At 45.4% G+C, this 233,293-nt stretch overlaps 2 protein-coding genes across 5 annotated transcripts; one reads left to right on the forward strand and one right to left on the reverse strand.

The window, feature by feature from the left end:
- Positions 1-7,765: 7,765 nt before the first annotated feature.
- Positions 7,766-47,086, forward strand: PARP12 (poly(ADP-ribose) polymerase family member 12). Of its 3 annotated transcripts, none has more exons than XM_074366926.1 (12): positions 7,766-8,232; positions 12,117-12,252; positions 13,702-14,002; positions 16,331-16,429; positions 21,749-21,872; positions 29,255-29,450; positions 33,354-33,516; positions 36,270-36,366; positions 41,712-41,787; positions 43,563-43,693; positions 44,544-44,695; positions 45,925-47,086. In XM_074366926.1, exons 1-12 carry the CDS (start codon positions 7,904-7,906, stop codon positions 46,248-46,250), a joined length of 2,130 nt encoding a protein of 709 aa, XP_074223027.1. In that variant the 5' UTR covers positions 7,766-7,903; the 3' UTR covers positions 46,251-47,086. The 3 variants fall into 3 exon arrangements, with proteins under 3 accessions (XP_074223027.1, XP_074223028.1, XP_074223029.1); XM_074366927.1 differs by having other exon boundaries at positions 33,375-33,516; XM_074366928.1 differs by lacking the exons at positions 43,563-43,693; positions 44,544-44,695 and having other exon boundaries at positions 45,925-46,243.
- Positions 47,087-49,908: 2,822 nt separating this feature from the next.
- On the reverse strand, positions 49,909-191,867 carry TBXAS1 (thromboxane A synthase 1). 2 transcript variants are annotated; one of them, XM_074366929.1, is made up of 14 exons: positions 191,612-191,867; positions 190,915-190,976; positions 157,484-157,577; positions 154,668-154,720; positions 125,900-125,996; positions 116,921-117,037; positions 102,650-102,738; positions 100,780-100,928; positions 98,793-98,923; positions 94,758-95,072; positions 57,065-57,156; positions 52,667-52,804; positions 50,943-51,105; positions 49,909-50,160 (listed from the first exon to the last, which is right to left on the reverse strand). In XM_074366929.1, exons 2-14 carry the CDS (start codon positions 190,932-190,934, stop codon positions 50,086-50,088), a joined length of 1,533 nt encoding a protein of 510 aa, XP_074223030.1. In that variant the 5' UTR covers positions 190,935-190,976; positions 191,612-191,867; the 3' UTR covers positions 49,909-50,085. The 2 variants fall into 2 exon arrangements, with proteins under 2 accessions (XP_074223030.1, XP_010945768.1); XM_010947466.3 differs by lacking the exon at positions 190,915-190,976 and having other exon boundaries at positions 191,612-191,866.
- Between the last annotated feature and the right edge of the window lie 41,426 nt (positions 191,868-233,293).

The following is a 233,293-nucleotide window of genomic DNA, read 5'->3' on the forward strand; positions in this document are numbered from 1 at the left end:
GCACTGCTTGCTCTGCTTTAATTCCTGGCAGGGTGATGCTTAGGGAGGGAGTTGCCCAGGGCTTCAGCCGGGCTCACCATGGAAGACAACCCCTAGCTGGCCGGTCGTGGATGAGGATGTAAGTATGCTGAACAGGTAGAGTCTCTGGCCTGGAAGATTCCAGGTCAGGGAGCGGAGCCTGGCCAAAAGCAGGGTGAGCAGAACACGAGTTTCAGGCTTGGTTCCTCAACTCCAGATCAACTCCACCTGGTGGAGACACCTTACACTTCTGTATCCCAGACCCAAACCCCCACATTCTGTCCCAAATGTGCTCTTTGGTGAACAGCCTCAATCATCTTCCGTTACCCAATTCAGATTCCTGGGTGCTTTTTGCGAATTGTCCCTGTCCCCACCCAAACAATGGTTCACCACGGACTGTCAATTCATCCTAATGGGCCTTTAGTCCACCTGCTCACGATTGCCACCACCAACCTCCTCAGCTCTCACTGGAGCTCTTAGGGTCAAGACCAAAATCCTTAATGTGGTATACCAGTCAGATGTACATTCAGCTGTAAGGGAGAGAAAACCCAAACCACAAATGGCTTACACAAGATAGAAGGCTGGAGAGAGGCATTTGGGACAGGGGTCTACTTCACAAAGTTGTCAGGGGCTCAGATCCATTCTATTCCTGCCGTTTTTAGTGTATGGTTCCCACTTCACGATCCAAGGTGGCTGCTTAGGTCTTCCAGCCAGCAAAGGGGAGGAAGGGTGAACCTATAATCACTTTATTCTATAATTTCTTTATTCTTGAGTGGTCTAAAGCCTGGGCTTTGGAGGCCGCAAGAACTAAGCCACCTAATGTCTGGGTGACCTTGTGACAAGTTACTTAATCCCTCTCAATTGAGTCTCAATTTTTTCAGCTCTGAAATGGGTTTAATAGTAGCTTCTACTTCATTTGCTTATTATGAACAGTAGATGAGATAATCCATGTAAACCACTGGGCATTGTCCCTGGCACAGAGGTGCTGAGTAAATGGTGGTAGTAGTAATGGTTGTTATTCTTTTGTTCCCCAAGTCTGTTAATCTCTTATTATATCAGAATAACCTTGAGGACAGGAACCAAACATGACTTTTGGACCTTCCACATCTGTGCACCGTGCCAATCACTGACTAAGGTTGTGCTACTTTTAATATTTGTCACTGTAGATTCCATCTTCTTCCCTGGGCTGTGTTTGAGCTGAAGTAAAAACGTCTGCCTCTTGTCTGCTACTTGGTTTGCCCCTCGGCTGCTGCTTCCTGTTTCTCCCGTGGGTCACCGCATGCTTTACATCCGCTCTCTACCTGGATCTCCAGGATCTGCTCTGCTCTGTAAATAGTCCCACCAGCTGGTGCTGCTCAGCAGACAGGGAAGTGAGATGGGAGGGACCGCTCTGTCCTTTACAGTCCTTCCCTTGGCTTCCCACAGGACCCCCCGTGGAGACAAGCATACTAACACACACCAAAGGATGTGGGTAGTTGAAAGGAACTGGGAGAAAACTTCTCATTTGTCCATTAAATATGGTTATCCCTTACAGCCTGAGGGAAAATGAACCATTTTCTGGGACACCTCACTCCCTGGCCTTGTATCTATTTTAAGACCCTCTTTTTCCACTTTTCCTAAAAGGGAGATCTCTTTAATCAGTTCTCTGTTGGGGTTCCCTGGAAGTTGCTGATAGTACCCTCAAACTGTGTCACTGGGAAGTTTAATAAGAGGACCGTTTACAAATGAGCATGCAGGGACGAGGGAAAGCATGGACAGACGGTGAGGTCTACAGGGGCTACTTCAGAAGGCAGGAGCCATCACTAGTCCTGAAGGATGGAGCGGGGGGGGAGTTACTGGAACACAGAGGAAGAACCCGGTGGAGAGGGCCTCCCATGGGAGCGGTGGCCTCTGGCACAAGAATACAGCTGACCACTCAGGAGGAGAGCTGGGGGTGTAGGCGAGTACCCTAGACTCTCTCCCACCTCCTGCCAGGGCCTCCCTCATGGGTAGGGCCTGCCGGAAGCTGGACAGTCAGGAAGCCCCCTGACCATGTCTGTAGAGGTCAGTATCCAGGAGCACACAGCAGGGTGGAGGAGACCTGTAGGGATAAACAGAAACTCTCCAACATACATCCTCTACTCTTAGAAATTTCCATACCACCTCTTAAGAAAACCAACTCTTCCTAAAAAAAAAAAAAAAAAAAAAACTGATTTCACCCCAGGATACAGCCTTCAGCAGTCTGCAATAACCACCAGCAGGGATTTCCCCAAAGTCTGTTTTATTCAGTCAAGAATCATAATGTCGAGGGAGGGGGCGGAGGGCATGAAGGTGAACTTGGGAGGCTGGGGAGGACTGCAACACTCCAAAGACTGTCTGCCTCGGAGATTTTCTTGCCAATAGGAGGTGAAGGAGTGCCTATTCTCATTGGTTTGGGGCCTAACTACTTGTATGAGTTTGCTAGGGCTGCTGTAACCAAGTACTGCAGACTGGCTCACACAAAAGAGCTGTATTTTCTCAGAGTTCTTGAGGCTCGAAGTCCGAGATTAAGGTATTGGCGGATTGGTTCCTTCTGAGGGCCAGGAAGGAAGGATCTCTTCCAGGCCGCTCTCCTTGACTTGTAGATGGCTGTCTTGTCCCCACGTCTCGTCGCATCATCTTCCCTCTGTATGTGTCTGTCCAAATCTCCTCTTCTTATAAACTCACCAGTCATACTGGATTTAGGTCTAGCCTTATGAACTCATTTTAATTTACTTAAAGACCCTATCTTTAAAGACCGTATCTCCAAAATATGATTATATTCTGATGTATGGGGGAGTTAGGATTTCAACATGTACATTTGGGGGGGACACGACTCAACCCACAACAGTACTGGATCCAGTTACACATAAACAATAACCCTCAGAGAGTAAAGCTTGTAATCCCTGTTTAAAAAAAGAAGAAACATTTTTCTTCCTACCACATTGTCTGCTGAGAGTCCCCTGACCACAGTAGTGGTGGCCAGTGCATTAGAAATGGGGCTGTTTACAGGGTCATTGGCCTGCTTATCATCCTTGAGATGGCCCCTTTACCTGGGCCAGATGAAGTGCGGGGGCAGGGCTTCTCGCACCACAGGTATCCAGAGCAAATCCCCAGGGATGAATGCAGTTCCATCTGGGTGGTGTGATTATGGGGAATGTTTGCTATCTTTATCCCTTCCTCTAATATTTAATGAATATTAGGTACTGGCTGAGCCCTGGGGCCCTTGTTCAATGGGAAAAAGACAGGGCTGCTTCTATCAGAACAGGGGTCATAGCCAAGGAAACAAACAACGTGCTAGTCATGGGGACAGTAATGCCGCCTGGTCAGGGGTCACATGCTGTCCTGGGCCTGGTGTTAAGCCTGGTCAGCGGTGCAGATTTCCTCTTCCTCCGTGGGGAATCTCTCTGCTTGTCAGTGATGTTCTCGTGATCCAAACTGTAGAGCGCACCGTGGACACTGTCTGCTCCACCCAGATGCCTTGGTTCCTTGACTCTATCTATGTGTCCATCTGCAAGCTTTGCCCATGTGCAGATGCAGAGAGTCAGAAGGGCCTGGGGCTCCACTTCCACCCCGCCCCCACTCCCCTGCAGGCCTTAGCCAGTGCGGGATGGATGCTGGTTGCGGGAGTGTGATGGCCCAGAGGAAGGCAAACTCACAGTTGATCCTTGTTATGCACAGATTCTGTGTCTGCAAATGTGCCTACACACCAAAATTTATTTGTAACCACCAAATCGTGTGTGTGGTGCTTTCACGTCATCGTGGACACACACAGAATGAAATACTCTGCCTCTTGTTTCAACTCTCATACTGGAAACAAGTGTCCATTTCGTGGTCTATTTAGTGCCATGTTTTTTGCACTTCACTGCTTTTTGTTGGTGATTTGGCTGCTTAAAATGACCCCGAGACCTAGTGCTGAAGGTCTGTCCAGTATTCCTAAGTGCAAGAAGGCTGTGATGAGAAAATGTGTTACAGAAGCTTTGTTCAGGCATGAGTTACAGTGCTGTTGGCTATGAGTTCAGTGTTAATGAATCAACAGTATGTATTAAAATGAGGTGTCTTTAAACAGAGACATAAAAAACAAAGTTGTGCATTGATTGGTTGCCAAAAATGTGACCAGAGGCTCTTAGGAACCTAACCCTGTATTTCCCCTAGGAGCAATGATTTGGTATTCATTAATTCAGTGTTCCTGGTGACCTTATAGAACATAACCACCATGAGTAATGAGAATCCACTATACTTTCCAGACTCCCTTGTGTGTTCAGGCTGAAGCTGGCTTCTGCTTATGAACTCTAGCATCTCCCATTTTTTAAAAAAACCAGTTTCTCCTGGGAGCACTTCCTTAATAAATTACTTGCACAAGAATCAAGGTCTCTACTTCAATAAATAAATTTTGTAAAAACTTAAAAACCAAACCAAACCAAAACAAAACAAAAAAAACAAGGGTCTCAAGTTCTGCTTCTGTCCTGAAAGAGAAGGGCAGCACTCTCATCTCTTTGCTCCCAGGCAGTTCCTTAGCCCCTGGGGAAAGTTTATTATATAGGTACTCAGACAATGAGACTCCCACATTTCCTATAATACACGCTAAAGAGGGGCCATGCAGTGACTGTTCCCAGAGCAAATGAGGTCTGCCCAAGGTGACTGCTACTTCCCATGAACAGCAGAGGGACATTTTAAAATAGGTTCTCTCCCTGTATCAGAATTTAATTCCCTCATAAGCAAGTCTTAAGTACGTTTCAAGTCATCAATTTCTGATCACCATCTTCTATCCTCTGGACTTATTTTCTATGTCTTCATTGTTATTTATATAATTTGTCTATTGTCTTTATTTATTTATAGTCTTTATTTATCTATTATATGTCATGTTTTCATCCCTGCAATGGTTTTCTTGTCTAACCTGGATGGCCAATTCCTGACTTTTCATACTATCTCTTATACTCTCTTCACCTCCGCTTTCCTTCCAACCCAGATAGGTTTTCATGATCTATTAAGACAATTTCTCCTTTGTGAAGGTCCCCCAAAACCTGTCCTGAATGCCCTCCCTCGTACTCAAAAGGCAGAACCCCAGTCCAGGTTGAAATGAACTTCCCTGCAACTCAGAAGCAACTGATCTCTGCTGGAAAAAAAAAGCAATCACATAGTCAGGTTGACTGGTTTAAGTTTAGATTTATGATCCTCATACTTACATGGGACTTAATATTGTCTGGCACCCCCGTGTTTTTGTGGTAAACTCGCTCTTTCATTCTCTGAAACAAGATATGAACCCTGGGTCCTGTCGTCTCCCTCCCTAGCCCCGACTCTAGCCCCCCTCACAGCTGATAATCCTTTTTCACATCTCACCAGAAAAACAGAAGCTTGAAGTAGTTTCCTGGGCTGTAATAACAAATTACCACAAACTGAGTTTAACACGACAGAAATCTATTCTCTCACAGTTCTGGAGGCTAGACATCTGAAATCAAGATGTCAGCAGGGCTGTGCTTCCTGGGCCCATCCTAGCTTCTGGTGATTGATGGCAATCCTTAGCATTCCTGGATTCGTCAGCATCATTACCATCTCTGCTTCCATTGTCATATTGTAAGCAGGTAAGGTAGGGGGTCCCCAGAGCAAGAAAACCAGGCATGGCTTTCTTGACATAAGAGAAGCCATTTTAGGCCCAAGATATTTTGTGATCTAGGCCTGGCCACAATGCATGCCCTTAAACAGGTTTCACAGTAATGATCTTAAGGGAACAAGAGAACAAACTGTGATTGGGCAAGAGAAGTAACAATAGCAAACATAACAGATCAGTTGTAATGACTCTCAGTTCTGTTTCAATGGTAAAGACTAGCCTTCTTGAGCTGTTTTGAAGAATTCAAACCCCGGTCAGATGCTCAACCACCAGATCAACAAGAACTTAAGGGATGTTGACCTTTCCTGACCCTCATGACTTCAATCAGCTAAAGCTTGGACTCTGTCAATCTTTGCCCCAATTCTATGCTGACTCTCCTGCTCCAGCCCTTCATGAATATGCATATACCCTTAGCTTAAAACTTCCCCAATTTTGCTCTTCCGGGAGACGCTGCTTTGAGAAAGATCTCTGGTGTTCTTAACTGGGGAACCCAGTTTTGGGATAACAACATCACCCTTCCTTTCTTCTAAAAGAATGCTATTTTACTGCAAAACAATGCTAAAGCCACAATTAAAATTAAAACACTTAAATTAAAAATTAAAATATTGTTAAAAATTAAATTTTTACACAATTAAACATTTTTTAGAAACAATTAAAACCCAAGAGAAAAAATTGCCCCATTTCAATTCTTAATTAATTCATTTTCATTTATCCATGTTATTATCTACTCTTTATCTACATTTAATATTTAATAGATTTTTTGCAGTTTTGTATTCATATTAGTAGAATTTCATGTTCACTTTAAGTTAATATACCGTATTTTTCCCCACAACCTTTCCTCCCCTCATCCCTCCCTTAAGGCTTTCCCAGTACTTGGGACTTTGTACTCCCTCCAACCAGTGTTAGTGTGGATGGCAACGTGTGTCCTTAACTTTCTCTGCCCATTCATAAATATCCTGCCACCTTCACAAATGGGATTCTCTTCTTGCTATTGATTTAGACATTTGTATACAGCTTTCTTTTTTCACTTAACAGCACATCATGGATGTCCTTCTAGGTCAATAGACAGAGATTTAATGCATGCTTGTTAGAGCTGTATAATCGTTTGGGTAACCGTCAACCCCGTAGCTCCCGGTACCCTACATCCTCCACACACACACTTTTTTTACCCCAGGTTTAACTTTTCCATCTTTTATTACTACACAAAATAAGTAAAAACAAAAACAAAAACAAAACAACAGCAACAAAAACTCCCTAACTGAATTAAATCTTGACCTTTAGAAGAAAATCTCCTATACATATTCTACTAGCTTTCTTGCCTGCTTGCTTGCTTGCTTTCTTTGAGTTATATAGTCAGTTTACAATGTTGTGTCAATTTCTGGTGCACAGCAGTTTTTCAGTCACACACACTTTTGTACATAACTTATTATTTACTGTTCCTTTTACTTCTAGAAGATTCCCAGAAGATGGCTGGGTCAAGGGTCACCCACATTAAAATTTTTAATAGCCATTCCCAGATTACTGCCCCAAGCTCTAACACTTCACATTTCTCTCAGTAACGGTTGTGAGCGTCCCTCTGCCCCCAGTGGTCTTTAATAGTCAATCTTTATTTAGCCGGGCTGCGGAGAAAACGGATTTTCCCTTTCACGTGTAAAATAAGGGATTCACTGCAGGCACTGGAAATAAAGTAACAGTGAAGTCCGTTTTGCAATTCGGAATGACTGTTTTCACCTGGGATGGGACCCACGCTCCTCGCCCCCAATTTCCGTGAGCATCCAGGAAGCGGAGTCCGGCTTCTGGGCCGTTTCCCCGCCGTTCGCAGGTGGGCGTCCCAGGCTGCTCCGCCCCAGCGCCGGGCGCAAAAGGTGCCGGTCCGCCGGCCGCGCTATTTCCAAACGCCCGGGACTCGGTGGTGGGGGCGGCGCCCCTCCCCCACCCCCCCTCGCGCGTGGTCCGGGCGAACGCGCTTCGAGAATCGCAAAGCGCGACCTGAAGGAAGCGGTGGCTCTTATTCTTTCATCGCTTTGAGGAACCCGGCAACGAATCCCTGAGAGGCCGAAGAAGGCCCTCCGAACTTCCGACGGGACGGCGTGGCGCGTACAGCCGAGGGCCGTGAGGCCGGAAGGCGCCGAGCCGGGCTCAGCTGCGGGCCCGGGGGCGTGGCAAGGCCTCCTGGGTTCTGTTTTCCCTGGGCCCGGGGGAGCTTTCAGTTTCGTTTCCAGCTGGCGTCTCTACCCGGCGGGAGCCGCCCGCACCCCTCCAGTCCCCGGCCCGACAGCCATGGCGCCCGCCGCCCTCCTCCGCGAGGTGACCCAGGTGCTGTGCGCGGCCGGGGGCTCCATGGAGCTGGAGGAGCTGCGGCGCCGCTTGCGGAGGGAAGTCGTCGCCGAGGTGCTGGATCGGCTGCTGAGGGAGCGCGGGCGCTTTGTGGTGGCGCGGCGGGCGGCCGAGGCCGGCGCGGCGGCCGTCGAGCGCGTGGTGCTGGCCGTCTCGCCGCTGCGCCTTTGCAGCGCCCATCAGGGCCCGAAGCCGGGTTGCGTGGGGCTCTGCGCGCAGCTGCATCTGTGCAAGTTCGTCTTCTACGGCAAGTGCAAGTTCCTGAGGGACGGGTAAGGCGCCGCGCCTGGAGCCCGACGGCGGGGGTGGGGTGGGGCGGGGGTGGGGAGCGGCGGGGGTGGGGCGGGGCGGGCGAGGGAGAGGGCGCCTTCACTCCCAGACCGTTCTTGGCCCGTCTCAAAATCGGGGAGAGAGTGAGTTGGCTGTTACCTGGCTTCTCCTTCTTAATTCCCCTCAGCGAACATTTATTGAGCACCTACTGAATACCTGGCACTGTGCGCGGGACTCCTGCGGTCTCAGAGTGACTTAGAGCCCAGTACCGGGTGGGACACCCTGGGAGTGGTAGTGCTAGGGTGGGGGTGGGGGAGCCCTGGCCAGGGGAGCGGGGAGGGATCTTTAGAAGAAAAGGGGCTGCGTCTGGCTTCCTCTCAGAGCCCGACAACGCCGCGGTCTCCAGAGCTTGCTTTGAGCGCCCCACAGAGGAGCGCTTTCTCTGCCCGGCAGACAAGGAATCTTTTAAAACTTCTGTCAGTTCTTGTTCCGCTGTTTACAAGCTGTCTTTGGCTTCAGTTGGATTTGGAATAAAGTGAAAGCTCCCTACTGTGGCCCACAGTGTCTCTGGGGAACTGGTCCCTGCCGGCGCTCCATCCTGGGCCCCTCCCGGATGCCCTTCGGTTCCTGCAACACCCCCAGCCTTTGCTTATCTGGTGGCCTCTGTTTAATTTTCTCATCATGGCCCCCAACTCCCCCTAGTAAAATACAAACTATGGCGGCAGAGGCACCTCTGTCTTGGCCCTGGCTGGCCTCTTCTGGTCCTCAGTAATGTGCTCTGCACCTAGCAGGTGCTCAGTGAGATTTGTGGAATAGATTAATGAGGTTGATGGTAAAGAATTTAGATCTCACCCTGAAGGTGATGGGGTGTCAGTCAAATGGCAGGAGAGACCAGCTACCAGGTGTGTATTTTAGGAAGATACCTTAGTGGTGTGGGTACTGATTTAGAGGAAGATGTGATGGGGACCTGTTGGGAAGCTAGTCCAATTATCTGGAAGAATGAGTTTCTTCCTTTTCTGTTTTTCCTGCCTTAACACAGTAGACATTATTTCTTACTCACATCAGGTCTTGGAGTGAGGCTTAATAGTCAGCATAGGGTAGGGGCCTTGATCCATGCAGTCATTTAGGAACCCCGACTGGCAGACCTAAACTCTGCCTTCCTCAACCCATGGCTCTTAAGGCCGTCTGGGCATCAGGTTCCAAGGAGCAAGCAGGTGGAGAAGACAGACAGTAGAGGGCTGGTGGGAGGTTTTTAATGGGCTAGAACTGGGGGTGGTAGATATCTTTCTGTCCACATCTCCTGCACCACAAGATGTCTCATGACTGCCTAGATGCAAGGAGGGCTGGGAAATGTGGTCCCTGGGAAGCAGCTGCCCAGAAATACTTAGATTAGAATATTCCAAGGCCCAGACAAGACCTTAAGAGGAAGGGCTGTATGTGTGAGAAGTGTGAGAGAGATGGGGAGTAGGTGAAAGTTCAGTGACAGGATATGAGAGAGGTGATGACTCATTTTTCTTTGTTATTGTTGACTCAGAGATGGCTTCTTTCTTACTGTTGACAGAGAGCAGCAGAGGTTTTTGTTTTGAAGCATGCCCAGAGGGTAGCTCTCCAGGTCTGACGCTTGGGAGGACAGCTGGGGCCCCAGATGCTGGTTCCTGGGAGTTGTTGGGATATCTGTGCCATGGCTGCAGCACCAGGAGTGACTCTGATCCGAGGTGGAGGCTAAGGGTGGAACCCCGGGGCAGCTGGGCCTTCAGGGACTGGTGGAGAAGTGTCACCTGAGAGAGGAAGGAGGAGCAGCACCTGGAGAGGAAGGTGGACACAACAAATGGCGGGTGGAGAGATCTAACGATGGGGACAACTGGCAGATCTTGTTAATGTCCATTTTTGGTAAAATAAAGATGGCAGTCCTATTAGGCTAATTCTCAAAATTTGGGGTCAGCTTTTACTGGTCTTAAACTGGACATCTTGTATTTGTTGGCCTGGATGATTAGAGTTGTCTTGTTTTTTCCCCCTTCCTTGTGATTTACACAGGATAGCTTCTTGAACCTTCCTTCCATGTTTCTGGGCTGCATAAGGAAGAGTGGGTGTGGTCATGCTTTCCCTGTGAAGCTACTTGTCTTCCTCAACCACACAGTCAGCTGTCTCAGAAACAGATCATCATTGCTGCTTTTATTCATTGGCGACAGCTGGAAAGGGTCCCAGGTCCCTGATCCCATCCTGTGCTTAGGGGGCAGTGAGCAAGGTGGTCAAGAGTATGACCCTTAGGCAAGCCTGCCTTGTTTCAGCCTTGGCTCTCCTCGCTAGCTAAATTATCTTGGGCTAGTTATTTCTTATCTGAGCCTCAGGTCTCTTATCTGCAAAATGGGACAATATTACCCCATAGGCTTGTTGAGGACAGTATGAATTAACTTACAAGACATCTAGGCAATACCTAGTGTGCAGTAAGTACCCAACGAGTTTTAGTTGCCACCATCATCATCATTATAATTACCAAGCCCCTCTGCCTAGAATGTTCTGCCCTGCTCTTCTTGCCTGGTTCCTCAACCCTAAGTATTTAGCTCAGGCTTTATATCTTCCAGGCACCCTCCCTTGATAGCTTCCCCACTTCTGTCAGGCTCAGGTGCCCCTCTCTGTGCTGATGTATCCTGAGCACAGCTGATCTTGCACTTCCCACAACGTTTTAGAATCATCTATGTCTACATCTCCACTAGAGAGGAGGAGAGAGGTTGGATGACTCCAAGGTCTTTGGCCTGTGCAGTGGAAGAGGGAAGTTGCCCTTTACTGAGACAGGGGAGCCTATGGGATGTGCAGGTTTGGGGAAACAGATCAGTGGTTCAGTTTTCTTTTGAGATGGTTATCGTAAGCATGGCAGTGTCTGCTATTTACCTGACTTTTGTGGGTCCTTTTGACCTAGGTGATCGTTTGAAGGCTTATCTTTGGATTACTGGGGCATAGTGCCAGTGCTCGACTCACAATGAGTGTTCGAGAGGGACTTGGTGATCAAAAGAATCGGGGAGGGAAGCAGAAGAATGGGCTGGGCCTCAGTGGTGCGTGTGTGTGTGTGTGTGTGTGTGTACATGCCTGTTACCATATGCTGTCCACATTCATTCATTCAGCCAATGTTAAATGGCAGTAAGTGCCCAGTGACTGGCGTGCTGTGACTGTGGGGAATGGCCCTGTCCTCATCAAATACCTGCTGAGAGGTGCCTCCTAGACCTCGCAAGGCACCATCTCTTCCTTTGTAAATAAGCTTTTTCCTTTGTAAATAAGCGCTACATTTTTCCCTTCAAATGACTTTTTTTTTTTTTTAATGGAGGTACTGGGGATTGAACCCAGGACCTTGTGCATGATAAGCACTCACTCTACCACTGTGCTATACCTGCTAACCCCAGCAGTATATTTTTTCATCACATAGACATGCTGGTTTTCTCTGGTGCTTCAAAACAATGTCAAGGACTATTCCTGAAAAATTATCTTAAAGACTGATGTTACCAGCTGTGTTAGTTTGCTTGGGCTGCCCTAACAGGGTACCATGGACTAGGTGGCTTAAACAACAGAAGCCTACTTTCTCACAATCCTGGAGGCTAGAAGTCTGAGGGCAGGGTGTCAGCAGGGTTGGTTTCTCCTGAGGCCTCTCTCCTTGGCTTGCAGATGGCCGTCTTCGCCCTGTGTCCTCACATGGTCTTCCCTCTGTGTCCTGATCCTTGTTTCTTCTAAGGACACCAGTCAGCTTGGATTAGTTTCCCCAGTGATCTTGTTTTAACTTAATCATCTTTTGAAAGACTCCAAATACAGTCACTTCTGAGGAACTGGAGGGTAGGACTTCAACATGAGGATTTGGGGGAGACATTTCAGCTGTGACACCAGTTCTGCTTCTTTGCAGGAAGGACTGTAGGAATGGTCACAACTTGATGTCCAGTCACAACATGAGCGTGCTGAAAACTCATGGTGTGGACCACCTCAGCTTCAGAGAGCTCTCTGTGCTCTTATTTCAGAACGACCCCTTGCTCTTGCCCGAGGTGAGTGCCAGGAGGAGGGTGGGTCTGTGTGTAAGTGATCGGGGAGAGGCCAAAAGGTTGAAAGACAGGAAAATATGGCAGAAGACAGGCCAAGGACCCCATTTTGACCTGTGGGATCTGCCTGGAAGGAGACCTGGACTGAGTTCCTGGCTCTGCTGATTTTTAGATCTGCAACCTTGGGTCAGCCTTGCCCCTTCTTGAAGCCTCCTTTCCTTCTATGTCAGTTGGACTGGTACCTTCTTTGCAGGGCTACTGTGAGTGTGGGGGACCCTGTTTGGCCAGTGGCTGCAGCAAATTGTTACCCAGAGCTGAGGGGATGGAGAGATTCTAGCCGCCCCTCCCCGTCTAGCAGGACTTGGAAAAATGCAGGTATCGCCGGACCCAGGAGGTCTGTGGGGACGTTTTCTAATTTGGGTTGATGTGACTTCTCATACTGCATTTCAGACATTAACCACTTGTTTTGAAGCTTGCTGCAGTGGTCATGTAGGAGTTGGAGTCCTCTGAGGAGCAGACACCAAGATGGGTTAGGAGTATGAGAGAGTTACTGAGGGGAGGAGAAAAGCTGGGTGAGCCTCCAGGTGTTGATGGTTTCTGACGTCTGTGGCAGGAGAGGGGGAAGGAAAGGGACTGGGTTGAAAGAGACCTGACTGAAGCTTCTGCCCAGCCTACGAGAGTTCTGAGCTAGAGTCACAGTTGGAGGTGTCCTAGGTCTGGATTCTTTAGCCTTCTGGTGCATTTTTACCTCTCGTTCAATGTAATGCCTGTGAATTGAGTGGGTAGGCCCTTGGTGGTCTCTGGCTTGGTTCCCATCTGTAGGAATGTGGAAGGTAGAAGACCAGGAATAGTTGATTCAAGTCCCAGGTTTACCAGCAGCCCAGTTCAGCAGACAATGTATATGCCAGATGAGGTAGATAGGTGTGTGACCTAGGGCAAGCCCCTTAAGCTCTCTGAGTCTCAGTCTGTGCTTGAGAAATTGCTGTATTTGGCCTTTTTGAAGATGCTTTAAACCCTCAGAACCTCTTTGGCCCTGAATTGGAGAAAAAAGAGTTGGGAGAGACTGGGAAAGGGACAGTCGGCGAGTCAGTGGGGGAAGGGTGTGGGCAAAGTTGAGGGTTGTTTGGTTGCTACTCGGTGAGTCACGTTAAAATGTCTTACGTGAAGGGAGCTTCTCTGATCAGTTGGAAGTTCTTTGGATTTTCCTGGTGGAGGGGCTTGTCCTGAGAAGTCTGCTGCCCACCCACATCCCATTTAGCCAAGGGCATGTGCTAGCGTCTGTCCATCTACTGCTGTGAGAGATGGTCTCATAGCTGTGTGGTCCATGTGAAGGACGGAATCACAGCCTTGGCTAGGTCTCCAGAGGAACCTCTTCTAACCAGTAGCCTCGTCAGTAAGGGGGTGGTGTTGTGTGAGGTCTGTAAGCTACTGTCTTTTTTCCTTCTGTGTTAACAGATCTGCCTTCATTACAACAAAGGAGATGGACCCTACGGCTCTTGTTCCTTTAGAAAGCAATGTATCAAACTCCACGTCTGCCAGTATTTTTCACAGGGTGATTGCAAGTTTGGCACTGGCTGTAAGAGATGCCATGATTTCTCTCATTCTGAGAATCTGGAAAAACTGGAGAAACTGGGCATGAGGTCAGAGCTGGTGAGCCGGCTGCCTTCCATTTACAGAAATGCTCATGACATCAAGAATAAGGGCTCTGCCTCCATCAGAGTACCACCTCCTCCCTCTAGACCACAGGGGACTGCCGGTAAGGCTCTGAGCTGGGGCTCCTGGATGCCAGCTGGCCACTGAATGGAATGTGTATGACTTCGGGCAGCAAGTCTGTGCTGCTTTGAAAATGCAGTCTGTGATCCCTTCCTAGCTAGTGGGGTTTGTGAGCATGAGTTGAGTTGAAATCACAGTTGTGAACAAGCAAGACGTTTTGAACAAATGCCAAGACATTGATGTTGACAGTGGGTGAATTCCCTCTGGGCCTGATCTGCACAGAGACGGAAGATGCTGCTTCTGCCATCTTTGTTTTCTGGTGAGGAACCCCAAAGTTAAGAGTGCTGTGCTGTACAACTCTAGGGCCATCCTTTGCACGGCATTCTGGTTTTTTTTTTGGTTTTTTTTTAGTGAGTGAATGAAGCATATTTTAATTTCAGCTGGCTTCTTGACATGAATAAATGGAATTTTTTTCATCACTGTAATTTTATTTGTTCACTGCTTCTGTCTAGATGACACTTGGGCTGTAGGCACTCAGACGTTTGTTGAATGAATGAACCTGCCAGGATACTTTTTTTTTTCCCTTGAGTGATATCAGGCTTAGGGACAGGCAAATGGGAGAAATTTGAGCAGAGATTGTTTATTTAATAAGCATTTCTTGAGTCCCTGATGTGTGGGAAATGAATACCGTGGTCCCTCAGGGAGGATACAACACCTTGATGTCCTTTGGATTTCACAGTATCTGCTGTTGGCCGGCCATTCTGATGATCCATTTTTTTTTAAAAGCTTAACAAAATTTTTTTTGTAATGCTTTTTTTTTTTTTTTTGCAGAGGGGGGGAATTAGGTTTGTTTGTTTGTTTGTTTGTTTGTTTACTTTAACGGAGGTACTGGGGATTGAAGCCAGACCTCATGCATGCTAAGCATGTGCTCTACCACTGAGCTGTACCCACCCCCTTGATACATGTTTTCATTCAACAAATTGGAGTCCTTGCCACTTGCTGGCCACTGCCCAGGCCCTCAGGTGACTGAGACATGGCTCCCCCGACTTGTTAGCTGTAGTGATAATCCAGAATTTTTAAGAGCCCACTTTCTAAAACATCAGATGACCAGCAAACAAACTTATCATTCTAATTTATTTATTTTATTTTTTGGTGGGGAGGGAGGTAATTAGGTTTATTTATTTAGTTAGTTATTTTTAGAGGAGCTACTGGGGATCGAACCCAGGACCTCCTGCATGCTAAGCATGCACTCTACCATTTGAGCTATACCTTCCCCCAAACTTATCATTCTAATCTTACCTGATTTTTATATTTGAAAATTGTCCTTGCCATATGTTTTTTCTTTATGTTAGTTTTCGGTTAATTTCTTTCAACAGTAGGAAGCCTAGAAGTCAACAGGTTTTGCTTTCAGTAGATCTTCTAAGAGTGTTAGTTGGATTATGGCCTTGTTAGAAAGGTAGGGGGAGGATCCCTGCTCCTGCGGAGAAAGGGAGGGGACCTGTAAGGCCCCTCGGGTGTGGGTTTTGAGGCCTAGCATGTAGATGTCTAAGGGGCCTATAAAATGGAAAGGGAAGGTTAATAACAAAATGACAGGTGACCAAATAGGGAGGTTTGCTAATGAGTTTTATATGCTTTTACAGTGAAGGTTGAGGCTGGCCTAAATGTAACTATTAGGTAAGAGCGCATTGGAGTACTTCTAGTAAAGATAAACTGAAAGCACTTTGATGCCCTTATTATATTAAAATTCTTATTGTTTACCAAAGTTAGGTTTCATTTTGTGTAGTAGGCTTTCCACTTATTGTTATTTTTTTCTTGGTATTAGTACCCAGTTCTAACAGTTCATTGACAAGTGTTTGCTGTTGGAATCAAATCTAGTTTAAAAATGCAGCTTTCACTTGCTCTCTGGGGTCATCACAGCCATAGATACAGAAGGAATCTTAAACTGCCTCAGTGTGTGCGTTAGTATTAAAAAAAGGGTCCTGGGTTCCACTGCTGGAGAGTCCTGATTAAGTCAGTCTGAGGTAGAGCCGGGGACTTCTGTTTTTAAACAGGTCTCCTAGTGAATGGGCTGCACAGCCAGAGCTGAGAAAACACTCCCCCTCAGGACCCCAACCATGATGTCCTGGTTTTGGCAGGCAGCTATGTGGCCTTGGGCTCCCTGGTTCCTCCCTAAAAAGCAGAGGGCCCACCTGTATGTCTGAGGGTGCTTTCATCCAGAACGTTATAAGATCTTGCGAGGTTGCCTTGCTCACTTTTGCCTCGAGCAGAGGGATGAATGAATTCTTTTCTCTCCTTTGTGCCTTCAACTACTACAGCCCCATATCAGAAGCTTTGATGGAACCTGATACATCTTTGTGGTGCTTCTTTGTAGAAAGAAGAGACACAGGTTCTGTGTCCCCAAACGCTACTAATCAAGAGGAGAGTGATCAGATCTGCTTGTACCATATCTGGAAAAGCTGTAGCTTTCAAGGTAATTCGGGGGAAACCCTTCATCCACTTGCAGGTGGGATAACTGCTTCTGGTTTCCAGAGCTCTGCTCTGAGGCCACCCCTCGAGGTCCTCTCTTCCGTCCAGAGAGGTTGGGGCTTCTTGTGAACTGGTGAACTGGGTGATTTTGTTGGGGAACTGAGGGTGGTAGGAATTGCTTGAGTTTCTAAAAATCAGACTGTAGATGAGTTTTGGGGAACATGAACTGTTTGGTTCATGCAGCACATGAGGGTCAAGTGTTACTCCTTGGTCAGCTTAGCATGAGGTCACAGACCTACAGGGACACACAGATGTCAGTATAGTGTGAGCAAAGATAAGTGTCCCTCCTAGAGAGTGGTTGTAGTGTTAGATGTCTTAGAACCTAGGAACGCCCTCCCCAAGGAGAAGACACCTGAATTTGCTCTTGGAGAATGAGTGTTTAAGTTGGGGGTTTCCCTCCACACTCCCTCTTTTATCAGAAGAAGCAAATCTTGCATGTAAATGTGTGACTGTATTTTCACTAAACCTTTGTTTTCTTCTTACTGCTGTCTTTGACTGAAGAAAGCCCTTATTGGGCTTTGACTGAAGAAAGTCAGAGTTGGTGACAACTCTTAAAATCAACCACCAAAACTTCTTGTTTCGTTTTCAGTTTTTAAAAACTCTCCAAGCAGATCATGAATACTTTCACTTTGTGAAAGAGTCAAAAAAGAGTCAAATAATACAGAGTAAAGTCTGAAGTCCTCCTTCAGCCTTTCCAAAGGTAAACAACGTGATGTGTGGTTGTATTTGTTTTACATATTTTTCAACAGATGGGAACATGTTATACTCATTCTTTGACCTGCTTCTTTTACTTTATGGTGTGTTGCAGAGATTTTTTCCACATTAGTACCTACTAACGGATTTTAAAAACAACTGTGTAGTATTTGCTTAGAGTGATATTTCCATTGAGCATTTGAGTACACATTTGCATTTCCCTAGATAGATTCCTGGAAATTGAATACTAGGTCAAAAAATATGTGCTCTATATACATATTTATGTGTATGTTTGTAAAATCAGCATTATTAGATATAATTTATACACAATAAAATGCACCTATTTTAAGTGTACCCTTTGAGTTTTGGTAAATACGTATGTCTGTGTAACTATCATTGTAATCGAGATACAGAACAGTTCTCTCATTCCAAAAATCTCCCTTATGCACCTATACAGTTGATTCTCACCCCCTCCAGTTTCCTGACCCAAGACAATCCCTGATCTACCTTTTGTTGATGTAGACTAGTTCCTTTTTCTAGAATTTTCTACAGCATGTGGTCTCCTTATTGTCCTTTCTGACTTGGTCATGCCATAATTTGTTCCTTTTAATTGCTGGGTAGTGTTCCGTTGCATTGATTAACTACAATTTGTTTATCCATTTATATGTTGATGAACATTTGTGTTGTTTCCCGTTTTTGGCTTTTACAAACAAAGCCTCTCTAATAAATATTCATGTACAAGTTTTCATGTGGATATATGTTTTCACTTCTCTTGGGTAAATACCTAGAAGTGGAATGTCTGATCATATGGTAAATGTTTGTTTAACATTATAAGAGACTGCCAAACTGTCTTCCAAAGTGGACATATTTCACCTTCCCACCAGCAGCATGTGAATTCTGGTTGCTCTGCATCCTTGGTGACACTTGGTATTATCAGTCTTTTCAATTTTAGCCATCCTAGTAAATGAGTAGTGATATCTCATTGTGGCTTTCACTTGCATTTCCCTTTTTAACTGTTATTTTCCTGTGCTTATTAGCCATTTGTATATCTATTATGAAATATCTGTTTAAATCTTGCCTATTTTACAGGCAAATAACAGCTTTAAGATATTAAGTATATTTCACATAGTGTACAATTCATTTAATAGTTTTAATAGAGTCACAGAGTTGTGCAGCCATCGTCACAGTCAATATTAGAACATTTTCATCACCCCAAAGAAACCCCATACACATTAGCAGTCACTAACCATTCTCCCCTCCCCCCAGCTCCTGGCAACAACCGATTTACATTATGTCTCTTCGGGTTTGCCTGGATATTTCATATAAACGGAATCCTACAACGTGTGGTCTTTTGTGACTCTTTTGCCCATTTTTTTCTTGAGTTGTTTGATTGCTCATCATTGAGTTGTAATAGTTCTGAGTATTCTTTATTCACGCTTTTGTCAGATACAGGCATTGAAAATATTTTCCCCCAGTCTGTGTCTTTCATGTTTGTTTTCTTTACAATATCTTTGGACGAATAGAGTAGAAGTTTAGTACTGATGTCCATTTTAATATATTTTTTAATGGTTTGTGGTTTTTTGTGTCCTAAAATTCTTTGCCTATTCCAGGCCCACAAAAATGTTTCTCCCATGGTTTTTTCCCTAGAAGTTTTAGAGATTTAGCCTTTATGTTTAGGTCTAGTTGTTACACTTGCTCTGTTTTCTCTAATAATTATTTTCTTAGGGGTTGATTCTTCTGTGTGAGTTAGCGGCCTGTGTTACTTTTCCTCGTGTGTTGGGTGACTCTTGCTTGTCTACTCATGTTGACACTCAAATCCCTGTGCCTGCTGGTGGCGGTGATTCTGATTCCAGTCTTAATGGGGAAGAGGCGGTACGTCTTGTGTAGGTATGTATGTGTGTGTGTGTCTGGGGGTGGGGGCCGCTAGTGTTTGTTCTAAGATCGGGGTGGGGTCTTCAGTGGCTCTTCTCTCCAGCCCTTGTAGCCACACTCACATGTCCCGTGGGACAAAGAGCGAGCAAGGCCCTGAGGGGACACCTCATGGTTCTCGGTATTGTCTGGGTGTCTTTCTTACTCCTCTTACATCTGACTCTGAGTTGTGAAGCCCAGATCTTTCCCACTTCTGGGGTGGCTTTCTTCTGTGTATTTCGTATGTGTTTTTCTCTCTGTCTCTGTTGGTTTGATTCTCACTGCTTCATCTTTTTAGGAATCCTTCAGTTATTCTGGTCTTTTGATGGTACTTCTGTGTTCCAGTGCTTTTGGACTTACACTTCTCTGTGGTCTGTCATTTCAAGGGAAGTAGGGAGAAAAGGGGATGTGGGTACTTGGCCAAATTGATTTGGTTTCTGTGAGTCACCTTCTAGAGAGCCTAGACTCTGGAATTCCACAGTGAGGTGGCGAGCATTGGAAGGAGGGAAGGAAACTGAGGAAGGGGACAGGAGGACCAGGAAAGATGTGGCAGAGAAGGGGCTTCAAGCCTCCATCGTTGAGCTGGGACTCCACTTTCACCAGCCCCGTGGCTGTGGGAGTCTGTCTGGCATCCTCCTCCTCCGGGCACCTTCTGACTTGTGAGCAGTGTGGGCCCCACGCTCAGGTCGGAGTCAGAGCTGGAAGCCCCAGGCCTGCCGCCTGATGACAGTGCCTTCCCTTGGCCCTTATGCCCTTCCCAAGGAGGTGTTGGCTTGGAGAGGGCTGGATGTGCGCCTTCCCTGACAGGTGCCTTCCTGAGGGGAGAGCCTCTGTTCAGGTTGTCCAGGACTCACCTGTGCCAGACTGTATAGACGAGTGACTGAACACTCCTCCCTGACCATTTCCCTTAGTGCCCTTTGGTGGGAAACAGGAAATCTTACTTGGTTGTGACCTCTGGGCCACAGCTGTGGCCTTTTTTATCCATCCAGGTGGAGCCCTTGGTTATCACTTTATTGTCCACACCCATGGTCAGGGGTCTAAGAGGTCCCTTTGCCTGGTGTGAGCTGTCTGTGCCCTAACTCTGGACAAGGCAGGACATCCTAAGTCCCCAATGTGGCTGTTGCCAGCCTTGTTGAACTCAGAGGAGCTTCCCTTGGTCGGGGTCTCTCCTCTTGTTCCCTAAGTCCTCTGTTTTGTGCTCTCCTGCCCCGTCAGCCTGGCCACAGCCCTGGTCTTTGACAAATCCAGGTGGCCTCCCCACTTACTCTCTGATCCTCCCCACTACCCTGTACCCTGGCAGAGTCTCTGGGAAAGAAGTGACATCAAGACTTGGCCTGAAAGAGTGCAGAAGATCTTAGAAACTTTAAATTTTTTTCAGGTGTCAAATTAGCCAAGCTTCATTGTTACTATTTTGAAAAATGAATTAAAAGTGTACAAAAGACAATAGGAAATGCCTCCCTCACACCCCTTTTTCCCAGCACCCAGGTTCCCTCCAGAAGCAATCATTACTACTAGTTCCCTGAATATCCTTCCATAAAGATTTTACGCAAGCACAGGTGTATATGTCTAGTCTCTTTCTTTTCTCACAGGTGCACTACGCACACTGTTTTTTCTTCTCTTAACTAGATGTTTAATTTTTTGGACTATGTAATATAGTTTTGTGATTGAAAATTCAAAACAGAAATCTTTCCTTATAACTTTATGCCCAGACACCCGGTTCCCCCTGCAAGGAATAATAGTGTGCGTGTGTGTGTATTTAGTCAGAGTATCTCTAATCTTTTTCTGGTTTTTTTTTTTTTTACCCAAATAGAGGCATTGTACACCTTGTGCACAACACCTGATAGCATTTATCTTGCAGGTGTCAGTGTGCAGAGCTTTCCATCACTCTTCTTTCCTGTTTCTCTTTCGTCTCACAGCATCCCTCTGTAGGGATGTTCCAGAACCTCATAGGCTATTGAAAGGTGGAGGATGTGGGCAGCGTTCCAGGCTGGTTTGGGCCAAGGCAAGGCAGGCCAAAAGTGCTAGGAGTGACAGAGGCCCGGGGAGCGCTGGGAAGGTGCAGGGGAGCAGTTGGCTGGAAATTGTAGATCTGGGCCATTGTGTGTATATGGATGGGGAAAGAGCAGTGAGTGTAATTCCTTCAGGGAGTGGGGTGTGTTGAGGGGTGAGTTAGTAGCCAGAAAGATCAAGGTGGGCTGGAACCACGCTGCTGACCCACATGTGGTAGGACCTACTGGGGTTGGGATGGTTCTAGTAGAGATGAACGGGGCCCTGTCTTTGGTGTGACTGCTGCCCTTCCACATGCCACATAAAATGCACAGGCAGACTGCCCCTGCAGGGGTGGAGCTTCTGACAGTCTCGTGATCAGCTTCTTTGCTATCATGAGATGAAGGTCATGCATAATGTAACGTACCAACATACATATTTAAAAAATCAGTTTAATGTCCTGAAAAACGAGAGACGTAAAAGGAAAATCTATATAATAAAATACATAGTATTTCAATACCTAAATGCTCAGGTATGACTGCACTAAAAAAAGGCTCCTTCCCAGATTTCCAGAATGTTTCCAGGTCAGCAGGTAGCACCACACCCACTGAGAACTACAGGGCCAGGCCATGCTAATTATTGCCAGCATGCTTACTTCTTTATGTCTTTATTTCAGATAAGTGCAGTAGAGTCCATTTCCATTTGCCATATCGATGGCAAGTCTTGGATGGAGGCAAATGGAAGGATTTGCACAAAATGGAGCTCATTGAAGAGGCATATAGTGATCCCAGAAGAGACGGGTATGAAATCCATCACTTGTGTCTGCTTTGTGCGGTGTGTGTGGTGTGAAAATTGACACAGCGGGGTTCAGTTTTGATGGGCCTTGTTCACGTGCACACACACATACACACATGCACACACATACACACACACACAGAGTAAGCGGCCTAGTCTGGAGGTGTGAACTCTGGGCTTGGAAGTTAGAAGTTGACGTTCATGCTGGTGGTTGGTGCCTCTGTTCGCCCACCTTCCTCTCCTTTCAGGGAGGAGCCGTGGGGAGTGGAGAGGGTGGTACCAAGTGAGTTCTGAGTTATTTACTGCTGGGATGGATCATGTAAACATCTCCTCACTGATTAGTCCAGAGAAGCCAGAGGCAATCATTTGTGAAGTTTTAGCCTCTGTCTGTGAAGTTGTACAGCTGAACTGCTGTTGATTATTGTTCAGCCTTATTTATTTTTCTAAGTATGGCCTAGTATTTTCACTTAGTCAGTTCTGAGTAAATGGGAAAGTCCTGGGTAGCCTTATTTTCGAATACTTGTTTCTTGGATTGAACTTGCTAAAATATGTTGCCAAGACAAGAATTTGAGCCTGTTTTTTGAGAAGATAAAATAAATTTGCGCTTGGAATACAATTATGCGCAAATTGCTGCTGGTCTGGTAAAGTATGTGAAACAGATTATCCCCCTTAGGAAGATTAAATGGCTCACATAGCCACCCCTTACCGGTCTCCCCCTTCTCTTTCTCTTCCTTTTTCTGAGGCCTTAGAAGTTAAAATTGATATTCAGTGACTGTGCACAGATACTAAGTGTAGAGTTCAGTGGGTTTTGAGAAAGGCCTACACTCACATAGCCAACACTCTGATCCAGATGTGGATCATTTTCATCCCCCTCTCGCCCCCTTTCCGGTCAGTGACCACCTCGTAAACCACCACGGTTCCCACGTCTGTCCACACAGGTGGTCTTGCTTGTCCTTGAACCTTGTCTGAATGGAACTACATGGAGACTTCTCTGAGGGCTGACAGCCCCCTAGTGCAGGTGTGCACGGGCTTCTGTTGGCTAGATGCTCAGGGGTGAACCTGCTGGGAGGTAGCTGGTCCCTCCTCAGCTCCGCTCCACCAGGTGATGTCACATTGTTTTCCAAAGTGACACTGCTTTCCACCCTGTTAGTGGCCTGCAGTGACAGCTCCCCCACCTTGGTGTTGTCTGATGTCTGCACTTTTCCAGCCTGCAGTGTCAAATGGGGTCTCCGTTTGCACGTCCCTGCGTCCAAGTGAGGGAGAGGGTCTCTTCACATGGTCAGTGGCCGTTTGTGCTTCCTCTGCTGTGAAACGTCTGTCCTTGTAAGTTGCCCATTTTGTTGAGCAGGAAGGCTGTGTTTTTAGTTATTTAGTTTTAGGAATTCTTCTGGTTTCTGGATATTAAATGTGTGTTGAAAATAAATACATTCTTCCTGTCAGCTTATGGTACCCATTAATGAAGAGAAATATTTATCCATATTTTCTTTTATAGTTTTATACTATGTGTCCTAAGGAATCTTTTTTATTCCAAGACCATAAGGAAATCTCCCTGAATTTTCTTTGAAAGTCTTAAATGTTTTAAAGACCATTTTAATCTCTCTTGGTGTGTGGTGAAGTATCCCATCAGTTTCATTCTTACCTAGCTGAATTACCAGTTTTTCCAAAGACCACTTTTAAAAAATTGATTTAATAAAAAATTTAAAAATTGTGATAAAATACACATAACAAAATTTACCATTTTAACCATTTTTAAGTGTAAAGTTCAGTGGCATTGAACATATATGTTCACATTTTTGTGTAGAGATCTCCACTGTTCATTTCCAGAAGTTAATTTATTTTTAAATCCACCAAAACTGAGCCAAATTTGGCAAAATGTTAACACACTTTATAACTTAATTTTGGACTCAGGTACCAGATACTCCTTTTGTAAGCAGGCCGTCTTTTCTGCACCTGTTTTCGGTGCTGCCTGTGTCGGGTGTTGAGTTAGCAAATACACACTTGTCTGTTTCCGGCCTCTTCCGTTTCAGTGCTCTGTGTTTCTCTGTGTCGTTACCACACTGTATCATCTGTAAGAGCTGTAAAGTAAGTTTGGTATCTGGTGAGGCAAATCCCCACCTGATTTTTCTTCATATTTTCTTGGCTCTTGGTCACTTGTTCCTCTTTAGAAATTTTAAAATCTGCTCACTGGTTTTCACAAAAAACCCTGCTATTATTTTTAAAAAATCTAAATTGGGGAGAATTGACATTATAATGATGCCGAAACTTTCTATTCATACACGTAATAGCATCTCATTTAAATCTTTAATATCTTTCAGTAGTTCTGGAATTTTCTCCATTAACGTCTTGGATGTCTTTTGTTAGATTTTTTTTCTTTAGGGATCTATTAGCTTCTTCACTTCCTTTTTCAAAAAATTTTTTTTCCGGTTTTATTGAGATATAATTGACACTGTAGAAGTTTATGGTGTACAGATGATGACTTGACATATGTATATATTGCAAAATGATTACCACAATAATATTTAACATCCATCACCTCACATAGTTCCCAAAAAATTACTTATCTTGTGATGGAAGTGGTGATAGCTGGAAGATTATTCTTTCTTCTTTTTTCCCTAGTTTCAAAAGGAGTAAGTTTTGAATGTTTCTCCTTAAGCACAAGTGAATGTTCAGAACCATTGGTGTTACTAATAAATTCTAATTTTATTCCTAGTATGCCAGGAGTTTTTCAAAAATTGTGTATAGAAATTGAATCTTATTGAATACTATTTCTGTGTTAATTAAGAGCCCATGTTTTTTTCTCCTTTATGTGTTAATGTAGTAAATTATATTAATTTTCTAACGTTAAGTCTGTTGTGTTCCCAAGCCTGTCATCAATGTGTACATACACACACACAAACATACACATACACACACAATGCTGAATTTGGATTGCCAATATTTGATTTAAAATTCTTGCGTTTATGTTTAAATAAGATTGGTCTATAATTACTTTATTTTACCTTTGCCTGGTTTTTATCTTACGAAGTTCCTAACCTCATAAAAATGAGATTGGGATGGCTTCTTTTTCTATTCTCAAAAAGTTTATGTAAAATTAGAATTATTTTTTCCTGAATGATCATGTGTCTATAAAAAAATTCTAGGCCTGATGTTTAATTCCTGGAAAGATTTTGAACTACTGACCCAATTTCTTGTAATTATTAAAGGGCCCATCAAGTTTTCTGTTTTCCCTTGAGTCAGTTTTAGTAAGTTGCTATTTTTTCTATAAGTTTGTTCATTTTATTTTTTTTCAAACTCACTGTCATAAAGTTGCTTATAATACCACTTTTAGTGTCTATGCCATCTTTAATTTTGTCCCTTTTTGCCATTCTATTTTTTCTCCCTCTTTTTTTCTTAATCAGTCTTTCAGAGATGCACTAATTTTACTAATATTTTTTCCTTTTTAGAAGAACAAACTTTTATCCTTTGATCCATAGATTATATAACCCATGGTTTATTTCTAAGTGTATTTTTAAATTAATTAAAAAATTTAATTTTAAGTGAATTGCATTGTGGTCAAACTATATAATAACAGAGCCTTTGAATTTTGTTGAGACTTGCTTTATGGGTGTGGTACATGGCTAGTTTTGGTAAAGGTTCTATGTACATAAGACTTTTGGCTGTGGTTTTAGATGAAGTATGTTGATTGTGTGGTTCTAATCTGCTACATCCTTAATGATTTCTTTGTCTGCTTCTTGTATTAGTTACCCAGAAAGGTATGTTAAACTTCACTGTGAATTTGTCAGTTTCTCCTTGTAATTCAGTCAATTTTTATTTTACATATTTTAAAACTGTTAAGAAGTATACACAAGTATAACATTTTTACATTTCTAGTAAATTGAACCGGTTAGTAATATAAAGTGAATGCTTTTTATTTCTAGCAGTGCTTTTTGGCCATAAGTCTACTTCATTTGATATTAATAAACCTATGTCAGCATTCTTTTAGCTACTGTTCACTATTCTTTTACTTTCAAGCAATTTTGTTTCTATTTTAGGTGTATTTCCTGTAAACATCATAGAACTGGATATTTTTTCAGCTTGACAATTTTTGTCTTCTAATTGAAAATTATTTATTATGATTTATTCATTTATTGTGATTACCTATACATTTTGAATTTGTTTCTACTGTTTAACTTGGTTTTTGCTATTTGACTTGCTTTTTCTGTATTTCTTTCTCTTTGGGATCTTTTCTTTGGTGTTTTTTCCCTCATTTGATTTTCTCCCCCTCATCTACTAATTTGAAAGTTGTGTTGGTGAATTTCTGGTCTTTTTAGTGGTTACCTTGAAAAACAGACCCTTTAACTTAATAAACTTTAGGTTAACAACTTAAGCTAATCACAATTTTTATCATTCTCTCAAACAATAGAAGAATCTTTAATACTTGAATTTTGACTAGGTCCATTTAAACTTGTTTACTCCATGTGTGGATTTGGATAAATTACTTAGCCTTCCTGTGCCTCAGTTTCCTCATATATCAAGTAGATAAAATAATGGTTTCTACATCAAAGGATTATTGTGAGAATTAAAAGAATTAATATGCATAGAACACTCAGAACAATGCCAGGCATATAAGATGTACTATATAAATATTGCTTCTATTATTTTCTTAATCCCAGAAGTTAGAAATTAGCATTGTTCTATACAGTCAATAATTGTTTAAATTTAGACATTTACCATTTTGTTTTTTGCACACAATTCCTTTGTTCTTATGTTTCCTGGGGTCGTTTTCCTTTAAGTTCATCTCCTAGAAGTTAGTTCAGTGAGAGTCTAGTGACAGATATGTTTTCTGTTTGTCTGAAAGTTTCTTTATTTCATCCTCATTCTTGAAAGATAGCTTTATTGGGTATTTTCTCTCAGTTCTTCAAAGATTACTCCACTGTTTTTTCTGGCTTCCATTGCTCCTGTTTAGAAGTTAGCTGTTAATATAAATGTAGGTGTATTAGTTGTTTGGGCTGCCATAACAGAGTGCCACTTGGTGACTTGGTGACTTAAGAAAACAAGAATTTATCCCCCTCACAGTTCTGGAGCTAGAAGTCCAAAGTCAAGGTTCAGCAGGGCCACCTTCTGTCTGAAGACTCAACGGGAAGATACTTCCTTGCTTCTTCCTAGTTTCTGGTGCTGTTGGCAATCCTTAGTGTTCCTTGGCATTCCTTGGTTTATAGCTGCATTACTCTGATCTCTACCTTTGTTGTCTCATGGCTTTCTCCTTGTGTGTGTCTTTGTCTGTGTCCAGATTTGCCTTTTCTTATAAGGACACCAGTCATCGGATTGGGACCCACCCTGACTGAGTATGACTTCATCTTAACTTGATTACACCTGCAAAGACCTTATTTCCAAATGAGGTCACATGTACAGGTACCAAGGGTTAGGACTTGAATATATATCTTTTGCGAGGACACAGTTCAACCCATTATGGTAGGTAATCTCTTCTTTTTCTCTGACTGCTTTAAATATCTTTTTTTTTTAACTTTATTTTATTATTTTTAAAATTTATTATTATTTTTTTACAACCAAGGATGCTTTAAATATCTTGGCATTTTTGGTGCTACAGTTTCAGTAAGATCTGTTCATGTGTAGATTTATTTTTATTTAATCTACTTATAATTTGCTGTGCTTTCTGAGTGGGAGGCTTTATGTTTAGTCAGTTCTGGAAGCTCCTCAGCCATGATCTCTTCAAGTGTTGCTTCTCTGGACTTCTAATTAGACATATGTTAAGATCTTATTTATCTTTTCTGCTTTTTAGCTTCTCTCTCACTCTCTGCTGTATGTAGGGAAATTTCTTCACTTGGTCACCCAGTTCACCAGGTCAGCCTTGTCTGAGATGCAGTGTGTCCTATCTACTATGATTGAAAATTTTTAATTATTGTATTATTTACTTCTAAAGTTTCTGTTGTTTTTTTTCTTCAAATTTACCTGGTTAATTCTTATAGTTTCTTAATCCTTACTCATACTTTGATACTCAGTTTAACTTTAAAAAACACTTTATACATATTGTATATCTGTATCCGAGAACAGTGATGTTTATTGTGTTTGGTGGACTGATTAGTTTTTGCTTATTTTTGCTTATGTGTCTTATTTCCACCTCTGTTTTCTGATTTATTTGTGACCTCACGTTTGCTGAAACTTGATCTGTGGAAGTTCTTTTGAGGCCTAGGTTGAAGGTGAATTCCTCCAGAGAGGATCTGTTTGCTTCTCTGGGAACTGAACTATGGGTCTTTAAAGTTAATTCTCACACAGGAAGTGTGAATCAGCTTAACTTGTGATGCCTGAGTGGTTTTTGAGTTCTCAGTGGAGGTTTTCGTCCTTTCCACCCAGAGCCAGTGCTGACACAGGCAGATTTCCTAGCTGACTCCCTTTGAAAGGCTGATTCCTTTCCCAGCCTCCCTTCACTAAGGGTGTGTAGTCTTTCGGATCATAGTTTTATGCAGACTTGTCTCTTTGGGGATTTTACCCCTGACCCTGTTCAGACCCTGCATTTGTTTCCTGTTTCCTCCTTACTGCGGAAAACAGGGCTCTTTGTCATTACTCATTGACATTGCCCTGGGACAGCCCACTGGCTTTGGTACTCACTCACCTCTCTGGCTCCAGACCTTCCCTTCGCTCTTGGCGGTGCAGTATTTAGAAAGGGAGAGATCCTGGTGGCTCAGAGTGCAGCCTGTTCTGCCAGACTGCTTGACTTTAAACCCCAACTCTACCAACTTTAGCTTTTTGACCTTGGACAGGTTTCTTAACCTTCCTGGGCTTCTGTTTTCCCATCTGTGAAATGGAGATAAGTCTCAGCCTTGGCGTCAGGAAGACTTAATCCCTTAATATGTATAAAACACTTAGTACAAGGGCTGGCTTGCCCCACATACATTCAATATATGTTAACTATTTTTGGCTTTTTGGGATTTCTGTTTCTTGCCAGCTCAGCAGTGCATTGTAAAAAAAATTTTTGGGTGGTGGTAATTAGATTCTTATTCATTCATTTATGTATTTACTTAAGTGGAGGTACTGGGGATTGAACCCCGGACGTCGTGCATACTAAGCATGCTCTCTACCACTGAGCTATGTCCTCCCCACCAAGCAATGCATTTTAAAAAAGAATATTTTAACCAACATTTTCTGTGTAGTGAAATGAGTGTCATGATAACGAATTTCCCATGCTATCATGATTTTATTATTTTTGCACAGCAAAACTAATCTTAAAAAGCAGGTGTCCCCTCCTCCCACCACATTTTTTTTTAGTGTGCAGGTCACACGCATGTTCACATCTTCCAGCCAAGTGTCTAGAAGAGCATGGTGGAAGCTGAGGGGCCTGAGTTCATTTGGCTGGTGGAATTTTCAGTTGACATCTCGTGTTCTTTTGCAGGGTCACATGCACTGAGTCAGCCAGCAGCTTTCTCATTGGTTTTCTGAACTTTGACTCCATGACATTCGGTGCCACCCGGGCTCGCCGCCTTTCCACAGCCTCCTCAGTCACCAAACCTCCACATTTTATCCTCACCACTGACTGGGTTTGGTACTGGACCGATGAGTTTGGTTCTTGGCAGGAATATGGAAGACAAGTAAGTGTCATGGAAAGAGGGTGAGTGTTTCCTCCTCTGTGGTCTGTGATGGAGGAGCCTTTCCAAACACAGGCACAAGGATTGCTCTGGGGAGTCCCTGACAGAGCCGAAGTTCTCCAGATCCCCTTGTGACTTGCTTGCTTTGGGGGAATTACAACAAAACTGGATAATTTGGAGTGTATTTGTTTGAAGTTCCATCTTTGAAAAACAACAATCTGTTGGTTCATGAAAACTGAATGGCCTTAGTTGTAGCGAGGTCATGTTTGGTTAAATAGGGTAGAAAGATGCTTCTCTAACTGTTGAACAGATAATCCAGGGCAGGTGCCTGTGTGTGAAGCAATGTTGGTGTAGCTGTGGAATCAAGTTTAAGGCTTTTTGGAGCTGGCTTTCTGCAGCTTTACAGAAGGTAGGTAGGTAGGTGTATGAAAATTGACTTAATTCAGGTATTAATTTGTTATCTGGATTGAATAACTGCTGCTGTCAATTATTTGAAGATGTTCTTGGATGAGTCAGATTAAGGGGAGCCGCCTGGTCACTTGCAGAGGTACAAGTATAAGGAGGTCTCCATTTCTATAGTGGCAACTTCTCCAGAATGTGGTCGAGTAGACATGTGTATTCTTCTGGGTTGTAACAGGCTCTGTTAAAGCTTCAGTTTCTTGTTCTTAACTGCACTTAGGATGTCTTTCTCTCTGGGAACTCTGTAATGTGAGCTTCATGAGGGCAAGGATCTTTGTCTCTCTTTTGTCACCAGTGTACCCCTATGCTGAGGACAGTGCTTGCACCTAGCAGGTCCTCAGGACGCAGACCCTGGCCAGTTGAAGGACAGAGTATTGTTGTACCCTGCCTGCTGGTCAGTTGGACATGGTCACTCTCAGCAGGTGACTTGAGCCTTCATTCTTCATCTCTGTTTCTTCCAGTGGTAACCTTTCCATGTTGACTGCTTCATCTGCCTATTTCCTGCCCATCTCCCTCTTCAGAGCATCCTGGGATTCCTTCTGTCTTTCCTTGATGTGTTCAGAGAGGCTCTCTAGCATCGCTCTCGGTTTGTCAGGAGCCGAGGGCGGGGCAGGGGGAGACCAAGCCTGGCGTTGAGGGGGGAGATGAGGATGAGCTTGTCACACTCCATGGTTGGAGCTTACCTGGGGTCGTCATGGGGAAACATGGAGCAGGCGAGAAGCCCCTAGCAGGTGTGATGCCGCTCACATTTTGTTTGGTGATTTGCCCTCCTTTTAGGGGCCGAGCAGGATGACACAGGACCCTGGGGACAACCCATGTGAAAGTAACATTTTCCTAGGTGACTTCAAAAGCTATGATGTCACAGCTTTGGGGACAGGGGCCCTTCTTCAACAACTCAACTTAGATTTTTCCCTTTTTCTTTTCTAGGCTACCATTCCTTTATTGCAGTGTAGTCGGAGTGCATCATTTAGAACACTGAGACTTTAGAACAGTGAGAATGTCTGGGAATGACCTGTACGTGGGTATTACCAACATACCACATGCTGGTGCATTCAGATGTGCGTGTGTGGACTCGGTGACTACCGGCTGCGTGGTCTCATTTAGTACCAATGACTGGGCCCCCTCATGGGGTGACCTGCCCATCCCTTCCTTTCCCACACACTTCTGGTGTCACCCCATACTTGGATTTCTGTCTTAGTTTTCTGCTAATTGTCAGTTCAAGGCAGTTTTCCCTTGATTATCAGAAAAGCTAGGTTCTTCTCTGCCTGAGCTCAGGATGGACACCCGAATTTCAGGTCCAAATTGCCTCCACCCTGTGTTAATTGCATGGATGGCCATAACAAAGTGCCACAAGCTAGGTGGCTCAGAACAGCACTAGTATGTTGTCTCACAGCTCTGGAGGCTGGAAACTGAAATCCATGCATCAGCAGGGCCATGTTGTCTCTGAAACCTGTAGTGACCCCTTCCATGTCTTTTCCTCGATTCTGGTAGTCCGCTGGTGACCTTTGGCATTCCTTGGTTGCATTTGCATCCCTCCAGTCTCTGCCTCCTCATCACACAGCATTCTTCACTTGGCCGTCCTCTTATAAGGATACTGGTCATATTGGTGAAAGGCCCACCCTACTATATGAGCTCATGGTAACTCATTGCACCTGCAATGACCCTGTTTCCGAATAAGGTCATGTTCTGAGGTACTGGGGGTTAAGACTTCAACATAGGTTTGAGGGGGTCACAGTTTAACCCATAACCTAATCTTGTGTGTGAATGTGTTACTCTTCTTGGCCCACTGAATTTTCCTACAATGAACCTGACATCCCTGAGATGGTGGGCTCCAGGATATATTGCCCCGATCTGTATCCTTTCTGGATTATTCTTAACAGGCTTCTAGTATCGGCAGACCTTTTGCCTTACCCCCTTTCCTGTGATGTCTTTTGTGTTGATCTAAAAGCTCTGCCATTACCCCCACCCTGCTTTTGTACCGGAACAACCCAACCATCTCTGCTTTAAATGGAAAACCTCTACTGATTCCTTCACTTGCCAGAATCCAACTTCTGTTCCCATTGCTCGTTCATCTGGTCCCTGTTCACAGAACGCCTGCAGGAGTGGGGACCTGGCCAGGCGCAACCCTTGTCCTGCTGGAGATGCTGGCCAAGGGCACAGGTGCCAAATCCCATGGTGTTCCCAGCCTCCACCCAGGTGTGCCCACTCCCTCCTTCCTTTCTTTTCTTTCTTCAATTATTCATTTATTGGTTTTATAACATGCAAGTTTCATGTGTGCAACATTATATTTTGACTTCTGTCTGTACCACAGCATGCTCACCACCAAAGGCTTAGTTTCTATCCGTCATGACTTACCCATTTCATCCCCCCTCCACCTCCTTTCCCCTTTGGTTAACCACCACTCTGTTCTCTGTATCTCTGTGTTTTTGTTTTGTTTGATTGCTTGACTTTATTTTTTTTAAGTTTTTGTTTATTTTATTTAAAATTTTTTTATTGTGTCCCATGGGAGCCTCAGTCTCCTTTCTTGCTCCTCCTCTATCTCCTTCATGATCTTTTTTCTACTTCCCCTTGTGAAGGTTTGGGTTTCCCAGGATCTAGTCTATACCCCCTTTCTTCTGACATTGGTGGCCACCTTGAGTGATGCCAGTACCTCTGTCTCCACCAGATTCCTCTCTGAACTTCAGACGTGTGTGTCCGGGGATCCGCCCTGTATTTCTGTGGCACCTTTGCTTTTTGTTCCAGGCACTGTGCTATGTGCTCTCCTTGCCTTATTTTAACGATTTCTCCAGCTCTTTGAGGACAGTGACTGTACAACGACATGGATATGAGTTAAGCTCTGTGATTATTCCTTTTAGAGAGTGGAGATCATAGAGGCTCAGAGGGGTTCATTCCCTTGCCAAGGTTGCAGAAGTAACAGATTTAGGAGCCAGGATTCAAACTGAGTCCATTCCAAAATTTTTGATATCCTGTAGATAATTGGAGAGAGGATAGGGGATCAAAATGGATAACTGAAAAAAATAGCAGAGCTCTCCAAAAAGACAACAGCAGGGAGGACTGAACTCTGATGAAAGGGTGGTGGGAACATAGGCCGGAAGAGGCAGCACTGCTTAGGCCTTCAATGAAGCCGCATTTGCGAACTCCCTGTTGACATTTCACCTTCAACCGAAGGGTGATGCCCACCATTACAAGTAATTTGCACGTCCCCCCTTCACTGCTCCCATGGCGGTTATCTGGGTAGCAGGGCCCATGTTTACTGTCCTCTGTTTTCCCTGAAACTTTTAGGAGGCAGTCGTGTCAGCTCTTACCCTGTGCCTCCCTCTCCTGCCACAGCCCAGTCCCCTGGTCCTCTCCGCTCTGCCTCCCCCAGGGCACAAATATCCACCAGGGCATGTCTGCAGGGTGACATGGATGGCCCCCAGCATCTGTCTTCTTCTCACCATCACCAAGTGTCTGGCTGTCCCTCCACAGGACATGGAGCACCCCACGACCAGCGTCAGCAGCAGCGATTTGGAGAAGGCCTACCTGGCGTACTGTACCCCGGGGGCTGCTGCCCAGGCAGCCACTATGATGTTCCAGGCCGGGAAGCACACATACGAGTTAGACTTCAAAGGTACTTCCTTACCTGCCGCCCCTACCCAGCAGGGCCTGGTCATCCGCGGGCTCTGCCTTTTCCACTTTAACCCTGGAGGAGCTCCATGCACATTGAGGGCCAGGAAAGAGAGGGGCAGGGTGGTCCCTGCTCCTGAAGTGCTGAGTCTGGAAGGGGAGGTAGACCTGTCAACAGATGAGGCCGGCCAGTGAGATGCAGGAAAGGCGGCCTAGGGGAGTGAAGTGGGGACAGGAGCCCAGGTGTAGGGACAAGCAGCATTAGCAGGGGTGGTTGTCCCGTAGGCCATGGATGAGTCCCTCTGTGTCTGAGGGTTAACCTCAGTCCCTGTTCCTGGCGTGGCAGAGTCATTATCATCTTTTCTGTAGGCGCCTCACCATAGCCTGGTGGCCAGCTCAACACGTGGGAGACACACTTCAATTAAAAATTGCTGGGAAGCAGACTTTCATGTGCTCTGCTCGTGGTGTCCTGAATCTGGGCCTTAAATGGCTTATTCTAGTTGCCTTGACAGACAGACAGAAGCAGACCAAACACCCTTTGGTTAGGTTCTTCCAGTGGCTGATTTATGAGGAATTTTTTTTTTTTTAAGTTTCAGATTTTTGTGGCTTCTCTCATGCCATTTCCACATGGATTTATCAGTTCATCCCTGTTCAGTTCAGTTTTGCATTTAAATTCATATTTTACACTCTGAATCCTTCTGAATTTTCAGCACTTTTTAAGGAAATTAAGTGGGCCTGCCTTTAAGCAGTTTAATGTTGACTCTCTTTTTGTGGACCTTCTTCTATGTGGAAGGCAGCCAAGTGCCTTTGATGAGTTACCTTAAATTCACTTTATCTGTCTGCTTTTAGCCAGTTGGTTTTGGTTGTGGTTTTGTAGCACTTGTGGTTTTGCTCTGAGTAGAATCGCTGCCCCCTCCATGTGCCTGTACAGAGAGCCTAAAATTTCCTCTGCTCTACAGCAAGGACTGCTCACCCGTCTTCAGTGTCTGCTGGGAGCGCCAGTCATCCATGAGGTGGTTTGCAATCCACAGTCTGATAAACACAAGTGCACCAGAGGAGACAGTGAGAAATGCATGAAACAATAAGTCAGGACTGGCCTGAAGGGCAGCTCTATCTAGCTAGCGCACGTCTGACTGCTCCCGACCACAGAAATATTTCTTTAAAGTATCTGGACGATATCAAAACAAATAAATCAGAAATGTCAGATACGTCCTTTATCATTCTCAGCCTAGGCAGCCACTGCCAGGGGGCAGAACCCCAAGGAGCTGGTGGGGAAGAGCACACGCAGCAGGTGACTGCAGCCTGGCTCCAGCTCACTCGGGCGGGCACGGTTCTTTTGGATGTTTGTTGGTAGTTAACAGTAGCCACAGGAGAAGTTCTGAAGCGGGTTAACTTCCCCCTTCATCACTTCCCTGCTAGATACAGTGAAAGCAAATCTTAGACGCCAATCTGCCACTCACATTTATCAACTAAATACTTGTTGGGAAGCAAGTACGTTCTTAGAAACACACACAGCAGGCCAAATGACTTGTTCTGTAGCATCAGGGAAGACTTGGTTCTGTCCTTTTAGGGACTCCTGTCACAAAACAGCCACTCAAGACAAACGCCAAGATTCCAGAGGCAGAATTCCGAGACCTGCTAGCTGGTGTCAGTTGGGCGGAGTCCCCAAGGCTAGGGCTTGTTGAGGGACTTAGCCTAGTATATCCTCTGTAAGGGTAAATTAGGGGGGAGGCCTCATGTTTATCCCATCCGTGGGGTGGATGGGAATGGGTCTCAGACATATTTTGCCAGTCCACATATGTTGAATAACTTAATTTCACCACTAAAAAGCTCATTTGAAATTCATCACAGTGTTAATCCCCAGACCAATAAGAAAAACCTTGTTTAAGTAAGCTAATTAGCAGGGTATTGATGGGAGATTGAGTGATGGGTAACTGAAGGGGTTATGGTAGCTGTGTCTGGGTTTTGGGCTCCCAGTAGAATGTGGGGGACCTCTCCTCAGGTGTGCCCATTTTTGATGACTACCTGGGCTGTAGTGTGAGGTACACCTAGGTGATCACAGGGTGTATGCTCAAATACAGTAAGGTAAGTTCAGACATCTACAAATTAATACTAAAGTATTTTTCAAGTGAAAGAAAATTGTTTATACTGTAAGTGCAGAAAGTGATGCTTGACAGAGTTTTCCTGGTGAGCTGGGACATGTAATCTAACATGCAAGTATTGTGATTTGTCAACCCCCCACCCTCAGAATGAATCTGAGAATCTCTCAGGTGGACGTGGGGCAAGAATTTCATTTATTAAAGATAGAACAGGTTTTAAAAGGTTGAGAAATACTGCTACAGGGTAAGTTTAGTCAAATTTTAAAAAGTCTTATAAAAGTAAAAGTATTATATTAGCTATAAATCCCACTGGTTCAAGATGTGGTAATTCGATCTCAGGCTGGGCTGAAGTTTTTTATATCCAAGCTGGGAAAAACTGCTAAGCAAAATAATAATTTAAACAAGATTGGAAGGAGCAGTTTAAAAGCACTCATGTATAATTGATATGTCAATTACTAATCATTCATCCATTCATTAAACCCAGTCTCCTACAGATACCTGTTTTCTTTATGAATATTTGAAATGTGTAAAGCTGCCTTATTTTAACAGACTGATTGTGGGTTCTGACATTTGGATTAGCTTTCCAACCCATTTAATTTGTGTTTATAAAACATTGCCGTCCTATACGTGTCTGTGGGTATTTTTGTTCGTTTTTCAGCCTTCATTCAGAAAAACCTGGTCTATGGCACAGTCCGAAAAGTTTGCCGGAGACCCAAATATGTGTCTCCCCAGGATGTGAAGATAAAGCAAACGTGGTAGGTAGCTTTGGGGAACTTGTTACATAGTGTGTATGTCCGTTGGCGTGTGCTCTGCTGCAGGAACAGGAAACCTTCTCAGATTGGCTACAGCATTAAGAGGGTGAGTTGGTTTGCAAACTGATGCCCTGGTACTCTCTGCTTCTGTTTCCTGTGCCCTGTCCCCCTCTGTGTGTACTTGTGCTTTCCTTCACTTACTACCAAAGTGCTGCTATTTATATGAGTGATCTGTAAAAGGCTTGAGGATTCATGAAATGGGAAAGTCAGTGTCTACTACCACATTTCAAATAGAAAAGTATTAGCATGTATTATAAAGCTATAAAATGTAACATAAATTTATAAAAAGGTAAATGTTAATCATTCTAATGATGATGCAGATGCAATCAGTAAAGCATTAAATGATAAGCCAAACACAACATAGAGGAAAAAGATACCAAAAAAATCACTTCATTAGATATTTTATCTTTAAGTTGGCAAGTGGTGTTATTGAGACATGAAGGTATTCTTGTGCAAATTTTTCCGGAAGCTAAAAAGTTCTTTCTGAGTTTAGACTAATTTAGAGAATGATGAGGCAAAAGTAATAAATTAACTCCTAATATTTTTCTTTGTTTCCATCTTCAAGTGATTGTATCTTTTGTTTTACAACTTGGAGGAGATCTTCTTGAACAGCTCTTTGGGTTATTCTATTTTTTTTTTTTTGTATATTTGTTTTTAGAGTAAGATTTTTTCCAGTGGTAGCAAACTGTGGTTTTTGTTTCTAACAAAGTATTTTAGGTTCCCCTCTGTCCTCTGGTTGTGTCACGTATGAGTGACAATTTCAGTGCAGGGTCAGCTGTAGCCATTTGACTGCTGTCATGCATACTCCACTAGTTGGAAAGGTCTTGAACCAGAGAGAATTATCCTTGTGGGTAGAGACTTTATGATATGTAACTATAGGGTTGCTTGTTGTGATCTACAAGCCAGTCTAAACTTGAAGCCAGTTCGACAGCTTATCTTTTCAAGTGAATAATTGAGTCACAGACCTGAATTTTTGTAAATGGTGAAATAATGGAATACACCAAAAGTTATACAAATAAAGCCCCACTATTTTAGTACTTGAATATCGTGGAATACCCAAAACACCAAACACAGGTGCTGCAGGTGCTCATGGGACAGCTTCATCCCCAGAGTGGGGTCCTTTATGTCACAAACTACCAGAAGCCACTAGGGTAATTCCTGGCCTTGTAAGCATTTAGGAGCAGGGAGGCCCTCCTGTAGCTAATGGGGGCAAATGTGTGAACTTTTCACTGATCAGACCCCTCTGGGGCAGTAATTTTAAGCTTGAGGCAAGTGTGCTGGATTGGAGCTGGAGGGGAGGGGTCAGTTCTCTCCAAACCACACGGCCACTTACTTGGGGAGGGTGGCCTGGATGGTGGATGAGAGGTACCACAGTGCCCGTTAGTTTGGGTGTGGCACAGCCCAAGCTGGGACTGTAACCGGCGTGCTGTTAGTGGGCTGCCCCTTCCATTAGCTGGAGACATTTGGCTCATTTCTGTTTCATGGAGAACCGAGAGTGTTTCTGTTGGTCCTTTTAAGATTCACAGATAGACTTCAGTGGTTGTGTTTGTGGGGGCATGGCAAGGTCATTTAAAGGAGCTAGAGGGAAAAGGTGTTATCAGTCCAAGAAAAGAGAGCGCCTGTGAGTCTAACAAAGTAACCTCCTGGAGTTCCCCTCCCTGTACCCTTGTAGCCAGTGTGCCTCCCTTTCTCCCTATTAAAATTCATTTTTGACCATGTATAAAACATGACTTAAAAATCAAAACTATATGAAAAGGTATAGTCGGTAGTCAGTATCCTCCTCACTGTTACCTTCACAGTGATTCCATGATGGGTAACCATTTTCATCAATTTCTGGTTTACCTTCGCTATGTTTCTTTTTCCAAAAATGAGCAAATGCGTATACATAAAAAAGTATTTTCTTTTTTTCCTCTTCTTGCATAAAATATAACCTTCAGTATATTCTTTTCTGTACTTTTTGTTGTTCACTTAAAAATAGATCATCACTAGATTTAGCATGGTGATCATTTCACAGTATATACAAATTGGAAAAAAATAGATAATTACTCCCTTTCAGTTCATTGAAGTCTTCTGAATTCTGTTTCTGTCTTCATGGTTCTCTGTCATGTGTATGTACCATAGTTTATTTAATCTGTCCCCTTTCAAGGGATTTTTTTTTGCATTTTTTTCAATCTTTTGCTATTATAACACCATAAAGGATGTCTAGTGTATGTGCTATTTCATATTTGTGGGGGTGAGTCATCAGGTTAGAGTCCTACTAAGTAAGTGCACGTTCCTCTTAATGAGGCTGAACTGCTATGCACTCACCCCATAATGTGTGGGGTGCCTGTTTCCCTTAGCCTTGCCAACATAGCGAGTCATCGAGCTCTTGGATTTTTGCTATTCTCATGAGTGAGGTTTAATATTTTTTCCTAACATGAAGGGCCAGTTTCCTTTATTTTTCTGTGGACTGTTGGTCTTTTCACCTGTTCTTCTATTAACCTTTTGGTAGTTTTCTTACATATTAAGATTCTTAACTATTGGGGAGATAAGCCCTCGGTTTGTTAAATAAATTGCAATTTTTTTCTTTGTCGTTTGTGTTTTGACTTTGTCTATGAAGTATCTTGCCATGCAGAATTATTTCTTGTTTATTTAGTTAAATGTATCAGTCTTTTCTATGGATTGCTTGTGGATTTAGAGTTTTGGTTAAATGTGAGTAATCGTACTCCTGGACATCATTTTTGATTCTTTCCCTATCCAGAGCCTGCCTGAGGCATGGTTTAGAAAAATCCGTCTGCTTTCTGAGACTGGACTTCTTTTGTTGTCACTCTACTTACTTTTCCGGGGGCCACAGCAGACACCACATATCAGAAATAAGAGTGGTTATTTTGGTTAAATTCAGACTAAGGTATGAGTGATTCAGGATCTCCCCTCTCTGTTGCCCAGCAAAGTGCATGGTGCTTCCCTCTAACCTGTGTGACAGTAGCTGGCGTTCGTAACTCCAGCAAGCAAGTCTGCTTGGGCGTCCGTGGCCACTGACACTCTTAGGGTGGGTCGCTTCCAGAAACAAATCCTATGTTGACACAGTTAGTAGGGTCACAGATCTCCATATTCAGAATTTTAGTGTAAGGTTTGAAACAGCATTTGCACATCAGGTATCTGGTTTAGTTGCTTACTGTCCTTCCATCCTCCATGAAGCTCTTTTTCATAAGATTGTGTCTTATTTTTTTCTTACCTTTTTGATATATTTTGTCATTTAATTATTTCCCCCCTCTACTGGTTTGGAAGTTACACACTGTATTACTTTTTTTTTTTTTAAGGCCACTCTAGAAATTACAACATGTAATACACTTAGGTGTAAGTCAGTATCGTTGCCCTCCTATCACCTAATATAAGAGCCTTCATATACTTTATTTCACTTACCTTTCTCTGGGCTTGCTATTTTTTAACTTCACGAGATGCTGCTTTTTTATACTATGTTTGTTGCATTAAATTTACTCCCCTTTTTACCATTTCCTTTGGCTTTCCAGATTTCCTTAGATGACCATCTGGTGGAAAAAAAGTCTGTGCTTTTTCTTGCCTGAATATGTCTTTATTTTGCCCTCAATCTTAAAGATATTTTCACTAGGTGTAGACTTAGTGCTTGTAGTTATTTCTCTTAAAACATTGCAGATACCACTCCACTGTCCTTTGGTTTCCATTGCTGCTTTTGAGAAATCAGCTGTTGGTCTAACGGATGCTTCTTTTCCAGAATCACTTCTCCCCCATCTCTGGATGCTTTTAAGATTTCCTGCTCGTCTTGTATTATGCACTCTCATGGTGGTGTGTCTGGGTATGTGCTTCTGTTTGTCCTGTTTGAGATCCTTCGTGCTTCTTAAACCTGTGGCTGGTGTGTCTCGTTTATTCTTTGAAGATGGACCCACCCTGTTCTCGCTACCCTCTTTTTGGAGCTTCAGTTGGGCTCTGACCAGACTCCAGCCTTCCCACTCTGTTCTGTACATCTCCACCTCTTCCCCACCTTGGTCACCTCCTTCCTGCTCTGCGCCGCACTCTGGATAACGTCATTGCCAGTACCTTTCAGCTCGCTCACCCACACTTCAGATCATCTAGTCTGCTAACAAGCCTGTCCTCTGAATTTCTACTTTAAGGATTGTATTTTTCATTTCTGCAAGTTTTGTTTGGTGGTTTTTCAGCTCCTCAGGTCTTTTTATAGTTTTCTGTTCCTCACTCATGTTTTTAAAGTTTATCTTTAATTTCTTTAAACATAGGAAGAATAGTTGTTGTTTTACAATCTGCCTGGTAATTTCAGCATCCTCAGTCTTTCTGGGTCTGTTTCTGGCTGATTCTTGTTTGTGAGAACTTGTTTAGTTATTTTTAAACTGTGCCATTTTCCTAGGAAAGTTATTTGTGGGAGTTCTTTGAGGCTTAGGATGAAGGTACATGTCTCATGCCAGCAGAAACAGAAGGTAGATCTATTGTAGGAAGAACACAGCATTCTGAAACTGAGCAGGAGTAATTTGGAGTTAGTTTCACAGCCCTTGTTTCTAAACCCTTTGGGCCACAGGTGTTTTAGAACTCAGCTTTTATTATTTTATTTTTCGAAACATTGTGAGCTGCTTATATTACGTGGCACCCTGTAATTAAACATGCTAATATTTCTGCAGTAAAAATATGCATAGTCACAACAAGGACCTACTCTATAGCACAGGAAACTATATTCAGTTTCTTGTAATGACATATAATGGAAAATAATCTGAAGAAAACATGTATGTATGTGTATGTATAACTGAGTCGCTTTGCTGTATACCTGAAACTAACACTGTGGATCAACTAAGCCTCAATTAAAAAAAAATGCAGTCACTTTAAGAAGAAAATATAAATAGACCACAAGTAGCCTCTTAGCAGTTCATCAAATTGCTACTGCCAGATGACTTTCAACACCAATTTTGTTTTTAAAACATATGTGCTACCTATACATCATTGAGGCTGTTTTTAATAAAAGTGTCAAGGCTCTTTGAGTTTCGGAATCGTGGATGAGGGTTTATGTTGCTGCTTCAGTCAGGGAGGCGTTGGGGTGCAGGTGAGAAATGGATCCCTCGTGCCTGATGGTTTTGGTTTTGGGCACATAGGCAAGGATGGAAGTGCTCTCATGGGTGGAGGGTGGTATATGTGCTTCCCCACCTCCTCCCTGCTCTCACAAGATGATGTGCTGAGACTCAAGACTGGTGGCCTCGGCTGGTGGAGGCACCACCAAGAGATCCACTTATGTCTAAGAACAAACTGAGTGCTTTTCTTTCCATTTTTTGTAGCGGCGTCAATTTTCAAGGCCCAAAGAACATTCCTGACCATTGGGACCGCTCAGCCCTGCTGGACACTGGCTTTAAGGTATGGGACTCTTGCTGCCTCCAGCTGGGGAGGGGGGTGTCCTCAGACACGGGAGAGTGTGAGCGGACTGGGCTGTGTCCTCCACCACTGAAGAGGTGTGTCAGGGTTTTGGTTTCTTTCAGATCATGGGCATTTTAAGGCTAGACGACTGCAGGAGATGGTTTGGCCTGAGGGGAGAGGATATGTTGTGAAGGGAGGATGATGAACTGGAAATTTTTTAGAAAGGGCATAAATTAGAAGCTTTAGAGCGGCTTTGCAAGCATTTTATTTTACTAAGCATGAAAAGGGAAAGAAGCCAGCAGAGGATTTGACTGTGATGAGGGACATCTAGCAGAGGGTAGTGGTTGGTAGGTGCTCAGTACTTACTGGAAGACAAGAGAAGGCACGGGCGATTCAGCAGCTCCTTTGGGGCCTGCCGGCTGGCGGGGATCATACTAACTAGGTTAGAGAACTTAAGCCGGCGTCTGACGCCCTGTGTACATGGATTGATTGGCCTGGCCTCTGCCACTGCCTTCCTGGCAAGCACTGTGCATACTGGCTTTTCCAGTATACCAACTTCTGCCCTAGGAGGACTCACTTTGTGTGTGGAGCTGCACAAAGCACACTCGGACACCAGCAGCCTAGGCAGGACTTGAGGCGGGCTGGGCATCAGAGGACGAGGCAGCTGTATTTCAGGGATCAAGGAAGGCGTCACTGGGTCCACTGGGCTGACGCTTATGCTGGTTGAGGGCGGGGAGAAATAACAACTTGCTGGAAACTGGGTGGTGAAGGATCCCAAGTCAGGACCCGCAGTGTCTCTGGGGGAGGGCATGCGTAGACGGGGCAGCAAGCAAGAGAGAGGGATCAGGGTGGTGCTGTGGAGCACCCTTGGTCAGGGGGCCAAACTGCAGGCCATGTTAAGGGCAGGCATCCCTGAGGGTCTCTGGTCTGAGAGGGGCAGGGCTTGAGGGAGAGGGGTTGGGTGGCCTCCAGTGAGATGGGAGTGGGGAGTCCAAAGTCAGAATTTGGATTGCAGAGACCCGTGGATGTTCACGCAGAGCCCTGATCGTTTAGGATCTTTGGGAGGTGAGGTGGTTATTAGAAGGCTGCATTCAGGGTAGGGGAAAGGAAGGTGTAGAGGGGCACCCCAGAGATCCCCAAATGGGCTGTCATCGGACCAAGCCTCGTGGAGCTGGGAACAGGGAAGCTGGTTGGAGTCCAGGCTACAGGTGCAGGGATTTGTGGGTTGTCACTGTGCAGTGCACCCTCCCCCAGCCAGCTCATCAGAAGGGCTTTTTCCCAGAGCCAGATGCCGAGGGAGAGGCGGGCTTAGCTGGGAGGGAGGGGTGCCCATCGGTCTGTGAGCCTTGTGAGCTCCTGAGCTGCTGTGTGCTGTCAGCAGCTTGGCCTCTCCCTCGGTGCTCACCGTCGCTGGGGCTCACACAGCATTGCTGCCAGACAGGGCTTGTCCCTTCTCTGCCAAATGTGTGTGTTCCACACCCAGCGGTGGGGTCTTGTAAACTCTGATTGGCCCTGTGTGGGGTCAGAAGAAGAGCAGGGGTGTGCTGGGGACACCCAGGATGTCCTTCAGGCTGGATTCACAGTGGAGAAAAAGGAGGTGACCGTAACTGCATACACCCTGAGCCTGGGTGACCGCCCCATGGGGTAAAGGGGAGCGTGGTAAATGCTGTCTGGGCATTTGTGCAGTTCGAGTATTTTAGGAGCAGCCTTGGGAAGAGATTGATGCATATTCTGCATTTTGACAATAACAGAGCAAAAATATTCGTCCCTTACAGAGGATCACCCTCCATTCTTCCTCGGAAGAGTTTAAGAAGGTCTGGGGCCTCTTTACCCGAACAATGTCTTTCTGCTGCGTTCAGAGGATTGAGCGGGTCCAGAACGTGGCCCTCTGGGAAGTCTACCAGTGGTGCGTTGGGGCTCACTCTTGGTGGGCTGGTGACGATCCCCCTAGACAGTCAGTTACCAAACGTGCCCCGGGCTGCTGGGACAGTCAGAGATAGCAGCTGCCATCAGGAGCTGGGTCCTTCTGTGCACCTCATCTCCTATGCAACTTAGTGCTGGCTGTTCCTTTAGAGAGATGGGGGCTGAGGCTCCCCTAGTGACAGAGCCAGCTCTTGCACTTGTATGTTGTGCCTCCCTGAAGATCAACAGGGGATGGGTCAGTATAAGCCAGCCACACCCTGGGGAACATAAAGCTACTGTCTCGGCAGCCAGAGAGCAGGGGCCTCATTTTTGTGCGTGAGGACTGGCGTGTTCTTGGACACTTGTCCATGTGGCGGGGGCAGGGCGGTCCACAGCAGGTCACCATGGTGGGCCTGAGGTCCTGCTGACCTTTCCCCACGAGAGGTTGGAGCAGTGTCATCTGTACTCTGGGCCTGGTGATGAAATCAAGGTAACTTAGGGGAGGGGGGAGGTGGCCCCCCACCAGCCAGCATCCTCCAGCCCCCCCGGCTCAGCCCCTGCGGAAGCATGAGAGTGAGAAGAAGCACACTTACCTTCCAGGGGCTGGTCTGTCTGCTTGGGGAGCTCAGGGAGTCACTGGGGGCCTGCAGCCGTGGAGGGAAGGATTCCCTCAGCTTTTGCCCAGGTCCTGCTCTCTACCTTTCCTGGTCCCTGGCCGGTGGCTGCAGTTTCGGGGACTCGAGTCTCCTGTTCTCATGACACTTGTGATAAAATGTGTTTTCTCGGGTTGGGTGGCCCATGGTGGGTGGCAAGCGCCCCCTGCCTCCAGCACATACTCACGTCCATGATTCTAGGCAAAAGGGGCAGATGCAGAAGAGAAACGGAGGGAAGGCGGTGGATGAGAGGCAGCTCTTCCATGGCACTAGCACCAGTTACGTTGATGCCATCTGCCAGCAGAACTTTGACTGGCGGGTCAGCGGTCTGCACGGTACTTCCTACGGCAAGGGTAAGGGCGAGCAGCCTCCACTGGCATGACCCTCCCTGCTTTGCTGTCCAGGGCCTGGGAACTGTTGGGAAGCCAATTGTTGGAGGGCATGAGGGGAGCCGATGTGAGCCGAACCAGCACTTGAGGCTGGATGGGGACTGGCCTCCCGGCGGACTGTGGGCGGTACCTCACTCTCACGCCCCCAGACGCAGCCAGGAGCCCCACCAAGGCTGGAGCAGAGGCGGCACTGCTTAGGCTGGGGGTTTGCTTCCCTGAGAGCCTGCGTCCCTGTGGGAGTGCAGAGAGGAAAGGGGCTGCCTTCCCAGCCCTGAGGCAGGTCCTCGACTCTGCCTGTGCTGTTTCCTGAGAAAAGAAACCTGACTGCTGGGATATGCTTGTATAAATAGGTCATTCTCGCAGTAATGGGAGTTACCTGTTTCTCTGTCTCATAGTTATTTTTAAATTTTATTTGAAATAATTTCAAGCTGACATGAAAGGTGCAAAAATAAGAACTCGCATGTAAATTTTACCTGGCTCATCCGCTGTAACACTTTCACATTGGCTTATCACCCCTTCTCTATTTTTTGGAACCGTGTGGAAGGAGGTGGCACCTATCATCCCCCTCTCCCCTTGAACACCTCCTGAGAACAAGGACCTTCTCTTCTATGACCACGACATGGCTACTAAATTGAAAGACGCTGGTAATGATGTGACTTGTAACCAGCGGTCCCTATGCCACATCCATCAGTTAGTGTCAGTCCCACATACTGGCGGCTGTGGGGTCAAGGTGGGCGAGAGCCAGTGGTAGGCTATAAATATGAATGTATACGTAGCAGCTTCCAACTCAGGTTCCCATTTGACAAGGTTCATAAATCTATACAGTGGGCGGCCAGTGTCTGCTGAGTGTCCTGTGTGTGGGGTCTCAGCCACTCTTCACACTAGCCTGTGAGGCTGGGCATGACAGCCCCCTTTTTACAGCTGAGGAGACTGAGGTTTGGGGGCTGTGCTTTGGGGGGGTTTACTAGAGAGATGGCCAGATACCTTGAGGAGCTGAGTGACTGATCCTAACTTGAAAGGAGTTTTCTCTCTGAGTTTGTGTCCTCTCTGATGCCCTCTACGAGGGAAAGGCTGGAAAAATGGGAGGTGGGGGCAGAGACCACTGGCCTTGCCCAGTTTGCAGGGTGCCAGTGCCGCCTCTTGGGGCTGCGGGTGGTCCCCTGGTACCCAGCTGAGTCCGTGTGTCCTTGCAGGAAGCTACTTTGCCCGGGACGCCGCGTATTCCCACCACTACAGCAAATCCAACACGACTTCCCACACCATGTTCCTGGCCCGGGTGCTGGTGGGCGAGTTCGTCCGAGGCAACCCCTCCTTTGTCCGCCCCCCGGCCAAGGAGGGCCAGGGCAACATCTTGTACGACAGCTGCGTGAACAGCATGTCCGACCCCTCTATCTTCGTGGTCTTTGAGAAGCACCAGGTCTACCCGGAGTACGTCATCCAGTACACTGCCTCCACCAAGCCCGTGGCCTCGGCCTCCAGCCTCCTCTCCTTCGCGTCTTTCTTCGGCGGCCGGCAGTGAGCACCCCGCTGTTTTATGCCTGTCAGGCTTATCTTACTTGAAATGACCATTTGGGAGAGTTGGGGGTTTTGTTCTTTTAATTTTTTTGGTTTTTTTAAGGAAAAAACTTTTAATGAACTGTTCCTTTAATATTGACTTCTTGATGAAGTTACATTATTAATCTCCGGTTGATAATGTTTGCACTTTTAAGTCACTTTTGGGCTCGCTGGTGGGTTCACTGGTAGTGATTGTAGGCGAACCCATTATTGCTTTTTACTGGGGTGTTAAAATTTTATTTTTTACTCTCTGTTGACTTTGCTGCAGAGTGGCATCAGCCACCGAGTTTCCAGATGCTGTTTGATGGATTGGTTTTAGATTTCGAGACTTTGTCTCTTCAGTGATTCGGCTTTTCAGGGTCTTGTTTTAGTTTTGTCAGGATGACACAGCAGCCACTGGTGCAGGAAGTCCTGTGTTGTGGGCCTGGGGGGGCACAGCCGTCATGTCTGTTGCTGTTTCTCCAGCCTAGGCAGCTCTCCCACTTCTCCTGGGCTTCTGGCCTTGGAGTTGCCCATATGTCATGTCGTTAGAACAAGTGGCTACTGTGTGGTGTCACTGAGTCCCTGTCGGTTTCCCTCAGTCCTGGCAGGGGTCAGCCTCACTCAGGAAGCACATTCCCCCAGCAGGTGACATGGATGAGTGGCTCCCTTCCCCCTGCACACCCGGGCTAAGCCCTTGAATGCCTGTCCCTTCATCTGTACTGAACACCCCCTGACTTAGGGCTTTATGTCCCATGAGATCTTAATACCTGTGCTGCAAATGTCACAACAGAGTATGGGAATAAAAGAGTATTTATCTGACGTGGGTGTCCTTGGAATTCTTCAAGGTCTGTTTACAGAGCACCTGCTGGGTACAGGCATTTTCCTGGGTGTCGAGATACAACAGAGCTCCCATTACTGGCCTCGAGGAGGCTGTGTGTGGATTTATGGTGAAGCCCGCTAGTTGCTGGGGCCCCTTGCCCGGTCCTCAGAGGGACCCCTGCTGTATGGCTAAGTGATCATACACATCGATTAAATTGGCAAAAGTTATATATTTGTATTTTTTTCTTTCCTTTAACTCAGATTTCAAGCCCTGCAAAACTCAGATCCACTATTGAGCAGAGTGTGTTGTGGACACGGAGGGGGTGGATGTGTTCTGTGTGTCCTCCACACACAGTGGTCGGTGGGGGTCTCTGTGTGGCATTGGCTGCCTCTGGCCTCGAGGGTAAAGGGGCTGGCAGGGTAGCTCCCCCTTACGAGGCTCTCTGTCCCCTGCTGGGTGCCTGACCCTGTTGGCCCCTGGGTTCAGCCCTCAGCACCGTGTTCTCTCCTCCCCTGCACCCTTTGTGTCTGCCTCCCAGCCTCTTGATCCCGGGTGTCCACCCTCCATGAGCTGCCTCTGCTTCAGGTTTGTCCTGTAGTTCTTAGATCCAAAGCTGTTTAGTTTTTTCATCTTTGGAACAGCGGGAGGGGGTGATCTGGAATCTTGCAGAGCCTAGCTCGTCAAGCTGGGGAACTGAGTTCAGTGACCAGAAAAATGAAGCATCAGCAATGCTACTTTACCCCCAGTGGGGCTCTTCATTCAGTTGTATGCATGCTCTGTGTATGCATGGTTTTCAGAGCCCCCCAGATATTTCCCCCACACCCTAAAGTTTCATTCATTGCTTTAAGTTGTTAGACCTACACCTACATGTAGGCGGGGGGCAGAGGGGTGTCAGAGAACCACTGTCAGGTGCTTGCCTGCCAAGTCTTAACTGTAAATGAGCTGAGCCCTTGCTTTTTAACCATCTAGCTGCTCGGAGCTGAGTAGTGAGAAGCAGCAGGAATGATCCACTGGGGAATGTGGGCGGGGAGAATGGCAAGAGGAACTCGGGATGGGAGGTGACCAGATGCTCCAGAAAAGTCAAGTGAGCTGTGAAGACTGTAGAGGCCTCTGGACTTGCTGACCTTTGAGAAATCACATTGGGAAGAGCAATTCCCTGGGCTGGAAATTTGAGAAAGGAATGGGGTCCATGTGGCTAGGTCATGGGTGGGAGTGGAGCGTAGCTGTTCCTATGGGCACAGGAGGCAGGGGGTGGGCATAGTGACAGGAAGACGTCAAGATGACCTCAGAATTTTCATGCAAAGAGGTAGTGGGATCCAGAGTGTGTGTGTGTGTGTGTGTGTGTGTGTGTGTGTGATTGAAAAGAAATAGCCTTGACCCCGTTGGGATACAGCTCAAGGGTTTCTTGGAGGCCCAGTCAGTGCCATTTCCTGCCCCATGTTATTTGGCGTTGGGCGTGAATGGTGGGACTTCAGCAGAGCTAGAGATTGTAGGTTAGGATGGGGCAAGGACTGGGGTCCAGCGGCTCTGGTACATCAGGAAGCTTCAGCTCTGTGTCTGAAGATGGTGACCACCTGGATGGAGAAGGTGAGGGAAGCCAGTGGAGCTGATAGGTGATAGGCTTGGGGTGCAGGAGAGCAGATCTGCTCTCTGAGCAGGGAGCCAGGTGCTCAGCTGGGCCCTTTGCAGGGTGAGGTTCTGTGATGGCCATAGGGGAGAGGCGGGGGTTAGGGATGATGAATGGGGCAGTCAGGAGTGGGAATGCGTGGTTGCCTCCTGTGAGTCTGAGCCTAGGGCTGAGCATCTCGAGCAGCTGGGCCACGAAGATGAGCAGGTGGTGACACCAAGGGTGTGGAGAGGGCTCTGATGGGCTGGTGGGACCTGTCAGAGGATGGGCAGCTCCTAGGGCTGGGGCACTGCTGGGGAACAAGGGTGCCTTCTTACTTTCCAGGAGGCCAGAGAGAGACGGGGGCTCTCCATGGAAGCAAACATGGAGTGCTCTGGGCTGGGGGCAGGGAGGACAAACAGCAGAAGCAGCATTCACAGCACTGGATATGGGGACACCGGTTCCGCCAGCTCTCCTGAAACAGCCTCCACTTTCTAAAGGTGGGTCAGCCTCTGGGCAACGCATCCATGCTCACAGATTCCTGCTCTGTTATTTATTTGTACAACATTCAGCTCCTTAGTGCTACTCAGTAGTTAAAAGAGGAAGGGGCTGGACCTTGATCAGCCTCCTTGTTTTACAGGTGAGGAAACTGAGGCACAGAGGCAGAAAGACCAGCAACCACGACCCCACAGCTGCTGGCAGCAGATCTGGGATTCAGTTTGCAGGTTCTTTGTTGAATTTTGAACTTCTCAGCAACACAATAATTACCTTTACTAAAAGTCACCTTTCTATTTTGATTCTTTGTTCAAAATTAAGAAAAGATACAATGCTCTTTCCAAGAAAAAGCGCATCTCATCGATCACTACTCTGTGCACTGAAATGTATAAAGTTGGTAATACCCTACCTAGGAAAATCAAAGCACAATAAAGTGTTTGAACCACTTTTGAAGTTGAGCTTCTGATGAACGTCAGTCTCTAAGTCAAACACCACAACGCACCAGGGGCTGAAAAGCCCCCCGAGCTGGGGACACCAGGACCACTTGCCCAACCGTCCCTGTGTGCCCTGTCCTATAGATTCATTCCATCCTGAAGCCAGAACTTCTTCCAAATCCCCAAGTTCTCAGTTGTTTTGTTGAAACTACGTTTTCACTTATTTATCAGCAATACTTTATTGAGAGCGGTGGACTGGTTCAACCACAATTGGCAAAGTCAAAACTAAGTGCAACAAACAAACGTTTATTAAGCATTTAGGAAATGTCACATCAATGGCCTCTTTTTCACTCACATACCAGGCACCCTTTCAATTGCTGTTTTGTTTTTCCAAAAATCCGAATTTCCACATGAGGGTTGGGTCATCTTTGAGTTAGGGGTGGTGATGTTACACCTGACTGTGTCAGCGGGAGATGATCTTGACGTAGACGCCATTTTTGGGACCGAGGGCAGATTTGGATTCTAGCTGCAGTGGTATCTAAAATAGAGGAAGTTAAAACATTTGTTACAGGTAACGTTATCTACAGGAGAACTTCCCTCTGAACAGGGCGTGAAGCAGGGTTGTGGGAATTCAGCTGAGGGAGAGTAGGGCTGGGAGTGAGCAAAGCAACCTCCCCAGCAGGACCTGGAGAAGCAGCAGAGCCTTGTCTCGGAGTGGGAGTTGGACTGGGGCTCCCCCTGTCCTGTGTTAATACAACACTGCAGGGGAGGAGTCCCACAGTCATCCTTCTAACAAGCCTTTGTAGGAGGTGGGAGCAGGGCACTTTGCAAATGAAGAAAGGGAGGTTCAGAGAGGCCAGGCGACTTGCCCAAGGGCACGTGCCTGTAAAGTGGTGAGCAAAGCCTCAGGCCTTCCTCTTTTCCCCCATCGCCCACCCTGGTGCCCAGCCAGTAACTGGCAGCCCCTCCTTCTGAGTGGCTTGGCGAGAGGGCTTCTTGTGGCCATTCAGGGAGAGCTTTCCTTCCGTCCAGCTTAGAGGCAGGTCAATGGTGGACCGGGGCTTGGACGAAAAGCTACAGAATTACTCAAGAAGCAGGGTGTCCTCATGAGCTGCATGTGAAAGGACTGTTCGGTGGCTACCATGAGCCCTTTAGAAGGAAGAAGATTCACCGGGCCTTAGTGCTGGGGCTGGCGGCCTGTCAGACGTTGTCAGAGTTCAGACACCCAGGAAACTGTGTGGTCTAGACCTGCCCCGTCCTGCACGGGGGGCTGCAGGGAAGTGGGGTGGGCGTGCCCGGCACCTGGAGCAGTGGGCTTACCTGAGTCTCTGGACAGGCTTCGAACTGGAACTTGCGCAGGACGTGGAGCAGCGTCAGCTTGACCTCTAGGAGCCCCAGCCGCACCCCCAGGCAGCTCCGGGGACCCGCCCCAAATGGCAGGTACGTGAAGGGCCGCCGGCTCCGCTGGGCCTCAGCCGTGAACCTGCAGGGCAGGGCCGTCAGGGTGGGCCCAGGACACCGCCTTCCTTCCCGGGGCTTCAGCCACTTGTTCGGACTGAGAGACCCCGTCATCTGAGGCCACGCTCCTACATGAAAGGCTGAAACCCCACCGAGGTCTGCAGGATCCTGTTTCCTCGGCCCTGTCAGCCCCTACCAGCTGGTGACCACTAATCCACGTGCTTCAGCCTGCTCCCCTCCTCCTGTCCTGCAGGGCCCTAAAGGCACTGCTGAATTAAAAGAATCACTGGAATGTGAACATCAACGCTGCCCTCTCTGCCTCTCCTTGGAATTCACTGTGTTGTCAATGAGGCTGCAGGCTCACTACAACCCAGGATTAAAGTCTCAAAGAAACCACAGCCCTCGCTTCACCCATGGCTCCAACTTCATCGCGGCCAGAGGGTGACCCATCCAGCCAGCCATCATCCACTTCCCAAGAAGAGTCCCTGGGCCCCAGCCCTCTCTGGAGGCCACGTCCTGCCAGTTTGCCTCTTGATGCTATGCTGGGCAGCTGCCTCCCTGCCCAAACCCGCTTTTCTGGTTCAAGCAGTGAAACTTGAACCCCTAGGGGTGGCATTATTTGACTCACCGGAAGCCCTTCAGAATCAATTGTTGTTATCTGCTGCCAAAATGACAGCATTTGCCACATGTGTTCTGGGACAGTAATGCTAAGTGACAACCCCTATTTTGTGATAGGCAGCTCACTTATTGCTCCCTCTGGACTTTTATGGGTCCAAGAAGCCCTCGACCCACCTTTTGACATCACATTAATGCACTTTTTGTTTTCAAAGGTGATGCTGTAAGCCCTGTAGGTGCTACTTATGTCCCTTGATCTTTACCATAATTCAGGAACTGTGTGCAGTAAGAGTTATTTATCTAGGTCCCACCGCCCACGGTTTCCCATTGACTGGGTTGTAGAGATGGGGCCGCATTAACAGGAAGTTGGAGCCACTAACACAGCTGGAAACACAGCTGCTGCCTGGCCAGCCCCCACCTGCCAGATCACACCAGGAAGGGATGTCCACCAGCTCTGGAAAGGAGGAGCTGTAGATGCTGACATTTTAAATTGAGTCTAGAAATGAAATTTAGACAATGAATCAGATCCATGCAGGGGACAGGAAGGGGGTCTGGGTCCACCATGTTAGCATCACTGGATCTCACGAATTCCTGGAGAAACTTGGTGCTCTTGTTTTCGGACAGGCATCTATTTTTTAAAAGGAAATGATATTCTGCTACTTAGTGCGTTCCTGAAATGTGTCCTGTTTCTTGGCTTGAACGAATAGTGGACACCCATTTGAAATTGCCTTGTTACTTGCATGCAGTGCTGGGGAAATGCTAAATCTCTGGATTATGTTTTGGGTTTTTAAAAATGGTACAATTATTTCCTTTGGAAATTATGCCTCGAAAATGTCTCTCATTGCCATGACTTTTGACTGTTTGGGGACAACAGTCTAAACAGTCTTTACTAAATCTGTGTCTCCTGGCAGCTGCCTCCAATCCTCCACCCTCACATCTCTTCAGGGCCTGTTTGAAGGAGCGGTACTCACCTCTCAGGGTCAAAGGTCTCAGGGCTCGGCCAGTACTTGGGGTCATGGTGCAGGGCGCCCACAGCCGTCTCCACCACGGTGCCGGCGGGGATGTGCTGCCCCAGCACTTCGCAGTCTTGCAGCGCCTCCCGTGTGAACCTGCGGGGACACATGGGTCACCCCCACCGCGAGGCAGAGCAGAGACAAGTTGGAGAGCTCGAGGGTGGCTCGAGGGCGTGGGCAAAGGGGGTCTGAGTCTGCAGTGTGGAATGAGGCTGGGGACCAGGAGGTCCAGTCTTCTTCTCAGGGTGACCCAGAAGGCAACCGACACCCCACCCCACCTGCCCCCACCATCAACCCTCCGCTGCCCAGGACGCTGCAGTCTCTAGGTTCATCCATCCCTTCCTTTTGCTGCCCATCAAGTCTGAAGAGCCCGCCCTATGCCAGGTGTTGGGGTGCACAGGTGCCTCGGAAGGGCTTACTTCCGGTGGCGGCATTGCAGGTCACTCCCCCAGCCACACTTTCCTTCACCTTCATTCCCACTGGAGCCTCTCCAGATTGCCCTCGGCCATCCCTTTCCTTTCCCTACAGGAAATTTGGGTTTGAAAATCTGTTCCCCTTCATTGTCTGTGTCAGATTGTTTATTTTACCAAATGGCAATGACATAATCCCACTTCTGTTTTATTTTAAAAGGCTAGACTATATATGTTTGTATATAAACATAAAGTTTATGGGAGAATGCCTAAACTTCTATTAGCTCCTCTAAGGGATGGGGCCGGGGTGAAGAGCGGTAGGGGACCAGGGTGCCAAATTTTTCTTTGGAACCTTCTGCATTTCTTAGGTTTTTTTTTTTTTTTTTTTTTAAGTAAAAGTATATTATTCTGGTAATATAAATAATTATTTAAAAGTTAAAAATAATCTGTGCTGGCTTTACTTCAGGTTGCACAGCTGGGTTTTCCTAAATATCTCAGAGGAGATAAAGTTATTACACTAATTACTGTTACACCCTGGTCCTACTTATAAAAGAAATTAAGAGTAAACTGTGGCTCCTTGCAGCATTCATCACTCTGTTATGAGCCTTTAATACATCAGGAACGTGAAAGGCCAGACCCGTGGGGCCCCCATTCAGATCCTAAGCTACTAATGCAATTATTATGTGCTTGGAACTAGTCGCAAAACAGCCTCGCTCAGATCGGTGCAGGTGGGGGGCTCCGATGTGGGCAACCTCAGTTTTGTGGGATCAAATAAGACGATAACCTGACTTCCTCCTTTTTCATCTTTACCAAAAATAGCTGGACCTGGATGCAAGCCCCGCTGAAAGCCAGAAAACAGGGCCTTCCTTTCTATACGTGGTTGGGCCTCCTGTCTGACCAGACTAGGCTGCACGCAGGGTCAGAGTTATATTGCGTAGATTCATGGATTCACATTAACAACACCTTAACAAGAATTGCTATGTTTTCCACAAAGCCCATTTCAAGTTTTTTTTATCGATAAAAAAGAGTCAAGTGTGTCCGTGCTTGGAAAAAGCCAACACACTTTTCTGAGATTAAAATAATAAAATAAAGTCAAATAAAAAAGATAAAGTTCTCAGCCTCCCTGCATTCAACCCCAAATCCTAAGCCTGGGCCAAAGCAAATCTTATCTGGCTCTTATCTGGGTGAGAATGATGACGACTTGCCTCTCCCACTTCTGTCGTTTGTTAACAGAAGCCAGCGGAGTGATATGATTAAAAACACCAGTGGAGCAGGTGTGGCGGAAGGCCAGGCTGGAGAGCATGGCTGGAGCCGGATGGGAGCAGGCGGTGCACCTCCAAGCCCAGCGTTTCTTGCTCTTCACTTCAGACCTCACGCAGCACGCCGCCTGCAGGGGCACTGAGTGTCCACATCAGCTCTCCCACCGACCCTCCCAGCACGTCCAGGGTAGACGGAGCAGGTGTTGCGTGCCCACTGAACACGTAGGAAACAGAAGCCCAGAGCAGTTCGTAACTTACCCAACATCACACAGTAAACTAAGGGCAGGACTGAAACTGTCCTGACTTTCTGTCTAGACTCATTCTATCATCACAGGGCACAGGCTCTATATATTTCTATAGTGGGAATTTTAACAAATTCATCCAGATGTTCTGGTTTCTGTCCTGCCCTCAGGTGAGATCACCAGCATCCTGCCCCCCCCGCCCCGAGCAAAGCCTTCCCTGACTTCCTTTTACACTTTGCTGTTTATAGAGGGTCAGGAGAACTGGCCGCAGAAGTTTGGTGTTGAAGAGACTGTCCACTTGGTCACTCAACACATCATTTATACAAGGTCTCATGTGATGAAGTCTTGATTGAGTTTACTTCTAGGAAATGATGTGTCTTTGATCAGTTTATATACTTTCCTCCCACTAGAGAACGTGCCTGTTCAGCTCAGCTGGCTTCCCTCTCTGCCAGGAGCCTCAGCAACCAAGCCTGACCCCAGCTATCGCCACCTCCGGGGTCCCGTAAAGGCTTCTTTCCTTTACACAGCCTTTGTTCTTTTTTTTATCGCTGAATGTCTTATTTTGAACTTCACGTGTAGAGCAGCTGCCCACAGTTCCCTAGGAAGGAAGCTGGATATAAATCATTAAAAAACAAAGATTGGACGACAGTTTGCTCTGAGGCTCTCAAGGAAGTCAGGGCGGGCCTGTGGAATCAGGTCTTAACGCTGGCATCAGGAGAGCAATGAGGCGAGCCCTGGCGTTTCTGTCTGCTCCCGGACCAGGAGACTGAAACCATGTGTGCGTGAGGATGATGTGATTTGACTCGCACCCCTGGAATGTTCTATATTTGCTCTGAGCCTGGACATTTTGGACAATTTCTACAATTGCACTCTCTATGATGTTTTTGGTTTGGAATATAATTTTGAGATACCTTCAAATCATCCACGTTTTCTCTTTTTAAAATGGCAAAAGGCACCTCCATATGGTTTATGTGGTACATTAATCCATAGAGATGCAAGGTGGAATTTATGAGATACAGTTTAATGCTTTGTGTTGCTTTTGTGTCTAGAACCTGAAAACTGGCAACTCTCTCAGGGATTGGGGACCCAACTTAAGACCCTGTGCTCATGGGATGCCTCTGAAACCGAGGGTAACCACCAGTCAGATCCATGAAACTTGCCTTCACCGATCAAGCGCGCTTTAATTGTTGCCACGAAAACCCCTGCGTGTCCCCCAGGTGTCACGTAGCCTAAACAATGAGATGTTTGCCCGAGTCGTTTTCCAGGAGTCAGCTGGGTCCAGTTGTACCAGTTAAGACCACCGAGCCTCCAACGGGGCATGCGCGAGTGTCCGCTCGGTGACCTTCTGACGTCAGAGGGTCCCCGAACTCCACCCTGAGAGCGCGCTGACCCCGCCATTCCCCCGGCCGGCGGCCTGGGGAGGCGCCCGCGGCCCAGCTGCGCCTGCGCAGAGCTACGGTTGCCTCACCTTTCTGCTGTCTCCGGTCACGACCTTTCCCCACGCCCCCCACACCTCGGCACAGGTCCCAAAGGACTCCGAACCCCTTGCCGCAGGGAAGGCAGGTTTGAGATTTGTCCTCTCGTCTCCTCGCCCGTGAATAAATCTTTTCTCCGCTGCAAACCTCAGCGTCTCAGCGCTTGGCCTGCCGTGCGTGGGGCAAACGAGCCTGGCTCAGTAACACCTCGTTTAGGGGCGGAGTTCAAGGGAAGCAGAAGACCTGATGCCTGCTCTCAAGACACCTGCAGGTTGGTGTGACTGGATGCACATTGGTGAAACGTTGCAGGGCGGTTCAGAAGTGTCCAAAAATATGAATATGAAGTCTAGTTAGCGTGAAAAGTGCCGGGGAGGAGAGGCGGGGAGGAGAGGCAGGGAGGAGCAGGCGAGGCCTGGCTGAGTTAGACTTCGTGGCGTCGTGAGTCTTGGGTTGGAGCTCCGAGGACGGGACAGGTGTGGATCGTTGGAGAGTCAGAAGGTGCATCCCAGGCCTCGGATGGGCCCCCCACCCCCGGAATGTCAGCTCCAAGGGCAGGCATTTTAAGTGTCTTGGCTGATTTCCCAGTACTTGGCACAGAGTAGATCCTCAATAAATAGTTACTGAATGAATGAATGAACAAGGCAGGGGGTAGCAAAAGCTATCTAAGGCTAGGAGGCCAAAAAGATTGGCTTGGGCTGGGAAGGAAGGTCACATTAAGACCAGTGATGCTTTAAAAGGATAGTTAACATAGGAATATGGGCTGGACATTTATCGCTGTGGTTACCACATGGAAGGCATGAGGTCTGGTGTCCCAGGGGATATAAAAACCCAAGACTCAGACCTTGCTCTCCAGGAACTTGAGCCCAGCATTCTTCATAACGCAGGTGGCAACAGACTGAGGGCTAACAAGGACCCCAAATAGTGATGCTGAAGGGGCCCTGGGGTGCGGGGCAGGGCACTGCAGGCTTACCTGAAGGCCGGTGGGTACATCCTCAAGGTCTCTGCAATCACCATGTCCAGGTAGGGCAGGCCTTCCTGGAGGCTGCGGTACTCAGGGGTCGGCTGATGGAGGGGTGGTGACCAAAGAAGGATGATGTGTTAGATCAAGTCACACAGCATTCTGTCTTTTCCAACTTTTGCAAATGCTTAAGTGGAAACCCCCCACAAAATGAAAAGTGGTATCACCCAAATTGCACTGGACCAGCATTCGCATGCTCTGCTGTGCAGAATATTCTGTATATTCTGTTGTGCTTGTTTCATGGTGCTGTCCATTATCAGACAAGTAGACTGGGCCCGGGACTTGGGGTCTTTGAGTGTTGGAGAGAGAAGTCTGTCATAAAACAGTGGGAGCTGCTGCATCGGTAACATTTATTGAGAGTTGATGGTGCTGCAGGCTGTGTATCGTACACACTCTCTTATTTAACCCTCCAGCAAACCAAGGGGAAGGTTATTCTCCCATCTCTTAGATGACAAAACTGAGGCTCAAGGAGGTTGTCACATGGCAGTCATTGGCACATTATAAAGTTAAAAGACAAAGAAATAGCAAAAAAAAAAAAAAAAAAAGCCACATCTATAAAGGATCAATAGTAACAAAAAACCAGAGCTATGATAAATTAGTAAGGAAAGAAACTCACCAGAAAAAAGGTCAAAGGATATGAAGAGGCACAAGACAGAAGAACAAATACGAGTTACTGTGGTGGAAAATACAAATTAAAACCATGAGTTTTCCGTTGTCACCCATTAGATTAGAGAAAGCTGGAAAACAGCAATGAGACGGTAGGGGTGAAGGTGTGCAGAAGCACATCTCCATGACCCGGTGTTGGGGACCCTGGCCCCGCCTAGACAACTTCCACTGGGGCGACACTGCCCTTCTCTGGCCCTCACCCCTGGCCTGAGGAGGAGACGGTAAATGGGGAAGCTGGATGCGGGCCCACCTGTAGGTGGGATGAGTTCGGGGACGGTTATGGACGCTTATTAGCTTTTCTGCTGGTTTCTGAGGAGCGATTTTCCCCCAAATCCTCCAGTCCTCTCTCCCTACTCTCTGGAGAGCTGGAGGGAGTTCCCTGCTTGATAGGTGACAGCCTCGCTGATTTTTTTAAACAGTTAATGCTAATCAAAGAGGAGGCGTCAAATTGGGAGGCTTGCTTTTTCCTGTCTTCCCCCTCCCAGGACAGCAGGGGGCAGCACCTGTGGCAAGTCCATTCTGCAGGCCCCGTCCACCCAGAGAGAGCCATTCACAAGCCTGTAGCAGCTGAACATAAGGCTGCCCCTTGTGGGAGCTAAACCAGTGGTTGTAATAGAGAGCCCCCTGGATGGGAGCATCAAGGTCACCCGAGAAATGCACATCCTTGGGCCACATCACATGCCAGAACAGAACAGAAACTCTGGAGTGGGGCCAAAAAGCTGTCCCCATGAGAGAGGGCTGGCAGGAGCAAGGGGACAGGGCCTGGGGGCACGTGGTCTGTGCTCTAGGGGAAGACAAGGAGGCCAGCTGGCTGGAGCAGAGTGGGGACAGAAAGGGCAGAGGGGAGAGTGATGGGACAGGACGTGTGGAGTCTTGACGTCCATGGTAAATGTCTTAGCTCATCTATCAGAGTAGAGCCATTCAGTATGATGCAGCCTAAGTCAGGCTGCAGAAAACATGTGCAGTCTAATGTTCATTAATTTGAAGTACAAGGGAAGTATTTCTACTCTGTAATAAAAAAATGAAGACGGTGGGGAGGGTATAGCTCAGTGGTAGAGCATGTGCTTAGCATGCACAGGGTCCTGGGTTTGATCCCCAGTACCTCCATTAGAAAATAATTAAATCAATCTAATTACCAACCCTCTCCCCCCGCTAAAAAGAAAATGACTGGTTTTTCCAAAGCTCTCTGTCTTCATTTCTGGGAACTGTCCCTTCAGAAGGTTATCTCTTGACCCCACACTTCCACCTCCATCCCAGGCCACCAGGACCGGCTTGGTAAACATGCAACTAATGAGAGGGACCCTGTGCTTGGGGTTCAGTGCTCTGTGGCTGCCATCTGGAGATTCTTAATCATCATATCTTTGAATCTGTGTTTGGGGAATGGAATCTGATGGGGCAGTGGAGTGTGCACTGGGGGCTTGGAGCCTTGCCCACGAGTGGTCCCACCTTGGCTGCCTCCCGAGGCCGTGTTCTTGGCTGCCTGCTCTCCTGCCTCTGGTGCCCTGGGCGCAGCCCGGCCATCCCTCTCTGCCTTGTCCTTTGACAACTGTTGTCCTCCTCCCATGGCCGGGGTCTGGGCTCAGGCACAGGGAGGGGAGGGATGGGATGCTTTCACCCTGAAGCATCTCGGGGCAGGCAGGGTGTCGTCGGTTCCTGCCCCAGGCTGGTAGCACTGTGGCTGTGTGTTGGCCCAGGCAAGCCTCTGCCCACCCCTGGTCCAGGTACCACATGTGTCCTGGCAAAGGTTTAAATATCTTTGGGGGTTGCAGCCTACTGTGGGTTTGGGGGATGGGCCTGTGGGAAGGGGAGATGCCTGGCTCAACTTCCCTAGACCCTGCTGCAGCTGCGCCATGTGCACGGGCCTGGTGGCTGGCAGGAGGGGGACAGAGCCCCTGGGTACCAGCGAGGGCCTGACTCAGCCCACCCGGTGCTCCCACGCCCCAGGGGAGCCTGGTACACTCTCTCTTCCTCCTTGTCTTCAAGTTTGGTTTGCGTTTGTCTCTTCTGGCTCATGAGTCTCAAAATACAAATTACATAATTTCAGTGATTCTGCATGTGAGTTAAATGCTCTGATATTAACATTTAAAACTGGCATTTCATGATATAGAGATGAGTGCTAAAATTCACGCTAAATTAATTTAAAAATTCAGTTTTCTTTACTTAGAGTAACATTAAATAGAAAATTTAAAACACCATAATAATTTACGAGATGACAGAAGAAAGGAAGAACCTTTACATGTACCGTTAATGGCACTTTCCCCTGCTTTTTTCATTTTGCATCAGGTCCAGCAGATTATATAGTCAGCCCTGCAGGCCATGTTTGATTGGTCCAAGAAGGGGCCCCTGATGCGAGGGCATCAGTCTGGAAATTTGGATCAGAGGCAGAGGAAAATGGCATTTTTCTCCAGCAGGTGGAAGCTGAGCACAGGTGAGTCATGATCTGTTGGTGACCACATTCTGCCTTGTGGATTAATGAGCAGAAAACACCCGTTGGCCATGAGAAAGAAGCCATGAATTAGATGTGCAGAGAGCAGAGGCAGAGGGCAGAGACCGTTTCCTGGTGTCCCGTTAGCTGTCTGCTCCTGGCAAGTAGCCCTGTGGGTGGTGGCATCTCAGTACCCTTCCAGCAAGTTCTCATCTTTGGCTTAAGTTAGCGACAGTTGAATTCTGTTATCTGCAACCAAAGGGGTCTTAACAAATGCAGAAATGTAAAAAAAATAAAAATAAGAAAGGAAACACTACCAAAATTTAGAACTATATCTCAAAAAGAGAAAGAAACCAGATCTGGAAGTACTGTCCCTAACGAGTCAATGCTGTTGGTTCCTCAGACAAAATGGTCTGGCTGGGAAGCTGTCAACATCTGAAAGAGAACTTTTAAAGACAGGCCAAGGGAAATTTGTATTACAGAGTCAAGTTGTCTTCTATGTTTCCCCTCATGAGTTTTTCATGGTGCTTCTAAACTTTGGGCTCAAGATACACATGGATGGGGTTGGGGGAGGCTCAGGCCTCCACGTTTGAACCAGACCCAGGCAAGGCAATGCAGTTAAAGCCCCTACCCACTTGTACTCCAGTCCACCCCTCTGGACCTTGTTTTGCTGGCCTGCAGGAAAATCGGGGACAGAGGAGTCCTGAGCCAGTCCTGCCAGCAGAGGGCAGCAAGTGTATGGCAAATGGGGACTCCCCACAAGGCCGGGCCCCTACTCGGCATCACAAACTAAGCCCCTGGAATCATGAATCCAAACGCTTCATTAGAGAGACAAGAGAAGTGAGACCCAGAGAGGAAAGACTGTGAACCCAGAGTCATACAGATGGAACTTGGAGTAGAAAATCCAACCCCTCCCAGTGTCAGGTGCTGGGCTAGCCGTCCGGGATCCCCAGATGAAGTCTCTACTCTCTGGGGAAACAGACTTCCTAGCGTCACTGTACTGAATGTGGAGCATGTTACAGAGTGGGCTGTGGGGGCCAGGAGAACCAGTCCTGTCTGGGAGCTCACTCGTTAATATTCGTTCAACACAGAGTTGGCGCATACTGCTCACCGGGCGCTGCACTAGGCACCGATGTGTTCTTGGATAATTTACAGTCTGTCTCAGGATGCAAACCAGGGATGCAGGTTACCGAGTGGCGGCACAAGTGCCACGGGTGAGCAGATGAGGGGCGCAAACCCAGCATTTGGGATCGGGGAAGCTGCCAAGAGGAAATGGTGTCTAACTGAGATGTTTAGGATGAATAAGAAAAGGCTGGTGGGTGGGCTGGTTTGGGTGCTGGTTCAAACAGACCGATCTAAAAGCAAAATTATGACTCAATCATGGACCTTGGACCCTGAGTGGGTATTTGATGTGCTTAGGGAATAATGGTTCATTTGGCTTTTAATGTGATGATGGTATGGTGGTCATGCTTTAGGAAAGAGCTCTTTTCTTTTAGAGATATACACGGACATGCCTACAGACGACATGACAGGATGTCTGGGATTTTTTTTAAAAATTGGCAGCGGGGGAGGGCAGGGAAACAAGAGTGGCCATAAGCTGGTGCTTGTTGAAGCTGAGTGATGGGTGCATGGGGTTCACTCAGGTGTTCTTTCCGTTTGGGCAGGTTAAAGTTTTCCTTCATAAGAAGTTAAAGTACTAAGTAGAAATTTAAATAACAATAGTGTGTAGAGAATCTCAGATGTGTTAAACAATTAAAAACGGCTGAGTGGAGAGGAGCTGTTCTGATGGGCGTCTTGGAGGATGGAGGGCAATATTCCAGGCACAGAAGACCGAGGGCTCCATGCAGGGCAACCTGGACCAGGGCGGGAGTGAGAGGCGGGGTGGGCCTGGCACGTGTGGGTGGGGTGCTGTGAGGATAGGAAAGGGAAGAGGGAGTTACGCTCCGTGGGTGCTGTGTACTTTTCTTTGCCAGCTAGAAAAAAACTAACCAAAAAATGTTGCGGAGGGAGAATTGAAAGGAAAGGAGGCTTCATCAAGAAAGTGCTTTTCCTTGGAAGAAAAGGCTGGCGAGCTCACCACGGATGCTTGGAGAGAAGCAGTGTCCTTGCAGGCCAGGTGGCTGGAAGCCCTGGCTGTGCTTCGTGGTCCAGCCCCCGCCGTGCTGTCACCCTGGCATCCTCAGGCCTCTGTCTGCGCTGGGAAGGGCCGGGGAGGGGCTGCTTAGCCTTGGGGAACCTGGGGGGCCTGAGACTTTAAGCATCTAGGTTTCCAAAAGATGATGTTAAAAATCAATCCCCAGGGGTCCTCCCTGACTTCTGTTGCTCAAGCCAAGTTACCCAGAATTAGAACTGGCAGGACCTTAAAACCAACATGTCCTGCCTCTTATCCAACAAGGCTGCCTCCCTCAGCTGCCTCTCTCCCTGATCTGGGCCCTGCCTCGGGGTGGTCACCAGGTCCTGCCAGGGATTCCGTCCTGAATCTGTTGCCCAGCAGCCCTGGCCTTGGGCCAGTGGCCGAGACAACATCAACAGGTCACCTGGTCTGCAAGCTGGGGTCGTGATGTTTCTCCACCCACTCTCAGGGCTGGGCCATTGAGATGGTAAAGGTGAAAAGTGTTGAGAAACTCAGGTAACAGACAAGCAGACAGTACGTCTGTTTGAACGTTTGGTGGCAGGGAGCGTGTTCCATCGCGAGGCGCTCTGATGTTCGTAGTAAACCGCCCTATAAGGCTGTGTCAGGGAGGAAGGCCATTCCACGGTCCTGCAGAGTTCACTGCGGCTGGGACTGATTCCTTAAAACATGTCTTTGTGTTCTTAGACGGTTGAAAATAAATATTCAATGTGTAATAGTATTTAAAATTGGGAACTATCAAACCTTAAATACTGGGGAAAAATAGAAATAAAAAAGTAAACGGCGTTTTTGCCTCATGGTTTACGTTCTCAATCCAGAGTTCTTTAATTTTCAGGGAGATGTTTTCATCTGTATTTGATTTTCTCTGGACAGTATCTGCTAATTTGACTTCTAAGTTCCTTCGTCTCTTTGTCTCTCATTTAGTTTGGGATCTGTAAACCAACATTTACATGCAGTGGATAAACCTGACAGTTGAGGGAACTCTATGGAAAATCTATTGCTAAACCCGTTCAAGTAGGAAATACTGCCGCCTTCTCATCTTGCTGCGTTCAGTTTCGTGTCCCATTCTCTCTGAAAGCTGCTCCACCCACACCCCGAGTCACTCCCACCTACACAGACTGGGTGTGTGCTGATGTGATGTGGGGTATAAATGAAGAGAAGAAAATAAAAATGTCAATGCTTTCAAAAAAACTTCCTGGAGGTTCAGGGGCCTAATAGAAAAATGACTATTTTCCTATTTTCCTAAAGGGAATAGAAGTAGGGGTGGCCTCAGTTTTGTTTTCCTCAAGAAGCAGCAGCAGCAGCAGCAGACAGTACTGCTCAGTGCTCACCGCCATGGCACTGGCCCCCGAGTGTGTAAGTGGATGGGAGCTCGCCAGCCCTCGCCCTGTGGAAGCTGGAACGTGCGGGCCCGTGAAGCACGTGCTCTAGCCTCGGGACCCCAGGGGCAGACAGCCCTCATTCTCCAGGGCACAGAGACTATAAGATGAAACCCAGCTGTGGAAAACGTGGCTTTGCCCTTCTGCCCGCCAACCCGAAAGAAAAGTCCACTGTCCCCTGGCGGCTGGTCTCCAGGCTGGAGCACTGAGTCCCGGGGTGAGGCTGAGCCCGGCCTGGCTTCCCTGAGAACCACTTCTTAAGGAGTTGGGGTCCTTTCCAGCCCTGGAGCGAGAAGCGATAGGGGATGGGGCTTGCCTGGCCAGTTTCCAGAAGGTCCGGCGTGCTAGTCTAAGGAACTTGGCAGATGTAGATGTAGACTTGCATCCCTACCTTAGGAAAGGTAATTAGGAGAGGACACACACACACACACACACACACACACACACACACACACACACACACACACACACACACACACACCAGTTTTTGTTGCCTGTTTTATAGATGGAAAGAGCACAGATTCAGAGAGGTTGGTGGCTTGTCCAAGGTCGCACAGCTAGTACGTGGCAGAGTCAGAACTCAGTCCGGCTCTTCAAAGTCCAAGGAGTCCCCATCGTGCACTGCTGCCTCCACCGTCCTCCTCCTCTCCCCCTCTCCTCCCTCAGCCCTCCCTTCCTTCCTTCCTCCCTTCTTCTCTTTTTGTACATTTTCTGGAAGAATACCATGCATGCCAGAAAATGGAACACACACAAAAGTGTAGCGCTCCGTGAATTTTCACAAAGTAAGCCTATATGTGTAACCAGCACCGGGACGAAGACACAAACCATTCCCAGCACTCTCAAGGGCCCCTCCGGCCCCTCCCCATCGCAGCCCCCCGGAGAGTAAGCATTATCTTGACTTCTAGCACGAGGGATGACTTCTGCCTTCTGAAAGACTTTGTATAATTGGAACATCCAGAGTGTAGGCTTTTGCACATGCCTTCTCGTGCTCACTGTTGTGTCTCTGAGACCTGGCCGTGGTGTGGTGTGGAGTTGTAGTGTGTCCATTCCCACCGTTGTGGGGCGCTCCACCTCTCTTCATCCTTAGTGGTGGGTGGACACTTGAGTTGTCCCTACTTTGGGGGCCAGGATGAGTAAAGCCGGACATTCTTATAAGTGGCTTTTGGTGAACAGAAGTCCTGTTTCTGGTGGGTATATACCTAGGAGTGGGATTGCTGGGTCGGAAGGGATGTGTGTGGTCAGCTTTAGTAGATACTGCAAATAGTTTTATCAACTGGTTGTATGTCCTGCCTAAAATTTAATGGTGAATCAGTTGAAAGGCAGCTCGTTGACCCCCGTCCCCTCTATTTACTCTCACTGTGGGTTCCACCCATCTCCCTACCTGCCCTGTCCAGTGTGCTGAGCCTAACCACTGTCTCTATTTCAGGAAAGGGTTGAGAGAAAAAATAGTGCATTATTTTGGGAGCTGAGCTATTTAGTCCTATTGTGTGGATGGGGGAAGGAGGGAGTAGGAACAAATACGGCATCTAATTACCTGATTTTAAAGAACTGTCTCAATTATCAGACACAAGCACTCATAAGCATAAAACAGATTTGAGTTGTTGACTTATCTACTACTTTGCAATATTTAGGATTCGGTTGTCTCTATTGGCATGGGTCATTCATATTTGATTGTATGTGATGTTTAAAGAAATAAGCCCTTAAGTAAACAATAGTTAAGTCACCCACCCAGCTACTTTCTCTGCACTGGGGAGACAGCATATAGAGTTATTTGCCGAGAAATTTTTTTTTGTTGTTCATTCTCTCCCCAGATAGATATTGAGTCCCTAACGTGAGCTTAGCAGAGTATTGGGTTGGGGGAAAGGGGGGAAGAGGAGATATGATGCAGTCCCATACCATAAAATTTAGTATGTATTTGGGAAACCATCTACTTGTTCCTTCAAAGATTTGTTATTTTGGTAATAGGGAGCTACTGAAGGTTTTCGATGAGTAGAGGTAACATACTAAAAATGGTCTTTTGTGATCCGATAATGACACGTCGGATGGATAGTTGGAAAAATTGGGAGAAATAGGGCAATAAAACAGGAGACTGTTAAAACAGTCCAGGCAAAAGTGATGAGCTCTGATGACCGTGTCAGCTGTCAGAATGGGAAAAGGGAAGCAGTATAAGCCGTGATTCTCCCCCTGGACACTGGGCCCCACCCTGAAATAATCCATTTTAATCGCTCTGGACTGGGCACAGGAATTAGTACAGTTTTAAAAGCTCCCAAGGGGATTCTCCTGTGCAGCTGGTACAGTCATTGGCATAAAGGAAGACTTGCCGGGGAGGCCAGTCTCTAGATATAAGGGGTCGGGGAATGAAGAGAGAAAAGGCATTCCCAGGTTGCATTCCTGGGTGGCTGGAAGGAAGATGGAAACAGGACCGACCTGGGCGGGGCTGCCTCCTGCAGGAGTAGTGTGGCTTTGGCAGGGCTGTGTTGGGGGTCCCAGCAGGGGACAGTGTTCAGTTTAGCTCACAGAGGAGGATGGATCCTCTGGGATGGAGGTAGGAGAGAAAAGCTCAGTGCTGAGGGCTGAACCGCAAGGCCTGCCCAGGGGAAGGTGGCAGAGGGACTGGAAAGGCCATTGCACTGGTCAGCTGGGGGAGGAGGTGAGGACACAGCCGGCATCCAGTGGCGTTAAAAGGACAGGCAGGGAGCAAGGAATGGAGCCAGAGGGAGTGAGGTGGGAATGGCACACTTTTGTGCGGCTCACTGAGAGAACAGGAGAACAGAGCAAGCCAAGGGGAGAAATGAGGGCATTGTCACCTGTCTGAGTGGCAGGTGTGTGACAAAGGAGAAGGTTGTGCTGCTCCTGAAGTTGCCGAGGGCGGAATCAGGCCCAACGGTCAGTCCAGAGAGAGGGGTTTTGACTCAGCGTAGGGAAGGATTTTCAAATGACTGGGAACTGGACAACAAAGCAGGCAAGCCCCCTGCCCACTGGAGATTTTCAGACTGTTAAGAAGCATCTGAAAAGGTCACTGTGGGATATTCACGGATCCCTCACAGGTAGGAGGTGGACGACCCCAGGGTGCCTGTCACCTCTGCGATGGTCTAATGCATCATGACCACGCCTCCATCCACCCAGGGATGGCCTGTGACATCAGATCCCGGGTCACTCTGCTAGGCAGAGGAAGTGTCAAGGGAAGGTGGGGAGCGGTCAGCTTGCTCCGTTTATGCCCCTGGCCCAGCCCCCAACATCCCCATTCTTCATTCCTGTGTGCATCTTGGTTGATAATTCAGTCTAAAAGCCGGAGCCCAGGTCACTGACTGTTTGGGGAAATGGTAAACAAAGATAAGAGCTTTAAGCACTGGAATTTATTTTTCATCCACTTGGCCTAAAAGCAACTGTGTGTTAAATTTAGAAGGCTGCTTCCAGACTCCTCCCTGCCCTCTTGTTTCCTGCCTCTTTACTGCCCGTGCTCAGAACACAGTCTCACTGACCATGGAATCTGAAATGTGTTTGTAAAGCCCAGGAGTCTTTGGAGGCTGCCTACCTGGATGTTTATAAAATGTATCATCGGAGAGGGCCTGGGAGAGAGGGGCCATTTCCTCAGGTAGCAGGCTTCGCTCACCAGCAGCAGCAGCCAACTCGACCCAGATGTTTACCCGAATGCCCTCCCCGGGCCTCTGCCTCACAGTTGGGAGGTGAGATGCTCCCCGGGGGGAAGCCCCATTTTCAGCAGACCACCTTACCCTTTATTTGCAAAGGTCTCCCTCACGCCTGGGAATCCATAATTGAACAGCTCTCTTTTCTATGTAGGTTAAATCCCTTTGCAACCAACTCCAAGGACCTGTAGAAATCCTTTTGTTGGCCTGGAATTCTATGGTATTGAATATTGTCGGAAATAAATGAGCCATTGTCTGGGCTGAGAATTTTCTGGTTAGATAGAGATCGCCACTGTGATGCGATTTATTGTTGCAGGATTTTTTTTTTCTTCCAGCTCATTTAAAATTCTCTGTTGCCTGCTCCGTGCATTTTCACAGCTCAGGATGTAAGCGGGGAGGGCTAGGCCTGAGCTAAAAGGAAAAAAAAAAAAAAAAAAAAAAAGAAAGAAAAAGAAAAAAAAAATCTCCTTTTACAAGAATGATGTCCAGAGGCTTCAGTGGAGTCTGGTACCGGATAGTAACCAATGCCAGGAAGGGAGGCACATCTGTTGGCCAGTTTAGGGGAAAGGAGAGTCGCCCAGTGCTCTCAGTGGGCACATGACTGGGAGACCCGTCACAAGGTGATACAGAGAAAAGAGCAGAGGCCCAGAAGTTAGACAAGTTCCCTGTTGTTTGGATGAGTGACTACAGCCCAGAAGAAATTCTCACTTACTCCTCTTTAAAAAAAAAAAAGAAGGAAAAGAAAAATTTATAAAACCAGCTAAGCTTTAAAATAAACCCAAGCCTAGTTAAGAGCAAGCTTTGAAGTTACACAGAGGTCTAAAGAGCAGTTCACCTGGTTGTTTTAAAATAATTACCTCCTGAGATTTCGAATTTCATGACCAGCAGGCCGAATGGTAAACAGGAAGAGTGGAGATGTGGAGTTGCCCAGATCCAGCTGGAAGACAGGCAGGTGACTAAGCCACTCTGCCCTTGTTTGCTCATCTGTAAAATGGGGAGGAACCACACCTTGAAAGGTTGTAGGGAGGATTCCTTGTCAGTGCCATCTAGCAGTTTTCTTGGGAAGCTCGGTTTATAACTCTTCTACTTTGACATATGTGTGACCCACTGAGTGGTAGCTGCAAGCATGGGGTCATCTCAGGAGAGATGGAAATGGCCGTTCAATGAGAATTAAGAATTCAGTTGGGGCCGTCTTGGGGGAGATGCCGGTGAGAAGCCCCTATCCCTGTCTTCAGAGGAGGGTGGGAGAAACTAGAAGATGAACCCTGGAGGATGCAGCGGGGGCTGACGCCGAGCCGCAGCTGGTCCTTGGAGACCTGCCTCAACTCTTCTGTCCGCCAAGAACCAGGCAGAGCGCCTCCCCATCGTCTTCTCTGATCCTCACAAGATCCCACTTTGCATGGGAGGAGACAGGTTTCTGGAGCTTGGGTATCTTGCCCAAGGCCACACAGCCAGACACTGGGAGAGCTGGGGTTGGTCTGGGGGCCGCCTCCTACTCTCTACCGCGACCTCTTCCTCACCTCTTCCACCTGGCGCGATTGTAGCCCTGCCCCCTTTTCTGCAGCTGGTGGCTTTTAGTGACCAGGCTTCCTTGCCAAGAATGGCCTCCACAGTGGCAAAGCTAAGAAAAATGGGCCCTTGAGAAATAGCTAATACATGTTTCCCCACTGTTGTGGGCCTGGGTACACAAAACAGCATCCCTCCCTTTTTCTGGGAGCTGGGGGAGTGGTTTAGACAAATAAAGATAGATAAATAAGAAAGAGGTTTGTGAGAAGGAAAGGTGTTTTTTTTTTGTTTTGTTTTTAATTAAATTGAGGGTGGGAGGGGACTTAGTAAATCACAGATGGCACATGCCTCAGAGCCTGGATAGCCGGTTGCTGTTCAAAGTGGCTGAGACACTGCACTGATGCCACAGCCTCTGGTCTGCTGTGTGCAGGCTGGGGCCACCAAGGCCGGACAGTCAGGCTCCAGACGGCCTGCAGGTGGTCCCCACCAGGCCTCCCAGGAGGGGCTTGGCAGATCCTTCCCCTCTTACCATATTACAGATCGGGGGGCTCACCTCTCTGGGGCTGGCGTTGGGGAGATAACTAGCTACTCCATACCATCCTCTTTCCCTCACGTGCCTGGCAGGGAGGGGAGAGGAGGTCACAGGGAGGCTTTCCTGAAACAAGATTCACACGCTCCACCTCTCATGGAATGGGGAGGGTCTCATGGACTGGGAGGCTGAAAGGCTCCCCTCCCCTCCTTTTCCCCCATCTACTGGGCCAGCTGATGTGGACCCCAGGCATCCAGCAAAGGCTTCCGCTGGGATTGCCCCCTGTGGCCCGCCGCTGCTCACCAGGACCGAGCTGCCAACGCCTCGGGGGTTTCAATCCCGTCCCACCTGGGCCCAACTTTTGGCTTTCTTACCTCTGCTATTGGGCTGTTCTTTTCGTGTGGAAAAAACCCCAGAAGGGTGACTGTGACCACAGGAGGGCAAGTCACCCCTCCCTCCCCTCCCTGCATGAAAAAAAGATCCTGTTCAATGTGTTCCTACCTTTATGCTTTTTTTTTAACGGATGTATTTATGTTCAGCATTTTCCTAACAAGATCCTTTCTAATAAGAATTTCTTCTGTCCTACAAGGGTCCCCTTGATGTTACAACCTACCCCTTCCATGCCCTGTCAATCATTCTACTGGGCCATGCGTCCCCTCGTGCCTGCTGTGAACCTGGCATGGTCCTAGGGGTGGTGGAGATGGTCAGTGCTCGGTCCCTGGAGGCAGAGTTGCCCCGGGGACACCCTGGTGCCGAGGCTTTGATGGAGAGAAGCGTGGGCCGTGGGAACATGGAGGAGCCATCCTGGGGGCCATGGGACCTGCCTGGGGTGGGGGTTTGGGGGATCGGAGAGACTTTCCAGGGAAGGTGAGGCTTATGCTGAAGCAATTTTCAAAAAGCATTTGTGTTCTTTCACATAGAAACAATAAAAGCACTTAAACAAGGTTTTGGAACAAAATTGAAACAAGTTCCATCACAGCCGCACCGTTTGTTGCCGTTTTATTGGAGTGCGTGCTCTCTGCAGCTTGTGCCTCCACGTCGCAGCCCATAGATGGCTGCAGTGGCGCGTGTTAATTACGGCAACTTGTTTTGGCCTTGGATCTTAAGGAATCGTTTGTTTCTTTTGTCTTCCGTGTCTGCTGCTTCGTGTCAGACGGCCTTCATCAGCCTCACCGCCTGGTTGCATTTCCCCCTGCTCAGTAGTAAGGCTTCTCCAAGAGACTTAACCTTAGGTGGGGACAGACTGGCGTCCTTCCAGGTGCCAGAGGGGTAGTGTCACACCAGGAGACCCTGAGTGGGACCAGCTGGCTGGAGGGATTTCTGCAGGATCATAGGTGCAGAGAGTCTGGGGCCAAGTCTATAGCCACAGAGCAGGTGGGGGCACTTGTGGGGGGCAGGGAGGGAATCTCGGGCACCTGGGGCAGAGAAGCAGCCCTGAGGGGGTGGGCGTAGCTGAGCTCAGCAGGACCTGTTTGTGGGGCCCTGTTTCCTGCTAGTGATGGGGTGATGGCAGCTGGGCCTGCAGGAGCTCATGGGCTGAGAGCCTCGTAGCCCTGCAGAGTCCAGGACCAGAAGTGGTGGGATGAACTCCCAGCAGACAAGGGAGGCTGGGCTCCCTGAAGCTGCCACGCAGGAAAGAGGTCTGGGAGGCCAGCTGCCGCCTCCAGCTCCATCTCTCAAGGCTTCCACTTCCACTAGGAGGCACAGGCTGCTGGCGGCTTTCATGCTGGAGCTGGTGTATCTGCCCACAAATGCCAGACCCACGTGTGCATTTGTGACAGAGGAGAGTCGCGCTGGGACAAAGCACCCCCCCTCTGCATCCCCCGGATGCCAGCTGATGCCCGTGCAGCTGGTCTCTGTCTCCCCCAGAGCCAAGGCCCTGAGTGAGGGGTGGGAAGCGGGGATGGGGAGATGTGCGTACAAGGTCAGGGAGGGAAAGCGAGCCCAGCCTGGTGGCGGGAGCAGAGAAAACCAGCACTGTCCTTGTGGGAAGGGAAAGTTCCGTAGCTCCACTGCGTATTACTGACCCAGCCCTGTGGGGGCAGGCGCAGGGTGGGTTTCAGTGCCTCATCTCACTGAGTTTTTATTTCACAGGTGAGAAAACTGAGGCCCAAAGGGGTTTGTGGGCAAGGTCGGTAGGCAGAGAGAGGATGGAGCCTGGCAGAAACAGAGGCTCACAGGGTCGGAAGGAAAACCCATCTGCCCCATTCCAGAGGCTGTAACAAGGCCAAGCAAAGATGAGCAGGAAAGGAAGTTTTTTCTCTTCCTCAGTGTTCTAGATGCGGAGACTCTCCGCCTCCTCATCTTCCTTGGCCTTGACCTTCAACCCCTCTGAGCATCTGGGGAGGCTCGGGCCCACAGGCAGCCACTGCTCTGCACTGCGGTCTTTGTGGTTGAGTTTAGGATGGTGGCTCCCTGGCCCAGGCTGCCTATCCCCCTACCCACCTTCTCTCGCAGACCCCAGCCGCCTCTGGATTCTTCTCAAAGAACAATTGCTCTGAGACCGTCCCTGGGCCAATGGGTGCTACCTCTGAGGTCCTGGTGAGACCAATGAGTGTATCTGCAAAGTTCGCTGAAAATGTCATGGTGCCCAAGTGTTCTTAATTTCTGCTAAGGACTGGGCAGGAGGAAATGGACTTAAACTCCAGTAAAAACAGGGGCACCGTCGGGGTCTTTTCAAGGCAGTGCCACTGCCCTGTAAGTTCCCACAGGACCTTTCAGGTCAAGGCAAGGGTGGCCTGGTCAACCTGCTCCAGTCTTTGGACCCCTAGATTTCTTATTTTCCTAGTGGCTTTTTTAAAAAGATACATTAAAAATTGGGCAACAATAATATGGAATTAAAGCAAAAAACGTCTGGAACTCATTTCAGAAAGCTCTTAATACCCCTGTGCATTTCCTTTCTGATGAGTAGTCTTAGTGGAAGGATCGTGTTATAATCAAACATATGTTTTATAATTAGGTGACTGTTTTAGGCTCAGAGGCCCTAAAACTGATTTATGGCCAGGGAAGCCAGGAAACACAGGGTGAGGCTTTCTATGTGTGTAGCCAAGGAAGGAGCCTTTGGTCCTGAGGGTTCTTGTAAGAGCAATGGCCTGACAAGTTGAAAAGAGTGAAATAGAGTCAAAGAAAACGCCACATCCAGTCCCTGGCCTGTGTCATCAGAACTGTCGGTCAGCCTCCTGGACTGATCCACCCTGGCCTCTCGCTCAGTGTGTGTGGATTTGAAACTCTAGTCTCTGATGGCGGGTGGAAGTGAGACCGCTGTTCTGGGCTCCCCCAGCCTGTGGGCTCTGCTGAGGAGAGCGTGTTGGGGTGGGGTGGCAGGGAGCAGCTTCCTCTTGCCTCTTGTTTTCCTTTGGTTCACCCTGGGATCACTGGGGACCCTGCGATGTCCCTGAGGGAAGCCCTGCGAGACGCAGGCTGAATGTCAGCTCGTGGCTGTATGTTTAACCTTCCAGGACCCAGCCTAAGGCCATGGCTTCTGGAACGTTGTCTAAAGTCTAGCTCTGTACAGAAAGCCTGGGGAATTTTTCCGGGGATCTTCCCCCTGCTTGCCACTTCAAACTTCCACCTTGGGAGCACACCGGAGTCGCACCGCCCAGTCTGAATTTGTCTCTCACCACTGACCAGCTGTGCAACCATGGCCAACTTAACCGTCAGCCTCAGTTTCTCACCCAGCAATCAATGGGGATGGTACTAACCCTCCTCCATAGGGTTGCAGTGGGCACAGAGTCCGGTTCAGGGACGCGCTTAGCAACGCCTGGACCGCCCAGACCTCGGAGAGTGCTTGTCACTGCTGCGGCCGTAGCCTCGGATGGCTTCTCAGGTCCATCCCGTTGGCTGGTGCACCGGGGTCCTCCCCTCTGGCCAGCCTGTTTGGACTGACCACTTTTCTGGTGGGCCTGACCAACTCTTTGACTTGGTTTCTCCCTGAAGATGCTCCTAGAATGCCCGCTTGGCCTCTCATGCTGTACCTGGAGACCGGGCCCTGCCGTGAGACCTCGCTGGGAACAGGGTTGGCCCCTGGGTGCTGCCCCAGCCTGGGACTTCAGGTCTAGGATTCCTAATTGTCAGACACACAGCAGGGAAGGAGATGGAGTCGGACCAGAGGAGGGGGATCAGTCTGTAGGAGTGGTCCCTTCATTCATTCCTCAGGGTCCCTAGGAGCCCCCAGGCCCGGTGTGGGGCATCGGGGCTGCTCTCGTGGGTCTCTCCCTACACAGAGCTTCCAGCCCAGTGGGGGAGACCTCAGTCCCATCAATAAAGGTAAGCACACAACAGAGCGGGGGGTTTGAAGAAGGGGTTTGAGGAGGGTAAAATCTGAAATTGCTTGCCATGCTCCAGAATACTTGGAGGAGTTAATTTTTTGGATCAAATAAAAGGAGTTCCCTTTTTCATCCAGTATATTTTAAACTTATGAGACTTACTACTCTATAGGGTTATAAGAATTCAGATAGATTTTGGTAAATTCAAGGGGAATAATTGGATAATGGGTTATTAATGGCAGCACTTTGGCCCTGGGAAGCAACTCTCATGGAAGCAGATGCAGTGTTGCCCACACCTGGGCTCAGCCTGCCACTCCAGATGTGTCACCCCAGAGAGGGACCCAGTTAGTCTGACTGAAAGGGGCCTCGGATGGGCCGGGGACTTGAAACCCTGCTACATGGGAAATGTTGCAGAAGCTGGAGGGTTGTAGCCTCCAGCTTTTTAAAAAAGTTACTCTATGTGGCTCCAGAGCCTGAAGTCCTGGGTGGAAGCTATAGGAAAATGGATCAATGGATTGGCAGTCTGGCCCAGCCAAGTGAAACGGAAGAGATGAGCTGGCATTCCTGGAGTGATGGGCTGGATGATGGATCTCCAGCAGGGCCTGGGAGCGGGCGGGCCGGCCTTGGGTGCTGGGGTCAACTACCCATCTCTGAAAGCCTTCCAGATCCTCAGATTTGGCAATTCCATCATTTTTGTTGGTCCCTAGCAGAAAATAGTGTCTTGGCAACTGGGATGTCAAAAGAGGGAGCTTTGTTGGAAGAGAAAGAAGGCAGGAAAGTTCTGAGCTGAAAGGGAGGGGTCTCGGAGGAACCACACAGCAAGGAACTCAGGAGTGACAGGGCAGGGGCCCCGTTTGCTGAGGGGAGCAGGGGCTGAGACCCTGGCTGGAGTAGAGGCCTGGAGGCAGGGTGAGGAGGAACACTTGGAGGGGCCATGTGTCTATTGAGGGTTTCTGAAATGATCTGTAAGATGAGGAAAATAGGAAAATTTGAAACAACAGCAAAATAAAAATGAATGTTCCTGGAGAGCCCCTATGTGCAGAGCTCTGGGCTGAGCACCTCCATGTTATCTCACGTAAGCAGCCCCAACCTAACAGAGCAAATATGATTATTATCCCCTTTTAACAGTTGAGGAAACTGAGGCTTTGGGTAACGTGGCTGGTTCAGGGGCTCAGCCTGGCTTTGGGGTGGGGATTCTGACCCTGAGCCTGTGCTCTTAGCTGTCAGCCTGGCTCCACCCAGGGTGGGTGAAGATAAATTGGTAAAAGGACCACGGGACCTGCAAAATGCTGTCTGTGCATCTTGCTACAGACATCGCTGCTTCGAACTTCCTGGAAGGCTTGGCCACAGCTTCCCTGTGCCCAGCCCTGTGGAGCTGCCCGGAACCACTGCCTCCACGGGCAGCCCAAGCAGTGGCCGCTGGGGCAGGAGGAACCAGACGGCAAGCTCATTCCGTGGGATGGAGGGAGAGCACCAAACCAACTTCCCTGTGTAAACTGATTGAACAGTGAGCGAATAAAAATGTTGGAAGGAGCCCCTGAATTTGGATTCCGCAGGCCAAGATGTCTTCCTGCAGAACCACAAGAGGAGGGGTGGGGAAGGTGCTTCAGAGATTATACATTTCTCTGAAATTTGTCTGTCACAACTAGGGGAAAAAAATATGTGTGAGTGGGTGGCCATGGAGAGAATCTAGAGGATAATAAACTGAATGATAAGATTCTAGAAACTTCAATATATGCTTTGAAAATCTAGACTGCATATGTGAGAAAAATATCCAATGTGCATGGATAGCTCTTGGATTGATGTCTTTTTCCTGCCAGTTTGCAGGTATCTCAGTTTAGCAGACCTCCATGTCCTGGTGATAGAGCATAAGAGTTAGAACAAAGAGACTTTGAGTTCAGTATTTGCTGTGTGACTCTGAGAAAGACACTTAACCTCTCTGAGCCAATGTTGTCTCCACTCTATAAAAGGGAATATTCATAATAGATACTCTATCAACTTCATAGATTAGGGAGAACAAATGGCAAGTAATAGTTACTGTTCTTGTGTTTTTATTGCATCTCTGACAGTGTCAATCCCAGAGGTGGGCACAGGGAATGCACTGGAAAGATCTTCTGAGGCACTTGTCTCACAAGAGAAGGTTAGGGGCGGGGGGTGGGGGTGGGCAGTAAGACGCTAAAGATCAGAGGGCAAGTGCCAAGATGAGGTTGTTTAAATGTTGATATAAGTCAAATGGATGTCATAAGCAATGAGATAATCAGTTTAGATCAGAAACAATATAAATCTTGGAAATTTTAGAAGAATACGAGGTGATAACAAAATGATATAGAAGTAGTATCATTAGATAAGATAAAACACAAAAAAACATGGCTCTCCAAATGCATATTATAAGTTGGAGATGAAGACAATGGATGCTAGGAAGTGTGGAAGATTGAAACCAAAAACACAGGCTTGGGAGGTTGGGAGAGCTAAGTTTCATTCCTAACTTGGTCACCGATTAGTGAAATGGACTTGGAAAGTCTCTTAACTGATCTGACATGTTTCCTCATTTGCAAAGTACATTTTTAAAAATCTCGTCATTCACTTTCCTGAGCTGTCACCATCTAACACAGCTTTTTTCAAAATGTGGGCTATGATCCTTTAGAGAATTGTAAATTCGATTTAGGGGATTAAGACCAGCATTTCAAAAATTGAAATAGAATAGAAGACAGAGTATGTCACACGTAGAAGACTACATATTGTTTCAGAGAACTTTTGTTTCAGTGGTGTAGGTATGTGTGCTCTGGGTTGCATTATCAGTTACATTTCTTATGATGGGTTGTGGTCAAAAAAGTTTGAAAAACAAAGCTCTAATACTCCCAGTGCTGTCAGGAAAGTGCCCGTATCTGTCTGCCTCAGTTTCCCCTTTGCACTGGCTCTTCTATAATCTGATCCCTTTGACTCAGCATAAAGACATCAAGGTCCCAGAGGTCAGTCCCCTTTCCTGCACAGCAGCCCCTCTCGCCCTGCCGGCAAAGAGCTCTTAGAGGTTAAGGTGTTCATGAAGTGAGAATAGAGTTGACAGATTTATCAAATAAAAATAAAAACATCCAATTAAATGTGAATTTCAGATCTACAGTGAATCATATTTTAATATAAGTATGTCCCCAGTACTGCATGAGACATACTAATACTAAAGAAAATGATTCATTGTTTATTAGAAATTTAAATTTAACCAGACACCTGTGTTTTATCCAGCAACCCTAAGGAAGTAATAAATAAACAGCAAACAGGAGGGAAAGTTTCAAAAGAGTAAGGCTTTTAAGTGCCCCAAACTAGAAAACTTTGTGCTTTAATATGATCATAAATTAACAGCTGTATTGTATTATGCAAATTTATATTAAGTTATTCACTATCTGTCATCACGCTCCAATAAAAATTGTATATATGACATTTAGAGAAAAATGACATCTTCTGATAAGAGTTTTGCACTGCATTTCGGGTGGCGCTGATTACCTTTGGCTCGCTCAAATGCCGCAGCCACAAACACGCAGAGCCAGGGTCTTTGTGGGTGACTCACTGAATTACTTATGGTCTATCTAGAGTCCTTAAGAACAATCCCAGTGAGTGGCTAGTGGTTGTTTTCCTTCCTTTTTAATGCCTTTCAGAAGAAACACAGCTTGGTGGTAAAATAACAGCAGAGAACACCCCTGCCTTTCATCTAGAAGTTGGCAGGTTCCCACCGATAAACACTGTGCATTACGAAGGTGAGCTTGACCGGACAGGCAAGAAAGGAAAAAATTTGATTTTTAATCTCTGCCTTCATGTTTCTTGGTGATTATACACAAAAGGGAAGAAAGGAATGTCTGTGGTTTCCTTTCTATAGCACCATTGTGGAAATGGCCACCAGTTGGCTAATTTAATATTCAGAGCATAATAGATCTGCCTTATCTTTAGGCTGATTTGCTTAAGTTTTCAGCTGATCACCATCATTCTCTTGGAGGCTTTTGGTACACCACCAGTTTGTTTTTTGTCTTTTGTTTTTAAGCATTCATAATTTAAAAAAAAAATGTGGACTGCTGTTTGTGGAAGAAATGCCCATGTCTGTTCTAGAAAGGGGGGGCAAAGTCTTGCTAAGGGCACATTACATCCCCAAAGGGGTCCGGCAGAAGCTTAGCAGAGGACAGGGGCCAGATGGCTTTAAGGAATCTTTGAAGATTGCCAGGCCAGGCTCGGAAGGCGGGCTGTTTGCAGCAGAAATTACAGGAGGAAGGCAGGTGAGGCCTATACAATTTAAAAAGGACTCTCTGCTCATCCAGGAGAGAAAATACAGACACTGAGGAAGGACTCAGAGAGGCGTGCTGGGGTTGTACAGTGCTTGCTGCAAATGCAAATCCACTGCAGATGTAAACCCTCCCTGCCCCGGTGGTGGGGAGCAGCGGCGAGGGCACGCTGTCCACCCTCCATCTGAGGAGAGAGGACAGGCTGTTAGAAAACACGGAATAGAGCTCGGGCCTGGGAGTCAGGAAGCCACAGCCAAAGGGCATGGTCTTGGGTGGTCTCCTAACATACATCCTTTGCCTCAGTTTCCTCATCTGCAAAATATGGGGATTAGATTGAATGATCTCTAAGTTTGTTTTGATGTTCGCTCTCATTCATTGATTCATTCAAGTGACATTCAGCACCTACTGTACATCTGGATGTAATGACCAAGAGGACCCTGCACTCTGGGGTCAAAAGCTGAGCGTGTCTAGATGCCAGCAAGCAGAAGCGTGCCATCCAGCTCAAGAGAAGGAGGAGGAGGAGGAAGGAGAAGGGGGAGGGAGAGGAGGAGGGGGAGGAGAGCATATGATATGAAATTCCTTCTGAGGCTGCTGACTCCTACCTTTCTGCAAATGACCAAGGAAGACAAATTCTAAGGGGGAAATCTGTTGTTGTTTGGGTCACCGGCTTTCCCAGCTGAGGAGGGAGAGCCCTCTCATGACCTAGCATGGACGCTGAGGAGGTGATGATTCCTGGAAATGTCTGTGCAAGATGGAGCACCGGCAGGGATGGATTCAACCCCTGGGCCACTTCCTACTTCAGCTAAGTCACGTGGACATGAATGAGCTCATCAGAAGAAGCCCACGTTGCATCTCCAAGGCTTTCAGGTTCATCGTAGGAAATAAGGTTCGGAAGCATGGGCGATGTTTCCATCCTTATTCCAGTTGTAGAAAAGGAAAGCAAGTATGGACATTTGACAGGATGCTGTTTCGATGTCAGCCATGGACAGGGTTTTTTGCTGTTGTTTGTTTGTTTATTTTACTAAATTATGACCTATCTCACCAGAAATCTCATGGAGCCCAAGAAGAATGTTTGTCAGGAGAGTCACAGACCTTATTAAGTGGGCTTTAAGCTAAAATTTCAGGGACAGGGAGAAAAATTCTACTAGACACAGTGTAAATGACAGGTTTGACATATGAATTATTCCCAAAGGAGGAAACTGTCTCTCTGAAACCCAAGGGACAGAATGAATAGAGGAATTCCTGCTATGGTAGATTTTACATGGAAAAAAAATTTTTTTACATGGAAATATCAATAGAATTTTATTTTAAGACACCCAAGGGCAGATGAGGAGAATGTAAATTTGTCAAATGTTAAGTAAAAAGAAACTGTACTTCTTGGCTTAGGGTTTTTTCCTTTCTACTGCTGTGGATTTTTATGTTGTTTGATCAGTTTATTGGTTGTTGAAGGCAATTAATTAATTTGTTGTTTTTATGGTAAAGACTGACACATCTTGACTCACTAGGATTTCTTAGTTTCTCAAAGTCTAAGATCCAAGTGAAAAATTATTCTGATAATGTCCTTAGGTACTTGTTGGCAGAGGACATAGAGGGGACACCCCGGAGAGGAGGACTTTGGGGACTTCACAACACCCTGACAGAGACCTGGCTGTCACAGCACTAACAAAATGGTCGTAAAGGCACCCTGAGTGTGCGCTGAACCGCTCTGGCCAACCATCTGCTGTCCCAGAACCATCTACTGCAGACCTGGTGGTTATTCCCGGGACAGCACCCGGGAACTCTGAGCCAGCAGATCTGAGTTCACATCTAGGCTCTGCTCCGCCTCGAGCTAGTCACTTAATCTGAGTTTCAATTTCCTGATCTTTAAAATGGGAAAGATTTTCTCTATGTCGCTGTTTGTTAGAATTGCTTGGCCTGGTGTTTAATGAACAGTAATTCTTCTTTGTCCTTCAGTCATAATTATTATCACTAGTAGTTGACAGTGACTACTTCAGCCCTAAGGATCACTCCTTGATAAAGACAAGCTGTTCCTACAGCAGACCTTTACATAGTTCACGTGAGCAGCAGAGGGTTACAACTGGCCACAGGTCACAGACTGAGAACCGGGAGGATGGACGACACCCCGATACTGTACAAGGGACTCATGGTGAATCAAGCCCAGAAACAAAACCGCTGAATGGCAGGTTGTGTGCCCGGAACCTGAGACACTTCCATTAGACACTTCTGGGCGAGTTCTAACTTACGTAATGTTCTTGGTCAGCAAGGGCCTATTTCTTTATAGAGTTCAGATTTATTTAACACATAACATTTATTATGAATAATTACGGCACTCCATAAATGTTTACTGTCACGATGATGGTGGTGGTGGCCACCATCATTAGCATCTTTCAGGTCTACAAATCATTAATTCGCAGGCCGGCTGGGGAATCATTAAACAAGTGTTTCAGGGAAAGGTGAGAGGATGGAGGAGGGGGAAGGCTCAGGGTGGCCAGAAACACACTTCCTTAATTCAGAGGTAACATGGGGCTCAGTTGTCTGCTATGTAAGATGGAGAGACAGCCCGTCACACTCCTGGAGGTGAGGCACAGACCAGACGACCTCTTGGGTTTGGTATCTTCCAGGTCTAAGGACCATAATTCTAAGAGGTGCTTTCAAACAGGCTGCCTGCTGCATGTTCCAGAGCAACCACCTCGTGGGTCTTGCCAGGCAGGGCCCCTTTGTTTCTTAGCTCTCTGGATGGGTTGGTTCTGAACCACAACACAGTCACAGAAAAGCCCACTGCCTCCTGGTGACCCGCTGAGTGACCTGACTAAAAAGCAGCTCGAGTAATTACGCAACGTATTTATAAAGTTAGTTTTATCTTTAATAATGCAACCCAAGGTCACTATTAAAGTTAAGTTTGCGTATATACCTCATGGAAACATGGTATGAACTGTTCGCTTGGCTGCATCTAAAGTCACCTGGGAATGTTTAAAGAAGGGCAATGCCTGGGCCTCACTGCTGGCCAGTGACATCAGAACCTCGGGTGGATCCCAGCGACTGTATTTTAGTACATTTTTGGGCACATGGGAATCACCCTGGCTGCTCCTGGGCTTTGATTTGCATGTGGGCCCTTGGTCTGAGCTGTCATGTGGATAAGAGAAGGAACTGTGAGGATGTGTCTAGTTGCCTGGAGTCAGATTCTGCCGAGAGGTGGGCTGGGGTCTGCTCTGTAACCCCAGGTCTCGGCCCACTTGAGTCAGAGGCTGGGAATTTGGGGAGGGTGGGTGGTTCTGCTCACATGGCCTCAGAGAGGAGCGGTGCAGGCGGCAGTGTTATCAGGGAGGGGTCATGGAGGAAAAGCCTCCTTCTGCAGGGAGAGCGGGCAGCACCTCCTCAGTCTCAGGACGCAGAGTTGTTCCCTGGCTCCCAGCCATTTCCCAGGGACTTTTCTAAACTGAGATGAAAATGGCCTCAGCAGCAGTTGAGGGCTGGCTCCGGACTGGAGAGCATCATGTCTGGTGTCCAGTAGGGACCCAGGGAGAGGGAGGGCGGCGCTCGCTCAGCACGCCCGCACCAGTGATGGATGGACGGGGTGGGGTAGGCGGTGGGGGAGCAGGCTGGCAATGAGGCTGCAAGATGAATGTCTCAGATGCACATTTCATGCTCTTTACCATGAAAATGAACTACAAGGAAATGCAACCAGTGAAAAACTCCAGGGGCACAGAACCCAAAGAGAAAGCCTGGGATGGCTGGAGAATTTTCTACAATGAACGAGACAAGATCAGCTTCACAGAAAAGTGAGAAAAACACCAAGAAGGGTGTCTGCAGAGGTGGAAGGCAGGCCAGGGGTTCGATGTCCCCGTTTCAGGAACGTTCCTGCCTCGTGGGGTAAGCATTCAGGGATGCGGGGGAAGAAGCTGTCCCTGTGCTCTTCATCTTGACTCTGTGGGCCACGAAGAAAGAGAACTCATAAACTCAGAGAACAGACCCTGAGAAAGACACAACAAACCCAAGACCTTCCAGGAAAACTCACTCTCTTGAAGGCCAAGAGCTGGATGACAGGTCAAAGATGGTGCCGGCCAAGGTGGGTGACGAGGTTCTGCGCCCCCATCCGCCTGGGCAGTTGGCACGTTCTCAATGCCACGAAAGTGTGGTGCAGACACAGCTGCAAACCCCCGACCTCAGAAGGCAGCCTGGAAGCCCCTCTTTAGAGAAATGCTGCAGCTGCCATGGACCCACCCGACCAGGCGGGGCGCACAGCCCTGAGGAGGAGCTGCGGTCTCCCAAACACTGGAGGCGATGCTGGGAAGAAGAGAGACTAAGTGGCTGGAGATGTGAGTTCCAGTCCAAGCTAGGCCGCTTCCTAGTGGATGACCTTTGACAAGCTACTTGTCTTCTTGATGCTTCTGTGATGGTTAGTCTTTTGTGCCAACTTGGTTAGGCCCTAGTCCCCAGTTATTTAACCAGATGCCAATCTCCGTGTTGCTGTGAAGGCATTCTGCAGATGAGGTTGACGTCTGCGGATCAATTGCCTTTAAGCCAAGAGGATTACCTTTGATAATGTAAATGAGCCTCATCCAATCGGCTGAAGACCTTGAGAGCAAAAACAGGTTTCCTGGAGAAGAAATTCTGCCTCAAGATAGTAGCATTGATTTTTGAGAATTCTAGCCTGCTGGCCTGCCCTACAGATGTTGGACTTGTCAGCCCCTGCAACAGAATGATTCAGTTCCTTAAACTCTCTCTCTCTCCCCCTCTTTCTCTCCTATTGGTTCTGGTCCTCTGGAGAGCCCTGACTGATACAGCCTCTCTTTCCCCATCCATTAAGTGGGGATGGTGGTAGTGCCTACTTTGTAGAGTTATTGAGAGGATCAAGTTAACCTTTGTATGTCAAGTACTCAGCTTAGGGCTAGGCATATACACAGATACACAGTCATCACCATCATCATCATCACTGCCAACAGAGGAGGTCCGGCCCTTTCACAGACAGGGAAACTGAGGCTCAGAGAGGGGATGCCAGTAGAGGGGACATACGTGTGCAGGCACTGTGCCCAGAATTGTACAGGGATTCACTCACTTGAGCCTCATGACAGCCTTTGAGTTACAGACAATTGCTATCCTCATTTTACAGACAGGAAAGTGGACGAACAATTGCCAGTCATCCGTGTCACACTGCCAGGGAGGGGCAGCTCTGTGTCCCTGTGTGTGCCCTTGGCAGGGCTGGGCCTCGCTCTCTGGGTAGCCATGCTCCTCGGTCAGAGAAAATTCCGGGTTTGGTCTGAGTGTGATTGGGAGCCCCTCCCTCAGTTACCTGCCAGGTGTCCCAGCAAGAGGCAAAGATGATACCCAGGGTACCCAGCTAGGCTGTTTCCATGAAAAAGTCTGTCCTTTGTCAACAACCACCCTCCCCTCCCCAGGCCTCCCTCCTTCTCAGCCCCTTGACCATGTTTCTTATGGAGCTGAAATCCTTGCCTATTGCTAAGTAGGTGAGAACTTTATCCTCTTCCTTCCAGTCTGTTCTTTTTTGGGGCAGTGGTAATTAAGTTTATTTATTTATTTTAATGGAGGTACTGGGGATTGAACCCAGGACCTTGTGCATGCTAAACATGTGCTCTACCACTGAGCTATACACCCTCCCCCCATCTTCCTTCCAGTCTTAAATTACGAATGAAAATGTCTCAGAGATGAAGCCCATTGCAAAAAGAGCCTGGGTGGCTTTCTAAAGCTTCTTGTTCATAACCAGAGGGAAGTTGAGGCTCTTCTCATCTTTATAATGAGGATTCTTTTCACAGGGTATCTGTTTGTGCTTCCACAGCTCTGGCCCCAGTTTGGTCCCAGCAGGGGGAGGCCAGTGGAGTTTAATTACATTCCTCCTATAGGGAACACTCAAGGAATGAGGCTTTGAAAAACAACTTGTGCTACCAAAAGGAAGAAAAAAATATCAAATTAAATGAGCGAGAAAGAGGCATTGCCTTTTGTATCCTAGAGACCCAATCTAAATATTTAAATTTTAAAGACAGAATTCTAAGTGCTTAACTTTATAAACCTTAGACATTGCAATTCACAGGGGAGTCAAACATCCCTTCTAATCTGGAATATTCATACACCTGGACTAACAGTCTCATGTGGTTGATACTCTCACATATACCTTATTCAGCTATAAAACATAATGCTGAAAAAACAAACAAACAAACAGGACACACAGCAAAACGAAACATAATGCTGCCCACAGCCCTGGGGCAAAACAGACTTATCAGAAAACTTAGAGTAAATTGAATGTCTGGGCCACAAGCAAACATTCTAGAAAGGTCTCTTTATTCTCCACTGATTTCCCAATTTTCCTTCCTCTGTCTCTGAGATGCCCAATGCCTGGCTATTAGTGAGTGTGGACATGACCCCCCAGACAGAGGCTATTAACTTGCTGACTGCTAGTGGGCAAATGCCAGGAACTGAGAGAGAAATAGAACAGGGGCAGGTAGGTGGGCAATTAGTAGAGGCTGATTTCAACCCCGTGGAAGGAAGAACTTTATCAAGGCCAATGTGGGGCTGATAGGTAGTGAGTTCCCTGTTCCTGGGAGCATTCAAGCAGAGCAGCATGATCTTTGCTCAAATATTGGTCCTAGGTGGGAGGCCACCCTAGGTGGTCCCTAAGATCCCCTTGGAGCCTGGGTGCCCCGGTTCTCTCCCTTCCTTGGCATGACAGGTTCTGGGCCCCATGAGGCCCTGTGGGAGCACAACTGTAGGTCCTGCATGTGCTGCTCTGGCCTGCCCTCCTCTCCCTCTGCAGTGCCTTCTCTCTGACTGCAGTTGGCTTCCTTCCTTCCAGGCTGCAGTAACCTCACTACACTTCCCCACCTCAAATTTGCTTTCAGTTAGTCTCCAGTTAGAAAAGAAGTGAATAGTCATTCATTCAGCACCTATTTATCACAAGCCCCCTGTGTGCCAGGCCCTGGGATACATTGGCATGCCAGGCAGAGTCCCTGCTCTCACTGGGCTGACGTCCTAGTGGGGACTAGATTATATCACCCCGACCCACACCCCCAGAGCAGTGGCATTTAATAAGGAATGTGTGTTGAAAGAAAGACAGCATGTCCTAATAGCGAAATTGTATGCCTAGTGGTGGGGAAATCGAAAAAGTCTTTATGTTTGCCACGATGTTACCATTACTGTGGTTCTGGCTCCACCATGGGTCAACAGAGTCCAGTGAAGTTTGAAAAAATAAGTGCGTGTGGTTATTTTTTTTATTCCAAAAGCTAATTGTTGGGAATAAAACCCACACTTTTGATGTCTTAAGAGCCTGTAATGTGAGCAATAGTTAAATGAGCCATTCAGTTGAGAACGTAGTTCCACGCCAAGTGGACCCACGGAACGCCGAGCTTCACCTGTAGAGTTCACTTTCCCACGTTTATTTTTAATCCTTGCTTTTCTGGAATAAGCTGGAACCAACCCCACCAGCTTATTTGCTTAGCAAAGCTTGGCCCCTCTAGAGGCCCAGATATTGAATATAAAATACTCTGAGTCGCCACATGAAAGACATTAAATCTGTGCTGATTGTTGTGGTCCGTTCCCGGGGGAATGTCTCTTTGCAGGTCACCTCTCCTCTGCTGAGACAGAACTGCTCTGCAGGGACTCACGGGGGTGGCGGGAGCTGGTGCATTAATTGCTAAAAACTCAAAGCACTGAAGTGCTACACTTGGTTAAGCCAGGCGGCCCAGAAAACACACTGGCAAGTCCTTCCTGCTCTTTAACAGCTTCCCACTTGGCCACCCCTAGTGCATGCGTGTAGGACATCACTGTGTGAAGCTGCTGGCTCTGGGATGGCCAGGGGCTCCCACACAGGCCGTGGGTCAGGGGGTGGAGCTGGGAAGTGTCTGTGTCTCTCTGGATCTGGGGAATAGAGCCAGAATAAGAATAAGAGAAAGAGAGCGCACCAGGAGGCTGAATGGTACTGCGAACATTGAAGAGAGAAAGAAGGAAAACGGAGAAATGAGGCAGGATGAGAAGGGAGAGGGAAGGAAATGGCCAGGGAGCCGCCCGGATCTCTGAATTCTGGACACGCAAGGCCTGGGGATGTGGCTGCCCCTCCTGAAGCCCCTGGGAGCAGTTCAGAGTCAGGGCGGGCCAGTCTCCCCAGGGGTCACTGTGGGCATGGGATTTGGATGCTTCCGGCTGATATGGAAGAGTTTGAGCCCTGGTTGGTATGTGTGTCTAGGAAGTCAAAAACTGGGGCCTCTGTCACCCCATCCGGGTTGGCTGTTCACCTGGCTCTGGGGACTCTTGAGTTGTCTGATGATGGGGCACAGAGGTGCCTCCCATCCTGTCTTCCTCCTTTCTTCCCAGAACTGGGGCTTTGGAAGCAGTAGCCACAAATCCTAACTTTCAAGATGGAGTTTCAGGTGCACACCCAGAGAGGCCCCTCTTGTAGGCTGTCAGGACTTCTCTGCTCTGACACTGGTTGCTGGGATGCCAGGGAGGGGTCAGAAAGAGTCTGCTTCTCTGGGTTAGACACTTCCAGAAAGGACAGGAAGTGAGCAAGTTGGACACATTCCAAGGTTCTCTCACTGCAGCAGATTTTGCTCTGGGCCCCCAGGGAAATGGCATCAGGGAAGTCCTCTCTGACCACGGTACTCTGACACTGCCTCTTAATTGACACACAGAGCTACTGTACACGCCAAGGGCTCGCTAGGGGTGCTTATGATCTAGACGGAGCTCCCTGCCTGAAAGGTCCAGCCTGGTGGGTGCTGTTGGATGTGATAGGTCCCCAGTCTTCACCACGTGCATCCTGAGTGAAGGCTCTGCCTGCCACCCCCATCTACCTCGAAAACAACTTTGAATCAACCCAAAAGTTCCCCTGAACTTCTTCCCCCTCTGGAGAAAATGACAATTAACCCATGAACAACACGACTTGGTACTGCACAGGTCCACTTATACGCAGATTCTTTTTTCAAGAAATATTTTGGAAAACTTTTTGAAGATTTGTGACAATTTGAAAAAACTCACAGGCAAACTGCATAGCCTAAAAATACTGAAAATTAAGAAAAACTTAGTTATGTCACAAATGCAGAAAATATCTGTAGGTACTTGCTTATCCTTACATAGGCATAAAGTAATATTTAATATAAAATTAATAATGTGTTAGTTTTCTTACTGTTTTATAACTTGGCTTCTAAAGAATTACAGTCATTGACGATGCTTCTCTTGTAATTGAAGATACTGCCTATCAGCCTGTCATCTCAGGTCAGTGGTTTTTTAAAAGCTGTAACAACGTTTCCAGTATTGCATTATGAATATGACTGTAACACTGTATGCCATAAATGATGTTTATAACGATTAGCACATAGGCTAGGCTGCTGTGAAGCCATCATACCAATTACACTGGGCAACCATAAAGCGAGCACATCGCTGCTGCTTCGTTGTCAGAGCACGAATCATTGTACTTGTCAATAAACGTGAATTTCCTTTTCACACTATCTTTTCATTTTTGATGTCTCGTGGTAGTAACACTTGTAACACCTACAGTGTTTTGTATCTTGTAAGACAACATTGACATAGTTATGGACAGACGACTCATCTTGTAAACAGGTGAAGTAAACTTATGGTGTTGATAAATACAGTACCATAAATACATCTCTTCCTTATGATTTTCTTAATACTGGCTTCTTTCTAGCTTACTTGATTGTGAGAATACAATATATAATATAATATAGAAAATACGTTTGACTGTTTATGTTACCAGTAAGGCTCCTGGTTAACGGCAGGCTATTTTGGGGTGTCATAATTTATTTGCAGATTTTTGACTGTGGGAGGTCAGTGCCTCTAACCTCCATGTTGTTCAAGGGTCAGCTGTGTTTAAGGAGGCAAGGTGATTTCAGGATTATGGGTAATACTCTTCTAAGGACACATCCAGGATTGGGTAATTCCTGTGTCACTTTCTCTCTCACTCAGTCAGGTGAGAGAGGCACCATTATTCTTGGAATAGTTTTGAAACTGTTTTACTTTATTAAGAAAAGGTGAATCGCTGGCAAAGCGTGAGTACTTGAACTAGCATTAGGAGTAGGTGCTTGCTCCGTGCATCGTAACAGGGGAGAGGCAGTATTTAGGGTTTAGAACATGGCTGCTCACAGGACCATGGACTGGTAGCGTCACCATCACCCGGGAACTTGTTGGAAATGCAGAGTGTCAGGCCCTACCCAGACCTACGGTGTCAGACCTGCATCTAGCAAGATCCCCAGGGAGTTTGTAGGCACATTCAGCTTTGAGACGCTGCACTCTGAGGCTGGTACGGCCATGGACCTTACCCTGCTGGAGTCCCAGCTCTCGTCTTTGTTTTGTAGCTTGACTTTAGGGCCGTGCGTTGTTCTTTGTTCCTGTCTCCTTCCTTGTACCTTGTTGCTTTGTGTCCTTTTGTACTGTTATGGGATCTACAGGGAAGGGTCACTTTCAGAGGAACAACTTTAAGATTGCCCTGCTCCCTATGCAATTGACCCAGGATGGGATCCAAACTGGGAGGATATTTTTTTTCCATACTGAGGATGATTTGCATTAAGATATTCACATTTTTTTCACTCAACCCTCCCCCTGTGACAAAGGATGTGTATTTATGAAACAGCTGGTTGGGGCAAAATGGCTGTGTGTGTGTGTGTGTGTGTGTGTGTGTGTGTAGCCACAGAATATGCTTTGTTCTTTTGAGATCCTCTGTTTAAGGAACAAATCTTCAACCTTGCTCACATTAGCAGTGTGAGCTAATCAGCGGAAACACCCAGCATGGGACACTCTTTTATTCTTAAGAGAGAAAGAGTAAGTTGTATTTTAATTAGGTATTTATAATGGTTACAAAGCAGCTCTTCAAGAGAAGTTTTAAGAATCTGGCCTTCCTTCCAAGGCATAACTGTATTCAAATTATCCTAAAGAGAGGCTGTATGTCAATCTAGTCCAATTTGTGATAAATTTACAACTGAGATCTGCACAGCAGATTTATAACAACAATTAAGCAGAAGGAAAATGGGTCATAAATTTTGGCTGGCACAGTCCGGCACCAAAGAGAAGAAAAGAGAATGGTTGGTTTTAGCCAGATCAAAAGTCAATAATCTCAACATAAAGTGATAAAGCTATAGCAAAAACAATTTATATGGAAAGAAGTCCCCCCCATCCTTTTAAAAATTAGATATTAGAGAACACAGTGAAGCATCCATGTTACAGAGGGTCTTATTAAACAATTGCTGTGCATTCTCAATTTCACAAGGGGTCCAAATGGTTGAAGGTTTTCCCTGCTCCTCCACGATGGACTGTAATGAAAGTCTTTCCCCTTTAAGAGGGTTAAGGACACATGGGGAAAAGAGTTCTCCAAGAGATTGGTGACTGGAGAAAGAAGGTTTTGAACTGAATTTTGATGGTGGGACGAAAGGAGGGGAGGCCAGACACAATTCCAGAGCCAGATGATTTGGAAGAAAACATACATGTCCTGGAAAGAAGCAGCCTGGAGGCACGCACCGTAGGGTAGGTTATAGCTGTGTTAGACACTGGGACAGAGGTCTCTGCCCCAGAAGGAGAACGGCAATCAAGGCCACTTGGGTCAAAAAGGGTGATAAGAGATGGGCTATTACCAGACAGAACGTGTGGCTTGTAAAACGTGTATCAGGATAATCCCCGATAGTGAAGGATGACATTCAAGTATCCCTGTGTGCGCCAGTTTAGTTCTGTTCAAGGAGAGCCCTTGAGTTACTGACCTCACCACGGACAATGTCCCGTCTTCACTGTGAAAGGATGCGATAAGGCCGACCGCCAACCCCCGCATCATTGTAACCAATAAAGCAGCACTGGCTGGCCCTGTAGACATCACCAGACACTTGGGAGGAAGTGGCCGCGTCATTTACGAGGAGTACGCATCATTTGGAAGTACAAAAGAGCTGGCGGCACTAAGCACTTTTGGACTCATACCTTCGACTTTGGAAAGCTGGTTTTTAAAATTTCAGAGGAAAGGTGAGTGTGAACTGCAGAACACAGAATTTCAAAGTGGGAGCTTCTAATCTGGAGACCATGGATTCTATGCACATGGTGGATACACTATTTTCTGGCCACCAGCAGCCATTCACCCAACTTCTAGTAACAAGGGCTTGGGGATCCACTTCTCCATTTGAGTTCTGACTGGTTCAGGTGAGGCCCCATCTAGATACCAGCTCCAGGGATTGTGTGAGTGACCCAGGTCTAAGCCAATCAGAACATCATATTCCCCTCAGCCCCAGTGATTGGCTGGGAGGCACGCGTAGGACCCAGTCTCTATCAGTGAGATGCCGTTTGACTGTCACTGAGACTCCCGCTTCTTCAAGCTGGACCTGAACCTGCTCTCTTCTCCACTCCCCCTATCCTCAGCCTACGAAAAGATTAGAGGGGTTTAAGGAAAACTTGTCAGAGCAGGGAGTCATCAGCCTAGAGAAGCGTTCTCCTGTCCAGAGCCAAGGAAGGAGGGTGCCCATAGAGCCCTTCCTGGAAAGTGGGGGCAGCCGCCTGAGTTGGCATTTCATTCTCCACGTGGCCACCTGCTGATGCAGCACAACTGTCCACTTGCCCTCTCTGCCTATTTGAGCAGAAGAACAGTAGCTGGAGAGAGATATCAGGGCAGAACAGAGAGGGGACAGGAGAGGGAGCAATCACTGTTGGTGTGTGAGATGTGTGACTCCTGTGGGCCACTCAGATATTGCACAAAGCGTTGTTGGTCAGCATGAGCCTTCTTGCCAGTACCCTGCTCATGAGGGCTGACTGTCACCAGGAGACCCCAGCACCCAGAAGATGTGAGGTAGGAGTCCCTTCCCTGTCAGGGAACTATCTGTGACAGGTGGAGGGTCCCAAGAGCCAGTCCTCTGAATAATTCCTACTCCTACTCCATGCCAGAGGCCACTGCAGTGGAGGGGCTGAGAGACGCCCCGTTAGGCAGGATTTGGGGATCTGTTAGTAGCCCCACCCTTGGGAGGAGAAGGGGGTGCAGGAGTCACAGGAGGAGGAGAGGAAGGAGAGTGAAAGAACAGACCCCCTCACCCCTGACAGTTTCCTCAGGTCACAGGTCAGCCTGAGCTAAGGGGATGGAAGGGCATTAAATTGGATTAGAGACAGATTTTTAATTGAACCAGACTGTTCTGAACTTTTTAATGCCTAAAGAGGACCAGAAACCTTTGAGATCTGTCTGAGGTATCATCAAGGAAAGGGAGAAGAGGTTTGTCAGAGCATATTTAAAAGAAATAAATAGAAAAAATGGAAAAGGATTCCATGCTCATACTTCACTTAGTTCAGACTGTTCAACATGCTGGCTACACAGCTGTCTGGAGACCACTAGGGGAGATCCTGTCTAAGAATAGAGTGTGCCCAGTATGACTGTTGCTGAGAGAGGGGAGAGATGACAACCTGGGTCTTAGTGACAGAATTTTAGCCCCTGCATCAAGCCATACTTGAAGGCAGCCCTACTCTCTGGAGTTTTCAGTTGTGTGGGTCAGTAAACTCCCTAAGCCAACCTGGACTGACTTTTCTATCACTGTCAGGAGAAGGACTCCTGATACAGCAAACACATACACTCTTTCTCTTGGGGAGAAGACGTAGCTTTCACCGGATTCTCAGAGGGCATCACTGAAAAAGGATACAGCTTAGGGAAAGGAAACTCTAGAGCTCAAATCCAGTGACCTCATTGACAAATGCAAGGGAAGGCCATCTAAGAAGATGCGTGGGGCTCTACAGGGATATCATGGCAGGACTAGGTCAGAACATCCTTGGGTGTAGCGTCTGGAGCCTAACTCTGGCAGTAACTGGCACTCAAAAAATATCTGTTGAATGGAAACCAGCAGGAAAATTATCACAAGTCATACTTTACATGCAAATTTTTAGGAATATTTTCAGGAAAATATCTAATGTGTGAACGTCTAATCTGCATTTCCATGTTCTGACAGATGGCCCGTATTAACAGAACTCTGATTGTAGTAAAAAAAAAAAAAAAAGAAAGAAAAAGAAAAGAAAAAAGGGGGGAAAAAAGGAAATAGAAGAAAAAAAGAGAACCTGTAAGTATTTACTGAGCATGTTCCATGTGCAAGGCTATACAAATGTTAACACTACTGTAACTACCAGACTTATTTTTTAAAAAGACAAGTTCTATGAATCTCCATTTCTCAGAGACAGTCCCAACTGTTACTTTGAGAAAGGAAGCGACTGAGGGGCTGGCAGGGCGGACTCTGAGAGTCCAAGGCTATATTCTCAAAGTGGAACCGGGGACCACCTGCAATATGTATTTAAAATGCAGACCCTGGCCCAGACTTATAGAATGAGAACCTCTGTGGGGAGGGCCCTGGAATCTGCGTCTTTAAAATCTTCCTAGGTGATTTTATGCACACTAAAGTTTGGAAAACTTCCATCCTAAAATCTGTTTATTTGCCCAGGAGGTCTCAGTGCCTGACAACATTCTGCACAGCCCCATGGAAGGTGGCTCTCTGGGGAAAGAAGCCCCCATCCTAGGCTAGGGGGATTTGAAGGAGGCCAGGGTTTGGTGAGACAGTGCCGCCCTCCTCGAGGCCGTGTCCATTTAGGCCATGTCAGAGGTAAGGGGCTGTGTGCGCGAGGGCCTCCGGTTGGAGGTCTATGGGCGCCCTCCCTGTGTCCTGGTAGATGGACACGACCACGTATTACTGCAGTGGAGCTGGTGGGACAGACTCCCAGAGCCCCGCCGCTCTCTGAATGATACCACTCGTTCTGGACTTGATTACGTACTGCTGTCTCTTGCCCTGGAGAATTTCATTTGGAAGGGAAGTTTTGTTTTAATAGACATAACTTACTGTTTTCAATTGGCAATTAAATTCCCTGAAGATAAGGATCATGACTTCCATCTCTCAGAGCTGCTTCCCCATCTCCAACCCACTGCTGTGTCCACCACACTGCTGACCACTCTCTAAGTGCTTAAAAGTCTTAGGCTGACATGCCTTCTGGTTTATGCGAGAGCAGGGGGCTGGACTCCCTCTCCCGCCTTGCCGGCCTTCCTGGGGTAGCTGCGGGGCTTCCCTGGGAGCTCACTCTCCCGAGTGCTCAGTCTTGTGACATGGGTATGGCTGACTCCAGGAGCAGGACTGACTGACTTAAGCCCACCCATGCCCCCATGCCCCCAGCTACAATTGCCAGTTCAAGAATGGGCAGTGACCTAAGCATTCGACCAGAGTGAACCTGATGACTCTTGCTGAGTATTTGGGGTCACAGACTCTTTCCTCCATTGGTTATGAGCAAGAAAGCCTATAGTCCCAGATGCTCTGGGCAGGCTGCTTGGGGCTTGAAAGGAGGGCACAGCCAAGAGTGGGACCAGAAGGAAGAAAGCACAGCCAAGAAGTGGGGAGAAACTAGGACCTGAGCACATCTCTGAGCCTACATAAAGATTTGCTTGAAGCCACATCTATTCCTAAGATGCTCAATGATCTGTATTAATAAGTACCTCTCTCCATTTTTGCGGGGATGCTTAAATCAATTTGGGTTGGGGTTTTGTTACCTGCCCCTAACTGCACCCTAAAAGATATACCCTTCAGCTCCCCTTATAGTAATGTACCCCCGTCGTCTTTGGTTCCTCCTCCTTCCCCTCCTCAACTGAAAAATAATCCATGGGTACGTATGAAACAGGAGGAGATGGGTGGTGGGAGTGGGTAGTAGGGTTATTTGGATTCACAGCTTGTTGAGACGCCATGCCCAAAGAATATTGATTAATGGATCAATGTCAACCTGGAGGGAAGCCCTATCCTGTTCAACATTTTAATCGATGACTTGGATGAAATAGAAGACATGCTTAGCAAGCTTCAGATGACACAAAGCTGGAGGAATTGCTAATATGACAGATGGCAGAATCAAGATTCAAAATTATTTTGACTGACTGGAGCAATAATAAGGATAAATATAAACTCTTGCATCTAGGCTCAAAAAAATCAATGGTACAAACAGCGGACTGGGGAGACTCTGCTTGGCAGATGCCAGAACGTCACAGAACTTTAAGTTGATCATAAGCTTGTGATGAGCCAAAAGTTGAGACAATTAGTAACACGGTTAATGCAGTTCCTAAAAGAATGGCTAACCCTGCATTTACTTTCCCCAGGGGGATAAAGAAGTGAAATTTTCTGGGAAGCAGTTTTCAGCTCAATATATGAAAGAAATTTCTAATGGTTCCAATAACAGAACAGGCCTCTTCCCCAAATCGTGAATTACATCAGAATGTAATAGAAAGGAATCCATGATGGTGGTCTTCCTTTTAAAGTACAGATTTTTAACAACTCATAAGTCAAAGCAGTACACACATCAGCGTCCAGAAAAAGTGATGTGAAAAAGTAGCCAAGTTCAGCACCCTTGAAAGTTTGTTTCCAGTCCAGCCAAGAGGGGTCCCACCAAGAAGGAATATCCAGAATTTGGACCTGGAGTTGACTGGCCCCCTCTCACGTTGCTCCATTTACAGACCTCATCCTCCGTGCTCGACCAGTATTCATTCCTGCTTTGCCGGGGCCCATCCTTCTGCCTGCCTCTGCCTTCCACTTTGGCTCCATTTTCTGGCTCACACCCACCTCCCTGGGCTTGGAGACTCCACAGTCAGAGCACTGGGAACCACGCCTCCTTCCCCATCCATGAAGACCCTGGCTTCTCCGAGCCAAGCCTGGTTTCATGGACCACCCCAGATAGTGAAGGCATGTGACAGGCTTTTTTTTTTTTTCTGAGTATTCCACTTTACTTGCTAACCCAGAGAGATGGAAAAGGTGGACCACAGTACCCACGTGGAGCTTAGAATGCGATATTAGCGAAGTGGTTATCAAAAATAAATTTTACTTCTAGGAGCACAAAATCCCCTGGACAACTGTACTCACATGTTTCTTGTTGAAACCGTCCACCTCTCTCAGAAGCTTCTCTTGGCAGTCGGGGTGGGTGGCCAGGAGGTAGGTGGCAAAAGAGAGAGTGTTGGTGATGATCTCGTAGCCAGCGATGAGGAAGATGAAGGCCTGGCCCACGACCTCATCCACAGTCAGAGGCTTGGACAGGGTTCTGGGCTGGTGGGGCTGGGAAGGGCTCGTGGTGCATCTGGTGGAGGAGAAGACTTTTCTGACAATGTCAAAGTCCTCCACGCCCACAGAGGTGGCAGAATGTGAGGCATTCAGGACCATTTGGAGGAAATCTTTCCGCCTCTAAAGGAACAAAGAAAAATGTACATTGTGGCCTTAGAGTCACATAAGAGAGCCTTCTTGGGGCACAAAAGACGATGTGCACGTGCAGCTTTTAAATAGCTTGATGGGAGTGAGGACTTTCGTTGTGGGGTTGTCTGAGATGGTGAGAACCTGGAACCCCCGTCTGTCACTCAGTGGGGCGCTGGTTCGGAGGCCAGCGCAGCAAGCAGCAGACTGTGACCCTGCCGTTCAAGAGGCTGAGCCCGTTTGTTAAGCCAGATTGGTAAATAACAAGAACAAGCTGCAGCAGAGAATGCACAATAGAATCTCATTTCTGTAAAAACAGTACCTGGACAAGATATATAATTATGTACATCCATGCATAGAAAGTGTTCAGCAACGTTCAGGCCCAATGGGTCACAGGGAGCTGGAGGAGGTGGGACAGCCAGGCGGGCTTTCCCTTTTCACTTTGTCCCTGTTTGTGTTTTGGTTGGTTGGCTTCCCAACAATAAAGCAGAGGAAGCGTCATACAGATTTAAACGGAAGCCTCTGCTCCATTGTACACTTCCGCACAACCCAGGGCCTACTTTGCGCCCCGTTTTTCTCGCAGCGGGAAGTTATCAGAGCCTGGGGGCGGGGCGGGGCGGGGACCTAGCCTTGGTGCAGCTTGCCTGCCGGGGCTCCAGGTTGCATTTTGCATCCCTTGGCCTAGCCTCCTCGTGTCGGGCCCCTTTTTTCCCTCAGGAGTCCCGTACCCCACCTAAGTGGTTTGAGCTCTCTGACCACTTCCCCTGCCTCCCCTTATCGGCCATTTGCACTGTCTTTCTTACTACTACTAACTGTCACCGTGGGAGCGTTTACATGTTGCTTTAGCCTTGACAGAGTGTATCCCTGGTGCACCCCATCTTTGAAAGCTCTTTAATATGATGAGTGACAACCAATACGTCACTCTTTGCTGAAGTTTAAGGGACTCAACAGCAAAAGGGAGAGTATCAGAGCCACCAACAGGAAAAATTGTAATTTCAAAGTACTTGTTGCATTATTTTCTCAGTCCGCTGGCTTCTGAATTTCTATCGCGTTCACAGTCTATGTCGCACACATTTAGCATTTCATTCCATCTTTTAAGGTGGCTGTTACATCACATGGGGTTGCTTGCATCTCCAGGGCAGGACCCTGCACCCAACCCCATGCCTGTATTGAGCTGAACACACATTAGGTGTGCAGTAAATAGCTCCACAAATGCAATGAGGTAAGTACATTTTGAGGAAGCCTGTGTTGGACTTGCTTGCAACTGCTTGCGACTTCGAGCCAGAAACTTGCATCTCGAGACCTTTGCAGCTCTAGTGCCTCCCAGATCTGTGATCTTGGAAGGTGTCTGCTGAGATTCCAGCAAGGCTCTCAGCTAAGCCTGTGGGTGGCAAGAACCTTGAGACTAAGGGTGCGAGACCTCCGTGTCCTGCCAGCCTGCTCAGGTTGGAACAGCTGAGAGCACGGCACAGGGTCAGCCGTAGTTGGCTGCCTCTTTCCACCCTGGCCCTGCTCATTCTGTTTTCCAAATGGCATCCGCCAGGACTGGCTTTCCTCCAGCTTCCTTCCTGTTGCCTGGTCAACCCCTAGGACTGCCAGCCCTGGTCCCAGGGCAGGGCACAATGGCATGTGTGGGAGGTGAGCATCCTCAGCTGCCTCGACTCCTGGATGCCAGCTGAGGACCCCAGAGCATCCCTGATGAGACCCCAGGCTCTCTCTTGACTTGAAACTCCTCAAGTGCAATACAATTGTGGTCCCTGAGGCGGGCTTGTGGCTTTGCTGGAGGTGGGGGGAGGGGGAGGATGGGAGGGAGGGCACAGTCACATCCACACAGTTGGATTTTTCCCGTGGCAGAGCTGGCATCCTTTCCTCTCAGCCTGGCTCAGACAGGCTGCTACAGGGCCATCGAGCCTTACAGAAATCCGTCTTAACCTCCGGCTCAGAGGCCAGAGGAGAGGGCTGCTCTCTGGGGCCTGTGCGCTGGAGAGGAGCATTAGTGTAGATGGGTTTCTTTTATTTGCACTGCATCACTGAGGCTATTTGAACACTGCCCATTTAGGGCTGAAACAGTGCTGGTTTATGATTATACCCAAGAAAAATATGCACCCTGATAGATGTAGGTGTCTAATCCACCCATCGGCTAGAGCTTAGAAAAATATTTACCTTTTAACATCTGTGCTGCATTTTCCACTGCGCACACACACATCTGTTTGATGGAATGTCTACAGAGTTTAGATGGGTTTAAAGCAAGTTTTCTTAGTAACCGTATAGCTCTGTCTTGACACGGGCAGTCCTGGATTTGTGGTTGGGAGGTTTTTCTCAGATCAACTCATTGTTTGAAACAAATAGCTTTTGAGTTTATAAAAGGAAAAAGCTCGCGGCAATCCCAGTAATTGGATCTATAATAACCCCTCACCTCTGAGTAAGCTATTTGGTGCAACACTTTTAGAATTGTCAGCCTGATTCCACAACCAGTGGGTTTCAGGCTGGGGGTGGGATGGGGTGGGGTTGTGTGATGAACCGTCGGAGGGAAGACCTTCTTAGGAATATTAAGGTTTGAAAATGGGACTTTCCTCCTCTCTTCTTCCTGAGCCTCCATCCCCACTCCGGAGAAGCATAAACCTGGATAAAAATGTTCTGTCCTTTCAGATGGTGGAGCTGGGCCAGGGATACCACTGAGCTGATTGTTCTCACACCTCCAAAGACATGAGGTTGCGTTCTTAGTGGTTTGGGCCAAAGGGCTGTGAGCTGCTTTCCACCTTCCCCCACCTTCTGGACCAGGACACCTTTGCTGCACATTCTCCAGAGGGTGAGGCTGGGCAATATGAGGCTCTGCCTGCGGCTGGCCCGTGCCTCTGGCCACTAACTGACCCCTGGTCTCATCCTCGGCCAACGCCTGGACCTCGCGTCCTTTCTTTGGTAATCCCCCTGAGCTGCCCAGTCTTTGAGAAAACTCTCTGAAAGCCACGTCTTACACAAGTCAATTCAGGAAGAGACATTTCAGTCCTGTGTTTTTCCTTGGAAGCTATTTTCTTGACTGTAATGAGGCCGGTAAAGAATAGCATTATACATGCACAAGTATATCCAGTATTGACATTGTTTTCCTCAACACTGAAAATTCCTATTTCTCTTCTCAGCCAAGCTCAATCAGGGAAAATTGACTCGATTCCTACTGTGTGCCGAGCACAGGGCAAGTGTGTAAGGAGGCAAAAATCTCTAGGTCTCAGATGAGACGGCCCTTGACCAGGACTTTCCTAGCCATGCCCTCCACCCTCCGCGCTGAGAGGGAGTGTGAGACGGGTGACAGCTGCCTGAACTCCCCTCTGCTGCTGCTGCTGCTGCTGCTCGTGCTATAAAGCTCCATCTTGCCGTTGTTCCATATAAAGAATACGCTGATGAAAAGCACATGTGGGCCAATTTACCTAGAAAATTTTCTGAGGCTGTGGTAACCTGTGCTGGGTGTGATGCTGGAAACAGGGAGGCCCGTGAGCTTGGAGGCGGGGGCAGCTTTTAATTCTGCTCCCCCAGGTCAGAGTGTGGACGGAGTGTGGCTTCTCCCCACCACCCTTCCCGCCTGCCTTCACCACTCGCTCACTGTTTGCCCCTCTGCATGGCTGGGTGTGCAGGGCTGGGAGGGGAGGGAGAGGAAAGAGACGGCAATGCCAAATTAGCTTCCATTCCATTTCCACACTGTGTCCTATTAAAATACGTTACCTTTTCTGCAGCTTGCTGGTCCCGCAAGGCAATCTCATTCCTAATGAGTTTGTTAAAAAAGCCATTCAGTTCATCTCGGTTCTTATTGGGCAAAATCCGGGCCAGTGGGACCATTATGGATGGAAATGATACTTGAAAGAGAAAAACAAAAGTGGCATTGAAAAGGGGGTGAGAATAAACCAGGGCTATTAGGTGCCTGTTGCCAGGAAGCAAACCCTGGCTTTGAATTAGTCATTTGAAGGCCTGTCTTCCCTTCTGAATTGCTGCTGCTCAGAGCTGGGATGATGTCCTTTTCCACCTCTGGGCTCCTCACCGTTCCTTGCATGTAGTAAGCACTCGATAAATGGTTGTACAATTGAATCCCTACTTCCATCTGGCCCTCAAGAAGTCGATCTCATGCTTGTAAGTTAATTTCCCAGGTCCTAGACAGGAGGGCCCAAGGTCTCTGTATTTCATCAGGGAAGAACAGATTGCAAGCCATGTTTCAAGTCTTAGCAAGTGGTGTAAGTTGATCCACTTTCTTAATTTTCTGGTCATTTGCATTTTTTTTCCTTTAACTTTCTGGTCATTTGCATTTTTTTCCTTTGGATCATTTTCCCCAGAGCTAACACCTAAATTGTTCCTAAGAGCTGCCACTGCAGCTGCTGACAAGGATGCTGGCCTCGTCCCCTGTGGGCACCTCCCTTGCTGTGCTGTGGACAGCTTGCATCCCTGTTGCCATGCCCTTGGGACAAGGCCCCCTGGGTCTGGGACACTTATCCCCTCCTGGACCGTGGCCTGGGCCAAGGGGCCAAGCCTGTCGCTGGGGAATTTGGCTCAGTTCAGCTTCTCAGAATTCCTGCTTGCACAGGCACCATGCGGGAGCCGGGGGACAGGGTCATTCTCAATCCATGGAGGCCTCAGGAGGCTCTGCCCATTTTCAAGAGTGGGAGCCAGAACCAAAATGACACAGCAGGGAGGCGGGCTCAGTGTGGCCGAGAGAGGAGTGGCAGCAGCCATGGGACAAGGGACCCGTCTGCTTGGCAGGACACTCCATGGTTGATGACAAGGGTAGCCAACCCCCCTGGGGTGCAGGGGGTGAGGGGCAAAGGAGGACACTGCTTTGACCCTCATAGTGACTCTTCCTACAATTTCAGTGCAGAGCAGATGAAGGTGCCCGGGGCTTCCACGGAAATTGGCTCAGAAATAGGAATGAAACTGACCAAGGAATGAACAGAATTTACCAGCCCAGCAGAATGGTTAGGAATTATGGTGATAATCAGTAACAATAATAACACTTCAGTGCTTCCACAAAAGCAAAGAGATACCAGAATTGGCCAGAGGGTAAGACTCACTTCTAAAATAGAAATAAGATAAATGGACTGGTCTCCACAGCGTTTGGTAATCTGTTCGTCACCCATGTGTGGTGGAGCAGCAGTGGCACCTACACTGCCGTCGGGAGCTGGGCCGCATGCTTGGGGCTGAGTGCTCGCCTGCACTGCCGCAGTTACTGCTTGTCTGCGTCCTATGGGAAAGGCATTCTCCCCCTCCCACCCCACTTTACAGATGAGAAAACTGAGGCTTAAAAAGTTGGAGCCAAGGCAGGAACCCAAAGCCTTTCATTTTCATGGGCACATTTATCCCCTCCAGCAAAATCCTCTTCAGAAGACTTCTCTGCTTGAAGCCCGATGCACAGTGAACTAGAGCTCATAGGTGATTGGTTCCCGGCCCGGCGGCCATTTTCCTGACGGCAGTGGGGAGCCAGGCCGGGGTGACCTGTGATGGTAATAAGTGGCCCCAGGCTGGTGGCCAGAGGAGCCTGGACGGTCCCAGGAAGATGAAGCCTCCTCAGGGAGGACTCCACAGGGCAATGTCAGAGAACCCCCAAGGGACCTTTCCTGGTGGTAAGGGCTGAGCCCTGAAGCTGCCCGGCCCACCCGCCCCATGTCGCAGGGTCTGCCCAACTGGCTGTAGCCCACTTACCACCCTGGGCAGGCGCCGTACTTACAGATTAAAACCAGGATAGGTCTGGGGATGGAGAACTCAAAGAAGCGCCTGCAGTGCGTCACAAAGGGGTGCTCAGGAGCCTTCCGGGAGTCCACCGGGGTGCCGAAGGCCACGCTGGCAACCACGTCTGTGGTGTAGCAGCAGTAGCACCTGCGGGAGGGGGACCGTTTGTTTCTGGGAAGGACCCGGCCACTGGCCTCCCCATCACATGCGCTCCTGGAGAGGCACGACTCCATCGTCTGCCTCTTCTGAAGGGGAGCTTCTGGCAGATCTGAAGAGAGGCAGAGGGAGAGGAGCTGCTGGGATTCCATCCTGGCAGTGTGACTGCAGGACTCAAGAGGAGATGTAAACACACAACAGAGAGGGAATCTAGACAGAGGTGGGGGAGGGGAGGAGAACCTCACGTACTCAACTTTGAGACTTCCGGCAGCTTCAAACCAGACGCCGTCAAATACCAAGAAGTACACTTTACATTTTCCTCCCCATGAAGGAGGGAGAACACTTGACCCAAAGCCTATGTGCTTTACCCCAAAGCTGTGCAGAGCACATCCAAGGTCCAGGTCTGATGACTGACTGACCCACAGCAAATTGTGATGGATGAGGTAACCACCTGATTATCTGGCTTTATTCGCTTTGTCCCCCTCTTCCTCCTGATGATTTTACAGCTTACATAAGAACAACAAACAAAAAACCAGGGCCCTTCACACTCAGATAAATACAAGACAAACTTTGGGACCAGGTTTGTGAACATATGTGTATTATTACAAAAAACGCACGTTGCACTTTAGAAACAAACAGAAGGGAAAGTGTCTGGCAGTAGCTCCAGTAAAATTCACCTCTTAGGCTCTAGGAAATCTGCCCCTCAAATGGCCATTTTAAGCTAGGATAATCCTTTTTTGTTGTCTTGTAGCAGTAGTCCGTTTACTTCTAAAAAGGCTAGCAACTGGGTATTCATATCCTTTTATAATTAAAAGTTCTATCTTTGTGGCTTCATGTAGACACACACTTAGTTCCTCTTCTTCATAAATTCTATAACCAACGACTTATCCTTGAGGAATACGTGACATCTCTAAATGACTTCTTTTATTTTGACTGCTTTTATTGAAAACATTTCTACAATTGATGACACATTTCCCTGTGACAGCAGAAACCATAATTTGATTTCACTGAGTGTGATTTCATCTGATCCTAATGGCTGAAGATGTGAAGGTTTTAAGAGTTGGTTACTTTGCTTTTATGACTGCTGGGCCCATCTTATCTTAACTCATGCACCTTAGGACCAGCGAGAATGTATGGGAGAGAATTTTGTAAACAATACGGTAGAATGTAAATGCTGGTGATGATTATGTTATTATTTTATTAACAATGATAATAAGGGTGAGTTGGCTTCAGGGTGATCTGCTATGCAACTCCTAATCTGCAGTAATCTGTAATTTAGCACAGGACAACTAGGCAAAAAGCCAATCAGTTGTTTAAATTCAGTGTCCACCAGTAAGTCATGGCTTCTAGGTGAAGGTGTGCCACAGCGTTTCTTGAATTAAAAATGCACAGACTTTCTCCCAGGACCCTGTCCTCTCTGCATATCCTGCCCACTCCTGGGTCTACAGAAGTTGGAGGGCAAGTCTACAAATACAGCCCTCTTCGGGCTCCCTGAACATGCCACACCTTCCTGGGCTTTGTTTGCATTTGTGGCACATTTTCTGTGGGTTTCATGTCTTCTTCTTCATCCACCCATGCTCTTATGAGCTTTTCTAACATTTCCATAGTTTGCTGGTCCCAAGGTGATTGTCCAACAATTATGTACAGTTATAAGAAGTAGCAATTTGAAAATGCGATCTTTCATCTGTATTTTAGCCAGGCAGCAGCCTTACCTCTGGATGTCGAAAGCGTCCCCAGATTCTGCGTAGCGCTTTAAATCGGCCAAGAGCAGGTCACAGGCTTGGCTGATGAGAGGAATCATCTGAGAGCGAATCAGAAAGGTGTGATTAGGACCCCATGCAGGGAGCACACCTAAATTAGCTGCAGATGAAGAGGGGATGGGTGGTGCTTCCTGGGAAAATGGCCATTGTTATGAATGTAACTTCGGTGCACCCAAGATTGAAGAGGAAGATCTAAAATTCACCAGTATTGTAAAACACAATAGCTGTAAACATCTGTTTTAGCTTAAGCAATCTGGTTATTTTGGAAGTAAAAATAAGAGAAGATTTAGAGTAAATACCATGAAATAACTATGAAAATGATCATTAAATGCTTAGAAATGAGAATCAGTATCATTTTGTGACATTTGGTTAGCATTAGCATGTAAACAGACCACAGTCCATATGTACTAATGCTGGAATTAGCCCAAATCCGTGTTTGCTTGGTTCCAATTACATTCTAGATCTTCCGCTAGAATATAGAATCTCAGTATCAAAAGCAACCTAAGGTCATCCATTTCAACTTCTTATTCAGTACGAAAACCATTGGATGGATGGTTATTTCTTTCTGCTTAAGTTGCTTAAATCTTCCAATATAGGGAACCCTTGACTTTCAGAGGCCTTCAATGCCCACACAGAACAACTGTGGAATTTGCTTTTTTAATATTAAGATATCTTTATTATGGAAAATTTCTAACATGGACACAGAAAGAGACAATGGTGTCATGATCATTCACGTAGTTATGATCCAGCTTCAACAAATTTGGGTCTCATTTTGGCTGCCCACAATGCTGACCCCAAGAGTCTGGCTTACGTGGGTGGAGTTCTCCTTGGAGCCGGATGGGCACCCACGTGGCCTTTTATCCTCTCCTGGGTGTTTGAAAAGCCAGGTTGGAAACCTGAAATGCCGAGGGGAATCCTTCCAAATGGTGCACATTCTGGACTAACCCCATAGCTAAAGCAACGTGCCGTGATACATCGTTCTGTGTTTCTGATGGAAAACATATTTTGAAACGTTACTTATGTTTAGATTTTACTTTTTTGACAGTAAAGTATAAGTTCCTGGGATAGGAGGAGATTTTGTTTAGATTTTACTTTTTTGACAGTAAAGTATAAGTTCCTGGGATAGGAGGAGATTTTGGTCTGTCCATTTCTGTATCGTCAGCACTTAGAACAGCGCCTGGTATGTGGTAATTTATTGAAAGAATAAGTTAGTGAATGAATGAATTTTAACAATTACATAAAACTCACTCTTTGCTCGTAAAGTCCTAAGGCATTAGGAAAAGTTATAAAATGTGGGTCTTCTTGTTAGAAGATATGTTGTTTTATTGAGGCATCTGACTCCCTCTGATAACCCTTGGCTGGTTTCATTTCTTTCTTCTTCCACGTGAAGGTGCTCCAAACACTCGGACAGCAGGTGCTGCCCCAGATCCGCCGTCATCAACTAGACGGTCGTTCCCTATCCCTTCAACTACTCCGGGCACCGCGTGGTTTGCCTACACTGTCCCTTCTTATTTGTCTCTCTCTCCCTGCCTCCCTGCCCCACCCCATCAGCCTCTCTCCTATAAGGCGGCTCCATAAATGGAAAAGCATTTCAGGTGCAATCCCATAATCATAAATGGATCAGTTCCCTGCACATCAGTCGCAAAGCAAGGTACATGTTGACTTTTCGAGAAGACACGTAACACAGGCAAATATTGAGGTTCAGGTCAATGGAAACCACACGGTTCTTTTCCCCATGAATCATCACTGTGTACAGCTGATTCTTGGACCCTTTAGGGCCCATTCATTGGAAGGGCTTTCCATTTACCTAACTTGTATTGCTGTAAAAAGCTGCCCTGCCTTCTATTCTGAGTGGAACAATCTCTTAACTGCCCTGAAACATTCAGGTGCTTGGAGAAGCCCAGCAGGGTGGGCAGGCTGGGTTGCTGTTGGCCGATGTTGGAGCGGTGCATGGCTTTGTTGGACTTCCCCCCATGAGCTCCATTCAAGCCAACCCCATATGCTCTGGGGGATAAGGGAAGTGCAGTGTCCCCAGCGGCCCCAGTGTGGGAGTTGGTCTTGAGAAGCAGAAGGGCAGTTCTATGAGTGAAAGAGAGTGAGCTCTGGGCTGAGCTCAGGGCTATGGGAGCATCCGAGAGCCTCCCCTTGTTCCTTGTTGCCAAGACTCTTGGAGGGAGGATCAGGAGAGGGAAATCCAGGGAAAAAGAATTTTCTACTCAACAACACATAAGGGCTTAGAGCACCGGGGTGATTGTTCTCGGTGTGGATGGGCCAAGGATATACCCATGCACTCAAATCTCATTTCCTGTCACCTTGGCCATTCCTTCTTTGTTTCACTTGAAATTTGGTCAGTGTGTCTTCTAAGCCTTCAGCTGGTTAGCACCACGTGCCAGGACTGGACACAGAGCTGTGGTCCTCCGCTGGACTGCTGCTCAGGCAGCCACAGGATTCGTCAGTATCACTGTTCCCAGCTCTTTGGCCAGTTGGGCGTGAACTTAGGTAAATATTCCACCAGGAAGCACACTTTGTCACATGATTTGCAAAAACAGAAATGTAACTTACCTATCTACCTATCCTGAAGTCCACTTGAAAAAAGAAAAAAAAAAAAGGCAAAGAAATGAGGATGACTACCCTGAATTACTAGCATGATAATTCTGGGTGGACTTTTCATGACTACTGCATTCTATCCTAAATTCTCACAAACCATCAATTTAATAATCCATTAGTACAAAAGTGCATGTAAATGGGTCACTTCTAACAGCCTCTAGGCTGTTACTTTCAATAAAGCTCAAATTACCTTAATGTTTGGAGAACTCGGGACTATCCAAGCTGCATTTCTATGACTGGCTTCACTGGCTACATTCCTTCCCTTATTTTAATAAACTTAGTGGTACAAGTGAACTATACTTTAATAAAATCTCATATACCAAAATAGCTTTTAGATTTATTTCAGAGGAATCGTAACATGGTAAAAAGAAACATACTGCTTGAAAGGAAGTCTCTTTAGATATCAAGCTTGAAGCTTCCTTAATGTAACAAACACAGGACGCAACACAAAACTTGATTTGCACACAACTCTTCAGAAGCGGGCGCTGTGTATGAAGAGGGGGCTCCCTATACTGAATCCGATCGCGTGCCTGGACAGTGCAAAATGGGGTGGACCAGCTGCCCACCGTCGGCTCTTCTACCGGCTTGTGATTGGGATGCTTTGTTGTCAGCTGGCGTGATTGCAATTTCTACTACACTCTGCCGGCTGTCTGTTGAACTGAATGGATAATGACATTTTTATTTAGGTTAATGTGATATGAGATGGGGCATGTAATATGAAAAATGTTTTAAAAAGCAATGCAGAGAAAATATTATAAGACAGTGGAGCATGATCTGTATGCTGGCCAGTAGCCGTCATTTCAGTTTTTCTTCCTTGCATTATGCTCAAGTGGTTATGGAATATTTACTCTTACATGAGTTGCATGCAAACAAAAGCCCTCTTTGATGGGCTTGCAAGCATCTTTATACAATCCACAAACCCCACAGTTATTCCACTATATTCGCAGACGAGTGGGCATAGGTGGCTTGTACAAACACACATGCACAGATGAACACACGATGCTCTCATCAAGCAGCTCTTAATAAAAAGACTCTCATTCGGTGGTTCTGTTTCATTTTCTTTGTAGGATAATGAATGATTTGTTTTTGGGTTTTTTCCCACGTTTTTCATAATGCACATATGTTACACTTATAATCAGATAAAATATTAATGTTATTAGGTTTTTAAAGAATTACTTTTTTGGAGGGGGAGGATTTACAGTCCACAGCCAAGCTTGGGGGAAACGTTTCCCATTTTGCTTTTCTCACTGCTCACTTTGGTTATAGATGATGCTGCATGTACGGCTGGTCAGCTTTTTGGTAATTAGTGGTAACCATCAAGGGTAAAGCACCATCCTCTGCCTGGGAAGGAAATTTCCAAAGGAAGGAAGTCTTTACTCGTCTGGAGTTTACTGTGTAATTAAATTGCCCAGTGGGAAAAAAGGGGAATCTTTACCAACTATGTCTGAGGAATTATGAGTCAAGATGTAGAAAGAGGGCAAAAGAATTAATTCCAGGAAGTAGAGAGAGGTCTTTTAGAGACCAAGATTCTGGCGTTGTTAAATATACTTGGCCTGGGGAGAGCAAACACTCAAAGCCAATGATTAGCTTTTTTCTCCTTGGCACTTTCTAGTCTGCCTGACCTTAGGCAAATTGCTTAACTTCAACAGGTCTATTTCTTCATCTGCATAATGGGAATAGTAGTACCTCCCTTGAAGAGTTGTGACAAAGATTAGGAACAAAATGTGTGAAAGGTTTAGAAGGCAGTGACTAATCCAAGCCTGGTGTCCATTCTCCAGAAGAGTCCCATGCTCCCAAACTAGTGTGGGTGCCTGGCATCCTTCTCTGCTCCCTCTTCCTCACAGACCTGTTCTTGTCTCATCATGTTAACATCTCTTCCTCTCTTGCATCTGTCCCTTCATTCTTCTCTCCCCAGAGACCACTCTAAATCAGGCTTTGCCACCTGTCACCTGGTACATGGCTGTCATCTGTTTCTTGAAAACAAAGACCATATCTTAAGCATCTTTGTCATCTTAGTAACTTGTATAGTGCCTGGCATATAGGTGCTGTAAAAAAAGCAGTTTTTGAAAGTACCTCCTGGCCTCCTGTCTTTTCATTTTCCAGTCCATCCCCTACTCAGTCACCAGACTGGTCTTCTGACAACACTTGTTATCTGAGCAATGTTTTGCTAAAATTCTTTGGAGATCCCTATTGGGTGAAGGACATAGGGCAAGCTTCTTTTCCTGTCTTCAAAAGCCTGTTAGGAACTGAATCCTACCAATAACCATGTGAGTAAGCTTAGAAGCAGATCTCCCCGCACCACTCTCCTGCAACCCCCATCAAGACTTCAGATGAGATCACAGCCAAAGTCAACAGTCTGACTAGTTGACCTTGAGACAGAGGCACCCAGCTAAGCCATGCACAGACTGATTCCTGACCCACAGAAGCAATGAGCTAATAAAGGGGTTGTTGTTTTAAGCTGCTAAGTTTTGGGGGGGGGTAATTTGTTACACAGCAATAGATAACTAATACACTTTCAGTGTCACTCTTGTGGCAACTCTTGTATGCTGTCATGTATTATTGAAGTTTTCAGTATTTGTCCTGTCAGGAATGAGCAAAAGTGCCACATATTCAGTTGATTCTCTAGCAATATCTATGGGATGACTGAATGTTCCTTGAAGGCCTTGACATAGAAGGTATGCAAAAAACATTAATAGATTGAGATGCTCTTCCTATCATAACATGAATGCAGTGCAGTTTGCTGGGAGCTGGGTCTGAATGAAAGACCTGAGATCCATGATGACCTACCTCTTACTTTGGACAAGTCCTTTGAATCTCTCTGAACTTGAGTCTTCACCCCCAGATGAAGGGCTGATTGCAATGAGCATTAAAGTCCCTTTCCATGGACATCCTAGGATTCCAAGATCACTAAGCACCAGTTGAGACAGTTGCCTGCAGACCATGGAAAGAATAGGCAACTTCCTAGTTGGGGGCAGCAAAGCCTGTAATTACGCCATCCCCAAGATGCCTTTTGGCATCTCTTTGATGCATTGGCTGCAGAATTACATAAAGATCTAAATGGCAGAATCTGGTTATATTTATGTTCACATGATCTCATAAAAGTGAGAGTCAGAACTCCAGATCCGCTGACTTCTGGCTTGTTTTTTTCCTCCAAAATCAGCATCCACATTCCTTTTACTCTTCAGTTATTTAACGTCTAGGTTATAATTTCACTCGGTGTAGCTCTGATGTCATAAACTTGAAAAACAAACAAACACCATTAAGCCTCTGGCACTCCAGCAGTTTGGAGAATGGAGTTGGCCTGAGTGGTGGGGAAGACAGATTTCCTGAGCAGGAGGAGGGAAGGAGAGCATCTCTCCTGTGTTAACTTAGACCTCTAAGCTGAGATGCCCCCTACACATGGATGGGGTGTAGACTGGGTGACACATCTGCCCACACATGAAGAGGGATTCAGAGAAGAGCCCTAGGAGAGGCCTCTGCTCTGAGATCAAACACGGCCCCAGGGAGCTGCCCACCTTGGGGCCACGGCGGAGCGGAGACTCCAGAGAGACAACTTGCAGTTCCCCTCATCCCCTCCGGAAGTGTTTGCCCCATGGGGCAGGGAGACATCTAGCATCTTGGAGGCTAAATAGCTGAAATGGAACCCCTCTTCCTCACTCCCCCACTTTCAAGTATTTAATAGCTCCTTGGTCTCCAGTGAAGTTTGCACCAAGCATCCCCCGGGCACAGAACGGCGGGCTCCATGCCTCTACCGAGTCTTCCAGTTTTCTCTCACTAATCCCTTACATGTACTCCGTGTTCCAGCCAATTTGTACTGCTTGAGTCCCTGAACGCACCCTGTACTTTCTGTCCAGATGCCTTTGTTCCTGCAGCTCATTCCACCCACAACGCACCTTCTCCCTCTGTCAGAACTCAGCAAGATCATCAGGGCTCAGTTCCAGTGCTGCTCACTCCCTGCCCCCGAAAGTGGTTTCTGATGCTCAAGAGAAGATGTGAACTCTGTCACCGTCCTGGTGATAATGTAGGAATTTAGGCACTTTGTTGCCCTTCTACATTATAAACCCCTTAAAGACAGGAGCTAATAAATACTGGTTGAATTTTATGAATTTAACATTTCATTCTGTCTGGCATTCTTCGACTTGTGGGCAACACTGTTTGGGAACTGATATCAAAGGGGATTTTCTGAATAAATAAGGGTCAGCTAGTGAGGATGGGAGATGGTATTTAAACATGCTGTTCGATTAAAAAAATAGAAAAAGTAATTCCTTAGAGTGCTCTAAACTGGTGACAAACGGAAAATTAGCACCAGTGAACGAAACTCGTAACCTCCTTCGGCCATCCAGATATTAAAAACATCCATGACTTATTTTATGCAAAATTTCCTGCTGGTAAGTATCAGCTCTAGCCATCTAGGTGAGTAATCAAGTATCATTTCTAGTAAGTCAGGGGCTCCTGTCAGGAGCTGTGACCAATTAGAACTCAGCCCGAGGAGGCGGTGTCTGCCCGTGTTGCTAAGCAACAGCCAAGCCGGGAGGCACATTGAGATGCTTTTTTAGGTTTAACCAGCAGCAAGTCGGAGTGACATGATGATGCTGGCAGAGGAAGACCAAATTATAACCCCGGATGGGGTGCCTGTGATGAGGAGTGTGTTTTCTTTCAAATGTGAATGGAGAAGGAGCATTTTAACCGGAATTTAAACAGTCCATCACTTCACCGATTTTAATTGGGAGATTAGGTGTCAGTGGAATACAACTACATTGCAGGATAATGGTCTCTTGCTGCTAGCTAAGTACCTAGACATTCTGGAAAATGGGCAGCTGAGCAGGAAGGGACAGTGTATTTTTGGACTCTGAAGTATTTATTACCTCAGTCACACTTGGTTATAATGACTCTCATTTTTATTGTCTGGAAGGATTAAGAAACAAAAGCAAATATTAAAAATAGGTGTCTGGAGGCCGATGCAGCCCAGAGAAAGCTCCTTGCTCCAACATTACAGAAAGACTGCATTCTGTTTTAGAAGCCCTTTTGTGTGATTGTCTGAGGAGTTTACAGTGAAATTTTAAAGGCCAAACTAAGCTATGGTGATGACTGTAATTCTGCAAAGACTTTTGCTCTGAAATGGTCGTAGCTATGCATTTACTCATAAGTCTGCTGTATCAACTTAAATTTTTTTAAAAAAAATTGTAGTCATTCTCGAGTAATATGTCTTCTCCACGGCAGGAAAGGCCTAGAGGGGATAATAACCACATCTGTCTCCGCCTTTAAGATTCATACATTATTGACTGTGCCTTCCTGACAGGAAACATCTGGATGAAAGTGGAAAATTAGGCACTGGGCTGGATGCACAGCGACCATGAGGGATACCAGCCTTCCCTGTGGGTCTGACTTTTCTTTAACTGAGTCCCCATGCCCAGAGCTATGATTGGCTCTTACTGTTGAGTGACACACACACCCAGCTCCAGGCTCTCATGTAGGAAGCTATCAGGTCTCTTCCATCTGCTCAGTGGGTCACCATCAGCTTAGTCATCTGGGTGAAATGTCTGTCACTTCTATTGGGCTTTGAGGACTGAGAAGATTCAAGCTGCCATATTGGGTTGGATCTGTGGTCCATCCAATTAGGAGCCTGGTCTCTGTCAGAGGTACCTAATAACAGAGTTCCCCGTGAAATCTACCTCCAAAGGCATAGTGCCCAATAGCCCCATTTCCCTCAGCAGGTGAATGTGATGTTAACTCCCCATGTTTTCACTTAATAAAAACTTATTTGAACCCAGAATAAACAAAATTAAACAGATTTCTTTCCTGGACTTTCCCCCCACCTCCAAGCCTTTAAGATGCATAGTGAATAGAAGAAGCTGGTTTGCAATATTTCACTGAATTAGATGACCATGGGGCCTCTTCAGTCCTCAATGATTTCAAATCTGTTTTCTTGGTAGTAATGCAGAGCTTGAAGTTCATTATCATATAAGTACAGTTTAAATGCTTTTCTCCTAAATGCATTATTTTATTCTTGCTTACACTGAAGGGTACCTGCCACTTTTGTGCAGACTTATACAATCTTAGAAGAGTCTTAGAAACTTATTCCAATTGACAATATTTTTCAGATCAGATGAGCTTAGAGAAATATACAAATGCATAAATTTCATGGTGTTCTCCTTCTTTCAGATGAGTTATAAAATTTAAAAATAAAATGAGTGCTAACCTGGGTCCCCAGAGAATCCTGTTTTTTATATATTTCCCTCAGAGAAGGATTAATTTTGTTTTGTTTCTTGAAATTAAATTGATTTACTCCCTGACCATTCATAAAGTTTTACACAATCCCAGGGTTACATATTAATAGTCTTTGGTAAAGAACCTAGCAAAAAAGTTGGTAAAAAAAAAAGAAAAATCCAAATAAATCTACCAGTTGCCCCTTTTGAAAAATTAATCTTTTAGGAGATGGGGTGAAAATTCTGGCAGATTAATCAGACAAAATTTTCCCTAATAAATGTGTCAGTTGTTTTCCCAGCAATGCTCAGCCATCCTTTAATATAAATCCCAATAACTTGTCTGTCACTGGACAATGATTTTGTTGGTCTCTTCCAGACTCAGGGATGTGTCAATCAAATGTTCACTAGTTCTTTCTCTGTATATATTATTTCCTGGTAAGGTGTAAACCAAAAACCAATTTTATTTTAAATAACAATATGGATTCATGATCAAATGCTGATTTTTAAACTAACTTTCATGCATTGGTGGCCAGAGTAGCCTAATATCCACACAAATAAAGACAGTGCCGTCCAGAGCTTTTGAATGTTAATGACACTTACAGACGCAGAGAGTAAAGGACTTAGGCTGCCAGGGGCTGAAGGGAAAACTCTCAGAATTCCAAAAGAAAACAAATCTTTATTTCAAGAATAAACTCTGAAGTTTGATAGTAAATGTCCAGGAGCTACTTATGAATTCAGAAAGGACTGGGGTATTGGTATTTCAAAGCTATACCCTCGGGAAGACTGACTCAGGTACCGCGTCCCAGTGAAGCGTGAGCTCCTGTGGGTTCCCTGGGCTTCTCTTGTGTCTGTCTCCTCCGCCCCAGGCCCTCTGTGAGCCTCATTCTCCTCTTTGTCTTTGTGACCTGCTTTCCCTGTTTCTTCACGCATATACTTGTGACCCTCTAAAGAGGAAGTCAACAATTTTTCTTTGATGAAATTATTTCCCGTTTATTCCTCTTTATCTTAGTCCTTAGAAAGCTTCCTGGTTCTTTGATTCCTCATCCATCTATCCATCCATCCAGCAAATCATTATTGAGTACCCATTATGTGCTTTGTGCTACAGACAACAACAAAGAAAAAACAAGTAAAATAAACGGAATGTCAGCCAGTGAGCTAGTCCTACAGAGAAAAATAAAGCAGGAAAGGGAGTTGGGGGTTCTGGGCCCAGTTCGTGCAAGCCTGGGGAGGCTGTGGGTCTGAGATGGTCAGACGAGGGATCAAGAAGACTCATCACAAGTGCTTTCACCTCAGGCTCTAATCGGAATCTTGCAGGGAACTTGTAAAATGTACAGATTCTCAGCCACCCTAGAAATTCTCATTCTGCAGGTCCTGGGGTGGCTGGAATTACATATTTTAGTTTAAGGGTCGTAGGTGATGTTGGTGCAACCCTTGGTTACACAGAGTTTGAGAACCAGTGACCTGAAAATCAAAGGCCACTGTGAGGTTAAATTCCAAGGAACCATCCAGAAACCTGGAGGGTCACAAACGCTAGGGAAGGAGACAGTCAGGACCCTGATGTCTGGCAGCCAGCCCTCCCTCCCTCCTCCCCTCCATCCCTCTTCCGTAGGCTAGGAACCCTTCCCTTGTCAGATCCTCCATCATGGCAACACCTCCATGTAGAGGAGGCTCCATGCTCAGAGCCCAAAACCATGCTCTTCATATGCAAAGGGAGCTGCTTTGGGAATTAGGAAAGGCTTTTCACTCCCAACACAGCTTGGCTTCAGTAGGGCTCAAGAAAACCTAACGTGCAAAATTGAGCCGCCATCTCCTTGTTCTGGATGGTACTTGCTGCCTCCTTCTGAAGCAAGGATTCAGTGGAGGACAGAAAATCACAGGGGACACAATTCATGGAGCATGAAACACATAGACATTGGCTCAACATTAGAAAACTATTATCTTTGTCACGTACTTTTTAGTCCTCGTGTTCCTTTCTATTTAACCAGCATTTAACACCTTTGGCTGCTCCTCCTTTCTTGGCTCCTCCTTCCACATTCTCCTGTACTTCAAGCTGTTCTTTCTGAGTGGTCTGTCGGTCTCTCCTCTGCCCCTCACCCTCTTATTCTAAACACATTCCTATAGTGACCTCACCCATATGTTTTTTTCTTTTTTTAAAAACATTTCTTCTTTTTTTAATTAGAATATAGTTGATGTACAATATTATGTTAGTTTCAGGTGTACTACATAGTGATTTGATATTTGCATGCATTATGAAATGATCACCACGTGAGTCTAGTAACCATCTGTCCCCATACAAAGTTATTGATCATATTCCTTATGCTGTATATCACATGCCTGTGTTTTTGATGACCATCTTTCCTACCCTTCTCTCCCAAGTGCCAGATCTGCAGCCAGCTTTCTGCCTGATGCATCTACTTAGATGCCTCCCAGAAACTTTAAACTCACCAGGTCTAACCTCTCCAGAGAGAGGGAGAAAGCTGACTCACTACCTCTGCTCCTTTCAAATGAAACCTGAGAACCTAAATTGAACTACATTGAGTAGAAAGATGATTTCCAATGGAGCTTTAAGTTTCCTGGTAGAATATGTTATACAATGAGCTAGAACTGAAGCAAAACCCAAGGAGTCTAAGAAATTTCTTTCCCTCCCTCTTCCCTCTAATTTATGACCATCCTCTTTCTCCAAGGCATATTAGTATTATGAACAACTTAAAGGAAATCTATTTTCTGCAACTAATTCAGGCACTAGGAATTTAATTCCTGAGCCAGAAGGAGAAAATGCTTTGGATCCCAGGAGCACTGAATTTGTTTGGGCAATGACACTGTATCTGTTTCTGGCATATACCCTGTAATATGCTAAAGAAATCTAGACCCTGATAAGATCCTTTCCCCCCTCCCAAAGAAATAGGGTTCAAGACAGTAAAAAAAAAAAAAACCCTTTCCTCCCTCCCTCCCTCCCTTCCTTCCTTCCTTCCTTTCTTTCTTTCTTTCTTTCTTTCTTTCTTTCTTTCTTTCTTTCTTTCTTTCTTTCTTTCTTTCTTTCTTCCTTCCTTCCTTCCTTCCTTCCTTCCTTCCTTCCTTCCTTCCTCCCTCCCTTTCTTTCTTTCTTTCTTTCTTTCTTTCTTTCTTTCTTTCTTTCTTTCTCTCTCTCTCTCTCTCTCTCTCTCTCTCTCTCTCTCTCTCTCTCTCTCTCTTTCTGTCTCTCTGTCTCTCTCTTAAAAAATCAGTTACCCTTCATCAATTTCTTTTTTAACAAACAACGAAATTCTTTCTGCATCTATTGGGCTGTCAAGCCATTGTTTACTCACAAATCTGGAAGTATGATGCAACATGTTTGAGCTAGTGATGTCAACCCATGGTTTATCTACCTCTCCTGCCCACCCTCTCTTTTGGGTAACTCAACATTTTTAGCGACTAGATGTAATAAAGGCGACCAAAATATGCTTAACACCTTTTTAAAGGAGCAGTCCTTCCTTTGAACAAATTCTCCCGTGAAACCTCAGTATATTAACACAGCTAAATGTGGAACAGGGCTCCTGGCTCCGGCTGAAGCAGGACGCCCCCCTCCTCCAGTTTCTTTGTGGGGAACTTTGACTTGTGGTGGTTGCCGGCTCTGGCTTCACGTTGGAATCGCCTGGGGAGCTGTAACACCCCCTCAGACCCAGGCTGCATTCCAAACCAAACCAATTTAATCACAACTTCTAGATGTGCAACCCAGACAGGAGTGGTCTTTTAGGCTCCCCGGGTGACTCCAATGTGCACCTGCAGCCGAGGAGGGCTGAGCCCTGCGCAACACCCCCATCCTTATCAGACTGGGGCATGGGAAGAAGGAACTGAGCTTGCGTGGGCGAGCCCGGGTGGGATCTGGGGTCCACACTGGCGTGTGCTCTCTGCCGCACTCCTGTCGGGGAGGCTGTAGTTGTCCCATTCTGGGAAAAGTGTTAGCAAGCCCCCCACCGCCAGAGCGCAGGGCTCCATTTCTCAAACAGTTTTGCCAGTGGGAAAGGAGGTTTCTGTCTGAAACCTGTTTCCATCCCTCAGTTGATTCCAAACTTAGGCAGAAAATAGAGGGGTGTTGCTTCTGATCCTGCTAGGTTTCCACAGAGGTACCATTTGCTCCACCCTTCTAACAACCCCTGGGACAGTCCTAGGGAGCTTCAGGACATGGCAAATCACAGGGAGATAAGAGAAGCAATCAAGCAGAGAGGTTAAGAGACTTCTGGAGCTGGGGTCTAACCTTGGCTTTGCCACACTTACTAGCTGTGTGACATGACGCATGTTACTTAATCTCTTTGTGCCTCAGCTACCTCATCTGTAAAATGGGTGTGATAATGGTATTTGCCTCACCAGGATGTGCTGAGGATTAAGTGTGCTGATACACACTTAATAATGCTGTGTGTATTAGCTGGTGCTATAAACTGAGACTCATGTATTCAACGAAGCCCAGGCATTCTGGAACAGCTAGATGTGGTGGATGGCTGTGGAAGGGCACTTGCTTTGGAGTTGCCAGTGCACCTGGGACTCAGACTGAGGCAGCCCCTTAGCCACTTCACATCAGAGGGTGCTCAAGGACTCAGTCCTGAACTGTTGCTGTTGCAGAATTCAGAGGAGGTATCAAAGCCAGACCAGCAATGGAGGGGCCATCAGTGAGGATCAAGTGTGAGAGAACTTGGCCAGGAAGCAGGACACACAGTATGTTTTGTTTGTGCAGCAGGTAGGGAAGGTGGGCCCCTGTGTGGGGAAGGAGGGAACCCCGGGTTTAAGAGCATCTTGTAAATGAGGCTCTTCTCTCTGACTTGGCCGCGAAGGTTATCCTGGGCACACCTGCCCCCGAGTCCTGCAAAGGACAGCCTCATACTCCTCCCTGATAATCCGTGGCTGTCTCTTTCCTATTTCAGACTTGACTCAAAGCTCAGCTTTGTTTCACGATGTTCTCGAGTTCCTTGCTGTATAAAGTGTGGTTCACTGTTCAGAAGGATCCGCATCACCTGGGGGCTTGTTAGACATGCAGAATCTCAGGCCCCACCCCAGACCTGCTGAATCTGAATCTGCATTTTGACAAGATGCCCAGGTGAACCATTACACATGAAAGGATGAGGAGACCCCTCCAGCTTGCTCGTGGCTGCCCCCCAGGTGCTGGGTAGGGGCAGAGCCTCGGGACTTAGCAGGCACACAGCAAGTGCTTGCTGATTCATAATAGATTCGTGGCAGCTGGGGATGTGGAAGGCTGGAGAAGTGAAAGATACTCCAGGATCCTGGCTTTCTGGATCATAGGGAGGTTTGAAGGCTGCAGCAGGCAGGGCATTTTGATGTGCCACCCGGGCAGGTGACTCAACGTGAAGCAGCTGCCTGTCACAATTTGGAGAGAAGAAACCTGCTCCTTACGGAAGAGTCTGCGCTTCCCGCGTCTTACCTCATTCAGCTTTTCAGGAGTGAAAGCAGAAGTCAGGACACTTCTGACCTCTTTCCATCTTTTGTCGCGTAAAAACAGGACACTGTTGGCTATTTGTTTGGACTCCAAACCCGACGCCTGATGGAAAGCAACAAGCAGAGAGTTAGGACACAAGGGAGCCACAGTCACCTCAGTGGCAATACAGTCCATGATAAACCTTCTGGTGAGACTCACCCGTGACCAACAACTAGGAGATTCCTCCTGCAAGGACATAAAGAAGAATATAAAGGCTCATGGACAAAAGAGCCGTGGCTGAGGGCCCACCGGGAGCAGATGGGGATGCTCTGCTGGCCCAGATCTACCTTGCTCCTCTGTGGGCATCACTGTAAATAACTCAGCGGCTTCTGTGTGTTCTGAGATCCCCCTGCTGAGCGAAGGTTCCCTGGGGACCCAACAGCAGGCTTCGTGGAGATGGGCTAGTCTTTCCTGGGATAGAGTCTCCTGTCTGAGCGATGTGGGAGGGGTTTTCTGGCTGGATTGGTTAGGTTGGGCCAGGAGTTGGCAGGCTCACGTTTCGGTCCTTGGTATGTGTGTATGTGTGGTGGGGAGGGGAGCGGTGGGGAGTGTTGGGGGAGGGGAAGGGAAAACAGAGTCCTTCAGAAGCATGTCCTGACAGAGCTGCTTCCAGAACTGCTGTCAGGTTGCTTCTGTGTTCTCTGATTCATTCATTCATTTTTCTAATTCAACGAACATATGTCGAATGTCTAATACATGCAAGAAATTGGCTATATGGTGCTGAATAAAGAAGACATTACATTGGCCCATTGGTCCTCTTGGAGTTGATGGTCTAGTGGGGAAGCTGACAGCTTCTCAACTAACAAATGGATGTCATTACAGTTCATGAGAAAGTGAATGTTATGAAGAGGGAGGGAGGGCGAGGTGAGAAAATGATAGGGGGTTAAAGGGCCAGGAAACTTCTCTGAGGAAGAGACAGTCCAGCTGAGTCTGGACATACAGGCCGTTCTTGTCCTTTCTAAAACCAGCTGCTCCTACCAAGTGGTCAAACTGGGGGTCACCACCGCTGTTCAGAGCACCCGGGGTCACATGGCGTGGCTAAGTTGGGGGCATTGGAGGACCAAGCATTCTTTAGAACCACATGTAATGTACGGTTTTGCTATTTCTTTTCACTGTTTTCATTGTACTTGAAACATGAAGCCAGCCATCATAACTCAAAAGCCTTGTAAAAACTCATGTTTAGAGGAAAATTATAATTTTCTGATAAAATGTGAACACTCAAAATAAGCTATAAAACATAACTGCAAAGTATCTGGGTGGATTTAATTATATAGTAGAACCAAGTTGCTGGGATATTCTTCTGCAGAGAAATACCTCTCTATATTTAGAATGAAATTCTTTAGGAGTGCTGTGGTCACCGTACAGGATTGTGGATTTTGGGGAACATAACCCATCTGTTTAGATTCCAGAGTCAAAGGAGGAAATTGTACATTATGGATATTTGTATATTAGTAAAATCCAGTCTCATCCCATGCTTCGTGTAATGAAGTGTTTCAACCCAAGGAAAGATGAGTGGTGGTTTATGGGGTTCTGAGAAAGGGAGAGAGACGGGGACAGAGACAGAGACAGAGAGAGTATATATTTTTGTCCTGATGTGAAATATATTTATTACTGGAGGCCACAGTCAAAAATGTTTGAAAGCCCTATCCTAACCCAAACGCCAAGCCTGGAGTCTTCCTCTCCCTCAGCTGAACTCTTGTCAGTCACAGGACCATCAAGCTCTGGACGCTTATTGAGCACCTACTGTGTGCCTGGGTGCTATGGTGGCTCTGAAACTACCCAGTCCACGAATGGGATCCTTGCCCTCAAGGAGCTCACAGCTGACTCGGAGATGGGAACAGGGTGGTTTATAACAAATACTTGTTGATCTTGTAAGTAACAAAGTGCTTTTCACATGATTTCATTCGTTTGGGGGTAATTCTCCAATAATTAGGAAACACTGGCCTGCTAAGCGGCAATGGTTCAGTTGAGGACTCGTGGCTCCCCTGCTAAGTTTCCCTTGGACAGTTGAATGTGCTTGTCTTTTCAATTAAGATCTCTTAAAATAGGGTCTAACTTGTTAGACCAACTAAGCATAAACTTTAAACATTGAAGAATCACATCACCCTGAGAAGCAAGTTACTAAAACCAACACCGCTGCATCCTGTGCTCACGTGGCGAGAACAACCGTGCTTATCATGGGCCAGCCCAGTGATCCTCAAGTGGCCCAGGAGAGTCACATAAGAACCACCAGCCTCTTCCCAGAGTGTTGCAAAATGCATGCAGGGCATTTTCGCCATAACTGGGTGTGCATGTTACTATGAAAAAGGCTTAATAGGATATGAAGTCATCGCCAAATTAGTTGTCCTGTGTCCTGGAACATGCCAGAACATTGGCTCAAGGCCCACATAATCTCTGTGATGCCTTGGCAGGGCGGTCAACAGCCCTCACACAGCCTCACAGAGCTGCAGGCAACAGGTAAACAGAGCGAGGTGCTTTTAAAGACTCCAAGAGATGCTGTTTTACCTCAGTGGTGATGGATAGAGCACTGCTAATTTGTTTGGTGTTCAGTATGTCAAGGAGGATGCAAAAATATTACTATCAGAAGCATGCCATGATCACAAAAAGGCCAGGTCCGCTGTTACGAGCTTCCTCACACAACCGTGCACAGACGAGGAAGTTCTGTGGCACCACCCGTGTCCCTCCTCGCCGGGTGTGAAACACCTTGCTCTGCCCCTCCCTGTGTTACAGTCCATGAGAACTCTAGGCTTCTGGCACTTGCCACTTGGATAACCTCAAATTCTATACCTGAGACCATGTGCTATTTTCAACCTATGACTACTGCTCTCTGGCTGTACAAAGATTTCAGCCAAGCAGGGCTTATAGTTTGGTGCTTTGAAATATTTAAAGTGTCCATCTTCACTAGACAATTTTTGTCCATTCAGTCTTTGCTGGCAGAAGATGGTCATTAACATCACACCATCTTCCCTGTCTCTGCTTTAGATGGTGACTAGCCCGGGAGCGCGGCCTCCAATTACACTATGTGGAGGGTCCAGGGCTCAAGGGGACACGGTAAATTTTATTTAAGGCCCTGGGGGCATGTGGGGCTAAACCAAAGCTTGGGGTCTGTCTGCCAACTTAGCATCAGCAGGTGGAAAAAGGGGGCCTCTTTTAGTTTGTTCAAAAACAAGAAACAGGCTAAGACAGCCCTGCCTGAGACAGTTCAGAAACACAGCCATCGAGAGACCAGAACTGCTCCTATGCTTATTTATTGTCCTCTCCCCAGAATTCTAGATGTTACTCTCCTGGTTTACACATTTATTTTTACTTCTGCCCCCACAGAAGTCAAGAAAGAAGGTAGAAATATAAGAATGAGATTTTAACTTATTTCTCTCTTAAAAATATAAAGAAGGCTTTCTGCTGAAACAAGGGTCTGGTAAGACACACAAAAAATATGAAACCATTTTCAACAAGATTTTGAAGTTCTGCCAGGCACTGATGGAACATCTGGGCATTCAAATCAATACCTCTCAGTACTATTACTACACTGCTGGGGATCCACGAAACCCTCCGTGCCTTCCAAGATATTAGAGTTCATACGAATGCAACTTCCTGGACCTGGTTTTTTTCAGGACCAGCCACGTCCAGACATGGTGAAAGGAGAGGCCTGCAGCGGGCAGGCGTCCCATGTGGCTGTCACCCGGGACTTCCCTTGTCTCATCCCGGGATCAGAAACAGCCTGCAGGGTTTCCCGTGCACAGCACAATGTTGCATGTAAACCAAGAGACCTGCCTCAAAATAGACAGGGGTTCAGGCAAATGAGGTTGCACACCTGTGTTTTCTGGTTCCCTGGGTCTGTCTGAGCTTTAGGTAAGAACTTCTGCCTCTCTCGGAGCTGTGAACCTGTCATGTGAGCAGACCCTTCTCAAGAAATGCAAAGCTGAAAAAAGTAATCAAGATTTGACCAGAATGATGAGCGCTTCCCTAAGTCATGGACCAAAACCATTTTCACAGTTTAAACCTTGCTACTCCCACTGGAAAACTAGAATGTTTTAATTTACTCAACGTTTTATTTAAGAGAAAAGGGATCAGAAACTCTCAATGAGTAAGTTTTCCAAAGCTGTCAGTGGAGAGGTACTAGTTGCAGGTGGAGGGGGGCAAGTTTACGGCTAACTGGCCAAGGACCCCTCTCTCCTCAGTGGGTGCTGGCAGGCAGGTTCCTGTGGCCCAAGCACAGGTGGCCTGATCCCCTGGAGCACTGAATGGAGTTGGCCTTGTTGGTGAGCTATGTGACGGGTCAGCGTGCTCCTGTCCCCCATGATGGGGTCCTGCTGCAGATGCAGAGGGCAACGAGGTTTCCAGTGACTTATTTGCCTCAGAACTTGAGTAATCTTTATCAGTGCCAAGGGCTCTGTGGTTTCACAGGAACTCGTCCCATGAACCCCACATTGTTGTGGTGAGAAGGGGAAAGCAGTCCTGGAGAGGCTGCACCTGGGGCAGCCAGGCCCTGGGGTTTTTAATGTCTCTTAATAAACCACTCACCAAATCCATCATTTGGCTTTAGATGTGACTCTTGCGAGTGGATGGTGTGGCTGGACATGTGCCTGGAGAGGTGACCCCTATGTTGCCAGTGAGGACCTGAGGGCTGGCACCCCTACCGTCTTATGGCCACACCACCTTCCACCTCTGCTCCATAAACACATCATGGAATCTGGGAACAGGCATGCCTGCAGCCTGATCTGCTCTCTCTGCTATCATTTTGGACCAGAACTCGGAGCTCCTGGCAGCAGGTTTAGTGATGAAATACATCCTCTCCGTGCCCTCACTCTACTCGGCCAACCTAACATGGGCCAAAGACCCCTATCTCTTCCCACCCTCCCCACAGCTTCCCCAGCTCACAGGGGAAGGTAACAGGCCAGGAATAAAACCTTCTACCGCTGGTGATGACCATTTCTGCTGAGTCCCGTGGCCCAGCTCCAGTTTCCACAGATATTAAAAGAGCTTCCTTGAGTACCTGATAGCAAAGAGGAGCTAATTAAAGGTATCTAAACAAAAATAACCAAGTCCAGAGGTGCTGGGACAACTGAGGTTCTATAAATGCTAAGAAGATTGATTGAGGTTTAACGATAAACTGTGGTTGCAGCACCAGAAGCAAATTCTGGAAGTGCTGGGGGGAGTAGTAGGGCCCCCAGGAGCCCATTTGGAAAATGGGCAGGACCGAGCAAGACATTCCACGGAACTGAGTGGCCTCAAAAATGTAAATGGGAAAGCGAGATAGAGGAACTGCCACCCTGGGTCTGACCCATAGACTGCTCAGCCCAGTGTTGTCGAGTTGGAAAAAAATGTATCATTCAACAATTTTTGAATTCAAATATTTGCTCAGTGCTGACTCACGTCGGGGAGTTCCCCGTGGTGTCACCCCACCATCTGCCAAGGTGCTCTCTCAGTCCCTCATGGGATGCCTGCAACTCACATCAAATTTCAGAGCCAAACCCAGCCTCTCACATCACGGTCACTCTCCACCAGGGGCACATGGAAGTCACACCTGGATTTATGAGCAGGGATGGGTTCTCACAGTTGGAGAATGAAGCCGTGCGTTATTTAAGTTCCTTTTCACTTAATGTATCAAACTAATATGCTAAGATATTTTCTGTATCACAAGAGACCATTTGGTAGAAGCTTGCATGAAGTAAGCATTTAATGTTTACTGAATGAACGTATAATAAAGCTGAGTGGCTGAATACTTAAGTAAACATGGCTTATTAGAGGGAAGGCAGCATGGTGTCAGTAATAGGAAATCACGCCTCACTAATCTCCTTGAGTTCTTTGAGCAGATAAATAAGCATATGGATAAGAGGGAACCACAGTACCCAATTTAATTTGACTTTCAAAACCTGTGAGAAAATCCCACTCTAAAGACGGTTTTTAAAAAATTGAGTCACTAAGGGTTGTTTTATCAGGAATGTGGAATTGGCTTAAAGACCATAAACAACGCGGAAGATAAGTGGCTACATTCCCAGATGGAAAATTATAAACATTGGGGTTTCCTAGAGATCTCATCTTTGATGGATCTTTTTACATGTTTGTGAATGGCCCACAAGAGGAAGTGTATATTGAATCTCCAGGTAATACCTAGTTCATCTGGGGAGAATGTCAAGTTGACAGAGATTTGATTCAGTTGGAACGAGAATATATTGGATACTGAGTAGTCATTATGTGTTTGGGCCCTGGGGTGTAAAAATGAGGGACAAGCCTTAAAGTTAATCAAGTTAGGGTGAAAGCCATACCTTCATTTACTGTAAATAGTCGAAGGCACAGTGGGAGCAGTTGTGAAAATGAGTGATGCAGATATAAATGCTGTCCAAGTTCAGAGAAAGAAAAAAGTGAATGTGGATTGAGAAAGGGACGGCTTTGTGGGAGAGGCAGGATTTGAGGACAGCCTGAAACAACACTTAGGGTTTGGATGGGTGTGGAAGAGTTGGAGGATCTTCATGTTAATAGCAGCTAATGCACGGTGAGAAATTGTCTTGCATGCAATTGTCTTGCATGCAATTGTCTTATATGCATGACTTCATTTAGCCTTCTAACAGCTCAGTAGGATAGAGCACATCCCCATTTTCCAAAGGAGGAGTGAGAGGCTTAAAGAAGTTAAGTAATTTGCTCAGGCTTACATTGCTAGTAAATGCATGACCCACTGTTGTGCCGCCTCCAGTTCTAGAGGGAGTGTCAGCATGAGCAAAGGCACTGGGGCAGGGATTTCCAGAGCAGGTTATAGACAGAATGGAGAGACCAGTCCAGCAGGAGTGACAGCTTACACTGGGGAGCAGTGAGAGGGGAGGTTGGAGCATATGCAATGGCTCTAAATTATGGGTGCCCTTAAATCTCATCTGGAGAACTTGACTTTGTCTTGAGGGCACTGTGTTGAGTGAAAGAAGGAAACTGGCACTATATTCTGGAGGTTGAAGTCTGGAGATCTGAGTCAGGGGGTGGGAAAAAAATAGGAAGGAAAGACAAATAGTTTGGAAGAGAAATGGACTGAAGTTAGGTAACTTGATGTGGTCCCATCTGCCTGAATGTGTATTTTGACTGTACGTCTGCCCCGAATGCCTTGATCAGAGAGCAGCCTCTTCCAGGTCAGCTTGCAGTGTTCTGTGCCTTGGTCACCTCTTGGATGTCACATGAAGCAATGTGCAGACACATGGCTGACACGTCCCATCTCACTGCTCAGGGGCTCACCCTTGCTCAAGACAGTGGAGTGCCTTTGCTGCACTCACTGGCCTCCCCTGTTTCTTTGATCAACATTCCTTATGAGTCCGGAGGCGTAGCAATCCCTGAGTGCACTTGACCATCCGACTCAGTCTCTAAGATGCCAAGGCCACAAAAACTCTCCAGGGTACTTTGGACAGGGAAATAACAACACAGTGCTTGGGGAGAGACTCAAGTGGAGGCAGAGAAGTAGTTAAGCTTCTGCCATTCCTCCTCTCATTCCGAGGTGATGGAGTTAGCAGGCCAGGCAGTCACCTCGTAACCTTCAGTGGCCATGAGGTGTCTGGAATTGGGCACGATGCTCTGGGGCTGTAAGATGCATGTGTTTTGGTGAATAACCAATTACTCGGTGAAAACTGGACAGTGCAGAAATGTCCTCCGAGGCAGCTGTTACTGTAGTGGCAGTAAAAAGAGCCCCGGGCTTGAGTTGGGAGATGCACATGAATCCCTGCTGTTCCTCATGTGAGTCACATGGTCAGGGGTGTCACTTAACCTCTCTGAGCCTTAGTTTCTTTGTCTGTGAAATACAGATGATAATTGTACCAGTTTCATATGTTCCTGTGAAATTTAATGAGAAAAAAACACTCGAGCAGTTCAACTAGAACAGAACGCAGGAGGGGTGGGGTACTGCTAATTTCTTCAAGACTCAGTCCCAGGCACCTCACATCTAGTAAGCCTTTCCCTGTCCCCATCCTGGGCAGGGCAGCGGTGCTCACCACACCGTAGTGAACTGGTCTCTTAACCTCTCTGCCTCTGTCACTAGACTATGAGCTCCTTGAGGACAAGACTGTTTTCTGTCCCTTTCTAACCAGTATCTAGACAGTGCCTGGCATGTATGGCAGGTTGGTAAAAGTCTGTCAAATATCCAACAAGAGTGAATACATTGCTTACTATTCCTATAAGAATGGAAGATGAGTTTAACAAAAGAAAAAAGAAAAAAAAAAAAAAGGTAGGCACACAGAGATTCTCTGAATTCTCACAAACAACTATTTGTTAATTCACTTTAGACTTTTTCCAAGAATCAACATGGTTATTGATCATCTCTGCTAGAATTCTTATCTCCTCATTTTTGGAAAATGTGGACAACACTGACCTTTGCCATTTTCTGTCCCCTCTTCCATCCTTTGGGATTTCTCATCAAAGATCAAAAAGTAGGGTATGTACTTCCCAGAAAAGATGGAGTATGTACATCCTTTAGTGGGTTGGAGACTTGCTACTTGGAGACAAATTCCCCTTGAAACATTGCTTGTCTTCCTTTTCCAGCCTTAAGACGTTTATTCTCTCTGGGAAAGATGTGAGCATAAGAGGCTTGAAATTTTGCTTTCCCTCTGATGTTTATTAACCTTGGTGGTCTTCCTCAGTCATTTGACCTGTGCCCTGTGGATTCCTCTGGCTTTGAACACAGCTTTAAAAACTCTCCTGGTTTTAGCATTTTTATCAGCCACGACTTCTCTTGAGCTTTAGCTTTCTTGAGGCATTTCTTAAGTGTAAATGTCATTCTTTAGTAGCAGTCCTGTACATCTCTTTTGAAAACCTGAATTCACTGGGGACCTCGGTTTTGAGTTGAACTGATCTAAACCCTATAAGAGGCCCAGTCACATCCCTATTAGATGCGTCGTGCAGCCCTTGCATCTTAGAACGATTCCCCATCCATCCATGAGCGGAGAGACAATTACATACCATTCTGTTGGTAAAGTTGCTGAACTTCTCAACCAACACCTGCTTGATCATGCCTGGCTCTGAGATAACAATAAACATCCGACGACCAAGATAGTACCTGGGAGGAATAAGAAAATTACTTTAAAATGTGTTGTATTTCTGGTGATGAAGAAAAAAAGATGTGTTGTATTTATCTGCCCACTTCTCCTTTCTAAAAAGAATACAGAGTGGCTTAGAATGAAGATTAAAAGATAAAGGTGCGGAGAAGGAAAGGAAATGCATGTGCTAATCATGAGGAACAGTAGAGCTTCATTCCACCTTGTACTAGTTCCTGGAGACTCTGGGATGAATGAGATACAACCTTTACCCCTAAGGAGCTCATACTTTGATAGGAAAGACAGATCTGCAAATTTAAACATGATAATAAGGAATTTATAAGATCCAGTAGTAACACCAAGAAGGAAAATGGCAGGGATCAGTGTTCTCCATATTTTCCAAAACTGGGGAGATAGGCATTCTAGCAAGAAAAGACCAATAATTTTTCTGTTGATTCTTGGAAAAAGTCTAAAATGAATTAATGAATGCTTGTGAGAATTCAGGAGAGATTAAACCTACTGGGGAAGGGCTGAACATCTGGTTGCCATACCTACATCTGAAGGAGCTCAGCAGATACTTATGACACTAACAAAGGAATGGAAGAAAGGCTCAGCCAGTCGGCGATGGTGGTGAGCTCTAACAGGAGGTGGTGCCCAAGGACATGTCTTGTTATATTTATTAAAGTGCTGGAGGCACAAAAGCAACCAAGACCCAGTCACAGCCTTTAAGGGCCTCACAGTCTGGTGGAACTGACAAGCAGGTAATAAGCATGCACCATGACATCTGGCAGGGCTGTCACTGGAGGCACACCCAACTCAACACTTGGAGAAGAGAGAACAAAGTCTTCCTGAGGTGGTGCTTCCCAAAGTGAGTTCTAAAAGATGAGCAGGAGTTACTCCAGGGAGGTGGGTGGCATAGGGGGATGAGGATGTACCAGCGAGAGGAATCAGTTGTGCAACTGTCCGGGGGCAAGCCTGCTTGGAGGGACTGTAAGTGCTTGGCTACCAACTGTGTCAAGCAAATCAGAGTGATGACAAGTGGGCCCACTGCATAATGCCATGTGTTTAGTATATGGAATTATATTTTCAGGATATCATTTGACTGCTGGTATATCCAGCTCAGAGCAGTAAGAAACAAAGTCACAAGACATGAAAGCAGTAAAGTTTACTCTGATTTCTGAGTTACTAAGAACTTTTTATAAGCTAAAATTGTCTTTAATGTTTTAATGCTTCCCCTTCTTAACTAATGAGGGGGAAAAGATTGTCTGGCACATGTTAGGCACTCAGAAATATTCATCTGAGTGATCACATTTCCCCAAACTGTTGGGGAAATCTTTGAGACACAGGGCTTCAACAGATGTGGTAGAGGAAAGAATCCTAACTAGTTTTTAATTGGTTTTAGCTGGGAAGATGAAAAATAACACAATAAGACCATAAACCAAGGCTTTTATAAACTTTATGGGGCGTGTCATGGAATTTTTTGAGAATCTAGTGAAAGCTGTGAACATTCTCCTAAGAAAAATGGACAGTCACAGCACTTAAAAATAAAATTTGAGGGGTTCTTGGACCTCTGGAGCCCAAGGAAAATGATAACAGAAGAAATTTTGGAACTTCAGAAAGGAAAGAAGAGCAATGGAGCAGGTGAACAATTATGAATTTCTTCAGTCATATTTGATGATTGAAGCAAAATTCCAACACCATCTGACATGGTGTTCAATATATTTGGAGAAAATACTGAAGATAATTATATTTTAAAAGTAAGGAGGATAAAGGGATCAAAATTGAAATAAGTTTTCCTCACTTTACTCAGAATAGTGAAGCACTGATACCAGTAGATGGTGATAAATTAAGTATGTATATTTATGCAACTGCTCAGAAAATTATACTATAAAAGGTAATATAAAAACATTTTTTGGAAAACCTCATAATAGAATTTTTAAAAAAATTCAAGTAATCCACAAGAAGGCAAGAAATAAAAGAGCTATAAATAAAACAGACACATTACTATATTATAATTATATGTAATTTAATAATTAGATAACAACACATCAAAATTTGTGGTTGCAGCTAAAGCAGTGCTGAGAGAGAAATTCAAACTGCTACCTTAAAAAAGAGAAAAGATCTTAAATAGAAAACCCAAGTTCCTACTTCAAGAAATTAGAAAATGAACAAAAAACTTAAACAGAAGGAAGGAAATAACAAAAGAGCAGAAATAAATGAAACTGAAAACAGAAAAACAGTAGAAAAATTAAAACAAAAACCTGATTCTTTGGGAAAATCAATAAAATGAATACACATCTAGTAGGACTGATAAAGATAAAAGAGAGACTACACAAATCACCAACATTGGGAGTGAAACCATCTATCGGCACAGGTCCTGCAGCCGTTAAAAGGATAAGGGACTAAGACAAACAACTGTACACTAAGAAATTTGGCAACTTGGAAGAAACGGACCAATTCCTTCCTAGAACCACAACCTACTAAAAATTCGGTTAAGAGGAAATAAACAATCTGAATAATCCTATAGCCGTAAAAGGTATTGAATCTATACTTTAAAATTTCCTGAAAAAGACATCTCCCAGCTCAGATGGTTTCAGTGGAGAATTCTAACAAACATTTAAAGAATTTACAATAATTTTACACAGAGAATAAAAGAGAAAGGAATAATTGAACTTCCCAATTCATGTAGCCAGTATTACCCTAATACCAAAACCAGAAAAAGAAAGTACAAAAAGAACTATAAACCAATTTTTTTCATGAACTTAGACACAAAAATCTTCAACAAAATATCAAATCAAATCCTGCAATGTATAAAAAGAATTACAGACCACAGCCAAGTGGTATTTATTCTAAGTATACATGGCTGGCTCAATATTTTTAAGCCATCATATAAACTCTGTAAAAAAGAAAAATTATGTGATTATATCAAGTGATATAGAAAAAGCACTTGACAAAATCTAGCACTCATTTATGATACAACTTCTCAGGAATAGAGGAACTTCCTCAACTTTATAAAGAGTATCTAGAAGAAACCTACAAAAAACAGCTGACATCACACTCAGTGGTGAAAGATTGAGTGCTTTCTCCTAAGATTCGGAACAAGGCAAGGTTATCCAGTCTCACTACTTTTATTCAACATACTATTGGAAGTTCTAGCCAGTGTCATAAGGCAAGAAAAATAAATAAAAACCATATAGATTGGAAAGGAATAAAAACAATTGTCCTGACTTTCAGATGACCTGATTGTCCACATATGAAATCCTAAGGGCTATTCCTGAACTAATAAGTCAGTTCAGCAAGGCTGTACAATTCAAAATCAATACACACACACACACAAATCAGTAGCATAATATATACCAACAATGAACATGTGGAAACCAAAATTAAAGCACAGTGCCATTTATAATGCTGATGAAATAAAGAAGACCTAAATAAGTGGAGAGAGATACCACGTCCATGGATTAGAAGACTCCACAGTATAAAGTGTCAGTTCTCTCAAAACCATCCTAGAAAAGTCACATATTATATGATTCCACTTAGATAACATTTTTGCAACAAAATTACAGAGATGCAGAAGAAGTAGTTGCCAGAGGTTAGGGATGGGAGTGGTGATGGAGTGGTGTGACTATACAGGGTAGCACTAAAGAGCTTCGAAGTGATGGTACAGTTTTGTATCTTGGCTGTGTGGTAGTGGTTACACAATCCTATACATGTGATAAAACTGCAAAGAACTCTACACACACACACACACACACACAAGTGTGTGTAAACCTGATAAAATCTGAATAAGTACTACAGATTGTATTAATGTCAATTTCCCTGTTTTGTAATGTAATATAGTTATGCAAGGGGTTACTATTGGGGGAAACTGAGTAAAGGGTACACAAGACCCCTTTGTATATTTTTTGCAACTTCCTTAAATCTATAATTATCTCAAAATTTTTAAATGTTTAACTCTAATTCAAAAATATACATGCCTCTGAATGTCCATAGCAGCACTATTTACAACAGCCAAGATGTGGAAGCAACCTAAATGTCCATCAACAAATGATAAAGAAGTTGTGGTTTATATATACAATGGAATATTACTCAGCCATGAAAAAGAATGAAATAATTCCATTTGCAGCAACATGGATGGACCTGGAGATTGTCATTCTAATCCAGAAAGAGAAGGAAAAATACCATATGATATCACTTATATGTGGAATCCAAAAAAAAAAATATGACACAAATGAACTTACTTACAAAAAAGAAACAGACTCACAGACATAGAAAATTAACTTACAGTTACCAGGAGGGGAAAGGAAGGGTAGAGGGATAAATTGACAGTTCAGGATTTGCAGATACTAGCGACTATATTTATAAAATAGATAAACAACAAGGTCCTACTGTATAGCACAGGAAACTATATTCAGTATCTTATAATAGCCAATAATGAAAAAGAATACAAAAAGGAATATATATGTGTGTGTGTGTGTTTGTGTAACTGAAACACTATGCTGTACACCAGAAATTAACATTGTACACTGACTATACTTCAATAAAAAATTAAAAATGAAAAAAATTCCTAAAACAAAAACCTCACCTGGGGTCTTAGTAAACTAGAGTCCTAGCTCTGCTCCTCACTGGAGCAGATCTAGTAGGCCTGGGTGGGTCCCAGGAACCTGCATTTTAACAGACCCTCCAGATTCCGATGCCAGATGCTACTCCTACACTTCAAGAAATGCTATTGTTGGGTAGTGGCTTTCACCATCGACAGCTGGTCTAAGACACCTGCCAAGTATTCAGAAAATAGTGATACCTGGCGCAAACCTACCTGACCAGGGTCTCTTGAGGGGGACCCAGTCTCCTCTAATTTTAATAAGCTCTCCAGAGGATCCTGACTGATTGACAATAACCAGGTTGGCGACCCACAGACCCCAAATTAAAAACCCTGCTCTATATCTAACTAAAGTTCACGCCCATTCTCACTTCTCTAAATTCTTAGATCTAAAAGGAAAGCATTTACACTGGGGTGCAGACATATTTTGGTAATATATTTGTATTGATTTAGTTGTTACCAAAATTATACATAATCTGGATTTAAAAAAAAACCCAAAATAATACTTCTACACTCAAATAAAAGTTGTCCTTCCAAGTGGGCACCTTGGGAGTCTTTGTGCTTTTTTCTAGTAATATTGCTAATGCTAAAAGCAATTTTGTCACAATTCCTTTAGAATTGCTTCAGAGCTGGTTTATGAACCTCATGAGAAAACTGGCCCCATTTTACATGTAAATTGTATAATCTTGTGAATTTATATTTACACAGACACTCATCTGTAGTTTGAGAAGCTCCTGGAAAGATTTTGAACAGAGAAACGCATAAATGAAGCTTGTTTTTCCTTTTGGGCGCCTGGGATGGCTCCAGTCTTTGTCTGCCCAGCCCTTCTTGAGGAAGCATTTTCCCCCTTCCATGCAGTTCTGGGTGAGCTGTCGATGATAGCACCCTGCCCCTCTGGTCATGGGGATGGACACACCATCCAGGCATGGCTGATCATAGTATCTCATCTCCTGGGCAACAGTGACTGGTCCACAGGATGGACACATGACTGAGTCAGGGCCAGTCAGAATTCTTCATTGGACATGTATACAGGCATAAACATCGAAGCTGCGTGGGGAAAGCTCTATTTTTCTCCTGGAGATGTTAAACTGGAAATATGCGAAACCAGAGCTGTTGGTAGCCATCTTTCTACCACATGGTGAGAACTGTCTGCAGAGGGATCTAGCAGAGATTTAAGACAAGCAGGGAGAATGTTGAGGACGTACACATTCCTTGCATCCTGTAAGCTTCAGTTAGTTTTGCTTTCAAGTTCATTTGAGTTGAGTTTCTATCATTTGTAATTCCAAAGTGTTAATTAATAGGGTACCTTTTTCCTTCTCAACCCTGTGAATATCTCATGCCATTCTACCTCTCAAAATGTACTTCTCCAAAAGGGTCTGATCTCAGTTTTGCACATTGGTGTCAACGTGTGGTGATGTCTTACTGCCTCCTGACTTGGGGTGGGTGGTGCACTGCAAAGCAGCGTGCACTAGGGCCCGGGAGTCACGATCCAGGATCAGCCAGCTCAGCTACTCACCCTGACAACCATCACAGGCGAGCTCCCTAGATGCCCCGCATTTCTGCTTCCTCGCCTCTGAAAGGTGGGAATAAAACTAGGCAATCTCTGCAGTTTGCTCTAGGTTTAAATCCTACCATTCTCACGAGTTAAAAAGGAAACTGAATTATGGTCTTTGAATTTTCAGTCTATTTTCTCTACAAAGCATGAAAGAACATCTTGTGTCAGTGCAATCAGTCAGTGAAGCATCTGAATGACCTGAGTGTCGTGGGACACAACCGGGTGATCAGTGATGGGCTGGTGACGCATGTTGGTAAAAGAATTTACCTGAGATAAAGGAAGAGAATGGTAAAGGAGATTATTAGGGGTATGTTGCTACAGACAACAGTGGGCCACACAGGCGAGGGGTGCCTGCGTGAGCACCGAGGCCCGGAAGTTGGGGTCTTTTATAAGGTCGGGTCACCAGGTGCCCGATGGGCTTGTGCACAAGTCTCTAACTGGTTGTAGGTGAGGTAAGAAGTTTAGGGTCTGTGAAATTATAACTCTGATAAGGTGGTCTGAAACAAGCCAGCCTGCGTTATTGTGAGATTAGGCATTACCTAGGGCTATTAGTCTGTTAGGGCAAACATGCCCAGTAAAGAATGTACTTTATCTGTTGAGGGATCACAGGCCGACATCTGAGAGCCCAGAAATGGGGGTTGTTGGACTTGGAAGGACATCAGTTACCCCCACACTGAGGACCCTTCTCAGAACTTTGGAGGCAACCACAATCGTTAGTGTTTATTGAGAGCTTCCTACCTGCCAGGCTTTGTTCTAAGTGCACTGCCTTTATGATCTCCTTCAATCCTCATAGAAAATGGATGGGGTAGTGATTACATCCACTTACCAGACTAGGAGACTGAGACTTAGAGAGGTGAAGAAGTTGCCCAAGATAAGGACCTGATCCCAGTCTGACAGCTGCCAAAGCCTGGGCTCCTGGCCACCGACCGTGCACCCGTCTACCCCAGTGGATACGTTCTTGTCTGAGTGGCCGGCCTCGTCTGGGGAACAGGTCCAGGGCCGAGCAGGTGTGTGAGGGCAAACAGCCAGGCTTCCAGCTGTGCAGACTGTGTCCTTTAAAGGTGGAAACTCAGAGCAGCTTTGTGTTTAACGGACCAAAAACACACCCTACTCCCACCCCCAGCCCAATCATGAAGGTAACCTCTTGCTTCCCTCTAATTTAAATGTATGTATCGTCACTTTGAGGGGTCAAAATTTCTTAGTCAGTTATTCATTTATACTTAGACACAGAAGAGTGTTCTTACTCAGCTTCAAAGCACCTGGTTGAAGAGAAAATTTAGGCAAATCAGTGAGGTATTGTGCAGACAAAAATAACACTTGTTTAACTTGTATAACTAGCTCTTTTTTTTTTTTTCTTTTCTTTTCTTTTTTAACTGACCAGTCAGTTCAACCAAAATAGCTCACCGTTGCCTTCTGGGAATCGAGGCAGGGTAGACTGCTGCTAGTGGCCTGTGGGCTGCCTGGCCCTGTTCCGGAAGGCCTGCCCCCATCAGGGGTGACCGAGCTGTAAAGGCCTCTGATTGGGAGGGACCTACAGACACCAGCCTGAAAGGATGTCCACGTTACACAGCTGACGGGAAAAGCACAGTGTGAAATAGTGCATACAGTTGTGTAAATAAACAATAGCCGATTTGACTATTAGTTCATTCAACAAGCATTTATTGAGCACGTACTCTGTGTCAGGCACTACGCTCAGGTGTGTTCGTGATAGCCCTGGAAAGACTCTGGAGGAAGATATATTAGCAAACAGTGCATTTATCTGGAGCAGGAAATTCTGCGGGGCTTTTATTTTTCACATTGCGTATCTCTTTAATGTTCCAGTGGGTTACAATGAGTGCATGTGCTTTTGTAATAAGAGAAAAAAAAAAGGTTTGTCATTGGATTGGCCTCACCGCATCTTTCAAGAGTCAAGGTGGGGGTTGGCAGGGGTGTCACTGCCGGGACTTGGGTTCAAGGCCCTGCCCTGTGATTTAACAGCTGTGTCGCCTTGAGCAAACCACAACTTTCCCGAGTCAATTTCTTTGATAAAAGAGGCTGTTAGGAGGGTCAGATGAGAAACATGAGAATGCTTTGTCCACAGTAAGGTTTTAGGCAAATGCTGGTCACAATAACCTCCCATCAGGAGTGAAGGCCCCTGCTCACCCGGGGGTGGGGGGTGCACCCTCCTGGCACCACTCTGTAGGGAATGAAGAGGCTGGGTGAGCAGCGCCCCCCCGGGAGATCACGTGACATGCCACTCCCTTTCCTGCCTTTAGCAGAAGGAATCTGAATGTGCTTCCAGAGACTTCTGGTTTCCAGACTGAAGAACTGATGAGGCCCTCCAGCAACCCTGACAGCTGCTGAGCAGCGAGCACCTGATAAATCCTTGCCTGGGTGACAGGGCTCGTCCCAGCAGGCTGAGGATGCTAACAGGGTGACAGCTATCCTGGCCTGAAGTCTGACCTCTGGCCTGGACTGTGGACGTGGAAGTCGGGGAGAGTGGGTACTGACTGCTGGAGATCCCATAGTGATTGTCAGAGACTCGCCGCCTCCAAAACGTTCAGAGGAAGCTAAGCAGGCGTCCCGTGCTGGGAATGCGGGGACATTCGGCTGTCACAGGAGCTGGCCCTCGTTGGGCGGCATGCAGAGAAAGATGCCCCCAGCAGTCCTGGGGTCTGTCCCCACTGGGCTCAGGTGAGCATCCTGCCCTCTCTCGTTAGCCATCCAATCTGTCATTAGAGCAAGGCAGGCTTGCGTTAGCTGGGAGGTGGAGCCTGCCCAAGCTGCCAGGGACACTTTTCTTGAGGAGCCAGTGATGGTCATAGTCCTTGGAGTCCAAAGCTACTTTCTTCCATCTCCCATCTGTCACTCAGATCGGGGTGTACATTACCTGCACAGGGGAGCCTCAGGGCACTCATGCGTGGGGGCTGACCCTGAACTCACAGACCCTTCCAGAGCCTCGTGGCCTGAGTGAGACTTCTATCAGCCCTTTCCCTCTCTGCCATGCCTGGTCAGCTCCTTTCTCATGCCCTCAGGTACTGGTGGAGTCTCTGATCCTTCACTCCCTGGCTAGACTTTGGACCTTCCACTCAGATTTATGCCTTCCTCACTCTGGCCTATCCTCCTGACCTGCTGCTTGTCTATATGTGGGCCCTGGCTCAGTGTATCCACGCAGGACTTTGTAGAATGTAAATCTGATCGTACCACTCCTCACTTAACACCCCTCATTGGTTTGTCTCCATCAAGGCCTTTGGGAGTCTTTAGCATGTCCTACAATGTCCTTCATAACTGAGCCCCTGCCTTGCTTTTCGGACACATCCCTCCCTTTTCCCCACCACCCAAGAGCCAGTATTGATGATCAAGCTGCTTTACTGAAACTCTCCATCACCTCCCATCTTCACGTGGGCCTTTGCACATGCTGTTCCCCCTGCTTTCCTGGAACAGCCTTTCTTTTTCTCTTGCCTGGTTAACTCCTGGCAGTTCTCCACTAATTCTAATTGTTTCCTTGGCTGCCTTTTTATTTGATTGTGAGTGCTTTAAAAAGGGATCACGTCTTTTTTTAACTTTGATGTCTAACAGGTGCCACAGTGTTGGGCGCACAGCAGGAGCTCTGTAATGTTAATGGAGCATGCTGTATTCCAGGCCCAATCTCTGACACCAAGGGCCCAGGCCCCACCTCTCTCAGCAGAAGTACTGCGCTAGCTCCCAGTAGAGCTCTCTGCTTCCAAACCAACACCCCCATCAAGGCCGAATCTACTTTCATAAAACAAAAGCTGACCACGTTGTCCCACTACCAGTCAACCTCTAATGGCTTTCCACTGTTTGCAGCAAAAAGCCCAAGCTTCTTGACTGTAACAGGGAGCCTGCAGGACCTCTCTCCCCGTCCCGCTCTTCTTCCACCCAGGTTCCCAGACTTTCTTAATTCATGGCACTTAGTGACTCAGGAATCTTTCATGGCCCCCTAAGGCCAAAAGAAGTACTCGGCAGTGTCATTTTTAAGCAGTTATGTCCAAACAACTTAGTAAGTATTCACGTTCTAACAACTGAGTAGACGTTTGAAAAAAGAATACACACAAATTGAAAGTAGTTCTCGCCGTGACCAACAGATGTCGCTGTGTTCCCCGTGAATAGTTAAAATATCCCAGGAACCCCTGTGAATTCATTGTGGCACCTTCGAGTGCCTTAGCACACAGTTTGGGAACTACAGCCGTACACTGTTGCTATAAAAAAGTTATTTGTGGTTTCCCAAGTTTGCACGATTTCTCTGTGGTTCCATTCCTTTGCACATGGTTTTCCCTCTGACGTCCTAGTCTCCGTCTTATCAGTCTGGAAAACCTTTTTGACAGTTGGGTCACCTGTCCCTTCCTCTGTGGGGTCTTCTTGGACCCTTCACTTTCTGCAGTTTCCATAGCGCTATGTCCATTGCTCTCTTGATTTGCAGCTCACTGTTTTATTTCTTGACAGGCTCCTTACTATTCTGAATTCTCTGAGGACAAAGCCGCGTCTTATGTTTCCTTTCACCCCCAAGAAGCTAGCAGAGCACCTCATACATATGAGTAAATGGAAAGATGGTTTTGAGTCTGTCTTTCTAGTTCTGAGAAATCACTGCTCATCCTCTACCTTCCCAGTTCCTGCTACCGGCAGACCTGAAACCAGACTCGAAGCTTGAATCTCTTTACTCACCTTTATCTTGCATTCCAAAAGTCACTTGGTCCCTGTCCCTTCAAAACCCGTGGCCCACCATTCCACTCCAATGTCTTCTTTCTCTCCTGTTCTTGCTGGGCAGACGGTTCTCTCTTCCTCCTCATCTCCTCATTATTTAAGACTGTGTCAACTCCTGCCTCCTCCCGGAAGCCTCCTCTGCCTTCATGGGCTCATGATTCTACCCAACTCGTGGCTTCAGGTTGTCTGTTCAACGTGTAGTATTCAGCCACTCATTCCCTGGCATTCTTGTGCAACTTGACCCGCATTTGTGTTTTTCTTCTAAACTAGACACCAAATTTCTTTAGGAAAAGAGACATGAGTGATACTTTTGAGGGGAGGGAGGGGCGGTGTCTCCCGCTGCCATCAGCTCAGTGCTGTACTGACGGCGAAGCCTGAAAGGTCTGTTGAGTGGACAGTGTCTGGAGTGGGGCCAGCAGTGAGTGCTTCCAGAAGTGGGGGAAACCGTCCCGTCCGTCTCTGGGCGACTGGACGACATAGACACAGACTCCGAAATGAGTGTGGGAAAGGTCACAGAGAGGGGAGGGGCAGACAGTCCTTCCAGAATGAGCTAGGAACTGATGGTAGACAGAGGACTGTATTTGGAGTTAGAACTTGGTGACAGTGGGCCGGTCCCTTGAGTCCTGGGGTCACAGTCTCTACACCTTGCAGACTTCTGAGGTATTGGGTGGAGAAGCAGGTCTCTTCTTTAGGGGCCTTCTTGGCTACTGCTGGGAATATGCATTATTGCTCCCCGGGTGGGTTTCTCAGTGGTGAGAACAGGGGGTTAATGAGGATGTGGGTCTGAGTTCACATTAGCCGACCTAAGAGCTGCTTCATCTGTAAGACGAAGTGGTCCTTCCAGTCCAGGTGAATTATGGTTATGCCAAGCTACAGTCAAGCTTTCTCCAGAACAGAGCTATAGCTGAAGGAGGGAATTGGGCAGCAAGGGGGAAAATTATCTTTTCAAACAAACCTATAATGATAAACCTCTCTACTCTATTGGATATACCCGCCCATTTAATTTATTCAGTTAATAAAACTTATTCCCCAGAGGGGAACGGCAGAGGTAAGCTACAAACCAATCTGCCTGTGTGAGCATGGATATATATGTATATCTCATAACAATAAAAAAAAAAGAGTAATTAAGAGATGTATTGAAGTGTATAGAAATCCTGAAGGACACCGAAGATTCCAATTCAAGTTACTGTCCTTGGCGCAAATTTTATTCAATAGGGACTAGATAAATAAAAAGAAAGGAAAAACAAATTCAGAACAGATGTTAGGCAAGCAATTTTTTTTCACAGTAAAAAATCATAAACATGAAGAACAGCCTATAAGGCAAAGTTGTTGATGCAAACAGCATCGAGCTACTAAATAAATAGTTAGATGGCACCGCAGGGACAAAGAAACATTAAAATAGGCATTTGGATGTCCCAGAATATTTGCACCTACACAGTTATGCCCAGGCATGTAGATTCTTAAGCACTGGAGGGAGCTGTGTGTGTCTGTGTGTGTGTGTTCTATGATGCAGAACATATATTTGTGTGAGAGTATACAGCAAAATCTCCCTCCTCCCAAAGATATGTGGACCGAGAACGTGAATTGAGGGGCTTGGCAAAAGCTAGAATCAGTTCTGAAAAGACACTGTGGCTGGGGGACACACTCCGTGCAGTCGGGGGAGTGTGTGGTCCTCTGCCAGGGATGATTAGAAAGCCCAGATGTTTGACTCTCAAGAAAGGAGAATTTAATGGCAAAAGGATTTTAGGTGCAGTTGGGGAGAAACAAGAGGCAAAGGGAAAAAATTAAAGCACAGATCATAGTATTTCAGAGATAGAAGGAAGCTTCGAGGTGATCATTCTAGCCCAACGCCCTCATTTCATAGACAGGAAAAAAGAGGTCCAAAGAGATGAGATGACTGGTTGGGGAGTGCCCAGACACAGGTCATTGCCCTGGAGCAGCCCCTTAGCCAGGAGGAGGCATTAAAGGCCAGAGAGATTCCTCCCCAGCTTTTCTGAGGACCCACGTGCAGGAACCGTGGAAGTTCACCCCAGCGCTGGCTTAGAATGGGCTCCCAAGGTGGGAACTCCCCTGGGATGGTGGGTGGCTGCGAGAAGCCCTTTCAAAGCCCACCCTGGGGGGTGGAGGAGGCGCAGTTATCATCCCTGCTTGTTGGGTGGGCTCTGCTGACAGAGAGCACTGATCATTCCTTTGAGTCTCACATTAGACCTGGGAGGCAGGCAAGTGCTCAGGTATTTTTTTGAAGGCGAGGATGATGGTTAAGTCACTAATTCTAGTCCCATGGCTGAGAGCAGCTGAGCTCAGTCCAGACCCAGATCTGGCTGCCAAGCCTGTGCTCTTCCTGGCACCCTCGGTGGACCCCTAGGAGTTAGACAGGGGAGAGCAGCCTCTGGGGAGGGAGACCAATGGGGGGAGTGAGCCGAGCCCAGCCAGTGTGCCATGAGAGTGTGCCCGTCCTGTGGGTCCGTGGATGGCCTGACATGGTAATAAATCGGTTTTGTACGTTATGGGCTGTCTGCTGAATTGATGGAACATAGGTCACTGATTTGGGAAAGATTACAGACCTGTCCACCCAAAGCCTTGATTTTAGGGTGAGAGATTTCCCCCAAGTCCTTTCATTATGTCCCAGGAAAATAATACTAATGACCCAAACCATCAATATAATCAGACTTTCCTGTTTGAAGTTTCCTTGGGGACAGATTTGTCCTGAAAGGCACGTGCTCAGAGTCAACTCCTTTGGTCATTCAGCAAACATTCCTGGGCACTTTTTGTGTGTCAGACTCTGTTCTAGGCACTGGGAACATCCAAGCAAATTAGAGACAGTGCTCCTGTCCTCCTGGAGTTTGTGTTCTAGCAGGACAGCAGGACAACAGGACAGCTGGACACGAGACAAACAATGACACAACCTAGTAGGGCTGATGTGCCTAGTAAGGCAGGAGTGCTGGGCGTGTCCAAGGAACAATAAGGGACAGTAGAACAAAAGAGGCTTTCTATTTATAAGGAGAATCCACACAGACAGGTGCTCACCTCTTACTAACCATGGGTCTTAAAGTCACTTATGTTTCTGTATAAACTGAGGACAATGCAATGAGCCGGGCAAAACTCACAAACCATCATTGGGACGGTCATGTGAGATACTATATTGAAAGGACAAGACCCAGACAGGGGGCTGGAAAACTGTTAGAGATTAATAACATTTACTATCTAAGTGGCCCCAGGGAACAAAGATGTATCTCTCTTACAGTCTTAAAAGCAAGATCCTATCCCCTAGGATGCATGCACAGGTGCGGAAAGGGCCTGTAAAATGGTGTCCACTGCAGCACTGTTTGCTGGAGGCCACTGGGTGTGCCCCTCTCGGGGAGTGGATGGTAGGATGGGTGGAGGCGCGCTGCAGAGTGAGAGGCAGTAATCAGAGTCAGTGGGAGCACAGAGCCGAGACGGATCTTCAAAACAGAGTGCTACGAGGAAAAACCTAAAGACTGGAATGAGATATAGGACACTACGATTGGCGTAAGTTAAAGGGAATATGCACAAAAATGATAATACACAGTTTGCAAGAACTTGCACCAAATACACACACACACACACACACACACACACACACACACACTCCTTAAGCACAATGGAATGGTTGTCGGTTGGGGATAGGAAGGATAATGAGAGAAAGGCACCAGGAAAAGAGGGAATAGATAACCATGCAAAACATGTGGCAGTGTGTCCCCAGTTCTCCGTGACTCTGCAGAATAAACACCACCCCCGCCCCCGCACACACACTTACAACCTTGAAATAGAGGTAATGAATAGTTACTGGTGACAGTGTTGATAATTCACAGTGGTGAAGTCAACTATTTTTTTTATCAATGGCTGTGTTTTTATGTGTAAAATGCTGCTGCTTATTAGATCAGTGTCTTCTCTCAAAGCCTGTTCTCCATATTCTAGTCCCAAGAGATGTTCCAGACAGCAAATAAATAAATAAATAAATAAAAAGTTCTGAGGTCAAATAAATACTGCATTCTAAATCTCTCACTTGGAGATTTTCTAAGCGCATTGGTACCTGAATTGTTCTGAGAAGCCCTACAACAAGGAGGCGTGTGTGCCTTTGACTAACCCAGCATTTCCAGCATTTGACCAAGGGGAGCTCCTCGCTTTCCCTCCAGGTAACACTTATTATTGTCAGTGGAAATGGTCCAAAGGACGCACTGTGGGAAATGCCACTGCAGGATGAGAAGCAGGAGAGTCCAGATTCCGAGCGTGGCCTTGGACTCACACCCTCCCCGCGCCTCCCCAGTGCAGCTGGTTAACCTCAGGGGGCCTTGTTCCCAAGTCACCCGGGATCCAGGGTTTCAGTCGTAGCTACAATTGATGGTGGTGAGGATGCAGCTATCTTTCCCTTTGTCATGTCCCATCTCCTTATTATGGTGAAACTGACCATTTTGCCTCTGGGATTCAAAGCCAAGTGAGTGATTAACGCTGACTAGTCCTTATTCCTTATAATCGATGAATTGTTCAGTTCTGCTGCTACGGCACATTTCCTTTGTAAAAGTCTCCCTCTCTTTATGCTTCTGATGAGCCAAATCACTGTGATCACTCACCTGGGCTGTTAGAATGATTGTTTGTTGGTTGGTTAGTTGGTTTGTCTTCTATAAATTCCATCCTCCTCTTCATCCCTTGCCTTGCCTTTCTCTATTCTGAGCATCTGCACAGCTGCCTTCGAAAAACTCACTTCCTTAGCGCCATTCCATAGGTTTATCTCCTCTCCTGCCGCTGCCGAGGTTGTCCCCTCAATCGATGTTGCAGATCATCCCATTTTCCTAGCACGGCCTCAGCCTCTACTCTCCCTTCCAATATCTCAGCCCAAACCTGTAAACTTTCTCCCCAGCCTCTGTGCCCTGGCCCGCTGGCCACCTGCCACCTCTCTTGTATTTGGAAAGTGTTGGAGCTATTCACCTCTCAGTGAGTGCACACTCTGTGTGCTGTGGGGACAGGCGGGGATGCAGTCTGTCTCCTCCAGCAAACGGCCACAAAGTTGGAACACATGCCTACAAACTAGCAAAAAAACCGTGTGAAAGGAACACAGAGAAGGAAAACTCATAAGCCACAAATTGCAAGGACATGATCTTGACAAATTGCTTTAGGTAGGAAGGCCAGAGATTGAAGGGCTGGTGCCAGGGAGAGAAGCCATGTAGGCCCCGTGAACAAGAAAAAGTCCCAGACAGAGAAGACTAAATTTATATGAGACACAAAGGCCGCTGTGACCTGGTGGGAAAGAGGAAACTTGGAATGGGGCTGAAAGCAGAATCGAAAAGCAAACACATAAATTGCAAAGGGCTTGGCAGAGAGGAGTGAGATAAGGGGGCCAGGGGCTCTGGGGGAGGACGACTGGGAATTTATTAAGACGAACTGGATTTATGGGACAGGACAAGCATTTGCTGATAACGAGGGTCGTCCTGTAGAGAATGTGCTCACGGGCTCGCAGTCAACAGGAAGCTGGGGCAAGATCACCAGGGGCCAAACATTCTGATCAGAAATGTGTCATTCACACTGACCAGCTAGGTTCCAGAGCACAAGGAGAAGTTTAAATTTCTTCTGGAGTTTCCCTGTGAGGTTGGAAGCTAAGAAATAACAACCACCCTACTCAGTCGTGGTCAAAAGGAACAGTAAAGCATTGCAGGAAGATGTTCTCCAAATGCAGTTGCTACAGAAAACAGTATTTTTGAGACGGTTCCTCAAAAAATTAAAAATAGAATTAACATATGATCTAGCAATTTCACTTCTGGATATATACCTAAAAAAATTGGAAGTGAGGTATTGAAGAGCGTTTTGTACACTGGTGTTCATAGCAGCATTGTTTGCAATAACCAAAGATGGAAGCAACCCAATCGGCAGATAAACGGATAAACAAAATGTGGTAAGTGCATGCAATAGAATATTAATCAAACCTAAAAAGGAAGAAAATTCTGATACATTCTACATGGATGAGCCCTGAAGGTATTATAACAAGTGAAATAAGCCAGTCACAAAGGGACAAATACTGTATGATTCCACTCATATGAGGTACCTGCTGCAGTCAGATTCACGGAGACAGAAAGCAGAATGGAGGTTGCCTGGGGCGAGGGGGAGTTACTGTTTAATGGGCATAGAGTTTCCATTTTTCAAGATGAAAGGGGTTCTGGAGATGAATGGTAGTAATGTTTGCCCAACAATATGAATGAATGAATGTACTTAATGCCACTGAGCTGCACATTTAAATACGGTTCGGATGATAAATGTGATCTTGTTTGTCCTGAACCACAATTTTAAAAAAATGTCCTCCAGCCAAAAGTTCTCCATGCCAGCCTCAAGGTCTGGACCTGGCTGGGAAGCAGGGGACCCGTCAGTCCCACCGCCAGGGCTCAGAGTTCCTCTTGCCGACCATGTTGGGGAGGCATGTAGACCCGTTCCAGTGACTCCGATGGAATCTTTATCCTGTGGGTTCTCAGGCCCCGAGCCTGATACTCATTCACAAGTACGGGTTGGAGGAGGGAGGGTGTTAAGTGTCCATTCGGGGTGGGAGGTAAAGCAAAAACGGGCCCCCCACGCTAAAGAGGATGAACAAGTTCCTCTTTTGGAAGGACCCAGGGCCAGGTCAGCCGTAAGGCACAACCCGGGGTCTGGCAGTGAGACACAGACGAGAACCTCGAGAGTTACCGACAACTTTCGAAGGAAAATGGAGCCTACGTTCAACAGTGACCTCTCTGGTGGTTGACGTGCCCCGGGCACGTGTTAGCAGTGGAGACGGAGGAGGATGAACCAGGGAGGACTTGGGTTTCCTTGCTCTGGGGTCCTGTTGTGAAGGGCGACAGTCTCAGGGTTGATACCTGGATGCCCGCTCCCGCTGTGGCCTGAGTAGTATCGAGAGGTGCTTGTAACACAAAAGACCACACTTACCACGTCCACCTAACCTGCGGTGACAGACCAGCCACCAGCCGTGCGCTCAGGGCAAAAGCTGGCGAGTTCTTTACGGAGAGGCCGAAACAGCGTCGTGTGCTAACCGGACCTGCTTAGTGGTTCCTGCAGGGAGCCTGGGGAGCGCGTCAGAGAGCCAGGCCTTTTAAAACAGGCCAGTAAACCGAGAACCTCACCCAGAGTGGAAAAGCTGATTCAGGGGGTTGCAAAATTCTTGCAGTTTTGGGGGCGAGATGGGGGAGGAGCTGTTAGGAGCGTGGTCTTGAGAGGCAAAAAATAATCAAGGAACTTATTTGGGTAGTTAAGTTTCTATGATCTGCCCCAGGCAGGTAGGCATCATAAAACCTGGCAGTGCCTGGCTGGGAACGGCTTCGTGTGCACAGCTGCAGAAATGTTACACATAAGACTGACCTGGAATAGTTGGAATGCAGAGTAAACAACCCCAAACTCTAAAAGATTTAAGGGTCCTGAGGAAGAAAGGAGACTGTGTTCCATTTGAAAGATAAACTTTGATGATTTGAACTTTAGTAGAATTTAGTAGAACAGGTGTTGGGGGGGGTGCGGGTGTGTGTAGGTGTGTGTGTGGTGGTGTATGACTTTTTTGTGTTGCTTGAAAATTTACACGGTATTCCTAGAGTTAATCTGGTTTAGACATGCATATGCCTTCGCCTCTTGCCCTATGTCAGTAGCACAATTTAAAACTTTTTAAAAATCATTCAAGGGTTCTGAGAACTTGGAGAAAATTTCTCTGCTCACAAAACAGTGATCAAAGAGGAACTTTAAGCTCTATGTGAATTGGGAATTAGTTGCTTCTTTGAATATAGCAATGATTTTTTTAAAATTATGAAATAAAAAATGGTTGTCATTCTTCTTTTTGCACACAATAGGAAAGCTGTTTACATTCTCAGTTAATGGGGGTTAGGTGCCCTAAGAATTGGGTAAATGTGTGCAATTTTTGAGATTATCTGGGCAAAAGGGTTCTTGACAGAAGATATATGCGTAGGGCTGTGTGTTCCCTGGATCTGCTTCCAGATGGGAGAATACCTTGGCAGAAGCCACAGTGATTCATGACTCTGTTACATAACTCTATTTTGCATTTTGGGTTGAATGACTTGGATTTGTTGCAGGTACAATACAATTAAATATGGAATATTTTAGTTGAAAGTATTAGCTAGAAGCAGTTTTTATGCAATTTTAATTTGAGATGTTCTATTGTTTGGGAACACGTCTGTGTAAGACTGTCGTTTGTGGGGGTAAAGAGGTTATTGATGCCATATTTGATTGTCACTGTTAGTGAATGAGCTCCCTTCCACCTTGAACCTGATACGCTGGTGGATTTTGGAAACACAGATCAAGGAATGCAAGTCCGAAAATCCTATGGCTGACTTCCCAACCTTTGTGGACTTGCACTCTTCCCAGCAGGGTGCTTATCCCCCAACTCCGCCAAAGTCCCGACTGCCACCCTCCCCCAACACCCACCACATCCCCCGGAGGTGGAGAAACCCCCAGCATCCTCAGCCTCACTCTGTTCCGGCCAGGATGGACCTTTTGTCCCCAGTTGATAATGGGGATTGGGTCTGGTTTCTGAGTCCTGGGCTCTCAGTCTTAGGACAGAGTGCCTGCGCATGGTTTGTTCCCCAGGCCCCACCCCGAGCCCTGCTTGTGCTCCTGCTGACACCCTTCTCAGGGCCTGGAACACCCCCGCATTGGGCAGTAATGTCCACAGAGAGGCCTTCTTGGTTCCTGCTTTATTGGACTCCTGACTGTCATCCAGCCGACACTTTCTCTGCGGGTGGTTTTCTCCTGGACTCTCCATGATGGCTGGTGTTCACCAGAATGGGGAGTTGTCCATTTCTTCCCCTTTAAATGCTCTGCTTCCACCAGAGCTTGCTTCTGTCAACACCCACAGCCTGGTGGGGTTTCCACACCCAGACACCCCAGTGAGTGGGGCTACTCCCAGTTTCTAAGCCACTCCCTCCTGCTGCCCCATCTCCTGGAAGTGAGCAATCCACTGGCCGCACCTAGCTAAGAGAGGATGTCCACATGAATTCCTTGCTTAGGTATTTACAATGAGTGCAAAAATCTTACAGAGAGAGGTTTTAAATTGTCAGCTAATACGTCTTGGTCAGGTTTTTAGCTTGAACAATTCTGAGTTAAGTCTAGGAAATAATTTGAATAATGCTTGAACTGATGACCTTAAAGAAAAAGGAAGAAGCTATCAGTCAGCAAGGGCCAGTCCCCAGTCCACTGCCATGAAGAAGCCCCTCCCTGGAGGAACAGTGTTTCATCTCAGGTGCCACTTCAACTGACAAAATCTCTCCTGTCAGAAATTTCTCAGAATCTTAAACGACCATGGGGTAAAACCAGGGGCTTATAAAATTTCCCTAATGTAGACTGTTGGAGTTGAGTCATCTGTTGGTAGTCACCTAGTTTAAAACTGGAAAGGACTTCCGATATCGTCTGGCCCTTTGCTTTCAAATTGCTCATCTTGACTCACTAGCGGTTATGAAACCAATTTGGCGGGTCGTGACCAGCTTGTATTTGTTCTGTTTTGTTTTATTTTTCATAAAATAGAATAAAACAGAACACTAGACTAGATCAAAGTGGATCTTCTATAGTGAAAGACATTTAGTAAAACATCTATTTCAGGTGTGTGGATGTCTGTAGGTGTACTGGGTGATCAGGTAGAATATATTATTTACTGAGACTTTTATTTACTTTTAATTAAACAAAGTGTGAAAGTGACCAAGTTAGTCCAAATCCCCTCATTTTACATCTGAGGAAACTGAGGCTCCAAGAGGGGAATTGATTGGCTAACAAGCTGACAGGTGGTAAATAGAAAGTGGAGGAGGGTGGGTACAGCTCAAGTGGTAGAGCGCAAGCTCAGCACGCACGAGGTCCTGGGATCAACCCCCAGTACCTCCTCCAAATATAAATAAGTAAATAAACCCAATTACCTCCCCCTCATAAAACAAGAGGAAAAAAAAAGTAAATAGAAAGGGTGTTGGTGCTGAAATTCGATCCCCAATTTTCTATTGCAAGTTGGCATGTTCTAGTTGATGTGTTTCTACCCAGACAAGAGGAATTCACATAAGGCTCTCCGTCTTTAGGAGTGTGGGTCACAGACACTTGGACAGCAGTAGTCATTAAAATTTGCTGCAAGCATCACCTCTAGCTTTGTCGTAGAATGAAGATGGAGGGCAAAAAAGTGGTGTGAACTAAGAAGTAAAAGAAGAGGTCAGAAGTCCAGGAAAATGGGGAAACTTCAGAAGGGTCTTTGGATGAAGACTAGGAAGAAAGGAAGTCTTAAATCATAAGGAAGAATGGAAGCTTTGTCATAATTCACCATTTGGAAAAACAAGAGACCACGATAGAGACGGGTGGGATGCAGAGGAAACTATTAAAGCGTCCTTCAAGAAAAGTGGGGCGCTAATAGAATTCCTCTGTCTCTTTTTGGTCGAGATCTCCTATTTATCTGAGCACAGTTGTTCTTTCCGTAATTCTACCTGTTGGGCTAGGCATTTGAATTGGTGATAGCTATCAGATATGTTCCTGCTGACAACTTTCTTCCCATTCTCAATGGCCTTCTAAAAAAAAAATCAGCCCGTTACATCAGGGTATTCACTTTTATAAAATAATACTGTAACACTTTAATGAACACTCACTTAAAAAATGTGTCCTAAAAGGCTGAGTGTTAGTGATTGATCTATTTTGACCCACAAGAATGTTGATATTTAATGAATTGAATGGTTCTCAATAATTACTGCATATATACTATCAGGTCTTACATTAGTTTTGGTTTCAGACTCAAATCACTTGAAACTAGTGATTCTCAGCTTTGCTTTCAACATTTTCATAAAAGACTCAACTTTTACCAAGCTTGGGGACCAAATTTTGCCCCTAGTCTGGCCTCATGGATTTCTGTACTTAACTTCATAATTTCAAGGATACTATGTTTTCTCAATGATCAGAGTGTGTTTTCATTTTCATCAACTCCTCTTAAAATTGAATCGGATTTTTAGCTCACTTAGTAAATGAGTCTCATTCTGCAGAATGCATTTCATAGCAGCAGCAGAAACTTAGACAGTTTGACTCCCGGGCATTGTCTGTTAGGCTCTTCTGCAGCTGTGGCTTCATTTCTACCTAAGAATTCTGCCATTCTTCACCATCTATTATGATTCTATTGCACTCAGTCCAGTTTAAAAATGAGAGCAATCTCCCCGTATCAGCTGCCCAGTGTGAGTCTGAATACCTGGATTTTCTCGAACAAATTGGCAAGAGTTTCCACCCCAACCCACCCTCTCCCTTATTTTCAAGTGCAAGGGATTCACATGTCTCAGTGTCCTCTAAAGCAAGTATAATCACGTGACACAGGGGTGTAACAGGCTGAGTCCTCAGGAGCCTTTTAATTCCCAGAGTCCTTGATCGAGGGAAGTGGGCCAGCAAACCTCCCACACGTGGATGACACAGCCATCTGCCTGCATTCAAGTAAACCATCTCAACGCTGCTCTTCAACCTCATGTAAATAGGACATAAGCAGACGGTGAAGCGCACTTACATGAGACGTTTCCTCACCCTAGTCACTTCCGGAGCGCACCCTCTCCTGATGGATGGCGCAATGGAATCTAAACTTAAACAAAAATGTTGGGACGACCCTATTGTTTTCATGGCTGATGCCACATGCTTTCCCACATGTATCCCAAAGTTCTCAGCTTCCTCACTGCCTGGTGACAAGGTGCTGTTAGTTCATGCCTGCTAGCTAATAGAATTTTAAAACAACAGTCATAAAAAACCTCCAAGTTGGAGACATCTTAGGCACCTCTAGCTTCTGTGGGCGTGAACTTTGGGTCTAAGTGCCAGGTCACTGAAGTCTTATTTATTTGATAAATTGATTTTTTTTCAGTTCAGGGATCCAAGGTTCCCCGGGAGCTAGATTATCTCAGATTCCAATATTTACAAAAATGTTCTTAGAACACTCTACTGCTGCTAGGTACAGGAAGGTGCCACACGTACCAAACTAGGGTATTCAGTGTGGCAGCAGCATGTGATCAGACGGAGGAATGGAACAGAGAAGTTAGAAATACATATAAAAATAAATGATAAAAGTGACATTTCAAATCAGTTGGAAAAGGATGAATTTCCAGATGGAATACCACCATCTGGAAACAATAAGGGTGTATTCCTACTTCCATCCTTACCCTCAAATTCCTGATGGATCAAATACCTAAATTTTTAAATAAAATTAAAAAACACTAGAAAAAGTGGAAATTTAAAAAAATATATCCTTGGTTGAGAAAGCCTTATTGAGTAAGATACACAAAACTTAGACACCATTAAAAGAGATTAACTTCAACAACACAAAAACAAATGTGTTCTGATGGGAACAAATACACAATAAACAAAGTCAAAGAGAAATGATTAAAAGGAGAAAATATTTGAAGCATATATTAAATATAAAGAGCTATTTTCTTTAATAAATAGTTCCTACAAATAAATTGGGGAAAGATCAATAACCCAGTAAAATAAGTAGCAAAGGATTCTTCAGAAAACAAAATACAATAGATTTTATACCTATGAAAAGATGCTCAACTTTGCTCATAATTAGAGAATTCGAGAAATGCAAGTTAAAACTACCTAGTAAAGATTTAAAACTGTGACCGCACATTTTTAGTGTGTGAGGGAACACGCAAAGGAACCAGGTGCGGTCATTTGCTTATTTGTGAGAGTGTAAATTGATGTAACCCCAAGAGAGAGCAACTTAGTATTATTTGTCAAAATAAACATGTAGATAATCTTTGACCTAATAATTCAATTTCTAGGAATTTATCTGACAGACATACTTACACAAGACAGCAATGACATGTATACAAGAATATTCACTGCCGTATTGTTTATAAAAGCAAAAGGTGTTCATCAACTGAGAACTTATTTGCAAAATTAGGATACAACCATGCAATGAATCTTTAAAAAACAGAATAGCATTTAAGAATAATGAATGTATTGAAATGGGACAATTCCCCAAATATCATTACTGAACAAAGCAAGGTAAAGAACTGCATCTATTGTCTGTTACCTATCTGAGGATTCAGAAATTGGTAACAGAGGTTGCTTCTGAGGAAGGCTGGCTAAGGGTCCAAGGTGGCGGCAGCTTCACTTTTTTCTGGGTACTTATTTGTATTTTATGAATTATGTACCGTGCGTATGTTTACCTACTTGCACCCTAATGTTCTAATGAGAGTACAGAAGGTCATTCAACAAATCTGGCTTGATGAAGGGATACAGGAATCAAATGGGGGGAGGGCATAGGTGCTGGATGCCCAGAAGCATGGGAGTTAAATTCAACAAGAGTGAGCTGAGAGTATCCTAGAAATCAAGACGAGAAGTGATGGGGGAGCGAGAAGAAATGGGGATGAGGCTAAATAAAAGAATAGCTGCAGAGCTGTCACTTACAAGAGAGTTGAGATAAGGGGAAGAGAAGCTTTGGGGGCTTCATCAGTTGCACACAAGGCGAACTTGGGCTGCTGTGTGCGTATTTATAAGTAATTAGTAGTAATAGCATAATAAATGCTTGTCATCCACTGGATGACAAAGTCAGTTACAAATTGGAGGGGCTGTCGTCTCTATCCTGTTTATAGTCAATCACAAAGGTATGATGATTATGTTGATACTGTGATTTTAGGGTTTGGGAAGGAATATAAATCCAACGTGGGGCTCATTCTCAGACTGAAGGAGGTAACCAGTAATGATTAACTGAAGGTTATTTAAAACAATAAAGCCTTGCTTTCTTCATTTTATGTTGCCAGGGGTACATTAGTCCCCACTTTCCTGCAGTTTTGCTTTCCTTGGTTTCAGTTTCCTGCAGTCAACCGTGGTTGGAAAATATTAAACGGAAAATTCCAGAAATAAACAATTCATGAGTGTTAAATTGTTAAGTGTTCTCAGCAGTGTGATGAAATCTCATGCCCTCTAACTCCATCCTTCCCAGGACATGAATCATCCCTTTCCCCAGATTATCCCGCTCACCGTTGGTCACTTAGTAGCCAAATCAGTTTTCAGACTGCATGTCACAGTATCTCAGTGTTTGGGTTCGAGTAGTTCTTATTTTACTTAATAATGGCCTCAAAGTGCAAGAGTCGTGTTGCTGGCAATGCAGACACACCAAGGGGAAGCTATAAAGTGTCTCCTGCAAGTAAAAAGTTGGAAGTTCTCCACTTACTAAGGAAAGAAAAAAATCATATGGGGAGGTTGCTAAGATCTACAGTAAGAGAGATCTTCTATCCATGAAATTGTGAAGAAGGGAAAAGAAATTTCTGCGAATTTTGCTGTCCCACCTCAAACTATAAAAGTTATAGCCACAGTGCATAATGAGTGCTTAGCTGAGATGGAAAAGGCATTGAATTTGTACAGTAAGATATTTTGAGAGCTAGAGACCACATTCATAGAAATTTTATTACAGTATATTGTTACAATTGTTTATTTTATTGTTGTTGTTAACCTCTTCCTTGCCTAATTTATAAATTAAACTTTCTCATTGCTATGTATGTATAAAAACCATGGTTTCTATAGGGTTCAGTACATTCTGTGGTTTCAGGCATTCACTGTGGGTCTTGGGACATACCTCTGAAAGATAAGGGGGCTACTATACTAATACACAATTCAAAAGAGTTCTAGTCAAGTATTGGGAATAAAAGTTGTATAGGTGTTCATACCAGCCCACCTTCTTTACATTCAAGTTCAAATAAGCCGGGTTCAAAGTGCCTAGTTTCATCTGCACGTGGCCTAGCAGAGATGGCTATGTAATTAGACACTTGGGAAGACATTTTCTTCTCAATGGTGGTGGTGGTGGTGGTGGTAATAAACATCGATACTGTCAACCCCTCTTGGCAGAAGGCTTCTGCAGCAATAGCTGCCTCATAGCAAGAAAGGGAAAAGGGTAAGAAGCCAATTTCCAGTTTGGGGACCCACACTCTGACTGAGTTGCCGTGATGACAACGGATAATACGCATAAATGACCATCGTATTTGGCTTTTAGGTACAAAGTAGAGAGAAGATCCTCTCTGCTCACGTTTCTCCCAACATACAGTACTTCCCTGTCATCTAAGGACACGTGCATCTCTGAATGGCATCAACAGTGTGGGGCTTCACTTGTTTAATAGTGGATCAGTCTATTATTTCAATTTTAAGAGAACCTATCTGGGATCGATAACATTTCCTAATGACAGAAGGAGTCTAAAAGTTAAGACAATTTAAAACAAATCATTTCCTCAAAGAAGGGTCTTTCATTGAACATAGTCTATCTTTGCCACTCCCAATCAGTGAAACCATTTTTTAAAAAATTTAAGCAGTAACAAAATAATTTTTAGGGCTGGAAAGGACCCTCTATATAGATTAGTTTAACCCTTTCATCTGAAAAGGTGAGCATACTGAGTCTCACTCAGTTTCCAGAGCTCAAACAGGACATCACTCCATCACCACATTGCCTCTAAATCCAGGCGTGGACACAGTTAAAAAGAAGTCAGCATATTACAGCTCATCATTTTCCTAAAGCAGAAAAAAGCTGGTAGATTTGTTTGAAGAAATTATGCTATCACCTTCCTTTTTCCCCCTGTTTACCAGAAAGATGAGAACAAAGAGTGGAGATGATACTGCAATTTCTCTCTCTATAACCACATTTGAAATCATTCTCTATGATTAAGTTTTCTTGAAATGGAAAGGATAAATTGTGTTAACTTAGTTAAAGTTGGGGAGAAAATTTAATTGGACATCCTGTTGTCAAGGAAATCAATTGTTTTTCTCTCTCTCTCCACCTCCCCACCGCCAACACATGTGCACTCACAAGCATACCACACCACCCACCAGTTAATACAGTGCCCTTTAAACTCTTCATCTGATATTTTAAAGTTATTTTGAAATACCCAAGGGCTCTACTCTGAATATCTGTACAGAAGTATTCCAGGGAACTGATTCCTAGAATTCAACTCAGGGAGGCCTTTTTCTAACCACCAGCATTCTGAGTCAGTGCTGTCTCAGAAATGTATGGAACAGTCTCCAAGGTCAATGTCAAGTCAAGTGCAAAATGAGACTGTTGGAAAGATAAGTTCTTGAGTACCTATTATGCTTCAAGCAAGAAGCTATGCGCGCGTTTGCGCGCACGCGCACACACACACACACACACACACACAAAAGAGAAGTAAGTGACGATCCAGCTAAAAGTGATCTTAGAGAGTGAGGTGGATGGAGTTGCCTATTATTGAAAGATACACACCATTTCTCCACTCTTCTTTAAGAGTAATTCCAGCTCAGCTCCCTGCTCCACCAGTGTTGAGCTTGGCCAAGTAACTTGCTTTGGCCTCACTGCATGCAGAGTGTGCTTTCTGCCCTGACTTTGAGTTCAGCCATATAACTTGGTTTGGCCAATAGGACGTTAGCAGACATGCTGTAGCAGAAACTTAGAATGTTCTTGCACAATTGGGCTTGCTCTCTTGATCCTTTGCCTTCACCATGAGAAGAGCCTGCCCTGGCCTGCCTGCCATTCTGAGGAGGAGCAGAGCTGCCCCAGCTGAGCTGGCCAAGATGAGCCACCTGCCCCGCTGAACCTGCATATGTACCATGTTCCCAGCCAGGCTAGCTTAGATCAGTCAGTTCCAGCCAATCCTTAGGCACATGACACATAGTAACTTCTTGTTTAAGTCACTACATTAGTTTGCTATTGCTGGATAACTAATTAGAGAGCATTTAGTAGAAAATCTTAATGCACTACCTTTGCAGGGTTACATAGCAAACTAAAGAGTGGTTAGAAGATCTTTGCCAAAACTGTGGGTCTCCCGGCACTTCCACAAAGGGTACAAGTCAATGCCTTTTGAAAATCATCACTGGGAAAGCAAGCATCGCATATCTTATGGGTAGAAGGGCTCACAAACCACTGGACCTCATTAGGCTGTACAGTAGGAACACCACAGAACTTCACTGCACCTAAAAAACGTTACCATGAACTTGGAAGTCTAGGAAAGAGCTGCTAACAGTCACTCAGTGGCTGAGGCAAAGCTGTGTGAGAACAGGCTGAAATGATTAGCGCTCTAGTGCGGCAAGACACATCCTGAGAATCAAGGGGATCCAAATCCGTTACATCTTGACTAGGGTACATGGTCTGCTCATGGGTCTGTGTGTCAGATCCTGGAATTTCTGGAATTCTGGGATGTTAGATTCTGGAATTTTTTTTTTAAAGGAACACACTCCGAAGCATAAAAAAGGGAAAATACGGGGAAGGCATATAGTTCTTCACATGGCTGAGAATTAGGGTAACCGTGTGTGTGTGTGTGTGTGTGTGTGTGTGTGAGACTGCCGGGTACTGTATGTCCCAGGACATCCTGGCCAGTCTTAGTTACCGCCGTTGTCCTGGGGTAATTGTTCACAGCACCCCCGCTAACTTTCAGACGTGTACTGGATTCGTGGTAGATTATATGGCCATACAGAGGACAGCGTATTTCACTCATAGGGTTGAGCAAAACAGGTCCGAATAAGGTTTAGACACGTTCACGGAGAAAGCCCTGGCATGGGCTGTCAAGGCAGATTGGACTGCGGCATGGGGGGGCTGCTGCATCCATTGCAGCACACCTTTGACACTGTGGTGAGAGGTGGTCAAGGTACCCAGGGCCTGACCCAGGTGGTCAGGGTCTAAAAGGCTGGGAAGTGGTGCTCTTCAGGCTAATGCTGTGCACCCTTGGGCAGCCCTGGGGTTTGCTCTGGGAGCCTCGCCTGTACTGCCAGGCACTCTCTTTGTGGCTCCTCAAAAGTCATAAAGACCTTCGACATTCTCATTCTTGTCATTACTTCCGCATCAATTCAGCACACACAAGCAAAATGCATGAAAGGAGAATGGAGCTTCCCACTCACCCACTCAGAGGTCCATACTGTTTTCTGAGCTCCATGTGGCTTTCCCAGAAACCCTGCAGAAAACACAGCACTATGGTAAGAATCAGATGAAACAAAATTTCAAATAGTCAAACAAATTCAGAAAAAAATACTGGAGTGGTGAGAACACAATCACATAAACAATAAAAAATAATTGAAGTTATAGTGCTTTCATACACTTTGGACTATTAGAATAAACTAGTAGCTTGGGGGAAAAATATTGCTAAGAAAAATGTCTCAGTCAGCTCTGCTTTAAGGGACAGAAGAGCTCATCTGTACTTATACTATTTGTGTGTAATTGCTGCTAAAATATTTGGAAACTGTTTGCTTTCTCGACTATGTTAACATTCCCCTCTGCAGTTTGGTTTATATTATTATTATTTTTGGCAAAGCCTCTTTTCACAGCCACTGTAAATGTAAATGTGTAAATGTCTGCTGAGTGCACCCAAATTATCACAAATTCTGAGTTATGATCCAAGTTAAATTTTAACTAAAATCAACATATTCAAAACGTAAGAACCTTAGAGTGACTTTATATATTAGATGCGCATTGCAGTGGGAAAGGAGTATTCCTGGCGGAGTCAGAGTCAGGGTAGAGGGTCAAGAAGTGCTAGATCCTTTGCGTTGTAGGGATGGAGTTGTGTAGAGGGGATGGCGTGTGTGCAGATATACACAGGGGGTTGCCCGGGTGAAGGGTTGGCAATGGCTGGGTCCATTGTATTGTGGGAGAGAAACATACATGAAAATGCACAGGGTTGGGATGGAGGCGGAGGAGAGGAAAATGCGAGACTTGTGCTATGGGAACGGAGTATATGGGCAGGGATGTAAGGGGTGGGTAAGAGTGGAGGGTTGGGGGTAGAAGAGCTGGACGTTCTTAATGGGAATATATCCCAGGTCATTAAATCTGGCGTCACCATCTAAGTTTGCCATATATCAGTGAAAGCTTATATGAATATAAAAACAGTCAATGAAATGACTATGTTCTAGCAAGAACTTAGCAGGTTTGCACACATGAGGATAGTGAGCAGAAAAGGAGCACCTGTGGAAATTATCCAGAGGAGCACCGTGTTTTTGTCACATTGGCAGTGATACAGTTTTCCTCAACGTGTTAATACTAAATTAATTACTCAACCGAGTGCAACTGATCATTTCCCCCAAGAAAAATGTGAAATTTATTTACTTTAATTTCCTATCTAGTTTGTTGTTCTGTTTTGACATGAGAAATGTCTTCGCACTTGCTTCAAGGAGCTAGTGGGAAGCCTTGATGAGATGCAGTTTATAGGCTGAGAGTTGTGGCCTGGGCACCCCTGAACTAGAGATGAGAGAAGAAGGTGTTGTTTAAAAATAAACAGTGGAGTGAGAGAAACAACAATAACGGGTGGGAAAGGGTGTTGGGCAAAGCAAGGGCCAGAAAGGAAAAGAACAGAAACTGAGATGAGAAGGAAAAAGGACAGAAATAGCCAATGTGATTTTCCATCTAATGCCGAGGGCCAGACTTTCCGGGGGCAGGGGTGGGGAAATCCTAAAAAGAGCGTAAAGGGGTATTATCAGGACTGGCCCAAGCTTAGTCCTTCCTGCCTTTGTTTGGCTTTGTGGCTCTTCGCGTGCGGGGTCTGCAGGCTCCTGATGGTGGGTTGGTGGCAGCACCCCATGAGTCAGCAGAATAAATCATCTGGCTTCTGAGAAGACCCAGCATGAGAAGCAAAGGGAAAAAAAGCCTTAGAAGATAGAGTCCTGGGCCTAGATCTCCAAGAGCCCATGGGACATTTCTACTTTCTTGTCACTCTGGCAAATCAAAGGCACTTCCCTAAACCAGCCGACCGCCCAACCTTTTATTTCTGCCAGCTTGCATCCATTCTCCCTGTTACGCTGGCTGAACACTTAAAGACATGTTTGACTCATTTTGCCTTGAATTCTTCACACCGAATTAGCCACAAGAGTTACTAATTTTGCCCCTCACGTTCTTCTCTTTCACAGTTATCTCTTCCCCTCTTGCTCACGAATAGTTCTTCACTTACCTTTCCAGACTGTCTGTGATCTGGCCTGCCTCTCTGTCTCTCTGTCTTTCTGTCTCACAGCAGCATTCCCTGGAGCTCCCCAATCTCCACTTTCTGGTCCAGAGTGCTCCTCAAGCTGTGCCCTAGATCTCGTGTGGTGCAATCACACATATCATTGCCCCCCACCTGGTGTGTGTGTCCTTGTCTTTGTGTCTATCACTCCTGCAGGACCCCCTTCTCCAGGAAGTCCTCCAGGATGACTCTAGCCCTGACAGATCTCCCTCTCCTCTGAAGGACAACCCCAGCTAGCGTCTATACCATCCACTCTAGCACTAGGGTATGGATGGCTTTTACTTCTTCCATATTCCAGGGCCTGGAACACTTAGACCCGCAATAAATGGGTTTTTGGGTGAATGACTGGATGACAGGACTCAATACGTATTAATGAGTGATCAGTGAGGGATCATTCTCATCACATAAGAATTCATGCAAGTATAGCACAGGGAACTATATTCAATATCTTATAATGGCCAATAATGAAAAAGAGTATGAAAATGAATATATATGTAGATGTATAACTGAATCACTATGCTGTAAACCAGAAATTAACACCACACTGTAAACCAACTATACTTTAATAATAATAAAAAAAATTCACACAAGTAGGGGAAGGTTCATCATAGCACCTTCACACAGAGACCTCCCCAGGTGCGGCCACAGAGAAGGCGACTGTGCTTCATGGATAAAGCCACACGGGGCTCAGCACACCTGATGCCAAAGACAGTGGAGGACAGCCCTTACCTGGTAGAGAAATGGCAAGTTTCCAATAAAAGGAGAAGGCTTGGGATGTCTGATGCCCAACTTCTCTAGTCTTGAAAACGCTGACATGGAATACCTGAGGGGGAAAAGCACATTTTAAAAACCAAGACACAGGTTTGCATCTTAGCCTAGTAGGAATTAGAATTCTTGAGTTCTCTGGAGGTCAGGGTAGAAGCAGTTTCCACGGACAACATCTAGGGACTGGAGGAGGGGGAGCCCTAGAGGTGAGTGGGTTGAGTGGCTAGAACTCAGTAAATTCTTCCTGAGTGAGTAACAGAGATCAAAGCATCTGAAAATCTCTCGGTTGGACGTCCCCTTAGAGAGGATGTAGTCCAAATCCTCCTTCGCAGTCTACAGTTTCCATCAATAAATTGTTTTTAAAACTACACCTCTCCCCAGTTCAGCTCCTCTGCCTTTAAATCTACCACGAAGAATTGTCTCAGAGGCAAGGCCAAAAAAGTAACAGTGGCAAAAGTAAGTTCCCTCTGCACATTTGTAGCTTTCCTTGGTTCAAACTGACCCCAGCACCTAATTTGTCCTTCATCACATACCATGGCCTAATAGAGAAAAGTGAAAAAAATAGGGATGGAGGGGACACACCATGGAGATAAGACCTCTTACAACTTCTTTAGGTCTTTGTTGTCACGGCCTGAAACCATATGGGGAACATATTTTCCTAACCCAAAATCAGGAAACATGGCCTGACACATTTCTGTGCCACTTTCCAGGAGAAAGCAGCCTGAGAAGTGCAGTGTGGCTGTCAAAACATTGGAGTTACTAGGATATTTCAACAGTTTACGGGAACAGAGGGATAACAGAGTTAAAGTCAGAACTAGCTTAGAAAAACCTGGACATATGGCTGTAATCCCTAATCAGCCAGCCAATTAGGTCAAAAGTTCAGTTAGTTCAGAAAAATTAATGAGTCAAACTGGGTATTTAGCATCGTGCAAAGATCAGCCAAATCTCAATTTAGGAGTAAGGAAAAATACAAAATACAGCCAGACTTCACAGGAGTACTGGAACTTCAAAAAAAATACCCACTGCTCTAAGATTTACTTGACTTATCGTCAGAAAGATGGAATGTTTGCTGTAGTCTCTGACCTTCCCCTGTTCTGCCTGCAGTCCAATAAGGAGCACTTAAAATAAGAACATTTCAATGAATACTCAAATATGCAGAGAAAGGACAACGGGTCAATGGTTGATTTGTGTTATTCTAAGCAATACATCTACTTTTAAAGTGGCCACAGGGAGAACTGAGCCAGGGCAGAAGGGGAAAGTGTGTTCTCCTCCCAATTCTCCTGACCAAGGTTTCCACTGTATGGCTGCATTACTGGGTTTAAATGAATCCCCAGGATCTCACACTTAAATCCACGTTCAAGGGTAATTACAAACCACGCTCAGGAGCCACGTGTGAATTACATGGATTAGTCATGCCAGCATTCCTCTTCATTAGTGACTGTGCCAAAGGTTGACAGCAGAGTGTGTAAAAGTTATCCCTTCAAGTAGACTATGACGTTTTAAATAAGTCCCTTCACACCTAAGAGGAAAAACCAAAGGAGACTTACCAGTCCACTTAACACTTCCCTCAACATCCTCAGCTCTGGTTTCTAGTTCATTTTTTCATCAGTCTTTGTGAATTATTTTCTACATGTAATCTCTAATGGGTAGAAAGAAATATGCCGATCTTGGGCCACATAATTACATCTTAATTTTGTAATTAGATGTCTTGATTGTCTAATTAAAGGACAAGAAGTCTGTGCCTAATTACACATGCTAATTATCATGCAAGTCCATGCCCTAATTATGTAACTCCACTTAACAAAAATACCGCTTGTGTGTCTCTGCACAAAATTCAGACATTTTTCAAACATATGGCATCAGCAGAGAGTGTTCTGGACACAACCATAAACTTCACTTTGCAAGCTGGACTCAAGTATAGAACTTCAGCATCTCAGCTAGGAATTGGCCAAATGTTGCCACGAGTAACCAGAGTCCTTGAGCTAAAATCAGCCGGGAGAGATCACTGCCTCCAGACTTCCAGGCAAAGTTGCATAGTGGGTTCCATTTGCCTTGCTCCCACTTCTTTCTCTGAATCCAGAAGGTCCCCTCTGTCTGTCTCAATAGGCTTTTGACCCAGAATCCATGGACCCCGGGAGTTAGGGGTTGAATTGTGTCACCCCCCCAAAATAAGTTGAAGTCCTAACCCTCAGTATCTCGGATTGTTACCTTATTTGGAGATAGGGTGATTGCAAAAATGCAGTTAGTTAAAGATGAGGGCAGGCGGAAGCAGAGTGGACCCCTAATCCATTAGAACTGATGCCCTTCTAAGAGGATGGCCACGCGAAGACATGGAGACACGGGGAGAATGCCATGTGATGTCAAAGAAGTCCCGCAGTGGAGTTCTACAGCTGCAAGTCAGGGACACCAAAGATTGGCAGCAAACTGCTAGAAGCAAGGGGAAGGCAAGGAAGGATTTTCCCCTACAGGTTTCAGAGAGTGCATGGCCTGGCACAGACCTCGGTTTCAGACTTCGGGCTTCCAGAACCGTGAGACAACAAATTCTGGTGTTTGAAACCCAGTTTGTGTTTCTTTGTTAGAGCAGCACTAGGAAAAGGGTACACCAGGAATACCCGCGAATGGGTTTGAGAGAGTCAATGAAAAAAGATTTTTTTAAAAATGTCTCCTGTTCCTTAAAAAATTGTCATGGTGAAAGAAATCCCTTTTTTATGTTAAATTGTGCCATTAATTACTAAGCCATGAAAAAAGGGCTGATGGCCTGGGGTGCTAGTGTAAATCAAGGTAATATGTAGCCATCATGTGGCCACTATGTTGCGATATTTAGAACAGCTTCTTTTTAACGGGGATTAACACAAGCATATTCCACAATTATGATTATGAACATCTATCATTGTGTACATAATGGAATCGTAAGTTGGAAAATGACAATGGAAAGCTTATGTAGTCGCTTTAGAGAGCATCCTTTGGTTTTACTTTCACAGCTGAAGTAATTGTTTATTGCTATAGGACACAAACCTTGCAGTGCCAGTGGTGGACCTTCCACTGTCTGGTCTCAAAATTAAAGGAGCCACATGGGATCATGTTCAAAACAAGATTTGAAATTTCAAGTCTAGAAATTCCCCAATATTTCATTTTCCGCAAGACACAGCCCTTCCTTGATGCATTCAACAGGAATATGGTCAGCCCATCATTTAGCCGAAGAAGCCACTCACGATGAATTGGAGGAACTGGCTTCTCTCCAGTGTACTTCTGGCAACAGTCAGCTCCTTCACCCCTGCAGGATGTCTTCACCGTCCCTATCAAAGAATTTCTACTAGGTGAGCTGCTTTTGGAAATTTCAGAGGCTACTGCTGTTTTTGAGATGGCGAAAGATTCCGGCAGCAAATAGCAGTTTTCCTGGGATAAAAACTGTTCCTCCAGGAAGAGGTGAAGCCCAGGGGTGCCAGATAACCCACCTGTCCTGCCGTTGGAGGAGAGAAGAGCTTTATCATGGCATGCACCACCGTTCAAGGCTTTGCCAGCAATTTCATAGAAGGCTGTGGTCACACTGGAAGTTTGGTTAGAGACAAGCTCTTAGATTTTTTGCCTTTTCGAAAGATTTTAAGACATGGAAGCAGAAGATGAGGTTTGCTAGCTTTCCAGAAAACAAATCTTGAAATGCTTGACAGAAATTTTTGTTGAAAAAGCTAGAACTATTGAGGAGAAAGCTTACTCTCATATTATTGTAATTATTGTAATTGTAGCTTTTTCTGAATATATTTTTTATATAATTGGGATCCTATGCTCTATAATTTTTTCTATTTCTCTGTAATTCTACTTTTCCCATTTAACATAAAAAGTCTCCATGTTATTAATCCTTTATGAATGTTGTTTTTATGGCTGTATATTCCTCTTGTGAACATACAACATACTAAACTATTATTGTTATTAAATATTTAGGGTGTTTTCAATTTTTTAGCTAAAGTAAGTCATGCTGCTACAATGAACATCTTTATGCACCGAGCTTTTCCAACTTTATGCATGAAGATTTTCCAGACCAGAAACCCATGAGTCACTGATTTTAAACGTTTGACACGCAACCCCAAATTGCTTTCCAGAAAGTTTGTCCCAGTTAGTCTCACTGTCAGTGTATCCATTTCACCAAACACTCTCTTAACATTTTTCCAAATTTTGTTGACACATCAATGTATTTCGATGTCTGCATTTTTTTTTCATTTCTAGAGAGAGAGAACATTTTTTTGCCATCCCTTTTCCTCCAATTTCAAAAATATTTCCCAACTTTGAAATTACTTTTTCCTCCCCACCTTCTCAACCGTTCCCACCACAGCTCATCTAGATGGCAGGCAAAATTGTGCTACACCAATTGGTTGAAGAATTAGTTGGGAAATGAGCAGTCATTGACAGGTGACTGCAGGCTGATTCCAAGCACACATCTGGGCAGGGAGAGAATAAGCAGACGAAATCTGAAGTTTTCTTTTTTTGTGTACACGATATATATTTTTTAATTGAAGTATAGTCAGTTCACAGTGTTGTGTCAATTTTTGGTGTACAGCACATTCAGTCACACATGAACATACACATATTCGTTTTCATATTGAACAGTTTTTATTTAGAAAATAACAAGCCACTGCCTTGTTAGTTGACTTTCAATTCTATTTCCTTCTCCTTCCTTGCCCCATTCTTCCCTTATGACCACAATTGAGAAACTGTAAGTATACAAATGACTTCAATCATGCCTTAAGGCAAGAGTTCCTTGGAAACAGAGTTTCTATGTGAGGTCTTCTCTGTTCCCCTTTTAGCACCTCATCTCTGTTTTCACATCCTCATCTTCACGTTCAGTGCCTTTTCTTGTGACTTGTCCCCTCAAGACCTCGCTCTCAGGGCTGGAAACCATCCAGTGTACATTCACTCATGTCAGTCAGTAGCAGTTAGGTTATCTCCTAAGGTGTAACCTTAAGCAAAGTTATACCTAAGTTAGACCTAAAGTATAATTCCTACAGTATAACCTTAGGCAAACCAGAAAGTTCCTTAACTAATTTATAAGAGTAGGTGCCCTTTTCCAGGGAAAAGAACCTGACATATCTGCTCGGAGCACCTCCTTTTGGGATACTTGAGAAGGCAAGTCAATCATCAGAGGGTGGTGTGTTAAGCTAGGAGCTATAATAAGAGGTGGTTCATCAGAACAGATATGTCACCAGGACCCTGGTAAAAAATAACCCTGTGCACAGCGGAGTGCCCCTCTGTAAAGGGCTGGCAGAGAGACAGTGTGTTTGCTGCCCCACCCCTCTTTCCCCGCTGATTTATATTTTGCTGCCCCTGCCCTACACCTTAGCAATACAGGTGCTTGGATCTGTTCTGATCCATTTGTCTGACTTATGCCCATGCCTGACCATTTTAACTAGAGTAACTCTATAACACCTTTTAACATTTTACTTTCTCATTTTAATTTTAGAGTTAATTAGTCTAGTCTGGTGAAAAATCCTGTTGGAGTTTTTATTGGAATTGCATTAAATTTATAAATTAGAGAGTAGCAATATTATTACAACACTGAGTCTTCTCATCTGTGTGTGTGTTATGTCTCCCATTGATTCCATTCTCTGTCCTTGGTAACATTTTGTAATTTTATGCACAGAAAGTATCTTTTTGCTGTTTACATGTATCAGTCAGTCATTGCTCATGTGTAGGAATACTATTTGTTGGGTGTTTTTTGTTTTGTTTTGTTTTGGGGTTTTTTTTGCCAATCTTGTAACCATGATCCTTCTAAATTTTCTTATTAATTCTACGGGTTTATCTTACATGTGAAATCTCTTTGATTTTTTACACTGAAAATTATATTTTATGCAAATAATATCAATTCTCTTTTTTCTAATCCTTTTGTCTCACTTTTCATTTTCTTTTCTTATCACATCACATCGTCTGAGACCTTTAGTACAATGTTTAAAGGACGCAGTGAGAGAGAACATCATTTTCTTATTCCTGACTCTATGAGAATGCATCTAATGTTTCAAAATTATATGTAAGATTTTGTTGCAGGTTTTTAATAGATATTCTTTATTGGGTAAAGGACATTCCTTCTATTCCTAGTTCGCTTGGAAAGTTTTTCCTTGATTAGTCTTGCTATAAGTTTGTCTGTTTAATCTTTTCAAAGCCCTGACGTTTGCTTTTGTTGATCATTGCAATTTTTTTTTTTTTTGCTGTTTTCCATTTCATTATTTTATGCTCATTTTTTATTATGGTCTTCCTACTATTTTCTTTGGGTTTACTCTTTGTTCTTTTTCTTTTCTTTTCTTTTAGCTTCTTACATTAACAATGTGGCTCACTTATTTTCAATATTATTTTATTTATGAGCAATGCACTTAAGGATATAAATCTCCCTCTTAGTACTTCTTTAGCTGCATCCCACACATTTTGAACTGTAGAGCTTGCATTGCCTAATGGTTGCATTCTAACAGGAAACTTCTGAACATAAAATGTGCTGCAAGATGCACATGAGCAAAATTCAGAGGGCCGGATATTTTGGAGTTCAAAGACCTTCCCATTGTTTTTTAACTCTGTCCAGCTCTATCCATGAAATTTAGTAAGTAACAGTCATTTAGTTTTGTTCCCAAAGACCGAGAAAAGGAGACTGCTTATAATTTTCACTGCTCTGGGAAAAAAATTGAGGACTACTGAACAAATACATAAATATTTGACTGATGTGCAGTTCTTTCCCCAATAATGTAAGAACCACAGAAACATAGTCATTGTAGTTATTAGTCTGACAACAACTTTGTCATAGCACAAGAAAAATACATTTATATAGACATACAAAGAGAAGTATACAATTACTATTATTGTAATTTATAATAATTTTGACTGTTTCCTATATACCAGGCACTGTGCCAAGAACGTTTAATACACCTCCTTGCATGAGTCTCCCAATGATTATATAAAGATAAAAATAAATACTATTCTCGTGTTACTGATTAGGAAATTAAAGCTTGCAGAGATTGATTAGTGTACCCAAGGTGGCGGTGCTGCTAAGTGATTGAGTCAGAGTTGAAACCAGGTCTGCCACTTTTCAAACAGATGTTGTTTGCACTCCATTAACCTGCTTCTTCCTGTCCTCTAAGCTAGGATGTCGTGGATAAACCATTGCATGAGAACAGGCAGAGAATATACTGAGAACAAAGACAGGTTTCTTAGAAACCAAAGGTATAGTAATGACAGATCCTAATTAACTGATGACCATGATGAGAGAGTCTTTGCCACCTAAAGCTAATGTTTTCACTTCTGCTCTTACTCAGAATACTCCACTATTTCTTCTTTCTGTTGCCTTGATTTCTCCCTTTCTAATCACTGTTATCACATACTAACATAATCTAGGGTCTTCTATCTTGAAGGAAAAAAGCAAATTTCTTTGATTCCATCATTGCCTTATTTTTCTTCTCTCCCTCTCAGTAAAATCACTTAAAAGCATTGTCTAGACATGTTCCCTTCCCTTCAACACCCGTAGTGTCTTCTCCATCTTTCCAACTACACTTCTGCACCCACTGTGTCACTGGAACGGCCCTTCTCAAGGTTCTGATCTTGTCAATCCAGTAATTTCTTGTCAGTTTTTTTTTTTTTTTTTTTTTTTACTTGCCTCTCAGCAGCATTTTGCCCCAGATGAACACTTCCTTCTTCCTGAAACATTTTCTTCTCTTGGTTTCTATGACATAATTCTCACCTCAGGGGCTGGTCCTCGGTGTATTTGCTGGCTCCTTTTCTTCTGTTGGTCCCATCACTTTAACCACCATCTGTATGTCAATAACTTCTGTATTTCTATCTAGCTCCATTCTCTCCACTGAGCTCATCTTTATCCAGACACCAACTTGGCTGCACCCTTTTGACATCTATTAGGCATTTCAAACTTAACATACCTAAATCTAAATTCAGTTTTCCCCCTAAATCTCTTACTCCCCAGTCATCTCTGTATCACTGTTACAACCACAATCCACCAGTTGCTCAAGCCAGAAACATTGGAGGCATAGTAGAGTGTGTAATTGTCTAAAATAATGACATTCCCTCCCAATTAGAGGATCATACATCTCCACCCCATTTACACAAGGCTTGATCACATGAGTTTCTTTGGCCCACTGAGCATGAGAGATGCACAGTGTGCCACCCCCAAGCAAAAGCCTTGAGAGCAGCACATAATGAACCATTCGTCCTTTTCCCTCTGCCATGAGACCTGTAGTCTCCCAGCTGCAAGCTGTTCCTAAAGCGTAGGTCCTGCAATGAAGGGGTTGAGGAGTAGAGCTGAAGGTGGTCCATGATAGGCATTTAGCATGACCACGAAATAAATATCTGTCGATGTAAATCACTGAGACTTGTTGGGAGTGTGGGGGGAGTCAGTTATTACCCAGGCAGAACTTATCTGAAGCTGACTGATATTAGACATGCTTAATTCTTCTCTTTTATTTTTCACACTTTACGTACGATCTATCAGCAGATACTTTAACTCCATCTTCAGATTAGCTCCGTCTCCATTTCTGCCCATTTCTCTCCATCTCTTCTACTTCTACACTGGTACAAGCCCACAAGGGGGGGTTATTTGCTAGTATCTAGCATGTGCATCTAGCTACTGACCCTTCTATTCGCTTCTAGCAATTTGTTCTACACATATACTTGAACATAAATATATACAGGAGTATTTATTCCAGCATTTTTACAAGAGCAAAAGATTGGAATGCCCATTGGTTTGGGACTGTTTAAATAAATTATGATGCATCCATTCAATAATAGACTATGTAACAAAGATGAAAATTCATCAAGATGCAGTGTTACATGAAAATAGTAAGAGGCAGAAAATTGAGTTTAGTATGCTTCCATTTGTGTTAAAAATGGGGAGAGAAAATAACAATTTTTGCATTAGCTTGTACATTTATTAGAAATATCTCTGTAAGACTAAATATGAAGTTAATTCCAGAGGTTACCTATTGCACTGATGAAACTTTGGGGATAAGGATGGGGCAGGAAGGACATGTTTAGTCTGATGTTTTAGTATGGAAAATGCAAAAGTAGACAAAACAGTCAATTGAATTCCCAATATACCTGCCACTCATGGGGGAGGTAACTAGGTTCATTTATTTATAGAGGAGGTGTGGGGGATTGAACCCAGGGCCTCATGCATGCTAAGCATGTACTCTACCCCTTGAGCTATACCCACCCCTACCCTCACCACTCATCTTTAACAATTATCAACTTGTGACCAAGCTTGTCTCAGTTTTATACCCCCACCCACCTCACACCGATTATTTTGAAGCAAATCCATGACATCATATCATTCCAACTGTAACAATTTCTGTACCCTTTTCTAAAATACAAGGACTCTTTCAAAAAATAACCACAGTGTCACTATCACAATTAAAAATAACAATAATTCCTTAGTATCCTCAAATATTTAATCATTGTTTAAGTTTCCCCAATTATCTCATGATTTTTCTTTTACAGTATGTTTGTTGAGGATCTAAATAAGGTCATCCACATGTTGTAATTGGGTCAGATGCCCCTTAAGTATCTTTGAGTCTCTAAGCTCTTCTTCCAACTTCACCCCCTCCGCATTTTTCCCCTTTCATTTTTAAACAACAAAACCAGGGGGCATATTGTAGGGTTTCCCACAGTCTGAATTCTGCTGGTTGCCTCCCGTGGTGTAGTTTAAGCTGATCTTCAGCTTATTTTATTCACCAAATTGTCCCATCTCTGGATAGTGGGAGTTCATCTAAGTCTGTTCCTCAGCACTTTTCACAGAACAGCTTCCTCACTTTCTGAAATGACAAGATGTTCCAGGTGCATCTTGTACATTTCTTGCCCCAGATCTGAATCAGTCGTTTTACCAAAAAGCCCTAGGTTTTTTGGTTTTTTTGTTTGTTTGCTTTTTGGGTTTTTTTAAGTGGAAAATGGTATCTAGGAACTGTAACAGGAAGAAGAGTTTTCACTGTATTTCTTGGTAATAGTTCATGATACCATGTTTGAGAGTACAACCATGTGGACACCTATCCAAAAACTTAAATAGTTTTTGAAATTTGCCAATGGAATCCTTTGTAATCAGAATGATTTTAAATGTATAATGGTGACTTCCGTAAAAGATCAATATGGTGAATTCTATCAGAAACTTAAGGAATTTTTTTTTAAGTAAATGAATCATTCCCAGCTCCCTTAGTTTCCTATTGTGGCTCTAACAGATAACCCCAAACTTAGTGGTTTAAGATAACGTAATTTACTATCTGACAGTACTGGAGGCCAAAAGTCCAAAATTACTCTCACTAGTCTAAAGTCGAGCTGTCAGCAGGGCTGGTTCTTTCTGGAGCCTCCAGCGGATTGTTTGGTCTTTGCCTTCTTGGCTTATGGCCTCGTCTCTTCCATCTCTGCTTCTAGTCATCACGTCCGCTCCTCTGACTCCTGTATCCCCCTTACAAGGACCCTTGTGACAGCATGTAAGGTCCACCCAGATGATTCAGGATAGTCTCCCGAATCTCAGGACCCTTAACTTAATCACACCTCAGAGTCCCTTTCGCCACATACAGTGGCATTCACAGAGTCCAAAGACTAGGATGTGGGCATCTTTGGGGGTCATGATTCAGCTACCACACCAACGTATATCACGTATAGATGCTGATTGTATTTTGGAGTGTGTTTGAAAAGAAGTGTCTGGGGTGGAGATTGAGATTATCAGGGCTTCCTGTTAAGAGAGAACTGGGGGCATAGCTGCTGAGGGGTCGGGAGGAGGCCAGCCTGGAGCTTGCAAGACACCCAGCCTCTGCCTTGGGCACCACTAAACCAGGCTTCAGTGGCCCAACCACCTAAACAGCCACCAGATAAATATTTCAAAGAAAAGACTACCATTTAGTAACCGTAATGTCATCCCGCTGATGGTTATTATAGTGCATAGTGCATATAGTGCATATTATAGTGCAAAGTTAACTAACTTTTCCATTTTTATCCTAACTTTTCAGGGCAGAAGAGTCAGTTGAGTTAATAAATCTCTATTGGTAGTAAGGGGTTAATCTTCTAAGGTCAGTCACTTGTGCAACATCTTTATAATTTTTGCCATGGCTGCGAATCCCCGAGGCTACCACTTGCTTCCCAACTTCCTTTGAATAAATTTAAATAAGAGGAAACTTTATGTCATGACCATAAATGAAAACTATTAACACTTCCAAAAATTAAAAACTAATGGTAAAAATAAACACTTTACAATGGAAAATTTTAAAGCCCTAAAATGGTCTCACTTGCCACGGATGGTCCACAGGGCACTGTCAGGAGCACGTGGCTCGCAAGGCTGGTCCGAGTGCTCCACATTTTAAAGTGTGTTCTGTCTAGGTTGCCCCAGTTCAGCGGATATTTTATCACCGCAGGCAGAGAATGACGAAGGAATCTCAGTCCTTTTTCAGAGTACACGTCGGGAATTAGATCAAATGAATCTTGTTGTCTTGTATTTCATTTCTCAGGACTGGAGAGAGCTGGTCTGCATTTGACGCTGCATTTGTACCAAACTGTGGTAGCAGTTTACCCCCATGTAGGGGAGTAGTCCAGTCAGTGACATCCTCCATCACTGTTGGGGCTAATGTTAATCAACACGTTACAAGTGAAGGGACTCATCAGACGGACCCACACGTCTCCTACAAGCCAGGCGTGTGCTGGGCACCGGGGAAGCTGCAGGAACTTGGCACTTACAGCCTAGTGGACCCAACAGACATTCGATGACTAATGACAAGCAGTCAATGTAGTATTTATATCATAATCCTTGCAGCAAAGAAGCATCACATGTTGAAATGTGTTTTGATCACTGAAGAGCACTTCTTCTGCCCGACTATTGGATGGTACATCTTTGTTGAACCAAAAAAAAAAAAAAAATGGCAAATGGTTCTTATGCTTATTATTTTTCCCCAAGGCTAGTTTTCAAAAAAACAGGGCTCTCCAAAGCAGACCGATTTCCAAAAAGCATTAAACTGAGGACAGAGGTGTTACAGCTGGTGCGAGAAACAAGAGCTGTGTCACCCATGGCAGATGAAGGCGTTAGAAGAGGGCGCTGCTTTGAAGGGGTGTCCAGGAGGCCCCGGGGGAGAGTGAGCGCTGGGGGTTCACGTGGAGGGAGCGCTGGGTACCTGCCCTAACACTGGGTGTGTTCTGCTTCCTCAGGTGTGCCTTCCAACGCCCAGCCCGGCCCCAGAAAACCAGCTGGCACCTTCCAGGATTGAAGGCAGCAAGTGGCACAGCGATGGAGCTGGTGGTGAAGAATGGAGGGAGACCTCAGCCCGGGCTCTGCCTTTGTACCCCAGTTGTCCATCACATGCTGGTCATGGAAGAGTTCTGGGAGCTGCCTCGCCCTTTTGTGCCGGAGGGGATTAAAGGAGAAGAATAATGAAGGCCGTGCAAAGAGCACATTCACAACATGAATACACGTGGGGCTTATCTTCCTATTTTAAAAACAGAACAGAACCATTAACTGAAATATGTCATAAATCAGGTAAGTGGCTGGTTTTTATGAAACACTTCTGGATTTTTTTCTATATTATTTTTTTAATTGACGTATATTCAGTCTACAATGTTGTGTCAATTTATGGTGCACAGCATAGTGATTCAGTCATACACAAGCATACATATATTGGTTTTCATATTCTTTTTCACCAAAAGTTACTATAAGATATTGTGCTATACAGTATGAACTTGTTGTTTATCTGTCTTATGTATATCAGTATCTGCAAGTCTCAGACTCCCAATTTATCACATCTCACTCCTTCCCTCACTGGTAACCACAAGTTTTTTTCTATGTCTGTGAGTCTTTCTGTTTTGTAAATAAGTTCATTTGTCTTTTTTTTTAGATTCCACGTATAAGTGGTATCATACGGTATTTTTCTTTCTCTTTCTGGCTTACTTCACTTAGAATGACAATCTGCAGGTCCATCCATGTTGCTGCAAATGGCATTATTGTATTCTTTTTTATGGCTGAGTAGTATTGCATTGTATAAATATACCACAACTTCTTTATCCAGTCATCTGTCAATGAACATGTACGTGGTTTCCATGTCTTGGCTTTGTAAATAGTGCTGCTATGAACATTGGGGTGCATCTTTTTGAATTAAGGTTCCCTCTAGATATATGCCCAGGAGTGGGATTGCTGGGTCGTATGGTAAGTCTATTTTAGTCTTTTGAGGAATCTCCATGCTGTTTTCCATAATGGTTGCACCAAACTACATTCCCACCAACAGTGTAGGAGGGCTCCCTTTTCTTCATACCCTCTCCAGCATTTATTGTTTGTGGACTTTTGAATGATGGCCATTTTCTGACAGGTATGAAATGATACCTCACTGTAGTTTTGATTTGCATTTCTCTGATAATTAGCAATATTGAGCATTTTTTCATGTGCCTATTGGCCATTTGTATGTCTTCATTGGAGAATTGCTTGTTTAGGTCTTCTGCCCATTTTTGGATTGGGCTGTTTGTTTTTTTCTTATTAAGTTGTATAAGCTATTTATATATTCTGGAAATTAAGCCCTTGTCAGTCTCATCTTCAAATATTTTCTCTCATTCTGTAAGTTGTCTTTTTGTTTTGCTATGGTTTCCTTTGCTGTGCAAAAGCTAGTAAGTTTAATTAGGTCCCATTTGTTTATTTTTGCTTTTATTTCTATTGCATGGGTAGACTGCCCCAGGAGAACATTGCTAAGATTTATGTCAGATAATGTTTTGCCTATGTTTTCTTCTAAGAGGTTTATAGTGCCTCGTCTTATGTTTAATTCTTTAAGCCATTTTGAGTTTATTTTTGTGTATGATGTGAGGGAGTGTTCTAACTTCACTGATTTACGTACAGCTACCCAGTTATCCCAACACCATTTGCTGAAGAGACTGTCTTTACTCCATTGCATGTTCCTGGATTTTTTTAAGTGTTGGTTATTTGACTGAATTTAACTAGACTGAGCTTCCTCCTCCTCACCAGAAAAACCAGTGACGTATAAATGCAGCATAAAACTGTCCTCCCAAACCTCTCTTCTAGTGGGGAGAGGGGGGAAAAATAATGGCTTAGGGCATTGGAAAATACATGTATAATGAATGTTTTTAAAATAAAATAAAATTGAATTTATTATAATATATTTATGTTTCTAAACTTCGAGTTAATTTTTTAGGTTCCTATATTTTAAAACAAAAAGCTGCCTCTTTATTTAGGCCTTGAATTCCTTTTGCATCAGGAAACTATAAGCCCAGACATAGCATCCTACAAAAGTCCCCGCCTCATCCTGCTAGTCCCAGGAGCTGGAGAGTATAGCTCTTGAGTGGGAAGAAGCAACAAAGACTTTCTTACCAACTTCCGTTAAGAATTTTGCTTCTGTGACCCCTTCTGTGCTTCCCCAAAGCTGAGTTCTACATCCTTGCCCAGGGGAGGAAGTGTCTCATCAGAGAGCCATATGCAGCTTCTGGGTTCTAGAGAAACGAGTCGCCCAAGATGCATTTTTGCAGGGGTGGGAAAATAACTAGGTCGTTCCAGATCAGCAATAGCAGCGCCACAAGACAACTGAAAGGACTCTCACTGCTCCTGGACAGGTAAGGGTCCAGGCCAGAGCCAAGAGTTCATTTCTATCTCTTCAGCTGCCAATTAGTGGACTGGCCTCACTGATAATTGTGCTCTCACGGTATCGGCTTGTTTAAGTAATTGATGATGTTTGCCCTCACTGGAGAATCTTAGCACATCAAAAGATGTTGAGAAAGCCAAAATTCACCTGGCGTCTGAATTAATCACTTTGTCAAGCACAACAAAGGCTGTCTTGCTTTGCTAATAATCCCAAATGAGGTAGCAACCCTCAGTTAAATAAGGAAACTACAGTGTCTTTAATTAATGTTTCAAAGAGCTCAAACTTGCTTTTTTATTCCCTTTATTTTTCTGAGAATGTCGGGAAATGCAAGCAGAGCTGCTATTTTCCAAACTTCTCAAGAGCAGGAAGTGTGAGACCCGGCTTCCCTGAGGTTCATAGAAAAGGATCTGAGGGCTTTAGTTGACCACCAGCTCAGTGTGTGCGGCTGTGCCTGGGTCAGAGGAAGCTCCTCCCAGTGCCTGCCTCCACTTGCAGCCTGCAGCCTTCACACTTCCCCCCGCCCCAGGCTGGGCTACTGGGAGGCCACTGGACACCACCCTCCTCCAGCTCTGCTGCCTCAGCCTTTCTGGGCCGTAGCTCAGAACCCAGTGCCCTCCAGCTGCCTTTCTGGTCCAAATTGTCTCTCATAAGGCTCTTCACAGGCAGCTGAAGTGTCCCCAGCCACTGGACAGGCCCTCACAACCCCTCTACCTCCTCCTCCCCCTACCTCCCAGAGCCCCAGGCCAGGTCACATGCGCAGATCAGAGCCCTGGGGTTCTGCATCCAGAATGGGAGGTTGGCCATGTTGGTGTGTTAGTCTGATCCCAGCTCACAGTTGTCTTTCAAAGGACTTTGACAACCTTAAGGTCACTTGGAGGCCAATGAGCAGGATGAAGGGATAGGGTCTGGACGTCACTCAACTCAGGTTGGCGATACTTATATAGAGTATGGGTACCATACAAAGGGTAAGACACATCCCAACCCCCAGGGAGTGTGTCCTTTGGAAATCAAATTGGGGGTTGGTTCCCTTGGACTTGGGGATGCCCTGATAAGTGCCTATGGTATACTTTTTATCTTACCTAGTAACTCCCCATGGCTTCTGAACTATGCCATCTTTGGCTCCTCCTCTCAACCCTCATCTCCAATCAATCACCAAGTCCTCTCAATTCTCCCTTCAAAGCATCTCTCCAGTGAGTTCTTCTTACTTCTAACTGGCACTGCCCTGTTTCAGGCCATCACTGTCTCTCCCTCGTGCATAGACTCTTCAACAGAGCCCTAAATTGGCCTCCCAACCTCGTTTCTTCTCTCATCCAACAATTTGCCATCCATACTAGTACCGGAAGAATCTTGCCAACATGCAGATATGATCATGCTGTAGCCCAGATCAGAATTCTTCATTGGCTACCTGTTACTTTAGACCAACACTGAACTCCTTTATTTGGCCTTTGATGATCTGACCCCAGCCTGACTCCTCAGCCTCACTCCCAGTGATCTCTGTCCCCCCACCTTTAGACTCAGGCAATCTTTCTTGACTTGGACATTTCCAGTTATACCAGCTTGTACCCTTCCAGGCTCTTACCTGTGCTCTTCTCCAGGGCCAAGACTACAGTGAGGCAAGTGAGGCAGCTGGGCACTCACTCCCAGGGATGTGCAGGTGCTGACTCTGCTCTTCTAGCTCCTTAAATCTTGCACCCCAGGTGCCTGCTAAACCTCACTCTGGTTCTAGCACACTCCTCTCTGCCTGATGTACCTGCCCTCTTTCTCCACGTGACAAGTCCTGATTATTCGTCAAGTTTCTGCTTTGGGCCACCTCCTCCAGGAGCCCACCCAGACTATCCTGGATACATGGAGATATTTTCCTTGGCCACTGGCTCCGTACTGATGGAAGGATTGCAAACAAAGAGCAGGAGAACTCAGTGTATTGTTTGTAAGAATGTAATCCTGCCTAAGTTCATTATTTACTGTACCTGGTTCTGTTTCCATCATGTGGGCTTAGTCATCTGTAGTTAATCCTTTTGTTTTTATGAAGTCCTTAAAGAACCCTTTAGTTGTTGTGAAAGAGAGACATCTGCCCTGGGTGAACCCCCAACAGACAATTAAATGTGAGCCCAGAGAGGGCAGAGGGGGCTGCTCTTGCCTCTGTATCCTGCATAATAATAGTGAACAGTTTCAGAATGTTTCAGAACGTTTGAGTGGCCAGGAGCTGTTGTCAGAGCTTCTCACACTACTCAGTTATTCCTCTTCACACTCTGTGTGGGAGGTGCTATTATGATCACCTTCATTTTGCAGATGGGAAAACTGAGGATCAAAGAGATTAAGCCACTCACTCAAGGCTGCACAGCTAGTAAGTAGCGGAGCTGATGTTTGAACCCAGGCCGTGTGGCTCTGAGTCTGTGCTCTTAGCAAGCAGCCTCCATGTCTCTCACTTTAAATTTGTAGAGAAGCAAATTGTCCAGAATGCAACCTGTTTATGAGGCATGAGGTGCAGGAGGCCCTCTCTGCTCACTTCTGTGGAGTAAGGGCTCTGAAGCTCCTATGAAAAGGCAGACACCGTTCACAGGACTCTATTATCCCCTGGGATTGAATAATTGAGCAGATTAGCCACTGAGTCAGCAGGACCCCAAGACCTGAAACAAGGACAGGTCAATCTAAGGAGGACCGGGCCTGTACAAAGAATAGAGGGGCTGTTTCTTTGGCCAGTTGAGTTTCAGTATCTCTGAGTAGCCATAGGTAGTATCCGGGCGTTGGGTTCTTATACTATGTGTACAGAATGACTCTGAGTACATCTAGCCTAGTAGGCATTCAGAAAATATTTGCCGGTTGAATTTGAGATATGTCTTCATAATCCCAGCCAGTATTTCCGCCATTCTATTGCACGATGACCTGCCTAATAGCCTGGATCAGGCCTAGGAAACCCAATTCTGTCTTCCAGCTTGTTGGATGACTTAAAGAGCTTAGGCAATCCAAATAACAAAAGCATACTGTGAGTGTTTCAAAAATGTTTATAATCCCCTTGCATTTTGTTTGTTACTGTAACCCCCAAATCTTTGAACTTAGTTCTTGGCAAGTACACTCATGGGCCTTTGATCACCTCATAGCTGCAGTGATCAACTGAAGGTCCAACTGAAAATTTCATAAAATAATGTCAAAAGGCAAGACTCTGGTCTAAGAAGATTGCCAAGATCTCAGTGCTCTTTGCTCAATGACATGGTTGTTTCTGGCTCTCACCCTCTTGGGCTCTGGACCAGATGCACAGACCCACAGAACCTGTCTACCCTTCCCCATGGCTGACCTATCTGGGTTTGGCCTCTTGCCTGCCTCCTGTGTTTTCTAATGCCTGCCAGTACAGTCCTCTCTCAGTCCCAGTCCTGGCCATTCCTGTCTCATCACCTGGACTGGTTATCTGTTGCTGAGGAACACCTTACCCCCAGTGCCTAAGTGGCTTAAAACAACAAGCATTTATCATCCCACACAGTTTCCAAGGATCAGGAATCTGGGAGAAGTCTTCCTGGGTGTTTTGGGGTCAGGGTGTTTTTGTGAAGTTACAGTCCCGCTGTCAGCTGGGCTAAGGCTTGCCTGGGCCCAGAGAGTCCCTCTCCTGCCCACTTAGGGTAGCTGTTGGTAGGCTTCACCCTGTGGGCCTCTACAGAGGGCTGCTCGACATGGCAGCTGGCTTCCCCCTAGACAAGCAATCCAAGGGAGAGAGCGAGGGCCCTGGATGGAAGCCTTAGACGTTATCACCTAGTCTTAAAAGAGATGTACTGTCATCTCTGCTACATGCTGTGGTCACCCGACTGAACCTTGCACAGTGGGGGAGGGGACTGTGCAGCGGTGTGAGTGCTAGGGGGCAGGGATCATGAGGGACCATCTTGGAGGCTGGCTACCACGTCACCTATACCCCCGTGTGAACAAATTTAATCAAAGTACATCCTCCCAAAGTTTCACTGTGGGTTTTTCAAGCTGGGTACTAAAGCTTACCAAGTCTGTAAGCTGCTTCCTCCTGTGATGAGATACTGAAACAAGAGGTCAGTTTTTTCATTCTTCACTCCATAAAGATGTTTTTAGTGCCTACTCTGTGCCAGGTGCCATGACACATCCCCAAGAGAATCGATATCTACTTGACTTTTACTGGAAAAGTAAAATCAGAGAAATTTCAGAGTGAGGTGGAAACCATACACCTAACAATAGCTAACATTTACCAAGCATTTGCTCTGTACCAAACACTTTACAAACACTGTGGCCTTTAATCTCCTCCAGCATCCCTGTTATGTCTATTATACAGATGGGGAAACAGAGGCTTAGAGACCCGGCCCAGGTCAGTGGTCAGACTGCAGGCCAGGCCTGGTCAGTCTGACTAATGGGCCCGAGCCTCCGGCCAGGCCCCTGACTGCTCTGTTTGGGCTCAGCAAGGCCAGTGAGGGAAAGAGACTGGAGTCAATTCCCGGGGCTGCTGTAACAAAGTACCGCAAACTGCGGGCTTCCAACAACAGAAATTTATTCTCTCACAATTCTGGAGGCCGGAAGTCTGAAATCAAGATGTCGGTGGGCCCAGGCTCACTCCGTGGCTCCGAGGGAAGAGCCTCCCGTGGTCCACCCAGCTTCTCATGGTTGCCAGCGATTCTCGGAGCTCCTGTGCGGATGCATCACCCGTCTCTGCCTCCATCCGCACATAATGTTCTTGAGTATCTTTGTCTTCATATCATCCTCACTCTCCATGTCTCTGGGTCCAAAATTCCCTCTTAGAAGGACATCAGTCATGGGTTAGGGCTCACTTTAATTCAGCATGAACTCATCTTGGTTGCCTCTGCAAAGACCCTGTGTTCACATTCTGAGGTGCCAAGTGGACATGAAGTGGCGGAGGGCACTACTCAACCCAGTGCAGAGAACATCAGAGCTGTCAGCAGCCATGGAGAAAGCCAACAACAACACAGGTCTTCCTGTCCACCCTAGGGCCAGAAGAGGCAACATGGAAAGAAGCATACTCTAATGAAAGAAAACACGAATTCAGAAACATTTTTTCCCTGGCTCACTTTGAATGTTGTGCTGTGGGGTGTGTTCATTTGGTGTTGTTTGGTGTTTTTTTTCCCTTTGGTCTATTGGGGTGTGGATTTTTTGGTATTTGTTATTAGTATGTGAACAAACCTATATTTAGATTGTTTGAGTCAGCATATCAGCATACCCTTTTTATAGGGAAAAAGGAAGTGAAACTTTGTGCCTGGTTTTGGATTGCAAGAGCATCTCTCTGTTGAAATTCACCAGCAACTTCCTAGAGAATGAACGAAAGCATAGGGCAGGGAGGAGCATAGGAGTGAGATACAAATCTCTTTTTATCTTTAAGCGCCCAGGTTGAGTTCGCCTTGTCTAACAGGCCTTGTGATGCTGGGATACACCCTTGCTTTTTTCAGCCACTAGCCAACACCAGTGCTTAGTTTCTGGAATGTCAAGGGATAAGTCTAAAACATATTTTTTCTTTAATAACCCAGTAGGGCCCTAACATCCATGAGAATATTTAAAATAATTCTGGAGCTATTTATGTTTTCAGCCATACCCATTTCTTCACTTAACAGCATATATAAATTTATTGCCAAGTATAGAACAATGAATTTGTCTCAAACAAAACAGCTCACAGTCTACAAGGGTGTCCCCTGGTTGTTGTATTTCAGGAAATGGTGCACACACTAGGCTGTCTGCATTCAGGCTTCTTCTGCTTTTCTGGATTTCAGAAATGCCTCCCCTCAATCCTGCTTTTCCAGACTGGACTTGGGTCCTTTATGTGGCAGCTGCTCTCTTCCCCTCCCCATCTCCTGAATCAATATTTGCTCCTCTCGGGTTGTTCTGAGAAGGATGCTGTAGTTCAGTCGTCAGTCAGTTCCTGACCTCTGGCACTTATTCAGCTCGAAGTTCTTGGGTACATCCCCAGGCTCAGCCCGGATCCAAGCTAAGCCCCTACACAGAGCTCACCACTCTACTCTAGCCCTCTTGGTGCAAGATCATGACTCCACAACAAAGACCCACCCGTGACTCATTGTCTCAGTGTCTCAGCTGGCAAATTCCCCATCAATGTCTGTTCTTTTCTCAGAAATCACTGTTGTTATTTACAATAAAAATCCAAACTTCCATTAGCTTTAGGTTTTTGTTTTATTTCTTCCTTGTTTTTATTTTTGTTTCGTCTAGTTGCTCATGGCCTCTTTCTGCTTTGTCAGAGCTCAGAACCCAGATGAGTGATCTTCAAGCATGTGGTAGATTGAATCATCGCTCCCAATTCTTCATGTATTAGAATTCTACATCATCACCCTTGGTCCTATGGCTTTAAAGTAACTCCCACTACAGTGGAGTCTTCTCATTAATGTTAGGCTTGGACATGTGACTTGCTGTAACCAAAGGAATATGGGCAGAAGTGATATTAAGCCACTTTAGGCTGAGCCACTTAAGATATATGGCTTATTTCCTCTTGCATTTCTTGCATTTCTATGATCTATCTGGAGTAAAACTTTCCTGAAGTATCCTCTTCAGCCTGCACTCCATTACAAATCCATGTGGAGTAGATCTGAACCCCACCCACAGCCTGGAACAGAAATACTCCAGCAAACCCACAGACCATGAGAAAAAATAAATTAGCAAAAAATAAATGGTTTGCTAATGAGTTTGGGGTGGTTTGTTACACAGCATTAGCATGGCAATAGCTGACCAATACAGGTCAATTCACTGAAGATCTCCAGACCTTCATTTCCTCATCTATAAAATGAGGCCAGTGAATTATATTCAAGGCATTCAGCCTTTTCTCTACACCTACACAACTGAGGGCTCTGCCATACACCCAATAGTAAGAGGCTAAACATACCAGAGTCAAATATTGCAAAGCACTAAAGAAAAGGAAGGATTGGGAACTGTGAATTCTCTTTAGGAACCAGGAATTATTGGTGGCCTTGGAGAGAGTTGTTTCAGTAAACAGTGAAGCAGAGACCCCATTGCAGGGCTGAAGGGTAAATGAGAAGTGAGAAAATGAGGAAGCATGGGGACTTGGCTGGGAAGGGAAGGGTGGGAGGGAGTAGTGGTTGGGGTGGACACAGTCAAAGACAAGGTGGTTGGTTGCTTGGTTGGCTGGCTCACTTGTATGTTTTAAGATGGGTGAGAATTGAACCCGCAAATAAACACTTCCAATGTCATAATGAAGAGATAATGAAGGCAGCGGCTTGGACAAGAGTGTGCAGGAAACCAGAGATCTGGTCTATAAGAGAGAGTGGAGTAAGAACTTAACAGGACTTATTCACTGATTTGCTATGCATCATTTACGCTTCAAGTTCTCAAAGCCTAGGGCGAGGCAAGTGTCAATCCATGAAACAAAGACCAAACGAAAAATGCCCCAAATGTGAGAAATGTGAGAATTCCAAATGGTGTTAAAAAGTAAGTAGAATAAAATAAAATAAAAACTACCATCTACCTACCTAGCGCCTATCCGATTATTGTTGAGCACAAGCCTGACGTTACCAGTGGGGTAACAATAGCTAACACGCATCACAAGCCATGCCCAGCCCTGCTCCATTTAATCCTCCCAACATGCTGTGAGGTAAGCACTATTATTATCCCTATTTTACAGATGGGGGGACTGAGGCACAGAGACCTTACAAACTTGCTTAAGTTCACAGAGTGAGCCAGGATTTGAACCTAGGCAGTCTGGTTCCAAAGTCCAAGCTCTGGACCATTATACAAGTGGGAAAATGCAGCCAAGAATGAAGTGTTTTTAGTATGTTTTTGAAGGTGGCGTTGATGAACTGACGTTGGCTAAAGTGCTGGAGACTAGTTTATCTTCCCAAATGGGTTCAACAGTCACCTTTGCACTAAGATTTTGTTTAGCAATCCTTCCCTCATAAATCATGCAGAAACAAACTTCAACCCACAACCAGTTCAGTCTCGCTTGAATGATAAAGACAAAATCTTTTATTAAGATCCAGAGTTCAAGTCAGTGAAATTTTGTTATGTAATAGGTGGGGGTGGTAGCTGGTTGCAGTGGAATGCAGCCAGGAATGAATGGAAATTCTGTATGATGATATTTATAGCAGCAAAGAACAACTAACATGTATTTGTGTCTGTATATGCCAAGCATGTGCCACACGAAATCCTATATACTGTCTGTCTCTTTTTTTTAAATTGAAGTCTACTCAGTTTACAATGTTGCGTCAATTTCTGGTGTACAGCATAACGTTTCAGTCATACATGCTCATACATTTGTTTTCATATTCTTTTTCATTATAGATTACTACAGGATACTGAATATAGTTCCCTCTACTATACAGAAGAAACTTGCTGTACGTCTATTTTATATGTAACAGTTTGTATCTGCAAATCCCAAACTCCCGATTTATCCCTTCCCATCCCCTTTCCCACTAGTAACCATAAGTTTGTCTTCTGTGTCTGTGTTTCCGTTTTGTAAATAAGTTCACTTGTGTCTTTTTTTAAAGATTCCATATATAAGTGATATCATGTAGTATTTTTCTTTCTTTTTCTGGCTTACTTCACTTAGAATGGTAATCTCCATCCACGTTGCTGCAAATGGCATTATGCTATTCTTTTTTATGGCTGGGTATATACTGTCTCTATTAATTCAGCCTTGTTCAACAAATAATCAAGTGCCTATTACCCACGAGAAATGTACTGAGTGCCCCAGCCACAGTGCTGGGCACATAAGGGGAAATCTGAGTGAGACCCAGTCCTGCTCAGCTTCTGATGGAGGAGCTGGGGAAGTGGGAAGAGAGAGAAGGTACCAGGTGTGGTGGGGACGGGAGAACAGGGGATGCAGAAGCTCTCACCTGAATGAAAGGGCCAAGAGCATCCCTGTAGAGAGAAGGAAATTGATGGCAAACAGTGTGGTGTGTGGAAGGAACTGAGAACACCCAAGAGCAGAGTGCGAGGTGAGGGGGTGAACATGCAGAAGTGAATGGGACCAGGTCAGAGACGGCCTGCTGTGCCAGCCCAGGAGACTTCACTCTCTAGGTGGGGAGAGCGGCAGAAGCATTTTATGCAGCAATGGTGAGATTCTGGTATATTATTCTGGCTGCAGAGTTGAAGAACAAATTTGAGGTGCACAAGACAGGAGGCAAGGAAACCAGTGGGTGTCTATTTCCAGCCAAGGGATGCTCTTGAAGTCCTGAACTACAGTACAAGAAGGACAGATAGAAAGAATGATTCAAGGAGCATTCAGAAAATGAAACTTGGTTGACTGTCGGGGGTGAGGGAGAGCTGGCCTGGGGGACTAGGCGGAAAGATGCCATTTGCTGAAAGACAGGGACTGTCAGCCATCTCTTATCAGTGAAAACACTAGCAAGAATGGAGTGACTTGCCCAAGGTCATCCAGTGGAAAAAGTGTATCAGCCCTCAACTATAAAGGCTCTTCTGATGTCCACGATGCCACATTTCTCCTGAGAACTTCCTAGTTGCCTCCCTTTCTCACCCCTTGTATCATGAGATGATGCTACCAGTTTTGGTCGCTCTCTGTGGACAGGTAGAGTTCAAACCATTAAATGTGTAACTGACTATACTTTCCAGTGCTTACAGCTTTGGGTTCCCAGATGCCTATCGATTTGCAAAGATAGAAAGGGGTACATGAGATATTTTCAAAGAGCCTAAATGTAAATTGTGCCTTTATTGACAATAAGATAGTGCAGGTTAACTAAAATGTCAAGTTTCTTTGCTTTGGAGTAGAATTATAACTTGGTACCCTAGTGCTGGTTCTCTCATTGATCACTATTCTCATTGGCAGAGCTTCCATCAGCTTGTCTTTGAATAATTAAAATGGGAAAATCAATCCATCAATCCTTAAATATACATTGTTGTTTGGACAATAGAACATGGGACCTATGGGGAAATAATATAAACAATAGTGGTTGGTAAAGAGTTTAGATAGCATTGCTTTAAACTCTGGGGATTAGCATGTAATGAAACAGTGAGGGAGGAAGTCTTTGTCCTTTGATGACACCTCTCTGCTGGGGCTGGACGCCTCCCATCCCCCACCCCGTGGTCAGAAGACCCGCACACACACTGGGTGCTCTGTGCTCCGCACACACCACATCTTCTAAATGGCTGTGTCCTGCATTCTCTCCCGCCCTCTGGTTTTGCATCCAAGCCTTGCTTTTCGATTCCAAATGTAACAATTACATTGTCTATGAATTCATGGGACTGTGAGCCACAGCACATCAGTAAGGTAGAACCAGTCAGAAAGCCTTCAGCATTCGATGAGGCAGTAGAAGAATGATTTACTCTTTCAAAGGAGCCACGTGCAAGGCATTCTGCCAGGTGTTGAGAACCCGGTGTCACTAGTGTGCAAGTCAGAGGGAGACTGCTCCTTCCCCCCACCCAATGCTTGCACACACAGGTAGCAGCGGTTGTCTGGAAGCACCGCCCTCTCGGTTACCTGGGGCAGGCCTGTGACCATTCACCTGTCCTGAGCAGCTGCAATGCACGAGGCGCTCACTGGCTTAAGACTCACCCCCCTTCCTCGGAGCCGTATCATCAGGCTAGGAAGATAGGATGCAGGCAGAAACCATAAAAGAACGTAGGGACTGCCAAGACAGCGGGAGAGACAGCAAGCCCTGCGGGCAGTCCAGGGAGGCCGGGCTCACTGAGGGCTGGCCGGGTTGAGGAGACCTTAGGAAGAGCAACGTTTGGACAAGGTTTTGAGGGATGGGTAGGGTTCAGTTGGAACAGAGAGGGTAGGGAGGGCGTTCAGGCAGCAGGGACTGTGATGTGCGAAGTGTCAGGAAAGGGGGCGTTTATGCCAGGTAGGAAGAGAACTCAGGGAAGGATGTGGGGGCACCTTTTAGCTGAGAAGGCGGGGACAGCTGCTGGTTTTGGTGCATGGCGCTGGCTCTCCCCAGAGTCTGGGCAGTGCTTGGGAAACAGGGTTTGGGGTGAAGCTACAACTGGCAGAGGCTGGCCTTCTTTCTTGCCATCTCTGACACCACTTCCCAGGAAACCTTTGAGCAAGAAAAGGGCCGTCCTCTCTCTGGGACCATGTTCAGGAATTGCTGTCTGCTGAGGTGAAACCCAAGAAGCACACCTTTGCAAGGTCACCTGGAGGTTTAGGATGGCCCTGCAGGTTGGCCCAGTACCAGGGGGCCAAGGACACCTGAGAGAGCCGGACCTCTGGGGGGGTCTCCCCATTCAGCTGATGCTCCCCCACCCCCAGCCCCCAGGATGTTGTGCAGCATCACGAATTTCTGGTAAAACAAGAAAAAGGTGGCTCTTAATCATTGAAGCGCCAATCCACTGCAGAGTGAGCCCCTGCCCCCGTCCTTCTCTCCCCAAAGTCTCACCCTCTTGCCCAGATGTACATTATTTTTGGAAGCAGAAACAATCCTTGCCACACTACCCAGGTTCCTGAAGGTGAAGCACCTACCCTTAATGGCAAATGGCAGCCTATTTAATATGGTGTTCAGGAGTGGAAGGGAGGGTGCATTCAGTAGCTTTATTTCTGGGAGAGCCCCTGTCCTCCCAGGGAAGGCGGCACCAAGCATTTACTCAAACAGCTCAGTAAGGCACCGACATAAAGCTGACGGTTTGCTTTGTTTATGGAATGAATGAGATTCTTCTTTCATCTCTGCCCAAAGAGTAGACGCCACCAATTCCAGAAGCCTGAATTCCTTACAAGATAAGAGACAGTTGGGCCATAAGCATTAAGATTATTGCTGTTGCTCCCTTTAAAACTAGACTAAACTAAGAGCAGCTCATCTCCCCAATGAGTCTGACCCAATGGAATCCCCAGGCTTCTAGAACCGGCTCATAAACTTCTCAATAAAGAACAACAAGCCTTATTGTTTTATAATCACATTTGGTTTTGGATTAAAAATAATATTATCCAGTCTAATCACCCATTTGCCAAAATTTGGGCTGTCTTTAAAAAAATCAATCCATTCTCAACAAAGATGATTTGTTGCCTTGAGGGCAGTCGGAAGACTGCATCCACACACCAAGGACCATTCCCAGAGCAAAGTGCTAAGAATGTGTTTTCTGATAAGTCATATCTGCAGTAAAGACTTAGCCTATCAGGGAAATGCCTTTGAAGGTCATAAAATTCATTTGGCTCTATAAGTTCTGGTGTGTATGCTAAAATAATCAGTCACGTTACTTTATAGTCACACCTCGTACTCTCATTCTGGAAAATCAATACAGCGAGAAGAAGGCTAGGGATATTGTGTATAACTATTTAAAAGAGAGGAAACAAAAAATAATATTCTCTGAAAATGGTCCTCAAGGAAACACAGACCTAGTTTTCATAAGCGGGCTCAATTTTATCTCCAAGCTCATCACTGAATTATTAAACCAAAGTATCCATTTCATCCTACACAAAAGTACAAAAAATAAAAAAGGGAAACAGTGTGCATCCTTCTCTAGATGCTCTGGGGCACTGGAAATTATCCACAGCCTTTCAAATGTGTTTCTAAAATGTGTCCATTATTCATTCACACTCTTAATGGCTTGTTCCACCAAATGTTACAAACACTGATGTTGCCTTCACCTGTGATGCTTCCCCATCGGAAATTTGTACCCTCTACTAATTCTTCCCTGCATTTCAAGACCCAGCCCAAGAACTTCCTGCTTTCCAAAGCCACCTCTGACTGGCTGGTGACCCAGAAAGGCTGAGGGACTGGGGCTGGGAGGTGAGAAGCAAGGATCATGCACGAAGCTACAGTGAGGCCCCCAAAAGCTGCTTCCTGAGAGTGTATCCTGGCTCCTGGGACACTCAGCACCACAGGAACTGCCGCTGAGGAAGAGTAGGGTGTCTAGGTAAGAGAAGGCACAGTCACCAGCAGATCCTTTGTGTTTCACGTGACCTGTTTCCTACCAGCAGCAGCTGGGGTCAGCACCTCCCCGAGCAAGATCGTCAACAGATGAAGCAGTCATGGAGTTTAGATCTAGAAGGCACTCGGTGGCCTTTCAATTCGTTCATTGTTACTTCCTTTGCTGTGCACAGGATTTTAGTTTGCTGTACTCCTACTTATCGATTTTTGCTTTTGTTGCTTTTTTTTTTTTTTTTTTGGTGTCACATCCAAAAAATCATTGCCAAGACTGATGTCAAAGTAATTTTTCCTATGTTTTCTTCTAGGAGTTTTATTGTTTCAGGTCTTATATTTAAGTTGTTAATCCAATTTGAGTTTGTTTTTGTTTTTAGTATTAGGGTCCAGTTTCATTCTTTGGCATATGATTATCCAGTTTTCCCAACATCACCTAGTAAAGAGACTATCCCTTCCCCTTGTGTATTTTTGGCTCCATTGTCAAAAATTGATTGACCATATATGCCTGGGTTTTTTTCTGAAATTTTTATCCTGTTCCATTAGTCTGTGTGTCTGTTTTTATTCCAGAACCATCCTGTTTTGACTACTAGAGCTTTGTAATGTAGTTTGAAATCAAGAAGTGTGATGCCTCCAAATTTGTTCTTTCTCAAGATTGCTTTGACTATTAAGAGTCTTTTGTGAATCCATACAAATTTTAGGATTTTTTTTCCCTACTTCTGTGGAAAATGCCATTGGAATTTTGATAGGGACTGCATCAAATCTGGAGGTCACTTTGGGTAGTATGGACATTTTAACAATATTAATTCTTCCTGTGAAAACACAGGATATCTTTCCATATATTTTGTGTCTTCTCCCATTTCTTTCATCAATGTCTTATAAATTTCAGTGTAGAGATTTTTTACCTCCTTGGTTAAATTTAGCCCTAAGTGTTTTACTCTTGTTGATGCTATTGTGAATGGGATTGATTTCTTTATTTCTTTTTCAGATAGTTTGTTGTTAGCATGTAGAAATGCTACTGAGCTGTGTGTGTTGATTTTATATTGTGCAATTTTAATGAATTCACTAATTAGTTCAGTTTTTTGTGGAGGGTTTAGGATTTTGCTCACGTGATCTGCAGAGAGTTTCACTTCTTCCTTTCCAATTTGGATAAACATTATTTCCTTTTCTTGCCTCATTTCTCTGGCTAGAACTGCCAGCATTTTATTGAATAAAAGTGGCAAGAGTGGGCATCCTTGTCTTGTTCATGATCTTAGAGCAAAACCTATCAGCTTTTCACTTTTGAATATGAGATTAGCTGTGAGTTTTTCATCTACCATGGCCTTTATTATGTTGAGGTACATTCCTTTCATACTCGATTTGTTGAGAGTTTCTATCATGAAAGAAAGTTGAATTTTGTCGAATGCTTTTTCTGCATCTATTGAGATAATCACAGGATTTTCATTCTTCATTCTGTTAATGTGGTGTATCACGTTTATTGATTAACATACGTTGAACCATCTTGCATCCCAGGGTGCAATGGTTTCTTTTAAATATGGTCTGGGATTAGATATAGGTCTAGAATTAGAATCCAGTTTTCCCACATGTAAAGCAAACTCTCTGAGAAAGAAAATTCCCGGTACAGGGATGGACTTTCTCACTGTAGTCTTAAATCTTAATAATCACCAATTGCAATTTAATTTAACCTGATCTTTGAATGAGACTTGATCAGAACACTAACTCATCCTGATTCCTATTTTTTTAATTTTGTTTATTGAAATACAGTCAGTTTACAATATTGTGTTAGTTTCTGATATATAGCATAGTGTTTCAGAAATATATAATATATATATATATATTCCTTTTTATATTCTTTTTCATTATAGGCTATTACAAAATATTGAATATAGTTCCCTGTGCTATACAGTAGGACCTTGTTTATCTATTTTATATATAGTAGTTTGTATCTGCAAATCCTGAACTCTCACTTTATGCTTCCATTTCCCTTTTGCCCCCCTGGAAACCATAAGTTTGTTTTCTATGTCTGTGAGTCTGTTTCTGTTTTGTAAATAAGTTCAATTCTGTCATTTTTTTAGATTCCATATATAAGTGATATCATACAGTATTTTTGTTTCTCTTTCTGGCTTACTTCACTTAGTATGACAATCTCCAGGTCCATCCACGTTGCTACAAATGGCATTATTTCAGTCTTTTTGTGGCTACATAATATTCCATTGTATATATGCCACAACTTCTTTAACCAGTCATCTGTTGGTGGACATTTAGGTTGCTTCCATGTCTTGGTTATTGTAAATAGTGCTGCTATGAACATGGGGTGCATGTATCTTTTCGAATTAGACTTTCCTCTGGACATATGCCCAGGAGTGGGACTGCTGGACTGATTCCTACTTTAATGTCCATTTGATTCATACCTCTGGGTCTAGGGCTCCTGAGACTTAAATGCAGCTTGGCATTAAAAGCCCTTCTACCTTCCCAGGACAGCCCTTCTCGGTTTCCACCATATTTATATGTTTAACTGCTTTGACTGATTAGCTACTTACTGCAACAAACACAGTTTGCCTTTCTCACTGCTTAATCAGCCAAGAAGCTCCCCCATTGGTCCAAATCCCCCTGTAGGTTCTACTGTGCTGTGGGAATAGTGAGACCCCAGTCCCCAAACCTCCAAACCCAAAGTATAAAACTGCTTTCCTCTTCACCACTGAAGAGAACCAATTCTCTACTCTTCTTAGTAAAATTTCTCTTCTTTTGCTTAGTAATTCATATTCATTAAATATGGAAATATGGAAGATGCAGAAAGACTAAAGGAAGAAAAAGAAATCACCCATAATCCTACCATTGAAAGAAAACCACTACTAATATTTGGGCTATGTCTTTACACTTTTTCTTTTTCTTTTTCCTTTCTTTTCTTTCTTTTTTCTGCTGGGTAGATGGATTTTTTAAAAATTGAGATACAATTCATGTGTCGTAAAATTCATCCTTTTAAAGTGTGTGATTCGGTGGTTTTAGTACATTCAGTGTTGTGCAACCATTAACATTATCTAATTTCAGAATATTTTCATCATCCGTAAAAGAAAGACCATACCTTTCAGCAGTCATTCCCTTCGCCCCTCCTCCAGCCCCTGGTGACCACGAATCATCTTTCTGTCTATATGAATTGGGCAGATGGATTTGTACATAATTAAATAGGGAGTCCTTACACTCTTAAAGAATAAAGAAATCCTCATCTTACCAAGAGCTGCCAGTTCACAGGTGTGCTTGAAAGTTTAAATACACTAGTGCTTAAGGTTGCCTCTAGCAATATTCAACTTGTACAACTTACTTCATCAAAGCTTTTCCAGAAGTAAGAATTTCAAACAACTTTATACAGAAAAATGAGTTTTAAAAATGTTTTATCACGTGTTTTGAGCACTTTCACACATGTTCCATGTCCTAGGTAACATACCCAGCTGTATACCCAGCTACAGCCCCAACCCCGGTGGGGCAGACCTGGTCTCCTGTTTCATGCTGCTCAGCCCCATAGCTGTCAGTATCAATGACTGTCATTGAAAAATTGTATCAAGTGTGGTTTTGGGAAAACTATCAGAATATACGATGCCTTTTTTTTTTTACAACAGTCTCTTTTTAAATGAAATTGACTCTTTTGTCTTCTTCTTTCCCAATTCATACATACACTTTATAATTAAGAAGTGTTTATTGGGTATACACCACGGTCTTGCTCTACAAAGTGAGTGGAGATCCAAAAACAGTACACCGGCAACAGCTAGAAAAGTGGACACCACATTGGTCCAAACTGAAAACACAGCAGGCTTTCCGGAAAAGGGTTATTCACGTGGGCGAAAGAATTAAGATTCGTGCTGAGATGTGAAGCCTAAGAGAAGAACCAGCAAGAAAGATGCCAGCAGAGATTAGAGCCAGCATTTATTAGGAACCAACTGCATGCATGCACTGTGAGCGAGAGAGGGGCGGAAATGAGAGATGTGATGCAAACAGCAGTGAGCAGGGGCTCGTAAGTGCCTTGGGCAAACCGGAAAAGCTGCCTTGAGGAGGTGCCCCGAGCTCCTGGAGGGCACTGAAGGAAAGAGAGGAGGAAGGGAATTCCAAGCACGGAGATTATCAAGGGCAAATGCACAGATGTGTGCAGCACCGTGACCGTTCATGGAACTGCCAGCCCCACAGGGTGGGGGTGGGATGGAGTTGCTGAAGCCGAGTCCTGGGTGCTGGGCTGATGCCTGTGTACTTCTTCACTTTACCCTCATTAAACCAGATGCTAGGAGAACATCTGTGCCTTGGGCAGAAGTTTCCCAAATTGCAGTGAGATATGGAACGTCCCCCCTGCCTTGAAAGAACTCACAGGCTGGTTGAGTAGACAAGAGGCAGTCCTCCTCGTGTTACCTTCCCAGCGTCTAGGCTCTCACTGCAATCTTACCTGGTCCAATGGCAGCTGTAACTCTTACAGGAAGGACTAAGGAGTTTAAATATTTGGGACACACCACCCTTCTGAAGTTCTCCTTAGGGACACGGTAGCTGTGAGGGTGTCTCCACCTCCAGCTCTCCCTGAGCACCCCTCTCTCACTATGTCAAGAAAATGAAGCAGGAGGGAGACCCTGACTGATTCAAGCTGATACCTATTGCTCACAGGCTACCTGGAGTCCTGCCTGGAAGAGGAGGACTGAGAGCCCAAGGATGGTGACCTTGAGCTGATCAAGGGATAGACCCAGGAGCACCACAGCCACTGCCAGTCCCTCCTGCTGCCCCCTTCTCTTCAGCAATATCCTCTCCATACATCGAGCTCACTCCCTAACCTCCATGTCTCCCCCACCTTGGGCATCTGATCCAGACCTCCTGTTGTCTGACCTTGTACCAGAGCCTCACTCCACACCTGGCACACATTAACAGATCAATAAATATTTTTGCTGGAACAAATAGAAGGCAGCTCTCGCTTCCTATTCACCACCTCTGCTTCATGCTTCTCTCTAATCTCTGTGTCTTTGACCCAGGTTATTAGCATGGCCCCAGAACAGATTACAAATGCACAACTGCCTTGCTGAACGGTACGGCGCTATTGTCCGTGACTCTCTGATCTACACTGATTATAAACACCCAGCTTATCAGTCAGGACACCTGCCCCTTTCCATGACCAGAGCAACATTAATGTATGCAATTCACTCATTCATTCGTCAAATGTTTATCGAGGCCGTCCTATACACTAGGCACTGAGCTGGAAGTTAAGAATATGGAAATTAAAAAGACCCAGTAAGAAAGAAACAAAAGTGTAATAAAGTCTACAATAGAAACATTAATGCTATGGGACCACCTGGAGGCCTCAGGTGGGACCAGCTTTGAGTATCACAGTCAGAGCATAATCATTGATGAGAAATTAATAAGCATATTAATGAGAAATTTAAAATACACCTGAAGCACTAAAGACTTATTCTCCTCTGCGTTTAGGTTATGTAAATGGTGGTTAGTGACAGTGGCTGCCAACTACTAAGCACCCACTACGTGTCCAGCACCATGCTGAGCACACCACTGAGCAGAAACACACTGAGATGGATGGAGTGGGGTGGGGGAGGGGCTCGCATTTGCTCCTGGGTTTGCGTGTGGCCGGTTTCAAGGCAAGATAAGCTCTACTGAGATAGAAAAGTTCAAAAGATAATTAAACCAGTTAGAAAGCAAGACAGCACTGGGACTGATGCTGGGTTTCAGAGCCAATTTCCAAGAAGTAATTTCATCATCGTAGAACATCAAACGTGAATTCCATTTTCAGCTATGCAAATTCCAAAAGAATAATACCTCACATTTGCATAATGCTTGATGCTTTTCAAAGTGCTTTCCCAGTTATTAATCTAGAGGAGGCTTTATTACCACCAGAAACACAAGTGGAAATTCTGTTCAAACTCAAGTTCTCCATTATTTTTCCCACTTTCCCCTCAAAAATCAGAGCCACCTAAATTCAGGTGCTTTGGATGGCGTGGATAACTATAATAAGTTTAACCGACAGGGTGAATATGCATAAACGTACCATATTGTGAGGCCTTCCATCTACAGACACGGGGCTTCGATTGATCCAGACTTTGGAACCTTCTGTTGAATTAACAAAATCACAGGGAGCTACTCTCAGTTTAAATTTGAGATCCTTCCAAGATCTCAGACTTTGTGGCACTGCACATATGACATTCATCAGAATCCATTCCCTTCTATCAAATATGAGAAAACTAGGAAATTAGTTCCACCACTTCGTCCTTAAACCTGCAGAAATCCTTGCCAATGACTTTCTGCAAAGTCACCCACATTGCCAGACAACTCCTATGCCTTTTTGTTTGTTTGTTTTTAATATAATCAGAACCAAGAGGCCGAATCGATTGTAAATCCAGACTGGAGAGAGGATCTTAGAAAAATGAGGTGAGAAGATATGACGGGGAGCAAGGAAATACATCTCCCCAAACCTTTCCAATTTGTTTCTTTTTCCATCTCCTTCAAACTTAATTATGTGTAGCGTTCTCAGCCACTGAATCACCAGCCTTTCCTGACACCTCAATCTCATGCATTTGAGCAAAAGATTAACCTGGCTGTTTGCTTTTAATTCTGAAGCTGTGTTAATACTCAACTCCCTCTAGATTAGACGGGAAGGAAAACACACTCCCACATACCCCACCCTGGCTCCGGCAAGCCTATTTCTGACAATGTCACAGACATTGGAACAATCGGGCTTCACTTACCACTTCAGGAGGGCCAAGAGGACCACTAACAGGGCCACCATCACCATGGAGCCGTTCGCTTCCAGTCTGAGGAACCCCCAGACTTCCATTGCTTCTCAGAGACCCTACAGGGGTGGTCCTCCGGAGGAAAGAGAGAGGCTGATCCCCCTGCCGTTACAGGAAGCACGGTCCACAGCTAGAAGAAACAGGCAACCAAGAAAACATCCCATCAAGTGGGTCCCCGAAATGTGCTCTTTCTCAGAAGTGTCTCCTTATAAAGAGGAAGGAAGAGGAGGGAAAAACACAGGGTTTCGGTGTAAGGCAATGAATCAGCAACTTTATTTTCCTGATGACTGTACTCCCGATAAACATTTGTGTGAACTTCCCTGGGAAGCAGTAGCAGAACTGGCCCCATGTTGAGAAAGAAAATGGTTGCAACCATAGATTTCTAGTGTGGGAAAGTTGTCCTAAAAGGAAGACTCCTCTTAAAAAAATTAATTTATAATCAAATGATGATACAGGTCAGGAGACTGAATGTCCCAGCAAACTCTGAGGCCTGACATCAGCCTGATGAAAATGCTGGCTGCATGGCGGGCATCCATCCCACTAAGTTCATCGGTTCCTGGGGTTTAACGACCCCTGTGAGGGGTCCTTAGTGACTGCCTGTCGGAACAGACCGCAGGTCTCACCTCGGATCAGCCCTCTCATGACGAGCCGGAGGATTTTCTACATGTCTAACAGTACATCCGTAGGCTCATGTGTGGGTCCTTTGTTCTGGCTCTGAGCTTATCTGAGTAAAGTAGACTGCATTAATTTTTGCTTATGAGTCAACATGTTCCACCTTTAGAAATGGGAAAGGTGTATCATACAGGGACTCTCACTCACTATGACATTCGTCTGTTCATTCAGCACCTATGGGGGCCAGGCTCTGTGCTGAGTTTACAAACAGCAGTTGAAACACAGAAGAAGTACCAGACCCTGGAGAGAGACAGACAATAAACAGGTAGACAAATACACAAGTAATTGCAAGTTGAGACCAGTGCTGTGAAGGTGATGACCACGGGGCTGGGCTGGGAGTAACTGGTTAGAGAGTGGCAGGGCACACCTGTCGGAGGAGGAAAGTTTGAGCTGAGAGGTCAGGTGAGGAGGAGACGAGAGAGCCGTGGGTGAAGACTTCAGGCCAAAAAGGGTGACAGGATAAAAGGCTCCAGGGTGGGGAAGAACTTCCCATGATGTGGGAACTGGAAAGAGGCCAGAGCGGCTGGGGACCAGCTGGAGGAGCGGCTGGGAGGAGGTGGTGACATACACAGAAGCCAGACAGCACAGAGGCACGGTGAGAAGCTTGGGCCTCATTTTATGTGCCACTTAGCGTTGACTACTTCCGTATTCTGTTTGCTTGTTCTGGCTGCTCGTGAACGGGAGGGAAAGCAGGGAGGTCACTTAGAAGACTAGTGTGTTCATCCTGGGAGGAGGCTTCTCAGACTACAGTAGCAATGGGAGGCAGAAAGAAGTGCATGATTTGAAATCTATTCTAGGGTAGGCTCGGCAGAATTTCTTGGTGGCTTGGATGTGAAAGGGAGGGGAAGGAGGAGGGACATATGACTCCCAGGTTCCTGTCTTGAGGGAGTGCTGTTCATTGAGATGAAAAGGCTAGGGGAAGATAGGGTATTGTCGGGAAAATCAAAAGTTGGGTTTTAATCCTGTTAATTTGGAGATGCCTGGGAGACATCTGAGTGGAGCCGTCGAGTCAGAGTGCAATCTCGGCTGAAACTATAAATAATAATGATGATAATGGCAGTACCATTTATGGAGCCCTTACTGTGTGCTAGTTATCACTCTACGAACATCCGCACACGTTAGCTCATTCAATCCTCATAAACCAGTCTTTGAGTTAAAGCTAATTATTAACCCCATTTTATAGAAGTAGAATCTGAGGCTTGGGATGTATGACTTCAAAGCCCATATTCTTAATCAAAAGGTTATATTCAAACATGAAAGGCACCAATACGCAAATGGTAGTTAAATCCAAAGGCAGAGATGAGCTATAGCCCCAAAGAAGAGTAAACCACCCAAGCACCAAGTACCTTCTAAGCACCTTCCCCTTTCTCTAGCCATTTGCCCTGCCACCCTGTTTGGCTTTCCTACTTAGGTGTCCCCCAGCAGCTGCATCCCATCTGGACCTGGTGCCCTGTGCCCCAGCCCAGCCCTTCAGGATTTCCTAGCCTCTCTCATAGTCCATGTCTCCTTTGTCCCAACTGATCAGTACCATACTGACATGTTAACAGATCCATGTCTCCTTCTCATAAACCAGAGCTATGCTTTGACAAGTTTCCTCTTAAATAAACAGTGCTTTCAGTCACAGGAGCAACTGTGGGGGGTGTGAGAGGGTAGCAAGCTGGTGTGGAGGGAGCAAGTTCACCATGGCCAGGGATTCAGAGAGTTGGAAGAACCTCAGATATTACTTAGACCAATGTATGTATCAGGAAGATGCTCAAGGAAAAAAAATAAGATTCTAAGATGAGATGAATGTGAGAAATGCTAGTATGAGCATCAGTACTTAAGTATATTTACTCAAGACCCCTCAGAGACTTGAACCTACTGATGTTCGTGATGAATCTCCAAGAGGAGGGTGCAGAGAGCAGCATTTTCTAAGTGCATTTGACCCTAGACCCTTCTTTTTTTTTTTTTTTCTATCTTATTTATTTCTGTTCTCTTTTTTTTATTGAAATATAGTCAGTTTACAATGTAGAGTTAGTTTCTGGTATATAGCACAGTGATTCAGGTATATATATACATATATATATATATATACACATATATATATATATATATACATATATATATATATATATATATATATATATATATATATATATATATATATATATATTCATTTTCACATTCTTTTCATTACAGGCTATTGCAAGGTGTTGAATATACCCTGTGCTATATAGTAGGACTTTGCTGTTTATCTATTTTATATATAGTAGTTAGTATCTGCAAGTCCCAAACTCCCAATTTATCCCTCTACCCCACCCCCTTCCCCTCTGGTAACCACAAGTTTGTTTTCTATGTCTGTGAATCTGTTTCTGTTTTGTAAGTAAATTAATTTGTCTTATTTTTTTAGATTCCACATATAAGTGATATCATATGGTATTTTTCTTTCTCTTTCTGGATTACTTGACTTAGTATGACAATCTCCAGGTCCACCCATGTTGCTGTGAATAGCATTATTTTATCCTTTTTGTGGCTGAGTAGTATTCCATTAAATATACACCACAACTTCTTTATCCAGTCATCTGTTGATGGACATTTATACTGCGTCCATGTCTTGGCTATTGTAAATAGTGCTGCTGTGAACATTGGGGTACATGTATCTTTCCAAATTAGTGTTTCATTTGGATATATGCCCAGGAGTGGGATTGCTGGATCATAGGGTAAGTCTATTTTTAACTTTTTAAGGAATCTCCATACTGTTTTCCATAATGACTACCAATTTACATTTCTACCAACAGTGTAGAAGGGTTCCCTTTTCTCCCCACCCTCTCCAGCATTTATTGTTTGTGGACTTTTGAATGATGGCCATTCTGACTGATGTGTGGTGACATTCTACTGTAGTTTTGACTGCATTTCTCTGATAGTTAGCGATATTGAGCATTTTTCATGTGCCTATTGGCCATTTGCATGTCTTCATTGGAGAAATGTTTGTTTAGGTCTTTTGCCCATTTTTTTGATTGGGTTACCTTTATTTGTTGTTGTTATTGAGTTATATGAGCTGTTTGTATACTCTGGAAGTTAAGCCCTTTTCAGTCACATCATTTGCAAATATTTTCTCCCATTCCGTAGGTTGTCTTTTTGTTTTGTTTATAGTTTCCCTTGCTGTGCAAAAGTGTATATGTTTAATTAGGCCCAATTTGTTTATTTTTGCTTTTATTTCTATTGCCCAGGCAGACTGCCCTTGGAGAACATCGCTAAGATTTATGCTGGAGAATGTTTTGCCTATGTTTTCTTCTAAGAGGTTTATAGTGTCTTGTCTTATGTTTAAGTCTTTAAGCCATTTTGAGTTTATTTTTGTGAATGGTCTGAGGAAGTGTTCTAACTTCATTGGTTTACATGTACCTGTCTGGCTTTCCCAGCACCATTTGCTGAAGAGGCTGTCTTTTCTCCATTGTAATGGCAAGATGAATTGACCATAGTCATGTGATTTTATTTCTGGGCTCTCTATTCTGATCCATTGATCCACATGCCTGTCTTTGTGCCAATACCATGCTGTTTTGATTACTGAAGCTCTGTAGTATTGTCTGAAATCAGGGAGGGTTATTCCTCCAGCTTCATCCTTTTTCTTCAGCATTGCTTTGGTGATTCAGGGTCTTTTGTTATTCCATATAAATTTTAGGATTATTTGTTCTAGTTCTGTGAAAAATAGTCCTGGGTAATTTCATAGGGATTGCATTAAATCTGTAGATTGCTTTGCATAATATGGCCATTTTAACAATATTAATTCTTCCAATCCAAGAGCATGGGAACCACAGAATCCTTCTTAAGGGACATTTATTAATACATCCTGGATGTAGTGTTCTTAGGAACGCGTTTGAAGAAATGTTGACCAAGCCCAGCTCTTATTGACAGAGGAATAAACAGAAACCCAGAAAGGGAAAGCGACTGGTACAAAGTCCCTTAGCTGCCTGGTAAAAGAACCCAGGTCCCTTATCTCTCTTTTCAGGCTTTGCATCTAGAATATTGTCCTCCTGTCCCACCGTGGACATATGGGCCTGCCACAGGCCCTGCCCGGTTCACGGAGACGGCTTTGAATGTTGGTGACCAGCTCAGAGATGTCCTGAGGGGTTGCCACCTCCCCTGGTGACATCGAGTTCACTCATTTATTCCTCTGACTAATCTTTCTGGGGCCCTTCCTATGTGACTTGTGATTTGTGGAAGCTGTAAATGCCATGGAGAGATTCTAACCCCACCCCCTTTCTACACTCGCCTCACAGCAGAGATAATACTCAGTGAATTGTAGACAGTAAATTAACCAGGTTGGAGCAGAAGGGTCAAATATGAGAGATATTAAGGCTTTTCATCGGGAGAGTAACGTGATTAAGGATGTATTACAATTTCTATGTCTCGGACGCAGTGCAGGGACCTGCTGGCGGGGATTTTTCCAGGATGAGGAGCAGACTGTTGCCATGATATTTACCATAATTAAGTATTAGGCCTTTAAGTATTCTCTAGTTATTTTCTTTTTAATAGATATCTAATAAAAACAACCAACTCTACAGAACTGTATAGAAAATATCCCATAATCCCAGCTCCCAGAGACATACTCTGTTAACCAATTAGCGTAAATCCTCCCCTATCTTTTTCTGCACACATGCAAACACAGGTATAGTTTTAGTTTTTATGAAAACAAGATCATGGTATCCATGCCATTCTGCAGCTGGCCTTTTTCATTCACTGGATCATGAATGTCTCTCCACATTCAGACCCAGAGATACACATCATCTGCTTCTTGGGATCCCCTTGGATGGATGTGTCATTGATTCCGCCCATCCTCCTTTGAATGGCATTCAAGCTGTTTTCAAGTTTTCCCAGCTACAAACGAGGCTGCAGTGAACATCCTTACACGTATCAGTACAGCCTCTCATGAGGAGATCCCAGGCAGCATTCTGAGAAGCAGAATTTCAGAAATGCTAGTAGGTGCTGCCTGCTGTAAAGGCCATCAGTTTCCCTCCCCTGAGCTGTGTATGGAGGTGCCTGTTCGCCCCGCTTGGGTGGGACACCCCGCAGAGCTTTCCCCTTCTGTCCCAGCCCACTCCAAGTCTCTCTTTTTTTTTCTTTACATCCAGGCAGATGCCTCCTCCAGAGCTGAGTCAACTGTTTTGACTTAAGTCGTGTGTTTCTTTTTAAATCTTTCACTCCATAAATTCTGTGGTATTTCCTCCATGTTCCCTATGTTTAAAAACTGCCTGTGCAGAAGCCTTCCTCCTCCGCCGAAGCTTCCCAGCTGGCCTGCGCTAAGCCCAATGTCTCTGACGGGCTTTGAGGCATCAGAGCGGGTTCCCTCCACCCTGCAGGACCCCGAGTGAAAGGACAGAGGGGCTTTCTCAGCACCACAGACATTCAAGGACCGTTGACCTGTAACCTTATCTCAGTTTCATAGCAATCCTGGGAGAGAGGTGAGCAGGACTTTTCATTCCTGGGTTCCAAGTGCGAAAAACTGGAGCTCAGAGGTGTTATAAGCTTGTCTGAAATCATACATTTCATCCATTCTAGAGGCCAGGCTCAAACCCCCGTCTTCTGGCTTTAAACCTAGTGTTTCATCCACTAAATCTAAAGCCACATCTTGGTTTAAGTATTCGTAGTTCACACAGCCAGCGCACGGCTGTGATGTAGTTTATTCCACGTTTCCGCCCCCGGGGTGCAGAGTTGCTGCATTAAGAAGATAGAGGGTCGGCGTGTGCCTGTGGGCAGCTTTATCTCCTTGCAGAAGATTCTAGGGCCCCTTTGGGAAGGCTGGAAACCTCAGCTAGCCCCAGTTCAGCCCAGCCTCCTCTGCATCACCAAGGGCCCGAGGGACGCCCTGTCCAGGCTCCGAGGACATGGGGTCAGGCTAGGAGGCTCGTCCACTCTTCATTCCTTCAGTCAACACACACATATTGGGCCATTGCTAGGCACCAGGCACCAGGAATGGGATCTCAGTGTCTAAGACCCTGGTCTTGCCACCAAGGAGCTCAGGGTAGGGAAGCAGACACGTAAACACCTATGTGTCATCAGGGTTATAGGGACTGTGATGTGAATACATACAGGGCACAGAGCAGGCAGAAATAGGAGGAAGGAGACTGGTAAAGAGCTTGAACAAACGACACTTGAGCTTGGACTGGACAGACGACCTCCCCAAGCAGACCGGAGCAGGACAGGTGTGCTTGGCAGAGCGAGCACAGCTGAGGCTTGCCCGAAGGCAGCGGAAGCTGGGCTGAGTGGCGGGGACAGATGCTCGGAGGCCAGGTCATGCAAGGCAGCGTGGACCGTGCCGAGGGGTTTGCACTTTATCCCAGGGTCAGTGGGAAGCCAGAGGAGGACTGAAAATTAAGCAGCAGCATGATCAGATTTCTTAGAAATACCCCTCAGAAGTACAATTGGATGGGTTGTACCTGACATGGGGGGGACCAGGGACGAGGCTACTGGTCATCTAGGTAAGGGAGCGTGGTCTGAATATCTCGAACTGGAAATGGGAAAGAGAGGACTGGGTTTTTAGATTACTGGGAGGGCGGAATTAACAGTATTTGGTCACTGATTGAGTGTGGTGCTGAAGGAGAGGGGGTTGTTGAAGATAACGCCCCAGTTTCTGGCTCCGTTGATCGAGCCCACAGTGGTGTCGTACAACACAGTGAGGACTTGGGGGGAAGGAGTAAGTGGAGGGAAGTCACCATGGCTGCAGCTGTGAGCAAGCTGGTGGCCACCTGTGTAAGGATGCTCAGGAGGCCGCCACACCTGGAGAGGTCAAGCGAAGAATCTGAAATCGAGAAGGAGTTTTATTTTTGAGAGCCGTCTATCTGCATAGAAAAGGGGCAAAGCTGTAAGGATAAAATTGCCTACAGAGAACAGGTGGATTGCTGAGAAGAGGGCCACGGACAAAACACTAAGGAGAGCAGCCCTGCACCCGAAGAGGAGAGAGGAGCCAGAAAAGAGGAGGAAGGATGATCGGAGAGAGCGTGGCAAAGCCGAGCAGCAACGCCAGCCAAGAGACCCAGTGTTAGGGCTGAAGGACATAGCTTTTTGTTTCCAAAACTCCTGGGTTCAAATCCAACCACTTCAGCTCTCCAGCTTGGAAGCTCTTGGGAAGCTATTTAACCTCTTGGAGCCTCAGTTTCTCATCTGTAAAGTGGGGATAACTGTACACACTTCCCAGGGCTGTTGCAAGGAAAGTGAGGTGCCCATGTAGCGTGCTTAGCAGAGCCCGGGCACATGGGAGCCCTTGGACACGTGGTCTGCGATTGTTTCCACCAGAGCCACAGGGGGAGAGTTGCAAGAAGCAGGAAATGACAAAGGATGTGAATGGTACAGAAAGGCCAAGTGAGGTGGTTACCGAAGCGTCTTTGGATTTGGCAATTTCGTCCTTACTGCCACCCTAGAATGGCTTTGATGGAGTGCTGGGTGTAGGGAAACTGAACTAGAGAAAAGGAAATTCTGAAAGGACAGATTCAAACTTCTCTGTCCAACTCTCTGGCCCCGTGGCTGACACATGGGGGAAGACATAGGTGTGGACCGGCTAGTGTAGAATTTCCAGGTGCCAGTCCTTGCAGGGCCTACGTGAAATGAGAGCATCTCCTGCTTCAGGAGACCTGTGGGACACGGTAGCCATCTGTGTGTGTTTCCCTCCTGAGATAAGGACAGAACGGTCTCTTCTCTTCAAGGTTGCTATGGAGACATGGATGGGTTTGTAAACAGTTTAAAGGTCTGGGTCACATCTTGATTTTTGTATTGGTTATGGGGGTGGGGACCAGATTTTATACATCATTGTACAGCCACACTGCCTGTCATGCTGCAGTCTTACACACTGGCTTGGTTTTAATTAACTTCCACAGGCTGATCGCTCTTAAATCTATTCTCTCGAGTTCTTATTCCTGAGTTTTGGACTAATATAGCCAGCCGCCCACTGGACCTCTTCTCGCAGATATCCTACAGATGCTACAGACTCGAAATGTCTAGAACTAGACTCATTGTTGCAGCCTCCTTCCCCCATTAACCTCGTCCTCGCCCCGTGTTCCTCATCTCAATGAATCAGTCATACCTCCGTCCACTCTGCTCCCAAGTCAGGAATTTGGGCTCATCCTTGACTCCTCCTTCTCTCCCAGCCCCCACCTCCCATGTCTGATTAATTACCAAGCCCTAATGGTTCTGCCTACTAAGTCTTCCCCATTCTGGCCACTGCTCCCTTCATCCATTCGTTCTTTCATTCATTCCACTTCATCTCATTCGCTGGGTAAAGACATCGGCGCCTACCTGGCGTTAGGTACTGTTCCAGGCAATGGGAAATACACTGAGGCAGCAAACAAGCCAGGCTTCCGAGCTCAGAGAGCTTGTATCTGGAGGGATCCACTCAAATCACAGCACTGTGACCTCTCACTAGATTGTAGCTGTCTCCTAACCACCTCCCCGACTCTTGTTCATTCATCAGCTTTTACTTGTTGACTTTGTGCTCGTGCCTGCCACTGGGCTGGGCATACCTGGTGAACACAGAGAAGATTAGCATGCCTGGAGACCTTGAGCAAGGGAGCCGTGAGCCTGGATGGTGTAGAAAGCCAGGTAGGGATCAGAACACCTGAGACCTGGTGGGCCATGTGAAAAGGATACTACTTCCTTCCAAAAGGCGGGGAGTCATTGGAGGAGGGGCTTTACTCAGGGGAGTGACGTGATGCTGAGTAGGCCACTGGGTCTCATCTGGCTTCATTATTAAAATGAGCGTGGCGCTCATCCCATGATAGCCTAAGCTCCCCCTGTCAACACCGTCCAGGTCCCCGGTCCCACGCGGGGGCGCTGAAGCAGCGCTACCATCCAGACCTTGGCTGTCAGCGTCATTCGAAGTCAGGTTACAGGCTTGTCGACTACAGGCTGCCCTTGATATTGCTAATCAGACCTGGCCCGTCCCGTTTCCTTCACATTTCAGCCTCTCTGTCAATTTGTGTCACCCATGATCGCAGCTTGTCAGATGTAAGCGCTGTCTAAATTGTCATCGAATCTCTCCTGGCACTCCTTACGGCTGAGTGTGGCTACGTGTTGATGATCAGGATAGTTCTGCTCGTGAAGTGGAGCGTCAGCAGATGGCTTGGCTGCCTTAAGGCAAGTCTTGGAGCTTTCAGGCAAGCTAGTGTCTGGAACAGCCATTTTTCACCTCTTAGTCACTGGGGGGTGGGGAGGGCATTGTGGTGACAGACTACAGGCCCAGAAAGCAGATTCTGGAATCCGCAGTTTGACGGCATACTGCAGTGCTATTCCGGGCTAGTGGCGGCACCACGAAGTCCCGGCACAGAGGGGAAAGGGCACTGTGACATACCTACCAGACCCCAAACAGAGGAATCCCCGAACAGAAGATAATCAGAAGTTTCGGCAGGAGCTGCCTTCAAGGACGTCCATCCTTGGGTAGTAGGACCCCCAGTCCCCAGAACAGCAATATAGAAGTAAGAATTGGTTCCTGGGGGGAGAGAGTGGATAGAATAAGTGTCGTAGTAAGGAGCCCCCAGGTCTCAGAGGCTTGACACTGTAACAGTCTGTTGCTCCCTCAACTAACAGTCCAGAAGCGGGCACTCACTCCGCGGGCAGCCTTCCGTACAGGGATTCCAGGATGCAGGCCCCTTTGATCTTGTGACCCTGCTCCACCCCCCATATCCTAACCTGCAGATGCTGGATCACCTTCTGGCAAATGAGAGAAAGGAAAAAGGAAAAAGATGGGAGGAAGATTTTCACAAGTCAGGCCTGGAAGGGGTGTCAACACCCCCACATTTATTTCCTCAGACATGATTCAGACACGGGCCGCACCTGCCTGCAGAGGAGGCCGGGAAATGCAGTGGGCTCAGGGGGGAGAAAGAAATAAGGTTGGCGGACACATGGCATTCCTGCCACGGATAGGTCCCGTCCTGGGTGTGCTCTCAACCTGACAACTCCCACGTAGGTAACAAGCCGCTAGAACAGGGTGAAGGGAGGCAACTGAAGCCCCCAAAATCCAGAGTCTTATAGTCAGTTCAGGGATCAGGGAAAAAGAAGAACTAGACTTCACCATGATGGAGTGCTGACATCTGACCAACCTTTCCTAACTCTCCAGGAGGTTCCCTATTTCCTGTAGCCTCTAGCTGGGGTTCTGTTCTAAGTTCACTTCCAGGAGCCTCCTGCAGCTCCATGAAGCCACTGGTGCCATGCACCCATGTGCGATGCTCGTCTAGACCCAACTACACGAGACTAGTCCACACAACTAGACCTGCTTAGACTGCAGTGCTACGTGAGTCAAGCCTCAATTCTCCACACCCCAGTGAACCATGTGAATCAAAAATATTTGCTCTGCCTGAAGAAGTCACCTTACACCCGGAACATTTTGTCAAGCCCCTGTCTTTACTGGTCTAGCTCCCTCCCTGGCTGCGCTGGTCTGTGTATGGAGGTCCCAGCCCGCCTTTTACCTGTGCCCACCTGAGTTATGACAAGCCCTGTGTCATCCTGTATCCTCCCTCTCCTTTAACAGGCCAGACTCCTTCCTGTGCGTTTTCAGGACTCAGATTAGATGCCACCTCCTCAAGGAAGTCCTCTGGGATCACCCATGATGATAAGTTGTACTTCTCTTTCCTGCCGTAGCACCCCAAGCTTTCTCCATTGAAGTTGCCTGACTAATTGTATGTCTACCCTCTAGATGTAAAAGTTTTAGGAACAGAGACCTTTTCTGATTCAAAAATGTATCCTGAGTGGTGAGGAGAAAGCCCGTCTGTCACTCAGTAGGTGTTCATGGAATGTTTGTTGAATGAATAAAGGCACTTCTGCCTGTGTTTCAGGTAGCAGCCACCAGATGGCAATAGTGTTCTTTGGGTCATAAAGGTAGGTGGTAATGCTCTTTCTGCAAGGACCCCCGAAATCAACTGAGATTTGTTCCCATAATCCAAGCGCTTGGTTAATTTTCTATAAAATGTATCAGTTTATTGACATAACCACAAAATAATTTCTCAAGCTAGACTTTCTAATAAAGAGATAACAAAAAGGAAAAAAAAAAAAGGAAGAGGTAAAGAGAAAACACCACTGAGTCCTGGGGTCCTTGGTACTGTTCCCCACTTGATCTAAGCGTGGGGCTCTTTAACTCAAAGACCCAAGAGTATCCTTGTGGACTCCTAAGCATTTGAAGTTTCTGCAGCTGCCCCAGCCTGACACCCTTGTGTCTGCCTGTACCTGTTCCGGGTTCATTGGCTCTAATTTTATTTTCTTATCTTATCAGGGCTTTACCAGTAGACCAGTTTGGCTGGAGCAGAGGGTTCATGAAGAAGGCTATGAGAGATAAGGTTGGAGCAGTCAGGAGGGGCTGGCGGGAGGAGGCCTCTGGGTACCAGGATGAGGGTGAACTTTACCCCACACGTAACAGAATAACTGGCAGGGATTCTTGTGGCAGGTGTGTGTGCATGTGTGGATGGCATGAGTGCACGTGTGTGCAGGAGTGAAAGGGCAGTGGACTGGGGAGGGAGGGACATGTACCAGATGGTGTTGAGAAGGACAAACGGGCACCTAGGAGAAGCCAGAAGCAAGGGAGACCTGCTGGGAGATGACTGTGGTCCCTAGGAAGTAGGGCTGAGGCACGAGACACGTGGAGAGCAGGGCTGGTGGGTGTCTGGGTGGATTCAGGAGATGCTCTGTAGGTAGAAGAACTGGAGGATTTGACTGGGAAGGGGAGCAAGAGAAGAGGGCCTAGGAAGGAGCCCCACTGTTGGGCTACACCCTGACTTTGTGCAAATTAGAAAAAGGCACACCTTCTCCAGGACACTTTGCTTCTGCCTGCTGGAAAATTGTCTTGTCTACCAAGCTCCCAGGTGACTGGCGCCCCAGGACTGTTGGTCTGTACCCACCGTCTCCACAAAGGCCTGCGAGGCAGACTCCAAGGTCCCAAGCCTGGATGAGGGAAACAGGGCAGGTGTTTCTGGGAGAAATGGGGAAGACGGGGCAAAGCTGTTTTTAAGGGAAGGATCATCTCGAGTTTCATGCCTTTCGAGGAGCAGTTCTCAAACTTGAGCGGACATCAGACACACTTGGAAGGGCTTTTAAAACACAGACTGCTGGCCCTCACCATCAGTTTCTGGTCAGTAGATCTGGACTGGCGTCTGAGACTTTGCTGCTGGTCCAGGACCGCTTTATTCAGAACAGAGCTTCTGGTCCCTAGCAGGACATTAAAAGCACCATGGAGATTTTTTTTTTTTTTTTTTTTAATGCTATAGTCAGAGCCCTACCCAAACCCCTTGAATCTTAATCCAGTTGAAAGAACTCTCCCAGAGGGGTTCCCTCCACCTACAGGGAAGATTCAAAGGCAGCACCTCTGGGGACACCGCAGGCCTGAAGATGCTGCTGTATTTGGGCTGCAGTGTATTAGCAAATTCTTTGGTTTCTGGTTATGAGTTTACCCCATTTTGTCTCTAATGCACTCCTTTCCCCAGGAAAGGCCTCAGCTTCCTCTCTTTCCCTCACAGGGGTACCAAACTGGCCAGAATTGTCCAATCCTCCAGTAGGATCAATCTGAACTCTTTCAAACTTGGTTCACAACAAGCGCTTGTCACTTGGCTTTTTCTAACTCTTATTCCAGATATCTCTGTTCTGCATTTCCTTGCGGGTGGGACATGCCTGCTCAGCAGGTGCCCCCTCTTCCCCTGCCTCCCTGCTCCAACGTGACCTCCTCCTTGCAGCCCTGGTTTCACCCCACTCTTTGGATGATGTCTGTCTTACGTCCCAATAGTATTGGAGGTTCTGCAGGAGCCGAGAGGAGATGTGTGTCCCTTCTCTCAATACGGTAGTGGGAAGATGAAGTAACAGAAGGCGTGTGTGGGATAGAAGTAAATATGGGTCTGAAATTCCACATAATTACATAATAGAGAGGTATTGCCAAGGTAAATTAATAAGAAAACAGTTGGGTGATGTTTACCAACAAAATCCGCTTGGGGTGTGTCATTCTCTGCTTTTGCTTTGCGAATGAGCCACGAATTAGAATATTACACCTCAGAAGAGGCACCCTCTTCAGAGAAGTGACCGACTCATTCTGCCTGCTTGGTCAGCCTACCTAGAAACTGGGAAAGCTGCCAAAGTAAGCCTGGGAGCGGCCTGGAACCCCTCTGCCCACAGGCTGGTTTGCTGACCATCTTCCCATCTGTCTGTCTGTCTCTTTTTCATGTCTGTCCTATCTTTTCATCTGTCCTGCTCCCTGTGCTGCTTTTACAGCCTGGGAACAGCAAGGCCAGGTTCTCATCTCAAACTCACAATCCTCATGTCGGCCTTAAATTCACACTCCCTTACATCAAAACACCTGGATGGCAACATTGAGATTCAAATCACATTCACTGTCAGTATCCCGAAGATGCCTCTCCTCTCAACAAATTCTCTCAATTGGCCAAGCCAGCCTGAAGCTGAGACAGGACAGAGGCTCCTAGCTGAGGTCAGGGGAGCCACGTATACCATTGTCCATTAGGAAACACTCCGGAACACCTATGAGGCGAGCGGCTCAGGGACAGGGGCTGAGAGAGGAGGATGGATGAGAAAAGTGCCCGGGCAGCTCTCTGCTCAGGGACCCAGGATGCCAGGCCTCAGTCAAGACCACAGGATGCAGAGTCTGTGTGAGGACTCCAGGTCAGTCGTCTTTTGATCAAGGATCACCATCTCTGGAAAATCACAAATTTTGGAAAACCCAGCAGAGACTCCAGGCACATAGTCTAGCCTTCTCCCTTCATAGTGTCCCTGGAACCTAGTCCATTGGTTTTGGCTTGAATTCCTCCAATTCTGGGGAGCTCACCTCCGATAAAGTGGCCCTTCTCTTGTTCACAGCCCCGGAACCAGCATCTAATTCTCCCCTGTACCAGGACTCCCACATCCGTTCTTTTATCTGATAGTGACCACCGCCCTGGGATTTACACAGGGCCAGCGTGCTTGCCTGACCAAGCAGTTACACTCCGGCTCGGTCAGGTCCGGTGAACCTCGGCAAAGACAAGACCAGAACTCGAGCCTCTGGACTCCTGGCCCACTAGTGTTTCCACCATGCAGCTCTGCCGTTGTGTTGAGAGCAGCCCGGAGTCCAGCTTTCTGAATCTGAAATGGACCCACTGCTGACCTTCCAAGCAAACCTGAGTGAGAGAGTGAGGGCTGGAACCCAGTGCTACGGACTTTTCATCTTTGTGGAGAACAGGCTGACTGCCCGGGCTGCAGCCTGAGTCCCTTTGTGGGGAGGTGAGCTGAGGGTCGACGAGCAGCCTGCTCTTCACAAGGCCAGCTAGAGAGATGGACTCTTAGACAGTTTTTCTGCAGTGAAGGACGGCACCATCCTGACGTAATGCTTCATCCAGGGCAGAGAGGGAGCAAGGGTGGTGCTGGGGGAGTGTGGCATTCAAGCCCCATGAATAGTCCAACACCAACACCTACCCAGGGGGCCTGGGCAGAGAGTGAAACCCTGACCCACACCTGTAACAGCCCGGCAGTAAAGACTGCTCGTGTAGAGTCCAGAGAGGGTAGGACCCAGAGGCCCCCATTTTGCCCTTGCCTCATTCATCCCGGCTAATTTGGAGACGGAGTCCTAAATGTCAGAACTCCAATTTATACCTGCTTTGGGCAGAAGAAGGTATGCACATTATATCTGTCATCATTGAACCTAGTGTTTGCTACCATTTAACACGGTTATAAAGAAGATCTGTAAAATTCAGAGTGCTTGTGTTCTAGAATTCCTGACCCAGATTGGATGGCTTCAATTACATACTTAGAGAAAAGCAGTCATGGCATTTGGGGACCCAATCCAGGGTCGGGGGACAGTTGGGGTGGCTATAGTTCAGAAGTCCATAATGTGTGTGATTATTCAGAAGAAGAAAGGTATAAAATAACTGAACATTTGGACAAACCTAGGGAACCCTGACTTATTCTTCCATCTCAAACATTTTTCTGGAAGCTATAAGCAGTCCACTGGGCAGTAAGTTTTTCTCAGCCCCTTCACCAAGAAGTTTTTTTCTCGGCCAGTGTTCAGCCAGTCCCTCTGTGGCGGTGTGGAATGACCTACACAAGAGGGGAATGAGGAGGTGCCTCCAAGGTGGGTGGTCAAAAATACCCCAAAAGGACATTGTTGGCCCCCAGCTGGGAGGTGTCTGGAAGACCACATATTGGAAGGACTGGCAATGAAAAGCACAAGATGTTCTTTCCCATTCGTCCTCCAGCAAAATGGCACCTCCTCAGAAGGTCAACCAAGTGACCCATCAGGTTCTTTGCAGGCGTTCAAATCACTTTGGCTGAAGTAGAAAGGACTTTTTTTCTTTCTTTTTTTTTCAAATGAATTCTTTTTGTTGCCAGCTAATGTCTAAATTTCTCCACCCACTTTCTTCAGAAATCAGCAGGCTAAGGAAGTACCCATTCAAGAACTGATATGATTAAAAATTAAGATACAAATAGGTGACTCACAATTTCACTAGCTTACAAAGATGGGGGAGTTAACTGCTACAAACATACTAGTTACACGGTACTTTGTGGGAGAAGGGCATACAGATGTAGCTGACTTCATATAGATCCCAACAGACAACTGGAAAGTTGCCACATTAATCATGTAGGAACCCTGGGGATCTCCATCCTTTTCCCCAAAAAAGGGAATGTACAGAAATGTTATATTCTACCTCCACTGCTCCTTTCATGTCCCTCCTACTCATTTTGAAACCCATCTGTAAGAAAAGTACTGTCTTTATTGAACCCAAATTCACAAAACACAATACAGGGCAGGAGGCATGTTTTTGCCTGTACTCATGGAGAAAGCAGAAGAAATGTAGTTCCTTATGTTTGTCTGAAGCTCTTAAAAATCGAGATTGAATATGTATTACTTTTGTAATGGAAAAAAATTTGGGAAAAACTTTTGATTTGGGCTGCATGCATCTGAGAGGGGGATAACTTCATGGAAGGTGTTTGTTCTCTCCATCTGAGTCTCTCTGAGAAGCTCACCCCAATGTCATGGGGTCAACCTCATTTCCCCGGTGAGCATGCGTATTTGCTCAGTAAGAATTCAGCCTTGGTCACAAAATGTAGAACATTTCAACCTAATTATCTTTGCTTTGGAAAGAGCTTCCATTCAGCCTTTTATGGTGTGATGGTAAAAAGGAGTTCATGTAACAGTCTGATATACTGTTGCTTTTTCAAGGATGGCAATTAGAAATAAACATAAGATACAAAATTTCCACCTGTGGAAGACTAGTCTATGGCAGCAATTCCAGTTTTGCCAAGGCCAGACCTTGAGAGCCTTGACTTTGGGGGCTAGAAGCCATTGAGCCCCAGATTTATGACTGTTCCCTTGTCTCAACCACCTGCTCTAGGCACGTTCCTGTAATTTATGAAATGCAACTGCTCTAAAGGGTACAGGCCAGGAAGTGCAGGATTGAAATATTCCACCTGGCCAGACACTGTCGTGAGGACTAATTTAAGGCTTTGCTCATTTTAAAGGGGGTATTTGTCATTCATGATAGAGAAATTTCCATGCCGCCTGAAGTATTATAAAGCAGTCAGTCCTGCCTTAAATGCTCAGAAAATACCCCTCACCAAAGGTCATCCCATCTTTAGGGTTAGCTACTCCAGTGGTTCTTTTCAGAGTGAAAAAGTCTCTTTCCTTTTTTCTTCTTTCCTTTATATTTTTCTTTTAACAATTAGTTGTTAAGCCTGTAGACCATGTCTAGACATTTCCTTAGACATAAATCACACGGTGCCCCTTTCCAAGAGCCTCAGTCATGCCATGGCATCATTTCTAGTCCAGCATCATCAAGAACAGATTCAGTCCTCCTAAGATGTAGATCTTTTCAAAGACAGGCAGAAAGATCCTGCTCACGCCATTCTGTCCTCCTCCAACGGCGATCATTTGGCTGTCAGACTAACTGTGGGGCACAGCTGTCTTTTGAAACATCCGCTGAGGACAAGCACCACTGTCACCCACAACACACCTTTGCTCGTGACTCTTAGGCTCTTAGGAAACTATTCACCACAGATGTGACCCATTATCTGACGTGACAAAGAGTGACTGTATGTGTAGAGTAATATATATAAATTTGTGCCTCTCATAGGCAAGAAATAAGGTTTCCCTGTAAAAGATGTTAAGAAATCTCAATATTCTTTAGGTGGGGTCCAGTCAAAAAGGAAGTTCTTTCAAATTCTACTAACTTGAATTAGAATTAAGTCTGAGTGAACTCAGATCTTTTGTTTTTGCTTTTCAGACTGATGTGTGTATGTGTGTGTGTGTGTAGGTAAAATCTTAAAGACACCAAACTTTTCATTGGGGAGACAGTGAAATTGACATAGGTTTCAGAAACACATAATTCCCATGAGAAGTGGACCCAGACTAACCGGCGTGGTGTGGGTAGATGTGACACTGTTGGTTTTTCTCTCTGTTATGATTTGCTTTTAAATATTTATTTGCAAAATATAAATCTCGCAAAGATTGAAATCTGTGAGGGAGAAATGGCTACTGCTTTTGCTGCTGCTTAATGGAACTGTTGAAACTTCTTGGAAAACAAAAAGATTCCTTTATATAAACAAGGCATCTGAGTGAAGCATGAAATAACAACTCTAGAAAATGCCCTGCTACCCCTTCTCAGTTGGGCTGGAACTAACTTCTATGGGTGTGTGGTGCATTAGACAGTCTAAAATTACAGTCTGTGTGGATAATTGGCTACAAAAAATATGAGTGATTCTAAAAATGCAGAGAAATTAGAGTTTATGTCATTAAAATGACAAGCATTCAGTTGAAACACTGAAAAAAATATCATCAGTACATTTACAGATTCCTTTTCCATTGATCCATCCCCGTGGCTAATATAGTACCTGTTACGTAAAAATGCTCAATCACTGTTCTGTTCAGTCTTCCTGGTGGACTGTTCTGATTTTCTGTCAGTCAGAATGATGTTTTAGGATGTTAATTTTCATTCAGTAAAGAAGGACTAGGTCTGAGCATTGAAGGCTGCAGGACATCAAATGTGTACACTTGCTTTGAATGACCTCTTCCCCATGAGTGATGAATCTGCATCCTATAGACTTGAGCTGTGATGGTCACAGACATGGGGGCCCCACGTCTGGGGACTTGTTGGGAGAGCATCCCCCTTCCTACATCAAATGTCTGTGGGCAAACTATTCATACCTGCAGATGCTCTAGTCTACTGGACCAGTTAATCCAATCAGCAGGCACAGTTTCATTGAGATGTGCAGCGTTGTTCCATCATGCAGCCAAAGGCCCTTCCTGCAGTGAATGGGAAGGGATGTGGATGAGGAGAGGATGGTACCAATAGGAAAGGCATCACCAGTTCCTTAAACAACAGTTTACTGAGTATCTATTATGTACTAGGCGCTCTGCTGGGGTTACAGGCTCTGCCTTCAAGAAGCTCATGGAATAGGAGGGGAGACAGATCTATAAATAGACCCAGTGTGGTAAGAACAATGATGGAGACCAAACAGAGGCACATTCTTGGCATGAGCAGAACTGACTCTTAAAGGAAAAATAAGCATTGACCAGATGTCAGTGGGGAGGAGGGATCTCAGGGAAAGGGGTCAGTGGTGCCCCGGAGCTGGCCTGAACCAGCTCATGAAGACCAATAGTTGAATGTCCAGGAATCTTGCAAGCTGACTGTGAAACATAGCCATCGTTAACAATTAAATTATAGCCATTTACAATTAAATAAATCATATTAAAAACAAAGATAACAAATACTAAAAATATATTACTCCTTAGTTATTTACATGCTACAGATCAGGGATTATTTCCTCCCCAGAAGGCCACTCACCAGGAGGCAGGGACAAGGCCATGCAAGATAAAGGCAGGGGCCTCCCGGCTGGGAACAGAATGCAGCAGGGAACAGGGGTAGAGAGGAGGCCAAATCTCACGTGACCTTTCTGGCCACGTTGAGGAGCTGGGGCTGGAGGGTCAGAGGACTTTAAGAGCAGGCGATTATCCTCACAGAAGTGGGGAGCATCATCTGGCTGGAGAGTGGCTGAACTAGAGACAGGAGTCAAGGATGCCTTCCGGGTTAGATGGAATCACTCACCGTGCAGGAGGCACATTCTGTGAGAGGAGATGACAAGTGCGGCATCTGATGAGTTGAGTTTGCGGTATCTGGTCTATGAGAATCAGGGAAAGACCCAGCAGACAACTGGCTGTTCAAGGGAAGCTTCCGAGGCATCCGGGCTGGGGCCCTGGACTGGACACCATCAGTGTGGGGATGGTGGTGAGACCTTTGGGGCATGTGAGGTCACCAAGGAGAGTGTCCAGAGTGGAAAGAACAGTGAACTGAGGATGGAGCTAAGGGGAAAAGCAAGCGCAGATGGAAAAGGAGTGTAGGAAGAGGCTCATTCAGAGAATCTCTTAGGAAAATGAAATATAATGGGAGGCAAAGGAGAAGAGTGTTTCAAGAAGCAGGAGAGAGAAAGAAAAGGGAGAAGGCAGGGGGAGAGACCTGGCAAGAGGGGAGCAGAGCACAGGCTTCCAGCCCCCAACCCCCAGAAACCACTGAAAGGACCCTCAAATTAAATAAAAATAGGGGGAAATCCTGCTCATGGCAGAGAAGTACTAAAATCTTTCATGTAATTGTCCAAAAAATCTAGATATAAAGGCAAGGAGGGAAGCAAAATACAAAGACGTAAAACTAGACTCACCAGAAAGTGATGTGTGTCAGTAGATGGCAGGGGACAGACCCTCCTGGTTCTGGAGCTGAGTGACAGTGTCAGGGAGAAGCTGCTGGACAAGGAAGCATCTTTCAACCCCCGTGACCAGCGGTGTTGGAGTCCCAGACCCAGAAGAGAGGTGTGGCCACCCCAAAAGGGAAGCCCTTAGGCAGCTGGCTCCTCCCAGACATGGCAGGGATCTTCCCTAAATCCATCTAAGAAAGCAGACCTGGTAACTTCAACCAACACTGCTGGAGGATGTGACCGCAGGTTGACCCAGGAGCCGGACTGGGGCAATGGAAGACTCCTCACCTAGTCCTCTGTCCTTGGGACGCACGTTCTGCCTACTGTTCCCACACTAGGAGCTGTTTCAAGGATGCAGCTTTGAGAGAGTAAGGTGTTGTTGAGACCATCTGGACTAAAAACGTGGATGAACACTGTTAAGGGTTCTATATAAACTTTTGAGATTCTGGCATTGGGTGCAAAGATCTACTCATCTTGGAGAGCCCAAAACAAGCCTTGCAGGTAAGTTCCCTTGTTTATTCAGCCTGCCACTTACCAATCTGCTTCTTTCTTTGGTCTCTCCTTGCCCAGGAACAACAGACACAGAAAAGACACAGGCATCAATGAAAAAGATACACAGAAGTGAGGCAATATAAAATAGAAGCTAGGAACATGGATTCCCAAAACAAACTCTTTGGGTTTGAGTCCTGGTTCTATTGCTTATTTGCTTGGATACTTTACTTAACTGAGCCTCACTTTCCTTATCTATAAAATGGGGATGATGATAAAATATACCTCATAGAGTTATTGTGAGGATTAAGTAAAGAAATACAGGTAAGTGTTCAGAATAAGGCCTGGTATATAGTTGGAGCTGCTAGTTATGATTATGTTAGGACATCCCACAGCCCTAGCTGCTCCACACTCATCAGGCTAGTAGATCATTGGCCTGGTCTCAATCCATCCACAGTTTAAGATCTTAAAAGATGATTCTGCTAGAGCTCAGGGAAACAGTGAAAAATCTATCCACATTCATTTCTGATGAATTAATTTTTGTGAATTTTGGCAAATAATCTATCCACATAAATTTTGGTGAATTTTGGCTTAGTCAACATAGCTCTTTCCTCTTTCCAAAGTAAATTAAGAGGCAAATAAAAAACACATGGCCTACAAAATAATTCTGTAACATGAGTGATAGATGTTTTAGCAATCAAGAAATGTTAAAATTATATATTTCAAAGAAAAAAATTGCTATAGAAAACAGAAGTAAATTGAAACTACATTTGATGGAGGAAAAGACAAAAATCATAGACTCCATGAAATAAAAGGTAAAAATGAGATAAGAAAATACATGATATGAGAGAGTTGTCAGAGTTAAGAAAATAATGGGGGAGGGTATAGCTTAAGTGGTACAGTGCGAGCTTAGCATGCACGAGGTCCTGGGTTCAATCCCCAGTCTTCCTCTAAAATAAATAAATAAATAACCTCCCCACACAAAAAAGAAAAGAATGGAAGAAAACATCTAATGACCTGGTGGAATTTTGAATGAATTTAGCATAAACTATGGTTAGAACTGACACAAAGAAGATTCAATCAGTGAAAAAAAAAAAAAAAGACAAGCTTGGGATTTTATTTCATGATACAGAAAAGGACAAACAGATTAAAATGATCAGAAACAAGGTCCAGATGTAGAAGATGAACAATGGAAATCCAGTTTTAAAAAAGGTGGGGAGGAGGGAGCAGAAGAAATACTCTTCTCCTAATAAAAATCATGTAAGAATAGTATATGATAATATAAAAATATTAGAAAAGAAAACCTTTTTAAGTTGAGGCTAGACCTGCATCCATAAGTCAAAGCTCATCAGGTGTCAGGGAAAGTCACTAAAGACTCCAGGATTTAGACATATTCTATTGAAACTGTTGAATATTGAGGGGAAATTTAACAATAATGGCAAAGGACCAATACAAGGAAAACATTTTATTTAAAAATGCATGAATGGAAAAATGCATTGCAACCTGAAGAGGAATTCCATATTGCAGAGATATAGATCCCCTCAAACTAATGAAACTAACTAGCTGAAGTTGATGTAATCCTGGGTAAAATGCCAGTGGGATTATTTTGGAAACTTACTAAAAACTGCTTCTGAAATTAATTTGGAGTAACGAAAAGCACTTGATAGGAAGAAGTTGAATATAGGGAAGAAATAAATGAGAGTGAGGAAATACAGTTAGGTATAGACCATTCCTGTGGCAGGTTTGTATTAAAAAAAGAAGATTGATGGTGTTGAGTCATATGGGAGTTTTTTAAAGTAAAAAAAAAATTAAACAGTTGATGGGAAAAGACTGAAAATTTAGGATAGGCAGGATCCCACTGGAGAGGGTACCAGAAGACACAAGGGGAGGTGAGAAAAGACAGACATCTTTAGCTGGAAGCGAGGATATTCTAACCACGAAGTCTGGAGTCATCAAGAAACATAAATAATAGTTTAATAATAATATATACTAATATAATAATAATTCATAATAACATAATAAGTTATAAGATAGTCATTATAACAGCTAACATATATTGAGCATTATTTTGAAGCTGGGGAAATGATCGTCCATAAGATAGACATGGAACTTAGAGTCCAGAGGGCAGACAGACCAAACACAAGTAAACAAAATAACTGCAAATTACAATGAAAAGTTTGTAAGAAATACACATGGTCATAAGAATGATGGTGGGAAGTGGGATGATGGTACTTAGGAAGGTCCAGAAGGTCTTCCCTGAAGATGTGATAGATGTGATACTGAAGCCAAGAGCTGAGAGCTGAAAAGGAGCCTGCCATTCCAGTAGAGAGGAGGTGGTCCCTACGGGCTGTGGGCAGAGAGCCTGGGCAAGGTGGGAAAGCATGGTGAGGCCAGTGTGGTCAGGTGACGTGAGGTCTAGGGGAACGGGGCAGGGAGCAAGTCATGCAGGACCTTGGAGGCGACAGTAGGGGGTTACATTTTTATCCTAATTGCAGTGAGAAGCCACTGGTGAGATGGCATGACCTGATTTGCATCTTCAAAGATTGCTTCCAGGCCACTGCATGGAGAATGGATTGGGGGTCAAAGGGGAGCAGGGAGAAGAGTGAGGAGGTTTTGTTAGGAGTCTCAACAAGAGGTGGCATTGCCTGAACTAGGGTGGTGACCATGGAGATAAGAAGGGGGAGCTGGGTAAACTCACTAGGGTGAAATCTGCAAGGACTGATGATGGAGGGTTTAAGGGAGAAGAGGGAATACAGGATGATCCACAAGTTTCTGGCGTGGAACCTAGCTCCCCACTGGAGAAGGAGATGTGGTTAGAGGGTGGCCAAAAATGAGCAGGTAAGACTTGGTAGTAAATTGGGCAGGGCAGGCTAGGCAGGCTCCCAGGGGAACTGGGAGACCTAGGCTCTGAGACCAGACCCAGATGAAGGCAATGTTGAGAAAGTTGTTCTAGGATGTGCAGGCTGGTGAATAAAGGAGTGGAGAGGGAGGCCAGTAAATAAGAACCTGGGTTTAATCCAGGGCAGTGAGAATGATGAGGGAGGGACTGAGATATTTTGAAGAAATATTGGGCAGCCAGTGGAGATAAAAGAGAATCAGAGGTGAGATGAATGGTGCCAATGTTCCAGAAAAGGACGTGTGGAGAGATGAGGCTATTTCTGATAATGTTTTAAAATGATGACAGGGCTCTCAGATGAAAAGGTCCACTGGACAATAAATACAGTTACCCCATCAGAACAAAGATCTAAGGTCCAGACTGGTTGCCAAATGGGCCGCATGCTAGGTAATTGAGGATGATTCCATCTTTCACGTGTGGATTCACAATCTTCCAAAAATGAGGAGACGGCAACATACACGTAACACTCATACTGCATTCACTAGTAAAACCACAGTCAACTTAACTCATCTTTGAAAATTCGGAAGTTTCCTTTAGGTTCTTGCCACGCTTCAGGGTCACCATTAGGAATGTGAATTATGGCTGGTTTGAAGCAACTTCATTTGAAACCGTGGTTTGGGGAAAACGTCCTCTTTGAGCCTTGGTATATGAAATGTACAAAGACACTGATCTCCCGCCTAGAGGGTTTCTAGTCCCACACTTCTCAAAATTTACACAGACTTTTTTTCCAGTGTTAGCACAACCGACTAAGGTTTTATTTTCTGCCTTTGCTTTCCCCACATATCTCAGAAGCCATATGGTAGGCAGCTAATAATGTGGTTTGCAGAACAATATACCTGGCTGCCCCTGTGCACAGCACAATGAAAAAAGCTTGGCTCCACCCACTCCGTCTCCCTGTTCTCTCTCCCATTTTCCATCCCTGCAGACAGTGCCCTTCTCCCCCTCCGTTGGCTCCCATTTCTTGTTTTCCTCCCCTTTAATGCCTTTTTCTCTTCCTGCTTCACCGACTTCTTTCTTTCCCTCTGGCTTGCTTGTCTTCTGTCTCTGTTTGCCTGCTCATCCATCTTCTCCCCTACGGAGCTCATAGATTCAGAACAGCACTTGCTGGAATCTCATTGTCTGAGCAATGACTGCCCTCCCTGACTTCTGTCTGTTAAAAGAAAAAAAAAATCCTTGTCATCTAAGCTTCAAGACTGCCTGGATTCCAGATAAACTAAGATTTATTGTGTGTACACAATGGCGACCCCCAGGCTATGCACTCTGAATGCATATCATGAATGTTCAAGGAGAAGGGCTGAAGCCAGCAGGCTCTTGGTTTTATCTGGAAAACATTATTTTTTATAATTATTGAAGAAGATAATAAAGAGAATCAAATTAATGCTTTGCATGACCAGAGAGTGGTTGAGGTCAGGGGTCATTGAGAGGGCAGTGTGGTCCTTCTTGAGAAGCTTGAGTACGGGGTCCACTGTATCCTCAGTTGTGAGTGGACGCAGGGGACCTCAGAGTGACACTCAGATCACCAGGGAGCCTTCATTTGCTGACCCTTTACGTAACTCTTCTCTCTCTCTCCCTCTTTCCCCCAAAGCCAAAGAGCAGATAAGAAGGTAAAGAGTTGGGAGATGTATTTGAGATAGGAGAGGCTGGCAGAGTAAGGGGGAAAAACTTTCCTTTTCCCCCAGTGTCCTCAAAACTTTCCTTTTTCCCCATCTCATAACAGATCACTTTCTACCCGACCAGCTGGATCACTACATGCTTAACTTTGTTAAGATGGACAGAATAACAGGACTTTCGAATGATTCAGTCCATCAATTTAACCTTTTAAAAAAACAAACAAGATGATATTATGTAAGAATCAATGGGTCAAATGGCTAATACCATGGCCAAAATCCTTGGCTGACCTCAGAATAATCAATTTGGGCATAACCTCGGGGGAGAAGTTTCCTGGGTCAGTTACCCCTGTGTTCTTTCAAAGTTGAGAACAAGACACTGAATTTGGCCCTTTACTCACCAAACTGATGTTTTGTGGCTTCAAATATTCGTTTTGTTCCAGGTAGACATGGCTTTTCCTCAAAGCTTCTGTTAGGAATATAGAGACAGACCAGGAAAAAAAAAATGTCTTTTCAATGACAACCACGTCTTGGTGGCTCTTCCTTCCATTTACGTCTAACACTCACTAATTATACTTTCACGAATTGTATTTTCATGTTGAAATCTGTGTGTTAAACGTTGAATCTTTCACTGACATCAGGACTGGACTGAGTCTATATCATGAGAACATATTTTACTAATTTGGTTAGTTCATTTAAAAATTCTGGATAGTGTATCGACATGATGACAAGCAGCAAGTTTAACTGATTTAACACCAGTAGCTACAACCTTTGAAAAGCTAAAATACATGCATGGCATTAGGACTTGCGTATGCTTTATCCCAATGGTCATTAGAGGCTAAAGTCAAAATCTGAAACTCTTCTTTTAAAAAAAAAAAATTAGTAGACTTTATTTTTGAAACAGTTTTAGAAATTTAGAAATTTTACAGAAAAATAAGCAGAAATTTCAGAGTTCCCATATCACCCTCCTCCAGTTTCCGCTCTTGCTAACTTCTTACCTTAGTGTAGTACATTTGTTGCAACTGACAAGCCAATACTGATACATCATTAACTAAAGTCCATAGTTTATACTACGTTTCGCTCTTTGTGTTGTACATTTTAAAGGTTTTGACAAATGTATAATGACCTGTATCCATCATTACAGTGTCAGACAGAATAGTTTCACTGCCCTGGAAGTCCCCTGTGGTTTACCTATTTATCTATCCCTCCCCTTGAATCCCTGGAAACCACAGATCTTTTACATATCCCCCTAGGCTTGCTCTTCCAGTGTGTCATATAGTTGGAATTACACAGCATGTAGCCTTTACAGACTGGCTTCTTTCATTTATCAATATGTATCTAAGGTTCCATCTAAGGTTGTGGCTTGATAGCTCATTTGTTTTCATCACTGAATAATAATATTCCATTGCATGGATGTACCACCATTTGTTTATCCATTTTTTAAGTTATTAGTATATACCTCCAATGTGCTCCACATTCTACGTAGTTCTAAGAGGGCTACTAGAAAATTCTAAAATAGCTTTATTTTCAAGTTTAGTCTAATTATGACAATAAGACATATGTTAGACAAAATAATATGAAAGTATATATTAAGCACTGAAATCTATGGTTTGCACCAAACAAATATTGCTTCTGGAAAAGCAATATTCTCAGGGGAACATGAGTCTCCTTGAAATTGCACATATTTGTGTGTGTGTGTGTGTGTATATGTGTCCACGGTCCAAAGCATTCATCAAAATCTCAAAGGGATATGTTACACCTCCTCCCAATAGTAAGAACTATTTCAGAGATGAGGAGCAGTGCCAATAATCACCTGTTGCACGTATAGATGCAGAAGAGCTAGTAAGGGGGTAGGGCTTGATCTGAAACCTGAAGGGTGGTGGTAGGACCTGGTCTGGTTGAGCAAGGAGCCTACAGCAAGAGTAGGTGGAGGAATGCTAGATGGGGCTGATAGAGAGGGAGGAAGAACAGATCTACTATGAACTAGAAAGGGATGAGAAGTAAGGCTGGCTAAGAAAGGGAGGTCCTTCAAAGTCCAGGAGTTGTTTAATTTGGGGTAATATCTTTTCATCCCAATAGAAAGTGTCCCATGCCAGCTGTTAGTTGGCACATGTGCGAGTGCGCGCACACACACACACACACACACACACACACACACACACACACGATACCTGAAAGAATACACCTTCCCAGTTCCCTTTGCCTCTTCTCTGTGGAGAAACTTCCCTACGGAAGGGCTTTAGATCAGAAAGTCCGTGTGAAACCATGAGCCCTGATCAAGAAAGAGAAGGAAGGTGGAGGGGCAGGAGGGATGGTTCCCTTCTGCTAAGTCAGCTTGATCTCAGCACTTGGCTCTGGAAACCTTTGCTCACTTCCACCTCTTCAACATGGTTGCAAAAATGCTCTGCAAACTGTGAAGCGCTTTGTAAATGCCCCTGCTATTATGCTGTCCCATCTCCTATGAAATACGTTTCCTTTCCTTCTCTGCTTTCTTAAATCAGATCCATCCTTAAATGTCTGGCTCAAAATTTAAGCCTTTCTTGACTATTTCAGCAGACTGTGATCTTTCCATCTCCTAAAAGTCAATAGAATTTATAATATGAATCTTTCATTTGGCCCGTATCACATGCTGCCTTGATATTATTTGCTTGTTCATTTCTTCTGAGTCTCTGTTTGGTCTTTTACTACAAGATTGTGAGACAAAGGTGTTCACTGATGTATGCCATGCACTAAAACAGTGTCTGGCACATAGTAGGTGGTCAATAAATGCTTTTTAAATGTACCATTGTCTATGAGGATATGGCAGGGATGTTTTATGCCATTTTTCTTCCTCACAAAGTTTTAGTTTATGCTATTCACCCCGCAGTTAACCATTTGATTACACATGTAGAAACTGGTGATCTGATCTGAACATCTTGCCTAATTAGCCATGAATTAGGCAGACTGCAGACAAATAACCCACATGATCTTCTTGGTGTAGATCAGATAGAGTTGCATCTTTCTTTTACCATTTTGCCTTATTTCCTATTGATGGCCTCCTACCTGGGCCTCAAATAATACCAAATGATGCTCACTACTTAAAAAGTGCATTTTCCAAGACATCTCTTTTGGAAGAGGGGAATGACAGTTGTTCATCTTTTGCAACAGAGTTGACCTAGTAGCCAAAGCCCTGGCTCAGAGCAAACTTGTCACCTCTGACTGTCTAAGTAGACAAGTTGCCTGACCTTGCTCACTGCTCCACCTCCCTGGGGCTGAAGGGGACCATTCACCCAACTTTGCTTCGTGGAATTCCTGAAGGATAGCCACCCACATGGCTATTACTGTTTAAATTTGTCTGTTTGTTTTTATTGTCAATACACTCTATGTACATGCTGGGCCAAGTTCTATAGTAAATCGCCTAATAGACAGGGCCTTCAGCCTCTGGGAACCGCAGAGAGAATAAAGACAAGAGAGTGGGTGATAACACAGGCTGGAAACTAACCACCAGACAGATCATGAGTGAGGCTGGTAGGCTCTTCCGCCTCCTAGAGATTGTATCTCTACAGAATCTTGTGGAGCCAGGGTCCAGTTCTCAGCCTTGTGGTTTTGATAACTCTATTTTTTCAGTTTAACCAAGAGTCATTAGGAGCTGATGAGTTTATCCATTCTAACCAAACCACAGACTAGCTTTGTTTTTTCTCCAAATCACAGCACTAGTGTATTAATTTAGAGTGAGTGAGCTACAGTCCAAATATTTAGGTCCAGGGCACTTACCTTCTGGTATACACAAAGCTGATAAATTACATTTCTAATGAGGGGATAGCTTGCTAGGCATGGAATCAGAGTCTCAGGGTGCATTTTCCATGGGGAATAACATAGCCTGATACACGCACAAGTCCCAAGTCCTGCTCTGCTTTGGAAATTGCTTTCCCAGGGGAAAGAATATTATGGGATGGAGACCCACAGACACAATCTTCCTCTTCACTTACTTTTTCTAAATTTCATGAAAACTACCACTCATTTATATATGTCATTATAAAATCCATCTTTGTTTAATATTTTAAAGTCATACTTGAAATTCTTTTAATTCCAAAGTATGTGATCATGGCAAGAAATGGGGGAAAAACCCCGCTCCAAAAATGTGTGAACAAAGTGAATAATCTCACATCTCTGCCACAGTCTCCACTCTCCGCTCTTGTCGTAATAGACTTGGCAAGACTAGGGTGAGCAGCCTTCTGCACGTTTCACCAGGATGCTATGAAGACACGCAACACAGTTAGGGATCTTCAATTTCTTTTTATAAATGTGGGCTTATGTGAGGCACTGTACTCTGAAACCTACTGTTCTCACTTCATATGCCGTGGACACTCCCCCTAGGTCAGTGAATATAACTCAAACTCGTTGGTAGCTGCGTCATATCCCATGGTGGTGTAGATGTACCCAGGGTCCTGCTTCAGATCAAGTCTAGTCTTTGGCCACTGCAATAACAATAAAGTATTAAACCATAAGGTATTAAACACTTCTGTGCCTATCTTGTTAGATGTTGACATTTTTGCTTCTGTAAACTGGGTTCCCCACAGTGGGGGTGCCTTTGTGAAAGAAATGCTGGTTCTAGTTCTGTGAGCTGTTTCTCATGAATTGCAGTGAATTGTCTTGACCATTTCTTCATGACACAAAGATAAGGACCTTCTTTTTCTTTTTCTTTTTCTTTTTTTCAGAAAAATCTGTCTCCTCATTACACGAAGAGGCTGTTGAACAAACCCATGGGATGCAGAGTCATATGAGACTTTTGCCACTGTGGGGGAAAGTCCCCGATTTAAGCATTTTGCCCTTTGCATAGCCTTTGAGAATGTCGGAGCTGGTCTAGCCTGGTGGGCACTTAATACATACTCGTTGAGCATTGAATACCTGAAGGTCATTTGGATGAAGTGTCTCATTCCACAGATGGGGAAATTGAAGCCCAGAGGGTTAAGTGAGGCACAATTAAGGTGAAAGGGAGGAAAAAGTCCAAGTGATCCAAGTTGCAAAGAGATTCGGGAGCTTGGAGTAGAAGGAGAGATTTGGGGGAGGTAGCTACCACATGTATAGGATATACACATGCAAAGATTGAGACATCAGAATGTGTGCATTAAGAATATAATTCTTGGAGGGAGGGTATAGCTCAGTGGTAGAACTGCATGCTTAGCATGATGAGGTCCTGGGTTCAATCCCCAGTCCCTCCATCAAAATAAATAAATAATTAAAAACCTAATTCCACCCCCAACCAAAAAAAAAAAAAAAAAAAAAGGAATATAATTCTTCTTTAAAGCTTTCTTGAATGACAGCAGCTAGGGTTTAAGTTTAACTTTTTAATTTTGGCTATTTCTTGTGGCCGAACCTGTTTCTTTGAATGTGACCCCGTGCGGAAACTGGACCCCTGGCAGTTCAGAGACTGTGAGATGTTCTCTGTAACCTGCTCTTCTTCTCTTGGACACTCACATAGACCCATTTCTCAGCCCCCTTGTGGTTAGATGTAGTCACGTGACTGAGTCATCGCCCTTGGAGTGAGGACAGAAGATAGGGACATGACTGCTAGGCTGGCTCGTAGAAACCTCCCTCTGGGACCCTCCATTCCCTCCTGCTGACTGACAGCTGGAAGCAAAGGACTCTGAGATCCCACACACCAGTGGGGGAAGCCTGGGTCCCTGCATCCCTACATGGAAGGCTGCGTGCTAAACACCCACTCTGGACTGTTGTAAATCAGCTTCCACTGTGTCAGACCATTGTCAGCTTTTATCTGTTACAGCAGCTGGGATACTTAAGGAGGCAATGGCTTCCACTATATGTAGTTGTGGTTTCATTTATTGGGTTTTATTTTTTTTTAAATGAATAACCAGATATAAAATCCAGAACCTGTATCAATCAGTGATACAATCATTGTTCCACATTCTCTTAACATCCACTATTCATGCAAATTTAATAAGGAGACCTGAACCACCCACCTGATCCATGAGAATGAATACCCAGGAGCAAGGGGAAAAATGATCTGACATTAAAATTTTTCCTTACTACCGCAGAACTTAATTTAGTTTGATCACAGTGCAAACTTGATTTCTTTTCTCCAAGAGTTTAAGAAATCGTTTCTCTTTTTGAGCATTGTCTTTTTGTCAGTGGCTCTGGCCTGATCACACACTCTAAACAGGTTTTGTTGTCTTGACAGGAGGGGAGATTTTCTAAATAATTATTTCATTTGTGCTTGCTTGAAAAGTAGAATAAAAGATGAAGAGAAGCCAGTTAGGGAAGTAAAAGAAAGGAGGATGAAAAGAAATTAACAGGACTTGAATTGTTCCCATTTTCAAAAATCATCACCATACTGTTAATAGTAGTAGTAGATGTAGTGGAAGTTTGAATATTTCATTCAAGCAGGAAACTCAGAGGACCCTCCTGGTCCCTTCTTGCATTTTAAACTAAAGCTGCATTGACTCTCTAGCTAAGACAAATTATTCGGTAAGCCTAAAATCTTGATGCAGCCATTTGGGATAGACTGATGGCCGTGTGGTTGCAGGTATGTGGGATAAAGAGAAGCTATTGTAGAGATATTTGTACATTTTATGATGAGGAGGAGATGATGGAACATATAAACAGATGCTTTTGGCATTGCACCCGGGGGTCTGACTAACCATATGACTCAGATGACAACGCAGAGGTTAAGGCTGAGGGTGGGGAGAAGGAGGAATTGATCTAGAACTACATGCACAAACCTAAAACTACTCTAGAAAAGAAATACTCTTACGGGAAACAGGGATTTGAGACCGTAGTAAAAGATCATCAAATTCTAGTCACTGTGTTGGACACTTTTTTTTTTTAAGATCTTTTTAAAAAATTGCATTCTCTTTTATTGAAGTATGGTCAGTTTACAATGTTGTGTCAATTTCTCGTGTACAGCATAATAGTTCAGTCATACATAGACATACATACATTCGCTTTCATATTCTTTTTCATTATAAACTGTTATAAGATATTGAATATAGTTCGCTGTGCTATAGATTATAAACTTGTTGTTTCTCAGTTTTATGTATAGTAGTTGGTATCTGCAAATCTCGAGCTCCCAATTTATCCCTTTAACACCCACTTTCCCCACTGGTAACCATAAGTTTGTTTTCTATGTCTGTGAGCCTGTTTCTATTTTGTAAATAAGTTCACTTATGCATTTTTTTGGTTTATTTTTAGATTCCACATATAAGTGATATCATATGGTATTTTTCTTTCTCTTCCTGGCTTACTTTACTTAGAATGACAATCTCCAGGTCCATCCATGTTGCTACACATGGCATTATTTTATTATTTTTTATGACTGAGTTACTATATATCCAGTGTATATATATACCACATCTTCTTTATCCATTCTTCTGTCAATGGACATTTAGGTTGTTTCCATGTCCTGGCTATTGTAAATAGTGCTGCTGTGAACATTGGGGTGTGTATCTTTTCAAATCATATTTTTCTCTGGATATATTCCCAGGAGTGGGATTTCTGGATCATATGGTAAGTCTATTTTAGTTTTTTAAGGAACCTCCATACTGGACATTTCATTAATAAAAAAGATACTAAAAGTATAGGCATTTTCTATAATTTCTCAAACTATTACAGACCAAAAGGTGAATATGTTTGTCGGGGGAGGGGGTGCTAAACCAGGTTGGAATGACACACCACCACGGTAAGGACACTCATCTGCAAATAGGCAGGTGTGATGTGTGCAGAACTAGGAGAGGGGTTATGGCTTCTTTTGATAACAGTTTATAAGGTGATACTTGTCCAGACTCAAAGCCTTATAGCTTTTGTTTCCCAACTTTTCCATTTTTCACTCACTACCAACTTGGACTCCTGCTCAAAAATATTCAGTGCTTCTCCATTGCTTATAGAAATAGAGTCAAATATCTCTGCTCGGCACTCAAGGCCCTCCCCAATACAGGCCCAGCTGAACTATCTCAAACTGTCTAAACTCACTCTTGCCTGACCTCTGTCCCCCTTTGGGCAGGACACTCTCCATTCAGTGCACCACGTTCATGCCCCCATTCCCAGCCCTAAGCCTTTCCTCCTCTCCTCTCCTCTTCCCTTCGGTTCAATCCCATGGTGCTCTGGGTGCAGCTCAGCCTTCTAAGGCCCCCACATGGGTTTGGCTCTGGCTCCCAAGGGCAGGTGCCCAGGGCTGTGTGCTTGGCTGGATGTTCTGCTGACACTGTCCTGAAGTTCTGAGTAATTTCTGGACAAGGGAACCTATATTTTCTACTTGCACTGGGCTCCACAAATTGTGTCATCAGGCCTGTGGGTGGGAACTATCTGTGTGGACAACTCCAACACATGGCCTTGTGTTTTTATTTAAGTAACGTGAACACAAGCTTGAACATACTCAGAGCACTTTCTGTGTACACAGCAACTGTACAGGCATCACCTCATCTAAATCACCCAGCAGAGCCAGGGAGCCAGGAGGCTGAGTTCCAGCAGCAGCTGTGGGGCATTTCTGAATCGATCTGAAGCACTTTGGAGTTTTCCTTTCAATTTGTGTTCACATTTTCCAGCTCCTCTTGTCCTGTAATGTTTATAATAATGAAAGTTTGGAGCAGTCTAAATGTCCACCACTCTGGTGTGGCTTGACCACCTCCCGTATTAGTTTCCTAGAGCTGCTGTAACAAAATACCACAAACTTCGTGACTTAAGCACTAGCAGTGCACCACCTCATAGTTCCAGAGGCAAGAAGTCTGACGTCAAGGTGTCTACAGGGCCACACGCCCTCTGAACCCTGGAGGGGAATCCTTCCTTGAACTTCTCGTGGTTCTCTGGCAATCTTTAGTGTTCCTTGGCCTGAGGATGTACCCCTCCAGTTCACTGTCTTCACATGGCCATCTTCTTATAAGGACATCACTTATATTGAAGTAGTGGAGTGGACATCATGCCACTGCAGGATGACCTCATCTTAATTTAATCTGTAATGGTTCAATTTCCAAATAAGGTCACACTCTAAGGTATTGAGGGTTAGGACTTCAAGTAATCTTTTTTTTTTTTTTTTTTTTTTTTTGGTGGAGAGCGTAATTTCACCCATCACACTTCCTCTGCTGCCCATACTACTAGTCTTGTAGACCCCAACTCTGGAATGTCTCTTGAAACCAGTCATTTCTCCTAATGCCATCACCATGGTCCAGGTCTTTCTCATCCTTTGCCTCCTAATCTTATGGCCTGTGATCTGTTCCCACTCTGCAGCCAATTAGGGCTTTTAAAAACCCTGATCTTGTCACTCCCTAACTTCCCATTATCTCTGGACATGTCCCAACACTATAATGAGGTTTTTAAGGCCTTGCATAGCTTGGCCCCACTACCCCTCTGATCTCCCTCCATCCCTCCTTCCCCATTACTCTCTCTCTTGCCAGCCTCCGACTCATCCCTTATGCTCCAGGTAGACTGAATTCTCCCAGTTAAGGGCCATGATCTCTCCTCCTCCAGACCTCCATGCTGCCAGGAACACTCCCCTGCCCTCTTCAACCTTCAGTGTTTGGCTTACAAATCACGTCCTTGGAATGTCTGGGCAAAATCAACTCTAAGGGGGCATCCACAGCCCTCTCTTTTTCAGTGTCTACCAGAGAGAACCCTGAAACTGTTAGCTATGAAGTTTCTGCCCTGCCCTCTTCCTTCAACCCCAAAAGGAAAGCAAGAGTTTAAGTCAGTCCACACAACGAAGTTCTAGGAGAAGAAAATAAAATCTAAGGGTAGAATAAAAGGCGATTTAATTATTCTTGTCAAACACTTTGAACACCCCACCCCCCTTAGTGTTCTTCTAGAAATGCAAAAAAAAAAAAAATCATTTGAAGTTACTTGGAGCTGATGGACTGTCCTTGACGATGGCTCTAAGATTGAATTTCATGGGGCTCAGAATTTCATGCGTTACCCTCCTACAGCACTTGCCCTCTGTCCACGAGGGCATCCATCACACCACATTGCTGTGGGTTTGCTCGCCTCCCTCCCCACTAGACTGCAGGTACCTAGCCCAGCACTGGCACACAGTAAGCCCTCTAATGATTGACTTATCAGTGAATCAATGATGTAAAAGAAAACAAGTCACAGAGAAGTTAAGAGGTTTGCCCAAGGTCACACCACACATTCGATGTAGAGGCAGACACTAAACTTGGGTTTGTCCTAAAGGTCACATCCTCAGCCACTGCCCAGTGGGTGATGAACTCTCAGGGCCCGAGGCCTGGGTCTGCCTTGTCACAATCGTATTGTCGGTACCATCGGTCTCCATGGGGGACTGGTTTAAGGACCCACTAAGGATACCAAAGTCAGCAGAGGCTCAAGTCCCTGCTATAGAGTGGCACAGGTCAGTCGGCGCTCCCTATAAATAGACATTGCTACTGCGGTTGGTGAACTCGGAGGATGCGGAACCCGTGGGTACGGAAGGCGGCTGCACAAACTTGTCGAATGAGAGAGAGAGAAGAGAGGATCGTGAAAGAGAAAGGGAAGGAGAGAGAGATTGTGAAGATAAAAGGAAGAAGTTAGAGAACACAGAAGGAAGAGAGGAGGAAGGGAAATAAGAGAGAAGACGAGAGAACTCGCGCCCCTGCCTCGGCTCAGAGCCGGAGCCCGCGGGCCTCGTTCCCGCCACCAGTGTTCACGGGGCCTCGAGTAAGTGCCGGACACGCTTCCGGATTCGCGGGATACATCAGCAAACAAAACAGAGACTCCTGACTTTGCGGAACTTACGTTTTAGCAAAGAGGATCAGACAATTTAAAAAACGAACTTAAAAAATAAGTGAGTAATACATGATGTTAGGAAACAAATATCATGTAGAAAGCTAGCACAACAGGATAAGGGCAGGAATTCTTACATTGGGGTCCCATATCCGCAAGGAGTTCATGGACAAAATTCATGGGATCTGTGAACTTGGATGGGGAAAAATAACTTCTTCAATTTCATTAACCTGAAATCTTAAAGTCTGACTTAGGCAACCAGCCACAGGAGTGAGTGCAGTTCCTGTGACTTTGTTACCAGTGGAAGTCACAGATATTTTTATATCACAGTTGGTAGAGGTATCTTGAACTAGTTTACTCTCATCACTACTTTGTAACTATTGGCCCTGCAGTTAGATCACATTGTTTAATGTATCAATAAACATTTATTTGGTAACTGTATCTCAATATAGTTTCTTTGGTAACCTGATTTTCTAAAAATGCATCAAAAAGCATCACTCAGAGAAATGGTCCCTAGGTTCCACCAGACTGTCCAAGGAGTTCATGAAACACAAAGTTTAAGAACAGTGGGTACGGAAAAATGGTGGAGGACGGCAGGGGTAAGGGGACAGCGTGGGCAGTGTCGGTCTCACACCAGACGCCCTGTTGAACCCATTGTAGCACCCTGGGCCATCCCCAGTCACAGCCCTGGCTTTGCCCAAAGTTCAGACTGAGGTGCCCAGTGATAGCATGTTTTTGTTATTCATCAGCCTGTTTTCCTGATGAAAGAACTCTGACCCCGCCCTGCCGTTCACCACCTGCCCCTCTCAGAGGTTATTTAACACAGGATTGAACATCCAGGAGTTTAGAATCAACAAAACAGTGTCCAAAGAATATGAGGAGATTCAAGAACACTAAAAAGAGATCTTACTTTTTGTTGTTGTTCTGCCTTCTATCAAAACATCCAACTTAACCAGACAAACTAGCTCAGATCAGCCAGGCAGTCTGTGTCTCCTCAAGAAAAGATAAGCAGGTCAGCAGGTTCCGAATGTTGATTAAGTGTAGCACCTGGAGCAAATGGAAAGGGAGCTGAAGATACTGCCATGTTTCAGAAGAAATTCTTTAAAAATTCAAATTCATCTCACATATATAGTGAAAATCCTCAGAATTCCATGACAAAAGATCCTTTGATTTTTCAAAAATTACACTTTGAGGCTGCTGAAATATTTTCTTAAAATCTACATGTAGACTATAATAAAACACTATCTGGAAATGACACAATTAAATTCTTTCTTATACAAATTAAGATGCTGTTAGCTGTAAGTTATGGGATGCCCAGCTGGAGGTGGATTAATAAAGACCTCACTCCTCTCACTTAACAAGAAGCCTGGAAATTAGTGGTTCCAAGTCATTTCATCTCCAAGATGTCAGGACTCTGAGTTGGCACCCAACCCTAGAGGAAACCACACAGCCTCTTAAATAATTAGGTCTCTCCCCTTCTAAGTTACATCCTAAAACCTCTTAGCTTCTCATATCAGTGGCTGCTTCATACTGGTGGCTGGTGAACTTCCGTGTTATAACTGTATCCCCTAGGGAGTGAATTTAAAATGCAGATTCCCAGGATCCACCCCCAGAGATTCCTGAGTTTTGGGTTCCACCTGGGGAATCTGCATCTTTAGAAAGCCTCTGTGGGGTTTTGCTGCAGGTGGCCCAAGGACCACACTTTGAGAAACACCACCATGTGTAACCTCTCCCTGTGTGATCTCCCCACTCCTGTGGATTAGCCCCATAATTTATTGATGATTCAAACATTTTTTTGATCCCTCAGCCCCTGACATTCACTTGGCCACTGAGCATCCCTATCTGAATATCTCATAGGAAACTTAAACTCAACAGGTTCAAAATTGAACTCAGTTTCTCCTCACACCTGGCACATATAGAATAAGCACAAATTCCTGAACTTGGCATTCAGGACTCTACCTCTCTCTTCAGCCTCATCCCTGACCAGTGCCTGGGCCTTGCTCTTTGTGTTTAGCAATATTCTGACTTCTTACAGAGCCTGGACACACGTGCCTTTCTACTTCCTGTCCCCCTGCCAGAATTCATGCTGCTGGACACAGACACCCTCTCCTCCCGTCCCTTAAACATGCTCCTTGCCATTTGTCCCTCTGTGCCAGCTTTTGACTCTGTGCATCCTGTAATTGCCAGGCTCATCATACTGTATTGTACTTTTCCCTGGTGGTTTTGAATGTGAGCTCCTTGAAAGCGGGGGCTGTGGCTGACTCCCTTTTGACTCCCAGTTCCTGCTGTAGACTCTAAGACATCCTAGTCAGTTGCTGAACATTTGATGAATTGAATTTCTTGGTTAAAAAAAGAAGAAAGCAAGAAAGAGAGAGAGAAGGAATGACCGGGAAAGTTGAAGGGAAATTTCAAAAGTGCATGGTTATGAAAAGGAAGGGGACTGATTCCAGAAGGAAGAAGGGATTAACAGAGTCTCACTAATGTTTGTCTAGAGATCAAGCAGGGAGGGGTTGAAAAAGGGCACTGGATTTGGCGTGGAAGAGTTCACGGAACGTCAGAGCAAAGAGCCCTCTGCTCTAAGAGAGCCCTAACAGCCCTCTCAGATTATGGTCAATCTCACTCCAGGGATTGCCACACCGGGACAAGCTCCTTCACGCCAGTGGGAGGAGACTTTATGACACAAACTTTGCACAGCACAGAAACGCACAGGCCCACTGAGTAATCACTGAGCTCAGTTTAATTTGGCTTAACAGGGTCCTTTTAAAAGAGCTCTCCTGGGTCTACCCTCCTTTCTACATCCACTCTTGAGCTAGAGGCTTCTCTCTCCACCACAACCTCCTGGTGTGCCCCAGTTTAGCCTGGACCGCATGTCAGGCCAACCAAGCTATCACCCTTCTTCCCTCGTCACAGACGTTTCTCTGCGAGGCTGGATTGCTTCTCTGAACTGCTTCTCATGTGCATATTCATCCTAATCTGCTGTTCCTGACACCTCCAACAAAACTGCCATATTTTCTGTGTCTATATCACATTATATTCGTAAGCTGATTGTGGTTTTTGGTTTTGGGTTTTTTTCCCCCCCATAACTCTTTCCTGCTGAATGCCTTTCCCACCTCTCTTTGCCTTTCCTGTATCCCTGTTCAGGTGTCTGATCATTTTTCTTCTAGAAGAAGAAGCAGGAAATGAACTATGTTTCCCTATTCCCCTGATTTTGCCAGTGTAATTCCTCCAAGGCTGCCATTTCCACAATCAGATTCTCTTCTCCCTGCCAAGCCTTGCTCTGCCCTTTGCCCTTAAAGCCACAGCTCCTGTTGCTCCTAATTTGAATGCAACGTCTGCCCTTTCATTTCCTCTGCTGGTGCAATATCCTGCCACTGAAGCTCTGGTTTAAGGAGTCCTATAGTCATTAAACCCCAGTTCCTTACAAAATGTATCATTTAAGGCAATCAGAGGTTTAAAGTAGAAATATAAAGCAAGTTCTTAAGAATAACTAAAACAAATATAGGCCTGTATTATGACTTGTGAAGAAACAGAATCACAAAAAGAGAGGAAAGGAGAAAGAGAAGAAATAATGTGTGGAAGAGCTAGAAGGATACAGAGAAACATAAAAGGAGACAGATACATTGTCAGAGACAGGAAAACACAGGCAGGGAGCAAGAGACCTAAAGAGAAGCATGACTGCCAAAGACGAATCCTGAAAAGTATACCAGAAATCGATACATTCTAACTGAGTGAATATCAATTAAAAAAAAATGGCGAACAGCCTCCCACTAGGCACATCCTGGAAGACAAAACCACAGGCTCTGATACAGAAATAAGGACCAGGAAGGAAAATGAGGGCAACACACACCAAGTCTGAATAAGGCAGAACCTGGACAGACATCGTACTGGAAACACCCTGAGAGTAAGAACCAGGGATGCACACCTGAATGTGTGCACCAAAAAGAGATGACGATATCGTGATGATGTGCATTTTCACAACCTCAGGCATAAATGAAGAAAAGACCCTTTGTCACTTGTCCTGCAGGCAAAATGAACTTGAAACGAGGTCCAAGCTCCCCCATGTTACTCTGCTAACCCCTGAGAAAGCTATTACTTGCACTATTTTGTAGAAAGACAAATTAGGAAGAGGTAACTGGCGTAGATGGTTACTAAATCCTTTCTAGTTCTCTTGCCTTTATTATGTCTCTCATAGGGTACTGAAGTTAAATGGTCTTTGGCCACCTAGAGTTCTATATGGTGTAAAATACTGGATTTGTTAAATGAGCTGATACTTGGAAACTTCTTAGAACACTAAGCACTAATGTGTTTATTAAATAAATAAAATACGATGCATACTATCTTTAAGCCAGACGTGCTAGCTCCTGGAACCGGCTCATGGTCTCATCCCTGGACTTTGGTCACGCTGTCCACCTGGAATGCTCTCTAGTGCCCTCTTCTGGCGCCTCCCTAGTCCTCCACCTCTCCTCCCATCTCCCCGCCTCCATCAAACATTACACGTTCTTTTCAGACTGAATTTAAGAACCCTACATTTGCCCCATAATTAGTCTTATTAAAGGCACTAATGTAACTCCTGTTGCCCAGTCCTATGGATGCTTCCCGCTTGTATCGTGGGTGAACTCTCACTAGCACTCAGCACCGCTGACCTCACCTCCCTTTGCAATGATCTTCCTAGGGAGGAAGTCGAGGCACCAGCCCATCCAGGTGGTCCTCCTCCTTCCTTGCCCTCCCCTGTCCTTTTCCCTCTTCCCACCTTTCAAACACTGGTGTTCCGCGGGGCTCTGTCTCAGACTCCCTTCCGCTCTCAGGCTCTCCCTCAGGGACAGGGTTTTTAATCCCTCTCTCACCTGCCTGCAGTTACTGGAGGAAAGGGAGACAGGTAGGTGGACCCAATCTGCCAATTCATGAAGACATATCTCAGTCTATTTAAATAACATGTCCCATCTATATGATGCCAAGTGTATCAGCTGAGCTGTACGTTTTCTACTGAAGTTGTGCATCACATGGGTTCAGCTTCAGTCATGGTGGTCTGTGTCGGGGTGGGCTCCATCATGTTCTCCTGTCATTGGACTCCATTTCCACACCCAGGACGGTTCCCCTTCTGTGGGGAGGAGGCCAACCTCAAGATGTTTTCCGTTGACACGAGCACACTTTTTTCATCTTAATGCACCTTCTGTGGGGGTATATTGGTTTGCTTGGGCTGTCACACTGAAGTACCTCAGACCATGTGGCTTTAGCAACCAAAATGTATTTTCTCCTAGTTCTGGATGCTCTGAGGTCAAAGGGTCGACAGGGTTGGTTTCTTCTAAGACCTCTCTCCCTGGCTTGCAGATAGCCACTTTCTCCCTCTGTCTTCAAGAGGCCCTTCCTCTGTGTGTCTCTGTTCTAATTCTTTTCTTACAAGGATACCAGTCATATTGGCTTGGTGTCCACCCGAATGACCCACTTTTAACTCAGTTACCTCTTTAAAGACCCCATCTCCAAACACAGTCACATTCTAAGGTACTGGGGGTTAGGATTTCAACATACAAATTTGGGGAGGACAGAGGAGGTATTCCAGAGTGAGAGACTGCCTAGAGTCCCTCACAGCTAGACAGCAGCTGAGACAGAGTT

Source organism: Camelus bactrianus, chromosome 7, assembly GCF_048773025.1.
Source record: "Camelus bactrianus isolate YW-2024 breed Bactrian camel chromosome 7, ASM4877302v1, whole genome shotgun sequence".
Classification (NCBI taxonomy): Eukaryota; Metazoa; Chordata; class Mammalia; order Artiodactyla; family Camelidae; genus Camelus; species Camelus bactrianus.

Bases quoted from the DNA above. Each gene is read 5' to 3' on its own strand.
- PARP12 (XM_074366926.1), top strand. From the start codon at position 7,904: ATGGCGCCCGCCGCCCTCCTCCGCGAGGTGACCCAGGTGCTGTGCGCG. The intron at 16,430-21,748 runs GTAATTCGGGGG...TCTTTATTTCAG, and splicing joins GAAAAGCTGTAGCTTTCAAG to ATAAGTGCAGTAGAGTCCAT. The intron at 36,367-41,711 runs GTAGGTAGCTTT...CATTTTTTGTAG, and splicing joins GTGAAGATAAAGCAAACGTG to CGGCGTCAATTTTCAAGGCC.
- TBXAS1 (XM_010947466.3), bottom strand. From the start codon at position 191,700: ATGGAAGTCTGGGGGTTCCTCAGACTGGAAGCGAACGGCTCCATGGTG. The intron at 157,578-191,611 runs GTAAGTGAAGCC...TTTCCCCCTCAG, and splicing joins CTCTTGGCCCTCCTGAAGTG to GTATTCCATGTCAGCGTTTT. The intron at 52,805-57,064 runs GTAAGCCTGCAG...GTGTCCCCGCAG, and splicing joins ATGTACCCACCGGCCTTCAG to GTTCACACGGGAGGCGCTGC.